The sequence below is a fragment of the Onychostruthus taczanowskii genome, unplaced genomic scaffold (assembly GCF_017590055.1).
Source record: "Onychostruthus taczanowskii isolate IOZ18803 unplaced genomic scaffold, ASM1759005v1 scaffold20, whole genome shotgun sequence".
NCBI lineage: Eukaryota > Metazoa > Chordata > Aves > Passeriformes > Passeridae > Onychostruthus > Onychostruthus taczanowskii.
Genome location: NW_024499240.1, coordinates 2936435 through 3186732, shown reverse-complemented (window position 1 = coordinate 3186732; position 250298 = coordinate 2936435). Strand labels below are relative to the sequence as shown.

Genomic DNA, 250298 nt, shown 5'->3' with positions numbered 1-250298 from the left:
GATTACTCCAAGATGACTGCAAAGATTAAAAAAATAAAATTGAAATAAAGATGTATTGCACAAACTGATTTGTGTTTTGAGTTTCCATGCTCTGAGTGGATTACAGAGTTATTACAAAAGGCTGCTGCCCTTACTTAGTTTGGGAGAGGCAGCGGAGGAGGTGGAGGAGAGGGTTGCTTTGGCTCCTTGCTCTCCAAGGCTTTGCCGAAGCCATTTTTAAGGCTCCCAAGGGGTTACTTCAAGAAATCAATGTTTTTCCTGGGGCAGGCCCTGCGCTGCTGGTTCGTGTGGGCGGAGAGCGGGAGGGCCCGGGCTGGGCTCGGCGGCCCAGCTGAGGCGCCTTGGGGCCGGCCAGCCGAGTGAGTGAGCCTTTCTCCGGGCCCCGTGCTAGCCGTGGCCGGCGGTGCCGGGCAGGGCTGGCCCGGCTGTGAGGGCTCAGGGCGCCGCTCGTCCGGCGGCGGGGCAGGCTGCGGTTCGCAGCTGGCTGTTCACCTTTGTGCCCGAGTGTAACAAAAGGTACCTGAAACGTGCACATTCCAGCGACCCAGGTGATAACTTGCAGCGCTGCCATGGGGAGGAGCTAAATTCTGAACGTCGCTATGGGATTATTTTTATGTATTTTAATGTACGTTTCTCTAAGCATTGCACTGTTATTGACTAATCCACCTGCACCACTGCTACAGTACTTTCTCAGATGAAGTGAACATTCAGGGAAGCTTCTTGTTTTCACTGTTCTGGCAAAAGAAGTGGAGTATATATAGAATTTATAGCTGGATGAAAATCATGTTCCACTCGCTATATACCTCCCCAGAAGGTGGGAAAAAGTGTTGGGATATGAGTAGCAACTGTCAGAAGTGCTCATCTGCTGTGCTGGTTGGGGCTGCAGGAGGTATCTAAATAAGGAATCTAACGCTTTAATTGAGGCAGTCAGCAGTATTGTACCGAGATAAAGTCGTAACAGTTGTTGCTCGCTTGTGGTCTGATGCAGAAACATGGTGATGCTTCTGTGGTTCAGTGAGGCAGCAAATTCATGTTGCACTGTTGTCACGGCTGTGTTGGGTTTTAAAACTTTTTTATTGTTTTTACTGCTAAGATATTGTGTATAAACACAATGTGAGCAAAATGCATTTCTGAAAAGGTAGAAAGAAAGGGTAATTAAAGCTTTAGTGTGTTAAAATGACATTTGTAAGTAGTTTATACTTCTAGTATATACAGAAGGTAAAAAGAAGGTGAAAATATATGGTGCATTGCAGTAGAAAGCAGTGAGCAAGCTATGATGAGTAGAAGTAAATGGCAAACATCATAGCAATTTGCCCTTTTATTATTATATACACATCCTCTGTTGAATAATAAGGGAGAAAACTGGCAGCTATTTATTTGTTCACGTTTACATAAAAAGCGTTAGGAAGCTGGGTGAAGTTCTTATATATGTGACATTACTTGCCCCAGAATAGTTGTGGCGCTGGCTACAGCACCTGTCTTGTTTGAAAGAAAAGGTCTCTAATTAATGAGGTGAAGCTGGAACAGGGGAGATGCCATGTAGCTGTCTCTAAGGCCAGGAAAATAGGGCTTAATTAGATGGTGCTAAAAATATAATCATCTGTATGGTGATTATATGCCAGTGCCTGCAGCTGGGCACTTGCAGGCTCTGTGGGCTGATTAATGTCAGTGTCCGTGGAGCCAGCCATGCCAGTGTGCTGTGCTTTAGCTTGCTGAAAGTAGCTCTGTGGACTGAGATGAAAGTCAGTCAAAATACAGTTCTGCATCTATTAGTTTCAAAGTGTTAGGATGAATATAAACATAGAATTTAGCTTAGTACAAAACCAGATCTGGAGACTGGTTTTGCATGTGTAAAGGAGTGGGAGAGAAGGGACATTTCCAGCCTTTTATCTTGTGGGACTCCAGCGTGGGCTTTAGGCCAGGAAAGCTGTTTCCCATGCTGGCAACATATGCTTTTTGTGCCAAGAGAACAGGAGCACAGCATCTCTTCCTTCTGACAAGCGCTGACCTCAAATCTTCCCACCAACATGTACAGAGTTGTGCATTCAAACTGCAATTCAGCTAGCTCATTTGATAAGTACTCTTGTTTTCTAAAATATTACCTTATTTACTATCACAATTTTCTCTCTTGCCCTAGAACACCCTTTGTGAGTGGGAGTGGAAGGAGGAGTAGGGAAGTAAGTCAGGAAATATAACTGAATTTTCTTTCTCCCATGTTGTCTCCTGAGATAAAGATGTCTGCCTTTTTACAAAGCTTGGTCCATTGTCACTTCTCCGATTCTGGGGCTTCCAGATCAATCCTATGAAATTTGATTGTGAAGCATCTCTCTTCAGAATGTTTTTAAACACTGTTATTTCTCTGGGAGGGAATGCTGTGTGCAGCTTGTAAATGGTGTGCCTCCCCCTCATGCTTTTCTTTAATCAGAGATCTGTTTTCCTTTTCACCACCTACCTCTGCATAATGATGTTGAATGGTGAGATTTGCCTGTGCCTGAAATCAATTAGCTCTGATGAAGACTCTGACACAGACCTAAAACATTGTTAATTGAGTGCATTGAAAATGCTGATTTCTGTTTAGCAGGGAGCAGAGGATGTTGCCACCCGTTCCCACCTTACCCTCCCACATTTTACCAAAGCAGCAAAGAAAAGATAAAAAAAAAAGCCAAAAGAGAAACCTTGTTGATAACAAATAGCAGTTAGTCTATTTTTTCTCTGAATTAATTGTGATAGAACTTTATTCAGTCACTTGCTGTGGGTTTCTCTGCTGCATCAAGTGGGCAGCCTTTCCACTCCCTTGCAGTGTACTCATGCATGTGCCTGTGCAAAGAATGCTAATTATTTTAAAATGAGAAGTTGGAAAAGGATCAGGAACCTACATCTGTGAGTTCCCTGTGCATGAGCTCTGCTAATGAACAGCCAGGTTTACTCAAACCACAAAAACTCCAGCAGAGCCTGGTTTCCTTGCATTTTATTGCACAGTGGCCCAGCTGATGAAATAATCCAGGCATATTAGTTGAGCATTGTGACATTTTAGTTATTCATTTTCCCTCAATGACTAAGAGTAACATTGCAATGCACATAAAAATGTGGTTTTATATCTGCTTTATGATTGTTAGATTGATGCTCATCAAGCTGCTTTCACAGTTGTGTTCATCTGAGATGTTGAATCAAACTCAGTAGTTGTGAAGTTGTCTGCTGCTAATAACATTGAGAATATGGGCAATGGTGGCTCAGTGAGCAATTACAGAGACATGGAAGAGTATGTGGTAAGAAGGAGAAATATAATGTTCTCTGCATAAATCAATAAGGAGGCAATCTTGTCCTTTTTGGGATATGCATAATTTTCAAGCATGAATTTGAAAGGCTGTGCTTATTTATTGTCTCAGTAGGGTGTAGAAAATCACTTATGCAAGTGGCTGTGTTTTTGTAAAGGAAAAACAACAAATAGAATTGGAGTAGATGGAAAATACATGCCTTTACTCAATTTTTCCCCATAGGTACACTTCTAAAAATTAATAAAAAACCAGCAATGTTTCAAATAGGGATATTTATTTATTTATTTATTTATGCTTGTGGAAAGAGACCAAATTGTTACTTGGTTCTTTTTCATCTATGTAATCATTCAGACTCATTAAGGAAAGATGCTGCTCATGAGTAGGAGTGCTGGGGTTCTCTAGATTTACTTTGAGTAAAAAGGCTTTTTGAGTTGTGTCATGTTTACTCTGTAGACCCCATCAATCTAGCTTTCTTTCCTTTGAGGAAAATTGTGTTACGATATCTCAAAATGTATAGGAATGTATGGTTATTTGGTAATACAATTGTCTTTTCACATAAAAAGCAGTGTGCGTAGCTGTCATTAACTGGCAATTATAAATAATGAAGCAGAAGAACCAGAGAGTGTCTAGAGGTTTGAGTAGATGGGCTTTGTGCTAGTCTTGTCCTATAAAAATAAATCAGTAGGCAAAAAGATTTAACCTCACAGGCAGTAAAACCGCTGTGTTCTGGAAGACAGGCTGTGTAGCATTAAATTGCTGCTTTAAGGGAGAAGTCTGCATTTCTACCTGGATCTCTGTTTTTCAAAGCATGGAATTGGTTTTACAAAGCATTCTGGTATTGGGAGGGGGGAAAACCTACCAAACTGCTTCCCCCCTCCCCCCCAAACCACACCTGTACTCTGCCTGTGGTGGTTTATAATGTAGAGGGCAAGGAAAGCTTTTGATGACTGTTAATACCTTAACCTCTGGTATTTGTATTAGGGTTGCTGAAAGTGCTGAGTATCTTTTGCCAGGGCTCTGCATTGTGCTACTCTGTTATTGACCAAGAAAGAACAAAGTATAAAATCAAATAGACGGCAAACACAAGTGTTTCGGAGGAAGGGAGGCGTGGGTGTCGGTGCTTCCTCTTCTGCCAGGCCTCCCCGGGGTCAGTCCGCCGCTGCCCGCTGCTCCCCGCGGCGCTGGCTGAGCGAGGCGGCTCCGAGCCGCGGGGCCACTGCTCCCCAGCGAGAGCTGAGCTGGGGCTTTGCCTCTGAGCCGCCTGAGCAAGAAGTTAGCAGTGCTCCATTCGGATGTAAAAAGCACCTTCCTAGAGGTAAATTTACTATGCCTTTTTGCAGGACTTTGTACTTAGGCAAAGAAATTGATTTTACAGTTTTCCAGGTTGCTTCTGTTGGAGAGATCTTATCACATATGCTGAAAGCTGCAGCTTTCTGATGGTGCAAGATGGGTAATTTGTGAAATTAAATAAAATTCCTAACCCCTTTTTCGAGCTCTGTGGAAAGTTTTTGTGAAGTGTTTACAGTGAGGAAAAGTGCAATAGTTGTCTGGTTGAGGTTGTTAAACCTGAACCTATTCCCATCATCTCATAGGATCAGCTAGGAATCCTGTTGTATTCAGGATCTCTTTCTCTCTATCTTTCTTCTCTCTCCTTGTTGGATCACCTCTGATTAAAACAAAGCACTGGAGCATTTACTCTATATTAGGAGAAGTAGGAAGAAGGTGGAGAAATCTGCCTTGAATTACAACAGAGGATCCAGAGGGAAGAACCATTATTGAAATCTCTGCCCCATGAATTACTAATACTTCACAACAGCTTCAGTGGGACTAAAATTTCACTCCCAATCTGTGTCGATTATGAGCTCCTCAGTTTACTCCTGGGGCTATAAAATGGAAAAGGATCCAATCCTGATTAAAGAGTAGGTGTGATTTGAATGGGAGGTGATTACTAAAATCTCTCTGAAGTCTTCTACCCTCCTTGTGCTGCAAGCTTTTCTTATTTATAATAGCATAGCAGAGCTATCCAAGCAGAAAATTACACCAGAGAGAAAGAATTTTGTGATTATCTCTGATTAGGTTCAGTGCTAACCTTGTAAATTTGCCTGTCAGGTGGGGCACTGCCAAATCACCCATAAACCTGATGTTCTACAAAAGATGGAAAGGTGAGGAAACTCCTGCACTTCTGTATTCCTCGATACTTTTTTGTTTTCAATCCAAAAGGATGAATCTAGACTCTTGGATAAGAGCTACTGAGCTACAATTTAGTTATGTTAATTACTTATTAATTACTTATTTAGAAGTGCTTTGTGTTCATGCAGTTCTGTGTATTTATGTGTATGGATTTATATTTGTTATATCAAACATGTAATTTTGGCCTAAATGCCAAATAAGATCATTATCTGAGTTTATTGGAATAGATGTTAGGGTTGTGGGAAGAAGACAGAATGTGTACTACTCCTCTTGAAAATGCTGCTTTTCATCATGGTGTGGTCCTGATATGAATAAAACTGCAGTTTTGCAAATATGTACTTTCAGAACTGTTCAGATAAATCTGTTGCCAATTGTCTGATGTATTCCAGGCATCTGAAAATCCCATAGATTATGATGTCTCACCCATTGTGAATTATTGCTTAAAGCAAATACACATCCTGGCATTACAGCAAACTGAGAATAAACATGCAAATTAGAATCAGTGGTGTACATGAAATTTCAGAACATGTTTATTTTTCTAGAGCTTTGTTATCTGATATAGGATTTTTGGCATCTGCAGTGTGTTGCTTCCATCAAAATTTCTGCAGTTCCTAAGTTTTTTGTCTAGTCCTTGTACATAAGGCTCCTTTGCTCCTCCTTCTGTCCAGGGTGTCTTCACCTCTGGGTGGTGATGATGTGATGTTCTCTTGGCTTCCTGTCATGGAATGGTTTGGGTTGCAAGGGACCTTTAAAGGGTCATCTGCTCCAACCCCCTGCAAGGAGCAGTAACACACAATCATAGACTAATCTGGGTTGGAAGGGGCCTTTAAAGGTCTTCTAGTCCAACACTCAGTCTTTGATTAGGTCAGGTTTTCTTGCTCTCCAGCAATAGCACAACTAGTAAAAGTAATACCTGGGAAAGGGCAGTGCTGTTTGCTCAAATGTCTCCTTATGAGCTCTCACCCATCCTCATGGTACGTGCTGAGGAAAAAGTGAATTTTTCTCATTTTATTTCTGTATTTCATGTCCATGTTGCCAGCCAGCCATATGCATATAAGTACAATTTTGCAGATAGATTTTTTTTTTCTGGTTTTTATTTTAAAAGTTTGCATTACATTAAACATTTTTTTCCATTTAAACAAAATGCAGCTTTACAGAAATTGTGATGTATTAAAAAATAGCAAATTGTTAGGTGCTATTGAAATGAAAGGCATAGAAAAGAAAATAGCGCAGCAATTTCAAAACCATGAAAAAAATTCAAAAGCATTTAATTTTAAATGGTCACGAAATATGCGATTTGTCACAAATTAGGTAACTTTTTCTGCTAAAGGTTCACTCTCCTTACCCTCCTTAGTTCATAGAAATCTTAAAATGTAATATTTTGGGCCACCATGATCTTTTCTCCACATTAAAATGTGCTCTTCCCCAGTGTAAAATTTGTGCCAAAGTGTAACCAAAGATCCTGCAAGGTTTTTGGCCTGCTTATGCTGGAAAGCTTTCCTAATATTGCTACTACAGAGTTTGATAACCATTACTGCCCCACAGATTTTGTTTGCCTGTCTGATACAGGTGTAGTTTGCTATGGTACTTTATAGGCTAGACATTTTTCTACTTGTTGACTTTTAGGGGATTTTGGGTATTCCTGGAGTTCAAGACAAGAAGCAACATCTGGAGCTTAAACCTTAAATTGCCTGGAGTAGAGGCCTAGATATTTCAAAATCTGTTACATGTGCTTGTGGACCTTCTTCCCTCTGTCTCATGTTTCAGTAAATGGCTTTGTCCTGAAGAAGGACAGCCGTAATCATCGCACACTAGATAAACTGCACACAACCACTGGGGCGTTTTTTGGGAAAGTAAGGGTCACCTATTTACATTTACTTAGTCTGATCATTCTTCTGGGCATATGGCTGGGTATATTGTCTTCACCTGTCTCTAAGATACAATTATACATCAATATCTATCATGTTAGGCACGTTGTCTTGTGTGAATGGTGGGCTTTTTTGGTCTTGTTTATGAATTGATAAAACAAACAGCCAGTAACTGTTGTGTCAAATACTGACTTGCAAGGCACAGTTTATTTTCCTATAGATATTACTTGTTCTAAGTCCCTTTTAATGGAATCTGTGAACCATTGTGCAATTTATTGCGCCAATTAACACAAGCCAATACCTTTGCAAGTAATTAAATCAGTTTAAAATTGTTGCATAACTCACCCATCTGTTTGAAGTGACAGCTAAATTGCAGTATAATACAATTTTAAAAGTATACTTCCATAACCTCTACTTCTGTGACAGCACCTGCACTGTGTGCATGTATATTCCCCTATTAAAAAATGTAATTTTAATTACATGCTGTATATATTCTTTATTCTAGCCCATTACTTTTATCCCCATGTGTAGAAATGCTGAATCCAAGAAACAAGGCAGTAAATAATACTGCCTTTTAATGAGCAATTAAAGCAGCCTATCATCAACCTTGGCATCAGCTGTGTTACTAATTCAAAGTACAGCTATGCTTGGAATAAAGCGGTGCTGGGGAAGCACAGGCAGGCTCGTCCTTGCAGGTTCCCCTCTCTGGGGCAGCAGTTCTTCATCGCATAACCCATCCTGCCAAAGTGACGGCAAACGTCATACGGGGCTGGGTGCACAGTTTGTCCTTGTGAAAAACGCCAAGCACTTGTTTGTAAGATTTTAAAAGTTTAATAGTTATAAAATGATTATAAAAGTAGTAATATAACTGGAGTAATACAAATTTGGACAATTTGGATTAGGACAATATGAGACAATAAAAAACAAAGAGTTACGGATGTCTGGGTACCTTTTTCTGGGCAAAATAAGCCCAAAAAAGGACACACGTTAACAGAGGATTAACCCTTAAAAACAACAGCCTATTGCATATTCTTACATCTCATACATGACGCATAAGTTCCATTCAAACAAAGGATTCTGCCTCATCATCATCAACTTCTTCCTCTTAATCCTAACGGCGCCTTCATGGCTGAGCAAGGTGGGAAGAAGTTTGTTTCTCCTGATAAAAGAGTAATAAATTCTCTTTCTCTGAAAGATTTAGGTGTCCTGTGGCTATCTAGTGCGAGTACCTCATTCCTTTCTTTAAAAAATATCTTACGTAGCATAATTTCTATTTTAGCATTATGTTATAACCTAAAACTATATTTAACACACTACTTAAGAAAATTAATAAAGCATAACTTTCTAACATAACACATACAATATTCATTTTAATGGTTGCGAAAAGCTAATAATAAAATATGCATTTTTCACAGTCCTGAATGATCTGAGCCTTTTTGTGGCCTTTGTGAGGGGAATTGGTGTTCTGTATAAAACTGATTAACCGCAGACTGTAAAGAGTACGGGTATGCAGGCAGCTGTGGGGAATTCCCGGCGCGGCCCGCTGGGTTGAGGCTGCAGATACAGCTCGGCGGACACCAGAGGCCGTGAGCCGCCAGCTCCGTGTGCCAAAGGGCGCCGGTGCCGCGGGGATGGGCACAGGGACACGGCAGGAGCCGGGCACCCCGCGCTGGGGCTGGGCGGGGATCAGAGCCCGGGGCTCCTTTGCTGGGAGCGCTCCGCGGAGGCTGTTCCTGTGTCAGCCAGCGGGCAGCCGCGGCCTCGGCAGCGCCTGCCGGACAATGCCCCGGGAATGGGCACGCTGGGGACATCCCTGTCCCACACCTGCCGTGTCCCTAGCTGCTGCAGCCTTGCAGGCTTGGCGTCTGTTCCAGAGGCTAGCGGAAGTTCGTTTTCTGCTGCAAATGTGACATTAGTAAAATAAGCTGTCCTGTCTGGTGAAACGAATCCGATAGTGCCGTTTTTGATAGCTCAAAGACGGCGACAGAGAGAAGTACTGCTGTGCTCAGCCTTCATGCAAATACGCTGGTAGCAGATTCAATGCCAGATGTCTGACTGTTAGCGAGATACGAGGGCAGCGGAGGTAACACAGAGAGCAGAAGCAGATAAAAAGGTTAAAACATTGAAACTGTGGAATAAAGTATACTTGATTAAGCGGGAGTTAACGTGAAACATGAAAAAATGCTGTTTTGAGTTCTGATGAACTATTCAAGGTTGTGAGGAAATGTAAAAGGAATACGGAAAAAAAGCCAAAGAGCCTTAGACTTGTGATAGTGATCTTAGCAGGCAGAGGCAAGATGAAAGATAATAGATCTTTTTTTTTTTCCCATATACCTGAACTAAGCAATATCAAAGAAAAGATTTTTGAAGGAAAAACTTCAAGTGCTACTTGTCCCTTGCAACCTGCTGAAATCAGTTTGCCAGGCATTAGTGTAGGACTGTAAACCCGTCAGGCAAGGGCCCTGCTTTCAGGGAAACACTGTGTTCTTACCTTTGTGGCTGGTTTGAATGGATACTTTTAGATGGGAGAATGCTGAGCTGTGCAAAAGCACATAAAGAAAATGGAAAGAGTTTTGGAAATAACAGGGAAATGTACCAGATTGAATCAGATTAAAAGTACAGAAGGACAGAGCAAGGCCAAGTGACTTTTGTAAATCAAGGGAAAAGCTTGATTTACAAAAAAGTGTTCTCTGCTTCCCCCTTGCTTTTACTGTTGTTCTGAGATACCTATAGGTCCCATTTCTTTTTGGAGAAAGATGTCATGTTAGAAAATAGGCCAGAGAAAGGAGCTCTTAAAGAGAAAAGAGATGCTTGATAGATGCAGATATGGTAGGTATTAGCCAGCACACCTCAAGTTTGGGGTATTTGCTTCACCCTAATAAAAGTTGTCCGCATTACAAAACCACCGACTAATTCTGTCCAGCTTGATTTGTAATGCTGCCTTTGCAGAACAAGTGCTCAAGGATAAATCTTCCATGACTAATAAACGCCTCTTGCTCTTGGCTCTTTCAGGTGAGGCAGAGATATAATGCAGATTCAGCTAATATGCAGACCTAGCAGAAAAATGGATTTTTTCCCTGTGTTAGGCAAGTCATCAGAGGAGATACTTGACACAACTTAATTGTAGGTGTGGTTGAATACATAAGGTAAATTCTTTCTTTTTTTTCCCTCCCCAGATGACTCCTCTTCTTCCATTTCATAAATTCATATATTTTAATGAGAAAAGGCAGCAGATGCTATTCAGTACATTGTTCCTTGTCATATAGATCTGCCTTTTTTGGTGCATTGCTGCTGTAATAGGCCAGTGTCAGCACTTTTAAGAAGGTTTTCTGCATACTATTTTCACTCAGGGCACTGTAAATTTCTCTGGAAAATCTATGAGAATCAATTAAGTAAATGGGAAAATAGAATGCTTGTAATTAAGATAATCAAGCTACATAAAATCTACCCTACTAGTGCTAATATCTGTATATCTCCAAGCTGTCTATTAATTAAACGCCATGTAAGTGTTGCAATTAGACTCAGGCTGCTTTGGTGGAAACAAGAGAGATGAAAACGATTGGAGGGGTTTTGCTGTATGTGAAACTCTTGGTTGCTTTAAAGCATCTCAGTGTGATTTTTAATGTTGCTGCATTGCTGCAGACATTCCTGGGATGCCCGAGGACTCTATGGAGGCTTCAACTGCTTCTGGTGACCACTTTGGTTTGCAAAAGCTACCTTTCTTCTCTGGGGTGGGGTTATTTTCCCCTCCATTTCATTAATGACTTTGAGTTTTGGGTATTGAGCTCCAAAGCCAGTGGAAAAGAGGTTAGATACTTTGTTCTATGGAGGAAACTGCAAAGGGGAGAATGGGGAGAGATTAATTTTTCTGACATTCTTACAAGAAAAGGGACTTCTTCCTACTTTTGTGTTATTTTGGTTTTTTGCTTTTATTTTCATATGAGGACCCTAAAGTTTCCCAGACCTCCCTGAGAGACAGAACAGTTTCTTAAGATATGTGTGCTGGGAGACAAAGGCTACATGAGACTTACTGGGTAATCTGAGTGTACTCAGACTGTGATTCTTCATTTATTTTGTGGTGCTTTGTGGGGTGTGGGGGAAGCAAAAGGCTCTGTCGTGGTCACTATGTCTGTGAGAGACCCAGGAGGACCCCTTCCCTCTGTGTGGGTGACCCAGCTGGTGACAGAGCAACTTCCAACAGCTTCATTGTGGTGTAATGAGAAGTGGGGTTTGGGACATTTCTCCTTTTCTCCTGTGTGCAGCTTTTGATGGCTGCAAGCCCACATGTTAAGACACCACGCAAGTAGCAGAAGAGCCCTGCTGAGGGTGTCAGAAAGCTCTGCCACCTCAAACTGGCCAAACCTGGGTCTCATTGCCTGGGGATGCCAAAGCAGCTAAACAGGGGAGAGCAGGGGATGAACCCCTGGGCTGCTTTGCCAGATATTGCCATGGCTGCATCGATATTACTGCTTTGAAGCTCAGAAGCTTCAGATGAAGTAGTACACCTGATCCGTGTGGACATCATCCTGATGAAGTTGTTGCACAAATAATGAATAAAAGTAGTATTTTGTTTTGTCGGGGTTTTTTTTCCCAATTTTTTTTTTTAAATCTGCTTTTACAGCACAATATTCTTCCTCATGACAAATGAGCCAATTCAGTGACACTTGTTTTCAGGTAATACAATTTACTTTTCTAGAAAGAGGTGAAGAAGAAAACTTATAGGCAGGACACCTTCCGTTTTTCACTTGATTTTTTTTTTTTATTATTATTTGACATTGATACAAAAAAATAGTATCTTGATTAGCAGCTTTGCTGGCAATCCCACAAAACTGTAAATAATACATTAATCTAAAAGAATGTACTCCTACAGACACTACAGATAAAACAATATATACAATTTAGACAAATAAATACATAAGTACAGCCAGTCATATATAATGATACACCTAAATTTCGGTTACTGTTGACAAGCTTTTCTAGTTAATTACACTCTTCATTTACAAATTGCCATTGCCATCTACATTATAAAGACAAAAAACCCTCAAAGAATCAAAATTGATAGTTAACATTATTATTAGGAAATGTGGAAAATGAACCTTGAGGCTTCTGTTTAAATACTCTCACAGTTTTAGCAAAATAAAAAAAGGAAAAATGCTTTTGTGAAAAAATTCCTCCTAAAGAGAGGCACTTCCCCCCCAACTGCTTCACTCAATGTGCTTTTTTCATATGCATTTTGGAATCAAAATGTGATTACAGTCAAACTTTTGAAGTGACTAGAAGCCAGCATGTTTAACCAAGTTGTCATTTGTCCCATGCCCAATGAAACAAAATGACCTTTAAGTAATGTAAATATTTCTTTGATTAAAGGAAGTCTATTGAAAACATTTGTTTCTTAACAGTATCCCACATGGCACAAATACTACTGAGTGGAAGGGAAAACTGTCCCTAAAAGTAGATGTATTGCTACCTTTCCATATCTAGGTTCCAATAGTGAAATTTCTGAGCAAAGTGAAAACAATAAATCTAAGTGTAACGAGCTAATGAAATCTAATACCAGAAAATTAATAGAAGTAGAAAATTAGGATTTTGTTGTGTTGTTTTAAATTCACTTGACAGCAAAAGAAAAAGTATCTTGTACATTCAAAAGTTAGGGCACACATGCTTAAGGCTCTTGAAACACTGGACAAATATAATGCCTCACTCAGCTCCATGCATAACAGAATCCTACATAGCAAGCAGACTGACACATATATACAGCTGTATACAGAAGAAAATGCCTTAGAAATATGTACATCAGTTTCAAGATGAACATTTACATTTCTGTTGAAGGTCTGTCTATTTATAAATGGCAGGAAATACACTTTTTCAGATACTATTTTCAAGGTGTACCTTGCAATTATTAATGCAATCTACTTGTATTAGGAGAAATTCAAGGCTACCATGCTGCTTGAGCCCTGAGGTATCTGGATTGGGAGCCCTGCTGTCCTCCTGGTTACTGAGCAAAGGCCACAGAAGCATCAGCAGAAATAAGGCAACCAAATCCATTTGTTTGTGATTCAGAACCCCCAAATTGCTGCACAGTGCAGAGGGATAGCAGAAGTGATTGCAGCCTGCGGGTTCAAATTATTACAAAATATGTTCTGGGCAGGATGGCATCTGTGCTATCTGATTTACCCAGGGGCTGGGGATGAATTCCTCCCGCATTTCCATTAATAAACAAGAATATTATGGGACTTGTGTAAGGAAATCTGAACTTCACCCAATCAGCGTGTTATATAGTCACTTATGCAATTAGTTGCACCTTGGAAGTTCTGGATTTAATAGGGCATAGCAGCTTTAATAAGGACTAGATCAACCAGGGAAGGATAACTCTTTAATTATGCTGCAAGAGATTTAGTGTTCTTATAAAAATTACTGGGGTTTTCATTTGGATTCTTTTTATTTATGAAGGGTACACAAGCTCCTGTTGACAGTAACTCCTAGGCTGCCTGTTGTGTAGCTTCATCTTCAGGTAGATTTGCTCGAGATGGCTCCTGCTAGTGCCTTAAAAGCCAGGTACACTTTACCTTATTTACAAGTCATTTCTTTTGAAACGCTAGTGCTGCATCTGTGAACAAGACTAAAAATTTGCCATGAAACTGCAAAACTTTTAGGATAGCATCTTCATTCCTCTGTTGCTGTTGTAAAGTGCTGTGTACGTCTATGGCAAAATCAGGTCAAAGTTTCCCTTTAAATTCTTCTTCAGTTAATTTCTGACAACTTTATAGACATTCTGAATAACATACAGACTTAATAGTTTTGCATATGTTACACATAATGCCAGCTGCAATGAATGAGACTTTGTGTGTTCTGAGCATGGTGTGAGTAGTCTTCAGCTGATAATATATGTGGCGAGTTTTGTTGTTTTTTGTAACTTGTGTGTGAGTTCTTCATTCCAAGTTATTTGCTGAGCAATATCATATTTCACCTCCTTGTTGTAAGGAGGTACTGAATAGAGATGGCCTGAATTTTTCAAAGAGTTGTCATGACATTTCATAAACATTCATATTCAAAATACATATAAGCATGTTATGAAACTTGAATAAATCTTGTGTACTTGAACTCCTGAGTGGGACCTCAGTGAGTATTGACTGTGATGAGTAAACTGAGAACTTTGAAAGGTTTTTAAAAAGGATAGAGTTTGCGTAGTTTTAATAGTTTTTTCCTTAAAAACCCTCTATGTTGCTGTGAAATTTGTAGATACATGTTATGTATTCTGTTGTATGTCCAGTCAACAGAAAATTGATTGCATTCTTTTATTGGACTAAATTCCTCTTTTCTACACCATTAAAAATCTGTTAGAATCTTGTTTCTATATGTACTGCAGCCAAAAGTAAAGCTTCCCCTTAAAAAGCTGCTTTTCTGTTACTTGTTTTCAGGTAAATAGTGCACTGACTGATGTTGAAATATGCTGCTTGTTGACACTTTTAGCATTCAGTATAATTATATATTGCTATTCAAGGTGTTTAATGGAGAATCCATTAATACTAATGAGAGCATTGCTTTGCTTTGAAATTAAAAGTTAAGATATTCATGCTTTTCTCATATATTTTAAAGACATTTTTTCATATGTCTCCCCTGTCTTATTTCACCTACAGATTTACTTAATTTTTAAATTGTGTTACATATTTTATGGGCTATTTTAAGAAGTGTAAAGAAATGGGTTATTCTGAAATAATTTAAATAAATGCCATTTGGTGGATGAAAATATATTTCAGTGTGTGGGTTTTTTTCTAAGGCCAATGAAACTTTGATGTTCTTACCTGTCTAAATTCTGCTATTACACCATTAGTAAGCTATTTGGGAATTGCACACATACTATAAAATACACATGTCAAAGTAGGTATACAAGTTCAGTGCAAATGTTTGCTGCTTAATTTATTAACAAGGCTCTAAATAGAGATGGTTTTAGGGTGTCAAAAGAAGAATAAAAATATGTTTGTAATTCTTCATTTCTTAGAGCCTGAGTCTTATCTCAGAGTCTGGGGTGTGAATTGTTAAGCAGCTCATATTAGTTTATTACTGTCCTTTTACACACAGATGCAAGAACGGATATGTGCAATAGATGATAATATACAAAATCTGAGATTTGACTCCAGATTCTTTCAGTTGGCATAATGTCCTTATGAAAAAGAGCCTGAAGTTTGTAAACCAGTAGTCAAAGTGAGAATGAAAAATCAGTCATTAAAAATCCTCTCACAGTTAATATCCCACAGTTTAACCTGTAAATCAGCAGATCACTTTGTCAAAAAATAACCAAACTCAACCAAAACTTTAAAAAAGGTATTTACATCTGTAAAAATCTTAACATCTAAGGTGTTTCTTGCTGGACATGTCATTCCAAATTCTGTGCATTTCTTCCGGTGTTATCTGGTGCACTGTGATCACCCTGCGGTACCTGCACAAGCTGTAGGCCATTTTCCAGTGATTGAAGCCACTGTTTTGGAAGGGGTGAATGCCCAGCTTCCGAAGGCAGAGTCCAACGTACACATCTTCAAGGTGTAGAAGTCTGGTATGAAGGGAGGTTTTGTAAATCAGTTCTGCTACATCAGCTGAAAAAATGTAGCCGGTGCCTGAACAGAAGGGTGGGTAATTGCTGTCGGGGTACAAATCTCTGGGCATGTACCACTTACTGCGAACATCTCTTATTGGTCCTCCATTTATAACATAACCTGTGAAGTACCTTCTCCTTGGCTTGGTGTTAGGTTTGAGCAGCTTATAAATAAGATTGTCCATATTTACAAAAATATCACTGTCTGTCTTCATAACATACTTCGCTTTTGAACAAAATGTTGCTACCCACCTCATCCCCATCAATGTTTTCAGAGTGAGGTTATGGTAAGAGTCGATAAAATCTTCCACAATAATGTCATGAAAAATTTGGCTTTCTTGCTCTACCATTTGATTTAACACAGGATCTGCATTTTTTCCAAGAAGAAACAGTGTGGAGATTTTAATTCCTTTGAAGTTGTTTTCATCGCCCCAGGTTTCTCGAATGGCTTGCCTTGCATCAAACTCTTTGTGAGTCGTACTGATAAGAATGACCAAGAACGGGGCGCTCTTCTCACATTTGTTGGGTTCATTGATAAGGAAGTCAAAGGAATGTGGATTTATAGGTCGAGTTCTTATGTTTCCAAAGGAAACATTTTTTCTGGCTATGGATATGCTGCTGACCTGTCTGTGGCCCGTGTAGGAAGAAGTAGGACGAGTTATACTTAAGTACCAAAGAGCACTTGCCCAACAAACTACTGTCAAAATGTATAAACATGAGACCTTTGAAGCCATTGTTCCTCTAGCTCTTCTATTCCATGTGACGAACCGATAGCCTTTGTGTCGTGAGTGCACCTGCGTCCTGGAGAGGCAGCATGGTATTAATGAAGCTTGAAAGTTCGATATAGAAAAGTAACTCTGTAATCATTCATGGATCTCAAATAGGAGCTATTAACCCTGATGATACTCAGCTTTTCTTCTTTTACAAGCAGCGGCTTCCATTTCTTGGAATTTTCTGTTATTTCTGAAAAATATGAAGAAAAATTTTCCATTGCAAGACCATAAAAGCCTAGGGCACAAAAAATGAGCTTATATATGGTTGGCCATTAATAAGATAAGTGTCTTAATGCATTTCTCAGATATTCCTTTTTTTTCTTATGAGGTACCAAAATGCAATGTAGTGTACTGGAATAGAGCAGTGTAACTGAAGTAATGCCTTTATGACTGGTAATTTCTCACAGATAGTTTTATATAAAAGAAGATAAGCATGCATAGCATGTTGACCATTTAGATAATTTTAAAGGTGCATGAAAATAATTTAATGGTTTCTAGCATTTTCTTGCTTCTCAGCATTTCTTCTGGCCAATCTTTCAAAATGTACTGTGGAACATTTTAAAACTATTTAAAGAAGGAAAAATAGTGTACTTTGTTCTAGGACTGGCAGCATCTGTGGCAGCTATGCACACAAATACTTACAAATCTAATTTGGTCTAAATGTTAATATGTGTCCTGCTAACAAGAACACACTTTGGTGGAAATCAGACAGAATGGAACTGACTGGGAAAGGTACAGAAGAGAGAGAGATATATATATGTATGCTGTCTTACCCATTCAAAGATCAGCGCTTGAGTAGACACCATAAAAGTCTAAAAATAAATTAACACAGTTCAGTTATTCCTATTGGTTTCCTTCTCCTCTCCCCCCAAAGCAGTCTTTCTATGAGCAAACAATTTGTGGACCACGTAAGATGAACCATGATGGCAGCCTAGTAATGGTGGTACTTCACTGGCTGCTGTGCAGAGAGTTGCCTGCCTGGACAGGGTTCTGGCACTGGCAGCCCTGTCTTGCCTCCAGCATCAGGTATCTTGAGACTTTCCTGGATGGAAGGAATGTGTCAGCTCTGAACCTTCCATTGCTCTTGGCAATTTTGCTGGGAACCAGTTCAGTTTATCATTTTGTGGAAATGAGACAAGCTGCCTCAAGCCTGCCAGCTCAGTGCTGACTCCTCCAAGGCACATCAGTAGCTGGAGAGTACCTGTAGGCTTCACATTCCTGAGTTTTACTGTTGCATTACTTCAGAGCTAAAGGATAGTAGAAGCATGCAACAGAGGCGCTTTTTGCAAGTCTCAGAAATATTTAACATTTACTTTGGATAGAACAAAATATGTATTCAGATAAAAAGATAGAAGCCTTGTCTTAGAAACATCCTCTCTGATTTCACACCATGCACACATTGCAGTCAGACCCTTGGCAGGCCATCGGAATGAAAGGACTGTTAGGTACCCTGTGCATTATTTCACACTGAAGTTTAAGAAAAACAGAGAAACAACCTGAACATTTGCTAAATCTATACAGACTATATTCTCCTTATAAATTCTTATAGCTAGTACTGTCCTGCTAGTCTTCATTACATGCACTTTTAATTATTTAATGACCAGAACTCACATGCTGCTCTTCCCTTTCACAAACTAAGGTAATGTGAATTTTTTGCCTGTTTCAGAGCTTCATCACTTTCAATTAGTTTTGCCCCATAACTGGGGCAATTTAATTAGCTAGAGGTGGGTTGTGATCTCCTTCATTGCTTGTCACAGGACTAAGGGTTTGCAATCTTTTCCCACCAAGCAGTACCAGGAAATGTTTGGGAGTAGTGCATTTAAGTGAGACCTTTAATTGCTCCACAGGACTGCAGAACACAACAATCTTGGCAGGGCAGATATATGTGCATCCTAAATAAATATGGTTGTGATAAATTTATACACAGATGCTACTGTAATGTCCAGAGAGGGGATGTATCCTGCCTTAAGAATGTGCTGTGATACATTTCTAAGAAAAGCAAAACCCATCCCTGGTCCGCTAGGTTGGTTGTGTTTCCTGCTTCACTGTGAAGCTCTGCTAATGCTCCCACTGGGAATGCCAGTGAGGAAAACCACCACGTGCAAAAAGCCATAATGTAATGAAGGCACAAGAGTGTAAAGTCTAGAAAACTGCGTTAATAAAGAAAGAAATACAGCAATCGTGAGGTGGAGCTGTAGAGCGAGAGATACATTAAGTCAGAGTGTTTAATGGACTCCAGCATTAAGGTTTCACAAGTAGGTGTAATATTCTGCTTATGATGTATTATTTTAGGAAACTACATATTGCATTATCTAAAAGTGTATGATATTCTGCATACACATACATATCCTTTTCTTTCAAAAGGATAGGTGCATTAGCTACCATGAACACTGTGCAGATATCTGAGGGAAAGGAAAATTGTAACCAATACCTCTTAGAAACTGCAAAATTACATAAAATTGCTTTTCACTCCAGCAATGTCACGGCTGTGATATCCAATCTTGTGTGCTCTGAAAGGATTAGAAGCAACAAAAGCCTTACTCCATTTTGAAAAAAGATTCTGAGCAGTTGTAGGGAATTTTTTTCTCAGTTGTGAAATTTATAGGTAGCTGTGTGGGATGAATGCTTCTTATATTGGCCCTTGGATTGCTGGGTCTTGAAACAAATTTATCTTTTTCTGTTGTGTATTTGGGTTTTTTTTATTTTTTGTTTGTTTGTTTTTTGTTTACTTTGCTGTTTAAAAGAACACTAAAAGTTGAGATGGTTTGGTTTGGTTTGGAGTGTTCTACACCATCCCTACAGAATTTTTGACCAAAGTGCAGGTGAAATGGTTGAGTGCACAGGCTGTAGTTTTCCTGATGAATGAAATTTTTCATTTACTTATTTTTTTAGGAAGATTGAGGGGAAAACGAAAATGAGAGCTCCCTTTTACTTCAGCTCTTGTTAGGAAAAGATGTAAAAATTAAAGTTTACTTCAGCTTTGTGCTATACATGGGGAAGAGATTTGAAAGAAAAGAGAATAATACAATACCTGTATAAATAGCTAAGGCAATTTGCTGAGAAGTCTTGGTCGGTCTGTAATTTAGGTGGGATTATTTTTGCCTCCAGGACTGATCTCACTTCCTCTTTGTAGGATCACAAAGGGGTTGAATAAGTAGCTCTGTTGTGTATTTTTTTGGTCACAGGGCAAATGCTCCTACAGGTTATTTCTGGTAACATTGGTTCTGCCCAGTAATTTCAATAATGTGTATTTTGTATTTGTATAAGAAAATACCTAGCTTGATTAGGCTGGGAAATATGAACTAAGCAGTGAAATATTTACTTTGTGATGATTTAGCAGTCATGAATTTCAGAGGTTGCCAAATTCTGTTATTAAAGATGATGCTAATTAATCAAGATACTAAACAAGCAACTAACTCAGGCTTAGCTGCAACAGAGGAATAATTCTAGGAATTTTGCAAAATTATTCACAGTATCAAAGTCTGTGACAGCAGACCATTTTGTTGTCATATGTTGTGACCTGTAATAAATTTACAGCCTTGTGGGACTTGTATATCAAGGATATGAATTACATGGAGTGAAATCAGAGTGTAAAATTAATGTACTCAAGTTATAGTGAATTAAAAATTTTGTGTTAATTACTCATTTGGAAAAGAGGAGTAAAGTGTGTGAACTCAGATCACTACGATCAGACTAATGACTGAAAGCACTTCAATGCCCAAGTTACTGTACTTCCTTTAGCAGTTTGCCCAAAAGTTATTCAGAATATTTTTAACCTAATCAATCATATCAAAAGTTGCCTTCAGTATTTAAGTGTGCAGCAAATTCATTTATATATTGTATTCTAACCAGGAGGATATGGGATGTCACAGGGAGAGTGGAAAGCTTTTATCAGCTTTGGATTTTGTCATTTGGAATAGACTATATCACATTTGGGGATAATTACACAGGCAAAGGAAGGTGTCATGTCCTTTCCTTTCTTATTTCGAGTGAAAGAAAGCTTTCTAGCAGGACAGTAGCAAGGTTTAAGCTCTTGGATCCTTGTTTTTAAAATTGTTTTAATTCAGTCTGTCTCTTTTTATAACCTGGTAGTCATAGTATAAGTAATAAAAGACTCAAGCATTGAGGATAGACAATGGCAAAAAGCAAATGTTTAGCATTGTGTTTCCATACTGTGACACAAAGCTGTGCATTTAAGTACACTATTTACAGCTCGTGCTGTGCAAGCCAGAGAGGCCAGCCAGTCGGAGCACAGAAAGCTGGACTGTGTAACTTCTGTAAGTAATTGTCTTGATGAGGACTGTATTTGCAGCAAACCTCTTATGAGCTGACTGCACATCAAGAGTAATCCTGCAGATAATGAGCACATTTGAGAATCTTGTTAAACTGTTCATAGGCAATTTTCAGGCAGACGCCAGATGAGCTCAGCTAATGTCACTCATCCAGGGCAATATTTTGCCAATATTTTGGAATGCTGCTGTCTCTGTGAGAGGCTGTTGATCCTTCTTTCAAGAAAGCCTGTCCTAAGTGCAGTTGCATTAATGTGTCTAGATCACAGTGGAAGCGGGTGATAGAAGCCACAGCTCTTGAAGCCTGGCTGGTTGCCATAGCTGTAATCCATGTGTGGCACTGCTGCTGAGGGAGGTGCTGAGTGCAGGCAGGCAGGATGCTGACTGAGTCCTGGGGATGACCCTGGATGAGAAGTCAAGGGAGATCACAGCTGTTCATCCGACACCCAGGAGTCTGTTAGGCAGAGCACAACTGAGTCAAATTAACACTGAGCATCTCTGCTAAAATGTACCTTTTCCTTTCCCTGGAAAAAAAAGGGACTGCAGCTGCTAAATTATTTAGTAAATGTAGCAAACTCTTCTAATTTTCCCTGAAGAGACATTTTTGTAAGTTTTCTATGATGAAGGCTTTCATCTGCATATAGACCAAGATGCTGAAATGTCTTCACTGTTTATGAAATCCTTAAATTACCTAAGGAAAAGTCTGTGATTATTACTAAATCTTGTTGAGAAGATAATTATACTGAACATTAAGAACACATCTACATGGAAATCTGGGGATCTGTTATGTTCTAGGCTGTATGTTTTCATAGTGATTTCTTGGGGAAATTTTGGACAGATGGCACAGGTGATTTAGCAGAAGATTGCAACCTCCTTTCTGGGAACTTCATTTAAAGTTTCTTATATATTCTAAATGCTTATTCTGCCTGGGTGTAATGGTTCTGAAACGAAATCAGTGCTGCAAAGAAAGACTTTCTTCTCTATAACATTGTGGAAAGGGGCTGTGACAGATGCAGAAGCCACAGTCTTGGGCTGAAGGGAGGAAAGTACAAGCATTCATTCAGGTCCATGTTTTTTAGAAAAATAAATTCTTCTATTTAGAAGGTCCATAGCTGTCATATGTTAAAAGAAGCTGGCTTCCCTTCTCTTCCTCAAAGACAATGAGGACGAATATTTTCTGGACCATTCTGAATTCACAAATATATTGATGATAGGCTTTACCCTAGGCAGCACCTGAATGTGAAAGCAAGTATTTGCACAAGTGCATATTTCATAATAACAGTTCTCTTTTAATGAATGGTTTTTATTGTAGTTCATCATTAAATTGAAGAATTGATATCTGGAAATAAATGTAGTATTTACAAATTATTTTTCAATATTTACTACCTCCTAATGTGAACAAAAAGGAAAAATGTACTGTCCCTTGGGGAATCTTACCAAAAGCTTCTATAGGGAAAATGCAAGTTATTTTCAGCAAATGTGCCTGTCCTACTGAAACTTCCCTAATCTTTAAAGAGCTACTGTAGTCTTTTAAGAGTTAAACATTGTCTACATGAAAGTAAATCTGCCTGAGTGACTTTTCTGTATTTTCCACTTTAGAGTTTTTCAATGAATCTATTTTTATAAAACCAGGATTTTCTCTTTGTTTTGAAGAAGTGCTGAAACAGCCCACATAGAACAACTAAATGGCAATTTAATTGCTTTCTTTCTCATGTTTAAGAACAAATCATGCAACTATTTTTTCTTAGCAAAATAATTTGCAAGTTAAAAAGTAAACAGTGTCCACCATGACTAAGCTGTGAAGTAAAATTTTCAATTGCAGGAAATGAAACTGTTGAGAGAAATATTTAGGAATATTTTGATTAACAAAACCACCAGATTTACCATGACTGAGGGGAATGGAATACATTTCTTTTTAGGAAATACGAGCTTGGCATGAAGGACCATTCCTTGGCTGACATTGTATAGAGGTGGGACCTCAGTGTTGGTTTGAGCAGCTTTTCTCACTGGCTTGGTTTGTGCAGCAGGACCATTATAGCTATAACTTCCCCTTCACGTTTTGCAGCTCAGGAAGTATTTTCTATGCTGAAATCTTTTCCCTGCTTTCTCTAAGCTAACCAGGGGAAAAAAAAAAAAAAAAAAGTATGATTCTGTAAAGTCTCATATTCACTTGACATTGAAATAGGGTTTTATCCCATTTGGCACATCTCAACATTCCATTTTCAGTAGCCCTCTTGCTGTTTTGGCCATAGTTTAAAACCAGCTTTCTCTGTCACAAACATAGGATGACTGTGACCATTTAGTCACTGGTGGTATCACACAGCTGATTCCATGTGGAGGAAGGTGAAAAGACAGACCAGACAGACCAGGAATGCATGCACAGGGGATTTCTGAAGCTTAGCAAATCAGCTGTGCTTGGTCAGATACTAATCTAGAATGGTTATAAGCTAGATTTTACTCAACTCAAAATAATACTGGAACTTGAGACATGCCAGTCAGGTGTTCTGTTCTGCTGTAATGCTGATTGTTAGTGATTTACCTGCAGCCAGTTCATGGGAGTTTTGCTGCTGTCTTTAGTAGAAAGCGTTTCAAGCATTTATTGTTTACACTAAATAAAAGGGAGAGAAAAGAAATTAGAAACAGAAAATGAAAGAGTAGAATATTTTAAAGCAGAAATCTTATTATTTTCTTTATCTTTTCTTTTAAATCACCCATGAGATGTCAAGGACCAAATCTGTGCATTTTCCCCCATGAATGCTTTTCAGAAACAAATTTAAAAAACACTGTGGCTTCGTGTTGTGATAGGTGATTTGTGATTACATCAATTATGTCCTGTTACATCAGGAATGTGTAAATTGCATCTCAATATGGTTATAAACTGATGCAAATAACACATTTCACTTTGGGTTACCATAGCCACAACTGTTATTTTTTTAAAGCTATTGTGCTGTGTTCTAGTGTGAAATCTCACAGCAAGGTTCCTTAGCTCATGTCACCACCAAATTGTTTACATTTAGTGACAGTTTAGGACAAGAAAAAAGGAAAAAAAGCTTTCAGTTTATTGAAAAAAAATCAATGGGGAAAACCTCTAGAACTGCTTTAATATAGAATTTTTATTACTCATGAAACAATTGTACATAATTTAACAGAGTCCACATCTTAAGTTACCTTTAAGTAATAGCGGTTGAAATCAAGTGTACTGTTGTTTTCATCTTAACCTTCTTAAATGTCACTATTATGTTTCCTTTGCACTCACAGTGATGCCTGTGAAACTATGGTCTGAGTTATGACACCAAGAATAGATGACAGTGGCCTTGATTATATAAATGCCTACCCTAGTGGCACTGCTTTTCCCAATTAATCTTTGTCAAAAAGGAGGAGTAACAATTACAAGAAGACCAAAACACCTGAAATCACAGTATCTATGGTGATAAGTGATCCAACTGGATAATGAATCTGCTTGCCATAATTCACATGCTCTTGGGGGCATCAAAAGAAAAATACAAACAATTAAAGCTTTTGGATTTACTGGGAAAAGTCCTAAATAGTTTTGAGCCTTCCCATTAAGGTATCGTCATGATGCCTGAGGAACTTGGCTTTTAACTTAGTCAAAACTGGGGATGCTTCAGGCTGAAAACAGCTATATATAAATATATTCTTATAAACTCATATTGATGGTCAATAACTGGAAGGATTCCACAATATCACAGGCATATCTGTACAATACCTATATTTATTGTTATTGTTATGTATCTTTACATGTGATTGTTGGAAATATTTTTTTTAAGGCTGAAAAGTAGCTAGAATTCATGTTATTCTCCCATTTCTTCCACAGCAGTGTGGCTACAAAATTTTGTAATTAGTGATTTTAGCCGATCATATTAATAGCATAGATTCAACTTTTCTGTTTAAGGGTAAGTTTAGGTATTATCAGATGTCCAAGGAAATTGTTGGGTACTGTGACAATGTGTCTGTATGGGCTTTTCTTTTCTTTTCTTTTCCCTGCAAATATTCTTTATGTTGAGGAGGTCCCAGAGCCTTGACCTGTCCATGCACGAACAGATTGCAGTACAGTTTTTTTCATGTTTACATTACAGTAATTAATGTGAAGCTGTGTTGTGAAGCATTTGTCTCCACGAGCTGTTCATAAGTCAAGCTTCAGGTTTCTAATTCCCATTGCAAAGTTGTGATAAATTTAACAGAAGCTGTTGCTTTTAAAATTGCACGTGTCTCACAGAACAGTAACTAAAAAAACCCCGCAACAAAACAAATTACTTTTATCTTCAACAAACAAATTACTTATTATCAGATACGTGAAAAACATTTCCTAGACATACACTTTTTTGTTTTTTCCTCTTTTTGGTAGCTGATTAGTCATGATTGAGATCCCCCAGTTTATTGGGGCTCTCCCGGTCAGGGCTTTCTGAAAGCATTGCCTTCAGCCTGGCAGCTGGAGCAGTTTGGGCTGTACCAGGCGGGCAGGGCTGGCTGTGTCCCCTCCTGTGCCCCCTGCCCTCTGCTGCTCCGCGTGCCGTCGCTCTGTCCCACACTGCTCCAGCTGCCACACCCAGCACCTGCAGCTCTGGGCTCCCCAAGAGAGTTACCTTGCAGAGAAGGGACAGGCCTGTTGGGAAAGTGGGACTTGCTTGTTCTTTGACTGAAAAGTGGCATTATTGCCTTGGATGTTTACCTTAAATACCTGGAGTGGCGCTTTTCTGCAGAAGTGTTGGTGTGGCCACCAGCCAGTGTAGGTGCTCAGAGGCCCACAGACCTCAGCACAGCTCAGGGCCAGCACCTCTGGCTCTGGCTGTACATAATTGCCTTAAAACAAAGAATCCGGTTTCTTTTCACTTTGTCATAACTAAATGATAGATGAGGTTTTTCTCAAACCTAAATCAAAACCTACTTTTATTGGGGATTGAACAAGAAAAAAATCTGCTGCAGAAGAGAGGGCATTGTTTTTGCAAAGCTGTTAACATTTAAGAGCAAGCTAGCATCAGACTCTTTCAGCTAGCACATATGAAGCATTTCACAGGACCCCAGACTATTTGTCAGCATTTAGTTTTCTGAAGCTTGCAGCTGAATAGATGGCTGGGCAATGTTACACTTAAACATTCACTCAACACAAGAGGCCATATCTCTTGTGGCATGATTTTGAAATGGTCTCATAATAACTGGAGTTTCTTGGATGAATCAAGTAATGCAGTGCATGCTGTAGTTATTTGGCAATATATATCCTGGTGAATCCATGGGAGTAAAACTGTCCTCGTTCTTCCATCATATTTCAAAAGTACAGCAACTTGTGTCTTCAGCTGAGGACGTTTGAAAAATACTGTTTGGGATCATAAATGGGTGGCTGCCTTCTTAGCTGAAGTGAAAACCCATTCTGGGTTACCAGCTATGCCTACCTAGTCCACCCTCTTGCTTGAAAAACTGTTTCTTTATTTTTCCACTGTATCTCCTTTACGAAAATTGTGAAAACTGTGTATTAATACAGTGAAAGAAACTTGGGCATCTCTGTAGAAGGCAACCAGTGAACAGCTTGTCTGTTTGTGCTCAGATCAGAATTTAACCTGACTACTATAAGAATTATTAAAAGCCAAAATTGAGGAAGTTTTCTTGCAAAGTGTTATTGATATTTTGTAAGAATTTCTTTGTTAATAACTCTCATCTCCCCACTGGGCAGAATATGGCCGATAATCTTAGATATCTGATAAAGCAGCAGGAAGAAATGCATTTTCGTAAAGAGTAAATTTGAATTCCTGTTTAACTTTTATCACTTATGTCCTTAGAGATGTCCTCCATGTGTACTTTAAAAACTTTCACTAGGGAACATAAATTAAAAATCCCAGATATCTCTGTGTGCACTCAGGAATACTAACTGATCTCATACATTTTTTGTCTGTGGGCATTGTTAATTAGGGGTATTCACAGTGACTGGTAACTAGGAAAATAGCTAAACAAACTTCTTCCTAATGTTTGTCCATATGTGTTTGTCTGTCTGTCACTAAATGTAATGGACCATTTCTGTGGGCTCATTATGCTGATAGCACATTTTGCTCTCTCTTTATCCTACTGTGATTAAGGAAGTGTAACCAGAACTGCCCAGAATAATTGGAAACTCTTCAGCTGGCTTCTCCACCTGTAATTGCATGGTCTGTAGTGGGCTGATGTAGGTATAAATGTAGACTCATTTGTCCATTACTGAAAGATTTCTCAAAACAAAGGCAAAGAACTATTATATAAAAGATGACCTCAAGTATATTCAGAGCTGAAAAGCAGGGAAAACAGTCTAGCTTCTCTGTACTGACTCTAACTGAAACTCTGCTGTGGCACAGGTAAAGTGTGTGATTACAGGACTGCTCCAGAGAGGATTATGCAGCAACTTGTGCACAGTGTTGCTCAGTGTTTTCTGTTCCCACTCCTGGCCCTGCACAGCACACCCCAAGAGTCCCACCATGTGCCTGACAGCATTGTCCAAATGTTTCTTCAACTCTGTCAGGTGTGGTGCTGTGAACACTTCCCTGGGGAGTCTGTTCCAGTGCTCAACCACCCTCTGGGTAAAAACCCTTTTCTTGATATCTAAACCTCCCCTGGCTCAGCTTCATGCCGTTCCCTTGGGTCCTGTCACTGGTCCCAAGAGTGAGGAGACTGATGTTTGACCCTCCAGTTCCCCTTGTGAGGGTGTTGGAGACAACAGTGAGGTTTCTCTGCTTTGGTGTCTTGTGCCTTGATTCTGCCTTGATTCTGATGCAGCTCAACAGACAAAATTCTCATTTTATCACCCACTTTTCTTTGGAATGTGTTGGTTCCTCCTAGGATAGGAATGTAGTGCACTACTGATAGAAATCAACTTTGTGAAGCAATAAACAGAAAATATGTTCTGTCACGATGCCCAAGGGGATCATATCAAACCTTAGTTATCCATGTGTTCGAGGCCAAGCCTTAAGGAAAAAGAGGGTACATGAATATACAGTGTAAAAATATAGATTGCTTCTCTTCGCTCTCCATCTGTGGACCTTCAAAAGCTCTATAAACACAAGCTCACTGAGCAGCTGTATACCCCAAGGAGGCAGATAACACAGTAATAAAATATGCCAAGCAATTTAAGGGTCCAAATCTTGATAGATACCACAGGGTTGTAAGAATTAAATAGAGTAGTTTTAACAGAGACACATTCTTCTGGGAGACTTTTTCTTATAGAAGCAGCATAAGATCAAACACCCCTTTTGATAATTTTCCAGACTTCAGAGGTGCTTAGACTTTGAGCAGAATCAGAAGAGATTGCTATATAAATAATGTGAACCAAGACCTCTGGAGGAAGGTGTTTGGCTCATAAGGTGGCTGGAAACAAAGGGATTCTCCTGAGCTTGTTTTAACTGTTGTGTAGGGTTCCTTCAGAATCCTAAAACCTTTTCTCACTTTTAGCAGTCTCCTTTCAGCATTATTTTAATCTGAAAAATCTCTTGAACAAAAGCTATTTTAAAGCAGTCTGCAATCTTTGGTTCCTTTTATTTCCTGGCTACTCTGATATCAAAGGCAGCATAAAGCAAGAGTGAAAAGAAATGCAGTAAAGCAGCTGTAGGACCAACTATTGTGGGATCACAGAGGAACCTGCTTTGCTGTGTGACCAAGTGCTCAGTGTGGGACTCCATTCCGTGACACAGCCAGGGTCTGTCTCCACTGGCACTGTCTGTCCATCAAGGAAGAAGGTGTGTTCAGATTCATCCTCCTCATGTGGAAGAAGGGTAGGGAACATGAAAATTGACAGACAGTCAATTCATCAGACTGTCACAGATTCATCCTCCTCATGTGGAAGAAGGGTAGGGAACATGAAAATGGATGCAGACATCAGTATTACTTTGTCCTGCTGCTTGGGAGAAAAGGAATGACTTCCTGACACTCTCAGGAAAGTGGGGCAAGAGCTGCTGGAGAAGCAGGTGGTGTCTGGCTAAACCCTCTGGGGTACGCAGAGGAAGACAGGCAATCCTGCCTGGATTGCAGAGTGAAGCCTCCCCATAGGGAATGGTTCAAGGTGAGAGAAGACAAATGATCTAAGTGCGCAAAATTTCAATTTATTCTTTAAAAACCTTTCTTGCTAGAGGTAACGAAGAGAAATGCCACAAAACAAAGGGATGTAAATAATTTCTTGTTTGTCTCTTGTGTATGTGGTAACAATGTAACCAAAAGCTACCCCTGTACTTTTAATGAGAACTTCACTGCTTTGTTATTCTTTCTCACTATTCTTTTACGTTTTTAGTTTTTTCTTTGAAAAAAACCAATTTCCTTGTCTGTATAGCTCAGAGTGTGTGCAAAGATGCTGCCATCTGCCATTTACTTTGCTTTCTGAATGTGATCTTAGACATATATTTCAGGGAAAAGGAAGTCAAGTGGCTGAGTTTATTTTCCTTTTGTGTGAACAACAATGCAAATAATTCTAGAGCCAGGCAGTAAGGCTGACTGAAATGCCAACTGCAAATCTCCTTTTCAGCAAGGCATTAATTCATTCTGTGAAAAATATGCTGGTTAAGAAACTCCATTTCAATTCTTCCTCCTGTGCACTAGCTGGATCAACTAGACTCCATATAGCTAATTTTTGAGACAAAGTGAAATAATTTTGTACGTTTTCTAATCCTTATTCCAGATAATTTTCCTTTCAGCCTCTTGCTACCTGTGCCTCTTGCAGCAGACAGGGGAGCAGTGGTGGATGCTGCTGGATAAGTGGCAGGGCCAAGGCTGCCTGTCCTTGGGTCACCCAGGGCTGCACGAGGCAGTCTCTCACTTCCAGCCAGGACATGGCCCTCTCAGAACCCAGGAACTCCTCAGTGGGTGAGGGGGATTAATGGCTCCCTCCTTAATAGGGAAAGGGAGAGCATGAGAAAGGGGCTCATCTTGCTCCTCCTCAACTGCTTGTGCTTTGTCTTTGGAGGTGAGTTCTTCAGGAGCGGAAAAGAAAAACTACATGAGATCAAGATGGAAAACATTTCTTTGCATCTGGGAAACTAGAGCCAGCGTGTCTGTAAGCTGGTACTGCCACAAAAATGTCCATGTGTTCATTAATGCTGCATGCTGATTTTTAGTCTGATCAGTTCCCTGGTCAGATGTGCCTCATGGTCACACAAAGGCCTGGATCAGCACAGCCGAGGGCATCGTCACTTTGAAACGAGAGGACGAGGCAATATGGGGCAGACTTGTTGTCATGACCACACGCCTGACTTAAATGAGTATTAGAGAGCTGAGGGCTCCCCTTATTCCCTTGGGAACTGTAGCAATAGCCCCAAGATTTCCTTACACAAGAGTAAGACCAAGCACTCAGCTATTTCCTCCTCTTGCATCAATTGCAAATAAGTAAAAAACCAAAAAGCTTTTGCCCGCCTATCAAATATTTATGTTTAAATTTCAATCATTACTGGAAAGTTCTGGAAAACAATTCAAGGACTTGTTGAGAATTAAGAAAAATACTCTCCCGTTAAATTTTTTTTTTTGTTTTCACAATACCAAATAAACCATTGGATCCTTTAACTCTCCTAAGATCATTCTGAAGTTAAACTGGAAACCTGATTGGATTTTAACAGGAAATCTGATCGTGCATCTAGCAGCTTTAAGTGGCATGAATAGAATAGCATTTGAGAATGTGCTGCTATTTTGAAGATGGATGTGATTTTCTGATTTTGACAGAAAATGAAAACATAGTGAGAGGCTGTCACACGCCTCTGAATCAGCCAGATTCTTCTTAGAAGCCAAAGACAGCTTGGCTGAGGTAGGCTGTTCTCCCACACGTGTCTTTGCCAAAACAGAGTGTGTGCCGAGGTTTTTTGCTGTTGTTTTTTTCCTCCAGATGGTGTAATGAGGGATAGACTCCTGGTTGCTTGCCAAGGGTTGTACAATATTGTGGCAAAATGCAATCCCAAGCTGCAGTTTTGAAGGTAGCATATCAATCACTTACTCATCAGGTTCCTATAGTTCTTGCATGTGGGGTCAAACCTTTGTCATTGGGCCAAGGCTATTAACAAGTTTAGTCCAAATGTTTTGAGAGTGACAAAATTTGGTATGTTTTTTCTCTCCAAATGTTGATTAAAGTGTCCACTGCTAGGAAGGTAAGAGCCAATATGCAGCTAATCCTGAAAAATCTCTATCTGAAACATAAATTGCTCAATCTCTCAGGTCAGCTAAAAATAATAATGCTTTGGTTTTGCCTGTGAATTTTCTCTATATACATCTAAAGTAAAAGTAAGAAGTTACTTGGTGTCACAAATTATTTACCATTATGGTTTGAAACAGATTGAGTTTTTGAAGTTTTAAAAAATTTCATGCACTTAAATGGAGTTATAATAATAAATAGAGCTAAAGATGAGAATTTTTTACTGAAAGGTGTGCAGTTTTTCACCAGATTGATAAGTACGTCTTCCTCCTGTCAACATGCATTTTCAAAATAAACCTGATATTAATTGAGCCTTCACTGGGTAACACAGTGGCAGAATGATCCACCTTCTGGCTGTCAGGGCTTTGAGTGGGATTAAACACTTCTAGGAGCAAAGTTACCCCCTAGAGTAGCACATAGGCACTATTTAATCACTGTACTTGAGAAAACTTCCAGTCTAGATAGGGTTAGTGAGAAAAACAGTTGAGGAAGTGAACCCGCCTCATCATCTTTCAGGTGTAACTTTATGTTATGTAAACCATTCTTATTCTAGGTGTTCACTTGACCTTGCAGCAATCCAAGATGTCCAAAGTAATGGTGACTTAAAATAAGTGCACTGGCATTTATGATCATAAAAGCAATTTTAATATGGCAATATGCTGCCATTTTAATAAACTACTGTAAGTAGTCTCTTCCTTATAGCAGGAGATAGCAGGGTTGGTGTTGGATAACATTTTTTTTAAAGACTTCAGAATGACAACGTGTATGAAAAACACATGTAAGAAGATTGCCTTGCTATGAGTTATAAAACATAGGGAAAAGCTCTCCAAAAACCAAGATCAGTTTTTAAAAGTGACTTGGCAAGCTAAGTACGAGTAAGCTTGCTCTCTAATTCAGGCTGTTTGGAAGAAGCATGGATGAGATTTTTAGTGTCTTAGTGATATGACAACAGACAAAAATCTACAATCAATCTTTAGGTGCTGCCCAGTACACTATTTGGACCCCAAAAGTATTTTCTTCCTCAAGCAATAACAGATTATCATCCTGGCTGGCAGGAAATAACCTGTAAATTATATCTGCATCTAGCACATGTGGAAGAAAAGCCATCAGATAGTATCATACATGAAAAATTGGTTGCCTTGCTCTAGTAACTAAAAGTTTAGGCATAACATCTTTTAATTTGAGAAATGATGAAACCAGCAGCAACAAGTATAACATTGCTCGTTTCCAAAAGTAGATATATTAGATTGAGAGGCAGGTCATTTGTCAGCCACCCCTGTAGATAAAAATGGAATGGAAGACAAAAACATTTGCTCAATATCACAAAGCCAGAGACTGCAGCACAGTGTTCCATGTCAGTATATAAGACTACATAGTCTACGGCATCTACTTCTTTTTCTGTATACCTCTAGAGTCACTGAAGAAAGTCTCAAATTTCAGCATGTTCCAGCATCTCAACTTGTGGAGAGAGAGAGAGATTGCAGGGAGTTGTCTTTATACAGCTGGCATTTGTATCCTTGAATGCTATTCATAAATTAGACTCCTACTGAATAACAGTGTCCCATGGCACCTGCTGCTTAAAAACTGCCCTTCAGAGGGACTGAGCAATCTTCTGCAGCACGGATTAAGCATTTTACAGTGCTCATAAGAAACCAATCTGAAAAACAGGTACCAAACCAATTAAATAACCTCTGTTGGTGGATCTCTAAGTTTTTAAAAACCTGCTGTGTGAAGTTCCTTTTGCAGTATGTTTTAGAAATTAGTTTAGCTATAACTTTAAGTGATAGATGCAGAAAAGAAATTTAGTGGGCCATTTCAATTCTGCCTTTCTTTGTTTGGCAGTTGATCTTGAGTGCCCACAGAACCCTTTAATCTCATTTTGCTACAGCTTTACTGTTTACATTTGAGATTAAATGCCACAGTATGAAGGAAATTTTTTTTAAGGACTATCATTTCTTGTTTCAATATAGCATTCTTAGGACCACAGGACTGTAACCGCCTGCTGTGGTGAGTTATTTCAATCATTTCTTCTTGCCTAGGGAAAATATTTCTGATTAGTGTAGTTACTGTCCCTTTGTTATAAGGTTTATAGAAAATTCAGCAGTGCAACTGAACTTAATAGGAGTTGTGAATGCTTGGCCCTGTTTTTTATCTCTTGCCAGAGCTAGTTTATATCCTCTTGTCTGATAAGCTACAAACCAGGATAACTCCTTTCCCAGAGCAGTTGTGAATCTTGATGCTATAATGCTACAGTAAAAGATTTTTCAGTCCCAAACCAATGGTATTCTCATGCACCCAGTTTTCCTTCAGTCTGAGGAAAGGAGGGTGGAATCCTGGGTGCAGGGGGATAGCATGTAAGAGAACAGAGATACTGCAGAAGGCAATCTCACCCCTGAGGAGTTGCAGCTGTACTAATTACCAAAGATTAGGAATAGGCCTGCCCTTAATAGGCCACAGCTGTGTCCAATAAGGATGAGTGCTGTAAAAGAGTGGGTGAGCTGGTTGAGGAGACAGCTGGAGTTTGCTGGCTGTACTGTGAAGGTGGTGTCAGTGCTGTGAGGAGCTACCCATGAGACCTCATTGAGATGGTATGGAACTTTTGCAATATGATGACAACACTGGGGTAATTTGGAGGCTGGTCCAAGAATGCCCTCCCCACAGCTAGCAATGGCAGTGGGTTCAAAAGGAGCCAGAGCCAATGCCTTGTGGTTTTACCTCTCCTGTTGGTTCTGGGGCAGCCTCCCAGTACATCTGTATTAAGGCCTAGGAGTTTAGTTCTGCATCTTTCTACAGAATACCCAGGAGAGTCCATGGAAATTGACTTCTGCAAGTGTAGGACACCCATGTGTAAGTTAAACATATTTTCAGTGTTTTTTCATGCTCTGAAGTGATCTGAAACTTTCAAGGTCAATATGTGGTAGAAGAGGTCTCATAAGGTGTTTGTGTAATTGTGATAGTATGCAGCCTAATCACACACTTTCTGCTCTCCTGCTTGATGGAAGCTTTTCTTTGATGTCCAATGGATATGAAGTAATTTAATGACTTGATGAGTAAGAACAAGGTGATTGCAGAAGTGGTCTCAGCTAGCTAAAAGTGAGCATGCGTCTCTTGCTGCTCTGCTTTCTGTTTAAGTGGTGCATTTAATCACAGGCATCACATTTGGGAAGAGATACTTGGTTTGCAGCACACACCTGACAATGTCACCTGCAGTCTTCTGTTACAGCAGGGACTTTGCTTGAGGGTTTGCCTGAACAGTGTTATATTTTGTATCCCACCCAGTGCATAAGAAAAGGCCTTCAGGGAGCAAACCAGCCCAGTTCAGCATCTATTGCTGAAATCACCTAAGACTAACAGCTTGCATGCAGCTTGGAGTGCAGTGCTTTCTGGTGGCTTAGCAGCAGGGGTTTGGCCAAGTGCGATTGTTTTTCCTCTTACTTTTGTGAGGTTATTGCAGTCTGTGTGGGCCTCTCACTGTTACTAGCACTTACACAAACCCTGTTGTCAGCTGTTGCTTGAGGAGAGATTCCTCCTTTTTGCTGCTCATTTATTTTCCCTACTCCAAGATTATGTGCACATACAGATACAGCTTCAGTTACAGTTTTGACTTCTAAATTTACAAATGAGTATCAAGCTTCTTGTGCTGTTGCTGTTATCTTTCGTCTCTAGTGGGCTGGGTCTTGTGACATTTGTAAGCTTTTTGTTGCTTAGTCTCCTTGAAGGACACCCAAGATAGTAACAAATACTTCTGAAATGGCTCCACAATGTGTTTCTAGTATGTGATGAGGCCTCTGGTTCGGCTGTGGCACTTTTTTTTTTGTTTTTCCTAAAGTATTTTGAACAGAGCCTAGATTTGTTTGATAGATACAGTGGGAAGAAATAGTTGTTTACTGTGAAGCCTGTCTTGCCCCATGGCAGCCTGGTTCACTACAGATCAGCAGCTACAGCTGTAGACTCCAAACATGAGAAATCCAGAATTTGTTCTGAGGAAAGGCTAATTTACCAGGGATCATTTCCTTGTCCTGCTGATGCCTGGTTTTCTGTCTCTGGTGTCTGTAATTGGCCTGGGCAATGCATGGCTGTTTGTGTCTTACACCATGCACTGCTTTATTTCTCTGGTAAAGGTTAACTGTTTAACTGATTAATTATCCAAACAGACTAGATTTAGCAGTGGCAGCCCTTGGATTTTGAGAAGATGCAGCACATTGACTTTATAAATGTAGCATCTGGCTTTTCCTATTTTAGCATGTGATAACATTTAAAGAGCTGGTCAGGCTTCTGGAATTTTAAATACCAGATGGGAATTTTATATTCCCTCTTTACTTTATTATGTCTAGTAAATATTGAAAGGAGTGGTGGCTGCCTCAAAAAGAGGACCTGTGCTTTTCAACTCCCAAATGACTGGGCATTTTTTTCTGTTGCTACTTTTAGAATTCTCATTATCACCTCTGTCCTTTCACCACTCAAAGCCTTGTCTATGTCCAGCATGTCTACTTATTGCTTCTAACACCTTTTTTTAGGGGCAGGATGCTGCCTTATTTTGTTGTCACAGGAGCTCAACTTAAGAGAAAATGGCAGATAGGAACTGGGCTGTGCCCAGATCAAGTTTCTAATGCTCTCAAGAATTTTAATATAAACACAATTATTTTCAAATTAAATAAAGCTTTTAGAGTCTTTACTCTGCATTAGAAAAACAAGATAAAAACCAAGCAGACTGCAGAACAAAAAGAAATCCTTAAATGCCAGTGGACTTCTGATGTTCTCACATACAAGTCAACTGATTTGTGTTCTTTGTTATGCTTTACAAGCAGCAGAGAAATAAACTTTATGTAGGCAGAATAAAGTGAGTCTCAGATTCTCCTGAGAGAATCTAAGCTGCAGCAGGCACTCCATGTGCAGCTTCTGTGTGTGAACTGCTGGAACTAGTCCACAGTGGAAAGAAAAATAATTGGTTTCTGTCATAAAGAAATGGCTCTTTATGATGGGTGGTGTCAGTAGTGGAGAAGCTGAGACGTTTGTAAAAAGAAATGTGTACAGTCCAATATAAGAGCTTATTAGGTAGTTGCAATAGTTGTTGATCAGTGCAACTGTAATATTTTCTTTAATTTTCTAGCTAAAGATCTACATCTTCCTTAATGAAGGTATTGCTTAGAGAGAAAATAAATTATCAGAATTTTGATATAAATTGATTCCTCAACATTAATTTAGATTTGAATGTGTAGATGTAGAAACTTTTGGTTTAATTTTTAAATATGGTAATTTTAAAGGCTTTGAAATAAATATATTTTTTTTCCTTATTGTAATTAGAAATGTAAGCACTATATAACTGGAGAAAGAGTGCCTGTTGACTTAAGATTTACAGCTCACTATTGCATGTTCAGAAATGAGACCCTCATCTGACCTTCAAACTTTTAAATATTTGGTTTTGTCTTCTGATGTGCAGGAATTCCCTCAAAAAGATGAGATCATGAGAAGTGCATAATTAATGCTTAATTCCCTGTATAAAAACAGTAATCTTGAATTGTCAGACTATAATGCCTGTTCATGATGAATCTGCTGCATAGCCATTAAGTTATTATAGCGTTATACAGTTAAGCAATTAAAATAAAAATTAAACTTATGTTATCCAAGATTTTTAATTTGTGGTTTTGATGAGCAACATGAAAACAGGAAAAGTGAAAGTAAAGTTTTCTATTCCTTACATTTTGCTGACCCCCATCTTTACTTTTAGCTCTTCTGCTAAATACCAGAAGATCTGGCATAATAGAGAATGACAGGAAGCACCATCTGACAAAACTCTCTTAAGTCTTGTTGAATAAAACATTTGGTAGAAATGGTTTTTTGGCACCATCATGTTAGCATTAGAAGTGTAATGCCTTTAAAGGAAGCCTAAACACCCCTTGACAAATCACAGTTCCAAATTTTAACATTAAGATTACAGATGCTGCTGAAGATATCAAAAGAAATGTGCCCAGCAGTTGCCTAGTGCACTTGCTCGTGGCAATACTGTTTGTCTGTCAGAAAATCAACCACGTTGGTGATCTAACACTGATGATGCTGCCAATTTGTCCATTATGAAAAGTAAAATCCTTGATCATTTTGTCAGTCACACAGCCAAGGTTCTTGCCTTTCTCTTCTATCCCAAAAGTTCCCCTTTCAGATTTCTCTAGTGCAGTTGGAGGGACCAGTTTGAGTTCTGAATTAACAAATCATTTCCATTTACTTGGGAAGTAAATTTAAAAAACCCCAGCCTCTAAAAGCTATTTTATTTTGCTTGCCTATTTTCAATAATAACCATGCTAAATACTATATAGATTGTGAAAGATATAATCCTGGACAGAATTCACACTATGCTAGGTTGGATCTAGATGATCTTTAGGGTGTTTTCTAACCCAAAAAACTCTATGTTTCTATGTTGAAGACTAATATAAGAATAATTTCCAGGCAGCTATTTGGACTTAGCTGCAGGTGTTTCCCACAGAGGAGTTTAGCATATGCTTTGAAAAACCATAGACATGGTATGTGCTGAAGGTGACTGCTGCTATGAGCTAGTCATTGTGTTTGCATGAGTTTTCTAGCCTTCTCCAGCTCCCCCAAAGCCACACCACCAGGAAACATAGTGTCCTTCAACCTCTGATCCTAGCAGGAGTGCCTGTTCATTATGGGCAATTATGAATGCAGAATTCTTTTTTATTGCTATATCTAGGCTCTTAAAATGAAAGACTCCTAATATGGTCTCCTTGATACTGGTAAGGTCAGGAAGCATTCCAGGAGGATCAGAGTCACTGGAATAAAAATGAAGGTCTTGTAATCACTTGTTTTACATTTCTCTTGGAAAAGCTATCTTTCTGGGAATTATTTTACCTCCACTTTTCAAAAAGGAATATCAGTAAAACTTGGATATTTGAATGTAGATCTCAAAGATTTATATTTAAAAATGTAAAATCAAGTTAGTTGGGTGATCTTGACCAAAATTGTCCTTTGTTTTCTTGATAACAGAACACTGCTTAAGTGGATAGATACAGATTTAGATTTAGAATTCTTTTGAAACATCAAAAGAAAATACCTCACTTTGCTCTTAAATGCTCTAAGTACCTGATATCAGATACTCCTACTTTTAAATAAGTATTTCTTATTCAGAGACAGTTATGGTTTCATCCTTATTAGACACAACTCTCATTGGAGTCACCCTGAACTTTGCTTCTGTGACTGGTACGTGTTCAAATGAGACACTGACGTTTTCAGGAGGCTCACTGTTACACCACTTCTGCTTTGCTGTATCTTTCCTTCCGCTCCTTTATTGTGGCAGACCTGTTGTCCAGTTTACTTTTGTTCCAAAAAACTATTGAGTTTTTATTAAGAAAAAAAAAAGGGGGGGGGGGCGGGGCGGAAATCTCTGTATCACAGGAAATGAATGTTTGTGTTAGGGAATACTTCATTTTGAAAGTTCCTTGAAAAACTTCAATAATATAAAACCTGAGATGTAGTTTTGGTGGACTATGGTGTATAAATATCTGTATTTTGGCCCAATCTCTTTCAAGTGAGTCCATTAGCAAGGACATCATGTGTTTGATTTTTACATTGGTATAAAACAGCAATCAAATTACCTAGGTGCTTAGTGTATTTAAACTGCAATTTCTCCTCCCAGTAGGTCATATGGTGAAATAATTTTTCCAGAGATCCCTCTCCCTGCCTTCTAACTGTTACAATTAGAAAGTTCTTACAGAAGAGAATGTGAGAATACAGCTTCATCAAACATCATTACATGTAAGAAGAGTTTGGAAAAGAAATTCTTTGGTACTCTTGGATATGAATAATGTAATCAATAGATACTTTTTTCATTATACATTGCAGTTTTCTGTGTAGGACACACTCAATGTTTCAAGGATAATAATCAATTAGTTATCTGTCAAGCTTACCCCACAGGACCTAATCATCTCCATTTTTGCTGTTACTACTTTCTTCTCCAAAGGTGCTTTTTCTTTCAAATTTAATAAATGATTACCTTAATTAATTTAAACATGGAGATTTTTTTGCAAGCTCCCCTTAGGCTGAAGTCTGTGGCTTCTTTTTCAGGCCTCGCTGGCGTTGTGTACCTAAAATCACATCTGTTCTTTTGTCTGCTATATAAGATCATCTCACAAACAGCGCTACCTCTCTCTGCAAGCTCAGGCGTACTTAGAAAATACACTAATTAGTTTCCATTATCATTCTACTTTGCATATTTTGCCCTCTACTTATAGTTTTATGTGATTTGCTTTGCTGGGCTTTGGTTTTTTTCATTACACTGTGAGCTTTTAAGTTTGGGGGTATAACTTAATAGGATCTGATTTAATAAGATGCTGGCAGGCAGTACAGGATATAAATAGTTGAAATAATTGTTCATAAATGCTTTTAATGCAAATATATCTCCAGTACTTCCTGTAAAACATTTTATTTCACATTTTCTTTTTTGATCTAAAAGTTCCCTTTGTATTAAACTCTTGCTCATCCAGCCCTGTGAAGTTAAGCACTGAAAGTTCTGCTGCCAGGGGGTCAAGGGGAGATGTCACCAGCTGAAAATCAGAGTGGTTTTAATTGCTGTGTGCTACTAATTTGGTGACCTGCCACGTAGGACAAGTGTAATAGGATGTTTATTCAATGTTCTCTAGCTTTCAGGTAATCTTGTAATGTCTAAACAGCACTGAAATTTTTGTCATCAAGTTTTGGGTTAGAATCTCAAACTTAGGCTAGTTTGAAGCAAACAATTTTGTGAAGTTTATGATGATGATTAAAGAGAAAAGAAGTTCCATCCTCTCCAGAACATTAATGACAGACCAGATAATGTCTTCCATCCTAGAAATGAGGTTAAGCACTTTGAAAGCCAAGGGATATCAACAGAAGTGAAATTAAGGTTTTCAGAGCAGGCTATCCAATCATCTCACATTGCAAGTGAATCACTCTGTGCAGTGATTTCTATAATGTGGAATGTTTTTAGAGCGCTACTGCAAACTTCATATCATCCTGAAGCATAAGCTACCATAGGCCTGCTACAGAAATGACCCTATTAGGGACAGCTGAACAAGTGACAAATCTGCACACAGATTGCCAAATGAAGTAGTACAAATTCTGTGAGGAGCTGTGCTATTTAAACCTTTCTGTTTTGTGAAATACACTTCTCTGATGATGCTCATGTTATTCCAATCATAGACTACATCCAATCACTTTAGGATTTTAAAGCTAGTCTAGGGAAACATCAGAAAATGTAATTTATCATGCATTTGCAGTCAGCTGTAGTGACTGACTTGACACACATCTCCTTCTACGATTTTTTTGTATCACTTTTGAAATTTGGTCATGAATTTGGGAAGAGCAATGCCAAGCCATTCTACACTCTTCCCACAATTGTGTTGGTGATACTTGCTGTCTTTATCAAAGTGGGATAGAATAATATTTATCTTTCCAAAATTGGAGACCCACTTAAACAAATTACAACCAATTTTTGCACCTCAAATCAATCAGATGCTGTAGCAAAATTCAGTGAGCAGTCCTCACTAAATATGCCAGGCCACTAAGCCACTGGGTACTTGGCTTTTTAAAACCTTCTGATAAAGAAATAATGACATTTTAGCATACAACATTATTTGAATCCAGGCTTGAGATCTAACTTCTCATCTTTTTAAAGTTTTCATATTTTAAAAATCTTTATCTTCCTGTTCATGGCCAGGTAATTTTGCAGAATGGAGTGAAAGGAGGATATGGGTAACTTGCCAGTGGAAAAATGTCATTGCTTTTCAGAATGTAAAACTGTGCTGCAAAATTGGAGACTTGTGGAAGCTGTGGCATCTGTTTAGTGTTACTCAGACAGATCTGGTCTTGTATTTCTACTTTGTGGCCAGCCACAACCATGTGGCTCCAGCACAGATGATGGACATGGAAAGCTTATTTGCTTTAGCCAGTTGAGGTTGTGCCTGCAAGCTCACTTGTCCTTACTGTGACCTGCTTTATTCTCAATTCTGTCTAGGGAAAATGGGTCTAAATTCTGCATGTATTTTCTAAAGCACTTTGAATGTTTGTTTCACATTATCATTGGAGCCTTACTGGAGCCGTTTTTAATCCTTTGCGAACATGGTTTAATAGAAAGCATAGAGAAGGGAATAAAGTAATCCAATCTCCATGAGGATTTGCATCAATGATGTAGGATAGGCAAAGGACACATCCCCCAAAGCTGTAGATCCCCAGTCATGGGACTTGCCTTGTGCATGCTGGAGCAGCAGGAGCTGTGAAGTCTGCAGCTGGCTGAGAGAGCAGAAGTTGTTTGCTTTGAGCCTCTCCTAAAGTTTGATTCCCAAAGGGATCTTCACCCTGCAGTGTCTGAGAGATGTGGTGGGTGGAGCAGCTACTTCCTTGCTTCTCCTCACTGTCAGGCTGTGCCCATGTTGGAAAGCACCAGTAAATGGATGTGTGTGTGGGGAAGGCAGAGGGATGTTCTCTTTAAGTGTCTTTCAGTTTTCCCATAACTGAAGCCTGACAGAGACTTCATTATTTATAATGACTGTAATTTGCTGTTGCTGAAATACAATGCAAAATGCCTGTGTGGATATTTTTATGCATTTACACAATTGTCTGGCAGTTGGGGACTTTTTAAAGTTGGGGATGCAACTTGTGAATTCTGGGTGATTTTATGAAGCCACTGTATCATGACTGCTTTGATATGCATGTGACCTGTGATAAGCTGTTGAGACAGAACAGGACTGAAGGCTGGGTGAGGGGAGGTGAAGTGGCTGCGGAGCACGTTCTTCAGGACAAGGGTATGGGGAGGTGAAAATTCAACCTCTAAAGGTTGTCTGAAGAGACTGGAGCAGTTATATCTGGTCACTGGAGTTGCAACAAGCCTAAATTGTACTCATTATTTAGTATGCTAACATTTGCCTTAACACTGTTTTATTGGTTAATTTCATAGTATGCCTTTGTGTTCTCTCTATATAGAAAATATTTCCGAGAAAAGTCCTAAGATTTCCTTTTCCATTCCCTGATTTAAATTAAACAGGAGAACCTTAATGTGCTGTAGCCATCCTTTTACCTTGCAGCACAGCACTATGGTAGTGTTAATATTTTTTGTGAACTTGTTAGTTTTGTTCAGTATAAAAGTAAAATGCTAAAAACACTAAAGCAGAACTCAGTAACGCATGATATGTTACTGCTGCTCCTTTGATGAAATTATCTTGTTGTTCTAATGTAGCAGGATCAGCTTTACCTTTCACTCCAAAATGTGATCACGTTGTAAATAGCACATACAGCGTTCTGTGTACATGCTGTAATTGCACTTAGGCTTGACTCGTTCTCGTGCTCCTTGTTTCACTGAAGTCAATGAGGTTATGTGGTTCAATGAAAGCAAAATGTAATCCTTTCATTTAGACTAAAATGGCAAATTACAGCTGTGAGTGCTTCTGGGAACATAGTGAAAGTCACAATAAAATTTAAATATAATTTATGCATTGATCTGAAATAGGAAACTTTGAGTGCTCAGGAATGTTACAGAAAATTGGAGTGACAAGTGTTGAATTTTGGTCCTGTTTCTTCATTGCATTTTCACCACCTCTGTACAGCTCACTGCAGAAATTGAGACCTGGTATTGCTTCTTACAAAAGAAAGCAGTTTTTGTCTAGTGACAAAAAAAGTGTTGGAGTCACTCTTTACCAGAACTGACTTCTAAAAAAAATAATTGAAGGGAATAAAATTATTTTTGTAAGATTTTTTCTTATTGAATACAGATATGGACTGAAATTAACAACATTTCATAATAAAACACCAGAACAGTGACTTACTTTCTCTTAATTATTTTAAATCTGAATGAAGAGGGGCTGTGATTTGCACAAGTCAATACATGCTCATCTGCATCAGATGTGCAAACAAGACTTGGCTTTTTCTGATCTCAACTTTTTCTGTTCATACTATGGTATTTTCTGCTGTGACACATTGAATATAATGGAAGATTAAATCCTCAAATTCTAACACCCAATCTAAGTGTGAAAAATCACCTACATGTAAGTTTTAAAGAACAGATCGTAGGATATCTACTAGCTTTTTTTATCTAGAAGTACAAATCACTACCAGCATCTGTGATTTATCAGGCACTGCAAAGAAGCAGCTGGTTTCTTAAACACACTACAGCACTTGTCTGTCCCCGGCCAGAGCTGCTTCTTGGTCCACTGCTGATTTTCCAGTTAGTGGGACAGATGCTGCATCCTCTTTGGGGACAGTAAAGTCAGTGTCCTGATGATGAAGTGAGGAAGTCTTAGACAGCCTCTGAAAAGCAGTGCTTGGTAATGCTCTGGGGCAAAAAAAGGAAGTCTTAGACAGCCTCTGAAAAGCAGTGCTTGGTAATGCTCTGGGGCAATTGTGAGGGATAGCAAGTAAGGGATGGTGCAGCAAGGATTTTGTGTAGCTCTCAGATATCTGGGGAGTTTGGTTTGAAGTATAACTCATGATAAATGGAACTGAGATATGAATTGGTGGTGTCAAAAGTCACAGGGATTAATGTTGATTCTCAATAGAAAGCCATTATCTCCTTTTATTTTTGTGTTTAGCTTTATGTAGAAAAAAATCTAGTTCTCAATATCAGTGTAATATTTTTGCAGTAGTGAATATTGCACATAGAAAAAAACTGGACAGATAAACTGCACTGACTCACCTCTGCATAAGTAACTACTATTGATACCACAGTGCAGGACATCACAGTCAGTAGTGGATGGGTGTATAGCATTGACCTGGTTCTGCATGTGCAAAAGTGGAATACAGCATCCTTTGGGTCCAGTTGCTTTCTCCTGCACTCTCAGAAGCTGTGTGGAGCTTTCTGGATGTATGCTAGGGAACTATAGTTTTATATGGGCAATTTAGTTCCTTTTGAAAAGTCATACAGCAAATAAATGTCCCAAGCTATGGCTCTACTTTTCACCTCATAGAGGCTGTATGTAGACTGGTTGCATGGATGAAAGGAAAATGTACCTTTTTGTTGTAGCTTGGCCACAAGAAAAGTTCTCTAATTGATTGGGTCAAGAGAACCTCAGGGAGCCCTGCTTGAATGAAAATGGAATGTCATTTACAGCAGAGACAGGAAATCTGATCTAACACAGCTTAAAACAAATCAGGAGCCTCAGAGATTCAAGTTAAAACTGAAGTTAGAGGTAAATGTGAATAGCTTAAGCTGTGGAGGGCCAAACTTTGTATGCTCTGAGATCATATTCATTCCCAAGCTGATAGATAGGCCAAACCACTATAGTTAACTTTCCATGAAGAGCAGCTTTCTTAGGAAACTGCCCAGTAACACCAGAATCTCTCACTGGCTATTTTAGCTGACCCCTCCACCTAGATGCCAAATCTGGCAGGCACATAGCTAAAGTCAGGGTCCTGAACTGATTTGTTGGCAGTTTTAAGTTGAAATGAATATGAATTGGTGAGGACAGGTGAAGTAACAACAATAAAACCAGCCACATCTTCCTATGCAATGGAATTGGAGTAAATCGTAGTTTAAAGTTTTCAGAGAATGCTCTTGCATTCTTTCAGCTGCGTTTTTCAGATGAAACTGAACAATATATTCTTTATGCACTAAGAGCAACCTGGAGTACTGTTGATAATATAAGCAAAAATCTAAAATCAGTTACTATGCCCATAGTACCAAGTATTCAAGGCTTTTATGTCTCTCCTTCCCATACTAATGTTTATATCTTTTTCCACAAGTGTTCAGGCTCAAGCCCCCAGTAGGACTCTCCTGGCAGGCAGGAATTGATGCAGCTGCCTCCTGCAGATGCTCATAAACACCTTGTATTGGTCGTGGGGCTGTGGCAGGTGAACAGGGTGGTTATGTGTGAGGAGTTAGAGTCTCCACTGATGACCTTGTGGGAGGAGCAGAGCCAGCTGGAACAAATGAGTGCAAACATTCTTCATGTGTTCGGGAGGTGGGGCAGGGGAGCCGGGCCCAGCCAGGGGTGGTGTGGCTGCAGGGGAGCCTGGGCAGCCTCGGTGCTGTCTGAGAGGTGAGGGCTGGGCACAGCAGTGAGCAGGGTGCAAGGCAGGGAAGAACCAGCTGCACAACTACAGAAGAGCAAAGGATTAGCTCATTCCTATAAATTATCCACACATGTTTATATGGCACAATAGAAGTCACTAAACCTATGGGTAATTACCCATACAACATACTTGTATGTCTATGTACCTGTAGAGAGAGCTCTCTGGAAGTATGTAAATACTGATGGTTTGCTATGGCTGAATGATGTGACCCTCTATTTTGAACTTCGAAATGGAATTTTTTTCCCATAACTAGAATATTAATGAGCCCACAGGAAATGCTTGCTTTTCAGAAAGTCTGTGATTTTTTACAACAGTTTTCTCTGAACTAATTGGCAGAAACTGGTCTTGACCTCATTTTCTAGACCTTGGAAAAAATGAATCTAAAGCAGTTGACAGCTACATAAAAATGACAGCTTTGCACAATAATTTATTAATTTATTTTCCTACTTGGAGATGACTGTCCTTGTACACGAGGGTTATTAGTATTTTTCTGTTATCTTCATTTTCCATTTAGCCATTATAAAAATGTTCTATGCACTGCTTTAGTCACATGAAACTTACTTTGTTTTTGTGAAGCTGTTAATTATTTTTTCTACACAAGTTTTTAGTGGGCCTGCAGGAAAGAATGGTTCTGGTTTTGATTTATTTTGAAGTAAGATTCCTGAGGGCTGGATTCAATAATACAATCAATTTGTCTTAAGCACTGCAAAGGCTCATGGCAAAGCTCTAAAAATCAATTTTTTGGGAGACAGAGAAAATGTATAGCTGTACAGTGCTTTTAGCAGTCCAGAAATGTGAGGGGTTTTCTTTTTTTAACCAGTCTTTAAATGCTTATAGATTTGTTTTAATAGGATTATAATAAAATATTTAAGTCTCAGAATATAGACCCTGTAGGCAGAAAAAAGTGGATGTCGTTTATAAAAGCAAATAAGATCTATTAACAAATTCAAAATAAAATCCCACTAAAGCCCATTGGAGTGTAAGATCTCTCCTACCGAACTGAACATAAAACCAGAACTAGAATGTGGTGTTAGTTAGAAATAATTTAATGCTGTAGTTGCATTCTGACTAAATACAAAATATGAGTGGCCTGCCTGTCAAAAAGTGACCTTGGAAGCAAATTCTGGGATAGTGTGAAAGGCTGGTGGCCCAGCACACATGCAGAGGTGGTGGGAAGGGGAAGGAGATATTTTAGTTTGATGGTGTTGCCTTGAGTTCAGGTGTCCCCTGTGCGGAGCTGCTGGCAGTGGGAGCTCAGCCGATGGCTGGGACAGAGCAACCTCTGCATCCTCCCCAGGTGTCTGACAGGTGAGGCCCTGCCTGCCCCTCTCCTGGGAGCTCTGCCCGTGCCTGTCACCCCTCCGCAGCTCTGCCAGCCTCCTGCAGGCAGGAGGAAGCACAGTGTGAGCCCCACCTCACAGACTTAAATCAAATGATAGAGGTTTATAAAGTAAGTCACTTGGTGAAATGGTTTCCAAATTTGTGATGCAAGTGTGGGAATGCAGATAAGGTTCAGGGTCCTTTGAGTTATTCAGCCCTTTCTGTAGGGAGAGAAGCTGTGGTGTGAGACAGATTGATTGATTGTGGATTTGACTAAGGCCTGACTGTAGTACTTCTGGAAAAAAAAAAAAAAATCAAAGTTTTATGGATAATGTTATGCAAAACAGAATGAAGGAACTGAAGTATGATTCTGACTCCAGTACATGAGGGGATTCAAAAGATTCTGTTTCACTTTGCTTGTGTGGGACAAATACTGGATGTGCAAGATGTGTATTGGTAATATTTTACATAAGTGCTTAAAATGTTAATATTGGAGTGCATTTGTTTGAGCAGAATAGAGACATGTTCAGTTCATTGAAAGACTTCACAATATTCATTTATAACAAAGCTGAAAAATAATTTAAGTAGACTTTTTATTAAGCATGAGAGACCTAATTCATGTTTCAAAAATGTATTTGCATGGTTTGTGGGAACTTCTGGGACTGAAAGATGGTGAAAAAGAGGCTTAAAAGTAAAGAATTATACAGTAGTGAGACTTTAAATAGACACCAAATTTAATCCTATAAATCCTGTAGAAGTTACAAGACCGGACTTCAGTTGATAAAGTTTTTGTTGCCCCAATAAAGTAATTCTTATGTGTTTATGGCAGTGATCTGAAGGTTTGTTTTCAAATTGTATTCCTATATAAAAAAAATAATCCCTGGATGGAAGTCTGTGATCAGGGATTTTTCTAAATACAGGTTATCTGGTGCTGCTGTCTTCCCCTTCTTGCAGAGCTGCCCAGTGCTGAGGACAGGGGCTGGTCAGAGCCAGTGCTGAAGAGCAGGTGAGGAGATAGACATCAGCGCTCTTTTAGGGCAGGGAAAAGTCAGATTAATCTGAAGTCATGATGCACCATCCTCAGCTCAGGAATTTCCTGCAGGAAAGCATCCTTCCCTTTTCCCCCCCCACCTTGTCAGCCCTGGCACAGGGAGTCTGTGGCTGGACACGGGGGATGGAGCGAGAGCCATGGGCTGTGCCCCCTGCCAGGGGGTTCTGCTTGGCAGGGTGTGCCCCCTGTGAAACAAGCAGTCCCACCTTGGGCTTGGGCTGGGGGGTGTGTGGTGGGCACTTCCTGATGCCTTAAGAGCCTGCCACCACTGGCAGCTGGTTGGAAGGGCAGTATTGCTGTGGTCAGCTTTTGGAAATGGAGCTCTGTGGCTTTTTGTTTGTTTTGTGAACCTCAGGACTGGTAGAGATGACGCAACTCAATGAATGAGATGAAGCTGGAACTTGCAAGATCAAAAATAAGCTGGTTCGGTACTGATTTGCTGCAGGGACTTGATAACTAAGGATAGGCGCTTTTGCTTCCATGTCACTTTTTTAGAAGAGAGGTGGATGCCAAGTAAAAGTTGATATTTAGTAGTATATTGTTTGCTAAACTATTAATGGATTTGCTCCCATGATCTTGTTAATTTTGAGGTGCTAACTGCTAGCAAATTCTTCCTTTTCAGTAGTGGTGACTACTTTTAAAGTTATAAAGACTTGTGGGTCATAGCAATACGTGGAATTATATATAAATTCTAAAAACTGGCATTTTAGTTTACCTAAAAATTATTTAAGTGAAATTCTTGGATATGTATCATCCTAGTTCCTGTAACTTGTGGAATGAATAATTTATCTGATTAATGTAGTCTTTTTTCTGTTTGTGCAATATCAATATTTAGGTCATGATTTCTTAAGTGTTCATGCTTATTTGCCAAAAAATCTTTTTGAGTTTACCTGAAAGAACTGCAATTAAAAAAAAAAAATTGTGCACTGCTACTTAATTGTGCCTGTTTGGATAAGCAAAAGAGCAGTGCTTTATTTTAATCACTGGATAAATTTGTGTTGTTTGTGTGTCTGAATTTACCATTTTATTTCTATGTGTTCTTATACATTAACTTTTGAAATTTTTCTTCTGTTTGTGCCAACAAGTACCTGAATATTCTAACAAGAAAATGCTAAGTAGATTGGAGAAAATTGGTGATTTAGACTCTGAAATAAAGAACTTTTTTTTTTGGAAATTATAGGGAAAAAGTGTGGCAATAAACAGAATATTGGAGGCTAAATGTTTACTTATCTCCTAATTAGTATTAAAAGTGAAGAAATTTTGAAAATAATTCAGGAAATGTGAATTGACAAAATAATCAATTACTGTAACCCTTAGAAACTGAACAGAGTATTGAATGCCGTTTTTGTATTGATTATAGATCTTCTGTTGAGTACAGAGGTGATTTTACTGCTCTTAGTCCTTTGAGTGTTGATTTTTCTTCTTTTTGTTGTAGGATTTTCATATATTCTTTTCTCGTTATCTAATTTATCAGTTAGGTCTCTGAAAGATCCCTTATAAACTGGAATAACTTTACAATATGATACCAATAACTTAGCAGTTGCTGAAGTAAAATGAGATTGGGTTTTTTTTGGTCTTTATTTGGAAATCTTCAACTAAATTAAAGATGAAAGTAATAATAAAAAGACTATTATAACCTATGCTATAGAAATATCTGTTATTGCATATGTATGTTATTTCAAATATATATATATATAGGAATATCTTATTTCAGATAAAAAGGTAGGGCTTTTTGCAGAGGACCATGGACCATCATATAAGTGGATCTTGCATTGATGCTTGACAACAGCTTGAAATGGGTTTGGGTTTGCTGGGACAGCTTGGAGCTGTGCTGGCTTTGGTGGGTGCATCTATAGGTGTCTCTGCCTGTGGGATTCTACCCTGTGGTTTTTAAACTAATCAATTTTAGAAATTTCTGATTCTTGCATAAATATTTAATTAAATATTTATTCACTATGCACAAATTCAGGGAAGTAAATTTTTTTTTATTATCCACTCATGTAGATTTGCTTACCTGTCTCACTTGCAGCCACGGGACAAAATGATCACTGATGTCCTACTTTTTCTGTGAACATCATCTAAAGGACATGGCAAGGAGGCAAAACACCTTTCATGTCCTCAGGCCTCACTTCAAATGGGAGAATCTGAAGCATCAGGTGAGTCTGAATGAATGACTGTTTACTATCAGATATATCTATCACAATTAGGAAGCCAGGAACAAATGCAACTGTTTCCTGGGCAATGAGGCATGAGATTAAAGGCTGATGTCCAAATGTAAGAATCCAATTAGCAAGTGACTTATGTCTGTGGTACAAAATCAGAATGCTCCTATTTCAGTTACATACTCCATCACTGTGTGAGTTCCTCTCCTTATAAATACTCATTTTTTATGAGTAGTTAAATGTGTATCTGGAACAATAATATGTGGTGTTATAAAGGAATGGCATGTGAGAAATAGTGTAGAAGTGGTGCTTTCTCCGACTTCATGTTTTCCACAAAAAAGTAGCATACTGAACACTGTACACCAGGGCCTTCAGTGGTGCAAGTTATTATGGGTACTGACTGCAGTTTCATAGCTTCTGGTAAGTTTGGGGATAAGCCAAATCAGTAGTTACACATTGGGTAGGAGAAGCATGTTCTTGAGAGGATGCTTGCAGTATCAAACTGCTGCATTTTGCAATGGTAACCAGTTCTCCACAGTCGAATGGTGCTTTGGATGTTCCTGTCATGTTTTTCATAAACCTAAAGTAAATAGAGGGGAAATTGTGTTGTGCCTTTGTGATATGTTCCTTGAGGAGTGAACCTATGAAACTTAGAGATTGCTTTATGAGGGGAATGTAGTCATGCTAAAGACTTGCGAGATTTTGGTGGGGGAAAGACTTGGAGGTTATAGAGTAATTTAGATAGAGGCTTATTTTACAGATCATTTATTTGGATGATTGGGATTTTACAAAAGGAGTCTGGGGAAATACATTAATTTCTTTGAAGTGATTAAAGTGTATGGTTTTATGATCTGACTGTATTGGGTAATGCACCTTTCTGATTTCCTTTTAACAGCTCCCCAGAATGTATTTACAACTTAAGGGATCATTCTTAAGCTCAATACCTAAACATGCCTATTCATTGCCTGCATGTAATAATAAATGGTAATGGAAGAAGAATATGGAGCTGTTAGTTGTAGGGATTAGAAAATTCTTCTTTGATGACCAAGAATAAGTACAACTGATGGAAGATAAACAGATGTGTGAATTTGGTTATCCTCACAGAAACACTGGGCATAGATTATGCGACAAATATACATGTAGAGAGGAGAACATTGAGGGCATATGCTGGCCCTTCAAGCAATGTACAGTATGTGCATTTAAATATACTTACATGTAGGTCTGTAAAGTTGACCTAAACACCAAATAAAAAAAAGTCAAGCAGATGTGACCCTGTATGCCTCGTAAACCCTTCAGAATAACTGCTTTTATTGCTTTGCACACAGTGCCTTGCTAAATATGATGATGGAGATCTTAAATCCACATTGGTTTAGGGTAATGCAAAAAGAGCTCTGTTTAAAATCAGCAAGTAAATACATCCCATGTTAACAGAACCTACATCATCTAAGCATGGCCTTGTGATTTTTATCATGGTTGTCTTTATCCTAAATTGTATAATTAAAACATTCCTAATTACTAGCCTATTAGAAGGGTTCTGAATGAAGCAGTTGAGAAATTTGTATGAGAAAATAGAACAATTTCATTCTTTCATTGTTCGTTATTCTTAGTGATGCTTGGTTCATCATCCTCACAAGCTATCACTGTTTGTGGTCACTTTGCTTTGCTCTGTTCTCATCTTGTCATGACATCTGCTCACAGTCTGTGTTATGGCTTTCACACCAGTCTCATGTTTGCTGAGGCTGTCAAAGTCTCTTTTGTTAAAAAATACAATTCAGAAGGTAACAAATGGGAGAGTTAGTGATCATAGTCTTTTATGTGAGTTTTGCTTTGCTAGATTTTCTGGTTTTATACTATGAAACAAAACTTCATTAGAGAGCATGTAGTTACTGTGACCTCTCCTGACACTTTGCTGTTTTACAGTATTGCTGCAAAAATTTGCAGTGAATGAGAACCTCCTGAAAGTGTTCAGTGTCAGTATGAGTCACTGCTGTACCATTGGCTCTATAATGCTGCCAGAGACCATGCTTCATTTTTCTTTTCTGATACTTTTCTGCTGCAGTTGCATTTTCTGAAATTAAGACCACTGAACTTTCTAGGGAAAATGTAAGATTTCATGCTAAATTGTACCTTTTTACTTACCTTTTATTTTCCTGTTATAATTTAGGCATATATACTCAAGAGATTGAGAAGGTGATTCAGGTAACATGTCAGAAATGAAAACCAAAAATTTTGGCTCTGAACTTATGGATGTGGTTGTTGAACCTCATAGATAGACCCTGTTTTATTGGTGGTACTTCTTGTACTGCTCACTATGGCTTATGAAAAACCATAACACAGAGAATGACCTGATTGGTTTTTTAACTCTTTCCTTCTTTATACCTGGTACTTCATTCTTTCTAACCCCTTCTGCTTAAACTTCAGTTTTTAAAATTCACAGTAGATAATTTTTTTCTGCTAATTAATGTATCAAAAATAGATTGGGTTTATCTTTGGATATAAACTGCATGAATCCTTGTCTACACAGAACAATTCATCAACTTCTCTGTAAAAGAAAGACGGATAAAAATGAAATATGGGGGAAGGAGCAAAAAGTTACAGGGAAGAGAGGCCAGACTTTCTTGATTTAACCATCCAAAGTATGGAATATTTGCAATATTCTTTGTTCAAGAGATTCAGTTCATTGTTCAAGAATGCATGGTATTTTAATATCTATGGTGGAGTTAATTTTCTTAATTTCCTAAGATTTCTGCTGTTTCTTGAGATGAAGGGAAAAAAAAAATCAATGCATTTTAAGATTCATATTTTCTCCATTTATTGAATAAATCATCCTGACAGGAGAAGAAATAGCTATCTCCCTGCTGTGGATATAAAGGATACAATCATCTTTCTGCTGAACCTCTAGATCTCATGCATGTTATTATAATAGACTTTGTTACTGCTGAGACATGAAATAAAGCCTTCACCAAAAGTTTATTTTAAAGGTGCTGGTTTTTGAAGCCTAAAGTAAGTGTTAAAGTAATGAAATGTTTCATATTCTGCTTTAACACTGGACAGTCATGACAAAAAGGAAATATTGCTGCATTCAGCCAGGTGCTTTGTAATTCATATTACTTATGCTAGTCAGGGAGAATAAGAGATGCAGAGATAGCATAGAGAGGTCTATGATTTTCCTAGAATTTTGTTTCTTGATTGTGTTTGTAAAAACTAATGTGATTTTAACATACTTTATTATTATTATTTCAAACTTTATTATGAATATTGCAAGTTGTCATTGTTCTGTTAAATGTGAATTGTGAAGCTCTGATTCATTTCAGCTTTGTTGTAACTTGGGGCCAGATTCCTCTCTGCAGAAAGTGAACATCCTTCTGCTAAATCTGATATCAGCCTTTAGTCCTTAATGTCAAGGTAGCTTCTATAAATAGCAACAGTAGTAGTTTGAACAGATGGGAAATGTCTGCTATTCCCTGGAAGTTCACAGTAATTTCTTCCATTTATTGAGATGTTTTACCACTTCTTTAGAGAGATGTGCCTCTATGCAGTCTGCTTGGTATCTAAAGGGTGTGATACTGGACAGTGGTAAATGAACCTTTGCTTTAAGGAGAGACATTAGGCAGACTGAGAAGTCACCCTTGTTGGACCATCTGCTACATAAAAACAGAGCTGAATTAATGCAGACTTGAGTAGCTGAACTGGTGAAAGCATAACTTATGAAAAATAAAATATAAGCATTTCATTTTATGGGACTCTTACAACTGGAAGTGCAGAGAATACTGGGAAATGACAGTGCCTGAAGGGGCTGGTACCTCATAAGGGTTGGAGATTCAGTGCAGCCATCATTTGTACAACTTAGATTTTATTAAAATCAGCAGGCATTTTACCACTCATATTCACTACACTATCCCCTGTGGTATAAAAGCTCTCAGAAAAGTGCAGAGCATTTGTCAAATCTCACCATAAATTGTACATTTCTGTGATCTTGTTGCACAAGTTTCTTTAGAATTTCAGTCATCCATAGCAAACCAAAGCATGTTATCAAACTTTTGGTCAAATGAGTATGCAGTGATGCACAAAGCATGTATTTTAGGTTCCGGATTGTCAGGAGATTATGTAGGCTTACATGGACTAATATGAAAGTAAGCTCTTTCACATCTGTCCAGAAACTAATGTTATTTTTAAGTAACACTTCAGTATTCCTGCATGTTTTTTTACTGGCAATGCCTTTCCTGCTGTTGCAGGTATTTACAATGCAGTCTTTAGATGACTGCAGCCACTGACTAACTAGAAAGTGTGAAAAGAGATGTGTAAATTGGGTCTAGTGGGAAAAACACAGGTTACAGTACCAGAAGTATTATGTTAAAGGAAGTAGAAGTTTAAAATTTGACATGCCATTGTTCCTGGAAATGTTTGTTATGTATTAAAAATTTAAAAAAAAAAAGTTCATGAAAAAAGCCAAGGAAAACAAGGAAGAAGAGAGGCCTAAATGCTTAAGTCCTGTGAGAGGCAAGCTGACTTCTGTTACACAATACATCAAAATAAATTTTAAAGTGTCTTGATAAATTATCTTTTTCCAAGGAACTTTGAGGATTCTCAGCTTTAATTGCAGTCCTGGCTTCACAAGTTCGGTAAAGGGGTGTAGTCAGCTACCAAAAGAGAGAAGCTCAGTCTATTGCTGGGCAGTGTGGCATCCCCGATTGCCATCCCCAGGCTCATGCACTGAATTCAGCGCTTCACAGTGGTGGTCCGTGGTCTGTCCCAGACTGGTAACATGGGAGACACTGCACCTGAGGAAAGCTGCAGGTCTCATATTTGTCCTGTGTTTGAGGCCTTACAATTAAGATATTCATCTGGTACTTTCTATTCTAAATGTAAAAAAAAATAAATAGTCCTGAAAGTGAAAATTAGAGCTCCGTGTTGTTAGATGACAGAGTCCATGGGCTACAAAACTCCTCCTCACTTGGTTTCATACTCATAAATCTTTTTGCAGAGTGCAAGAGTTTTAACTGGCCAGATGGGCACTGGGATATCATGAGATGTTGGAGACAGGCATGGATTTAGGGTGTCTGTAATGCATTTCACTTTGGAAAAGCAAAAGTAGTAGGCTTCTGGACCAAACTGAATTCCCAGGCGGATGTGCTGGACGAGGCAGCACATGAGGGCAGAGCAGTGGTGGGGCAGGGCAGGCTGGGCTGTGAGCGTGGCCAAGCCCTGGCCTGCAAAAGCCCTTGGGAGCCCCTTCCTCACTTCCCTGCTTCAGGGCAGAAGCAGTAAGGCTGCAGCTCATGGTGTGAGGAGCAACAAAGGTGCCAAATAGGAACAGAAGAGATCAGCTTGTGAGAGCCATTAAAGTGGAGTTGTCTGCCAGCCCCATGCTGGGTTTCCAGGCTCTGGGCTGAGCATCTGAAGTAGTGTCATGGCCTCTGGTTGTTAGGTATTGAAGATTTTCTCTTAGTGGCTGAACCAAAACCCTGCTCATTAGCACAACCCAGACCGGGCTTTCTTGGGGCACACAGCTTTATTTAAAAAGAATCCACATAGGTGCTGCTCAAGCTGGTCTCACGAGAGGTCTTTATTAAACAGTGAACTGAACCCTTGGTAACCAGTGTCTGTCAGAAGTAATAATCTGAAAAAGGGAGATAGCTGCTGCTTTAATAAATATTATCTTCCAGTGAAGCCTTTCCTAGAAGCTAAAACAAGAATATATTTTAGGAGATATTAATTATGCTGTAAGGTTTCCTGCTGATTTGGTTTATGGCCTCTGTTCCTTTCTAGCTACAAAATGTAGGTGGTCTTACATCATTCAGTAGTTCAATGATGCTCATGTCATTAATAATTCTCAGTTGCTTCTTGGGAAAGTTGCACAGTACGATAAATCTTATGTGTGTTGCTGTGCTGTTTGTCAATAGGGAACGCCAGGCTTTTAAAAAAAAAGTATTTCTCTATTAAAATGAAGATGGGTCAGGAGCACTGATTTTATGATGTATGCTGGATGAAAAGGTTTAGAATAGCTAGAAATGTACGTAAGTTATGTCCTGTTACCAAGTTTCTCTTGATTTTTTTTCCCCCTCATAATTTCTGGATGGATGTCTTTCTTTGGCAGGCTCCCAGAACAGCAAGTAACTAGGCTGTTGGACATATGCTGTTAAAACTGATTGTCCATGGCGGTGTTCAGACAATTTATATATTCCCTAAAACTGATTTTAAAAGGTCCTTTTGTTTACTCTCTATCTTAAAAGCCAGTTTCAACAAGCATTACTGAGATTTTGATTTACTGTTATGAGTGATGTTTTAAACTTGCTGGTACTTTCACAGCAAGATGAAAAATACATGCTTGTGTTTTTTTCTAACCCTGCCCACGATTTCTGGTGCAAAAGGCAGATTGTGCTTTTGGTCTACAAAGGCCTCTCTGAGATTCTCAATGACATTTAGGTATGGATAAATATTTTGTTCATTATTTTTAGGCTAAGCATTACTAAATACCAAGTCTGAATGCATTGCAAATCTTACTCAGAGTATTCATTCTTATCTGTAAAAGTATCTGTCACTTCATAACTTCATTACAGTAAAATAATCAGCAGTTATATACCTGAATGGGATTATAAAATACTAACAATCTGTGAATGCTTACAGCTTTGTTAGTAATAGGATTACTGAAATTCTGAGGATTCTGTCCATCAATTGTTCTATAGAAAATATCAGAGGTGATAAATTTGGGGAATGCTGAATCAGTGCTGAAATATTGCACTAGGAAAATGGCAAACTAAGTTTAAAAATATTTTGTATTCATTAAGAATGAAGGTATGTGGGTATATATTCAGATTGGATATATAGAAAGATAACACTATAAACCAGTCACCAGACAATAGTGCCTCTTCCATCCTTTTTTCCAGACCTTTGAATTATGGTCCATCCTGTAATATGGAGTTAGACACTCTTGATCAGGTACCCTGTGACTTTACCATGCCTTTGTCATGTTTGCTAAATCAGCTAATAGTCTTTTTCAAATACCTTCTGCTTTCTTTGACAGAGAAGCAAATGTCTTTTTGATTCAGTGGTGCAGGTTTTTGAATAGTGGAATTTCTAATCTGTGTGCATTTAGACAAACTGGATGACTGATAAAAGTATGAAATAGACAAAAATTACAGCCCACTGAGAAGCCTAAACATCCAGTCACTTGTATTGGTGCCTTTTGCTTAATTGTTTAATTCTTCTAAATGCTATGTTGCTCCTGGAATACACACGGAAAGTGAAGGTCTCTGTGGTTTATGTTTTTGTAGAATAGATGTATGATGGCTGATTCTTAGCGCCTCGATTGATGTAATTCTCTCATGCAGTGGGCAGAGTTTGATCCTTGGAACCACTGATTTGCATGACCTACTAATGCACTAACATGTAGCTAGAGGTATAATAGATGTGCTATGGAATGACATTATAATGACAATATAAGACTCCAGGCACCCTCTTCAGACAAACAGAACTTTCAATTTAATACCTTGGTACTACATATGGAATGAAAAGAGACCTTTTCTCTGATAATGTGTACAAAACCTGATATTTTTAACTGTTTGCATGTGCAGTAAAATGAAACCTAATGTTGACTTAGCTCTGAAGTAAAAGAAAAGATGGTCATATCATGGCAAGTATTGACTTGTGTGCATTTAAATGACTTGCAGATTACATTCCTCTGAATGTATTCTGTGGTATTCACATATGGTTTGAACAGAGAGAGACATTATTCTCTCTCCCAGGATTTTTCCTGGGGAAGGCAGTAAGAAAGCTCAGAGAAAGAAGAGAAAACAATTCTTATCTCTATTGGCTGCTCCTGTTTAGCACATGTGGAATACGTTATGGAGATGGTTTACCAAAAGGGATTTGTTAATTGGTCTCTGCTGATGGTTGTTTGGATTGATTGATCAGTTAGGTCAAAGCTGTGTCGTGACTGACTGAAAGGGTCATGGGTTTAGTGTTACTTTAGTATAGTTTTAGTATAGAGTCTAGTATAGTATGTAGTGCTATATAGTATAGCTTAATAAAGCAATTGTTTAGCCTTCTGAAATCTGGGAGTCAAAGCTTATTACTTCCCGCATGTCTAGTATAGTATGTAGTGCTATATAGTATAGCTTAATAAAGAAATTGTTTAGCCTTCTGAAATCTGTGAGTCAAAGCTTATTACTTCCCGCGACAAGGGTGCCTTGCATCGATGTATTCTACAACAATTCTAGTTGGTGTATGTTCCTTTAGATTTAAAAAGAAATTCACTTAATCTCTTTTCCTAGTCTGTTTGCAAAAATAGAAGTATACCTAAATGTGCAAAATTAAGTCTTTCCAGTAAACATGACCACACAACTCCCAGAAGCTACCCTGAGGTAGGACATATATATATTATAGTTAACCACAATGTTATCAAGTGTTCCTAATCAATACTTTTGTTCTGAGTCACTGTTCCATTAGTGACTTGTGTGACATTACTCAACTTTTTGGGTCAAGGAGCCTGTGCAGACCTTAAAGTTTCAACACCTTTCTGAATAATTAATACTCTTATTTATGCAAGCCAGGAATTTTGGCTCTATGGAGATATGAAGTAGCATTGCAAGTTTGGAATTAAAAAATGGCAAATCAGAATTTTTATATCCAGGTGATCAGGCAAGTCAAGGCAGATGAGAGATGTTAAATGCTCCCCATTCCTAATCTCACTGTTCACAAAAGTGTCTCAGCACTACCTTCAGTATGCTCAGTCACCGTAATGGGAAATGTTTTCCTTCATTGCCTGTCATGTCCTGATGCAATTTTAATTCTATAGTTGTAGTCAGTCCCTTTAAAACTAATGTGTCAGATTCTGTTTTCTTCTTCAGAAATACTAGACTTGGAATATGTGCTTAAGCCATTTCCATATAATGGCAAGCAGGGCTCATGGGGTCTGCAGTACTTGGTAGCTTCAGTGCTTCAAATAGTCATTGAAACAACAAAATTCTCACAGCAAACTGGGAATAAGCAATGTTTGTGCATGGCGTATTGCTTAATTATTAAAGAGAGCTTGAAACTGAGGGTATTATTGGTGGATGGTAATACCCATCCTTGGCTACTGTACAGTGCTGTCTAGGTGGGAGTTTGAAAGCAGGGTTCTGCATGGGCAGTTCTGTGAGGTTGTCATTGTTCTGCTCTTTGGTTGTTTCATCCAGAGATGCTGTGGATATGCTGTGCATTCAGAATGACACCAGATGCACCAAGATGTAAAATGGAATTGTCAAACTTTTTTTTTTCAATAGACACTTTTCAATTTCCTGGAACATTTGTTGATACTCTAGGGGAGGATATATCTTCTGATGGTATTTCATCAAGATTGTTCTGTAAGTGGGTAGGCATTAATCTAAACGTAATTTATTCTTGTGTTTCAGGATCATTGTCTTGCATTGTCCAAAATACTTAGGCTTTAGGCTTCATCTTTGAGCTTACATAGTAGGAGACATTAAGAGCATTGATTAAGGTTTGTTTCATACCTGTCATGACTATTCATAAGTTATGGTCTTGTGCCTTTGCAATGCACAGGAAGTTATGGGATGAACTGAAGATCCAAGTTCTGTTAGACCATTTTTGTGCTAGCTTTACCAGAAAAAAAATAACCATCTGCATACAATTTAAAACATTTAGTTGCACTTTTATCCATAAAACTGAAAAGGTTGAAGGATGTACAGTTATTACTACATCTAAAATGTGTCTTTGACTGTCAGTGTTGAATTGCTTCACATTCTCTTTTGTTTTTTTCTGGAATTTTTATTTAAATAGGATTCCTGTTATGTGTGTAAGGAAACATTTGATTTTCCTCGTGTTTGGATTTTGAAATATTTACTGGTGGTGGTTAAAATGCTCATTATTTGCTGAAAATTAACAGCAGCTGTAGTCCCGTGCAATTAATTTCACCATGGTATTTGCTTCACGATGAAGTAAAAAGTGAATTAGTCATGTGTCCAATTTTTGCTTCCATTACTTTTCTTCAAATGCTTTATCATATATTGCCAATGCATATTCTCCTAAGTGAAAACAGTTAGTAATTCAACATATCTTAGCCTGAGGATATAGAGCTGGGCATGATGGGTATGCAATGCACCTGGAAGGAATGTCAGCTATTTTATATCTCAGCTGATACATAGTTGACTTCTTTTCAACATAATCTTTCTTTAATGTCACTTTACTTGGGCCAAAATCAATTTTGTAGGGAAGATGTTTTACAGCTTCTGCGGAATGAACTTTTGCTTTTGATTTCTTTCCTAATAAGATGGAAAGTAACTGGCTTAGTAACTGTGAAAGCTGCCTTTACCTGGCACATTTTATGGTCCTTTTGTCAAGATTAAAGAGATAAGAAAGGCAAATCCTCATGGAACTAATAAACATGCAGAGTTTTTTTGATTACTGGTGAGAGATGAAGTGGGGAAGTTTGATCCTCATGATGTAGTGTCTGTTCTATAAACTAAGAAAATCTCTCATTCACAATGTTTGTTTGGACATTTTCCCCAAAATGAAATCCCAGAAATTTAAATGTATTTTGTACCTTGGCAACCAGATGATGTGTAGGCACTATCAGAGAAATGCTTATCCTACATTTTACTATCCTGTCTTTAAAGCAGAGGACACAGTTATGCTGTGGTGCATCTTTTATATCAGATATCAGGGCGCTTTTTACAACATGGGAAGAAGAAATAAAAGATTCAGCAGGACAGGAACTTTGTTAGTAGGAAAAACAATAAATCTGCCCTAGAATTGCCAGTTTTGAGCAGCAGTAATTCTAACAAAGACCTAAAAGTACTGTTGATCAGTTTATGTATGAATAGATAGGGATATAGAATAGTTCTTTTTAGGGTGGAGGGTGGAGGAAAGGGGTAATGCTTAATGACTACTACCGACTGGCAAAATGCTGTATGTAAATGAATAGAAAGGTGTCATCATTGGTTAATGTCTTGCTAGGGTTGTTTTTTTAATTTTAATTTTTTTAAGTTTAATCTCATGTGTTTGCTGAATTTATTCTAAATGTGGAACCTTTTGAAATCCACTTGTAAATGATGTATATACTTATCCTATTATTCATTAAAAGGATTGAGTGTACCTCTTGCTTTAAGCTTTGAAAATGTACCCTCTAGATCCTAAGCCTTTTTTTTTTTTTATTGCAAATTGATTGTCAAAGTCATCCACATATGTGCAATGAAATTGTAATATATGAACAGAGATGGCCTTGTGGCTAGAGCAGTGTTGACAGCATAAGTTTAAAACACAGACTGCTGTGAAGAAAACTGGCTGTGTCTCAGCCAAAACCCGAACAGTGTCTGAAAGGAAGGGACAAAGCCAACAGACAAAGAACTAATCCAAAAAAGGTTGCAGCACTAGCCTGACCAGAAGAGATCAAAAGTTACTAAGCAGACGTACGTTACCTATAAGTGCTTTGGCACAACAAGGAAAGGAGCAGACTGGCCATTAGCATGGTGTATTTTAGTGTACCACTAGCAGTTATCATGGATGAATATACAGCCTTGACTTTACTGAGAACTGAGCCTAGCTATGGTTCTGTCTTGGACATTGCTGCAGTTCTCCTTACTATATAAGAGCATTCAGTGCTTGTTTTGCATGTATGGATATTTGCATGTATTTGAATCCTCTGAACTTGTATAAATAAACCAAGGTAATAGTTTCTTTGTAGGAGCTCTGACACTTGAGTGAAGTGAAATGTCACCTCTTTGCTCTGCAGTGGAGGTATCACCATTACATTGAGCTGAAAATCAGTGCATGTTGTTTGCCTAACAAGCTGAAGAAAAATTTCATGCCGGACCTGTGGCTCTCTGCAGAGGGCAGACCCCCCCATATACATACGTAATTGCAATTTTAGTATATCTCCTCAAGTTGCCATCATGAAATCTGTAATGGGCTTATTCTTTGACACCTTGATTACAATAGATTATTCAGTAGCAGAGAGACCAGGCACAGCTGAGCTTGCCATCTCTTTTGCTGTGTTTGTGGCATCTGGACTGCTGTTTATAACTTTGAGAATGTAGAGAATGTCCTGCTGATAATGTTGAACTTGATGGTGCAGAAGTTGGAAAGGGAGAAAAAGACATCCCTCTGATGACTGATAAATTCTATTTAATCCTTCCAGTTTATTTTCCCATCTTTCAAAAGGTTGTGTAAACACATTGTCAACATTTCCCATTTTTTCTTTGAATCAATGCAAGTAGCTGGTTTATTGCATCTCCTGCCTTGAGGATTCTCCTCTTTTTCTTCATCAGGTTCTCCCAAGTCATTATTCACACAACTTTCTTGATGTGATTACTGTTCTGCTCTCACCTCCAAGATACCATTTAGTTTGAACTTGAATAGGGAATTTTCCTCTTGGTAATGTAAGCTAAGGTTATTTCAGTTTGTTTCCTTCTTGCCACTCCCCCCTCCCTCCAAGGTTTGTATGTTTTTGAAATCAGCCTTCTGGAAGACCATGAAACACCACAGACAGCCACTGTGTAATGAAGTTATTTGTCAGTGAACTATAATTCTGAAGTGAAGGTTTTAGTTAATTAAATACTAGAAAAATACCAAAAACTGCAACAAGGCCTGCTATTTTGAGATAAAGTTCCATCTCTTTCAGTCTCAATTTTGGTATTATGCAGATTTTCTGCATTAACAATAAAGTTTAAAACCAAGAATGAATGAAAAGCACATTCTGATCAGTTAACCAAGGAAAGCTGAAATCTGGTAGTTTAGCTGTCTACAAATCAAAAGTCATAGAATAAATTTTCAGGTTGTGGTCTTATAGTGTTGAGTAGGTCAAAATTAAATAATTGCTGCTGTAACTATTTAAATGCCTTTTCTGTGATCTAATTTTAAAGCTTTAGCTTTAAATGATCATCTGCCTTCCTCCTTTACCATGCCCAGTGCATCCACTTAGTCTTAGTTACATAATTATTTTGCCCTTGCTTTAAGGTAGACTGATGTGGTAGTGCTGTTGCACAGAATCAGGAAGTTAGGACTAAGAATGAGTGATTTATTTGAAACTCAGGTAAATGAGTTAACCTGATGCTATTTAGGTTAAAGTCCAGCTGGTGTGAAATCAGTCTCTGGAGGCACACACTAGGACTGATCTAGGCTGCAAGTGCCTCTTGCTGCCATTCAGGGTTCCCTATATTTGTGCAAATATTCTGCACTTCAAGGTAGCAGTATATGGCAAACAGAAATGTGCACTGGGTTGTGTATTCCACCCTAGGCTCTGCTTTTTTTGCACATTGTTACATATTCAGTTGCTTTGGTTTATTTTTGTTGCAGGAAATGTATATGCCAAAACTGAAGTGGTTTAGAATAGTCCATTTTAAGGTGAAGGATAGGGGAAAGGGATAATGCTTACTGCTGCTACTGGCTGGCAAAATGTTGTATGTAAATTAATGTGTTTTGCCTTTTTCTGTGGACAGATGGTATTTTAGGGCAATCCTGAAGGTCTTTCTTCCCATTATGATTTTTGTAAAGCAGCACAGCAAATTGTCACTTTGTACACTGTTCTAATGGGACACAGTTTTTGGCTGCTGGGTTGCTGTGCAGCACTAAAAGTGTGAATTATAGCTCAGTGCTGTATCCTGGTGAATCACTGTTTACCAGTGTCTGCAGTCATACAGATCAGATTTCTGAGTGACCCTGCCTGTGAAGAATAAGCATTTGAGGCATCTTAATCTCCCTTCCTTTAGCACAGGAAAATACAGGCCTAAAAATCAAGGCCGTGGTTGTGCTTAATTTTGTGAAGTCCAGCATGCATCTTTTTACTTGGCTGACTTCCTTGGATCCATCCAACCACCTTTTCCTCCCAGGTTGCAAAGAAAATATTTTTCCTGACTCAGGTTAGTTGCAGGCCTTCTAAGGGCTCTTTCCAGCTTTGAGTGGCTGAAGAGTCTTCAATTGTGTCCTTTGCTGGCCTTTTTTTTCTTATATATAGAGTTGCTATTTGCTCTGACAAACAGCTTGACATGCACTTCTGCAGTGACTCTGGGGAACATTACTGTCCAAGTACAGCAGCTGAGGTATGCTTTGAAACTGAGGAGCCTTAACACCCACCTTGGCAGGATTGATTCAGCATATTTGAAATTTTAACCTCACTGCTGACTCCTATATTGTGTCAGTCTTGGGCTTTGAAATTTAGCCTTGGATCAAACTTGTTTCTGAAATTATAGCAGGAGAAAAAAATTATATTAAAGGCAAACTTATATAAAATTCCTGGGAAGGAATGGATTAGGTTGCCAAGTACTCCCAAGCCTCTGGTTTTTCAATTATGAATAAGAAAGCAATATGAGCAGCAGCTGACTTGCTCTCTGTCTTCACTTAAAAGTCAGAGCTCAGGCATTAATTTAGAGGGCTGAATGCTTTTTTTCATTAGAGCCTTTACAGTTCCACCATTCACAGTTAATATTGATACTCTGCAGGGCAGGTAATTTTACTGGAGAAAGAATGCATAAAGGCTCATTCTGCTTTTAATGGATTTAGTAGAAGTTTAACCATTGCTTGTAAAAGGAGGAAGGTTAGACCAGAAAAGATCTGTGTGTTAAATATGAATCTGTATGATACAGATTTACTCACAGCATTTTGAGTATATTTAAAAAAGGTTGCCTCTTTCTAGGGCATTGTCTTGGTTTCAGTCTCTCCATAATTAGTTTCTATTTATGGAAGAAATCGAGATAAGTAGCATGTAGATGTCTAAAAGATAAATGTTTTTGCATGTGTTTTCTTGCTTTATCTTTATGCAAATGATTTATTAATGCTTTTTAAAGACCACAGGAGGTATACAGATTTTATTTTTTTTTCTGTATGGTTAATAACAGCAGTTTAGTTCTTTGCTTTCATTTGTAATTACTTCAAACTCTGCCATAGAAAGGAAGAATTGACTTTTATATATTTAAATACACATAAAGATTAAAAGAATTGCAATCCTAATTTTGCTGTCACCTACATAATTATAATGGATCTGTCATATGAAAGTTCTATTTTACAAAGTGCTATTACCATGACTTGTTTCTATTTTTCATCTTGGAAAAACATTTTAGTTCCAACTGAAATTCTTACCACATATTTTCAAGTTTCCTTATATTATAAACACTTCTGTATCTCAAGAAGTTATGTTTAGTTTATTGGTTTTGACTCAAAAAAGTTCTTTCAGGTAGTTGTGCTACTGATTTTTTAGTAAAATAATGTATGGAATTAAAAAAAAAATTGGAAATGGAGTTACTATCACCCAGATGACAAAGTTGTGTTTAAATGTGTCTGCCTGTGCACTGTATTCTGTATGCTAGTATTGAATATTCTATTATATATAAATTCAGTATCAGTTAAAAGACTTTTGTAGTGCAAATAAAATGTAAATATTCCCTTTTAATGTGATGCCAATAATGAAGTAGTAAACGCATAAACCAAGGTATTTAAGGCATGTAGGCATTCAAGGTACCACGTTAGTGTAGACATGAAGGACACTGTGAACACTGAGATACTCTATAAAAGGGCTCACATTTTAAATATAAGTAACAGCAACCTCCCTTCTCGACCTTCGATTGACCTTGTGTACCACACTGCCTTAAAGATGGTGTAATAATGGAAATAGCCTTTGCTTATAGTTTCCTGTAGAACAAATGGGTTTTAGTGGTAGCTTTTGTATTTGTGCTATGCAAAATTTCCAGTAAATTCATTTCAGCCTTTATATTTTATGTTCCATTTTAGATTGTAAGGAGGGATTGCTTTCTTAGGTTTTCTTTTCCTGTTAAACATGTACATTTAGTGTAAAGAGTAAAATCCAAATCTTTAATCATTAACAGGCTAAAGAACTGTTGAAGAATAAAAAAGTTAGTCAACAGTTTAATAAAAGCTGTATAATCAAATGACATTATATATTAGAGTGCATTTTTACTGTTGTATTGTCTATAAAATCAAAGCAGTCTATAAATCATAGAATTATGTAGTTACTTACCATTTTAAAAGCAGTATCAAGTGGAATTGGTGAAAATCCCCAGGGTGTAATCAATAGTTGCTTAAAATAAGAAGCCTTTATGGTATTATTTCCAAGTGTACCATCTGAAATCAGAGGCAATTTACTGACAGTTGTATATTTTGTTGAAAAAAACATTCAGACGTGTATTAATGACAAAATCCATGTCTGTTGCCTTTTACAGAGTGCAAGGAGAGTGATTTATTTTGAAAATGTCTTTTAGCTGGGTAACTAGGTAACTTACACTGTGCTACATGAAAGAGTTTGGACTGCATTTTGTGAAGCTGAATTCCAGCGCAATGAGTGAAGGAAACAGATGGAGTAAGAGGAGGACAGATGGGTATCAAAAAAACTACAGCTGCTGTTTTCAGTACCTGTGCATTTACTGCCATAAATCAATTTATTTTCATTTACTGAAACGGGAAAATCATAAATTATTAAGCCAAAGCACTACAGGTCCCAGAATCATTGTATGTTGAAAGCATCTATTTGTAGTAGTTAATTCGGGTCCTAAGTGAGCTACATCTGAGAATAAGTTTCTGTGGGTAAGAATGTCACCACCAGTCCAGTCATTTTGTTCTGCCAGGGAGATTTAAACATCTCTCATCCCATGGGGGGAAGTTTAATTAGTTATTAGTTACTATATTGGACAGCTTTAATGTTTTCCTTGTGGACAAGAGGTAGGCTACTGAAGTGCTGCAGTGAGTGCTAATGGACTGCTCTGCCACAAGGCTTCAGCAACCTGTGAGGCAGCTGAACCTACAGAGCCCAGAAGAAGGGCTGAGTGCAGGAGGCCACTTTCTTTCTGCTGCAGCAGCTTTGAATTGCAAGACATGAAATGGTGGTTGAGAAAACCAAAGCACTATTACTGTATATACCGATACACCAGCAGCCCTTATTTGCTGCGTGGCACAGCTTCTCTGTCACATACTTGACCTTGACCTAATTTGATTATCCCTGTGGTTAAACAGGAAGTTCAGCTGAAAGTCAAGTCATTCCTCTCTACCGTCACCCTGCTGGTTACTGCTGGCTTGTCGCTGATCCTGTTGAATTTTTGTATGAGCACCTGTCCATTAGAAATTGGATGGTGGCTGTCCAGACAATTTACATTTATTTTAGAATACCTTGCAATTAGCGGAGTTGTAAAATTGTAAAATGCAAATAGAAATCACCCTTGTATTAGAAATACGTGAGAAATGAGAAATTCAGGTCAGAATGCGTACTTGCTCTTTCTTGTTGAATTTATATCAGGGAGTTTTATGCCTAGGGGCACTGCATGAAGTTGCCACTCTATTTTGGTGCAACAGAGGCAGAAGTATGAAAATGTCTGTAATTTGAGTATCTTGGCATTGGTTTTCTGTGACATTTTATCACAGTTCCTTTTAAATGTTCCTGTGAGTAGTTTGAATTAAAAAATCACATTTGAAAAAAAATTTACTGCTTCATTTTCTAATCGAAATATGGTAATTTCTGATAATAGGTAGGAAGATTGGTTAGGCTCTGGCTCTCAATCTGTTTAATGCAATTTAGAGCCTAATGTGGCAAACTCTGAAGTTTTTACCTTTGTTAACTGTCTGTGTATTACCTTCCCAATATTATCTCATTGAAGGTGAGCATTGTAGTGCCAGCAGTTACCCATGCTGAGGCTGGACTACAGTCTTCAGCCATCAAGAACCCTGTTTGAAATGCATCATCGTCTCACACTGTTAAGCAAATTTCTGTTCAATTGGGATGTAAGCCTACAAATTGGGCAAATAGTTCAGAAGGGGTGTGATAGGATGAAAAGGATGCAAGATGATTTGCCTTAATTTCATAACTGAAGTGGAAGAGAAATCAGTGGTTGGTTTCCTTCAATTAAGAAATATTAGCAATTTCCATCAATTTTCAGAATAGCTCTATTTATGCAGATTCAAATATACTAGATTTTATTGGGGTTTTTTTTTAGTTTGAGAATCATAAACACAGTTGTCATTATTTTTTTTCCGTGAGGCTTCTTACAAAATTCTGCCTCTCCATAGTAATGAAGCTGCTTCTGCTTCCCCACCAATCACTCACTTTGCAGTCTGAATTTCAAATAAGTATGAAATATTTCCTTTAAGCAGGTAGGAGATAAACTGTAAACTACAGAGCATTTTTAAGCTATGCATCCAAAAGAGACAGTTTAAAATCTTAACCAGGGTCAAAAGGGTGAGAAAGTATTTGTGATTTTTGTAGTTTAAAGATGGAAATGAAATATAACTTATTCATTCTAAAAGCATAGAATTGCTTTATAAATTAAACTCAGACTTGTATTTACAATTTACTGCTGTACTTATTTTGAAAACAAGCATCCTCACAACATACAAAGTAGTGACTGTTAATTTCCTGTTAAACATAATGGCCACTAATGAGTCTGCCCTAACAGATAACCCTTCAGCCCATTGAAATCTGGCAGTGTGTAGTGTCAGGAGCATCTTGATACCAGTAGGGAAGAGCAGTGTAATTATTTTGGTGTATAAAATTAGACTCAAAGAATCCTGGGAAAGGGAAAAGGCCATGCTGCTGTCAATACTTCTCATCAGTAAGTGTAAGTGATGTGCAATTTCATTTATGTATTTGATTTGTATTCAGCCCGGGCTGAGATTGCTGTCTTTTCTAAAAGCATTCCCTCCAGGAATTCAAAATGATCAGGCAGTTTCAGAAACAGCAATCTTGCACAGTGCCCTTGCTGATGGCAAAATCTGGGGCTTCTTGCCCTGACATATAGACTGTAAGAATGTGTATGTACTGCAGAGAAGAGGGCTCTTTCAAAGACCTCCTGGCAGACATCAGCTATTATGTGCTGAAGACTGTTACCCAAGGACTCAGACTAATCTAAGTTGCAGCAGAGGAAAGCTCTTTTAAGTGGTCAAAACTCAAGTGCTTGGTCTTGTTAGAATTTTACCCACTGTGAAAGATGGAGTGCTGGTTTAAATGTTTCTTGGAGCTCCCATCCCTGTGGGTTTGGTTGCACTGATCTTCTCAGGGAGGGTCCATGTGCTTTAACTTAAGGTACTACAAAGTGGCTGTGAAACAGCTGTGGGGCATACACGGCAAAAGAAAGGTTACAGTCTTCTTACAAGTACAAATGGGAATAAATATCCAGTATTCACTGGTTTTGGAGCATCTGTCATGAGTTCAGTGTCCAGCACAATTCCCATATAGGGAATTACTCTTCCCAAAGAGTTTTCTTCTTGTATTTTGTCAGGCATTCGCTTGTAGTTAAGTTGAGCTTCATCAGGTGATCCAACAGTTGAAAAAAATGTATTCTCAACATTAAGTGTACACAATATGTGTGAGTTAGTCTAAGGGACTAGTTAGTAAGTTAACCAAACAACGGATTCAATTCTGTATATGAAATTGGAATTTTATATTTAAGCTGTAGGTATCACTTTGAGATAATGGAAAAACCTTGGAATAAAATACTCTAGTCTGGTTCTGCTTTGTTAAGTAAAAATGAAACTTAGAGTTCAATGTATTTATTGGTGTTAATACCATTTATGTTTGGGATTCTCACTTACTATTCTTAGTTACTTATTCTAAAATATTTGAAAAAAAAAAAAAAAGCCCCAGGCAAGCACTTTTTCTCCTGACACTGATTGTTCATGTTGAGGTTATTGAGATTCCGACTTCTTTATGAGGGGAAAGATGTAGGTTTAAAGGCTTGAGGCAAGTTTTAAAAATTTAAGCCATGGCTGAAGCGAGTTTAGATCACTTGGTGTGAATGTAGGGACAAGCTGAGAGGAGGTGGTTAGGTCCATACAATAGAAGATAAACTTAGACAAGCAGGAATATGATAAGGAAAAGTGTAAATAAAGGTATAAAGTAACTTATACTGAAGACAGATCAGAGGTTTTTATATATAGCATAGCAAAATACCAAAGGAACACATAGGAAAGAAAATTCAAGTTGAAAAGGGTTGAAAGGTTTTCTGAAGGTAACACAGGGCTTCTTTTGTTCCTAACTCTGATTCCATGATTCTTCACTTTTTAAAAAAAGTTCTCACTAAATAGTTACATGAAAAAATTGCAGCAACTAATCAGAAAATGTGGAAAATCAAGCTTTTTGTGTGAAGAGAGGGAATGTAGGGGCAGTATCCAGAAAGATTTCCAGACCATTGAAGAAGAAATAGGATGGAGAGTCTCAAGATATTTTTTTCTAATATTTAGCTCTGATAGTCAAGTGTTAATAATTTAGAATGATAGAAACAGAAATTAAAGCACCTTGTTGTTTGTATATGATTAGTAAAGGACCACCTGTGAATGAGAGAATTTTTTAATGATCCAGTTATGAATATCTGACAATACTTTTTTTCTGCCTTAGCTATATTATTTCAGAGTAATAACTCATGTTGTCTTTCCTTGGATGCTTAAAAATATTATAGATATAAAATTTCCTAAAAATAGAAAATACTGGCTACAGACACAAATAAGAAAGTGTCAAGAAAAAAGCTTTGTAAGGAACCTAATTTTCTGATGATGAATGTTCTGCAGAATAGCTATCATGATGTGTCCTCCTGCTTAGCAATAGGAGAGGGATATATACCTAAATATCAGAATGATCATGTTTAATGCGCATTTTTTTTCCCCAGCCCTTTTTTCCTTTTCCTGCAAACATTCAGCTTGCTAAAGAATTTATCACTGCAAAGGATGATGCCTAGTGTATGACTTATTTTGTGCTAGTTACCTTTCACTGAAACTAGTGTGACCTTATTCCCTTGCCTCCATCCAAAAGCAAAAGTGGGAGATCTTAGGCCATTGTATGCCCTTGCATGGGAAAGTTGGTGTTCAGTGCTTGGTTTTTGCCATGCATTTACTCAAGCCAGAGTAGGTCAGTAAACTTCAGGAGTAATCTTTTTAAGGGAGCATAAACCAGTTATGACCACTATCATAGTTGCTATTCTTAAAGCTAAGGACTGATGAACTGTTGATGAAGAGCTAAAAACCAGTGGCTGAAGCTTTTAGAATGAGATGTTTTCTTGGTTCAACTTTCTGTAGCTGTTTCTGTAAACCCAGAAATTAATCTCAACTGTTGGTTTGTTCTGATGGTATTTCCATTTGGCAATGTCAAGTATTTCAGGAGAAATTTTATTCCTAGAAGATCTTGAATTGCAGCCTTTTTAAGCAATTTTTTTTTTTGCAAAGCTGAATGGAATTCTAAATATATCCCATTCTAAGGTTTAAACTTTTTTTTTTAAAGCTTCTATTAAAATATGCTCAGAGTTAGGAAAAAACCCCAACATCTTAATTTAAACTAATCTAATAGAGAATATTGTGTGCGTGTCTGTCTTTACATGACAATGTAAGCCTAATAAATACAACTATAAATATCCATTTCTTTTGTGATGACTCTTACATGTTGTAAGTAGGGCATCTCTATGCTGCCCGAGATGAAGTGGTTACTTCTTCACCGAGTAGCAGCAGCAAAATTTGACTTAGTTTTAAATAGGTGTTCATTGCAGAATTCATGCCATCCTCATTAAACTGAAGCTCCTCTGTGTTTAGATGAAATAATGACCAAAGTCTAGTCCTGCAATTATTCGAGTTATTTTTGTTTTGTGCTGAAGTCAGCAAAAATTTGTCACAGGTCAGGGACTTGTAACTGGTTCTTTGTGTTTGTTGAGCACTGTAATTCCATGCCAGCTTGACTTACAGTTATGTTTCTGACATTTTGCTAATGTTTTTATATCTGTTTATCTATCTGTTTTATATGCACTGACAAAGGCTGAGTATATTTTAAACAGAGTCTTATCGTAATATTTTACAGTGTTGTTAAGGCTTTTGGACAGTCCTGCCTGCATTGTCATCTTTTCTTAATGCATTTCCATTTTCCCTATATTGCCTTCACATACTGAATTTAGAGGAGACTACTTCATGAAGTGTCTGCTTTTGTTGCAGTCATTTTATAGTTCTTTCATCATTATTGCATGAGATTTGTATTGAGTATATGATTTAGCTTGCTTCTTGCTCTGTGTTCAATCAAAACATGAATCTTCTGCCATAACACTTTCATAAAAAGAAAAAAAAGATAGCACTTTAACAGGACAAGAGTGTTTCAGCGCGGTGTGCTAATGTGAAACATCATACTTGTGTATGCAGGTTTGAATCCCCTGGAGCTTGGCAGAGTCTTAAATTTCTTACATGGCTGATGAGTGTTTGGTTGTTTATATGAAGGGTTTCAGGGCTTCTGCCTGCAGTTCATAATGCAAAAGCTTCTGGCACTGTTAAGACCCTTTTTGTGCTGGTTGGAAGTCCCAAGGCAGAACAGGCAGGGAGTCAAAATTGCTGCAACAGACGTGAAATCCTGGCTCTGCTGACTTCAGTGGGAGTTGTGCCGTAGCTGACAGTGGCCCAAAGCTTTAATCCAGAAGTAGTCCTCCCTTGTTGATAATCCTGGTGTATGCCCTAGGGGAAGCTTTTGCTTTGTTGCTGCCACCCAGACTGTGTGTGTTTGTGCAGAGAAGATCTAAGTCTCTTATGGTGTCACACTGTGCCTTTCACAATCACAGCACTTCTGGAATGAAATTGGGACAGAGGAAAAAGAACCTGAACTGTGGACACATGCTGTCTTATTGCTTGTGTCCTGAGTGATTCCCAGTAACAAGCACCCTGACCTGAGCAAGATTAGCTTCTTGAGACTGCAGAGGAGGGAGTCATCAATGACTGCAACCAGTGCATCTCCCAGTCCCTGCTTCTGCATTTGCAGGTTATCCCTTTAGCCACGCTTTTTGGTACGTGAAGCAACAGTACATTCATTAATTCAGTCCTACTTAGCCCATGAAGACTGAGTTATCCATGTAAATGTGATCTAGTGAGCTATTCTCAGAGATGCTTCATAAATTTTTATGCTAAATGACAGCGGCAAATGGGAAACGTTTGACACTTTTTTAGTTATGAGGAAGGTGTGCAATGCAGAACATCAGAATTTGCGTTTAATTGGTGCTGATTAAAAGAGGAAATGATCTCAAGTTGTGCCGTGGAAGGTTTAGATTGGATATGAAGCAAAAATTATTCACCTAAAGGGTTATCAGGCAGTGGAACAGACTGTCCACTTAAGTGACTGGGTCACCATCCACGGACATATGGAAAATATGTAGATGTGGCACTTAAGGATGAGGTTTAGTGGTGGACTTGGCAGTGACAGGTTGATGGTTAGACTTGATGATCTTAAAGGTTTGGGGGTTTTTTGTGGTTCTATAAGAAGAAAACTAGCTAAAAAGTAAATCCTTGTCCTTTGGGAAAATACATTTTATTATTTCTGTCAGGTGAAAGTGTTCCCATTATAAGTATTCTCAAGTTGTCTGTTTTCTTAAAGTATTTATTCTCTTATTCATCCGGTCTAAAACATCATTTTGCTGCTTTGTGCAATACAGTCAGAGACTTTCAAAATTCAGGATTGTTTAGAGTTGTAAATAATGCTCATCCTATCAAGTGCAAAATAATAAACCATTCTGCTTCAGAGTGCTGGAAGTAAAAATAATCTTCGCTAGGTGTTACTGTCTTAAGTCTACATTTAAAAAAATTTAGAAAAGTAATTAAAAACATTTTGGGGAGTTTTTGAAGAGTTGATGTTTGCTGTCTGTCTTTATATATCTCAAATGTATGAAAAGACATTGCTGTTGCTGCTTCTGTGGTACCAGAAATTAAATTCAAAGCCTGTTTACACTGCTAACAGTTATTAATTTCATGCTGAAGGTGGAACTCGGCATTTTTATCTGTAATGAACTGGGAAGCCTCGTTAACTTCAAAGCATTGCTACACTGGTTTATCTCCTATGAATGAGAATTTATAGGCACAATATGTGTATCCATTATGCTTATACAAGCCTTGTGATAATTTTACAAAAAAACAAAATAAACAAGTACTTTTGCTATAACTGACTTCACAGAAAATGACCGTATTCCTTCTCTTCCTTCAGTCTTCACAGAACTTCCTTTCTACAAAGATCATAGGTGGTGACAACCCAAAGAGCACTTTGGGTAATCATAATTTTGGGGTCTGAATGTGAGACACTATGCTAGCTGAGCATTATTCTAGATTTGGATCTCAATCAGTCCCTTCAACTGCTCTTGAATTTTGAATCCTTACAAAATTCCATTCCTTGGTAAAATTAAAGTATTAATGAAGTAAACAAAACATTTTTGCATCATACAGAACAATTAAGTGTGTACAAACATGAAAGATGTATTCTGAGATAATGTTTCTGGATTCTGCTATCTGGAGCAGAAATTAACTGGTGTTTCTTCATAAGAAATTCTCTTTGAGTTTTCTCTTTTCTGTAGTTTATACAAAAGGCTGGTCTTTGAGATGACATCATTCCAGGAAATAATTTTTGCATAGGTTATAAGACCTCTTTCTCAGATGTGTTCATTTGTGGATTTTACGCTTATGTATTTTCTAGTCTGACACCTTTTTTTTCCCCAAGACTTATCTGCTTATCACCAATTCCTGTCTGAACACTTTACATTGTATAATGACACTTTAAGTCTCATTAGCAAGACACTGGATATTTCTTCAGAATATTTAATTGCATTTTTTATTGTGATGACCAGAGGATAAAGCAGTTCCTATTCCACAATATTTTAACTCATTCCACTTCTCTTTGCATGTCAATTGTGATTTCACATGCCTACTCCTTGAGCTATATGCATCAATTTAATTTTTGTATGGCAAAGCACTGTTTCTATGCAGGTCTATAAATAAAAAGCAATAAGCTGACATATTTCACCTGTATCAAATGTATTTAATTTTTTTTTTTCTGGTATACTTGCTATCTGTCTCCTTATATGTATTGCCTGTCTGCATTTCCCATGTCACTCTGCCTCTTTTCTGTCAATTGACAGAATTTTCAGCTGGAGATGAAGTGTAATACCACTTCTACCTCTGTGCTGATGGGTTCACACACATCACAACACATGTTGCAGACCATTTCTCTGCTATGGTATATAAAATAAACAGCCACGTATTTGCTTACACATACACGCAGTACTGCTTCTTTCAAGCAATATGTCTATATACAGGGAGAAAGATTCTGGATCTGCCTAAAATCTGTCTCTGAAATGAAGACAAGACTAAAAACCCAGAAAACAATGGTGGGCAGAGATCACTGTAAACTCAAAGCTCTCAATAACCTAATCAGGGCTCTTACTACACAGCAGTATCTAAGATATTATAAGTGTTCATGTTATACTTGTACATAGGACAATGGAAGTTGTCCTATGTTTATAAAATTCAAATGGAGATGCATGTATTCTTTTTTAAATACTAAACTACAGAGGTGACCTGCATGGAACTGGTCTCCCAGGATTGAAGACTGGTGTCAGACTGACTGACAGCTACCCTACCCATCAGAGCAAATTGCACTCATTGCTCTGGGACACTCAGCAGATTGCTTTTGTTTTACTCCCATTGCATGTTACTGTACCTTGTCTTGTGCCTTGGATATCATCCCTGATCTTTACCTCCTGATTCCTGCTCTTACTCGTGAGCTCCCATTTGCAGTGCAGTCTTGCTCTGGGTTTTGCTTGCTTAGCTCCCTTGCTGGCAATGCTCCTATTTCTCTTATCATTCCATGACTTGTCCAATTCTTGACTTAAGATCATCTTAACTAGATCTCTCATCTATTAAACAAAACAGGAAGTTGAGCAGAGACTTTGATGAAATCTCTGTATGAGTAATTTAACACTTTCTTCAGGTTGTTGTTGTAAACTGTTCTGTCAATCCCTGTTAATGGTGCTTAATCATTCAGGTCTTTTATAACTTTAGGTATTTTGGCCTTAAAGTAATCTGTAAGCCCTGTAACACCTTAAAGTGCTCTTTTAATTTGCAACCAAAAGAGACTGACTTGCTTGTAAACATTTGATTGAAGTATCTGTAAACCTAAGACAAATACCTTGTAAGTCGTGTGAGATTTTTAAGAATAAAAAGTTATGACAATAATCAAGTTACACCAAAAAGAAAAAAAAAAGACAGGATTTATAAATCCACGAGTTATATAGAAATAAGGAAAGGAGTTCATACTTTAAGTGTCAGCAGAAATAGCTGGTGCATTTAAGTTTGACTTTTAGTCTCATGTAGCAGTATGTGTAAGCAAAGGTATGTCTGTGGCTGGTTTTAAAATGTAAATGTGTCAATATTCAAAACAGTTTATATCATAGGAGAGGATATAGAAAAAGACAATGAACAAATTCTCAGCGGTGAGGTAAGTCAACATGGCCTCAAGTGGTGACAATCAGATATTTAGGGGTACCTAGATCACTTGTGTATTTGTCCTTATTTCCTTTTATCACATGTTAGGCAAAATCCTGTCAGGTTGGAGGCAAGAATAGCTCAACTGCAGAATCACTTTCTAATTGCAAACATCACTGTGGCTGCTTTTGTTATCAGTTGAATTCATGGCATTCTTCAATGTTACCAGTGGGGGCAATAACAGAGTATTGTGAAGGCTGCCAGAGTACAGAATATTGTATAGCATTGGTATGAATGCAGTGCTGGGGTTTACCCTCAGAAACATTGATCTGAGGGTTCTGATTATTCAGATTTATCTGTGATATTAGGGTCTCATGGGCGCAACCACACAAACCTCTGATCTGCAGAACTGAAATGTGAGACCGTAATCTAAACAAAGAGGAAACACAAAACCGAACTCAGTTTAGGGCCTGCTTGTGCTTCAATACTTTCAGTACTTTGATGACTAAGTTTTTGTGTGTGTGTGTCTTTATGAGATCTAGCACTTACTGTAGCCTTGTTTTGTGTAACAGAGTGCTGTGTCAACTAATTGTTATTCTCAGTGGGTTTTTCACTTCCTATTTTTTGGAAGCTGTTTGAATGCCAAATGGTAGCAGTCATCTGTCAGATAATAGATAGGAATCTGGGATTGGAACTAAATCTAGTTATAGTACATGCACTTAAATATTAATTAAACCACACTGACTCTGAGGTCATAATCTGGGTGATTATATTAGACTCAAATCATGAACAGATCTTGTCAATATAAATTTTTTTTCATTCTTAATTTTTGTCTTGCATAGAAAATAACTAAGTAGCTCTTATTCAAAAGAGAATTTCTGTTTCAAAATGGTTAAAACATAAAGCCTTTTGAAATATTTGATCTTCCACCATTGGAATGGTATTTTAAATTATTCTTGTGTTAGTTTGCAAAGTGTTTCATTAGTTTTATGGGGATTTTTGTAATAAATATATATTAGACTGAAGGCAGGGAACAAGGCTATATTTACACTTCCCAGAACTTCTCATTGTAACAGTTTTCATTCAGTTGCTAGGAGCTTAGCCAAACTTTTAAAGTATTTGGGCTGAAATGTGTTGCATTATGATACAGACTTTAATTATGTGAGAGCACACTATTCTTCTCCAACTCTTTCCCTGCCTGCCTCATTCAGGTCTCAAGATAGACAGTACTGATTTAACAGATATTTTGCAAATATGTCATTTAAAGATGAGCTTCATTTGGTTTGTGGCAGTCTGACTCATTGCAGCATTCAGATCTTTCTCTGAATATGACACTGTTGATTTTCTCAGAAGACTGATGGGCTCCATGAAAACTACAAATATTAGTGTTTGCATTTTATAGTATTCTTGTGAAATGAGTGCTCACTGTTATTTCTGTTTTACAGCGTGGTACTATGACACAATAATATATCCTCAAAGTACAGACCAGTTTGAGTGACTAATGTGAAATACTTAGCTAATTTCTCCAAGAACAGTTTTTAATATTCGTCCACAACTGCGGTTTTTTAATATGAGCAAATCAATTCACTTAACTTGTACCTATGAATTGTTAAAACTTCAGCAAACCTAAGCCTTTGTGTGCCAGACTGTGTGCCCAGAATACACAGCAGTTTTGACTGCAGTGGCAGGAACAGTGGCAAAACTTAAAGAAATTCTGGTCTCTGCTCTACTTTCTTTAGTGTAAGACCTAGACCTTCTTTCATTTCTGTAGCAAAGGAAAGTGGGATTACAAATGCCAAGGTCATTCTCTACACAGCTGGCTTTCATCCTCTGAATCTTATCTTTTCCATGCACTGCAGTGACAAGATATTTTTTTTAAAGTGCTGACTCCATATTTCACAGATGAGTAGGAGTCAGCAAGACATGTTTAATTTTCAATCTTATACCCATGAAGAAGCCATTTTATTAAGGTAATATGGAAATCTTTCTCATAATCTTTGTTCTAGAGTTTAGCTTAAAGCCCCCTCTGGCATTTTTACTCCATATGACATACTCAGTCACTTGCAAAATACACATGCTTGGGATCTTCATGAAGAGCAGCCCATGCCATTTTTGTTTTAACGTTATATCAGTATTCCAGGTCCACATTGAGATACACTGGACTGACCTAATGACACATTCCAGAATTCTTATCTGGTGATATCTTCAACACATCTTTACTAAAAAAGTGATTTGATGTCGGAAGGTGGAAATTTCTGAATAAATTGGCTTTTTTTTTTTTTTCCCTTGTTCTCATGTAAGCAGCCAACTTCAGAAAATATTGAAATACAGAGCCAAGAGCTGCTTTTACAAGTTGGAAAAATGGACAAGCCCATGCTCTGGGGCTAAAAGTCTGGATATGGAGGGCTCTGCTGCTGAGAGACTGACCCATGACCATGTGGTTCTGCCCTAATGTGGCAAAGGACAGCTCTCCCGACTGGTTTGTCGAAATGTATACTATACTGGTATAAGCATACTAACTTGGGAAAACAGTTTTTTCTGGAGAGTTGCTCTTAACCTGGATCAGTTCATGACATAGTTTATAGCAGAATTTCACAAGCATTTACAGTGCTTCAAAGGAAAGGCAGGAGCCAGCTTTTCTCAGAAGTCCATTGAATGTGGAATTACAAGTTAAGCATTGCAGTATGGCACCCAATTAACATCGTAAATCCTGTCTATTTGTGTGGTTAGTTACAAATACTGTCAGTTCAGGTCAGGATTAACATTTAGTCTTCTCCAAACCCACTCAGATGGAATCTGTCTTTATGGCAGCAAAACTGAGTCATCTTGCTCAGTTTTTATCTATAAAATAGAAAAGTATGGAGATCAGACATTGGATAAATCCACAGGCAGAATGCTGCTGCTGTTGCTTGGTTTGTTTTTCTGAACAGAACAGTACATTAAGGGACAAAAAACCAGTTACACGAGATAGTATAGTAACCTAAATTAAGCTTCCAGGAAATAAGTATCAAGAACAAGAATTTTTGTCCTGTCATTGGGAGAACATGAATATGTGGTCAGCTGTGATCCAACTGAAAAGCAATCTGGTCCTTGAGATAAAAATGAGAAAATCAGTTTTGCATGTGTTTTGGTATTTGGAAATCTTCATAATATACATCTAATTAATCTTTTAAGTTGTCCCACAAGACTTGGGAGTAAAGCTTGGGATGCTTGCAATGCAGGGAGGCATGACCATGATGATGAACAGAATATTTGGTGCTGTGTGAGTAAACTGAGCCCTCTGGCCTCAGAACCTGGCATTTTGATATTAATAGGTGGGCACAATGGATGGGTGAGAAGACTTCAAAATTACCTTTTTTTAGGAAGTAACCAATATCTCATATGGGTTTTGCCATCTTCTATGCCTGATTAATGTATCTCTAGGTCACCATGGAAAAGGACTACAGTAAATATGTACAAAAGTTGTTCTAAACATTAATTATCAGTAGGAAGCAAAGATTGGAGAACCTACATGTGTTAGGCAGAATGAAGAGTTTCCTTTTATTCTTTAAGTGGCAGTGTGGAAAGATGGCTGTTGTAAAATTACAGGAAACAGAAAAGTTATATTTGCATCATAACAGAAGTTTTAATAGTACAGAAGTTACAGGGTGAAATACAGTTGTTGCTCCCTGAATGCAGTGTGGTTGGCGTGCTCAAGACCTATTGCACGATGATTCCCCACACCCCCAGTGTGCAACCACAGCATCTGCTAAAGGGGATGAAATGGAGTGTGGAGGAGAGTAAGGGCACCGTGATCAGGTTCTGTTGAAGTCCTTGCAGAGAGGGGAACTCGATGGTGCTTTGCAGCTGAGAAGCCACACAGCAGCTGTCAGCCAGGGAGAGGGGGGAGGATGTCCTGCTGCTGAACCAACAGCTGTGGTGAAATCCCTCTCTTTAGATGAACTTTGTTCATTACAGCCTAATTGTAATATCAACACACCACCTCCATTCCAAAGTAAAACCACCCCTCTCTGGCAATATGTTCTATATTTTTTTGACTGTGACTTTTAAAGCGAAGTGAGAGAACTTTACATCAATCAGTAAAAAAAGGTATGTATGGCTAAAGTCATTCAAGCACCCTAAACACCAAGAAATTGTATCAAAGTAAGGCAAAAATGGGGGATAAGTTAGGGAAGACTGCATCATAACTCTTGGGATCGTTCAACAGGCTGAATGTGTTTTCTTACCAATAGGAATGCCTGTTGGGTAAGAACCATGCTCTGTATGTGCTAAATACTTTTATTGGGGATTAGAGCTTGTCTGTATATTTCTTTGAATATGTTTTTTGTGGTCAGATATTATCACTGAGAATCCTGGAACCTTAATCCATCACAATTTTTATTAATAAAGAGTGTTATTCTGTCAACTGCTGGTGTGAGTCCTGCACAGGCACTGGCAGTGGTTGGCAGGGGGTAACGTACTCAAATAAAGAGGAGCACTCACTCAGGGGTCATAAAGTGGAAAGACCTGCTGAAGGGTTTCCCTTATGGTGTAGGTGTGTCCCTGAATAAGTCAATTGAGCCCCCCTCCAATCCAGCAGGACAGCTCAGTGAAGGGCCTCCCTAATGGGATACTGGCAGACTGGCTGGGCACAAGGATCTCAGCTTCCCTGGGTGCAGACAGACAAATATGAAGAGTGGAGTAAAGGAGAGGGTAAAGGAAATCTCCCCTTCTCATGTGAGATGGTGCTATAATCTGAAGTTTATTACAGCTAAATGGAGATGGTGGTACCAAAAAATAAGTCAGCAAATCATACTGAACTGCTCCCTGAAGCAACTGTTTTACTAGCAGTCTTTTAACTATCATTCAGAATTTCTGCTATTTTTCAATTTTATGCAACAACTTCACGGTTTTGTTTTGTATTTGTCCATTTTCAGGATTTTTACGCTTCATAAATCATAGAATAGTTTGGGTTAAAAAGGACCTCTAGTTTTAACCCCTCTCTATATATGTAGATTAAAAACATTAAAAGTTAAGTCTCCTTGCACATTTAGATAAACCCATTACTGAAAGTGAGAGAGGGAGAACCCTAATTTCTCTTTCTCAGTAACAGCTTTCATGAGACTGCCTGAAGACTGTGATCAAACAAAGAGATTTTATCCTGCTGAGCAGCTGTGAGTAAGAAGGTTCTAAACTAATATGAAATGTCTTCAGCAAAATACTGTCTACATGTGAATAAGAATTTTAATTTTATGTGCAATATTATAATAAGTATTTCTCTAGAAGTAATCTTTCAGCAGTGTTTGGAATTGCCGAAAGGAACAAGAAATAATTTAGACAATATAGAGTTGCAAGGTAATACACAATTATAAACCTGCAGCATTGTCAGCCAGTTAGATATTATTAATTTTTGTTAACTTCATGGAGCTTGCTTTAATGCTCAGGAAAGAAGACTGCAAAATTGAAAACCTATAACTGGTTGCAAAACAGTCTCTATAACCCGTGGAAAAATAACTCTGTCATGGAAGATTAAAGTCCCAAATGTCTCAGATTCATAATAAATAAAATATAACTCTTTTTTTCCAGTGAAGCATGCACATTAATCCTATGTGTATTCTTCACCAGCAATTGGAAATAAGCTTGGTAGAATTTTCTTTCTGTAATCAGTGTCACTTATCTACATCTCTATGGCAGTACTATTGCAGGCTTGCTAAAAGGTTTTTGAAGAACTGCTGACAGATACAGATTGTCCTGATGAACCTCTCCTGGCAACACAGAGAAAAACACACCTCAAGAAGGTTTAATTCACTGGACCATTAGAATTTATTTTAGAAGTAGCAGTTTTCCCTGTTAACTCCTATATTTCCAAAGGGAACTGTAAGTAGGAACAAAGGGAAAAATTCCAGGATGTGTATTTTGTTTTAAGTACTTTATATCCACTGCCTGATGACCAAAAGTGGTCAGCAAACGCACCTGAAGAAGTCTAAGCTAATAGACCATCAGGTACCCATAGTGTATAAAGTATTTGGAAAGAAGATATAAGGTCTGACATCTTGTCAACAAATAACTGTATTTGTACTAGAAATCATTGTGGTTATTTTTCTTTTAAAGAACAACCATATTAATGTACTTTGAACATTTTTCTTGATCTTACACAGGCACTCACTAAAGCTTTTCTTTTGGCTTATATAGTGAAAGTGATGTGTCTCCTCATAGCATCTCTGACATTCATTGCAAGATTCACTGGCATTCAGTGTCTTAAAAATGTGGAATGCGCATTAAATCCCATGACAGCACAATCTAAAGTGAAGTTGCTGTGGTGGTACCTGGCTATTGCTCAGGAGCTGACATCAAAATTGAGTTAAAGATACCTATGTTAGACAAGAAGCTTCCTTAATGAGGCTGTAAAAGTTTTGAATTTTCAGAAATTGCAGCGAAGTGCATGGAATAGTTTATAACATAGCTTTCACTAACAGCATGCAGTTCTTAACTGTGGCTAGCTCCATGACGTGAAATGTATTACAGCTCCCTGTGGGATGCTGTGTGTGCTATTGTCTGTGGCTTCATCCACACCAAGATAACACATAAGAAAGGAAAAAAATCTCAGCTCCTAACCTGGAAGGAAAAAGATCCAAAAATTGTCTATATGCAGTGTACCTCTGAAGTGATAATAAACAATGTAACCAGTGCATAAATTTCCAGCTGGAAAAAAGCCTTAACTGTTATAAGATGTGAGGAGTGATGATACTATATTAATTATTCATATTATTGGGGGAGAGATAATGGCTACAGAATATGTAAAATGTGCAAAATTAATACAAAAGTATCTCAAAATATTTTTGACAAAAAAACCCACAAGTTTTCTCTCCTGGTTTGATTTTTTTCTCATTAAGTGTATTCTAATGATGGTATTTTTCCACTGTTCTGAATCAGTACTGTGCTTCAAATGCTTTTTCATTCTAAATCATTTTTCCCACTGCACCATTTCCATTTTGTAAATAAAGCTGGTGCTAACACAAAGAATAAAGCACACTGGTAAGAGAATGTAGCTAGCAATTCCATGAGAAACTGTGAGATCTTTCCTGGAAAGGAAGATAGGGCTAAGTCGTCTTCCACTAGTGGAAATGGAGCAAAATTTATAAATATTATTTTTCCTTTGTACATTTAAAAAAGGTGTTTCCCAAAGAGACAAATTGTGAATGGTTTCTTTAAAATTAGGTGGAACTAATAATCATTGAATTTTGAATCAGATCATTGCTAATTAATAGTATTAATGCCTTTGAGTTGAGATTAAATTAACCATCAAGGGGTGAATTGGTGTAAAATTCATCCTCCTGCAGAAAAATTTGTGTGAGTTTGTGTGTTGCTATGATATTATTTCAGTTCTAATTCTTAGTGCTGCAGTTCTGAGCAGTAATTTGATGTGTGTTGTTGGGTGACTGTGCAGCTGGGCAAATATTTAATCTCTCAAATTTGTAAAGGAGCTCTGGAAAACTGCTGCTTTTCAGCAATGGCAGGTCTCTTGTATTCATTGCATATCTCTCAATACCTGGTGTTCACCTTAAAGTCCCAGCTGCTAAATGAGGATTTCAAAAAATTGTTGGGTCCTTCAGACTGCAAGAAGTCTGAAGACATGAGCAAATGTATGCCAGGTCTCAAAATGTAATAAATGCAGAAAAATCAAGTGAAAAGGGATGTGATGAGAATCTCTACAAATACTTGGAGGTTGGTTATGTGAAAATTCTGGGGCTCTGGAAGAGGTGTGTGATATATAAACTATACACTTTCCTTTTGTGTATTTCCTTTTTCCGCTTCTCCTTCCCACTAAAACCCTAGCAGTTTTAGAGTCACCCTGTAATGATGTAACAATTAAATAAGTGATTGCTATATTGCTTCAAGCAGTTCTTGGAATACTTGGCAAAACTTGGTACAAGAGATGCGCAAAAAAAAAAAAGGCATCTACTTCTGCTACTGTGGTGCTCCTTATTTTGACTAGGAGGAGATGAATAGGACCTGCTTGTTGGGTCATTATAGCAGGTCACTAATTAAGATTGTTCTGTCTTTTATTGGTAGGCTTAGTTGGTCCTGGAGACAAAATAACCTGCATTATTTATACAGATTTTAAAATTCAGTTGTTTCATGCTGTTTGCTTGTGATGAATGTTTTAGCAAAGGAACTTTACAGGAGTGTTCATGGAAGAATACAATATAAGTCCATACTTGAGAGGAGGGTATTTTGAGAACTCATACTGGTTATAAAAATAATGTTCAGGCAAACACTGAACAAAGTCTAATACATGGCTAAATTAGTTTCACAGACTAAATTTTGAATAATAAACATTCACAATGGGATTGAGCTACAAAAGAGGAACTGTTTGCAGAAATTATTCAGCAAACAGTTGTAATGAATAATAAATAGGAGAAAATTGTGATCCACTCATAGACATTTAATTAGTAAGTAAAAAAGGCAAAAAAATCTGAAGTAAATTATGAATGGCAAGTAAATTATTAATAATTTCCACAAAATTACTGTTGAGATGATATGCTGACTTTGAATCAGTGTAGGTATGTGATTTTTTTCTCACCGGTTTTGTGTTATTTTAACATGACAGGTTCTGAGTTCAAAATGCAGATACTGTTCACAAGAGTAACGAACTCTAGTAAATCTTAAATACAAGAGTAACAAACTCTAGTAAATCTTAAATCCTAAGCACCATGTTGTTCTAAAGGCCTTTATCTAAAATACAAGGGATTTATCTAAAATAAATTGAAGGGTGTATTTGCCTTCAAGTATACAAAAGTACTGGTTGACTGCGTTGGGCTGTTTATGTGCCTGAAGATAAGCACATCCCCAGGTGTGTGCTGGGTCCTGGGCTGGATTGCACACACAGGTAGCTGGGGCAGACTGGGTGGTCACAGCTAATGAGTGAGAGGGGCATGGCACAAGTTCTCGTCTTTGAAGTACCACATAAAGTGAGGTACCAATTTCTGGTAGTAACAGTGCATTTTTCACTGTACTTTAAAAAGAGGGGTTTACAGCTCCCATTTTCACAGAAGCTCAAAATAGGTGAAGTTGAAAGGGACCTTTGAAGTCAACTGGTCCAACCTCAGGACCACCTGGAGCTGTTTGCCCTGACCATATCTGGCCTGGTTTTGGCTATTTCCAAGGGTGAAAGGTCTGCTTTTAGTGCAGTGGGGCTTTCATGCCAAAGGAGAGAATTCTGCTGCTGGATTACCATCCTTGGTGGATCCCTAATCATCACAAGTGGTTATATCCTACTTACATGCTACAGGGTGAATGTGGAGATATTTATTGCTTGAAGATCATTCAAGGGACAATGGAACTTCAGTATTAAAGGAAGTTTCCTTAGGGTTTCTTGACTTTTAATTAGTTACCTGTAAGTGCAATGAGTACACACCTGTGGTGCAGTGATTTCTCTCTATTTATAAAGTTTTTTTGAGAAATTATTCTGAAAATCAGGAGTGTATATATATATATAAATATCTGTTACACTAAAACACTTTTGAGCAGACAGTAGAAGAATTCCATTACTTGAGTCACACGCTGCACATAAATAAATAAAAAGGATGTTTTTTTCCCCATGGAAACATTTATCAGTAAAAATTATTTCTATAATGTCTTACTGGAATAAACTATTCAGGAATCGGAGCTCTACAAAAATGAATAAATAGTAAAATAACATTCCTTGGGAAATTCACAGGATTTATAGTTTTTGAATCCATGACTTCATCTGTGATTATCAATAGGTGGTAGATTTTTGTGCTTTTCTCACATTCTTATATGCAATAAAACCAAAATGCAGTTTTCTTCCCACATGGTACAAGGAGATACGCACGTTTTATAACTGACTGTATTACTTTCAGATCCCAGTTTGTGTACCATTGAGAGTAAAATGTGTTATTAACCATACATCTATATCACACATTTAGAGAGCATGATAAATGATGGTTTACCACATGTCCTTGAGAACTACTTTTTTCTCAACTTCCAGAAGCATTTATTGCATTCCAGTTCATGAAAAGTTTCTTTGAAAGGTTTACTTTCTTATGCTTTTTTATATCTTCCTATGTTTAAGATAGTTTAGATTTCTAGATTAATGTGTTCCATGTCTAAGCTTTGGCTTTCATGTCTCTACGGTGTTTAAGAAGGAAATAGTGGTATTAGCTGAGATCTTACTGTGCATTCTTACTGCTTTTATGCCTGTGAATGTAATGCTAGGGCTAGATGAATTTGGTATTCAATAGGAAGGATACATGCTGGTATTAGTGAACTAGAATTCTATCCCTGAAAAAACTGTTCCATTATTTTTCATCTCTCACAATGGACTGTGATCAAAATTCTGTTCTTCTAGTGGAAAATCTTGTGCATGAAAACGTAGTACATGTAATGTTCATTACAAGACCAGGTTCTGAAATACACTTAGAATGCACAAACAGGCAACTCTAAACTCTGCTTTTAAACATGTACGACAAAAAAACCAAGAAGACTTCAATTGAATATATTCCTGGACCCACTCCACTGCTCAAAGCATGAGAAGCAGGTCATCTCTTTTGACTGCAACAAAGAATGAGATAAAAGCTTTTCAATTCTGAGTAACAGAAACTGATGTCTAGAGTGCCTGGCAAATTTTCTCTTCTTATCTGCTAATTCCCAAATGCTGATCTTTTCACTGTTGAACTGTAACATTCTTACACAGAACAGAAAGAAGGTGGATGAACTTAACACTATTTTTGCCTCAATCCCGAACTACATCTGTTGGTGTTTTTGCAGAAAATCTTAAGATAACATCTTAAATTTACACCACTGATCTTTGGCAGTTAGGGAGCTGTTTCCATTTATGCTTTGAGACAGCCATCCTTGCTTCTGAATAAATGGAACAGTTTACCCACCTTTTCAGGTAATATTAAGCATTACACAAGGCCAGGATTAACACAGTTTCCTGTACAGAAGATGAAAAATGCCAAGTTAAATTGAATTGTAAAGATATAGAAAAACTGTACTGTCTCTTAATTTTAGATATTGATAATTGCCTTTGCTTCTGTTACTGTATCTCTGTACGTAAGACCCTAATAGCAGTTATTTGGCAGGTGAAATGGTGATGCTGTTCCTGATGTCTTTTAGCCATTTTAGTCAATGAAACTGTAATGATGTATGATGATTTTAAGTTTGGAAAAGGTTTCCAGTGGCCTAATTCAACTTAAGTATAGCTTAATGGATAATGTCGAAGTCAGTGAAGAACTTGTTTCATTTTGGAAATATTATACATTGGGCATTTTTAATTTCAGTGTTGTGACATTTAAGTTATTCAGTCTTATTCTTGGTACACTGTGTGAAGAGATGATAAATGAAACACTGGCATGTTTCAGACTGGGCTGATTTCTGTTTTAGCCTTCAGCAAGTTGCTGGCTAAGTGGGTAAATGTGCTGACAGAAAACCAGGGAAACTTCCTTGTGAGAATCTGGTTCTCTTAGCTTCCTCTGTTTGAATTCTGCTGTAATTTTATTGAAATCATTCAGTCGTCTAGATAATGGTTTAATTTTGGCAAATTCTCATTAAAAACCTCCAATTTCTGGTGCACTTTCTCTTTTCTAACTTTGATACACTTGTAAGGGACAGCATGGTCTCGAGGTAGCACTGCTTTCAACTACCTCTGCTGTCAGCAGAAGTAAATATTTAGGTGATAGTTGTTTTCATCAGCGCACACCTGACAAGACTACTTCTTTTTAAACAATTGTCAGAAATACATATTCTGTATATATACTGAAAAGTAAAAAATTGCCAGCCAAAAAGGTGTCAGTTTGATGAATAATATCTGGGATATATTTGACATGTTTTCAAGGTTCCATTAAGAGGAAAAATGCTGGACTTCATAGCATATTATGTTTCATGTTATGGCTATGTCCTTATATATTTGATCTGATAATTTAATAACATACCTAATGGAAGTTCTTTGGAACATTTTTCATCCTAACATAATCAATTTTCATTCTAGCTCTTCATGTTCATGTATGACTGCCTTGGATTCCTGCTATTCAGATTATGAGAACAGCCAGAGAAGGAATTGTCTTGATACTAGCCTTTAATTCTGAACCGTGTCACACAGGATGGAGGTTTAGTTATCTTTTGCAAATAGTTTTGTAATGCAAACCTGATCTCAAAAGGTTACTGTTAGAAGTTTCTCACTCTTGCATATCTCTGCTTTAATTTAAGGCATTTCCATTGGGATGCAGCAGTCAGCTTTTCTCATTTGATATTTACTTTATTTCCACTGTGATTTAAACCTGTCTACATGTCAATTTTCTTACTGCTTTAGAAAATTCAGTGATTGCTTTTTCCCTTCCACTAAAATGTCTTGTTTCTAGGATTTTTTCCCCTCTTGTATAAATTGGCATGTTCCTATTGAACTTCTTGGAAGTTTCATCGCTTCTTCAGTCCTTGAAAATCTCTTCAAAGTTTGAACGTAGGACTAACTTGTTACAATTCCATTGTGTGCTGAGAGATTAATGCTGAAGTGATATTCACTATAAACTCTCAGATTTCTTTTAATGTATATCTGGAGAATTTTAAATAAAGGAGAGACATTAGAGTTGCAGTAAATAATATGGTAGCAGCCAAATAAATTAAAATTAAGTATAGACTGCCTTTCTGTAGGAAGGTTGAGCTACAGTATTATCCGTTCAGCTTGCTGTAAGAGAATGAGCTATTGTAAGATTCTTATGAAACAATTGAAATAATAATGTTAATCAAAAGGTGTCTCAATGCTTTCTTTAACATAGCTACATATACTGGTAGTGTTTTAAAATGGATTTTGTTGTTACTACCTCCACAATTTGTGCATTGCAGTTGCTGAGAGTTACTCAAGATCTAGCAGTTGGCTCATGATACATTTTTTTAGCCTTACTTTGCTTAAGTTGTTTAATTTTCATTCTTTTTAAATTGACATGTTTCTCTTTTACAGTTTCAAAAATTCCAGGTGATAAGGAAGGGCTGACAGAAGCTGCTGAATTATGGATGCTTTTGCTTTTTGGCCTTTGTATTTATCAGTGCACGAGTGACTTTTAAGACCTAATGTTGATTACTCGCAGGTTCTTACTGAGAAGTAGGTTTGAAGGTACTGCCATAGCCAGTGGAACTTAGTGATAAATACTAGTTTTGTTTTGGTGCTGGTGTTGTGCTCTTCTATTGGCTCAATGTGATAATATCATATCCGATTTACAGATTTCGTTTTGGCATCACAGTCTGTTTCCTCTCCCATTTTATATGAATTTGTTTCAACATGGGATTTGGGCAGATGTGTATTCTGACTTTGTAACCCCCTGCGCTGGGTGTTGTCGTTCTGAAATGGCCCTGCAAACTCAGATTCTCTGCATTTAAGAGAGGAGGCCATGTAGCAACGGTATCCTGGAGATGCACAAGTGCCCAGGAGGTCACTTGGGCTGAGAAGTCACATTGCTGAGCAAAACGTGTTGTCACCAGTGGTTCAAGCAGTAGGCTGCTGATAAAGATCTACAGAATTGTCAGTGGAGGAGACAGCTTACTGGTAATCTTTATCAATCTCCAAATCTTCCAAACTTGGAAGGAGTGGGGCATGAACTATTGTTGCACAACTGTTGCTATCATTTTAGTGCTAGTCAGTGCAAGTTCCATTTCATTATGAACAGAATCAAGGTAAGAATTCCTGTTCTATCTTAGCTGTACAGGATTTAGTGGAATCCTGACCATTTCTCTATTCTTACAGCTGATGTGAAGTCTCCAAGTCTGTGCAGATGAGTCTTCATTTTTTACTTGCTGAAGGATGAGCCATAATCATGTCAGGTTTTTGGGGGGGAGGCTGGAAGTGTTTAGTTTTTTACTTTTTTTTTTTTAAATCTCAGCACCTATCTATCGATCAAAGCAGCTTTAAGCATTAAAATGGTTGTAAAAACATTTCACAGCAATTCTCTGTGGGCGACCACCCCTCTTATAGTTTTTGCCTCCCCTGCATATAGGTCCTTGCCTTATTTATTATTGGTCAAATAATTAAAACTGCCTGTGCCAAAATACTTCCTTGTTGCAAACTGCTGCATGTCATAGTGATGGATTGCCAAAAAAGTGTTTTCAATCGTGTAGTAATAATTTTAAAAATTACAAATGGGCATTAAATGAATAGCTAGGAAAGTTAAAAGATTGTACAGTCAAAGGTCAGAATAATTGTGGTGCTGTGAGTACTTTTCAAAAGGTTAACTCATCCATTTTAACTTCAGTGGCATTTTGGTGGCCTTTTAGAGAAGCAAGCAGGTCTGTACTACTGCAAGATTAAAATACGCTTGACTTGGATTTTAGAATACTTTGGAAGAAGATCATGAAGGAATTTTTATATTCAGATTTCCATGTAATTTAACAGCCACGTCCCTACATATTTCTGAAATTAATTTAACTTTCTTGGCAAGCTTTTCCTGGAAAAGGGAGAAAGTATAATTTTCATGATTGCAACTTGAGATTTATTTTCCACTCAAGGTCAGGCCTTCTGTTCTTTAGGAAACAGGTTTTGATCTGGCAGATGCTAAATCTTGTAATTATGATAAAAATCATTAACTGATTGCTCAACCAGTGCCCCGATCCTTAAGAAGGCTATTGAGGTACATTTAAAAAATAAAGCAACATGAATAGGTAATCTCAAGCTGGCTCATTAAAAATCTTCATAGGTGCTTCTGTTTTGGCATCAATTAAATTATAGGCAAACTATCATATTAAACAACATATGCATTGTAAGAGATCTTATAAGTGTGCATATGTATCTGTTCATAAAGAACATGTGAAGCAACAGCACCAAGAAAAGTAAGCCCATTAAAATATCTATGTTCTCCTTTCCAGCAGAACAAATGAAATAGGCTTCTACAGACACACAAGTCCTGGTCTGGACTGTAGGCAGGCAGGAAGAATCTTTATTGTTAAGATAGAAATAATTATAGCAGTTGTGTTGACACTTTTCCTTATCAGGGATATCTTGTTAAAAGGAACAAGTACAGCCCCCATCTGCAGATTTCAATTAGGCCTGAAGGAGAACTAGACAGTTTTCTGAGGTCACAGAATTTCTTGCCATCTTGCTATTGTTTTGGATGATATTTAAGGACCTTTCTAAATTGTCTTTCTGAGATGTCCTCATTATTTGTGTAATTCTGCTTGTGGTCTGCATTGATGTTGCTGATATTGCAAGCATTGGAACAGATTAGCACTGATTACACATTGAATTCAGTATGCATGTCACAATAGCAGTGGCAAATAAATTTCAATGCTTGCTGAGACATTTTAATTAGAATTTTGTGTATCATTAAGAACATCTTTGCTTTTGCTTCTATTTCTCCTAGCTGATATTATCTCTGCCTCATGTGTCGCTAGAGACCCAAAACTGGAATAGCTTTGCCTGGAAAAAACTTACACTTGCATATGCTTAAGGCACTGGTTGAAAGATGGTTCTTATTCCTTGGATGACTGCTTTATCTACACTGCATGGCAGCAAAAAGCAGTGAGTGCAGCCTGTATAAATCTGCTATTGGACACTCTCTGATCTTATTTGGACCCCTTCCTGGCCTGACAATGGATGAAATTTCAGACCATTGGGAAACAGAATGATATGAGCTGCTGATGACTTCCCTCCATATCTAGCTAGGATTTCAGGGACTTGGATTTGCCTAGGATGTAAGCCTGAGTGCAGCATATAGAGGCATAGACACCTCAGCAAACTGAAAAACTATTTGCTTTGCTTTGCTTCAACCAATGAATAAGTGAAAACCCTGCATAAGAACCATGGAACATGAAATGTGTGGGGAGCCTCTTGACTCAGGACATGTTGGTCTTCCAACAGATGGGTGAGGTCTCTTTTATCTAAGTAGCTGAAGCTTACCAAGTTCATCCACCTGAGATGGTGCTGGTGGTGTCCAATCAGCAAACAGGGAGTCAGGCCTGTTTCTCCTGGACAGGAGCAAAGTGTAAAGTAGATACATGTTTCTTGAATTTCATACGCTTGCAGTGTTAGCAAGCAAACTCTCATTTGAATGTGGTCTTTTCTGTGTTGTGCTTCACATTGAGTTAATGTGTCCCTGAATTTAACCTGGTGTTATATCCAGACTATCCATTAAAATGCATGCCCAAATAGACATGGGTAACTATAGCATAATCCAGTGTTCTGTGATTTGCAGTCACGGCAGCATAACAAGAGAAGACTTATTGCAGGACACCAATTGAGTGAGAAATGAGAATTGAGAGGGCTTGCTATTAAAGGTGACCCAGATTAAAAGAAGACCTGCTTCTATAAATGCAACACCCTGATTGCACAGGTTGCAGGAGGTTCTATCTAGGGTGTGCAGTATGAAGCATGCACACAACCCTGGCAGGGTATCATGCTCAACTCATGACTATACCTCGCATCAGATGGGCCTAAGCAGGAAGGAGAAAAAGGAAAAAGAAGTTTGTTCAACACTGTTTTGAAAGCATGGCCACACTGATATGCCTGCAACACTTCTGTTCTGCCAGGCAGCTACAATTGCTTTGCATCTTTCTGCTGCAGTGCAGCTTTACAAACACGCCTGCATTCACACATCGCTTGGTACACTATGTATCTTCTGGCTTCAGGTAGTAACCAGCTGTGACACATCTGTCTAATCCTTGTTGGGGTCATAGGTTATCACACTGGAACATAATTTCATGTCATGGTGCAGATTAGTCTGTGATAGAATAATCAGTGTCATTGCCCTTCCTCAAATGCCAGTTGTGAACATTTTCTATGTCATTGTAGCACAAGTCAATTTTTACATTAGCAATCTCAGCTACCTCACAGAAGCATTCTTCTATCTCATAGTTTTTCAATTTTTTCCAGGATATTTTCTGTGACAATGCCATTCTTGACACCCTTTGAAGGGAGGAATGGAAATGCTAATGTGTACTGTAGGTGGAAAAGTGTCTAAATCTCAGTCTCTTGGTGCAAGACTAAGTCTCTTGTGTTTGTCGTAGAATACTTGGATATAGCTTGCTCTGGCAATTGCTTAATTGAAAAATCAGCTCTTAAGAAATTATATAAACCATAGATTTGGTCAGTTTTTTTTATCTAATACACTTCTGCAGTATATTTGCAATGTAGATGACAAATTAATACACCTTTTTTTTTTTTTTTTTTTTTGCTGTGAGCTGAAAGCAGTGAAATAGCTGAAAATGAAAGCCATATGAAAAAATATTTTTTTCACAGCTGTAAGTAGACATCTGAAGAACAGAACGTGTTTAGATTAAATGCTTTTATTCCCAGCAAAATAGAAAGTTTTAACTTTTGATATAGGACTGGTATTTGTTAGAGAAGGCATGTAGGCATGACACACTGGGTTTTAAAAATACTTGCATGCCTCTTTTAGCATTTTACTTTTAAATAATTGCACAGTCACAGAGGGCAGAAGGTGGATGATGACTCAGATCTAGGAACTGGAATATGGAATGGTCATGAAGTTACTCCTTCCAAGTGAAATGATTATTAACAGGCAAAGGGAGAGACAGTGCTTTAAAATAGTCATTACCATGGTGGCTAAGGTGGTGTCTGGAAGGGAAGGAAGTGAGAGCAAATAAAGGTAGTGGAGAGAAGTGAAAATTTTGTTCCGGCAGTTTGTCTGACATCCAGCTAGTGTGTTGCCCTATTCAATGGTATATAGATGTTTGTTTTGGGGGAGCTTTGGGTGAGGAGATTGACACTCATGGAGCTGACATATCAATAGTTCTGATTTACATGCAACAACAATTAGATGATTTTTATCTTACAATCCAGGTGTGGACACAGAATGAGATTCTTAATTTGTCTGAAACTTGTTCCTCAGCTTTACTGAGGATCACTGAGCAACACATCAGTGTTTTTTGTAGTTTGTTGGTGTAGATCCTTCCACCTTTCCTCTTCACCTTGATGTGATTTTTTTAAACATTTTTAATCAAATAATCAGATATATGCCGTGTTTTTCTTTCTGAATGTAAAACTCTTTATCCATGTTAATAATGTATTTTAGCCTTGACTCCCTAGATAAATCTGTTTCTTGAAAGACTACTAGCATTAAATCTTATTAGAGCTTATTGTAAAAATAGAGATTAGTGAAATTAGATGGTGTTTTGAATCTGGTACATTTTTTCAGAAATTGTAGGTGGCCTAACATCATATGTTCTGCCTCTGATTAATTATAGTCATGGACCTACAGCTATCATGGAGACAGTATTTAGTGTTGCAGAATCATCAGCTTTCAGGCACTTAAAATCTTCCTCTCTGTAAATATTACTCCAAAATTTTTAATTTTCCACCTTTCACCTCAAAAGCAAGGTTCTTTATGGTTTTAGGGCCCTTGAAGTTGTCTTTACTATATCTGTTTCCTTCAATATAGAAATAGCCAAAATTCACTTCTCCTCATTCTGTTCCATACATATGCTTCCCGATATTTTATTTAATTCTCAGATGAAAGGAAACAGATTTTACAGAAGCACAAGGGGTTCTTTTATGCATCTGAAGCAATGTACTTTAGTATAAAAGTTGGAAAATTCAGCATAGCACTGCAGAGATTCAGGTTAGGCCAATTATTCAATGGATAGACAGTCTAAGTGACAGAATGGGTTTTCTGTGCCCATGTGGTTCTGTTAAATTGAATGTTTGGAATATAGCTTCAAATAACTGTGTACCTGCTGCAGGCTGATTTAAAATGACATAAAAATTTGTACATCTTAATGCAGAATTGCAGGCAATGGGTGCATGGAGGTGATCTGTAGAGACAAATGATTTCTTTAGCTCTCAAGTCCTAAGTGTCCAGTTAGAAAAGCCAAGATAGCACTACAGTTTCATCACAGAAGAGATTCCTTAATGAGATATTCTGCAGGGCTATCATGTTGAATCTTTTCTCTGGAGGACCCTGAATGCAAAGGAATTCTAAAATAGCTACTTTCCTTTAGTACAAGGTCTGTCTTACACTGTTGGAGCTTGTAAAGAGGCCAAGATGTCATTAATTACTGACTTATTTATGATCTACAAGTAGCTTTTATACATTAATTGCTACATTTATGTAAATTCTTGTTTAGTTCTCAGCAAATTCTATCAGGATCCTCCAGCTGACTGTGCTGTTGGATTTTTAGGAGTTGGATTTGTTAATTCTGGCTTTGTAGAGACAAAAATTAATGCTATTTGAAGGTACAGAACTACTCTATGATCACCATTTCATATTGAAGTAGTTAGTTGGCATCTCTTGCCTCCTTCTCAGAGTTAATCAGTCCCATACGAGCTAAAGTTTGCTGGTCCTTCAGTTCCTCTGCCCATTTAAGCACAAGAAAGTCTTACAAAAATGAATACTTGTGCTGCGTTTGCACAGATTACGTGCAGCCACACTAACTGGACAATGTCAGCATTTAGGAGCTCAGCAGAGTTGGTCCCTCTGGCTGAAGGATGTTTGTGGCTGGTGAGAGACTTTGGAGAGACTCTCCCATTGCAGGAAGGTTCAGCTGCTGGCAGGGATATGATTCACCCTCAGACGTGGTGGCAGTTTTTGAAGTTAATTGTGTTTAATTGGATCTGACTCTGCATTTTCAGATAAACCAAATAATATGTTCATTTGAATTTGCTATCAAACTTCTAATTCTTGGTTTAAAAAGCCAAAGAAATTGCATGAGACAAAGTCCTGCATTGTAATTACTGCTGGCATTTAAGTAGAGTAAGGAAATTCAATTCCTGTTTCACAGAAAAGTTTTGTTGATTTTTTTAACAGAAACTTGGCCATAATGTATATATAAATTTAACTCACAGCAGAAATAGAAGAGCTTGAAGACATAAAAGAAAGCTTAAGGGAAACATGAAGATATGATATTAAAATATATCAGAAGACGATAAGAACAAGAAATTGGACACAGGGCAAAATTGTTGCCTTTTTTTCAGATGTATTGAGCTATAATATCTGTGTGTATAAGAATTCGTGCAGTCATACATATGAATTACTTTTGCCTTCCCCGGTAAATACATTTTTATGATCTGCTGCCATGGAAGTTAGAGGTAAAACCCTCATCAGCTTTAATGGCAGTGAATCAGACCTTAATTGTACTTCATCATAAATATTTTCCAACTTCCTGCATTAGGATCAGGGATGTATGTTTATAGTGAATTATTTCTGTATCATCATAGCCTCAGAATGCAGTTCAGCAATATTTTGAAGCATTTGCTATTTATTATTACTATTTCCTCATTTGAAGCTTTAAAAAACATTTTTTTCAAAGGAAAAAGTCAGTGGGACTTCCAACACTTGTAGCTGCCTGCCAGTTCCACACAAGCAGGCCCTCCTGCATGTGCTAAATAATTGTTTTGCACAGCTGAAGGCTGTTGGAAGGGAGCCCATTGCACCTTCCTCTGTAGGTGAAAAAACACTGATCAATGTTTATGGAAAAAGTAAGCCCATGGCAAGTCCTGCTCCTGTAGGAAGGGAAACAGTAAACCTATGAGACAGGACTATAGAAACATGCACTGCAATATTTTTGAGAGTCTGTTTGACTATCTAGTTATTCAAGCAAAATATCAATTTAAGTCTTGAAATGTGTACCCTTGCTGTATACAAGTCTGGCCTTTTCCAGTCTGTTTCCTTGTATTGTTCATGCCACCTTCACACAGGGAAATCTCTCTCACATTATGTTCATCATCTAGAACCAGAATAGTTGAATGGGGTAAAGTGAGATTGTTTTCTGCAAGCACTCAACACTTAGTGTACCTTATGTCCAGTTTTTCTTTAGGGTGTATGGTGGTAGAAAATTGTAAAATTTTGCAGGGGGACTAGTATTTGGCAAAAATGCCTTTCTTGCACAGTATTCTGAGTTCTCTCAGGAAAAAATGAAAATGGTAGTCTTATCTACACCTGACGTAATATACTTGTTATTTTAGAGGCAGAAGGTAATTGAATTGGTTTCAGCATTGTTTTACACCACCATGCCCTGGAACTTGCTGCAAAAATCCTCAAGACAATTCTCAAGTCAGCTGATGCATTAGTATATTTTTGCTTGGTCTTGCACGGAGAATCTAGTCCAAACCCTGAAGCCAGTTGCTCTTCAACAAGGCTAATTATTTCAGACCAAGCTGCGCATCTTTGACTTTTGGAGCCAGATGAGCAGCTGGCTGAGATTTCTTTGCCTGTAGTCTGTGATAAGGAGTGTGAATGCTTGTCCTGGACAGCGTCTTCAGCTGTCCTGCATCTTGTCAAGCAGTTCTCCTTGAGGAAGACAAGACTAGGTTTACTTCAGAGGCTTATTTATTAGTGCCACTAAATTTTTGTTTAATAGCAGGTTTTTGAAAACAAGTTGAAGATTTTTAAACCTGTAAATTCATATTAAAAAATGTGAAAGACTATAATGAAATAGGACATATATGTGCAAATACTTTGTTTTGTAGCCTGGTTCTTTCTTATTTTGGTCCATTAACACTACTGCACTTTCAAAAAAAAATTATGCCAGCTCTTTAACCCCTCTTTCTGTAGTCAAAACCATCAGGTAAGTGTAAGATGACCAATTTTACCTACTTTGCTACATCTTATTTAATTTACATGGGCAGTTAGACATATCAGCATGTGAGAAGGCCACCTTTGAGAACAGTTCTTTAGGAGGGGATGCTGTTTCCATAAATTGTATGCAGTTGAGGCAGCCATGGGTGAAATGGTCTTTGTTATTAAATGTCACAAGATTTAATGTCACAGTGTAATTGGAATGGAGGGATAACTGAGCAAGGCTCAACCTGTCTTTTTCTGCTAACACATTATTAATCTACAGGAGTGTTAAAATATGTCTTACAAAGGACCTATTCTATTGAAAATTTTTGGCTCATAGGAAAAAAACCCTCATCTGTTTTATTGTAGAGCTCATGAACAACAATTATAAACTTCTTTCACAGAGAATTCAATTTGCAAGTCAAGTATACAGCAGAATGAGGCACAATAAAAGAGTTTATGAAACACATAGTCTTAAATATGTTTTTAAAGAAGAAAAAATCTACACATATGGCGCCTAAACACCATAAAACAGGTAATAACTAAAAACTGATTTCCTTTGGAAGTCTCAGCCTTTAACCCTCATTTGAGAATTTTCTTTCAGTTATTTGACTTGATTTAATTTAACAAACAGTTTATTAGTATAATGAATTCCTGGAGAGTTATTAGAGTTATTACTAACCAATTTGCTGATTAAGACTTTTCTGTCTGAATAAAAAAGCAATGTAGAACATTAAAGACACTGTTGTGTCTTGAAATTTTAGATTTTTCCATTGCTTTTCAAGTAAAATACCAATAGAGAAGCCATTTGCAGACATAATTTATTTCTGATTGGTACTTTTTGAAATACAGAATTTCTTTATGGCAAGAGCTATGTCTTAGAATCCTGGATTTGGGTTGGAAAAGAGCTCTAAGTACATCAAGTCCAGCCATTAACCCAGCACTGCCAAGTCCACCAATAAACTTTGTCCCAAAGAGCACCTACACGTCTTTTCAATACCTTGACATCTTCTGGGGAAGCACTGTCTTACATCATACAGCTTTTGCCACTAAGAATCATTTTGAAAGAAAGTTGAAAAAAACCCCAAGATTCCCATATGCCTTTCTTACTGTTTCTCATTTGAAACAAATACTGCAAGCAGTTAAATTACATTTATTTTATTTTCTCATTAAACTTTCTTACCAAAGAACAACTTTGCAACACAGATGCTACATTTCTACACTAAAAGTCAGAAATGTTTCTAACCTGAAATATTTTGTGATGAAATTGTACTCTGTAAACAAAATGAAACAACTACTTTTACTGAAAATTTGAGTGCCACTTTGCTGTAATTCAGAGGGATGCAAAGTCTGCATGTGTTGTGATTCTCTTTCTTGGTGGGAATATATGAAGTTTTTTATAGCCAATAACTTCAAGTACTTAGGAAGCTAAATCTTTATAAATGTACTAGAAAAGCAAGTCCTACAATTTAAGAGTAGAGACTCTAATTTTAAATGAAAAATAAAAGAAGGTTAACCAAGCAATATATTCTGTCTTCTTCCCTTCAGATAAATAAAAGAAACAAAGGGTGCCTATACTGATTAATAAAAATGATAATAGACAGTAAAAACGTTTAGAATTTGATGCAAATTCACTCAATTTCCAGTTCGTTTTGCCCATTTAGCCATATCCTCATTAATTATGTTGTGTATAATTTATCACATTATCTTAATATATATTCACACTCTGAGTTTACAAAATGTCTTAGTCATGCAGAATGGCTGAAATAAATTGCAGAGAATGTCAGAATACTGCCTTTTCTAAAATAGCTGCAGTAGAAAAATATGAAAAAGTAGTTGCATCTGATAGTATTTACAGGAGAGGTTTATCACAACGAGATCCTTCTTAAAGTAAATGTTTTTATTAAAGGACTTTCCTAAATCTTGCTTCCAAGAGGAAATAATCAGAGACCACCAGCCAATTTGATGGAACATAATGCAATGCTTTTTAATATGGTAAAAATCAAATGTATTCAGGCCTCCAAGGAAATGGGAGGCCAGGCAGAGCATGTAGGTAGAAGAATTCTAGAAGCTAATGTGTTATTCTGTTGAACTGTAGTGCAGCTTCCCCATCTGTCAGGTTTTTATAGGCTGAAAAAACTGAACACTGAGCACAGCCAACCTTAAACGACTAATTTCAAAGTGGTGAATCTGAGTAATGCACATTTAACAGGTATTCTGTCTTTCTTGTTGAACTGCCAGACAGTAGCCCAAAGTTTACACATAGTTTGCCTAGGATGCCTATTTCTTCAAGAAGTAGCTGAGGGGAGATCTCCTCTGTAAAACCTCCTCAGTGATGTAGTTCACTCTAAAATATTGTGTAGTTGAAACTCAGAAGTTTAACTCCCTACAGAAGAACCATACAGCAAACTCATTGTTTCCAGGTACTCATACATTACTGTGTAGTTCTCCTCCTGGTATTTGCAGCTTAGCATTAGAGAATATGAGTAACTTTACTTCAAGAAAAAGGAAAAATATTAAAAATGACCTGTTTTATTCCAGCTGGCTAAAAATTCCTTAAAAATTTTGGGCCACCTTATGAATTCAACTGGAAGAACTCTCATCAAAGTCCAATCCCAATGAATTATAGACAAGGTTCTAGTGGCTTTGGTTGTTTGCTTTTGTGGTGTTTTGTTTGTGTTTTTGGTTGTTTTTTTTGTTGTTTTTTTTTTGTTTGTTTGTTTGTTTTTGGTTTTTTTGGGTTTTTTTGTTGTTGTTGTTTTCTTTGGGCTTTTTAATTTTTGTTTGTTTATTTTGTTTTAATCTTGGAACAATGTAAATACTTAATACAAATTTTTTGTTAAAAAAGAGGAGGAAGAGCTCAAGGTGCATTCCTTCCTATTGGAAGGAAAAATATGGCGAAGTATCTCAGCAGTAGTATCTCTTCTGTGAAATAAGGGAAACAGTGAGAGTTGTTGTCAGAATTAAATTACTGCTAATTAAGCTCCCTATCTAGCATGAGAAAAAAAAGCCTTTTATCCTTTTATTCCCCTGGGTTCTTATCTCTACTGATAGTCATACAAATCATAAGATAAAATCTGCTCTTGTAGAAACTATTTGTAACTGACATAGGCATATCAGGTAAACTTAATAAAGCTGACAGAAAAATTCAGGCAAAAATTATTTCTTGAAAGTTGCACTAGTTCTGTATCTGAAAAAGCATCTATAACTTCTTTTGTTTGGGATGGGTTTTTTTTCTTTTGTTTGTATGATGACATAGCTGCAGTTGCCTGCAGAATTATAAAGGCTTTAAGTGGCCATTACTAGATTCCAAAATTTGAAGTACCTTTTAGAAGTCATTCTCAATAGTACTTTGGGAACCAGATATGAAAAGTGGGAATAATAGATGTTAAAAAGCTTAATAAAAGATTTCCATTTTGCGTTAATTAATCCCAGTTTTTCTCAAAGCATCTTATTTGCTCAGAACTAAAAAAATCTGAAACCTTTTTGTATTTTCTGGGGCAACCTGTCAGGAGTTTATACAGTGATCCTATCAATGTGACTTGCATTCAGTAAAAATTCATAAAATCCAAAACACTTCAGGAAAATACTTCTGGTTTATGGAAACAGATCTTGAAAAAAATCTGTTCACTGGAGTGTTTCCAAGCAGTTCTGTTTATTGTGGTTTTCAAGATATCTGGGCATAATTTGCTTAATGCACATAGGAGTCAGCAATATTTCTAGTAAAAATGGTGATCCACAATTGTTCTCTTCAGTGTATGCATGTAAATAGGAGCTATTGAATCAAGTCTGGGGAATGATGGCAATGTAGTCTTCAGGTTTCCAGGATGAATGAATTCAAGTGGTACATTCCTAGCACTGACAGTGTTCCAAGACTGGTTAGTTGTCTCCCACCAAGACTGTCAGTTTCAGGCAAATGTAAGCAGAACTCAGATGAGTGATTGATTATTGACTCAGTTATAGTCATAGGTACAGCCCCTTGGAGGAGTGGATAAATAGTTTTTCCATGAGAGGAGAAGGCATTCTTGCCAGTGTTTGATGCAATTGTTCTGGTCATTGGTACAATCAGTGAACATCAAGTCAAGTGCCACCTGCAATAAAAGTCAAGTCTACAACTCCCTCTCCCATGTGCCAAGGAAGTAATTTGACCTGTTTAAATATGTGTGTTTTTTCACTTCAAGTTCTTCTAGGTTAAGGCCACAAAATTTAATTTCATTCTTTAAGAGACTGAAATGCAAATGCACTAATTAATTAACTTTTAGCAACTGATGTATGTTATAGTGGAGAGGAAACTGCAGAGAGTATAGAACAATTACCTCCTGCTCAGATAGCTCAGAGAAGCTTTTGTCTGGTTATTGAACATAAGTTATAGAAAGTAAGAAGGACGAATCAGAGAAAGGCATATGTGTGAAACCCGTGCACCTGATAAGCATAGCAATGATTGATGTTAATACAGCAGCTGTGATACAGACATCTGTTGAAAACTTAGTATAATTGTGTGGTCTTTCCTGCTGTGAAATTATAGTAAATACTGATGAGCCTTCTACTGAAAATTGTAGCCAAACTATTTTTGAAGTTTTCGGGGTTTTTTTCATTTTTAAGGCAGAAGTAGGGGAGAGAGAATTTTTAAACTGACCGTGTAGGCTAAAAGAATCTTGCTTCTTCTGAAGTACAGGAATGAAGCTACAAACTGTAAGCATAAACACAGCAGCAGTAAATTGTTAAGTTTTTAATTTCTTCTATTAGATCAAATTCTCCAGTGCTACATTCATTGCAATACTTACAATTAGTAAAAAAAGCAAGAACCCTACAAATTCTAAAAAATGCATAGGTTTTAGAGTAAGGGTTAAAGATAATCTTTATCTCTGACATCATAGTCTTCCAGAGCACAGTATATGTGGGGGAATTAATTCCCTTTTCACTTGATAGTAATATAATTAGTTTTCTGGACAAAGCCACTAGAATTTACAACATCCTCTGAAAAGATGGAGCAGCTAATGTTTTAGTGAGAGCTTTTCTAGCAGATGTTTTGTCCTAGTTTATAAAACATACTCAGCCTCCATTTCAGTTGAACAATGGAGTATTTGTGTGGCCTATTCCTCTTTCCTGCTTCCAGCTTATGTTCTTGCTTGACTTTGCTGTGCTCAGTACTTACAGGTACTATTCATAGGGAAGAAAACCCCAAAAACAAAACAACAAACAATTCTTCAAAGCAGAAAATGCACATTTCAGCTTCTAAATTTTTGCATACATGTTCTGATGAGTTTTATGCTATTGAATATGTGCATATTTGAATTATCTTATGGCCCAAGGCATACTAAAACTGTTGGGTACTTGAGAAGAAACAAGGCACACAGAAGCTGAAATCTACACCCTGGAGTTTACTTTAAGGAAATATCTAGTTCCCTGATATGTTAATAAAAAACTATATTTTGGAAATAGTAATTGAATTACCAATATGCATTATATGATGTTACCAGAAGTTCTTACGTCTTAATAAGGAAGTCTTAAGTCTTAATAAGGAAGGCCCACCTGATAAATTCAGTGTTGGATATGGGACACATTTTATAGGACTCTTTTTGTTGATGTTATCAAACTGAGAGTTACTGACCAGTGGAAACTGTTTGTCTGAATACGAATTAGAATTGTATCTACAGGCATTGCAATGCCTGAATTTGAGTTTTACAATAGAAAGATTAAAGTTTCATTAAATTGGATCAAAGAATAGAACTGAATTGCTTTTTTGAACTTCCTTGTCCTTTTCCATCAGGTTACTGATATATGTGCCATGTACTTTGTTCTTCTTAGTCATGATGCTTTACGTCATAATTGAATTTAATGGTGGTTTGTTTTTTTTTTTTTTTTTAATTTCATTTTCCACCTAGCATTGGGAATTGGAAAGAAATTATAAGAAAAACAACTGTTCTAAAAAGCCACCTAATCTACACTTAGTCAAAATTTACTTTGGGAATTGCAAAGCAGGTTAGTTTTTAGTTTTTTATTTTAGTCCCAACTTATTCTCCACTTGATTTCACCTGATCTATACAGTCTCTGCCAAAGTAGAACAAATGCTAATTGAAGCTGTGAAGTGCTAATATACGACAAATAACTAATAGTAGTATCATGAAAACATAAGAAAAAATATTTCTGAACAGATGGCCCAAACGCCACAAGAAAAGTAAGTCAGAGAGGTTTTACATATATCTCTATAATCAACCAAACTTTCATATTTTGATTTTTCCAGTGAAACAAACAAGTACATATTTGGAGGTTCCCCTATGACCAACAGTAATTTTCTGCTTTTGCAAACCTGCACAAACTAATCAAATAGTAATAAGAAAGGTCTTGATCCTGTTCTCATTGACTTCATTCTGAGTTTAGCAGTGACTTGGAGATGTTCACTGCTGGATGGAGAATTATTACATAAAATAGAATGTGTAATGGGTGGAAGTTTTGACTTGGAATTTTGCTAGAATTATCATAACTCATTTTTACTGTTGACTTTTTCCTTAATTTAGTTTGCTAAAATAATTCAGTTTTTGTGAGAAAAGTTCTCATCTTACCTTGTATTACACTAGGATAACTTCCTTGTTTGGAAGAAAATTGCAAGACTGAATTAGTAGGATATTCTTTATTTGGGAGGTTTGTTTGATAATTTGTCTAAGAGTAAAGTAGAAGAGTAAAGTTACCAGTAGATTTTAAGAGCATGTTGAAATAAGAGACAAAGCAGAAGAAAGATTTATTTACAGTATTCTCATACAATTGGTATTCTCTGCATCAGCAAATTGGAGTCAAGGAGAGTCCTAGGCAAAAGCATTTATTCAAGTGAAATCAGTAGGTGCCTTAACTTTATAAAGCTCTTTCTCTGCTTTGTTCCTTTTCCCGCTTTCTTACACTTTATTGAATGATCTGTGACTTAGCTCCTGACAATACAGATGTTCTGTGTTAAAAATGCACTGGCTTGCTGAGTGGCAGAATTTTTATTAGTCTACTTACATTTTCAAGATTTATCTTATAAGCATGTTAAACTTCAGAGCCTGCTGCTTTCTCAGTTAAGAAACTTGAAAAATTGTTCTATTAAGTTTTATGTTGTCATAAACATAATGTCTTAAAAAAAGAAAAAAAATACCCTTTCCAGTCTCTCACATTAAACTATGCACCATTTTGTCCTGATGCAAACAACATTTTCAGTCAACTTTATTTTACTTAGCTCTTTTTCTGTCATGGGCTTCTCTCTGCCGGTCATGATTCCTTCCCCCTTCCTGTTGTGGTGTTTTGTGGTTGTTTTTTTGGTTTTTCCCTCTTCAGACTTCAGGAAAGTAGGAAGTTTTGGGGTTTTTTTTACTGGAGAAGAGGCCAAAGGGAGGATACTTCTCAAGTTTGGAGGTGATTCTCCAAAAACCTGTATCTTTCCCTTTACTGCAGATTTCCCCTCCTCTCTTCCTACCGTTCTGGGGAATGGTCAGATGAGACAATTGTTGCCTGCTATGTAGAGCCCAGCCAGCTGTAGCAGGACACTTCCAGCTGGGTGGGCATCCCAGGTGTCATTCCAGCTGGTGCTTGAGCACCAAGGAGCATGAGCTGCTTTTGCATCCCTTAAACATTGCATCTTGCCCATCAAATACTGGGACAAAACCAGTGTAACTGTCATTAAAAACTACTACTACTAAAGACCAAAGCACTGTGTAATTTTAAAGAAATGTTAACATGTAACTGAGTAATTTTAATGAGTGTAGAAATTGTAACTCTCCAGATATGCATACATGTAATGAGAGCAATTACCATGCAACAATAAACCATCACTGCTATTATAAGATCATAAACTGTTATTCAATATACTATAAAATTCAAAATCTAATTGAATGTGCTAGTTTAGCATAATTCCCACAAGTCATCATTCTTTAATATTGTGAAATGAATGGGGGGTTTCTGGAGCTATTAATTGTCACTGACAAGCAATAACCACTCAAATGAAACTCCAATTATCAGCAACCATTAATCACATTTACTGTCATTTGCAATGTCAAAAAAAAATACTAAACAGCTAAAAGGAATTTATATATCTTATGTTTTAACTCACTTTTTAGAAATCAGATGGTCTTTTGCTGGGATAAGCAGGGAATTACAAAAGGGTATTTTCAGTCCTGCTCAGTTTTGTATTTTCTTGTTTAAAAAAAACCTCCCACTTTATTGCATTTTGATGGAGGCTTAGGTGCTGTGCAGGTTTATTTCTCTACAGTTATGTACGATTTATACTGTAATTGCTGCTAGCATGATTTTATTGCACTCCCTGGCTTTAAAAATAAGAAATTCTAGAGATCATCTGAGCATGCAGTTCAATAGTCTGTTCCAGGAAAGCAATTAATGTTGCTTTTAGGATGCAGCTTGATCAGGTATAGTGTTCTTGGAGATGAGGGTGTGAAGAAGGGTGGCAGAGTCTGTTTTATGCTTTTCAACTTTTTAAAACACTGTTTTATGCTTTTCGTCTTGTTCATTTTTTAGATTCCGTTGTATACTTCGAATAATTGTTTTCCTTTGAACCTACCCAGTATATCCAAACCACAGAGGTGCATCTCTGGGAAAAAGAGCATAGGAAGCTGTTCAGTTCTCAAGAGTAGATTGGCCATTTGTGCAGTGTAGACATACATGGCAGTTAAAAGGCCTCGCTTGCAAATTGGGATCTGCTTACTGAAAATTTCCCCCGAAAATAACAAATAACATTGCTGGACTGTTAGGGGCATATTGTGGCCCTTACTCTCAAATGGTATTGAGTTTTCTTCTGAACTACAGAAAATCACTCTGAGTGATAAGGATTTCAGTCTTTGCCAGTTGTTTACCTTGAGAGTCTGTCAGCTTTTGCTGCCATAAAAAGACTTAGATTTAGAATGAGGAAGCATTTTGGAAGCAGAATAAGGAAGCAGAATAAGGAAGAGGACTAAGGAAGAATTTGCAAGCACCAGCTGTGAATAACTTCATTTAGAAAAAGCACTGGAATCCTAAATATTTTCTTTACTATACTATTGTTCACTTACGGTTTCAACACTTAATAATCCATGGAAGAGACAAGAACTCTAACACAAATCAGCAGAGTGGGTATAACATCTGTTCATAATGTACTGCAAATATCCAGCAAAGTATCTTTTTAGAAGAAACATGTGAGAGTTGACAACTGAACTATGTATCAAAAGAAGGCAGGCCTAAAATATACACAAATTGTGTTTAGCTAGGTCTGAGGCACCTCTAAGGCGCAGAGCAGTTGCTTATTTTTCGAGTTTTTGAGTAGAGGTGTATTTATAAAATCAGATTTGGTAGTGCCTCCGGAAGTGAAAGTCAGATTGACCATACTAGCAATTTTATTATTCCAGTTATTATTTATATAACCAGTTTATTATTTACATAACCATTTTTCCAAATTTTCAAGTAGTGCATTTTCACTAAAACCGTGTGTGTAATTGACAGGATGGCTTTATAGTGGTCAGTGTACTCTTGAATAGGTTACATCTTTAAGATTCTCTCATCTCTGAAATCCTCTTACATACTGCCACTCGTCAACCTTGCTTACCTAAAAACTGTGTTTGGATAAAAATACCTTATTTCTGATCTCCTTGCTGAATGTAGTTGAATGTTCTTCCTCTGAAACACAGCAAATTCTTGGCCTACCAGCATTTCCTTAAACTAACTGAACACGTTGAAAGTGAAAACATATAAGGTAATCAATATTATACTATAGTACTGTCATGATCAATTAATCAAAAAAATTAAGTGCCTAAATGAATTGAACTAGCAGAAAAAACTTCATCATGAGGAAGCTTTGGAACATGATTCTTTCATTGACTTCAACTCCCAAACTCTATAATTTATCATTTTCTTGATGTTTTTCTGAGTTTTACATGTGAAACTTGAATAGTTTGTAGATTTTATAAAAAACAGTAGTAGAAATAATAACATGCTATGATAAGATTTTAGTCTGAAGAATTCTTACTGAAATTCTATTTTCCACATTTAATTAAACGTTTCTATCTTTTCAGAAGAAATTGCTAAGTATTTTAAAACGTTATTTTCCATTCCCAGTTTAGAACTGCTGCACTGAAAATGTATCATAACTAACACATTCATTTATGGTTATTGTCAAGGTGACAGTTTATCAGAATAGCAGAAATCAAAGCATTTAAAATAATTTAGTTTTGAACTCCCAGTGTAGGAGGGTAAGGTAAGCACTACTTCTGTCAAACACTAGTTATCTTTCATTAGTATGGAACTGAATTTATTCTTAGAAGAAAAAAATATACAAATATTGCTCTGTCATCTACTAATAAACAGATTTCCTTCAAAGAAGAGAACAGCAGACAAATGTTTAGTAATTTAGCAAGTCTATTTACAACACTCTGTCTTTAAACTTGAGCTGTCTGTTAACTCATATTCAAGATTCCTGCTCCCTTGAAAAGGAAGAACACCCTTGAGTATAGTAGTGAGAACTGGCTTTTTCCCTCCCTTTCTTTCTTTATCTCTCACTGAATAATAACCTTCACTTAGTGACATCCGTCATTCCTGCCATCAGCCTTTTTTATGGCTGGAACAGAAGCATGAATGGCACACACACTGAGATGTGTGAAAACTTCATGGATTTTGATAAGATGCTGGAGAATGTGTCATGAGTTGGTGTTACCATTACCTGAGAAATGAAAACCGGTGCAGTAATTTGCACAGCAATTATAGCTTGGCCCCTCCTACCATTACTGGGCAGCAAGTATTTACAGATGTTAACCAGTGCAGTGGCAAACCCTGAGACTGGTAAACTGCACCCAGTGGGTTTTGGTGGTGAGTAAAATCTAGCAAGGGCTCTACAGCCATTTACTTACCTGTGAGCTTCTGTTTTCTTCAAATGACATTGAGACACTTAAATGACTTATAAAAAAAATCTTCCTAAAAGCTGGTAAAAACTAATGGGAAAGCACACTACATAACCCATAGTAGGAAATATTTGGAATTAATAGAATTTATCTGATTTAATCCTGCTAGAGGTCTGGCTAAATGGAGCAATCTGCTTTTTGGCTGCTCAAATAGGACACTTGAATAGATGACAGATTTGAAGATGTCATCTGAAATACTGCACAATTATCATGAATAATTTGAAAATATTCTGTTGTTTTAACAGATCTTAAAATGTCTTATTCAATAGACTATGGCATTGAGAGCCAAATTACTCCTAAAACCAGCAGGCCTGTATGTTTCTGGTATTGGTATCACAATATTTCTCATTTAAAATTTTCAGTGGTGACTGAATAATACCTCCCAAAGAATGATCTAGCCTTGGCTGGGTTTTGTTTCAATCAGAAAATTCTGCTTGTAAATTCTAATATATTGTAAAGAGAAAGCCTTTTTAAATTTGGAGTTGTTTGTTTTGAAATTTCTTAGGTCCTAGGGACAGCTCACTTACCTGATATTAAATGGACACAATTAATTACTGTTTTACTTTAGCTGTTTTCAGCAAATGCCCTCCCATTTTGTTTTAATAATTCATGTGTTGGTTTTATTATAGGTGTGCCTGTGGAATCTCATTTAGAAATTACTGATTAAATGTTTTCTCCAGCCTACCTCATGTAAAATTATCTTTGATGTAAACCATATTTTGGGAATATGTGTAGCATTGCACATAGCATTTGCTGACTTTTATGTCAAATCCACTTTAATGTTTTCTGTAGGTCTTTACATATCGTGGCTGGCAATTTCTTCCTGTTAAAATATTCCTGATAGAGTTTATTGCTTTTCAGTAGCTGGAAAGTAGTGTACTTTCAACTCAATAATGAGTTGCATTTCCGTTTCAATTACAGACCTTATTGATATAATTAAGAACTATGCAATTTGCCCTCCTTTTTCTATATGCCTTGAGTGTGTTCTGTTCATTCCCTTTTGGTGCCCTCCCCAAGGTAATGCAAAGTAATAACATACCATATGGCAAATGGAATCAGCTGTAACACCATGCAGTGCCTTTTATCTTGTAGCTTTTACAGTGTGACATTCCCAAGTTTGTAACTCATGAAAATTGCACGTCTTAGAGAAACTCCAGCTGTATGATGCTGCTTCTCCAATTGGAGACCTCCTTGCTGATACTCTGCAAGTGTGCAGCAGCCATCAATCAACAACAACCAGGAACTGACAAAATGTCTCAACATGTGGCAGTCCTACCAAACTGCACAAAGTTGTCATCAGCAGAGTATTGTGTTATCATGAATTGTGCAACGTAATTGGTATGTTAACAGTAATAATTAGTTTTGTATATATAAATATTAGTTTGTGAGGCTTGGCTAAGGATTTTTATATGTTCTAATGTCTTTAGATCTCTTGGGCAATTAACAGAACGTGTTTTTTCAGTTGTGAATTTCCATAGGTTTGGAGTCAGTCTTCTGAAAACATGCTGTCTGGAAACATTAGATGCTGTTCTATGAAAACTGAATGTTAGCATAAATAAAGATTTTGTAGATGAGTTAAAGTACTTCTACAGGGCCAAACTCTAAAGGAATTTCTTCTTTGTGGATATACTGAATGGGTGTGATAAGCTGATGGTGTTACTTAGGAATGCAAAAACCTGTAAGTAACCATTTCTTAATACTTGATGTGTGTTGCTCTACCAGCATCTTAGGTTAGCTTTAGTTTTGTGAGTGGAAGGGAGAGGTATTGATTAAATAGATAGATTTGTAATGTTTAGTTGTGGTTTTCTTTTCATCTTCTGTTTGTAGCAAAAATATAATTTCAGACTATTCTGAAAGTAAGTGTCACTAAAAATTTTATGGGATGTTTCTGTCATGAACAGTTCCATCAGGTAACGTGCAGTTAGCCTAGTGTCCAGTTTATTTTAGAGAGCAGAGATTATACAGTCTCCACCACGTTTGTGCTCCCACTGTGATGCTACAAGTGGTGCAGCAGCTTTCCTCCAAAGCAGGAGAGCAGATGAGGAAAGGATGAATTGTTCTTCCCTGTTTGTCCAGATTTGGTCTTTGGTAAATATATTTCTACTCCTCTCTGGTCATGCTTAGGAAATGCAAGTGTGCCCAAGCTCTAAACAAACTTTCCACCTGTCACCTAGGAAGGGAGGGGTGGGTGATAAGAGATGGTGCTTTTCTGCAGTGTGCTTGTAATGTCCCAAGGGTTTGAGGACAGGACATTGTAAGGTTTGACAACTTGGGGCTGTGGAGAGGGAACAGAAGCACACACAGCACAACTCACTTTTACTCCTCTGTCAAGCCACTACTCAGTCGGCTTCCTGTAGCAACTAGTACAATGGTTTATTTAAAGGAAATAAAATGAAATACAGGAAATTGATTTTATGAAAAGAACTGTAGGATACCAGTATAATAAATATTTGCACTGAGAGTAACAGCAATTTTGCTCAAAAAGTAAATTCATTGTGTAAGTGGGGGTTTGTAGGGTATATGTATTGTGTGTGTACATATGTCCTAGACACATATAGAAGGAATTCTCAGAAATACCAGAAAGGGCAGGATAAACTACTTGGCACAATTCTTTGTACATTTTACACTTTATCAAGAATCATCTGAATTCCTTACCTGATTTCTTAGAAACAGCTCCATCTTTTCATCCTTAATTTTTCTTTCTCGCTTATCTGCATTGTATCTACTGCTGTTCTCCACTGTTTGCTTGTCTCCTCATCACATATGAAACCAGTGTGAACTCCGTATTGAAAAACCTGCATCAACAAAAATGCGTGAGTTACGTATGTGTAAATGACAGACTTATTGTTTCATTACATTTCCTTCTGTCTTCCATGAAAACAGAGATGGAACAATTAGATACTTGAGGTCAAGTACTGAAGTAATAAATTTGCAGGTATGAATACTGACATAATTTTATACTGCTAACCAGTTAAATCCATGCACAAACCCTATTTATATACATTTTTTTTCTCAAAATGTGTCAACACAACCATGTAGAAATAATGTGTGTCCTAGAAAATGCATGCTATGAGAAACAGAGAATACAAGTGTTTGTCAAGGTGTCCTCTGGAAGCCCAAACAACACCTTTAGAGTGACCACTCATGCGTAGAGGTGTCACAGACTAGTTTACTTGCAGCACTGACCTGATTTGTTTTAGGCCTGGTCTTGAAGTTTATCAGGTGCCTGCCTGAGACCCCTCTGCAAAGTTCAGTGATTTTCACAGAATTCTGATCAGGCTTGGAAGAATTATCCTTAAATTGCGAATGGCAATTCTGTAAACTGTGGTTTTAAGGTTTGTCTGTTCAGTTTTCTGGTTTATCACTCTGATGTTTTTTGGTGGTGTGTTTTGATTTGTTTTGTTTTTTTGGTGCGATTTGGGGTGTGGCTTGTTTGGTTGCTGGGGTTTTTTTTGTTTCTTTTTGTTGTGGTTGTTTTCTTCTCCCAGAACTTATATATTGGCTTATTCCAGTTCCAAGCAATCCCTCCTCCACCTTTGCTTTGAATAATCATGCCTTTAGGTGAGAATTTGTAAATGAAAATTATACTGTCCTTTGTTATGACCTTAAGTATTACCAACATTCTTATATCTAAGCCTCTGACTTCCTTAAGTCCAAGATAAACAACTCTTTGTGGAGTCTGATGAAGATGATTTGAAACAACACATTTTCGTCACACAACCAGATATGAAAAATAATTAAAATTGGGAATGTACAGTAATGCCAAGGAATTTCAATTGTATTAAGCTGTTGACTATTGGGATACTATTTCTAGAATTAGAAAACCCATTTTGAAATAATTTTTGTGTTCATGGGGAATTTATTTGCTTGAGAAGGACAGCAGCTATATTTTTGACTGCTTTTCAGTAGGATTTGTGTCAGAATGAAGACAAAAAGCATAGAAGTACTTAAAATGGCTTTCTTTAAATGCAAGGAGTCCTTGAGTGTCCAGGCTCAAGGACTGCACAAACCTCTGCACAAGTGTGCTTGACAGCTGAGCCTGGACTGGCTGTCCACCCAAATATTGTACAGTGGACAGAACAGAAGTTGTAATTTGCTTAAAAAGAGTAGAATTAGGATTTGTGTTTTGCTTTGTCTAATTGCCAAAAAGCTTTACATATAATAAACACAGGCATCAAAACTCACTTATGACAAGTAGAAGTTGCCCTGTGCATCATTTATCAGGGAGTTCTGCCACTGGGTTCATCCTCATACACTTTGACATGTCAAGATGTGTTGCCTTAGAGCATGCCACATTTTATTAAGTATCCAGCTTTTCACAGGGATGATATTAAATGAAAAACATTCTTATTTGCCTGGAAATTTATGCCATACACCAAATACCATTTTATCTGTGATATGTTAGCAGGAACCATCTGTCAAGTCCCCACCCCCTCAGTGCTGAGAAAGGCAGAGACTGAAGGTGAGAAGTATATTTACTTCTGACAACAAGAGCAGCTGCTGCTGTTACTTTTAGCTGTAAGGCAAACCTACTGGAAAAGGTGACTGTCTGTTGTGGTTCTAGTGTGCTGGGACCAAACATGTCTGTTGATGACAGCAAACCTCCTAAAACTCGGAAGAAAATTGTTTTATAGATTGTGTCAGAAGGGCATGTGCAAACACAGCTCAGCTGGGAGGTAGAACCAAGAAGAAACTTTGGGCTAGAAAAGTATCAGGACAAAATCAAGAATTCCTTTTTTTCTCATCCAGGAGAAAATCTCCCCCTTTTCCTTCCTTTTGGTAGAATATTATATTGCAAAAGACATTATTTTTCTCTAATGGTAACATAAGGTTCTGAAATTAAGCACAGCAGGTAGAAACACCCAGCACAGAATTACAAAAAAAATAAAAGAAAAAAAACTTGCATATTCACATGCTGAAATCTTTTCCAGTGCTGCCAGCTAACTATTCCAAGTGGAAAAGGTACAAGCTCTGCTGTTCATTCTGCCAGTTTCCTTTCTTAAAACTCTGATGCTGTGTTTTGAGGGCTGGGTCTCTAATCTCTGTTATTCTTGCCATCATCCATCAGGTTAAGAAAGATATTTACAGAGACATAATTTTTTAAAATGGAATTACAGAAATAGGTATACTTGTAAACTTATGGGAAAGGGACAAGAGGTATTTCTTCGGTAAAATCACTTACTTCCTGTTACTTTCCTTCACAGTGTAAAAGGAGAGCACTGTGCTAGGATGTAAACGTACCTAGAGTGTATTTCAAGACCAAAATATAAACATTGGTGGGAAAGGGCACTTTATGCAAATGTGTTTCCTGAGAGATGGCTCTCCCCCCTGATGGTTCTAGCAAGACAGAATAATTTGGGAAAATAAGTGGTGTGCCCTGCCCTTTAGCTCTTTTCTCTTTTTTTGTATATCTCCTTGCAAATATGATTATGACAAAATAAAAGGTTCATTTAGATGGGATCTGCTTCTAAAATATTTTCGATATATCACCATGGAAAACGTAGAGATAAAGCAGAGCTATAAATGACAGCACTTCTAGGAAGGGGAAACAGGTCAAGGTGCCTTACTCTGTATTGCACTCGTTTTCCTTTTACAGCCCACCTGTCAGTCCTGTTATCATTGTCTAGAAAAGAATTTACAGTAAGTCTTTGCTTCAATCAGTTTCCATGGTAACTTGGTTCTGTTTTAAAACCTTTACATAAAGATGGCTTGGTTAAAATGAAAATGAGCTGCCGTGCTCATCCATACCTGAACTACCTTTCCCATTGCTCAGAAATAATCAGCTAGGGGTGTCACTCCATCTGCTCTAGTTCCTTTGGTATCTACAGCACTGTTTCAGTAACCAAGTCAGATCAGCTTGCCATCTGGAAATCTCAGTTTTCAGAGATGTAGGGGACTCAGGCTACTGGCTAGTGTTTGTACATGACATGCTGTGAAGCAGAGGAAATCATGTTGGGGTCTGGAGTCTTGAGTTCACTGGGGAAGGATCCCTGTGCATGTACAGAACCTGCAGCAGGGCTGAAAGCTTCAAGAACCATGGTGTCTTTTAACCTATGAACCAGAAAAAGCAGACTGTCTCCCTTGCAGAAAACACTTATCTCAAAGGTATGACCAATAAAATCCCTTCAGACCAGATCAAGGGAAGGAAAAGTTCAGGGCAAAAAACCAAACGAAAGTTTAATTGATTCTAAGAGTATTGTGATAATACCCTGTTGTTATGGTTATGTATGTTTTATCTAGCCTTTAGTTATCCCTTATCCTAGTTTCAAGCTTATGTCTTGCACTTAAGTTTCTGATTCTTTGGCCCAGTTGGACTTTGACAGTCTTGGTTTTATTTTAATTACTTTATACCGATTCTCATCTAAGAGAAAAATCAGCATTTTTAAAATGTAACTTAATAACACAAGTTTCAATTAGAGGAAATGAACTTTTAATGTGTATCTGATAGAGTTCTTCAGCAATTACTCTGAAAACTCGCTGCATTTCATAGAAGATGACACCTTCCATGTGCTATCAGAAATTCTCAAGATTCTGTACTAGATTTGCTCTTGTTGTATTGGGTAGATTAATATTTATATAAGAAGTTTTTTGTTCCAGTAGAGGGACTGATAGAATTTATTAAAGAAGTTTTACACATCTGTATCTTCCAGGCCAGCATTTTAAAAGCTGCTGAATGTAGGCACAAAATCTGCTGAATGTTGGTATACACCAGTTAATTTATGTTTGAGTTTTTCCAAAGACACAGTAAAGATCTTTTGTTTCACCATGGGACAAGTCATTTTTTCCCCATGGTAAGTGGTTGTCCAGCTGGTCCATATTATGCATCTTAAATAACAGAGTCAACTTGGTCATCAACTGATTCTTTTGGGTAATGTAATCTCCTTGTAATTTAGTTGCCCTTTAAAAGGAGTCAGCATCCTTGTTCCTAACCAAATAATATGGGTGTACCAGAAGTTTGATTTAGACCTACATAATTCCCCCTGAAAACATAAAAAAAAAAAAAAAGCTTTCAAGTGTATTTTTCTGGCTCTTATTTTTAACTAACAGTTTCATTTACTCCTGATGTCCTAGCACTGTCCTGTAGTCATTAATTTCGGAGGGAAGGGCATTGTCAAATCAGGCTATCATAAATCTACTGAATTCCTTTCATCAGTCATGGCAGTAACGTCTTCACAGTACTCCCGTGTCAGTAAAGCACGACCTTCTCTGACTGATCTGTGCAGACTATGCTTAATTCAACTGTGCTTTTCCAGTGAGCATTTTAACTTTCACACAATGATTTTGTCAACAGCTGACATCGAAACAACTGGTTTCTGTTTGCTGGGTGAAAGAACAAATAACATCTGATGCTTTGTCAGTTGAAAAAAAAGTAGTTGCTATTTTTAGTACTTTTAATATCTTTTATCTCAGCTGAACAATTAAATCTGCTTAAAGTGTCCATGTTTTTTAATTCCTTTTTTAATCCTTTGTATAGAAGAAGAGGGCTGATTCTGTGCCTCTTCACTTTTGTAGCATTATGGATTCCATCCTGATGAAAAATCAGTGCTCCAGAAATACTGCACTTTGATATGAAAACTGAGCAAACCAGCTGGCTGCCTGAGATGGGGCATTCCTTGTTATACACGGGCTTTAATACACTTACTTCATTTAATTAATCTGCTCATTACAGTGTTATGCAAAAGGCTATACTTCCTTTTGCCCTGGAAATATTTCAAATATACAGCAGGTCAATTGCTTACTGCAGAACCATCTCAGTTATATTATTAGGTGTTTCAGCCTCTGATTAAAAATTACTGTTAAATTTAGAGGGTCTTATTCCTTAATTTTTAGCTCATTATGCTGACTTACTTTTTTTGAAAATGCTTTTCTTTATTCATGTTTGTTTTGCAATTTATTTTATTATCTTAATTATTACCAAGTATTTGAGACTACCATTATCTATTACTAATTTGTCTGCTGGTAGGATTCTAGATAGTTGATCTCTGTGCTTTAAATATTTGTATGATTTTCCCCCTTTTTACCCTACCTTCATGTGCTGCTCTGTACAGCTGGGTTTTTTTATTGTGTATACAATTAATATGATTTTGATACCTATTTTCCCCCTCAGTGCTTTCTAAAGGCACATATTTTGAAATCTAGTTATACTGTGATTAAAGTAGAACAAACCTGTTTGGATAAAATAATTACAGCTCAAATATTCATGCATCCATGAAAACATCACATTACAAATCTCAGACAGCTCTACTGCTGAAGGCTGAGGGGGCTGTATATAAACAAGTATGTAAAATGAGGATTAGTAGGGTAAGAAGTTAAATGTATCTGCAGTTGCTGCTGGGATATGCTTTTGAGCTGGATGAACTTTGCAATGGCAAGATGAGCCTGTCTCTCTCTTTCCTGGTTCCATTTGTCCTCTTATGTCCTACGTGATGCGGCGTCCAAACTTCCACATTATGTCCTAAACTTACTTTCAAGATACATCTCTCTCTGATTTCATTCTTCTTATGCAAAGTATCTCCTCTCCCTGGTTAGATGTGAGAAAGCATGTTTTGGAGTGTGTTACACAGGAAGGGATGAGTAGAGGAGTGCCATCGTGAGTGTTACCGGAGAGGAACTGGAGAGAGTTTGGAGAGTGTGAAGACAGGAAAAGCAGTGCTTTGTTTCTCCTCTCTGCTTGCTCCTTCTGTGAGCAGCACAGCCAAGGTAGGAGTTTGAAGGCAAGTTTGTGAGGATCACAAAGTTGTTTGCTGACAAATTATCAAAGAGGAAGGGCCCATAGAACTGAAACAGACACTTTCCTTTTGGCATGTGTGATTTGTTTGAGTCAGAACTGCAGCACATGAATAATCTCACACTTTTTCGTTTCGCTCTTCTCTTGCCTCCTCCTGACAGAGGCACTGGCCTCAATGCTACTGATCTTTATTGTTGTGAGTAGTAAACTATAGTTATTTTATAATGGTGCAGGACAGAGCAAATAGTTGCAATGGACAGAAGAGTTAAAAGCTCAGACCAAACCTTCAGGAACAGTTTAGAGACCACCAAACCCTCTTCTGTGGTCTTTGGAAGACCAAAAAAATATGGTCAAGAAGTTTAATGTAATTTAACTTAATTAAGAGAATCTTGTCTCTAGAAGATCTTCATGATGACTATTGACACATGGAACTATCTGATCAATTATTTGTCTTTTAACAGAACTGTTTTAAAAACACACCCCTTCAGGTCACACTAGAATTTTAAAAGTTCCACCTTATTTGGAAGGTAACAGGTAATCATAAACATAATGATTTCATGTCCACTAACAGCACTGAAAAAGTAGATATGTATGGTTTCAAACTGAGTTTCCTGTCTCAAGGTGACAAAGACATGGTTAAACATTATGTCTGGAATATAACAGAGTTAGCCTGGTGAGCAGGACTCAGGGAAATTCAAATTCATTTCATGGCTTCTAGGCTTTTCTCCCTCTTCTATAAAATGGAGACCATGAGTTCCAAAATTTGTGCAATGATACGAAATACATTCTAGACTCTGTGATTCCCAGGTCTTATGAGGAAGAATGGGAGTGCTGCAGTGTATATAAGTACCTAAACAGTCAAAAGAAGATTAATTATACCTAGTTTCTGGTCATAGTTTTGTCTTAATTTACTTCATGATTGGAATTTCCAACATGAAGATTTTCAATGACACTTCATAAATAAATCTTGTGTAATGTATCATTCTTCCAAAATTTATATCAGGTCCCAGATGATTCCATTTCTAGAAAGAAATGCATGCTTCTCATATTACTTTTAGAAGTATTGTATAAGCAATTAATTTTCATCTGTGTACTGAGAATCTGGGGTTTGTGGGTTTATTTATAAAACCCAAATTAGCTTGTTTGATTTTCCTCTTCCTTTCCTTCTTTAAAGAAGTGTAATTTGAAGGAAGCACAAAATCAGATTGAAGAAGTAATTTTGGGCTCTTGAGATTATATGGCAATTATATTTCCTCTTACAAAGGGAAAATAATTAATCTTTTTTAAATTACAGATGTGAAATGAGTCAACTATGAAGGTATATGGCTTAAGCTACAATAAAGGAGCAGGGTCAATCAACACTGTCTGTCTAGGTCTGGCATTGTTCTAGAAAATGGGGCAAATATCTGATATACAGAATATTATGAATTCCAAGGTTACACATGCCATGGCTATGTGTCTGATTCACCATCTTTGAAGTCCAAAGTGCCTTTTAGATTACTGAGCTTTTAAACTGAAGTGAAGCTCAAAGGGAAATGGGTTTGATAATTTTTGCTAAAATGTCAGTTTAGTCAGAGAATAGCCTAGAAAAATAGGATTAGGATGAAACAAAGATTTTTGCAAATCTGTCGATGTGTAAATGTGCAAGCTTCCCTAGTAACCTGTGTTTCTCCCCATCATCTCCAAAATCACAAGTATAAAATCAAGTCTTATTTAAGATAGTGTAGCCTGTAACATTTAAAGAAGTTCAGCTTTAAAAGGAAGAAAAAAAAAATCAAATAATTTCCTGTGAAAAAATTAGGATAAGACTCTCCAGAAAGACAGAATTCAAAACATGTGCTGAGGAGCTGAATGCTGATCTGAGTCAAGTAAAAACATTAAAAGAAAAAAAAAAAATCTATACAGCAAGTAACTGTCATTTGTATCAGTGATATTCTAATCTTCGTGCTGTTCAGAAGTTTTCCTGTCAGGATTGTTTTATGTTACTTTTCCTCTATCCTTTTAAAAGGACTATAAATCACTAACACTGCCTTTAATACATACAAAATTACCTATCTAGCATATTTTTTATACTGTTAAAATGCCCAGTCATTTATGGTTCATATTCAGAACTTTCAATTGCTAAGTCAATTGTTTATGCATGACATGCATTAGGAAGACAGTGTAGTTAGTGCCTAGTAGATCAAAAGCCCTCTGAATCCCTACTCAAACCTAATTGTTTTGATGGAGGAACTTAATGGGCAAGCTTTATTTTTCTAGCAATTTTCTTTCAATAGTAGTATAATAGTGGGACTTACTGAATTGTTATTAGGGTAGGGGTTTTTTGTCATTTGTTGTTTGATTTTGAGAAACAGAAGTTATGAGGCAATTTTTTTGACTCAAGAAGCTTAGTCACTCATAAGAATTTGTTACCTTTGCTACTATAAAAATTTACAAACCCAGTCATTATTGAAGCCATGAAAATTAAGTAAAATCAACCATGCTAGACTTAAAAATATATGAAATATTTTTTAATACACTGGCTCTTTTTGATTTCTAAAGGATGGCTGTAATGTTCTCAACAATGCAAAATTTAGATTTTTAAATTTGGGGAGTGGAAGTTGAGAGAGAACAGTAATGCATCCTACAAATGCAATGCAAGAGCTCAGTATTTTTAAGCTCACTTCTCCTTGTTATGAATATCTCTGATGGCTGCCTAAAATCAATTAGGTTTAATATATTCTCACTAAATTTCTGCTCCTCAGTACTACAGTAACACATTTTATTAATGAAAGGCAGTTTTGGATATTCTGCAGTCTACAATTGAAAAGAAAGATAATGCAAACAAATGCTGCTTTTCTACACATACAGTCATGGTTTGAGTTATGGGGTTTTTCCTCTTATGTTTGCTTTTCATTTCTACAAATATTACACTGGGAAATAATCTTTTAGCTATTTTTTCTGTGTGTGCATCAGATGCCCAGGTGGTATAAGTTAGCTACATTAACTTCACTGATGGAATACAGATTTGTATCACCATGGAATGGAGAGCATAGACCTGTAACACAGCATGGCATAAAACCTTTCTCATCTAGCAGAGATTATCTAGCTTCATGAGAATTTCCAAGTACTTATTATCTTGGACTAAGGACTAAAAAACTTGGTGGGAGCTTTGCTACTCTCTTCTCTGGAGTTAATGGAGAAAATTCTCAGAACTCAGTTTTAAGCTACTAGCTCAGATGAGATGATTACACAGAAATTTAGCAAAGGTAAAGTTGATTTTATATGGTCCAAATCCCTATTTAACAAAAAAAGAAAGGACTATATTCAGTTAAGCTCTTTTTTGAAATTCAAATTATGTTGATACCTTAGGGGAATGTCTGACTAGAGGCTAACAGGGTTTGCATGAGCTCTAGATGATTAACCTACTTTATATTGCTCTCACCACCCTGCAGTGGTTAATCACTATCTTCAGCAGTGTCTTCAACAATTAGATAAAACATCATTTATTTCTTTTCTATATTTAGAAAACCTTAAAATAATCTTATTTTTCCTTTATTTTCCATCATGCTTGGCATATGATGGAATATGTATAGGAGAATTAATGTAAGACAAAACCCCCAGTCTCTATCCTTGACTAGATTCAAATGAGTTAATTCTTTACTGTCCCTCCAGGCCCAGTATCCATTACTGTTGAATCAGATACTATGAGTTTGTAACTGGCAGTGAACAAATTTTAAAAACCAGTCAGGCATTTTCTCACTCAGAATCTGGTTTATCAGCTGTTTTGTTTTTCCTGAAGCAAGACAACTGATTGGGAAGTCTGGTAAAAAGAAGCCAGTCTGTTGTTATGGTAGTTTTGTGATACAGCTCTGAGTATGTGTGATGATTAGATAGTGTGTTTCCACTCAGAAAACAATTACACTGTGTAGGAGGACTACTGGGCTGCCAGTTATTATAAATGGGCTTTCTAGTGGTGACTATGACATGGAGGTTAAAAAGAGTTTTTCAGGTTCTTTTCCAGGCCTACCATGTGTAACCCCGCAGCCACAACACAATGAGAAATATGTAATCTGTCTACTCTTCCATTCCTCTGTTCAGGGATACAAATTTTGGTCTTCAGGTTTTCAAGATGGTGTTTCAGAATGTTGTCAGTTATTGGTGTTACAGTGACTTTTTCAAATTACATGAGATTTTGCAATGGCCAGTTCTGCTCTGAATTTGCAATTCACAGAGAATCTGACAAAGGGACTTTTATTGGATCCGTAGAAAATTCTATTTCTGTATCCTCACATTCTCCTAAGAATTTTCTAGTGTTTTTGTAAAGAAAATATACTAGCTGGTTCTTCCAGCACTCTCCATGCTTGAACCATAATGTCACATCACATGCGATATTTTTAAGATGCTAAATTAATGAGAATTCGGAAATATATTCTTTAATTCTTTACAGAATTAAATATTACAGAATATACAGAAGTATATTCTTTTATTCTTCACATTTGCAAAAAGGCCATATGTAAGAAAGGAACATACAGCTGTGCTTATCAGTGTGCCTCATCATGCTTTTTTTTTTTCTGGTAGGAAACTATGTCAGCTTATTATTAAGTAGAAATACATTTAGACATTGCTGAGGAAATCTTTTGGGGGAAAATAAATATATATATATATTATATTTTTTTTATATTATTAAGTAGAAATACATTTAGACATTGCTGAGGAAATCTTTTGGGGGAAAATAAATATATATATAATATATATTTTATATATATATAATATATATATATAAATATATAAAATATATATTTTATATACATTATTATATATATAAACCAGACATTTGCAAAGATATTTTATCTTTTCCCACAAGGAATGCCATCATAATACCAGAACCATGTAATTTCTTTTGAGAGAAGGTACTTATCTATGCCCAGTATCGGGTCAGAGTCAACCTTTGTGGCCTCAAATTAAGGAACCAATTATGATGAAGAAAATGGAATAGCTAGGAAAAAAACTAGGTTTCAACATATGTACATTTCTAGATTGGATAGTGGATCTGATTTTTATTAAACTGTGTGCTGAATTCCACAAGAATACCTAATTTTTGTAATTTGTGGGACTATCAGAAAATAATTTTCTCTGGACTTCAGAAAATTACCTAATGGCATTGTCAAAAATAATCCCCAGGAAAAGTCAATCTTTTTCTTTTTCTTTTTCCTGTGCACCATCAAACAGAAATATGTCTCACTAAAGATAGTTATTAACAAACTTTTATACTTATTGAAAACACACAAATCCTTGAAAACTTTTACGTGGCATTGGAAAAGTGCACAAGACATCATGTGACATCAGCATGTCCTACAGAAAAGTAGAATGAGTGCTAGCTGGTAAAAGTGCTCCAGTGGCTGAGAAAGAGACTCGTAAGACATGTTGCAGAAGGATGCTACTGAAAATCCAGAGTCTGTCTGATTCCCTGTTAACAACTTCTTCACCTAACTCTGAAGAACCCTGAGCATGTACCCGTGCTGCTCTCGTTGCAGAGCTCAGGTGCTCCTTAGCCCCTCCGAGCATCACTGCCCTGGGCTCAGCTGCCCTTCCCCTGCAGCACTGTGTGACTCTGAGCCATGCTCAGGGGCCTGGCAGACCTACCTGTGCCTGGATATCTGCTTTATTTACATTTACACTGCCTCTAGATGGCCACTGCGACAAGTACAAATGTCACCTGAGGGACTAGGACATCTTTGTGATCGTAAAGACAGGCTGATTTTGGAGACCTTTTATTTATGAGAATCCCACCATGGTTAAGAAAAGAACTACATATTGTGAGCATTTATTAAAAAGAAATCTAACATGCAAAATTGATGCACAATATTGTTTTAAAATACAGCTTCTTCAAGGAATTCTGTGCCACATTTTTAACATTTCCCCTGCCCATATGTTTCAGAAGCTAGGTGTTTAAATATCTCTTTCCCAGAACAGTAATAATAATGGATTTCATTAACAACATTTAGGAGTTTAAATTATTGCCACAGAAATGGATATATCATAGTGCACAAAGAAAAAGAGAGAATAGTTCCCCCATATCATATTCTCAGTGTATGTTATATGATTTATGGGGAGAAAAATCACATAAATAAACTGTTTTGCTGTTTCAGAAGATACAAAGCTAGATTTATATCCAAATTAAGAAAGTGTTACCAAAATAAAAGAAACTTTTCACCAGCAGAAGTCCTACATGAATACTAAGCACATACTGTATATTCTGTGTGCAAGGAATTTGTATTTGAAAAGGTTCAAAGCTACGGGGTTTTAGAAAGAAACTGTGAGGAGCTGCTGTAAATTCTTGAACATAAAAGGTTTTCTAATGTGCCATAATAAATACCTTATGATCCTATGATTTTTTTTAGTATTTCTACACAGACTATGTACTGAGATAAATTTCCTCATCCATCCATCCATCCATCCATCCATCCATCCATCCATCCATCCATCCATCCATCCATCCATCTTCATTTTTCTTTGATTAGAAATGCAAATGCTAGGTCTCATCCACTTAGTACAGACTCAAGTCTTCTGCTTCCCACCCAGTTCCATGTTCATTAGTGATAGTGTGTTGTGTACTTGCTGGCCAGATCCTCTCCTGATCCTGGACCTCGCATGCTGGAGGTAGTGGATCTACATGGGACAAGTAGTTTTGCCTGCAGTTTATTGTCCTAGAACAGAACAGAGGCACCAGCATTGCATTTAATGGATTTTTTTTGCTGGCTGTTGTTTGTGCCACCAGCCTTTCAACCGTGCATTCTCTCCATGCAGAGAGATATTATTTCCCATGTGTTACTAACTCCTCTGGTCAGATTTGCAAAACAAAGGAGATCACTGTGCTGGATTTGAGTATAGCCTTTTAAGCCATGCCAATATTGTTTTTAAATAACATGCTTACTATCTAAACAATTAAGATAATGTGAGGCTATCTACGTACGAGCTATTTGATTTCATCCTGCTCATGACCTCTCACGTCCATCTGTGTACTTTGAATTGCAGCTAAAGTAACTTCATTTTTGACAACTCGAACACTGATGGTGCATCTGCTGCAGAAATGAACTTTATGTGGGATAAGTGTGGGAGCCCATAATGCAGGTGGTCAGCTCACACTGAACTTGCCTGAAACACTGCCTTTCCCTTGGTGAATTGATGCAAGCTGCAGCCTACTTTTAACTAGTAAACCTTTCACAACAAAATTCAAAATTTGAAAATCTACATGGTCATATTTCTTTTTTGTTTCAGATGCTACCATTACACAGGCATGGAAAGTACCTTCACCAGTAGTTTTCACCTTTAAAATGCTGTAGTAATTCCTGTTGGAAGAATCCACATAATCCTGTGTATTTTTTTGTGTTTACAGTATGTGATGTAGCTCTCTCAATAGTTTTGATACGTTTATCAAAGGTGATTAAATACTATAAAAATATTCCAGCTCAATTCTCAGGTGGAAGAGACAATCCACAGAGGCATACTCCAAAACTGGAAGTGGCCTCAATACAAGCCCATATTGGCAAAATGAGGTACTTTTAGCTAGGTAAGACGATGTACCACAGTAGCAGCTATGTTTATTTTAGTCATCCTTGTTGAGGAGCAGTCAGAAATTCTCCCTTCTGTTGATCAGAATTTAGTTTGTGTATCCCACTGCCAAAGTCTATTGATCAGATCCAGGGGAAAGTACATGTTGACTTTTTTGGCATTTTGTTCCTTTCTATGAAATGAAGTTTCAATCACAACTGTAAGAAACTGAAACTTGAGCAGTGAATCCAGAGTATGTTTTAGGGCTTCTGTAGGTATGAAATGTTGAAAAACAAAGGTTAGTAAATGCTAGTTGTAGTTCAGCAGTCGGTGGTGTGTCTGACCCAATGCTCTAGGTATGCTCTGTTAAGGCGAAGTTGTCCTTCAAGCCAAAGAAATAAAAAAAAAAAATTTAATAGGACATTTTGGATAGCTCTGAAAACCTAACTATTGGCTTGGCCATGCCCTCATCCTCTAATCATAAAGTATTTTTTCCACTGTTTCAAGCCAAAATTCAAGTTTTATAGAGTATTTTCAATATCTTAGTATTTTTCTTTTGAGTTTTATGACAATATAATATCAACATGGTGAAACTGAACTATAGCATTTCCTGGAATGCTCTGACTGTATTAAACCTTGTCCTCTCTGAACTTGTGTCTGTTTTGAGAATAAGGCACAAGGTATTTATTGTCAGAATCTGAGAACTGCATATCCTCTACCCAATGCCATTTAATCTCTTGCAAGTATTTGAATATCATCATGTTACAGCAGAGAATTTAAGCTTACATGATCAAGGAAAGATGCTGTGTACTCTTTTGCCATAAGTTCCCTTGCACAGATCTCAGCTGATGCATATCTTTATATTCTCCCAAGTACAGTTTTATCGGTGAACTTTAAGATTTCCTATTCTGTCCATAAAATTATTGCAGCAGCAAAGTAACAAGAGTGTATACAGATTATTGATTTTTTATTACTACAAATGTTTAATTGGCTTGACATAAAAAGATTTATAGACAGCTAGAAAAAGCAAAACAAGAATTTAATACATAACTCAAATGAACTTGCTATTGGACTGTTTCTGACACAGGTTTGAACTGAGAAAGAAATTTAAGCATACCTATTTGCTATGTAGTACTAAATATTAAAACAGAGACCATGCTATAGTATCATTCTTAATGTACTGCTTAATGAGTGGAAGGGGTAATTGGCACTTGCTGTGACTTCAGATCATTGCTAGCCACAGCCATTACTGTCCAAAGTTGCATTTTAGGCTGAATGCTGACTATTCTGTCTGTGGAGAAACTTTCTGTTCCCTCTAATTAAACTGGATAATGCAATTCATGAACTGTTTCTGGATCAGTGCTCTCCTTACTTTAATGGAAATCAATGAAAAATAAGTAGGCTTCCGCAAGAGGAAATAAAAGTACAAATTCAATCTCAGAAAAACAGCCTATGATTTGTCAAAAGTAAAGCACACTGGTGACCTACAGCCTTTTCTGGGCTTAATGCACTGTGCTTGCCTTGGAAATGCTAAGGGCCAGATGGAATTATTCCATGCTACTTCGAAAGGAGTTATCAAGTCCTGCTGCTAGTATGTAGCCAAATAAGCCAGCGCTTTGAAATAAGTTATCAAATTTTGGCACCAATGCACCACCAACCAGTGGATTTGCAATAGGCTGCTGTGGAATGACCAAAACAAATCTCAGTAAAACGGAAGCCAGAACACTTCTGTGACTGCAATTACAATAACAAATGCTGCAGCTTGCCCAGTGCAGCAAATCCACCACCTCTAGAAACCTCTTCTTCAGCAGGTTTTGCTTCTTCAACTTCTCTTGAAAACTAGAAGATATAACAGTCCCTACCAAGAACAGAAATACATCACCAAATTAGATTTTCTTAGCCCTTTTCCAGTTTCTTTCCCTTTGCTTGTGCAGAGGGAGCTTTAAATGATTTGCGTTTCTTCAGTGGCCTAAAGCATTCTTCCTTTAACAGAGAGAATAGCTCCCTGTACCAATCTGGAGGGACATCACTTGGGTAATAGTGCATGATGTGTTGCTCCTAGAGGAAACCAAATGGAATTTTGGGCAGTAAAGCAGAAATTGGGCTGCTTTTCTAGTTTTAATAATGTACCTGTTCAGATATAAGTCTCTTTCTTGTTTGTTGGTAGAGGGTGTGTAAGTATTTTTAAAATATTGTCAGATGATGCAGTAAAGGTGGTTTCCAATTTCTAACATGTGATGTAATTTGGAGAAAAATATTAACAGGTTTTGGTATGAACCAACATTTTCTTAACCCTGTAGTTGCTATGAGAAGACAACTTTGTTGTCTGGAAAGCTAGAAAAGCCCAACTTTGTGATAGTGTCACAAATTTGTACTGAAAAAAAATCTGTCAAAATTCTAGTTTTAAAATTATCCAAGAATCTTTCATATGAAAATTATCTCACAAATCTGAGTATTTATATTTCATTTAGTGCATGTACTTTGTAACTGTCTAGGATGTTTAATGATGATACTTAAGTTTCTACGGAGAGTTAAGCATTATTATATAGTCCAGCAGCAAAAGCCCTGCATTCCTGCAGGGCCAGCAAGGTGGATGACAACAGTCAGGTGTCAACTGCATGGGAATGATGCCCATCATGTAAGGGGTAGCCAGGGAAGATGACCAGGCCTCTATCTTTAGCTACAAAGCACAAGCAGAGGGCATCTTTAAAAAGCTGTGTATCATCATGTCTCAGATTCTCAATTTCATCTCACTATCCACTGCTGGTTTTATCAGTTCTAACTGTTTTCCCCAAACTATTTCTCCTCTGTGTAATTTTTCTTGCCTCCCAAGCCTCAATGGAATTAAAATTTTTAAAACCATTAATTGTGAAGGCATAATTTGTTTTTCATGTTGTGAAATAAATTCTTCCAAACATGACTGTCTAGATGGAAAAAAAGTCAAAATTATCTGTTAAAATGTTAAAACAGTAAGTCAGCCTTAATACTATACATGATAACACATTCTTTCTCAGTACTTTTGAAGTTTGCATTTCTTAATAACTATTTCATCCACTTGAGTTCGCTCCTATGTCTTCTGTGTAGCAGTGGTATTTGTTGCCTCCTTAAAAGAGGAAGGAATTACTGTTTAGTGTTGAATTGTAGAGAATGAAGGAATTCCCATGAAAACCTTTTTTAAATTATTATGACAGGATGCAGGTGAAATAATGACAAAAGGATTTCTTTCATGAGACTAAGACTTGCCTTGCATAAAGAACTGCACCAGAGTACTCCTAAAATGGATGTCGATGGCTCTGTATCTGCCAAAGGTGCCTGGTAAGAGAAGCAGGAGGCTTCCTGGTGTTTCTCTTAGCATGGATTTGACAGTTTAGTCAGAGTCTAGGCTCAACAGTAATTATCTACCTTAGCTGTCACCTTCAAATGATCCTTTAAATATTTATACATAAAACATTTAAATGTGACAAATGCAAGCAAAATCCTATGAAATAAAAAAATTAAAAAGGCATTAGGGCTAGACTGTAGTTTCCTTAACAGTAACTGATTTTCCTAAGTGAGAGATTACTTAATATCAGACTCAAGATAGTTTCCTGAACTAACTTGCTTTTGAGTGAATAAAACCTCAAAAACCCAAACTGAAAACCATACAAAATATAGATCTCTGAACCCTTACTTGTCTCTGCCCCTCTATTTGTCATCCTCCTACCAGAAATAATTAGAGCCATCTCAAATTCTGCCTCTTAATCTGACTAAATAATTTCCATGTAGATTTCCCTTCCAGGGGTCTGTTTATGATCTTCAAAGCTATTTCATCTTAAGAAACCCTGTATCTTTGATCATTTGTTTCAAAGTGTATCTTATCATTCCAGTAAAAGGAAATTATCATTTAGGGGACACCTTCAGGTAATTCAGAATCCTAAAACAATATAATCATAATTACTTGGAGAAATACAAATACTTGGAGATAAAAACAAGGATCTAGTCCTCTTCTTTCTTATTAAGGGATGATTTTACAAAGAGAAGAGCCCTTTCTGATCTTTCACATGTATCAATAAACTATGTGGTGACATCTTTCTCTGCCAGCACTCAGAGATTGTGAATTTTGGAGAATCAGGAAAAAGACAAGGATATTTGCAGATAATCTTAGCTATGTCTTTTGTCCTGCATAATTGCACTTCTCTTTTTCCTCTACCTGTAAGTCTGAACAAGACTTCTAAAGCTCAGGAAAACCCCAGTAGGAGCAAGGGGAACGTGCTGTGTGTCATCCCCATTGTGTCCCCTGCCTCTGCCTTTGCTCCCTGAATCCAGTGTTGTGACCTACAAGGAAATTTCCTTCTATGACAGTGCTTTTATGCCAAGAAGGTCACAGTGAATAGTTGTGGTGGCAGCTTGCTTTACTCCAACAGCCAGGTATTTCCTTCTTTTACAAAGCACAAATCTGCTGTGTCTATTTGGGAAGAGAGAGTGAAGCACTAAATTGTTGGATTCAGCGTGGCCATATCAGTGCAGTCTGCAGTAATAAGGTAACCAAAACATGGATGCCTCCTTTGCAGCTAATAAAATCTGACTACTACTTCAAAATCCAGGTGCAAACAGAATCAGAGTATATGCCAAGTTGCTGCTTTGCCCCTTTTTTTATATTGTCCTGCCCACTGAAACTCATTAAGGAACAAATTGCAAGTTGTGAAGGAAAGTCATCCTTCATTGACCATTCATGCTGTGTTGTTGAAAGTAGTTTTATTTATGTGGTTCCCTGCTTTTTCAATCTATCATACATCAGACAATTTATCAGAAAGTTGTAATGAACTTATGATTTGATGCCATTAACAGCTGCAGAAACAACACAAGCTGTAGATCTTCAGTTTTGAAAATTCAATTTTATGTTCAAGCCACAGATTATCTGGAGTTGAGACTTTAATTCATCCTGCCAAAGGCTATTTCTTTGTCTAATATCTCTCACTGATTCCTAGGGTACTTTGTAAAATTAAAAATACGAGACCTCTGAAATATTTTCAAACTTGATGCCTCAGCAATTTATACAATTATTTTGATTTAAGGAAGTACTAAAAAAAAAGCTTTGGTTGATTCTTGGGGACACTACAAAGTTCCAGCTCTCTCTAAACTCAGTTAACCAAAATTGTACTGTCTTTATACACATCCAGATAGGAATGGGAGGAATACCTGTTCTGTTCTCTCCTTTACTGCTGGATAGTACTAAAAGTTATTCTATATTCATACTAGCAAAAGCAAAGAGACTTGAAGTACTCTTTTGTAAATCAAATTTATTTCTCCCTACCTTAACATTTGAAACAGTATATTTTTATCAAAACCACTTGTTTTGTTTCTATGATACACTCTAAACAAATGCTCAATTTTAACCAGAAATGAAGTTTTTGTGTGAACTAAAAGCAAATGCTAAAACTATTTTGAAAAATTCAAAGGATTGGAAATGTTGTCACTTCAAAATGTAGAAAGTAGTAGTGGAAAGTATTTGAGATAACGTTGTAAATCGAAATGACCCCAATACAATTACTACTCATAGATAAATAATGACTATCCCCATAGTGCTTTATAGAATTTTAAAAATAGCTTATGCCTTCCAATGAGTAAACAATAATTCTGTGAAAACAATGTGATGGTATTACTTTTTGTTCTGAACAGTCAGCCTTTTTTATGCATTCTTTTGAATAAGGAGTTGTAAGGATAATACTTTTTGCAATACTGTATGTATGTGCCAAAGAATCCGTTTGAAAGCACTCTCTTTGTGATTTTACACTGCCAGTAAGACACAGCACTTTAAACTCACTCTGTCAAATACACCATTTGTCTCAGAGATTACACAGCACAACCTTTCTTTTTAAGCTTGTTAGTACTAAGTATCCTTCAACAACCTGGGGATGGTATTTAACACTTTGCCTTTTACCCTGAAACCACTCTCTGAAAAGGGAATTGCTTTGTCACAGGTAATTCATAACAGATCCACATAGTTAATTTTAAAATACGGTAATTTGTGGCATAGAATTACCAGGACCATCAAATATTTCCCATAAGGATAACTATGATGTTTGAATTAACATTACATATTTGCTAAAAACTCAAAAAAACTTATATTTGGAAGTAAAGATTAATTATAAGATGCTATCCCCGTATCGTGGTTCAACAAGAGGAATAAGAAATTTCCTTTAATGCAAAGGAAAGCAAATGTGCAACTGTGAAGGGTTATAATATTTGCTGTCCCTAAGGACAGAAGGGTGAACTGAGTTTCTACTGAGAGGTTGTCATGAGACTGGGCGCAGATTTGAGTGCATGGTAGTCTTTGCAGGTACCTCACTGTGGCTTTCTTCCTTTCTGTGGTAGCATAGCTTAAGATGTTTGCAAAGCCTTACTTCACTTCTCTCTTGAGAGTCCTCAGTTCAGTATGCAGTTAATCTGATAAGGGTGCTGCTACAGGAGTCTGCAAAGCCACAAAACTAATAAGCAATATAGCAAGGAAGAGAATTAACTTCTTTCCCCCAACACATTTAGTAGCCTAAATTCCACAGAAGACTCATACACATAGACAATATTTTTATTCCCCATCTCATGTTGGTAAATGCAGGAAAAAATTAGGAGCTTGATCCAGTATCAGATGAAATTCAGGTTGTCCTTTGCAGTCTTCCTTTTTCTTTTGTTCTCTGTTCTCAAATAGACAAAATGCTGGCAACTAGAAATCAAATTTGAACTCAGAACTGTAATTTTATACTGAATTATATTAAAAATGTGAAGGTTATAAGCAGGTCATTGTAATTTTGTTATCCAGGTACTTAATTCCTTACTCTTCAGTCCAATGTTTTTGTGTAGCTCTCTTGCCTGCTTTTTTTCACACAGCTTTCCCTTTTGTCTCTTTGACTGCAATAGTGAGAGAATAACCATTGTATTTTGTTCAGAATGTATTTTTGGTCACGTAATTCTGTTTTCCAAGATTTCTTGCATCTCAGTTGGGAAAGAACCCATTGCTAGAGCAACTGGATTTAAAATAAAAACATTTTAGCTAAGTGGCCTTTTATTATTCTGAGTTCCAACTGTGTAGTGTTCTATTTTTCTTGGACAGCAAGAATAACTAGTTGTTAATTGTATCCTTTTCTTTTGACTCATAAAAACTATTGTTTTTGAAAATTTTGGGCAAGTTAAATAGCAGACAAGAGGAGAAATACTACAGGAAAACAACATAAAAGGTTGTAGGGCAAAAAAGAAACAAAAAACACCAGAAAATGAGAGAAAGAAGAAAAGTTACAGGAAAATAGAGATTACTGCTCTTGAGACTTTTATATGGAATCTGATAGACTGAGCATGACCCTCTCCCCTTTCACTCCCATATCACACCTTCTGCAGAAGAGGTACCAAGACCATATAATTGTAGCAAAGCTCCAGTCCTGCACCAGGATCCCACATGCCTGAGTCTGCAGTTTTCTTTGTGATCTGTCAACCAGACAATCTTTCAGCTTCCAGGCTGAAAAGAGGCCAGTGCAACTTTGCAGCCACAGGTGCTCCTCCAAACTCCTCCTGCTTAGAAGTGCCTTGCTAAGAAGCACAATCCTAATGATGTCAGCCCTTCTTTGTCGCATGGCAAGGCAGTCGCAGCACTTCTGATTCATAGGGTTGAATGCCTGCATCCAGCAGGGGGTGAAAGGTAACAGATACCCAATTCTGTTGTGAGAGCCAGTGCTAGAGTTCAGTGCATGGAAGGAAGTTGAGCATTCAAACCTCCTGTAAGGTCACAAAATTCCCAAATAGGGATTATGCCTCACTGACCATTTGGGACAGGAGTTGCACGTGCATTGTTGGCTTATGCCACTTCCATATGGGATCAGAGTCTTACTGCCTTCATTTGCAGCAGCTGTTATCTGATATTGAATGTTTTGGGAAGCTCACCTGAAAAAAAATTCTTCATGCTCATTCTGATATCTGAGGTGAAATGCAGGCAGCCTTGGCATACTTCTAAAGACGACTGTGCTGGCTGAACTGCAGAGCATTTCACATCCTGGTCATTAGACTCCAAATGCATGGAGAAGAACACTAGGCAGCTAACAGGTTTGGGGTTTTTTGAATCTCGCCAGATTCCTAGCTGGACATATGGCAACCAGGTTGTCAATCTAGGCAAATTCAACAAGGACTTCTTTTGCAGGGAAACCCTTCCCTCATTTGCATTAGAATTAATTCCACCAGCTCCAGATTTTCAGCATGCTGGTAGAGTGTGCTGGGTCCTTCAGTTTATAAACAGCACACTGCTCTCAGATTAGTGCCTTCTGAAGAACACAAAATTCACTAGGGAGAAAAAGAAAACTTGGATGTGTTTGGGTTTTCACAGACACACGTTTGATAATTCGCATAGATTTGGGGGATTTTTAAAATACAAAATACAGTAATTTCAATGTTCTGCAAATGGCTGAGGGAGACATATTACAGAGTGCTGGAAACTTTATGCAGTATGAGCAAAGGCTGAGGTTTTTCTTCCATAGTGAAGTCAAAGCTGTTGGTATATTTTGAATTGTTCTACAGATTCTATGCAAAATTTGTCTTCTGCCATTACACCAGTGTGATACTTGGCTCTCTGTTTCCTTTATTTCTTTAGTTGTACATGTAGCACTCAGTAATATTGCCTCTCTTTTCTTTTGTCTTTCTTATTTATTTTCTCTCATGTGATTCATGTTGCACAGTATTCTGGTAGAGATAGGAATTTTCTTTTCTTCTGTCATGTGAAGCCTGACTGTACGATATTTCTTTGTTCAGTCCTCCTACTGATTCATTCCCAAATTGCAGAAACAGTGGGTTTCACATGTATTCAGCTATCTTCTTGTCTAAAGTATCTATACAAATGCATTGTATTTAGTTGTTAAAGCCAGTAATTAATTCTAGTTTAAACTGCAACTTAACACATTTAACACTAAGTTAAATTTTAAATGAAGAGTTTTTGAGATCCAATATAGAAAATAAAGTGTTCTGAAATTTGTCATGGAATGAATCCCTACCCCTTCCAAAATCAGTTTGGTTTAATCAAAGCATTTTCTATCATTAAATCCAAAAGGATTTTGACCCTTTAAATGACATCTTTTATTTACAAATTTCTTTCCAAAAAAGCTGTTTCAAAACAAAGAATGCACAGCATTTTTTGGCTTTTTAAAAAATGCCAAATTAGGGCATATTTCTAGTTCAAGTAGTTAAATCATAAACTCTAATTTCAAGAGGCATCACTTTGTTCTTATAAACCAGATTTTGCAAGTATTTGTTGTTTTACAGATTATGATGAACATGTACTTTCTGAAAAAACATACAGACTTTTTGACTGAATGCTTTAATCAGCTCTGTGGAGAACCCAAATGATTAAGATGTTGCTTAACACACCCCTAAGCTGGACCAGCACTCACAGGCTCATTGTCCATATCAAGAGGACAGAAAACAGCCTCACTGAGACAAGGACAATTTCTCTAGCATTCATTTCTATATTCCTCTAGCATTCAGGCTCTGCAAAGTAACTGTGCCAAAAAGCAACATCAGAAGTATTTTTTGAGTTACGCTGTCAAAGAGATGACAGGCTGTGTCCCAACCTTCTAACCAGGTCATCTTTATGGCTGCTCACACCAGGCTGCCTGCTGCTAGAAGCTGTTTTTCTTATGTTGCCTTCAGGAAACAAAAAGCCAGAACAAGATTTTTTTTTTTCCTAATTAATGTTTGGATATATATATATATAAGATTTATATATATATATAAGATTTATAATCTATATAATATTTTAGTATATAATATATATTCATGTTATGTTTTTTAGTTTTATACTGTAAATAACAAGAATTTATAATAATTTAATAAATTAAGGTTTTGGGGTACTTTTGGAACAAGTTATAAATCCTGTAAGGGTTGTGTATACTTTTGATGCTTATTTCAAGTAAGTTGAGTTGGCAGAGGGGTTGTGTTTCACCACTGGGCTTGCACTTTCTAGGAAACTTTTCCATATCAAGAAACCTCACCGTATTCCTGATGTTCTGCTGTTCTTATTTACTGAGCAGTATTGTGAACTGTAAGAGTTGAGCATGTGTGTCTTTACAAGGCTGTGTCATGGCTTCACCAAGGCAATGGAGAATTGAACTGTATTCTCAGCTACCTCTTCAAAATGTGACATTTCCTTCAACACAGCTTAGTTTGGCTAAGGAGGAAACCAACTCATCCACAGTATATCAGGAAGCCTCTGTACAACTGTAATGATGCCAGCAGTGAGATACTTGCATCTGCCTAGACATTTTCTGTCTCTATAGTGATAGTTTAAATGTAGTTTGAATCAAATAATTACAGCACACTGCTGTGATTAGTGCCTTGAAACTGTTGTGATATGGAGACAGAATAGGCCACCTATTAGAATTTACTCTTCCCTTAAAAAATGTGAAGTATTTTCATGTTGGACTAATTGGCAAGTAAGGACTCATGTTTCCATGAACGGCTGCACCCTCTACAGCCTCCCCTCACAGAATCATAAAAAAATGATAATAATTGCGTTCCAAGTATGAGCTCATGGTATTTTAAACACTGCACAGCATGTTTTCAAGTTTTCCCTTTCATCCAGTCCTCCACATTTTGATACATTATTTATTGAGAAAATTCTTATTTCAGTAATGTTGGAATTCAGAGCATATTTTCTACCCTGTTCTTGCTGCTGCAGCATCATAATAAAAGACAGACTGAAGTTTTTATGGGAGTTAACTGAAACAGTGGTGTTCTAAGACATAAGCTCTGCATAAGGAGCAAACAGTCTCCTGTAAACATTAGGATTCTGCTACTGCTTCAGATTATGTCTCTCATCTGTGAGTGTTCAGGCTATGGGAAAACTGGAAGTTTGTGTCTCAGGCAAGATTTGCAAGTTTTCTAAATACTAATAGCATTACACTCATTTTTTTTTCTTCTGGTGTTAAGCCATTCTTCATTTGTTGAGGAGTTAATAAACATCATCCTAGTACTTATCTGTCACATGGGGAAGGGACAGCAGAGGAACTCTGGAGAGACACATTGGAGCACAGTTTGAACAAGAGCACCAAATCCAGGTTAGGAACTGGCTAAGAAAGGAACAAACCCTAGAGACTTATTCATGTCTCACTTTTGGTTATCTTCACTGGAGTACTCCATGAAGTTACATAGGCTGTGCTCACAAGGGCCTGTACCTTACAAAAGAGAAATATTACCAACAGAATGACAAATGCTCAGTGCTTCTACAAATTGTGTTGAATATATGCTGTAGATATGAAATCAATATTAATTACATTAAAATACATGTATTACAAAACAGTAATTTATTTAATTTATTGAATCATACAATAAGATGAGTTGGAAGGGACCCATCAGGATGGTCAAAGTCCAGCTCCTGGCCCTGCACAGGACCAGACCCAAGTGTCACACCATGTGCCTGAGAGCATTGTCCAAATGCTTCTTGTACTCTGTCAAGCTTGGTGCTGTGACCACTTCCGCGGGAAGCCTGACCACTGTTAGGTGAAAGAGCTTTTCCTGATGTCCAACCTAAACCTCTCCTGACACAACTTCAGGCCATTCCCTCAGGTCCTGTCCCTGGTCACCAAGAGAAGAGATCAGTGCTGCCCCTCCTGTTCCCCTCACAAGGGAGTTGTAGGCCTGTGATGAGGTCTCCCCTGTTCTCCAGGCTGAGCAGCCCAAGTGACCTCAGCTTCTCCTCACACAGCTCCCCTTCAAGGCCTTCTCCATCTTTGTTGCCTTCCTTTGGCCGTTCTCCAATAGCTTAATGCCTTTTTTTATTGTGGTGCCTAAAACTGTATGTAATATTCAAGATGAGGCTACATCAGTGCAGAGCAGGAAAATCACCTCCTTTGGCTGGCTGGTGATATATTTATTAAAAAATAAAAACAATTTTTTACTTTGAAAAGAAAAATAAAAAATATTGCTGACTTAAAAAAATGTAATTTAGCATTTTTTAAAAGTTCTGAATATTTATAAGGCCTTTTGCATCATTACTAGGTAACAGAAATAGATGAAGCCATCCTCTTGTGGATTTAAAATATAGATACTCGCAGAATGTAATAAATAATTAGTTTTTTTAAAAAAATTGTTGACAAACATTAATATCTGTGTTTCAATGGCTGCAAAAGTATTTTTAATGTGCTGTATTTTTTCTTTATATTTTAGTATTGGCATTATACTCTATAACCCACATTAATAATTCACTATAGAGATTATCCTACAACATGCATACTATGGAATTACTTTGGGACTGTTCCCCTTACAATTCCCTTAATGTTTTTCTCTCCGTGCCTGATTGTATTTTTTTTCTCAGTTTGTTGTTCTTTTTAACCATCTCTTCAGATTTCTGTATTCGTTTTTGATGCTTTTTAAATTTAAATAGTTTATAGAGGTGCAGATTATAAGAACTCCATCACGTGCAGTTTACTAGAAACCCTGGCCTGAAATATTGAGTATCTGTTAGCTGAGTGCTTGTTCTGCCTAGAGGATATGTTAGGAGCTCTGCATGAGTAAAGATGTTTTCGTATGATCTGTATACTGCATACTCATTTGGAAGTTATTTATAGATGTGCTGTGCTGTTTCCATTTTCTATCCCTTTATCTCTCTCTCAAGATTACTGTTGCTTTCTGCCTCCCTCTCAATGTGAGCATTTCTGTCATTGTAATTCTGCTACTCTTATCCATTATTGTTCTACCTCATTTATTTAATACAAGTCATTAATTGAACTTCATATATTTGGGCAAAAGGAAGAAACATGATACAAATGGATTCAGTTTGAAAATTTGAATTCACTGTGCACTGCCAAGTGTTTGGGGAATACATGAGATTAACTTTGTGTTGAGTTAACCTCATCTCATTCTCCCTTCTTCCTTTTCTCCATCAAGGCTTGATGCAGTACTTCAGCTGTAGCTGAACAGTCACTGTGACCTGTTTGGAGTGTGATTCACTGAAGGTGTGATTCCCATTGCTCCCTTTATTCATGGCCAACCTCACTATCTTTTGTATAGCCAGTGATAAACTGGATCATGGAGTAATCTGGCTTAAAAAACCCAAACTATCAAAAATAATAACAAAAAAAAAAAAAAAAAAAAAAAAAAAAAAAAAAAAAAAAAAAAAAAAAAAATCAGTTGGCTCAGTCAGATGTACTGCACTGCCACACAAATCTGGGGAAAAAAGTGCAATCACACTTACCAGCAGCTGCCCAAATATCTTGCAGTAAAGCAGCCATGGAATTGTGTCAATCAGACAGTAGTTCTGGGGGATGGGAGGGAAAAATCCTATTGATGTTTGAGCTAGAGATGAGGGCTCCCCTTTTCACAAGTTTAGGGTGTCTCAAAGTTAAATCAGGAAGGTGTCAAGAAACACTGGACTTGCATGAAAAAGGTTTTTGCATTATGGTAGTCAAAAATCTTTTTCAATACAATACTGTGAAGATCCCATTTTATTTTTTTCACTTAAAGTATTCAGCAGCCCTTACTAAGGTGAACAGAGAACTAATAGAAAACAAAATCTGTCTCACAAGATTTAATATGTGGGAGAAGGGGAAGTGACATAGTACTGAGTTCATCTTAGCTTACAGTAACAAATTGTTTCAGCAAAACTACGTGAAGGAAGGAATTTGGCTGAGTCCTTGAAACAGTGGGAGGGGAAATGGAGCTGCTGGAGGTTGAAACAAATTGGTTTCTGGGGCTCTTGGGGTGTCATGCCAGCCCTGTGAGCAGTACACTGTGCATTGCTTTTGACATTAGTCTGTTTGTAAAGAGAATAAAATACCCAATGACTTTATCTACTAATTTTTTTTTTCCAAACAGGAAATAATCCTTGCTAGAGCCCAAATTATCCATAGGACTCGAAAGTGATAACAATATTGAGTATGTTAGTATAATCACAAATAAAGCATTTTATGATTTTCAGCTGAATGCTTTCAGAAAAGCTGGACACAACTTTTTCAACACTCTTCTTTCAGAAATAAAAAGAAACCCATTTGAACTTGGCCAGTTCAAAATGTACTCTTGGCAATGGAAACTTTGAAAGATGCAGTATAATTGGCATCATTTGTATCTGTTGGCTTATATTACTTCTAATATAAGCATTTCAAACAAAGATAGGATGTTTTCTCAGCTCTCTTGGAATGTTGACATTAAATCATTCCTAAGACTAATTCTGTTTTTTGGAACAAAAAAGCAATCAGTAGTCAGAAAAAAAAAAAAGATTAATATCTAGATAAGTAGAAGGGTAAAAGGACCATGAAAAATGAAGAATATTAAGGAGTGCAATGTTATTTTGGGGGAAAGAATCTCAGAATGGGATCCTGTGCAATATTTCTGGGTATCAATCTTAGCTTTGTAAAATATTTGAGCATTTTAGTTAATTAGTTACATTTTATAGTATTAGTTTCTAGTTACATATATAAGTCAAGCTTATATAATTAATCTTAATAGCATTAAATCTTCTATTAATATTTTTAATTCTTGTGTGCATTGAAATACTTCATTACATTAATATTAACAGAAGCACAGGTGCCAGATTCTGCTCCCAGTCATGAGGGAATCATGTAGTTCACTGGATGGAGATACCCCAGTTACAATAGGAACACTGAAACTAAGACTGCATCATGCTTTTTCGCCATAGTCAGTTATAAATTAACTCAAATATGATATAGGCAGTATGGATCCTTCTCCACCATAACAAAGATTAAGGTTCCATACAAGTGCTCAGGTTCCAGGGGAGAAAAAACATTCAAAATTGTGTAAATTTTTTGTTGAGGACAAAATTAAAGAAGCATTCCCTACTATAAATAGGGAGGGATTTTTTTCTCCCACTGTTGATACATTATTCATCAATAACATTGTGTAAATTTTTTGTTGAGGACAAAATTAAAGAAGCATTCCCTACTATAAATAAGGAGGGATTTTTTTTCTCCCACTGTTGCTACATTATTCATCAATAATTTATCCTTGCTAGAACTTCTGCAGTTACGGAAACGTCAGGATTTGCTCATACATCTTTTGAATATAATATTGTATTACAAAAATGTAATAGTAAATGACACAATATTAAAAATGAAATATAATAAAATATATATCATAAAAATATGATATATATAATAAATATAATAAACCACATGAAAATAGTAACCCTCCCCCCTTTCCCCTGCTATTACAGAATGTGGTATCATTTAAAACTACTGAGGCATTTGTGTGCAATAGAGACATTTGAGAGAAAGTCACACCTTTGTTCTTGGTGTTACTTACTTAGATTGAAATGTCAGGTTAAAATTTCACAAAAGAGAAGAAGCCCAGCTGCTCTCAAAGCAGGAAGAGGCAGGGCCTGCTTCACACCTCGACCTGGCAGCCTCCTTCTTAAGATAAATGGGGGAAAAGCAACTGAAAGCCAGCACTTCCATAGAGCATTTTACAGTTTTTGCTCTGTGGTTTTTGCTCAGAAATGCAGAAATGCAAATTTATCTTCAGAATATGTTTTCAAGCACCTTTAAACATGTTGGTAGTTTGATGCACATACAGTTTCCATTATTGAAACAATTTCATATTACTTGGTTTTCAGATTTCTAGCAGGTAGCATTTTGTTTTCATGCAGTCAGATTAGAAAAATAGGGAAATGTAGAGAGCTCTTCTCAGTGACAGAAAAGGGATACAATTCTTCAGTTAATTTACAAGAGTCCCCTTTTTTTGCCTATATATTTGTATTTTTAAAATTAATACTGTATTTAGTTTTGACATAATAAATGCTCTTTTCTTTAAATATATTGCTTAGGATAAAACAGTGCATTCAAATAATATTTGCACTTTGTCCTTTTACAGTGTTTTGTTAACATGTCTAGAATTGTTCTCACTGTTTTCCTAGAAGTATTGCATTCTAATAACTTTTAATATTATTAAATATTAGTCATTTTAAGTCATTTTAATAAGTACTTAGGAGGAGCTTTCAACGAACACCTTCAAGTAAGAATGTTTTGAGAGTAGGATATATTATTGCTATCTTTGTGAAGAGCTTTGGGACTCCTTGTCTTGTCATTCATATTCCAAACCAAACACACTACTTTTCATAGGCTAAGACTTCTGGTTTCCCCAGCTTTGTTAGTAATATCTTGTGGAAAAAAAAACCCCTGATTTTAGCTCTGTTCCATTCATCACAAAAAAAAAAAAAACAAACCAAACTTCCCTGCCTTTATACAATGGCAGAATGATTACAGCCATTTCCAGCAGCTTACATCGTAACAAGATTATCTATATATGGCACAAACCCACATTTCTGTAATAACTGGAAAAATGGAGGAGGGTAGAATTCATGCCTAAGTTTATTTCCTCCAGTATTTCTGTGTGTGCTCTGTAAAGCTGATTTACTGATCTGTTTTCTGCTGCTGATGTTAGCATTTTGAGGTGTCTACCAAAAGGAGAAAAAAGAGCAAAGAAAAATTTGAAAGACAGAGAATCTAGAACCAAAACTCAATAAATCCATTACCTAGCCATAAATATAAGGGGCTTACACATCCAGCCTATCCTACCTAGAAAAGCTAAATTGTGTTACAGTACTTTGATTTGTTCTTGCAAGCCCTCCTGTGTTCTGTCTGTGCACTTGCATTTAAATTCAAGAACCTTTGCATAATGTGCTGCAATAATTTGCCGCCTATTAAAAAGAAGTTCTATCTAGAAATGTTTTCCAAGTAATATTATCCTACCCAGCTGTAAAAAAAAATCTTGTGTAAGCTTCTTTAGAAAGAGATCAGTCATAAACTGAAAAATTAACAATTGTCTTTAAAAATCATATTGGAGTGTCTGTTCACTTCAGACGTGACCCTGTGAGTTCATCATCTTCCTTTTCCTCTTCCTTCTTTCATTTTAAATCTCTTTATTGCAATTGGAAGCAGTGCATTGATCATCTTGTAAGATCAGAGACAGTAATGAGTATTCAAAAATATATTTTTTCATATACCTCATACCCATAAGCTTTCTTTTGAACAGACAGATATAATCTGGGTTTACTGTTGTGCACAATACATCCTTGTGGGTTTTCATTTTAGGTCTGCAAGGAGTGCCCTTGGTCACAGAGCTGATCAGACTTAACATACATTTTGCTCCACAGTAACGCTGCCTTTTACAGTCACAAATACTGTAACTTTAGTTTTAGTCTCCTTTCACTTGAACTTAATTCTAAAAAAGAAAATACAAACAATGAAATGTGTAACTGAGCTAGTGGTTTCCATAAGAAAACTTAATACTGTCAATGTTTTCCAAAAGTTGTACCTTAATTACTCATAGAGATCTAGAAGAAAACAAATGTTTTAGCAATTAACATGGTCTTAGATATACCTGGCATGGTAAATTCTTTTTTTTTTTCAAAGCGGGGCTATTACTATTCTTATTTTACTATCAAGCTTTTGCAAACATCATTGCATCACCCTTCAGAGGTTATTTTCTGTGACAGGCCTTTGCTATTCAAAATTACTCTGGCAAGGCAACTAAAATCTGAAACCCATCCACTGTTTTTCTCTGTACTTGGTTCCCTCAGCAATAACAGATCAAACACAAAATGAAGTTTGTAGGTGCATTTCTTTTGCCTTCTCCTAATGGTAAATGGATAGATTATGTGTTTGCCTTGGCTACTGCAGATGATGTTTAGTAGCCTGTTTCCTTCTTGAAAATATGTTGCCTCATGCTCCATATTTTTTATCAACATTTACATTCTAAGAGTTACAGTGGTTGAAGGTCTTGCTGTCAATGTGATTTCCACTATACAGGACCTCTGTCCCTCAACTGAGCAAGTTTGGAGATCCCAGAGCAGCAGCTTAGGCACACAAAAGTACCTTATGCCAGTGTCTGCTTCTATGAAAAGATAAAAGTATGGAAAGCAAAAACCTTCAGGTTTCCTTGACAATCTATATCCTAGTGAATTGGGGAACAGGTTCTGGCATCCATTCTAAATGTAACAACTCAAAGAACAAGTACTGTTGGTGTAAGTATCTTTATTTCCTCTTTTCTCATGTGCGTTTGAATGCTCTTGTAAGTAACTGATTAGCTGATGAGAGCTGATGTTCCCTTCAGAGAGTGTGTATCCATCAAACTGTGATGCTAGGAGTTCTCTCCAAAATGGACTTCAGAGCCCAAAGCACCTTTGAATACAAAAATTATTCTCCTTCTGGATTTCTCACGTATTCTGATCGAAGCTGCTGCTTTTACTGGGTCTTGCAGTGACATGAAGTACAAAAAGAGTACACAAAGTCACCCCAAAGCTTATGATGCCTCTGTGACAGCACATACTCTGGCTGTCACATCTGCTAGAGAACAGGTATTTAAATGACTGCAGTGTTACTGCAGAGTCCTAGGGCAGTAATGTCTTCTTTAAGTTGCTAATAGTTTAATATTCATGATATTTTTTGCTTCTTTTGTACTGTCTGGTGCTTGACACACATAACAAACCTCCAGTGCTAATATAAGTTACCACACTGCTCCTTGCTTTAGAGGTTCTATTGCAAGGCAGGACCCAGATGTTTTTCTCTGGAGACTTACTGTTAGGTCCTTATTTGGAATAATGTTTGAGAAGTGTCTATATTATTTGAAGCTCTTTTTCTTAATTTTGATCTTCCGGATTGAATTTTTCAGTGTTAGGGTTGGTGTGATGCTGCTGCTGCATTTTCTGTCATCTTCTCACTCTTGGGTCCTGGCTGTGTATGTTTGTCTGAGAAAACTGTTCAAATGTCACCACATTGAGCCATGGCACAGTACTACTTGAGACAACTATTCCTGCACATTGGATTGTGAAAAGAAAATTGAGCGTATATATTAAATAAGGCTGTTCTCCAATCTGAATAAATAAAAAAACCCTATTTTGATATGTTGGATCACATCTAAACTGTCCAGCATTATTGCAGCAGTCAGAGCAAGCCAACTGCTTTATCGTATTTCACTTCTTTTAGTGTAGGTCATTTTATAAATAGCATTATTGGTCAAGTTGTCAGCAAGATTAGACAAGCATTCCATGGAGTTGTGGGTTACATATTACTGGGTTTAGGCAAACTGTGTTTGGTACTACTGTGAGTTTGTATTCATGAAAGCCACTAACATCTTCATCTCCAGACTCATGCATGACCTTGGAACTAATTTCATTTGCTGTTAGATATGCCCTGACTGTCCCAAAAATGTGTATGTACAAATATCTCAGCTGTTGTATTTCCAGCATTTGCAATTGCTACATTCTGTTCCGAACCTAGTCAATCGACAAGGCTAATCTCTGGTTTTGCTCTCAACTAGCACCTCAGATAAAACAGCATATAAGAAAAATATGCTTCTGGAGATCAGGCACCCTTGGCATATTATATGACTAGTTTATTTCTCCATCCTAGAAATGATACCTTCACCCTGACAACCCAAAAAAGAATGTATGTCCCTATGTCTATCATACTTGATTCTCAATTTTGAGCTGCAATGATCTGATAAATTATTTTTGTCCAACTGATGTTCTTATATTTTTTACTGGCATGCTTCAAGTATACACTTTGAATCTTATATACATCAGCTGTAAACCTTTTCATTTTTTATTTTGTTGTTTTAGCATTCTCGTAATTTTAAGATTTTGGAATAATCTCTGCCAAAGTTATGCCATATTTGGGACAGCTCAAAACTGCAGTTTATGTAAGTTCTTCTTCTGCCAGGTGTACAGAACATGCTCCTTCATGTTCATGATGGACACTGACAGGCACAGAACCCCCCTGCTTTAGGACTCATTCCCACAATAAAATTAGTTCATAGTAAAGCTGAGTGCAAATGTATGGCACAATCTCTACATCCCAGTGTAGATATTTGCAGTGCACAGTATGCATTCAGTAGATTCCTCCACTTTAGCTATAGGGATATTCCCAGTAAACATCATTATACTGCAAAGGAGAAGTGAGTCCCATGTGCTGTTATTTCTTTCTCAACAGTAGTGCTTCCTTGTACACTTTGCCCCATTTACCCTGAGTCCTGTTTGTTTTGTATCCGAAAGCTTAGCTTGGTTGCTTCTTAGCAGAATTTGCAGGCCAAGCTAGAGAAAGGGTTACATACCTGACATAACACTCCACGTCTCCTTATGTGCAGGGTGAATGTTCAATAAAGCAACAAAATGTACCAAAAAGCCTCCACCAAAGACATTGTCCAACCCTTATAACCTGTTCTGCCAAAACACCTCTGTAATTGAAAAACTAAGGAGAAGTAAAGCAGAGTAAATTCTAGGAAAAAAACCTGCCAAAAAGTGTTCAAAAGCACACCCCATATGGTAGCACTGAGAAGAATAAGCTGTACTTACAATACAATGCAGAAACAGACGATGAAATAATTCCATCTATGTGGTATACAAGTGCTAAATAAGCCTCTACCTTCTTTAAGTTCATCACCTTCCAGTGTTCTGTTCTTTGAAGCCCCTGCCAGTATTTGCAGTCTTAGTTCCTGTCTATATTTAAGAACCTTCATAGAAATGAAGTATTGGCAGCTCTTAGGAAATTTCTAACACTTGTGTATTTTAGTTGATGTGCTACAGCTTCACTTGCTTGTGATGGCAAGGCCACACACCAAGGCTGAATTCTTGGACTCAGGGGTCCTCTGATATTCAGTACTGTATCCAGCTGCCTTTATTGCCCATCAGTCTTCCCAGGAAGAGCAGATGCTGTTGCTCATTTTCTCTCATGTTGTCCTAGGCTTAGGCAAAAAGGGGGTCCTTGGGCTTTCAGAAGAGAATCATTAGTGAGTAACTCTTCATTTTGGTTCTTAGAAAAGGACTTAAAACCGTGAGCCCATTGGGTATGTGCTACCTGTAGAAACTGTCCACCCACATTGATAGAATAATTTCACCTCAAAAAGTGGCTTATCCAGTGTTGGTAGCAACTCTTACAGTTCATTTCCCTGTGAGAGAAAAAAAAAATCTCTATAGCTGGTACTTCTTTCGGTACCAGATACACTCAAAAGTAAGCTTTCCTATTGTACCAGCTATACTCAAAAGTAAGCTTTGTGAGTATTGGATGAGACAAGAGCTGCAGTATACAAAGATTGTACTACAGTGTTTTAAGCTTCTTTCTATTTTTGCTTACTGGCAAAAAGCATCCCTGAAATAATAGAATTCCCACCAATGTCCTGTTTCAGACCTTGTTACAAGGAAAAGGCACCCAGCCAAACTGAGATGGCTTAAAAATACATCACTGCCATCTCAGTAAATACCTAGATGCATATTTTTTAGGCAAAGACAAATACACAAGTCAAGGGGAACACAGAACTGCCAAAACATGGCGCCCTCCACACCTTTCTAGTTGGTACCAGCCTCACCCTCATGTCACTTTTATTCCCTCACCTAGGGAGAGAGTTTTGCCTGGGGTTAGGGTTCTGAAAACCACAAAGCCCCGAGCTCTAGGCACACTGCAGCTGCAAAAAGACATGCCAAGAGGAACACAGGACTGCCAGAACATGGCTACCTTTACACCTTTCTGGTTGGCACCACCCTCAACCCCATCTGTCTTGTACTCCCTTACCTTGGGATAGCTGATGCCCAACTTGCTTGTCTTCTAAGCCAATCTTGCCCAGTCCAGCATTTGATAAGGAATAGACTGTGTAGGAGCATGTAAGCCTAAATAAATACTATTATTCTTGATTGGCAGGATCTTTTTTTTTGACAGCTTTCTTCATCAAGTGCCAGGAATTTTGAAGAAGACTAGGCTGCATTATATTACTGTGCTAATGTATTTAAATTTTCATTAATAATCTGAAGCTAATGGTATGCTGGGCAAGCAACTTAAGTTTAGAAGATAAAGACTTTACTATTCCAAAACACTGGAGTTATTCACTGGATACAGAACTAATCTAATTCTCTTAGATCAGAATTTACATGATATTAAATATATTCTGACAGCACAGTGATAAGAGTTGAAGAAAATTGTGTGCAGAGCTGTACTGTGTACATTCATCTTCATATTACTTTGGGGAAGATTTTTTTCCCACTTAGAGTTTGAAGAACCTCTCACAAAGTGCAAATAAAAGGAGGGGGGTTCAAATCTAATCTATCATGTTTGTTACTATTAACTATTTTTTTTTTTGTTACTATTAACTCTGATGTCATCAAAATCACAACAAGTAGTTTGGATATATTGTGAATCATCAGATAAGAATTCAGGCATATTATATTAAAAAAACAAAACAGACATTCAACTAGTAGCTGGAATAATGTCAATTAATAGACATGAATCAAAATTTTTTTTGGTAAAGAACTCCACACAGCATAATACTGACTTATTACTATGAATAAAATACCATGCTATGATCCCCAAAATGTACAGCAAGTTTAGCCAAGTTTACATCTTTACATCTTACAAACAGCAAAGATGTCAGACACCAGTGTGAAATAGCATTGCCGAATTCCTGGGTATCTTCTGTCTTTGGCTGGTTTTTGACCATGGGCTATTATTCCACAGACCAAGGACAGATAGTTGTGATTTGTGTTTCTTCACAGCTACTCACAGCTTTCTGAACTGGAAAATCGCTGACTGGACAGCAGCCAGAAACCGCCCAGGGCTGTGCTGGAATGGCCAGAAACTTGGGAAGGTAATCATTAATCTGTGCCCGTGCCGCTTGGGCAGATACCAGGCTCGCTCACGACCTGCCTGGGGCACTGAGGAATTAGGATTTCTGACAGAGGCTCGGTGTTGCTCCCTCACTGATCTGAATGCACTGGCAGGGCTGATGCCAAGCACTCAGCCATCAGTAAAGGACACAGTAAAGGCAGTGAATATATGAACAGAAAAGAGTTGGCAGAAGTAATTGTGTAGTTTTCTTTCTTTGCCCAAGATTCCTACAGACAATATTTTTTAACCCTTATTATGCTTTTGAATGCTTTTCCTGTGCATGTTGTCAGTGTTATAAAGATTTCTTTTATGTATTGCAGTCCCTTTTGTTCATGTTCCAGCCTACCATAGGGAACACCAAGTTTTCTTCCTAGTCTTTGGGCTAGAGAAACCTGCAGATGCCTCAAATGCAGTGTCTTCAGCCCTCCTACTAAGTACTTACACTGTTGTGCTTCTCTGCAACATCCCAGCACTTCAAGGGATTTAGGCCAAGTGAAAATACACAGAAAGCTGAAACTCAATTTATTTTGAGGCTGGACCACTGTCACCTCGTGAACTTGTCCTAAAGCTTATATTATATCATTAAACATGTACGAGCTTGCAATAGTCTGTTGTATCTGAGCAATTGATTAAATGGATTCCACAGAGAAAATCTGGAGATTCAGGCACTTTGGACTTGAAGCAATTGCATGTGTACAGCAGGAGTTGTAATTCCTTCTCTTAGGCATAAGATTTGAAAATAACTTTTCACAAAATGAAGCTCACAAAGGGGAACACAGGATTTATTTCTTCTTGCATGTATTAAATTTCATTTTTTAAGCAGTTGTATTAATAAAGGATCACTGGAGACATTCACTGTCTCCAAGTGTCTAGTTTTAGGAAGCTGTTAATTTGATTTTAGAAAATGTTAAGCATTACTTGTGATCTTTGATCACTATATTTTAATAAAACAGCTCAACCCATTCTTCTATGCTCTGCTTCCCTGCTCCTGGAGTTGTTTTTCTAGTTCACCTTTTGTTCTAGTATAAATAATTTCCATTATCCAGATTTGTGGAGCTTTTCTTCCAGTTTGACTTCCCAGGAAATTACATTCATTATTAAATAAGGACTAAATTCAGTTCATTCAACAATCTCCACAAGGCAGAATATGTAACAGTGCTGCCAAGCCATGAAGTCTCCTGATCTTCTCTCTCCAGGTTGCCTTGTACCTTACAACCTAGTTGTGGTGTTGGGGTCTCTGCACATGTTGTTGCTTGCACACAGACTAAGCTCTCCCTGGAAAACCTGGGCTGATGTAAAAACTGTAGGTGTTTGCTCATGAAATAAATGTGAGATCAAACTCAAGGAATGTTTGTACACAATCCTCTAGCAAATCTGGGTAATTTAAATCAAATTTTATTAGATTAATTTTGAACTGTAATTTCTGATTCCTGTTCCTGACTTGTGAAAAGATATATATGAACAAATCTGTCAGATTTTTTTCTGTTCTGTCCATTCAGAGATTAGGTTTTGCTTTCATAATTTTTTACATTGAGCATTACTGACAATAGTACTAAGAGTACATTACCGACATTTCCTTATTATACTTTAAAATCTCTCCTTACAGCACAAAATTTGCTTTTAAAAATGTTATTTTAGTTTTCCTAGTGTATGTTTAAAATATCATTTGAGCTGATACTATTATAGCCATACATTGTAAAAGTAGTATTTAGAAAGTTATATGACATAAACCCAGTATAATATAAATAACCCTGTAGGGTAGATTATTTTGTTGAAAGTACTCAGAAACCTGAGTTCAACATGCATGAAAAGATTAACACTTCTATTTTTAAAAATTGTCTTTCTGTTTCAGAACAAATACCATATTACATCACAGTTAAGACTTTCTGAGGTAAAATCCATGAAAAATAATCTGCTTAAAATCAAACACAGTCCAAAACCTACCAGCATCAGTAACAAAATGTACTTAAACATAGTATTCTGACAATGGCATGGGGTATTTTCAGACTCCTTTAACACATGAAAACCAGTGATTACAAAATTTAATAACATAATTACATACATTTAATCACTTTATGTAGCAGAATGACAGAACTTCACCGAACTGTTCTTAGAGCTTTTAATTTTAAATTGCTTATTGAATGGACGGATTTTGACCTTTAGCCAAAGATAAAATTAACCATAAAAGCAAAAGAATAAGATCTTCAGGTACTGCAATTTGTGATAGCTACTACAAGGTCAGCAGAGCTTTCAAAGTTTATCACTCTTGTCTACTCAATTAATTCAAGACATCTGTTTGGATTCTAGATGTGCCAAGGGACCTAGTGTAAATGAAGTAATATCTTTACAGAGATAATAGTTTTTATTATTTTTCTAAGCACTGGAGTTACGCCTGAGTTTTGTATTAAAAACACATTATCTGTTGTTAAATTCTGTCTATAACCAATTCTAAGCTAGATTATTAATGTATTATATTTTGCATATCTAACTTCACTAAAAAGAGCATCCAGAAAACTGCAAATAATTTTAACTTTATCATTTTAAAGCATCCTACTGAAATGGCCAGTGAACAATTTTTTTTTTCTTGTAATTTTCTGTTTGTTACAGAAAAGCTCTCGGGACTTGCTTTTGTGAGGGTTCAATATCATTCAGTAAATGCAGTTAGTAAAGGTAACAGTGCTATGGAACCACAGATACTATTAGCCATAGGAAGTCATCATGTTGGTGATCCAGTCTGTTCAACATGCACATGAACCCTTTGGGATTTACAGCTCAGTACAGAAGACCAGTCCCACACTGATCAGCAAATTCAAGAGCAAGTAACACACAAACATGAGAACGTGCTCTGTGCCTTCTCAGTGGAGGTGCATCCAATTTGATTTAGTCCTGCTGCCCAGAGAATGACTTACCACAACATGTTCTCATTGTGTATCATTTTGTGGTGATTGTCAGTCTTTGTGATGATACAGGTCCCTTTAAAGACTATTTTTCTTCATTTATTCACACTGTAGGCATCAAATAGCCACAGCATGATTTTCACGAAAACATGATCTAAAATCCATGCCTAATTTATAGTATTAAAACCTGTTTCATTCCCTGTAATTTCCAGCCTCTGTAGTTTAGACTGTAACTCCCAATGATGACCCCAGTTTTTGCAAACCCAGACGTTTCTCCCTTTCAAAGTTTATGAGAAACAATTTATTAGAGAAAACCATATGTGCCATTTTGTTTATAAGTTTTCATAAACTGAGGATGTCTCCATATTCCATTTGTCCATTTTTCTTCAGGATTATAGTTCTTTAATCATATCTGTGTTTCTAACGAGGAATGTTTCATTAAAAAGACTAAAAACCATGTTCAATCTATGCAATTAGAGAGTTAATTTCATTTTTGTTTTCTACTTGATTGATATTTTATGTATGGAAAATTTGACAAAATGGCTACCTGTAAGTGCTTAGTTAGGGAGACTATACCTGCTTATACAGTGCTCTTGCCCATGGTATCTCTATATTTAGTCCTATGAAGTCTTTAGTCAATACTAACCAAAATTAATCACTTTAAAAATGAATAGCTATGTCATACTGGAGACCATAATGAATTTCACAGCTAAGCACCATTTCTGTATTTCAAAGAAAGGTCAAAACTACATATTGTATTCTCAACTACACTGCAATCTCATTTATATATAACAAGTTTCAAAAGGTTATGACTTTACATTCATTATGCTGTCATTACAATATGTATATGCTTTCTCTAGGTCCCAAGACCTATACATTCTCCTAATGGAGTCACTATACATTTATTAGTTAGAAAATAATTTCAATTCCTATTGCATTTGACAAGTAGTATAAGCTGTAGGTGTTAACAACACCCTGTATTTTCCCTCTTGGTTCCATTTGTCTGTAGTGTACCAGCAGTATGCACAGGCCTGCTGTTCACATTAGAGGAAAGCATTCCCAGACCCAGAAACCATCAACAGGAAATTCTGAGATGAGGGTGTACCGTCGTGCTGCTATTCATTCATCTCCTTTGTCACCTAGATAATATTCAGAAGCAAATCCAGATATATTTATAGTTCTAAACAGAACTTCTGTCATAGTTGAGACACAAGCTGCACTTGTAGTGTCTTTACCTTTCAAATTTCCTGCTCATGGAGAATTTACACCTTGTGATCTAGCTGAAATTCATAATGTGTGAGGCACCCTATCCTCACTGCAGTGTTGTGCCATCAGAGATTTCTTGTTGCAGCCTTGAGTGCCAAGTGAGGCTGTACTGTCCAGATACGGACCTCAGCTACATCTTCCACCACACCTGCCTCTCACAAGAGACAGACCTTGCAGCTGCTCCACGATGTCTCTCCTGTGTCTGAGCGAATCCTGCATTACCACACTCTGTACAATTAGGATGGCTCTTTTCACCATGGTACCAAAATGTACCATTTTTCACCCTGAAAATTCAAATACCTGCATGCTGGCCAGTCAGGCATTAAGTAGATACTCGCTAAAATAAATATTAGTTTCCAATTCTTGGTATTTTCTGCCCTGTTAATATCATAAAGTCACAGAACACTTTCCTACCTTGAACCACTGAGTAGTTTTCAGATTATTTTTCCTAAACCTTTTTTTTTTTTACTTTAGCTCTTCTTCATCATCATCAAACAGGGTAATATAAAACAGATAAATCAACGTCTATATACTTTAGTTGCATGTAATACTGGATGGTATAGCTGTATCTTAGTAGAAAAAAGGAGTAAAAGCTATATTTTGAGGACATTACTATATTCACAGACTATTGTCTATTAAATTTCTACAAGAAACATTTCTTGTTTTGTGTTCAACAATTTCACGTAGTGGATATTAGAGTTGATGGACAGACAAGAAGAAAATCTGGCAAGCAAAATATCTTTTGAAAAATACAGGGAAATGAAATGTAGTCTTGCTTTGGTATTACAAAAACACAGACTAAGTTTCAGGGAACATATATTTATTTTTTCCCCTTATCTCTAGTGGAAATCACAGTCCTGAAATAGGTACAAAATTTTTTCTGTGGTATTCACAGGGATTGTAAGATGCTTAAAAATGACTGCTACGGTAACTATTCTGCAGGTTGGATGTGGTAGCCTCCTGCATTTCCAGGAGGGAAATGGAGACCTAAATCCATCCTGTCCTAGGCACATTGATACTTAATTCTAGGCTGAGGAAAAGTGCCTATTTCCACTGAGGATTAAGACAGCTGAGTATTCACCCCTGAGCTGGGTCTAATACAGATATTATACCCTGTCAAAAAACAGCTGAGAAGCTTCCTATCAATTAATCCAATGATCACACCACTCCTTTTCTAAGGAGTTAGAAAAAATAGGTCCAAATTTGGGATTTAGCTCCCTGCCTCATATCAGATTCTTACCAGGGCATGATAGTGTCAGTACTCTGAAACAGACCTCTGGAAGCTGGTGGACTTGGCATTAACAACAAAATAGCAGCTGAAGCCAGAAGTAGAGATTGGTTGAATCCCCCAAGCTTTAGGATATTTAGTATTCACAGCTTCCTTCTGCAAAATACTCAAGCATTAAGGAATTTATTAGTGGACAGTAGGGCAGAGAAACATTTTAGATGTCAGCCTGGCAGGGACACAGGTGAATCCAGCCCCTCTCTAATGCTGGGGCAGTGATGTGTGCACTTCAGTGCCATCCGGAGCGCCTGCCTGCTCTCACCTGCTCTCCAGCAGCCTCCTCTGGCATCAAAAAGCCACTCTGTATCAAACTGCCTTGGTGCTGCATATTCAAGCAATGCATAACTGAGGATTACTCTGGTACTTGATTAATCCTGACATGCAGTTTACATGCACTGACCCTGACAGGAAATTGCAGCCTGATTTGGTACCTAGCATTTTTGGTGTCTCCTGTGAAGCATCTCTAAACATGAAAATCCACCCAACTTTGATATTTTAAAGGAACATAAACATCTGGCTTTGGAATTAAGACTGGGCCAATGATTAAATCAAGACTCAGGATGTAAAAATAAAGACTTTGAATAATTTCTCTTGAGAGGTAAAAGTACAGTAATTGCTAGTAAAAAGAAGCAGAGGAAGGCATGTAGTTATAAAGACAGTTTAACAGGTAAATGTTTGCAGACTTGGTCTTGTTTTACTGCCAGCACCATGGAATTTTTCCAAATGGAAAATACATTGCAGTCTATTTTTTGGATAAAAGATGTGGAAAGTAGATTGGTAGTAAAGCTGCCAGTATTATTTCTGCCAGGTGAATCTTGGGACTGCAGGCTTTCTACAATGATGTTTGTTTGTCAGTTCACAGGCAAAGAAGACTGTGCTAAATAAAATAAGGTATAATTACCTGGAAAATTAAGATGTATCAGGACACTCTGAAATACAGATACTATAAAATGTAGATATTACCAGAAAATTACCACCTCACTAAAAAAAACCTCTATGAATTCTGAGCACGAGTTCTTATTTTACTGGCAAAGATTTTTTTTTAGCATTCTCACTACATTTAAATATTATGTTTATTGCAAAACATGTAGCCACTGGGTTAATATAAAAGATTACAGTAATCAGTTATATTTAAATGGCATGTTAGTTTCCTAAGCAGCAGTTAATCATGAACAACTTCTAGAAAATATGACCTAGATGAACATGGACAGATAAGAATGGAATGATAACCTATACAGTTAGTATCCCCATTTCATTGAGAACTGGGAGTGTCATCATTACCAGCTTGCTATATCCCCATTTTTTTCTTGACTCTTCTTATTTGCAATGCTTTATTTGAGAATTGTCTGCTGCATCCCCTCATTTTCCTTCACACTTCCCCCCCCCCTTTGTGGAACTTGAATCAATACCTTCTCTTGTTACTAATTCTTTAGTATTTTTGTTGCTTACTGTGAGATACAGGAGTAGTATGAAAATGAAATCTTGCTTATAATGGAGTGCTATTTGATGATAAATGCTGTCATAGTGTTGCAGGATCACTCATAGTAATATTTTAATATGTGATTAACTCAACTAGGTAAATGAGGAATGTAATTAAAATGCTGTTCTTAACATGTAAAATAATTTAAGAGAATAGTTGAGTGATGGATCAGTTCACATACTTCACAGAAAACATGAGCACAACCAGCATTATTGTCTCCCACTTGAACAGTAAGTCAGCTGATTTCAACATGAAACCCATCAGAATTCTTTGAAGTACAATACTGCTTTCTTCTGGGGGCACCGTAGGTTAATAGCATACTTAAACCAAGATAAAATAAGACAATGTTTCAATCAATTCAAATGACATAGAGCTGAAATTCTCAACTTAGTGTCTACTGAGACCTCCTTTTTCAGCTTGAGAGTTCTTATCTCTCCAGTCAAGCAAAGAAATCCACTTTCCTTGGAAACATGGCAAGTCTGTAATCACCATAATGTTCTGACATTTGCTTGCCACTCCATTGAGCATTACGACTCTTTGGACTCGTATCCTTTGAGACGTGATGGGAGTTTCTTTTTATTTTTCCCAGTTAGCCAATTAGATTCTAGTGTAGATTAAAACAGTTGAGTGCACATCCAAAAAAAGAGTGAGATCAGTTCTTTGGAAGAACCTGTCCTCTCCTTTCAGCCTGACTTACAGATGTTCAAGAACTCACTTTTCCTGATCATTAGGCAGAGCCATAAAATCCATGGTAAACAGAATTGTTCCACTTACTGCCAAACAAGGATATAGAGTGTAAGAGGTTTTCCCAATTGCCTGTCAGTTTACCTGAAGAAAGAATTCTGATGACCAGGAACTGGCTTACCCACAGTAGCCACTCTCAGAGACACATACTGTCTTGGAAATGCATGTCGCAAAGTGATTTGTCCACCACAGGGGTCCACTTTTTTTGTAAAATAACATGTAATAGCCTAATTCTTTTGAATTTATGTTATTTCTTGGTTTGCAGAAATCATGGCCTCTTCCAAGCTTGTAAAAAGCCCTAAAGCTGCCAGCATGCATACACAGAAGTTGCTACCTCTGATTTGTTGCCTAGACATTGTTTTAAAACACAGGCCCTGAAATGGGCAGTAGTCTCAGGCAACAGTTCAGCATTAAAAAAAGGCACAAGTTAATAAAATGTTCTTTAAATGTATTTGTACATATAAAAATTATACTTATATATATATGCAAAAATTATACTTTACATATATATGCAAGTCTTACAAGAAGTGGCTGAGGGAGCTGAGGCTGTTTAGCCTGGAGGAGAGGAGGCTCAGGAGAGACCTTACTGCTCTCTATAGCTGTATGAGAGGATGTTGTAGCCAGGTGAGGGTCAGGCTCTTCTCCCAAGCAGCAAGCTTGGACAAGAGGAAATGGCTTAATGTTGCACCAGGGGAGGTTCAGGTTGGATATTGGGATAAATTTCACAAGAAAGATTGAAATTAAAAATGGAAAGATTGAAAATTGAAATTAAATTGAAAGATTGATTATCAAGCAGTGAAACAGGCCTCCCAGGAAAGGGGGTTGAGTCACCATCCTTGGAGATTTTTAAAGGACATGTAGATGTGGCACCTGGGGATGACATGGTTTGTGGTAACATTGACAGTGTTAGGCTGGAGTCTATGACATTAAACATCTTTTCCAACCTACATGTTTCTGTGCTTCTATATACTTACACAGATATCTGTATCTATACATACATTTATATAATATATTTTTACAAAATACACTATTTAAACGTCTTTAATAGAAAACTTTGCTACTTCCCCAGGAGGCAAACATTTCTCAATCCTACTGAGTACAGGAAAGGTAGACCAGCACAGGAGGTGACCTAGATGAACAGATAGGAATGGAATGATAACCTACACAGCCAGTATCCCCATTTCATTGAGAACTGGGAGTGTCATCATTACCAGCTTGTTACATCCCCATTTTTTTTCTTGACTCTTCCTATTTTCAATGCTTTATTTGAGAATTGTCTGTTGCATCCCCTCATTTTCCTTCACACTTCCCCCCCACTTTGAACTTTTTTGTCTGCCTTCTCTTTGACTTCAGTTTACCTTAAAGGATTCAAAACCGTAGCAGTGAACTTTCAACCACTGTCATTCAAATAGGATCAAAATGATGTCAGAGCAGCTCACACCTCCCTACCAGTGTGTGTTTATAGACAGTGACTTGAATTCTGGCTTCTCAAAATGTAAACGCTCATTATAAAGGGAGAAATGTGGTCACAAAAATGAGATACTAAAGAAAGCATTCTTTACTTACTTCTCATGCAGTTCACAAAAAGTGCTACATTTGATTTCACTCTAAACCTGCTTAGGCTTTGGTCTGAAAAGATCTGGAATATTAAATTTTTGTCCTTTGGGTCATCCACAAGTGATCTGGGATTTTCACACATGTTATCTGTGAAATAACTAAGGAATACAGAATACTGTATTTATACAGAATATTAAGTCAATATTAGTGTCAAAATAAGAAACTAAACAAAAGAAAAAAGGATCTTGAGAAACAAACCATGAAAACTGTGTACCTACATAATCTTTCTATGCATTCATATCTTGTGTTAAGGGATGTATGAAAAAAAATCATATTTTTCTCTTCAAAATGATGATGAAGTTGTCCATGTAACGAGGTTTCTAAAGAGTCAAAGGATCTACATTATGTTGCTTCTTTCTGACTTTAGTAATCAAATAATTCCAAGGCACCTGAGCTCCTAATTTACTACTCTAAACTGTTGGTGTGTTGATTTAGATAGCATTATTGTCTCCATCATATTTTGAATTCATTAACAACCTCATTTTCAGGCAACTGTGAAATTTTTAAAGAGATGCCAACAAAAATATGAAAATCTTTCCTTCTTATCAGGATGTGAGGATGTGCACTTGTTCTCTCAGGGTTTTTATTTCATTTTCCACAGCTTGACATCATATTGCTCTTTTCCTTGCAAATTCATCTTCTCACAAAGAAACTAGAAAACAGAGCCATATTGGTAACATTACCTCAAGGATTAATTTATATTTACTTAATTTACATGTAACAGAATATCTATGAATATTCAGTCACATCAATTATTATTTTTTAGTTCTTAAAAATATCCTAATTTTTGGTGGGGCTTGGGGGGTGTGTTGGCTGTTAAAGTTGGAAGGGACCTCTGAAGGTCATCTAGTCCAACCTGCCTGCTCAAGCAGGGTGCCCCAGAGCACACTACTAGGATTGTGTCCAGACAGCTTTTGGATATCTCCAGAGAAGGAGATTCCATGATCTCTCTGGGCATCCTGTTCCAGGGCACAGTCACCCTCACAGTGAAGTTCTTCCTTGTGTTCAGGTGGAATTTCTTGTGCATCAGGTTTGCCCACTGCCTCTTGTCTTAGTGATGGGAAGTGCCAGACAGGGCTTGGATCCATCCTCCTGCCAGACTCCCTTCAGACACTTACCAACAGTGCTGAGGCTCCCCTCAGCCTTGCTCAGGCTGAACAGGCCTAGCTCCCCCAGCCTTTCCTTGAGTGAGGTGCCCCAGACCCCTTCTCACCTTTGCTGGACCTGCTCCAGGACCTCCATGTCTCTCTGGTACTGAGGAGCCCGGAACAGGACACAGCACTTCAGATGTGCTCACCAGGGCAGAGAAGGGGGCAGGGTCAGCTCTCATGAACTGCTGGCAATGCTCTTCCTAACACACCCCGGGACACCACTGACCTCTGGGCCACAAGGGCCCTGCTGCTCATGGACAGCTGGTTGTCCTTCTCCTCAGAGCTGCTTTCCATCAGGTCAGCCCCCAGCCTGGTGCATGGTGTTATTTCTGTCCAGTGCAGGACCCTGTTACAGCTTATAAACACAGAACTTCAGCTCTGCTTTAGCAATTATAGAATAGCACGTAGAACGCTTCTGATCTTTTTGTTGTGTAAGTATCACTTACCCATCTCTCAGCAAAAACTATTCAAATAAGGAATATTATTTTTCTGTTGTTGACCTGAAAAGCTCTAAAGCATTTTCTGGTAAGATATTGAAGGATGAAAACAAAGAAAAATAAGACTGAAAAAAAATGAAAGGGCCAAAATAGGAAATATTCTTGCCTACTGATACGAAGCCTACACTTCTACTGGACCCTTAGGAGATGATAACTAGTAAAGAAGAATATAGAACTATAGAATACTAGAACTATAGAAGAATACTAGAACTATAATGAATAACTAACACAGATGACTGAGGAACAAAGATATAAAGAACTTCCCAACAAAGCACTCTAGGTAGCTTTCTTGTAAATCACATTTTCAGAGCTCCAAATACTTGCCAGCACTTTCTGCCTTTGTCTATGTATGAGACACTTGTGGAAATAACACTGTTTAATTCAGCACAGAAAAAGCCATCAATTTGTTCAGTGGATGTCCCTGACAAAAGACTGTTAACTGATTACATATGCCATCTTGCCTCAAGTCTCCTAGCAGGAAACTACAAGAGAAGTCATAATCTCTGTCATACACAGTTTTTTGTGTGTATGAATCATAGCACAAATCTGAATAATACCACCAGCTGGTGCAAACGTATGGACAATGGCAGGGAGCACTACATTGTTCAGGTTTAGGATTTAGAAGAAAGATTGGTGCTCCTTTCATTTTCTCTTTGTCCCCGTTTTTCAGATATTTCACAGAACTGTGTTCATACTTCTACAAAACTGATTCCAGGATGTTAAGGAACTCCATTAATGATTTATTTTAGCATCTTAAAAGGAGCACAAATGTTAGCAATACATTGAATATTAAAATTCCTCAAGCATTTCCTTATTTATATGATTTAAATATTTTACAAGTTCTGGATTGTATTCTGATCCCCCGATCTCTTGAGAGCATATTTACCTAAATAAGTTTATTCAGCTTGCCAGCTATTTTAAAATTGACTAATTTCATCAATTCTTCATTAATCCGTATAACAGTCTTCTCCTTGTATTTCTATCTCCCCTGCAATCCATTTATAACAGCTTTTATCCCTATACTGCCAACTGGGAAAACTGTTAATGAGATGAAAGCTGTAGTAAGAGATTTCCTGGTTTGTATCAATGCCTGCTGGAATATTCTGTGTTTGATGAGTACAAGGACGCACCTAGAGAACAGCAACCTGAATATGCAGCACTAAACTTTCAGGGTTTGCAATTGAATTTTACAAAATCCAGTACCACTTATTAGGCTTGAATGATGCTGCAGCCTTCGCTCTGAGAAATTTGGAGTTGATACAGAGGATTTTAACCATTAAAGATTGGACATGTATTCTCCAAATATTCCTAGGAGGACACTGTAACTCAGTGATCTTCAAGAGTTACTACTGGGTTTCCTGGTGGTCTGTAGTCTTGTCTAGCCCAGTACTGCAGCACCACAAAATCAAGTTGAAGAGAGTTTATTTGAGAGGAGTTACCTGCATAAGGGAATTCAGCATTTTTTCTTAGTAAGTCTAGTGATTTGTTCTGCACTCCCTTTCCCTTTTGTTACTTATTTTCTTTCATATGGCTTTCTCCATCACTCAGCTTTCTGCATCCTGAAATAACAAACAGTCTAAATGAATCGTAGAGTTAAAAAATTACATGAAAAACAACTACCTAAGGAGGGCATTTCACTTTGCTTTTTAAATTATAGGAAATAACTTTTTTTTTGCAGCAGAATAATCTTGATTTTCTAGTAGTGTCTACCTCTCCATGGAGGAATTTGATAACTCAAACTCCAGCAAAGCCAAAACCATCTCTGCTCTGATGGCACCAGTTTTACATCTGAGTTCTTATCAGTCATCCTAAAAGCTATCCTGCAATTATCTTATAGAGAACAAACTATTAATACTAATGAAATACTAATTAAAATCACACTTTTTTACACTTGAAGACAGAGGAAACACCCCTGTGGATGCCAAAGAAAATGCCAGCGACTCAATGAAATTTTGTAATCCCTATTTTAAATATAATCTTACCAGAGAAAAATCAGTCTAACACCAGTTACATATTACAAATGAGGGTTGGGGGGTTTTTAGGCATAATTTTTTTCTTTAATATGAAAAGTTATTATGGTAACAAACCTGCTATATACAGCTCATTTGCACTGAAATCTTCATAGCAGACTGGACAAATAACAATGAACTTCTGTTATTTCTTTTATGAAAAAATACCTTTATTGAACAATTTTTGCAAGGTATGTGCAATAGTAAAAACTTATGACTAGATACACCATATAAATTTCTCAGGACTCTAAAGGAAAATTAAAACAGTGATAGGAAAATAACATTTTGAAAAACTATCTTTTCCCCTCTTTTTTTGGAGCATTGACTATTCAAAAGCAGAAAAAGGCTATTTTCAGTAATTAAACTAGAAGATATATTGTGTCTAGTACATCCTACTCTATACACTAAAAAAAAAAAAATCAATAATATTAAGAAGCACCATAAATCTCATTATTGATTATTTTATATTTCTTTAATATCTCTATAAAATGCACAGTGAAATTTTTTCTTTAAATCACATTTAGCATACTTTGGTCATAGGATTCCCTCTTCATTTTATCTGAGACATATGGTCAGTATTTCACCTACACTTTAGTAGTTATAAATAGAGGCAAACAGGGGTGCCTGGAGATTTAACCTCAATGCTATTAGAATACATTCTTATTAGTGAATGGTAGCAGTTATGTTCCTTCTAGAGGTATGAGCCTGCACGTTTTATGCCTGACCTAATTTAGTAGCATTCCATGAAATTAATCTTAAAAAGAAGAAACTATTTTTTGTAAATTTGCTGCTCATGTTAGAAATCTCAAGAGTTCTCATTAACAGAAAACTACATTCATGTGATCAAGGAAGCTTTTGTCATCCTGCAGATGAAATAAGCCTGTGTGGAGTCATGAACTAAATTGAAACAATTTGAAAAAGCAGCTAAAACAAAAGGAGGCTTTCTTCTGATGATCTTACTAAAAGGAAAAAGAAATATCACTATGAAAACCAATTATTCATGTGAATGGATAGTTTCCATGAACAAAAAGCAGCTAACAAGGAAGTCCAGACCTGGCATTGAATATGCCCATAGTGCCTGAAGCAGAATTTGTCCCCTTGCTGCATGGTTTTTGTTTGACACACAGGCAAACAGCTCTTACAGCAGTCACTTGAACACTCCCAGATGCAACTAAGTCCTGTTAATTTGTAAACAAATGGAAATCTACATGTTTTTCTACTATTAAAAGCAGGTTGGCATATCATGAGGTGTTGTAGAGTCCAGTTGGCTTCCTGAAATGCTTAGAAATTAACTATTAGTAATATATAATATACAAATGTATATAATTGTGTATATTTATGTATATATCTTTGAAAATATGTGATTTTTAATGTATACACATTGTTTATCTGTAAAAAAGGGATGAGACAGACTTCTGCACAAGGATAGCTCATTCTCCATATTTATGGTTGGCATAAAAAGCTGTAACTGTGTCTCCTTGATCAAGGCCATTGAGAAAAGTCATTAAGGCTGTTAACTGCTGGTGAGGTCTGCTAGTTGCACATTTCAAGTCAAAATAAGGGCAGGGAGAGGAGAAGGTTTTGTGTCTTGTTGATTTTAATTTTGTGTAATTTCAAGCAAGGAAACCCTTCCAACTATATCACAAGCTATCCTTGACAGCAAAAAGTAGATTTAAATTGTACATCAAACCTCAAACTGCTATCTTCTCAAAAAAGTCATGATTTTATATAATGAAGAAAAAGCAATCAATTCACTTCCAATCACCCTATTTGCACAAGGAATATATTAGTTTTTGTCTCCCTTATGGGCACGTGGTGGAAAATATATCCAGTACATTCTGAGTCAGTGGTAGAACCGCTACCTTCCCAGCAGGCTTTGCATCAATTTATTCTCCCACAAGTTAAGCATTCCTACAGTATGTGTATTTTACTATTATGTTAAACCTGTGCTTTTCCCAGAAAGCTGCATAGTGGCATCAGCCATTTAATTCTTTTATTTTTCCAGATAATTCCATGCATTTACTCTTGTATGAGACTCACGACAAATCCTTTGGTAACTTTTAAGGAAAAACATCTGTAGTCTGCATTCAATAAAGACTGCAGAATCAAACGTCATATTTGATTCCTCTTAGTACTTCCAAAACTGGAAGCACTCTGGCATGCCTGTTGTGTTTAACATCCCTGTTTAAATTATGAATTTGTAAATATTTCATTATTGCTTATGATTACTTCTAATAACAAAAAGCACCCCAGGGCTGCAGGGAGCACTAGCGATGGTCCAGGAGTAGGGGCTCCTCCCTGGCTCCAAGTTCACCTAAGGTCCTTGCTCAGCCAGGACATGAAATTCTCACCTCTGCTTGCTCCTAAACACAAAAAAAAACCAATGGCCTGTCTACTTCACACAAAATATGCAGCTGCTCTAACAGATGGTCACCTATTTAAAGTATAAAGGTTAGAAGAAAACATCCAACATAATGAAATAATGATGTTGGTTGCAAAAGATACTATTTGCATCAGGAGAACTGGAACTGCTTTGTAAAGGCAGTCTGAGTTTCTGACTGATAATCAGAAATAGCAGAAATCAAGGCACATGGCTACGTAATGTTAAGTACAGCAAAATTAGAATCTGTGTATTTAAGAAATTTATTCTTAGGTGACAACAATGCTAGTCTAGCCTCTAGACAGTGATGTAGCCAATTTACATTCATCTAACAAGGATGTCACTAAGTACAAGTTTTTATCCCTGAAGACAGGGAATAGTATCTGTGTGTGCCTTGTGATGCCGGAAAATACCAATAATAGAATTAAGTTGACTTAATGAATTTTTAGTGCTATCTATATGTTTACTTTTTGTAAGGTCTTCTATTTCACATTCAGCGTGTCACCTAAGACTAACAGGTTGCACAAAGGAGTTAAACATTTTTGAGACAAGATTCCAGCTATTCAGATTTGCAACAGTTTCCCAGTGGTTATTCTCAGGTGTTGCTTCCTGGCATAATTCCACTTTCTGTTTATGTAGAGCAGGACTTTTTTCTTTTTTGCAGAATGGAGCTTTTTCCTTTTAGCACGTTCTGAAGCTTATTTCAATGATGAGTGAGTAAACTCCTCCTTTCAGAGGAACTGAAGACTTGCTTTAGACAATACCCCTGAAGTCACTTGCTGAACATCTCTGTAAATAAGAATTGTCCATGCATTGTGTGAGTCTCATTTGTTATGGATACCAAGAGCAGAGGAAAAAAAAATTATACAGATCAGGCCAGCTCAGGTCTAACAAGGTGATAGCAGCTTTGGAGTCCTCCAGAACGTGGCTTCTGCACAAGCCAAACAAGACAAAACTTAGGTGGTAGTGAGCTGAACTGAAACCAGTTTTGGCTTGCCTGCCACGCCCTGCTGCCACATTTGTGGTTCCAAAGTGTCTCTCTGGGTCAGGCAGACCCAGCTGCAGCTCCTGAACTGGCTGCACATGTTTGCAGTGTCCACGTTGAGCACTCCTGGGAGACACATATTGGTGGCACACCAAGCTTCAGCAGTGGAGCTAAATTCTTCCTCAGTCTGGGAAAGAGAGCTTCTTCCAGTCTGGTTTTGTTACAGATAATGGAGTCTTGACTTGATTTTAATGCTTCAGAAATTTTTATTTAGCCTTACTGGAAACCCTATAAATATTATTCTATTTACAATATTGAGCAAACTTGAATGTGCAAACCCTGCCAGTTCCAAAATGAGATCATTAGTGCACAATAAACATCAAGAACTTTTCCCAAAAAGTTTCCATAAAAGTAAATTTAATAATACAGACATTCATGACTTTCTTTGAAAAACAGATTTATCTTTGAAAATGATGCTGTACTACTTACTGGCTCTGTGCTACTGAGAAGCACTTTAGACAAATGTTCTCTACTATTCTTCTTTCTTTAGATTGACATGGGCTTTTCAGAAGCATTTATTTTATCAGACTGATATGAAACTCTGAAATGCTCTGTGATTTCCTTATAGAGCATTTAAGTTCCTAGTGAATGCTTACGTTTGAAAATTTTATTTTTTTCTTTGTCTGCATTAGAAAGATTTGATATTTGGTTTATGTATGAAAAACACTTGGCTACATCACCTTCACACCTGTGTTTCTTAAAGATAGACTTGCAGTCCCTATGTTTTGGTTTGTTTATTTTGAGAGACAAGATGTTTGATCTTTAAATGGGGGTTGACTGCAGGTTACTGAAAGCTCTGTATGGGCACTATGGAAAAAATATGTCCCACATGCTTTTAAAAAATTATCACATTCCATATGCCTAGTTTAGATTCATATTCAATTCTTCATCTTTTCACTTCTCCATTCTTCCTGTGTTAAAGATCTGATGGCTTCATTCCAACTTGTTTTTTAAAATAACCTGATAATTTTAGCATCAATTGCAAACATGTATTTCTTGTCTTGTGCACTAATTTGAATTCACCTTTTAATCTCTTTATTCATGCTTTCCTCTTCAGAAAATACCATCAAGTATAAAAAAAATTAAAGTTTATATCATTTACACATATTCAATTTTTATAAATGTGTATGCATTAATTAATAGTAGTAATTAACAGGTAGCTATTCTAGCCTGGAAAATTTGTTCATACTATTAATTGTCCAGGTGCTACAGAAATCAGCGTGAAAACTCACATAAATGAACTAGGATTTCACTGTTAACTTGTTCTAAAAGGAAAATACCAGGTTCCTATACAGTGCAGTGTCCAAAGATCAATATGCCAAGCCTCTGGAAAAAAAAAACTCATTGCCAGTTTATATAGAGCAAGATTGAGACAATGGGTTTCATAGACCAAACCAGATTTTGCACACTTTCCCTCAAAAGTGAGCTCAGTGTTTATGTAGACTGAATTTTACTGGTTCCAAATGCCTGCAGGCTGTCCTGACGAGCCTTGTCAAGTCCAGACTTACAGGTTTCATTGGTCTCCTTAGGTCAGAGACATTATGTAAAGCTGAGAAGGAAATGAAAGTAGACAGGAACCCTCTTACAAATTACCTTGGAACATCTGCAGAAATTGCTGACAGGCTACTGAGCCCTTGTCTCAGCACAGATGCTTTGCCTTCTTCCTCAGCCATGGCACCCCACCTAGATCTTCACTGAACCACCATAATAAATGTCCTGGGCACCACCTGCTTGAAATGTGATTGGACAGAATTAGCATGGAATTAAGAAAAATAAATCTAGTTCTTATAAGTTCCTTCAAAATACTTTCTCCCACAAGGATCAGTACTGTGTAGCCGAGTAGAATATCTCAATAAATTGTGAGAGCTAATTTATAGCTTTAAAATATAAAAATATGCTTTTGTATTATTCTGATTTTACATAATTGAGCACAGCCTGTTCTGGCAGAAAAGAACAGCTGTCTGAAGTAACTTCTTGTTACATCTCCAATGGCACATATTTTTCTATCTAGTTACAGATAATTATATGCAATTACAACATTTTAGTAATCTTTGTGAAACAGCTAATTTAGTTGTCTCTTTTTTTTGTCTTTTAATTCTCTCCCTTCATATTCTGAAGAGTAATATGAAATGCAGAATGGATTGGAGAAGGATTTCACAACAATTTCCAATAATCTTAAATATGGACCATCTAAAAATCCCATCTTTACTGCTACAAATTTTGTCCAGGCATTAGAACACTGTATTGAGTACAGCTCTCCTGTACCTTGTAAAGAATTTCCAAACTTTTCTGTTAGAAGAAATCCAACCAAATGGAGTCGATGCATGGTTCAGCTAAATTGACTGTTCATTTAAAACTCCAAAGAGCCAAAGGTCTCCTGTAACTCTTCTCAGGACTTTCCCTTCTGAACTGCCAGTGGAGCAAGTCCTTGCCCCTGAGTTGCTGCATGTGCTGTGCTGCACCAAAAAGAGGCCAGTGCCAAAACTGCAAGGTGACTGCAGATTTTCTGCCTGTCATGCACTTCAGTCTGTGCACAGGTACTAAAATCCTTCTACACTGTAAGTGTGTGTGGTCTTTTAACAAGTAGGCACAACAGAATATAAAAAATTTGCTTCATACAAAAAAAGAGAGTAATTTATTTGTATATTTTTTATAATACCTTAATTAGACTAGTTAATTAATACTTCTTGAGCACGTGAATTCTGCCTTTCTCAAGCAGGGGAAATTAGAGAACTGTAGATCTCTTTGAAAATCTTGGCCATTACTCAAATTACTTTAATTCCTATGAGATTTCTTCTTGAAACACAGACTTTCTCCCTCACAAAAACCTGCAGTGAGTCCCATAAGGTAGGTACACAGAATCATACAGAAATGAACTAGCTTTGATTTTTCAGTTCCCAGGAACCAGAAAGAGAATCAAGGTTAAATGGAGATGCAAATATTGTATAGTTCTTATTATCAGGGTATTTCACTAAAGCCAGACAGTTTTGTAATATTATGTAACATTCTTGCACTTCCAAATAATGGGACGTGCATCATCTTTGAGTACTAATTTTGGTAAAGGTTTGCTAATCTATGGACAAACACGTGCAGGTTAGTTTTCACTAGAGCTGGTAAAACAAAACTTCTGGGCACAGGCTGTGGAACAGACAAAAAGACAGTTTTGGGATTTCTGCAATTGTGTGTTTATATAGTGTGTGAGGAAGGAAGTAGTAAATAAGGAAGCTTGTTTCAACTAGGGGCTGTATGAACAATTTTGTACATTTCCAGCATTTTAAAGGCAACTGCAATATGGAGAAAAGAATAAATGTAGGGCTGTAGAAGGACATTACCTGTTTCATCTACTGACTGACATTTGAAAAATGCAGATTTCTACTGTTCTTTCAGTACCTGGGAGAGTCTTTTCTTGCTAACAGTAGACTTTTAAGTTTCAGTGCCAAAAAACTTCAGTAGATTATCAGCCTTTGCTACAAACATCACTCAAGCAAACCAACTTCCCATTTGCAGTTTAAATTATCCAGCAAACACAATGGAAAATTAAAACAACATAGCCTTATAACAAACCCAAAAGGCTTCTTAGGTAGACTTCATACACCTTTTAAAGGCATGACAAATTAATGATCCTATCCTTGTATAATGAAGCATTTATAAGAAAAATTTCTGAAAGAAATCGTTTAGTAAAAAATAAAAATATTGTACAAGTCAGCTGTGAAGAATTCAAAAGGGTCTCTGTGTATGCAAACACAATGCCTTATTTTTCATACTGTCATATGCCATAAATTTAAGTGCTCAATATTGGACCAGCCAGGTGTCAAAAATGAGTAGTGAACCTGCTAGAAGAGATGTTTTCCATTTCTTAAGCATCATCCTGGGTGACAGAACTGTTTGGCTTTTTCACATATAGTGATACTGCTAGCAGAGATAAAATACTATCTCTCTTTAAATAACTATCTTTAGACCAAATCCATTCACTTCAAGTGAGTTCAGTATGATAAACACTCTGATTTCTAAAATGATAAATGGCAAAATTTCTAAAATGATAAAAATAATCTAAACAGTACTATTATTAGTAGTATTATATATTAGTATTATTAGTACATCTAAACACTTAGTACTATTAAGTTATTTTTTGAGAGTAAACTTCTGACAAAGGGTTTGCTTTATGATTTAAGCCTAATGTAAGCACAGTGTGCAGTAGGTTTTTCTCTTTTCTCAGTGGTACTTGACCTTTACTTCACTGAATGGGTACCTTAATCTATTAGGCACTGTATGCTGTTTCCTGTGGGAATTTGAGTTCTCAGTCAAGACTTGATTGCTTTCCATTATGGTTTAAGGTGTTAGGAGACTCAACAAGATTGTTGCACTGTCAGAACACTGATCTAAAAAGAGCTCATGAGTGACTGGTCACTCTTTAGCAGTCTGCTCTATGATGTAGCTTCTCCTATGATCTGTGGATTATGTGATCAATTTGCACCACAAATTTGAATCACATTCCAGTTGTTTCTTCTGTTGATTTCTCCCTGCTGGCCAGCCTGTCCTGATGCCAGCATGAGACTCTCATAAAAAGGTCAGCATTGCTAGGTGAGTCATCTGCCGTTTCACAGAGAAAAATTTAATTGATCAATCATCCAGGTCAAATGCTTTTCATGATTTTAATAGACCTCAATAAGGTTGGTGATTGAGAATAGGTTGCCTCAGGATTGTTGTCGAGAGTGAACTTGTTAAAATATTTACAGGAAAAACTTCTCAAATCTCCTTTGACATGTATCCAGTTTTTTAATTAATTCATTTAGAATGTGCCTGCATAATTTGGTCATATTTGGCACTGAGTCGTTGTGATTTCCCTCCTCCTCTGCTTTACCACTAAAATAATGACATAAAAAAACTGTATCACTGATCCAAAGTCATCCATCTCTCTGTCTTTTGTAGCCTTGCAGTGAGTAGGCAATTTTGCTGCTTTCATTGCAAAAAGCCACATTGTGATCAGGAAGCCTTTGGAAATTCTTCTGAACTCCAAGTTCAGAAAATGTGTTCTAAACCCTGCATGTTGCATTTGAACCAAAGATAAATCAGTGAGTAATAGAGAAAAACACTACTACTAGGATACTCAGCTTTGCCATGGTTGTGGTCCCTTCTTTCATGACCTCAGTGTTCACTTAAGGTACCAGTTGTATTTTAATATGAAAGAAGCATTATACTGACTGCAACAAAATTAAAATTACAAGAGCATTTTTCTATACATCTTGACAGATATTTTAAAACACTAGCAGAGGTCTACCACTGATTTGTCTGAATAAAAAGATTGCCATCACCCTTACAACGTTTTCTCATCTTCCATTATGATGCTTTCCACAGTGAGCTGGCAAGATAAAGGTATAATTATGCAAACATGAGTAACTCTGCAGTTCTCTTTAAACAGTAAGTTATCTTCATAACAAAAAGGATTCAAAATCTGTTTCCAAAAGCATATCACTCCTGGGGAAGGTTATATTTCCCTAATTACTCTCAACAGCTCCATCTCAGGATTCTCAGCACATAAAATAGTTTTTATTTGGAGAATACCTATGAAAAGCCAGCTGCAGCTCTACAAATGCTGCATATTGTCAGATTATATAAATTTAGCTCCTAAAGTCCTGATGCCTAGAGAAATAAATGGGTTCTATGTCTTCAAAATCTCAGACAAGGGTTTAGTGATAGTCATTTGTTTTAATACACTGTTGTGAGGTCTTTATGTTCTGTACACTTCAGTGATTTCTTACGAGTTTCATACAGCACTGATGCAAATGGTCCAGCCTTGGGATGGGAAGGAAAAGGCACAAATGCAGCAGCACAGAGCCTGCTCATGTCTGGCAGTAACAGAGCAGTGACAGCATGAGGCAGACAGTGCTGGTGGTGACTCAGAGGCCCATGGTGCACGCAGGGGCTGCTTTGGGGCCCCACTGCTCTCTCCAGCAGCGCACAAGTACAATGTCCTACCTCAGCCTGAGCTCAGCTTCTGATTTATTGAATTGTAGTTATTTATTCTGCCCAACAAAATAATAAATTGTGTTTTTATGTTGTGCTGCAAATGAAGCCACTGAAAGAGCTGAGTAGCCATTTCAAATTATTCCTCTGAAAAATGTGCTACAGGCTCCATCCTTAGCAGATATTACTATATTCTTGCTAAAGAAAGAAAACATAAAAAGGACAGAATACTGTGTTAATGTTTGCATCTGTTCTAGCTAACAAAGCTACTATCCAGAAGCCAGTACATCTACCATGAATAGTGTTAGGATCATATACAGTGATTAGTAAGAATATGCAAGTACAAAACATTTGTATTGTGGAAGTCAGCCATATTGCTTACATGCCTGCAGGGATCACTTTGGTTCAGTTGAAATGCTGATCGTAAAATAGACAATTAAAAAGTTCAAGTTATTGATTTTATTGATACAACAGAAAAGTTAGAAGCATAATGTCACATTTCTGGGATCTTCTGGAGTGTATATTTGAGTAAGTGACAATGCTTACTCAGCTTGCAAATCTTGACTTCTGTCCTTTTCAAAAGTAACCTGCTCTTTCAGGCTACCTGCCCACTTCTAGGTGTCCTCCTTGGTCTCACTCCCATCTTCTCATCACAGTTGTGCAGCTCTTTCCTGCAAAGTGTGAGCAGTCTGCTTAGGAAACGCACCCCAACACCTCCAAGATTCATTCTTAACCTCCTTGCTGAGTTATTAATTCTATTCTCTAGGCACTTGTTTTTCCTCAGTCTTTTAATGATCTCTTGCCACCCTCTCCTGTTCCTATCCTTCCTTCAGAGTACATGTGTGTACTCTGTGTGTGTACAACACACACACACACACACACACACACACACACACACACAAATATTAAATATTTCCTGGAGCTGTCACTCTCCTGGGCACTCCCACCCTCCATCCCTCTGGTGTCAGGTTTATGTACCAGGATCCTCATTGAATCTTCATTGCTTTCTGTTTCTACTTAAGAAGGAAAGATGTTCTGCTTCTCTACTATGAATTAAACACTTATTAAAGATAAATTCAAAACAGTTTCTTTTTTTACTTTTATTTCCATGTGTTTTGATTTGCGTTGTGCAGAATTCAGCTGATAATAGGACATAACTCAGACTGAATGAATTTCCAGCGATGTCAATTTATATTTGATAATTTTCCCATTCTTTCCAGTAATCTATTCCCTATTTCAAAACATGAGAAGGCTGAATACACATTGGCTTTTTTACCAAAACTCATGAGAGGCTCACAAAAGCCAGTAACAATAAACAAGTAGAAGGAGAGAGAGCACAGCAAACAATGAAAACTGAAAATGAATTTATTTGAATTCACTATTACAGGAAGTGACACAGATGAGGATCCCACAGATGAGGGTTGAGTGCTAAGTGAGTGCACTGGAAAATCACTGAGCTTTCTTTTTGTTTCATGGTGGAAAAGGTTATATACTTGTTACAGTATGATGTGCAATTTTTTTGTTTTGTATGGCTAGATTTCTTCCTTAGTGCGTTGTACTTTCTACTCAGGTATTCTATTCAAATTCTGCTTGACAAAGGCACAACAGGGATGCCTTGACAAAATCCTAGATTAGTGCAAAAACTGAATATGTACTAAAAATACGTGGTTAGAGTAGTGCCCATAAAATGAATGGATATAAAGTTATTTTTAAAGTACATATTAAATACATTCTCCTATTTCTAAACCCCTTGCTTTCATTGTTACCATTTGAGATACACAGTTAGAGCACCTGGAACCAATCAGTCCATTGAAGCTCATTCTGTCACATGTATTATTAATAAGAAAAGGATTCTTACAGTAGATTAAAGGTACAGTAAGAACTTTCACTATCTCCCTGCATTCTCTGGATGCTCATTGATGCTTTCAGGAAGAAAAAAAGGTAGACTGAATTAAAATATGACATGTTTCACTCTTCGGATTATAACTGGAATTAAAAGGTATAGAAATGTTTCCTTTACATGAATCAGGTGATAGGTTTGGAAGAGTAGAGTAAAAAGAGTGCCATTTTTATGTAATTAATACAGAGAGTTGGGTTGTTACATACCCAAAGAGGATATGCATTTTACTGCAGATCTGGAGTGGTACTGAAGAGTTTTGAATAGCACCATACTGCTTTAGCCAGACAATTCAAAGCTGAAAAGGAGCATCAAAACTTCATTTCTTTTTTTAGAAATTAATGCCAAGAAATCCATGAGCTTCTTCCATGCTTCCTCTGAGAGGAATATCCTTGGGGTGTGCATAACACAAGTAGTTGTCTTCCCTACTCATTGTAACACAGCCTGACTTACACCTGGAACCAGTGACCTGTAGTAAATTCGTGATGGATGGGATCATTCTGGAAGAGCATTAAAGTAAACCAAGAATAAGCTCTAGAGAATGATATATTTATATAAGTCTTCTAGATTTTAATGTAGAACTTTCCTTGGCAAAATGTCTGTGAATACAGTCAAGAAAAAGATATTGAATTACCAGAATACCTTATGAGCAAACTAAGGATCTGGCTGCTTTATTTAGGTATTTAAATGTTGGTGTAGATAATGGAAGCCTCTATTTCCCCCCCTTTACCTTCTTTGCCTGGGATATATAGGTGCATAGCTAGCATACAGGCTTCAAGAATAAAAAAGTCAGGTTTGTATCAGGAAAAAATGGTAAAGACAGGTGTGAATGACAAGACCAATTGCCCAGGGAGAAAGCAGTAACTTTTTTTGTAGCTGATGATGACTTGGATACGAAACATCCTCTGTCTGACCTTATCTGCTAACTGCAAGTCATTCCCACTGCAAACAAGCATTTGCCCTGTCAGATTGTCAATACCATCTATCTCATTTTATTACAAATTACCCCTTTTTTCACTGTGCTGGCTTTGCTTGGGACTGTCTCACCTCAGTGTAAGAATGCAGCTGAATGCTGTCTTCCATGGCTCTGACACTACACCTCAGCACGCCTGGGGTGGGGGCTGATGAAGAAAACAACATAATAGATGTTGACTGTCTCCCTTCCCTACATAAATAATGTCAGGAAAGTTGTTGTGGCAGTGCTTTTGGCATCAGATTATCTAATGGTAGAAGGGCCCTGGTTTTTCTTCTTGTTGTTAACATGCAAGTAATTCCTTTTACATGGAAATTAGAATAAAGCAAATGCAGTATCAGGAGAGAGCATGTGCAATATAGCTTTCCTTATTTCTGTGCACCAGTATTACCATTTGGGGAAGAATAAAGTGTGATTATTTTTCTTAAAGGCATTACATGATTTTTTCTTCATCCAGATAACAAGGCAAACAAAACTAGTTTCACTTTTCTCATAGGCTTTCAAACCAGAAAACTGTGTGTCTTCCTGGTAGATTTTCCATTTTCTAATGTAGGCAAGTAATTTTGTAGAAAGCTAGAGAATGAAGAAATCCTTATTCTCAGAAGCTACCTAGAACCAGTCACAGCTTCAGCTTGGTGTCCTGAATTTACCCAAATGACCAACAGCATTACATGATGATGTTTCCAGAGGTGCTGGAACATCATTTGTTCCCAACAGTGAGTTAATTTGTCCCAACAACAGCTGCCACAACTAAAATTCAAAGACTTTCAGTGCCAAACATGGCTTTGAAATGGGAGTGCATTTGCTGATGCATTTAGCAGACAGGCAGAGGACAGAAACCTCTGCTGCTCTGCAGGGCAGGGCTGGTCACTCAGCCAAAGCTGCAGGAGTCCTGCTGTGTCCTGGGAGCAAGGCACAGCTCCACAGCTCCTGCCTGGCTGGAAAAAGGGCCACCGCTGGATTATCTCAGCCACTAAAGATGGCTTCCTGAGAGGGACCACAAAAACTGCTGTACTTTATTCCCAGTGACTGTAAAAACCTCACCCAGGAGAGAAAAATAACTCCTACTGCCAGACAAGCAAAAACAGCTGGGAAAATGGTTGTCTTGATTTTCAGCTCTTTCTGATATTTCTGTATTTTCCCTTACTGAAAAATCCCAAATAGCCTTTTCCACACACTGGGCAGAATTTTTAGCAGTTTTTGTCTTGTAAATGATTCTTAGAAATGTAAGCTTCAATATATTTCTAGTTATTGAATAAGATGCTACAAAATTTATCAGCACATAATGTCCTTCTTGATGTTCTGGTGTATACCAGGAAAATGTAACTGTCAGAAATAATATGAATATAATTCCAATCCTTTTAATTTAGTGAATTGGCTCAAATTTGATACATAGATCTGAGATTACTTGTGGGTCTTATTTGATGATGGTTTCTTTGCATTTCATCTTCTCTTGGAGATATTTTATTTCTCATTTTTGCTGAAGTACATTTGTCCATATGACTTATCTTCAAGATAGGGAGATGGTAATTCTTTCCCACTGTAAATATGCCCCATAACTTTTTTAAGTTGTAGGACTACTAGTATTGTTCCCATCTAGAAATGTATGAGCATGCAAGCAGCACAGTTTAAAACAAACCACACAAATTCAAGCATGTTTGTAATTAGCATAATCATGAACAGAATACAATTTTTCTTTCCTATATTACGTACTTTTTTTTTGAGCTAAAACATGTATTAGTGAACATGAGTTGTCTAACAAGTCAATTTGTTAGAATTCCATATGGATATTTTTCTATTTTTGTAAGACTGATTACATTCCATTCAGATTAATCTTAAAAATGTGGTGGTTGATTACAGAGGTGGGTTGAACCAACAGGGTCTGAATAGGTATTTCCTCAGAGATCTGCACAGGCTTCTCTGAAGAGGAGCATGGGATTAGGAGGTAACACAATTCCCTGTACACTTAATTCAGAGCAAATGGACAACTGACCATGTTGTGTCAATCAATGAACATCCCAAAATCTTTTTACGGATATTTATATGATAAAGTTGTTAGACTCCATTGATTCCATGAAGGGCTGAACACTTCAATTTGCACCAAGAGCAAGCTGTAGGAATCTCTTTGGGGTAAGGAGCTCTAGAGGCCACTGAAAAAGATCAGAAAGAAGGGGAATGCATCGAATGGTTAATATCCTAAAAGTTAACAGCAGCCTATTTTGAGGCCAAAACCGCAACACACTAGACTACAGATGTCACTGGCAGCAACAGAAGGTGACAGAGAGAATTCCAGGAGGTTTAATTTGATACAACTACAACACTAGGAAAGTTTCAATACAGCTTTGATACACAAGGGAAGGTGGAAAACGCATTTGTACAATCTGGCAGCTTATGCAGACTTCAGATGCAAAGCACACAGGCCGCTGTGCCTCCATGACTGGACTGGTCATACTTCTCTGCCACCTCCTGAATGAGAGTGCATCAAAATATTTGAAGGGACATATGTAAAAACTAATGAAGATTGAGTTAGATTTTATTAGTACATTATAGTTTGAAATTGCAAACTGAACCCCAGCTGGGTACTGACTGACAAAAACAACATTATTTAGGTGCATTATGATATACCTTCATGCAATAAAATCTTATTCAACAGAGTAGCCGTCTTGTGATATTTAACTCGGGAACAGGAACGTCAGAGAGTGAGAGTAAAGTTACAGTAGAAGTATCCAAAATTCCAAACATGATTTTAGTTTTTAAGGACTGATATAACAAATCTTTTCATCCTTAATAATTTTAGATAACTTTATGTGTTAACCCTAATTAAAAAAAGTTTAATGCTTACAAAAATTAAAAAGAGATTTGTTTCTAGTACCACAGCTTTCATTGCTTTTAATATTAATTTGGTTTTAGTTTTTACCTTTATTTTTAAGAAAGGTGACCAAAATTTCTGTGTTTAAAAAATGAATGCTCATAAGAAATGCTTTAGCTGGAGGAAAAGCTTTATTGATTTTTAGGGGTGGGATTTGGGAATTGAATTTTTCTGGAGCATAACATTTTATTTACTTGTGGTTGATAAACTGCAGTGTCACCTGCCAGCTGGCTTGAGTTAAAGAAAGCTGACTGATAGCCCAGGACATACATCTGAAAAACAAAATTATAAAAGTGGTAGAAACTTCTTTTCCCCCACTACAATTAGTCAGGCTAAGTATTCCTTTGCCTTGAACAGGATCATTCTTATTATTTATTGCCTGCATTATTCTAGCTCTTACAGGTACCAATTGCCATTAAAGTTTCTGTCTACTAGGCTCTTAACATTCTGTGCGAAAAATTGGTTTGGACACACTATACATTGCCTGAATGCATATTATCATACAATGAGGTTTAGACATTTATCCAGGTGTCACTGCTATTCCTTACCTTTGTATGAAGATGCCTGTGTTAGAAAAAGTACTCCAGTGTTCAAGAGTAAATTAAAAAAACTGACATTAAAATAATTTCATAGTAAGTGCAGAGGTAGAAAGCAATAGCTTTTCCCCAGTGGGGTTTTGGTTTGGTTGGGGTTTTTTTAGTTTCTTTTGGTTTGGTTTTGCTTGTTGTTGTTTTGTTTGTGGGTTTGTGGGTTTTTTGAGGTTTCCAAAATAACTAATTCCTTCTGTTTTCTATACACTACAACTAACAGAGTAACAGGCACATAACCCCATGGCTGTTTCTTCATTGCTCTGCCTTACTGTTTGTCTGGACCTTGAATCTTGCCTTAACTTTTTTCATGCTTGCTGTGGTCTGCACACAACTGCTTTTCACACCTATTAATCCTGTCCTTGACTTGTGGTTTGAAACAGGTCCTTCTGTCAAAGGAGGATGCCCTTGTCAAAGAATCAGAAACCCAACTGCACCTGCCAAGTTTTTTACTTGAGTTAATAACAAAGAATTGGCAGCAAGGCCAAGGAGGCCTGTACTGTCATACCAGTATTCCATACCCATCTTTTCTGTCATCAGATGTCTAACAAAGAATGCAAGTGGCAGACAGTAATCTTAATTTTAATTAGTATTAACAGTGATTTATAATTTCAATTATATGTAATTTTCTGGACCACCAATTTTGGTGAAAAACAATGCTTAATTAAACTGCTGTTATCAGAAGTGTTATCTTCATCAGATACACTTTTTTTTTTTATAATTTCAGGGGGCTGTGAATCCAAACAAATTCATGAAGACTACAAAATATATATGTAGTACAATTGCTCTGTTTTGTTTTGAACATCTAGAATATATCAGATTAGACCACAGAAAATCCTTGTAATGTTTGGGGAAAATGAGCCAGACATATGGGCACAAATCATACATTACTGACAAATGCTTATGAGAAATTTGTGACTTCAGAGGCCTCTCATTTGAATACAAGCTCTCATTATTCCATGCCAACTTTCTGTCCTAGGAAAGGGAAACAACGTTCCGTTATTTCCCTTTAGGATTTTCTAATGCAGGTATAGAAGAGATCCCCTATACAGCACTAGTGAAAGATCCTTGTACAGCCTCACATTCTATTGGTGAACAAAATTCCTTTTCCTATTCATGGAAGTCTCCTTCATCAGAGAATGAATAATGGTGGCCTACCATCCTGACCCCATATCTTATGGTACCAAACACAGCAGCTGGAGAGTGGGAAAGTGCAAATGAGTCTGCTGTTTTGTGGATGCTATCAATCTGAGTGGTGCCACACTTCAGAAAAGCAGACAAGGAGCTCTTAGTTGTTTACTTCCTTCATTTATCATCAAGGAAATGCTGATCTCAAGTTTCCTCAAGATTAGCTGGCAGTTAAAAAAGCCCCAATAACAAACAGCAGAACCAAGTCTGCACTACAGAAGCATAATGCACATGGAGCCTCGGAGGCCTGTTCAGCATCTCCAGAATCTGCAAGAGTAACCAACGATGTAGCTCCTGAGTGGGTCTTCTTACTTGCCTTTTAAACGTAACTGCTAAGTTAAGACAGTGTTACTGATTTAGGTGCCTTAATCAGTTTAAAAAAAAGCCAAAAACAATCAGAGTTCTCAGTTTCATTCCCAGAGGAATGCAGAATCACAGAATCATTGAGGTTGGAAGGTCCATCTAGTCAAAGCCCCCTTCCAAAGCAGGATCACTCAGAGCAGGTTACACAGGATCACATCCACGGAGCTTCTGAGTATCTCCAGAGAAGGAAACACCTACCAAAGGACACAATCATAACAAAGCTCACTTGCAGTGCAACTCCTGCAACTTTATTTACATTTAAAAGTTGCATTAAGGAGATCTTGGCAACATAACTTAATTCATGCCCAACTCACAGTCCTTAGAGCTGGAAACGGGTCAACCAAGGTTTAAAACTTGATTCCACAATGCAGCCAGATAAAGAAAATTGCATCTTGGTCAGTTTCTGTCAAGTATAATAGTCATTGAAAGACTTCTCTACGTAGGACTGTGGCTTTCTTACACAGAAAGAGTAGCTGGTCTGTGGATAGGGAGGAACAGGTAGGAACTGCTTGGACAGACTGACACTAGTCACACTTAACACAATTCAACTCAAATTATTCTTCATTGACTGAAATGCAGCTACCTGCTTTTTCCAACCTCACTTCCATCTTCAGGCAGCTGGAGACAACCTGGTCTCTCTTGCACAATCCAAACATTTGCTAGGATTATCTAATTTATATGAACTATACTGTAGAAGCATCTTTTCTTCAGAAAAAGGGGGGTGGGTCTAAGGCAATTTAATGAGTCAAAGCTATTGTTTGACATCTAGTATTTGCTATGCTTGCTGAGCAGCAGTAGTGGAGTCTTTATTAAGAGGAACAGGATTGTTAGACCTTGGCTGTGATTCACTGTACATTCTATTTTGTCTTGCTGCTCTAGGTTATTTTCTTTTTCTTACAACTTGAATAACCAATTTAGAGCCATCCCAGAGCTGGGTGGAAACGCTGGGATAAACACTGTAGTGAAAATTAAGGGTGTAATGGCAGAATCAGATGATTCACTACTGTTCAGAATCTCTGGATCACTTCCACACAGCAAAGCCAAAATTTTAATGTTCGTGTAAGCACATATAGTACCAAAATTAAAATGTAAAGGTTTACTGCAGTAGGCTACATCCTTGAGTAGCTACAGTGCTGTCACCTTGAAACAGCTTCCAGCCCTGGCTTGTGATTCCAACATAAAACAGCAGGGAAGGATCGTCCCTCCCACAGTCGCTGTCTGCAAGCAGGCCAAAGTTATTCACCCTTTTGAAAATATTCAGGTGCTATCTAGGTAAGATGCTCATCAGGAACAATGGAATATTAAGACTACAGAACATATGGCACTAAAGAGGTCATGATTTCACCTTGAAATTACGGCTTTGAATTCCTCCACTGATCACACACTTGCTATCTCTGGACATTTAAGAATTGTATGTATGTGATGTAAACCAGCCAAACTAACTGAATGGACACAGCAGTTCAGCCAGCTCAGACACACTATCTATAGATATTTATTAAAGGAGCAGAAGCAGTATTCCAGTGTTTTCCTATGCCATACCCCAAATTCCTGAAAATTTTCCTCAGAGGACTCTGGATTTGCATATAAGTGCCTACACTTTTTGGGTGAGTGCTCCTCTAAAAACAGAGAGTTCACAGATGTTCATTTTGCCTCCTGTAAATATCTGAGCTTTAACAGCTCAGTGCCAAAGCCCACTTAATTTTTTTTTCCAACACAATCAACAAGAAGTATCATGACTGATAAAGTTAGAGCCCACTAATATTACCATATTGTTTTCCCCGTAGTAGTATTTAAAAATGAAAAAGTACAGGAAGTGCAAAGACCTTTGTTGACAGTAGCAAAACATCATAAATCATGGTGACTTTACAATATCAAAAATCTGCAAAAGCAGATTATGAAAGGGTTTTTTTTTTTAATCTTTGGCTAATGTAGCTAATGTACATAACTTCAGTAATTTCAGCTGCATTTTGATAGTATCTGTTCACAAAGTTTTGTGAAGGCCAAGCCCAATGGGTTTCAAGTTGTTGTTAGGAAGAGCATCATATTTTCAGACAGCTTACTGTGAGATTGCTTATTGAAAGCATATTTCAAGGTGAGCCAGCTGAGCCTGGAAGGATAAAATTACTTGAAAACTATAAATATTTGCCATTGAGGATTTCAAGAAACAGCAGACCCTTTCGTGGCACAGTACAACTCATGTCCTGTCTGAATTCTACCATAAATAAATACAAAAATACCCTACAGAATACCTTTTGTTTTTATCTGAACATCACACTACTTGCTGGGTTCTTTAATCACCTAATTAAAGAGTATTCCTAACATTTTTTATTTTCTAATTCACTTTGAACAAATGCAGTAATTGCTGAGGAAAACACACTCAATCTCTGTGTACAGTATGTGAGACAAACTTGCACCAGTGCTTAAATGAGTGAAGCAATTAACTTAAAGACAATATCACTGTATTGATGCAGTAAGGAAAAAATATTGGTGAGATTTTAACTATTATATTACAATGGAAATCTATAGCAATATTTTCATAATTTTTGGAAATGCTTAATGCTATAAAAACAAGTAACCAGTGTTTATAGCTGTATAATTTATGCATTACATTTACAGTTTTAATGATATTGAAATGTTAAAACTGTGTTTTCAATCAAAATAATTCGAATTTGACAGATTCTGAAATAAAATTACAAAGTCCTATAACCAAGTAATTATAGAGGTGTATATTACAGATGTTGACATTTCATAGCTAAGCAGCTTTGTTTCCAAATGCAGTGGAGCATTTTCACTTTGGAGCAGGGTTACTCAGATCCCCCTCCCAATTTACCCATCCTCATTTTGTTAAACAACCTACTAGTGGTAGCACACACTTCCAGTCAAGTGAGCTGGCCTTAAAAAAAGACTACACTATTCAGGATTCTCAAGACTTAGTTCATTCCAGAGATCTGTCAAATGCACAAAAACACAGATTTTACTTCTCCTCTGCTGTGTTCTTTCCTCCCATCTCACCAATGTATTATTTTTTTGCTCACCTAATCATAGCCCCACCTAAGGATCGTGTAGCACTGACATGCTCCTGTCAGCTGACTGACATGTGTACTGTGCCTTGTATACCACCGTGGCTCTGTCACCTAACATTACTTAGAACATCCATCTCATCTTCATTTTTTGTACAATGAGATGTGCTCTGTGAATGTAATATTCAGCTCTAACCACTCCGAGGTAAATTATCAGCATAGTGCATTTTACATGACTCACATTATATCCCACAGATACAGTGTAAGCTGCTCCCTAGCAACTGCAGCAAAAATATACCCCTTTAGGCATTTTTTTTCCAGCTAAAGAAACCAACTTTCTGTTTGATGAACTTCATATATAAAACAATCTTGGCTACCATCAACTCAAATTGTTCTGACTAATGGTCCTTAAGATGCGTTTTTAGCCCTTTGCCTCGTTTGGGTTCTGATGCTGAAGTTTCTTTTGCAAACCTTCCACCTCAATGATTTTAGCACCAAGGGAAAAAAAGTACTTTTCCAAACCAATAAATATCTTCTCAATAAAAATGATCCATTTATACAAGAATTATAATCATGAGCTAGAAATCCATTTTAGGTGGAAAACGTAACTCCCAGCATGCTGGCAAGAGTGAAGACCCTGGATTTATTTTGTGGAACGCTGAAGTCTTTTGGTTGGACTTCATTCACATACTGAATGGAATTGCAAGTATTTTCAAAGTACTATAAGCTTTTAACTAAACTATTGCTTGTTGTGTCATCCAAAATCTATTTAAGCGAACTTAGGGAGATATATCTGGGGAGACAGAAATTAGTTCTTGTTTAAAAGCAACTAGCCTCATGCTTATGTATCACACCTCATGAACAAGATGTGGCTGTTGTGACATTGTTATTGATTTTAACACACCATAAAATATTTTAAAGCTAATACCAGAATAATAAGAGCTCATTAATACTTCACAAATGAACAGAACCCTCCACCAATATTTAGGAATTTCCTCGCCTCTGCCAGAGAAAGGGTGTTACAGCAGACATTTAACTTCCACAATGGAAGCCAAGCCTTCAAGTCTAAGGCTGCTCAGGTTAGCACATTCAGGCAGAGGCTGGTTTGCTATTTTTGTACTGATCTACATCAGCCTCCACTGGCATGCAGCCCTGTGCACAGTCAAAAAGACAGCAGTTGTAGGATAGAAGAGCAAACAGCACCTGTTAGCTGGCCACAGAAAATAGCAAAAGCAGAACAGCATTGTCCTTTCCCTTCTGTCTTGGGAACTGTTAGAGACCTCTGAAGGGAATGAAATCTGTCCTTTCAGTTGAACAGGACAACAACCACCCCCACTCTGTTGATGGATACCCCTGATAAAAAGCAAAGCCTGTGTTGTGTGGCTACCCTTCTTCCTTGGTACCCTTTAGTGAAACTGACCCTGCTAAAGTGTAAATGAAATTCACATACAAGTTTATGCCAATTTTTTACACGGCCCTAGAACAGGGCCCCGGACAGCATCTCACATGGTGAAGCAGAAATGCTTTTTCTAAGAAGTCCTGTGTCACCACCACCTGAAGTCAAATATTATACATAAACTGGCATATTTAATAAAATGCCATTGCAATAAATCCTAGTTAGAAGAGTGCTAACTGACATGCCCAATTCCTTAACCAAAGTACTCCTCTTCAGTCATTGGGTAACTACCTGGCCCAAAAAATGGCATTTCTGTCAGAGCCATGTATTCATCACTTCCACACTGAGTAAACATTGGAGTTCAAACTGCATTTCCATCAATGCAGTGTAGCTGGTAGTGTGTTATGAATCAACCTTGCAAAGTTTTATTAGTAGTAGTACATAGTCTTTCGTTCAGTGAGATTCTCATTTCATGAACAAACATCCTATTGACTTTTCTGTGACGTTTATGTAATTTAGGTCTGCCAAGTCAGGTCTTCTGTATATGTCTTAATGACCTAATTAAAAGAACTATTGTCATACCATTATATAATGTAGCAAGAAGAGGGGGCAGGCTGTTTCCCTTTTAATCTAACAGGCACAAAAATCTATAGGTAACAGCGTCTAGTTCAATTCTGAACTTACTCATAACAGGAAATTACTGGGTTATATGAACACCCCAAATGATGAAGGAGTTACATATTTTAAAGCTAAAAGGACCTATGGATGTGGCATGCCTTCCTATGTATGAAAATCTAGCTGGATCAGAAGAGAAAAAATACCAGTTTTGCAAACTTTACACTCAGAGAAAACAAAAAATACTATACAGGCTTTCTAGCAATGCTTATAAAACAGAATATACCATTTTATATCAAATCTCCTTTAGAACCTTAAAATGAATGTCAACTTATAATATTACTTGTATTGCCAACTTAAATTTCTCACCCAAACTCACACAGTTTTCACTTTTTTATCTCTCTCATTATTTCCAGAACAAATATAGAGCAAAACTTGAGCAAGGTGCTCCTGGCAGTAAGTAAACAAATTCAGATACTATCCAGATACTATCCTGATGAAGCCCCAGGCTACAGTTTTTGCCGAAAAGGAAAGTATAAATCTTTGCAACACTGTGTCCTAAAGAAAGCTGTTAAATACACTGTAGCTACCTAAATCCTGAAAACTACATTCACCGAAATTCACCAAAGTCCCAGCTTTTAATTCTTAGGGAAGAGAGGAAGGAACTTAAGACTGACTGAATTGAACTGAGGTGCTGGAGATCACTTTTATTTAGTCCAGCAGGCTTTGAATTAATGTGAAACACACTTGGCAATCAACTACTTTCACTTTTGAAAAAAATATTTTATTTCTATCTGCATGCTTATATATCAGCCCACCTTTTATGCATCTGTTAGCATTTAATATGGTCCTTTCATTCCTATGGTTTTATTTTAACTGTTCTTTGCATAAAAATTATTTAAGCAGAATAATTATATTGTTTGAAGAATAACTCCAGAGAGCTATAGTTGATGTTCTTCTCTAAAGGTGTGCAAGGTTATTACAATATTTCATTAGCACAAAACAATACATCTTCAGATAGAGGCAGCATTGGCTTGTAATGTTTTGTGTTACTATGCTACAAACTTTTGCTTGTAAAGCAATTTAATCACTTCCATATTGGTTATACATGAAACATTAGTGCTGTGCTTCACAGGGAACACCTCCTGCATTTTCATTACAATATAACTGTATTACTTAGTCAGAAAATCTATTTGTCTTTAAGCATGTCATTGCATCTCATTGAAAAATTTCTAGCCTAAGTTTTACTGGTTAAAGAAAGAAACAGTATTCCAGTTTTAAGTCCTCAATTCAACCAATATGGGTTTCATTATTTTCTAAACTCCACATGTCATCTCCATGACTCTTTTAGTTATCTTTCATATTGCCACCTATTAGAACTGCTAACTATATGTCTTTGTCTTCTGAAACAGAAAACAACTCAAAAACTTTAATATCCCAGGAGATAACCTGGTACTTATACATCTAACATTAACATTGTTATTTAGCTACTGTATAGCGAAAGAAACTAAGATTACAACAATCTTTATGGTTTTACATATGAAAGATGTGGCCATCATCTTCAAAAGATCAACATTTTATTTTTCAACAATGAAAATATATGAAAGTCAAACAAATTGCTTTATTTTCCTCCATTAAAATAGTCTATTAGATAACAAAGAAGAGGTACTGTTATTCGTATCATGCCCTTCTTGACAAATCAGGCAAAAACATCATCCAGTGATGAAGTCCTGGTGTGCAAGAACAACACATACAAAATGGAAGCAATTACAGAATTCTGAGGTAGTACACAAGACAACATAAGAGATCAACAATGTAGACATGTATAAATACATGCGTATTTAGATTATGTTTGAACTGAGAAGTGTTGAAACTAAACTTCTGACCAGCATTTTTACCATCCCTTTGGAACTGCTAGGCCACGCTCTTGAGTGTGTGAGATTCTGCAAGAGGAGTAGGCTGCCACAATACCAGTGAACAGCCACTTGAGTCTGTAGTGTCCTCACACAACTGTGGTGCCACTGGCAAAGGCTCAGCCAGGGGACCAAGCTGTAGTGTCCTTGAACTTCACCCACCCAGGCAAGCACAAGTGCCACCAGGTAGCCGTGTATGTCCCTGCACCTGAAAATACTTCCCAACCCAGCACGTCTCCTCCCGCTCTCCCAGTTGCTCTCTAGGGGCTGGGACCAACTAGTTCTGGCCATGCCATGTGCATAATGTGACTGAAACAGATCCACCACAAACAGCCAGCACTGCTCCTTTCATTATCTCTGCCTGAGCAAACCTGCTCTGGTGTGCACAGCAGCAGGAATCCAGGAGCCAAACCTGACACCATGTGTGTGCTGCACTGTGTGCAATCTTCTCAACATGCCCTACAGATACTTCAGTCTCAAAGACTGTTTTTTTACTGAAAGCATTGGTACTATAACTGATACCAAAACTGATTTCTGGTATTAATCATCATACTTTTTATTCAGAGGATGTTTCAACATACAAGATAGTAATTGCTTTGTTCTACCTGACACACATGCTTTGTCTATAAGGACTTACAAAACACTATCTAAAATGTAAAATCAGGTAGTATTTTTAATACAGTTGCTTGAAATCACATTGTTAAAGCCAGGACTAAAAATTACTTTCAAAGAACTGCATGTTGTGTAAGTGGAACCTTGGCCCAGTAACATAAAAACTGATAGTTTGAAAGATGAGAAAACCCCTTAATTTTAAAAAGTTTGGGTAGATCTATCAAAGTTGGAAAAAACTCACAGAACCTTAACTGGTATCTTGATAGAAAGAACTCCATTAACAGTAATTCTAAATAGTTCCAGAATATTAGGTCACATGCAGTCAAAACCACCAGAGCCCGAAAGACCTTACACAAAAATTGCAACAGGTCTGAGTCTTTATGTCACTGACAACTGTACAAAGTGCATAGGAATTGCTCAGATGTAACTGACTTGTTTGCTCATGCCAGAAGTCTCTTTAGAGAGCAATCACCTCAAACTCATCTCTAGCAGTAAAAGGAAAGCATGCAGTCACTTGGCTGAGTGACTGCTCAGAAAACAGGGACATAGTTTACAAAAGATAAGATAAAGCACTTGCAGGCTGCTTACTTTTATGGGTTATAAAGAAATTTTCCTTTCTTACCGTTTTCAAATTATGAAGCAGATGATTTCCAGGTGACCTCAGCTGGGATACATTACCTGATATATGACTTCCCCAGACTTTGGGGTTAATATCGTAATATATAATTTTAAATGATTTAAATCTGCCCAAGGCTCAAATACGTGCCTCTGAGTGGACCTGTGATCCTAGACAGCCAGCCAGAGGGATCTGCAATAACCCAGCCAGCCACAGCCAGAGGCTCAGTCAAAAGCCACTGATGAAATGCAACAGCAGGCACAGGCTCAGGGAAGTTTCCATCTTCAGGTGGGCTTTGTTCTGATAAGTCCTTGCAGGGCAAACAAAACCTAGCAGAAGCCTACTGTGACAGATGGGTTGTTGTATGATGCACCACTTCGGCTGCATCATGCACATTCCTTTACAGGTTTTACTGTGACTTGATGCATAGCCTGATACCCAGTACAAGTGTAACTCCTTCAGAGGAAAGCCTAACAAAGATTTAATTTATTTAATTTCCCTATTACAAATGAATAAACAGTACAGAACTTCCACAAATTAGTTCTTAGTTTAATGCCTCTATGTTCATGCACGCATGAGCAAAAAAAAAAAAGAACTTTTATTTTCTCCTGAGAAATATTCAGAATAACATACCCATAAAATGGTATTCAGTATCTCCTCCTCACTTGTAATTAGGACATAATATGTTGAATTCTGCTCCCATTGGCTTCTAATTTCTAGATAGAATACATGGATAAAAGAACTTTTTCCCAGTAGCAGTATATCTTCCATGTGAAATGTTTAATATGATCCAACTTACAGAATCAGTAGCAGACTGGATGCTCAAATTCTATTCCAGACTTTTCTGGCCCAATTCATTGATTAATCAATGGGAATGTTTGACTTGGTAGAATAATCTGAAATCTGCACATGAAAATCACCAGCAAGGAGGCCAGTCTCTTCAGAGTTTACAAAACATTTTTTCACCTTAGCTGCAACACAGCAAAATATTTGTGTAAAAGTATTTCAGAGCAGAAGTAATGTGCTCTTTAACAAACTGACTGGGTAGAGGTGAATCCCAAACAAGTAAACTAGAGACATCAGACTCAACATGACCTAGTTGCCACTAACTTGGTGAGAAACTTTCATTTGAATTTTAATTCTTGTGATGAAAACCTCATATATTTCAATCTTTTAGCCAACTTTTAGCAGTGCTTTGTTACTGCCTATCTCATTTTAAGCAAATACTGTATAAACTAATACAACAGAATTTGGTTTATGATTGTATTTGCATTAAGGTGCATTTTCTGTGGCTTTTAACAAAAATCTAGCATACTCAAAAGCTTGGCAAAAAGGAAAACCAGTGGCTTTACTACAGAGTCTGAAATCCAAGTTAAATGTATTATTTTTGTACATGGAAAAATCTTGCAAATGCTGAAAGCTTTAGGTATACATTAATATAATAGATTTTTGTAGTACAATGCTATCATTGTACTAATACCACTCTTACCAGCTGCCTGACAGACCTTATGAAAAATTATACATATGAAAGAAATTAACTTGTTAGTATTTTTGGATGCCCACAATGGTGTGGCTTCATTTACATGTACCATTGTACCTACATCTGAGTATTTTTCCTAGGGAAGACTGTGGTAAAATTTGGCTGATGATTCCGAAGTATCTTATAAAAATGTTAGATGAATGCACCCATCTTAACACAAGAAGATATTGTCACAACTGAACAATGGAATACAAGTTCCACTTTTTACAATGATAGTCTGTTTAAGGCAGATAAGCAGCACATTTGGCACTGCTCTATCACTGCTGCCAAATGTATTCAGCACAGATTCAGCAATTATCACCACTGTGGCCTGTAAGTACTGGGGAAAAACACTGTGCAGGCTGACGGTGTTCATGTCCATCCATGACATCCTGCAGGTTACCATGAGCTCACTAAATTAATTTTGAGCTGCATCAGCCAACAGAAAGCTGGTTTGACTTTGCATCTACTTATACACATGGACATGCTTGCCATGAAGTAGCACTGGGTGGGTTTCAAGCACACCATGCAAATGGAATACACCAAAACCTTTTTCTTTGGCAAACTGCCTTGTTTTGGTTGCTACAGATTCCAACAAACAGCATCCATTTAATAGACCAGGAATATAACTTTAAAACACTCATGACAAAAATCAAGTAGTAGAAATATATTTGTTATGTACTTGATTACTTGCTAATTTGAAAAAGCTGTTCTGATGAACTGTATTACAGAGCAAAATGAAATGAAAGAAGAATCCTATTGGTGCAGTCAACTACAGTTGGTAACAGTCCTTTAGACAACCAGATTTACACAGCATATGACCTCATAAATTAGTAGTAAAGCAGCTGGGGCCTTTCCTCAAAGAAAGTAAAATGTAATTCTTTAAGCTAAATATTTAAATTAACAAAGCAATAGGCTGCCTACTAAAATAGTCCTGTTCTTCTGCCAAGTACTTGAACAACAATAAATCAAGAAACAGAACAGCACTTCAGACTGGGGTTTGACAAGCACATATTATTAACTGCTGCTGTTCAACCACCTTGCTCTCCTCTTGCCTTTACCTTCACAGTTCTATGTCCTCCCTTGCACAGCCTTCATAAGGTCCTCTGTGAAGCAGATTCAAGCTGGCAGAAAGTGGGTTTCTGTTTTGTTTTGGCTTTTTAAGTCAGTGGCCAGGGTGGAGGAGTGATCTTCTGCCAGACTTATGTACTGAAGTAGTTCTGCAAAGGTTAGGAAGGATGGTTACTGTGACTGGGAGAAGGGAGACAGCATCATCACACACAGGCTGCTGGAGTTACTTGCCCTGCTGTGAAACCACATTTATTACTACGTAGCACTAAGTAGTAACACAGCACACTAATAATACAATTCTGATGTTTCTTTAAACCTCACTCTCGGTGCTGTTGGCAATGCAGCAGCTTTTCCAAGTAACATGCTTCGAGTATCGAATGACTAGCCTGGCTTTGAACAAGGAACATGAAGAAATGCTTTCTATGTGGCGGACTTCCAGCCTAACCCCTAATACAACTGGGAGGGAGGAGAAGAAAAGCTTTAGTTATTATTTTCATCTTACTATGAAATGTAGTTCACAAATGAAAGGTGATTAATTAGATAGCATTGGAGTTAAGGCTGTTGTGTATTGAATCCGTAGAGAGGCTAGGAAAGCATTAAAGGTATTTGAGTAAATATCACTTTGCACTCCAATATTTTTAAAAGCTTCTTTGGTTTCAATTAAAAATAATTTTAACAGCAATCAACATGGATCAAATACCATATACCACCATTCTCACCTCCTCTTTCATTGCAGTTGGAATAAGTGCTAGGAATGGCATTTTTTAGAGTTTTCTTTCTGTTTTTTGTGGTGTGGATTTCTGGACACTTCATTAACCTGTCTGAGTTTACTGAAGTTTTCTTTCTGTTTTTTGTGGTGTGGATTTCTGGACACTTCATTAACCTGAGTTTACTGAGGTACCAAAAAAAAAAAAAAAAAAAAAAAACCCCAAAAAACAACAACAAAAAAAACCAAAACCAAAGCCTGTGTTACATTCAAATGAGTTTAAAATCTATGAACACTCTTGTCTGATATGCCATGGCACTTTTATTCCTTACAGACACACATGCAAAAAGACTCACAAGGTATGATACTGTTGGCAAAATGGAGACAAACACAAGAAATTGTCTTTGAGCACAGAACTAATGCCACCATGGTGGCTCCAGAAGCACTCAGAGTGGACAAAAAGATGACAAATGAGCTTCAGTATAGATATATGTAGGCTAATACATCTCATGAAAAATAATCTCAGTCACATATACACCATGCTGACAAATGACTGGAGAAAAAAAATCCAGCAGCCACTATTGACAGATCCTTATGTACAACAGCAAGAAAAACCCTAGCAAGATATTGGGTATCATGAGGAAAGGCATTGAGAAGAAGACAGTGCACATTTATACAACCTTGGTCCATCCATGTCTCAAGTACTTCTGGTCTCTGCATCTCAAGAACAGACTCTAGTCAGAGAACAAAATACCACAAGGATGGAGTGCCTGCCTTAGAAAAAGAGACTTCAGGGGCTTTTTAGTTAGAAAAGAAGACGGAAGCAAGATATGATCAATCAAATCATGAACATGGTAAATAAACTAACGTAAAGCTGCTTGCTAAATCCTTTAGTAATAGAACTAAGGGACCTTTTACAAAGCCAGCACAACATCAGTTAATAAAGAATTAAGTGCTTCTTTACAAAGGTGGTAGTAAGCTTCTGGAACATGCTGCCACATGAGGTTGTGAAGATAGTAAAGCATCAGCAAGTTTGAAAAAGACAGGTTCTTGGTCTACAGGTCCACAAATGGGCTCTAAAACCACTGAGCAGATATATACCCAACATCTGTAATATGACAAACAAGTATGCAGGAAGAGTACAAGAGAACAGGTTCATAAAACAGCTAGGTTTGTGTCTAGTCCCTAACAGCATCCCTTAATGTCACTGTCAGAGACTGAACCCTGAGTATGAAGCGCCACTGGTCTGACCCAGCAGAGCTTTCCTGATGTTCTGCACTTCAGTTGCCTTTAGTATCTTCTATGGAGCTCTGAAAAATCCACAAAAATTACACCCCTGCTTCTTAGCAGCTGTGAAAGATGGAGGTCAGATCTGAATAACAGCACTCCTTCAGTACAAATTCCAACACAACAGCCTATCCTAAGCAATAAATTAGAACTGTATCTTTAAACAAAAATAAGGGTCAGACCCAGGAGGATATATTTGCATTACTCCAAGCAGTGTGACCCCAGAAAGCCACAGATGTTGTTCCACAGCAAGATCAGCTATTTCAGTGAAACTGTAGCCACCTGCTGAGGGACAAAAGAAACAAACATCAGCCCCTCAAAGAGCTGAGGTGCAGAACTACTCAAAGGGAAGCAAGGTTAGCCATGTAAGTCATTCACTTTTTTACTAAAGTAAGTCTCAAAAGACAGTAATAGTTAAAGCCTGCTGGTACTCAGAGGGCAGTCTTAAAAAATTGAGTGTAAAAGCCAGTGTTTATCAGGTGTTTCCTGCCTTCCTCTACAGAAACTGTTTATACATTAAATAGGTATATTATGATTACAATATTTTGAGACTACTGCAAACGGAAAAGGTATACTGGCAACACTCCACAGAAATGAATAAATGTAGCTCAACAGTATTCTCACAAGATTTCAGTTATGTAGCATTTTCTTTGTTCACTGCACTCTTCACCATTAGCTCCCTCACCAGCATTTGGTAACTTTTCTAGTGCAAAAAAATGCGTACTTATGTACTTCATAAATATTTGTAGTGATACATTAAATGATACACTTCTATATGCATTAAATTACGCATTTTAACCCTTAAGGGAATAATAGAGTTTTGATGAGTAACTATTGCAGATATCTAGATTATTCCCACTAGTTTGGGAGTTTGAATTGAGAGCTACAAAAATCAGAGTGCAAGAGGGTTAAAAAGTCCACTCCCCACTACACACGCAATACCTGGCAATTTTATGTTTTAGGTAGTGATACAAGAAGACGGGTGTTTTGTAATTGAGATCTGTAATTCATTCATTATCACACTTTGGCTCATCTCTGCATTAAAAATAGGCACAAACAGGCCCAAGACTCTTGTACATCCTTTTTTTCTCCTGGTCGTGCTGGGGAAAGCTGATCTCTTCCACCAACATAGCTGCAGTCTGTCAGTCAAACAAGGACCTGGCCATCTTTGCCTCTCTCCCTCTGTTGAAGAGCTGTGTTCCCAGCACTGGGAGCTGAATTCCTGTTTAAGAGTATCTTTCCTAAGTTCCTTGAAAGGCATTCTCAGGAGACAGAGGTGCTGAAGCAGAGCACTCTTGGTCACTGTGCCCATGGCACTGCTAGGCAGCAGCAGACACGGTCACTGTTTGGAAACATCTGAGGCTGGTGGGTAAGCAACAAAGGGAACACTTGAATGCTGAGGCATTTTATACTTCTGTGTGCCTGGAGTTCTGCAGAGCTGCCGTACATCACCATTTAGAGTTGCTGTGTTTGATGAGACAGATCTAACAGCTATGAGTCCATATTTTAACTGCAGTTCAAAAAGAGCATTAGCTTTTCCAAACAGATCAGTGTACCATTTGTATAATCTAATACAACTACGAGATACATCATTCATTCACCTTTTCCCTGAGCTTCTGCATCTCTTCATTGGTTCAACTGAATGTACACATGTACTTATTTCTAAAATACACTCAGTTCTAAAAAGCATACTACTTGTTTTCCCTAGCTGTATCAAAAGAAATAATTTTCCTACTAGTCAGGGCAAATTACATCAATAATGTTTTATTATCCATCTTTATCTGTTTAACTAAATAAGCAACAGGGTGGAGAACATAACAGAACTGACTGCTTCAGTTCCAGATTTCTTATTATGTGACATACAGTGAAACTACCCTGTAAAATTACTACTACAAAAGCAGCTTAGGAAAATTCAGGATATCTCTGAGTGTTACGAGGCATACAGATGGACTAATTTTCTTTTGTAGAGAAGAAAACCATGAAAAGCAAAGTAAAAATTTCTGAAACTTCTGCATTCTCCTCTTTTAACTAGGTATGATCATTATAACTATAATACTTATTAATATTCATAAGTCTACAGCTGATTAATATTTTTTAACAAGTAAGTACTTAATATACTTATATTGACTTCAGCGGTGGAATGACTGTTGCTCCAAAAAGTTTCATTATTTACTAACATACAAAGAAGATGAATAAACACTGAATTGAGCACCCTTCTGGAATTACGGCATTGAAATATTTTGATGTTTTACAAAAGATTTCTTCAGGATCGTGCATGGAATAAAGGTATTTAAGACATAGATGTAGAAAATACACTTGCATACATTCTCCTGCATGCATGTTCTCTTGGGAACAGCCCCACTGAAATGACTGTCACAAACACAGTCTGCTCATGTGCTGAAGGTTCTGCCATTCACAAACTAAATTTTTTAATGTGTTTATCCATTCACATAGTAAATTTTTAGATTAAGTTTTGGTGTCATTCACAAGGCAGGGTGGGGGGAAAGCTTAGTGTTTTCAGCCTGTTATCTATAAAGATTTCACTGCTCTCTTCCACAAAAACAACCACAAAAATTTGGGATTTTCTTTCCTAAAAAAGCACATAAGGAAAAAATGGGTGATGTTATAAGGCAGATGAGCAAAACTGAGTACATCTCAGAGATTGCATCGGGCTATGTGTGACATAGGTGGATGAGGATTGTTCTCTACTGTAATGCGAAATACTGTGACGACACTGAATCAGGTTAACAAATAAGGTTTCTGAAAAACTGGTTTGACAATATGACATTTGCTGAACCTGTACAGATCTATCCAGAATTAGAATTGTATGAGAACTGAAATTTCAGTAGCAATTTATATTCTGCCAAAAATGTTATTTAGTGGGTAAGTATGCAGGGAGGGAACAATATTTAACCTGTGTCAGCTTTAAATTCCACACCTCAAATCTTTTACACTTACTTGTGCCTTCCCCACAGCTGTAAAAATGGGCTTCAGCTCCCCAAAGCAGAGCATGTGTGTGCTACAATGGTGTTTGCACTGGTTATTCACCCTTGCATCTATCATGATTTAAAACGTTTCTGAAAACACGTTATGCATCACGTGATTGAACACATCCTTATAACTAACTAATCAGAACACTCTACCAAGAAAGAGTGAACAAGATCAATACAATCCTATAAAGTAGAAAAGGAAACTTAAAGGTACAGAGGAACAAAAAAAACCCCGAAACAAACTAAATGCTCTTTACATTTTCTGCAGACAGTGTTCAAATGTTTAAAATAACCAAACCCAAGAGATGCAAAATAACCAACAGATAACAAGAACTAATTTCACTTGGTCTGTTAGTTGTGGATGCTATCCTGTTTCCTACCAAATCACAATGTCAAAACTCCTCTTTATTTCCATGACTGGAAGATCAGGTTCTTCATCACAAAGCCTGGCAACATCCTGGCAGATTCCTTGAAATGTTATATAATCAAGATACTTAATGTTTACAACGACATCTCTAAAGAACATCTAGAGGCTGTTTTTTTGTCTAAATTAACAAGATTTGACAACACTTCAAAGCTTAGCAATATTGCCTTTATCACTAAAAGTACCGTAGGTTGAAGAACAATGGAAAGGAGTGCATAGGGATAAACGGGATTTCCTCTTTCCAATTCCTCTGTCTCAATAGCCAGTGGTCATGTATCCACCGTCACTGATACGCTTACTTTACAATAACTTTTCTTTGAGCTAACTGTGTTAACAACTTTAAGATCCAGTCTGCGGCCACACCGCCCGCTGCCGCCTTCGCTTGTGTGACTGTCCCCGCCGGGCGTCCGGGACCGCCTTCGAGTAAAATCCTCCCCCGAAGGGAAGTTCAACCCGCCGCCCCAAGAGCGGCGCGGCCGCGCTGAGCGCGGCCCAGCGCCGCCGGCCGCCCCCGGCATCCCGGCATCCCGCCCGCTCGCCGCTCCGCCCGTGCCGGCACCGCTGCCCGGCGCTGCCAGCCATCCCTTCAGCACCGTACGCAAGGGATGCGCACGACGACGGGCATCCCCCGCCGGACCTTACCGGTCGCGCTCGCCGCCCTCGGCCACCCGGGCTGCCGCCGCTCCGCGCCGCGCTCCCGCAGCCGGGGCGCATCCCTGCTCCGCCCGCAGCCGCACCAGCCGGCAGAGCACGCGCCGCGCGGGAGCGCAGCGCGGGCACCGGCGGAGCTCGCCCTCGTCGACTGGCACCGCCGGCAGCCAATGGCAGCCCGCGCCGCGCCGAGAGGGCGGGACGGTGTGACGAGAACGGACCAATGGGAGTCGCTCCGCGCGGCAGCGCCGCTTCCGGGCAGCGGGAGCCGCTCCGGGGCCGTGCCGGCCGTGTGCCCGCGGCCGCTGTCCCCGCCGGGCGCTGTGCTCGGTGTCCCCGCGGGACAGCGCCGCGGGCTCTCCGGGACGCGCTCCAGCCCCGGCAGAGGGTGCCGGTGTTGGTAACGCGCGCGGCTGGGCCAGCCTTGCCCATCCCCAGCCGCTCTGGATAACGGGAGCGGGCTGAGGGCCGGCCGTGCAGGTGGGGTGCGTGTGCCTGCCCGCGTGCACGGGAGCATGGAGCTTCATACCAGGGCGCTTTGTTTAAAATAAGAAAAATTTAGTGGAAGAAGCTGTCATTTTTGCAAGGAAATCCCGCTGAGCTGAAAGCGTGTCCGCAGGCAGCATCCCCGCAGCTGCCGCCGACCTTGGCGCGGGCGCAGGAGCGCGTCCTCGGCGGCTGCCGCTCTGCTGTGCGGTGCGGTGCGGGACCCTCCATCGCCACGGCTGCCACTGCGCTGCGGGGTTGGCACCGAGTTGGCAAGGCCTCGGAACTTGTGCCACTGGCAGTGCCCCACCTGCCCGCGCCTGTGTTTAAATTGGTTCCGCTGTAGCAGCGGGTTTTGCCAGTGGACCAGGTGCCTGCTTCTAACTTGTGTTTGTGTGGCGCATCCATAGGTGTGCATTGTTGTTACTCTGTGTAGACGAGGTGTTCTGTGCGCTAACTACAGTGGTGTACTGTAGAGTGTACGGGTCTGCTAGGGTACCACAGGCCCTGGAGGAGTGAGGATCGAGGATGGACCGTAGGGGATTACTGGTGTAAGGCACTAAGGAAAAGGACATGGGCTTGGTACTGGAGGCCCGTGGTGATAAACGGCTCAGCTGCCGTCACTTAAAGAAATGCAAGTCTGAACCTGGATGAAAGTGCGTTTGGAGGTTGCAAAGAAACACTACCTGACATATCTAAAAGGTAAAACATTAAATTCACGTGCAGAATTAGAGCTGCAAACCAATGGAGAAATAAAAAGGTAGAAAAGTGTGCTTGCAAAGATAAAAATGATCTTAAGGGGAACTAGAGGAGGGGGAGGAAATCAAAAACCTGAATATCGGACTTCTCCTGGCCAAGGACTCCAAATGCTCACAGAGTCACTGTTATCACCCCTTCACATTAGGGTGGAATGAAACTGATCAAGAGATCCAGGGGAGCAGGGGAAGGGGAAATGCAACAGCAAGAGAGGAGTACAACATCTTCAACTGCATTATTACTACTCTTCTTCTAGAAATAATAATTATTAGACTCTTAAGATTTCAGTTATGCTAAGAATAAATGTCTCTTCTCTCTTTTCCAGTCTGTCTAAAACGCAAGATGGAATGCTTGTAAATGTTGCAGAAATGTGTTTTATTGCTGGGTTCCTTTCAGTGTTGATGGTCTTTACCCACTGTTTTGGAATTTGTTTGTCAAGTAGAACCTCTTGCCTAGTTCTGTGCTTTCTTTGCTGATTCAAAAGGGTGTGGAAATTTATTGATTCCTAGTGGCTTGCCATTGTATTTCATGCCTAATAAGAAAGGTTTCTAAAATCAAATAATCTGGTTATAAGCAAATGTTTGTTAATTTCTTAATGGAATATAGCTAATGCCAATATTAGATCCAATTTATAGACAGAATTCCTTGTTTAGTTGTACCAGATGCAGGTACCCTCATCTGTGCTGAGTTCAGAACTGCTAGTACTTTTAAACAATGTGAAAGTCATGCCCTTTACCTCACACTCTTCAAGAGTTTACTTTTTTTTTTTTTTCTTTTGGTGGTAGTTGAGTTTGCTGTGTCCAGTGTGAAGACTCAATGCACCTGCTTTTGTCTGGAAAGAAATAAAGAGAAATGTTTTAAATGCTCATGTGCTTAGACACTGTGCACCAGCTCAGTCAGAGATGTTTTCTTCTAGCAAATGGGTTTTTTTTTACTTCAGGAACTGATTCCAACCTTGAGAAAGTACATTTTTAATAGTAGCATTATATACTTAAGAAAAGGTATCAGATTTTTTACTCTTTGTTAAAGCAAGAGTTTTTAAAACTTTTTATATCAGCTGTATTGTTACCTTGAAAGAAACCCAAACCCCAATACACTTTATTTACTGTGGACAGTTTTACAAATATCACAGAACTGACTAGAGCATTGCATAGTTATAGCTTCATAACTCCTGCAGAGAAGGAAGAAATATTAAAAATAGTCCTTGTAAAGGAATCTCTTCCTAGTAAGCAGAACATACATGTGATTAGTTTTAATATTTTAAACTTATCCAAAATATAAACAGAAATTCAGATAATCATGTCTGAATTTTATGTTCATGTTAGAGAGTGGACTTCAAGGTTCTACTGCAGCTTTTTGCAATCATATGTATACCTCAGTGTGTATGTTATCTAAATCCTTAAAAAGACAATACACTACATTTCCACTAAATATCCTGTTTATGAGATGAAACAACTCAGAGGAAGATGTTATTATAGGTGTAGAAGCACCAAATAATTAAAAGCAGAAAAGACATGAGAAAATAAAAAGCAGCACGCCTGAAATATGGGTCTCTTCATTAAAGTGCTTTACAGTACACATAATACATTCTAAAGTTCAGCAGTCCCCCTGATAAATGAGGGTTTGTTTTTTTTTTTTTAAATCTCAGCCCACAAAACTGTAATTTAGCATTCAGTCCCATAAGACAGCAGTTCTTCCTGAAAAAACAATATTGTACTACTGGAAAGCACTAAAGTACATACATGAGCTGAGCTGCTCTTATTAATAGATGAAACAGTATAAAAAATGTAATTTCTGTACAGCTCTGTGAGCAGGAGTTCTTTCTGTCCTGGATCAACAGGCATGATAGAAGTAAAGAGTCACACCTACTAAATCGTTGTTTTAGCTGGTAAGACAGCCAACAAGATGTGAACTTTGGGCTAAGTGCTGGTGTTGGGGATTCTGGCGATGCTGGGAACTATCCTGAAATTCCTTTATGAAGAAAAGAAACATAGTTGCTGTATATCCTTTCGACTTTAACTTCAGGTTTTAGGAGAACAGTATTGTAGTACTGAAGTGTACTGTACTTGGCAGATCTTTTACATTAAACTGTAAAATTACCTCTTAGAGATAAATATTATTTCACTCCTCCCTTCTGATAGGGTTTGAATACTTAACTGATGCATGGATGCAGCACTGCTTTTGTAGATCCGGGGGAGGAATATTTGATTATTTATTTTTTACTGTGTTACAATTTGCTAGCGTTATTCAGCCTCATTTGGTAACCCCTTTGTTAATATCATGTAGATGTATGCCGTGAGATGCAAATCACAGTCATGTGCTTGGTGCTGTACAGACAAGTAAGGAGACAAAGGGTTCTTGCCCCCACAAACTTGCCCCCCATGCACTCTCCTGAAGGTACCTTGGGATCTGATTTCACACTGCGTGGCAAAGTGTTTCCTTTTGTTATTTTATCTCCCATGTATTATGTCAGCTGCAGGGAGCTAATCTCCCCGTAAACAAAGCAAGGCAACTTCCTTTGTGTGCAGAGTCCTTCAAGATACTTGTTTATCTGCGGTGATCGCTTGTAAGCACAGCTTCCATTTATATAGTGTCCTTCAGAGCAATGTCGCTGTGAACGTAATGAATATACTTAAAAGTATTTTAAGATTCTATAAATATAAATTTAATTGCAACTGCCTTGAACAGTGATGTAAGATAGGCCTTTTGTGTAGAGGAATGGATGGTGGTGAACCATTTTTCAGATCCAAGTAATTCTGCTTTGCATGAGTGACCAGTTCATATAAAGAACATTTTCTTCCCCCTCCATTGATCCAGACAGTTTGAGTATTTTTATCTTTGTTTTAAATATATTAAGAGTTTTTATTGTTCCCCACCCCATATTTAATTTTGTGGTGGATCAACTGTTTTGACAAATATTTGCACTATTACCTAAGAAATTAATTATAAAGAATTAATCCAGCTCTCAGCAGGGCTAACCAAGAGAGAAGAGCCTTCCTATCACAGTCAGTGCCTGAATCCAGCTGGCAAAAATCAATGTGGTTCCATTTAATTATGATTAATGTTTTCACTTATTTTATAATTTTGCATGCAATTTTCTTTTTTTTTCAATTTTTCATCCTCTTGGAGGATGATTTGGCAATTGCTACTCATAAACCAGAGAGCTTGGTTCTGTGTCATTATCAGCAAGAGGATGCAACCAGTAGTGGAATGTGACTGGTCCTTAATTTCCATTTTCCTGAGGTACACAGCTATCAGAATACAGGAGTCATGTTCCCTGGTACTAACACTGCAAAACTTGGAATTGTCATCACTGGGACTATTTTATGATTGACACACAGAAAAGTTTCTGTTACCCTTATTTTCGTTGAAGAGCATTTTAAGAAAAATTATTCACATGTTTCTGTTGCTGGAGTGGCGTCATCATAGATAAAAGATGTCTGCCCACTAAGGGACTGAGGATATTGTACCAAAATTTATTCTGAGATAAAAGAACTACATCAGGAATATTTGGCTGTGTGCTTTTTCTTATCATCTGGAAGAAAAAAGTTGTCTGAAGTTTCAGTCCTAAAGAGTTTATAACGATAGTAGAAGAGCAGCCAAAGGAAGCACAGAATATATGGTAGAAAAAGAGAGGGGGAAAGCAGTGAAGCCACCACATTATGAAGCCACCACAGTAAGTTTAGTGGCTCTGAGCTTCCTAGTTCTATATATACACAGCTGGTGTTACAGTAATTTGCTGATTGCTTTTGCTTCTACTTATGTATACATGAGTATCTATATATTTATATGCTTACAGACACGATACTCATGTATTACATTAAAGGATCATTAAGTTTGAAAATGAGAATGCCTGAACTCAAAAGCTGTCTTTATAGTCTTTAATTTTGTGATTGCACAGTGTTTTTCTTGGGACTCTGACCTTGTTCACAGCATAAAAGGGATGAATCCTGCTACTTGCACAATTATTTAATATTTTGATTTATTGAATTATTAAAAATATTACCTCAGGCTTTATTGATTACAGTCTCCAATTTATCTTCTAGCTGCTGCACCAATTCAGAAAGAAGTCCTAACAAAAATATTCTCCTGGCTGTATATCAAGAGGACATGATTTGTACCATAAAAAAATAATGTGACATGATGAAATGGAAAGCTGTATTGCAAATATGATCAGAATAGAACCAGATCAAAGTTGAGGCAATATATTGATTTAAATTTTTTCAGTCGAAAGATATTTTTTTAGAATGGGAAAAAATCTATGGTCTTACCAGGTATTTTTCCTGGAAATGAAAAAAGGCTTTTGGTAAAGCTTTGAAAGTAAATCAGTCTGTCTGTCCTCTCCTATAAGCAGAAAGCTTTGCCCCAAATGGATAACATGAGACAAAATTATCAGCAATCAAATGTTGCATTTTTTAAATGGCAAGTATGCAAAACCATTACTAGACTGGCATTACATTTTCCCACAATTGAAATACATACCTGCCTGTGTAGGATAGAATAAAACATAACTTTAACATTACAGTTTAGCTTGAGTATGAGTGTGTAATTTACAGAAACTGCCCCAGACAGGTGTAGGTGGGGTTTTTTTTCTGCTCCACCAAAGCATTCAATGTGTGTTAAAGAAGAATTATTCTAGAAAGTTCTTGAAAATTCTATGATTTATTTTTTATCATTCAAAGACTTGAAAATGGAAAGGAATTACCCCTAATATTTTATAAGTCCAGAAATCCATAGAGCATGATACCTTGATGCTGGTTTTTAGCAGTTTTCATAACTTTTAAGTTGATCCAGATTTTGAATTTCCAGAACTCAATCACTTGAACTGTATGTGCCACATATGTAAGTATGTCTTCAGCAAATATATTAAAGGAACATTAAAGTTTCAAATTCAAGCACTCATATGTTGGGCAATGGTAAAATTAAAGTTGTCTGTTTGACTTTATTTCCTGACCCTGTGAATTATGATTAATTTTTAGAAATTAAGGTCAGTAATGAATGAATCAGTAATATAGTGGATATTAGTAAATATAGTACATTTGAACAAACTCAGTAAAGGTACAGGAGGTGCAGAATTTCATTTGTTAACCATCTTCTCTCTATAGCCAGGTCTTCATGTCAAAAAAAGCAATGATATGTCACTTCTGTCTCTTGTAGGTGATGGTGAAATTTCTAACTGGTTAAAGAAAATGGTTTGTTTTCTGGAGTGCTGCAGTAGTCTTGAAATGTCGTCACAGAGCATAAATGTCTGGACACTTAATCCAAACCCCTCCTAATTGGTTGGAAGCTATTTGGAAGAAGTTTATAAAGCTGCATTTTTAGAGGTACTTAAAAATAAAGTAAATTAGCCCTATTTTTTTCCCTCATTTTCTTCTCCTTCCTCTAGTGCACATATGCTTTCCCTAAAAGTAAAAAAATTAAGATAATGGTGCACTCTGCAGTATGTCAGTTTATAACATTAGTATTTTCAGATATAATTTGTCATACATTATTAGCCAAATATTTATATCATGATGCCTTCAGAAACGTAGAAAGGTATTATTGGTTGTTGCCTTAATGTTTTATTTTGAAAAACAGAAAAGGTTTAGGCTTCCTATTCTGTCCCAAGAAGCTGTGTCCATGCTGTTGCTGTTTTGTGGCATGCTGTTGGCATGGATAGCTGCCAGTGCCTGGTAATGCAACTTTTCCTTACCTTCTCTCTGGGTACAGAAGAACCACTGCTGGCAAAGTGGTTTTCTCAGTCAAGGCCACCCAGACCCAATCTGTCTAGCAGTACTGTCCTACCAAAGCAGAAAAACAGTTTGTAGGAGATAACAAAGAGATTCTAAACACTGTTTAGAACAGTATATGGCACTGTTTATGTGCTATTTCCACTCCAATATTGTTTTATGAAAAGCTCTACAAAAGCTCTTGAGATTGGAACTGCAGAATTTTTTTCTGTGTCCATCTGCACAAGCTGACTTTATAGCTATCTATTTCTTCCTTTTTATCTAATGTCTTGTAGAGGTCTTAACTGTGATTACAGAGAGAAACTGGAAGCATATTATAAGTGGTAAGAGGATATTTCATATAGATTGTTTTTTATTTTTACTATGATATGTGCACCAGTATTACAATTAGGGTGACAATCTAATTTACCAAGCAGTATATTGAAGTACTTTGTTCAGAGTTCCATCCCATCATGGTACAGCTGCACATTCATTCCCCCTTATTTTAACTATTTCAGCTCGTTTACTGAAAATTCATCTGTATTTTTGCTGATAGATGACTTCTTGATCAAGAAATTTTGTGTTTGTTAAATTTTTTTCTCTAGTAAGGTTTCATGGAAAACCAGCCTGCTTTTCTATTTGGAATATACAGTGTCTGCGGGGAAGGAATTGCTCCTTCATAGGTATTTGTTGTGATAGGACATTATTCCTTGTCAGCTTCTGTTACAGGTATCATTTCATCAGTCTAAGAGTAATTTTATATGGCTACTGATAGTGTTGGCTAGAGTGTCAAGAGCCAAAAGGTAAAATGGGTTGAAACTCTGAGGTTTTCCTAGGCTTTTTTTATTTAAACAGATTATGTGATTTTGCAAATCACCTGCTGAAATGTGTAGTAAATTTTTCATGTATCTTTTTAGTAAAATTACAATGTACTTAGTTAATGACAGATTAAAAATAAATTTTATTTTTAATAGACCTTATTCTTTTTAAGAATTTAAGAAAACCTTATTCTTTCTCTCTCATACCCTACCTTAGGAGAAAGGAGGTGAGTGAGCAGTGGGAAACAGCAATTTTTTTCCTCTTTCCCCAAATTAGTACGTTACAGGGCTGCCTTATGTTTTTGTTTAAGGACTGTACTGAAAAATTCAGATCTTTCATGGCTGAATTGTAATTTACTGTTTTAGAAAGCCCAAAAGTAAGGTCAGTCTAATTATGTTTCTAAGCCAAATTTAATGCAGATCCTCTCATTAAAACATTTAAAAACACTTTTCATGTCAAAATCATCAAATGTAACCCACATACAAGGTGGAATGTTTGTGAAAGGCAATAAAATTTACCCAAAGGATTTAACTTACGTTCCTCTTAATGGAAGAAAGCATGCAAAGAACCAAAGGCTTTAATCTATGCTTTTGTCTTCATGTTTTCCTGTTTTTGTGAGTGTGCCCAGGGTAGTTAATGTTTTTGCAATTATACCTACCAGTTGGAGGTGTACTTGACTGAAACAACCCAAATCTTTTATAAGTAATTCTGATAATTATCCCGCACTTTGAAAATAAGGCCTGAGCTATAATTATTTATGGGAGGGATATTTCAAGACATATTGTGTTAGAACGAGGCAGATCCATAGCATGGATTAGTTGTCTACCCTGAGCACTGTGTCATTTAAGATAACTAGCATAGGTCTGCCTGTTGATATGTATGAAGGAGATAAGTGCTTAACAGAAGATAGACAAGGTGTTTGCACTTTTCCAAGTAATCCAGCCTTTGAGTTCGGCAAGTCCCTCACTTAGGAGGAGTCCACTTCAACTGGACACCCAAAGCATTGCTTAGGTCTCTTTGAGGATGCCCGACTCTACAAAGGCTTCAAAAGAATTAGTTGATATGCCGCACCTATAGAAACAATTTAAGTAAATCTAAGTAAGTTTTTGTGCCAATTATGTTAATGAAGTTGCAAATGGACTGCAAATTTAGAAGCCCTCTAAAATTCAGCGCTGGCCCTGCCATTAAATCAGGCTCTTTAATCTCTCTAATTGGTGCTTTTCAGTATTGAAGAATACATGAACCCTGCTGTGTTCTAAAAGCAGTAGAACTTCTTCACTAGCCAATAATAGCCAGTGGAAATATACTTTTCAGACTGCAAGTCTTCTGTGCTAATAATGATGTGGGAAAGTTTCATTTTACTGCTACTTGTCAGTGCAGCTTTGCTGTTGAACAGTGCTTGAGCTGTTGGATCAGCTCTGCCCTCCATCTCTGTAAGGTCCCTTTCTTAGTTAGGGTGCCCTGTCCATGGGATGAAACTTAGGAGTAGCCACAGGAAGCTATCCTGCTGAGAGAATAGGAGGTTCAGAACCAGAGTTCTTCCCAGGAGCCATCAAGCTTCTCCTCACAGAAAGAGACTTTTACAGGCTGATGGCTGGTTATTTAAACTCAGGTAGCAAAAAAAAAAAAAGCCTAGAGGATAACTTGAACATACTTAGAATAGCAACTTCCCCTCACAGAAATACAACTCTAATGGGTGCTAGTTCTTCTTAAACCAATGTAGACCAGCTCCTTGGCTGCAGTAAATCGGGTTCACTAAAATGCATGAGGTTTTTTAGCAGCTAAGGAGTTACTATTCGCTTAGTATTTCATTTACAGAAAACCTATAAGGTCGCTACTTTCTACACACTTTATCTCAAGCGCACTTTCAGCTGCTGTATGCATTCTCTCCACGGTCTGACTTCTGCAGTGGCAATGTGTGTAATGTGTGTATACATCAGCGTGACATCTCCCATCCTTTTGCCTTGGAAGGAAAAGAGTTTAAGACTCAGTGAGTTCAAGCCTTTTCTCATCTCTGACTATTTCTACACTAAGCTTTTGGCTGAAGTTCTGAAAAGCTCTTCTACTTAATTTTTTTCCAGGTTATTTACTTTTTTCTACAATATTTTATTACTCATGGCTGTTAGTTTTCTAGAACAAGTTTAGAGTGTGTCATCATTATGATTTGTATAAGAATCCCAAAACAATATAATAGGGCTTCAAATAAATAATTCTGCAGTAAACATTCATCCTCACTAGTGGCAGAAGTAAAAAAGCCACTCAGTAAGAGAAGAGAAGAGAATGCAAAGCTGGTGAGTCCACTAGAGGAAGGCTCTGCACTTCTGTGTCTGTCCCATACCAAACAGCATCTCAGTCATGGAATATCCAAAGAGATTTGCTCCATATGGTATGTCATTTATGTAAGTTTACTTTATACAATATTCTCTCTGGGAGTAAAAATTTCTGTGTCTTGCTGTTTAAAAATATTTCAACAAAGCCTTTGTTTTAGTCATATCTAGCTGGCCATAAGGAACACACTTTTTCTGAGACTCATTTTTTATTTTTGGGGGGGAAGCTAAAAGGTCTATAGTTTCCAAGGATAGTTTCAGAGGAACTGATTTCTTGGTGTGAATTTTTATTATCATAGTTGACATCTGTCACTTTTCTAGATTGTAGTGTATACAAGGTTAAATTCATCAGAATATGCAGGAGGATGACAAATGGCACAGGACTGTACTTCAGGTACAAATATTGCAGCGCTGTTAGCTTTTTCCTGAATTAACATGCATATGATCACACCTACACATGTGCGCATAAACACCACCATTTCACCTTCAAGATAATTCCTCTTTCCTAACTAATACAGCTGAAGCCAGTCTTCTATCTAATAAGAAATTTTGAGAAATGGGGGAGATTTAACAATTTAATTCATGTAGAAGTCTAAATCTGCCAGTCAAATTCTCTTTATTTTCTTCAGGCATGCATTTTCTGAAGTTTTTTGTTGTTGTTGTTGTCTTAGCAGGAATTTTGTTGATGTTATTTTTAGTTGTGTTATCTATTCATGAAAGAGAGCAAAGTCATTTAGTGCTATGTAGTAATCTCTTGGCTTTTTAAAAACAGATTATGATAGTTACACCCAAATGGGAGCAGCAATAACAGAGAGAGAGAAATCTTGCTGAAATGATTCTAAGGTGTTCAAAAGCAGCTGTAGGCTAATGCTTTTTAATAAAGTTCTCAAATGCAGTGGTATTGGAGTGTGCAAAAGGCTGTTCTTCTGGTAACATTAATTTAAAGAGATCTTCCTATATTTCTGCATTTACTGAGAATACTTTGCAGCAATATACTATTGACGTATGCTTTTGGAAAAAATGCTATTCATGGTTTTCTACTGTGTGTATATAGTTTATGGTTGTTTCTGTGTAGATAGAGTCACGTGTGGATTTCCCACTTACCCACAACCCTGTAGCTTTGAGCAATGATTTGTAGTGTAGGTAGTGTTTTGTTCTAGAAGTCTGAGACACACTTTCTTAAATGTTTTAACATCAGCTTGTCTTTCCTGTAAATTATTTCAAATGCCTGTCTCTGTTGGATCCTTCAGGAATTATTTTGAAAAATGTATTTTGATTATGATTCCTTTTCTCTCTGACACTTTGGTTTAAACTAGTCATTGCATGAAGAATTTCACAAACTATTTAAGGAAAATAGTATGTATAAATTAATCTTTAAAAAATCACAAAATATTTTTGTAAAGTGCTTTTTTATTATGCATTGTCAACAGTTAAATGATATGTTACTGTTACATACAGGATGGAATATTGTTAAGTGAGAAAATGTTAGTCCATAAGCATAGGTTTAAGGAAAAAAGTGCCAGATCTGCTTAAGTTTGTTCAGGTTTAAGTATGACACTGGAGAGCTGCTTCAGCTAAACTGACTTTGAACTAATCACTGAAACAACCACTAGTCTTCATTGCCCAGTGTCCCCAAACCCTGTTTCAGTTCTGTTTAGGGTATTTGGTTGTATCCAGTGTTAAAATTTATACAAATTTTTCTCTCCTGTTATTCAATATAACTTAGTAGCAGCTCTAGGAATATAACAAAACCATGCTATTCACCAACCAGCTGTGGTTACTATTCAATAATGATCCATTTCAACTAAGTATTACATAATACTGCAAAAACAGAAACAAAAAATATTAACTTCCCAAAATCTCAACCAAACCCCAGATTTTCTAGCATGAGCTAACACAACCAGTGTACATAATATGTCATGGAGCAACACCTCAGTTAGAGTACTAATATATTAGAAAAAGCAATAAAAGTATTTTTCTTCCTTTGTGCACACTGGGTGCTTCACATCTGAAGTTGTTACAAATAATAAATATTGAAATGGATTATATTTCTCCAGGAGTAAAATATTTCTTGCAATGTTCAGAAACATAGAAAAACAAGGGGTGTTTTATAATTACAGATGGAAAAAAAAATTACATCTTCATTGTCTTAAATACAAACTAACTGAATAAAGTCTGGGTATTATCCCTGGATATTAAATTCTTCATGAAAGACAAAAATAAGTAGACTGAAGAAATACCTATTTATGACATACTTTGTACTGAGTGACAGACATAGCTGACCACTTGGATGTTTTATTAATTTTTATAATAAAATCTATTTTTTAAAATTTTGTTCATTTGTAGTGAGCCATTTGAACTTGACTTTCTTGCCTTGGAATGATGAAACTGCTGTATGTCTTGAGCTGAGTAAATCTAAGCTTGTATTTATGTCAGTCTTTGCCAATTGGATTATTTCACTTTCTTGACAAGCGTTAATATAATTCAGTTCTGTATCATAATTTCCATGTGCTTTTGAATATGAACTGTGGGATTTTTTACTTGCATCTGCAGAGTTTATTACACCACAGTTTTAAACCAGGTTGTCTCTTTTAAGAAAAGATGTCTTCAGAGTGTCAGATAAAATAGTATTTAGCTTTTTGTCCTTTTTGTCATATTCTGATTCTTCTCCAGTGCATGACAACTCAGTATCAACAATGTTGTGTTAGGTGCCTTCTTCAAACTGAACATGCTGCTAGTACGAGACTTCTGACACGTGGCAACGTTTTTAAATTCAACAAGACTCTTAGAAGTAACAGTATCTTCATCTTTTGAGTTCTGTTCACCCTGTGCAAGCACAGCATCACTAGAATAGCTCTCATGAGGTTCATACATCTCATCTATTTCTTCATTTCCAGACTGACTGTCCAGTTTTGCAAAGGCATGCTGTGATTCAGTGCAAATAGGATGGCTTAATGCTGTCTTTGGGGTAGACACAGCTGAGAGAGTTGTTTTCTGTGTACAAATAATTTGATATGAAAAAGTGGCATAATTATTATTGTTGTTGTTATTCAAGCTGCATTCTTTGTGATTCTTTTGTACTGTAACATCATCAATGTTAGTAACCTGTATAACTTCTGAATTATCAGTTTCATTAATTTGTTTCTCTTGCTTCTTCCCAGTACTATCCACAGTTACATTATCACCCTCATTAATATCCTTTCCCCTTTGCTCCCTATTCTCTGATGCTTCCAGTTTATTCACCTTATCTTGCACATTCCCAGATTCCTCATCCTTTCCATTATTGCCTGCTTTACAGGTATTTGTGCATTCTTTTTTAGACAGAGTGGATGAGTGTTGATTTTGTTGTGAATTGGTGGCGTTTTTCTTATTTTGTTCCATCACAGTGGGATTTTTCTGAGATTCCTTATTGTTGGCCAGAGGTTTATTTGTATTTAAACTAGGATCTTCTTGAGCAAAACCTTCTGGGGGCCACTTTGACTTATTTACTTTAGCTGATTCTTCAATAGAGAATGTTTTCTTAGGTGTTGCATCATCTGTTGAAGGAGGCCATGTCATTTTTAATTTACCTCTTTCTGTGGTTTTCAAATTGTTGTCCAAAATACCAGGATGAACACCTTCAGTACCTGAGTGCAAGCCTTTATCAACTTCTGTAATTGGTTTAGGATCAACAGGTATGCTATTAATGGGATTTGTTTCTTCAGCTTGAGTTTTGTTAATTGAACTAAGTTGGTCTTTAGAATTCCATAATTCCTTATGCTGCTTGTGTCCAAAACCTTCATCATAATTTCCTTTTGATTTGAAAAGTTGCTTAAAATGGGGTTTACAATATATTTTTCCATGGAGAGATGCATAATTTCCCAAGCTGCCGAATAGAAGAAAATTTGTTTTATGCTTTTACATATCATAAATTACCATACACCTCCCCCTTTCTCCCCCCTCATCCCCCCCCCCCCAAAAAAAAAGAAGTATCTAAAATATTTACTTGTGAATTCCCATACTATTTCAAACTAAAAATGAAGAAGAATCATTCTTGGTGATTTAAGAAAGAACATAAACTCATTTGGTTGTTGCACAGAATAAACTTCAAATAGAAATGTTCCACAGCACTTCTGGGCTTTTTGGACCATTTTTCTTCATCTTGTTAAAGTCCAAATCCTCAGTTTTTCTACAAAGTAGCAGCAGAATTTAGTATTTGTGCAAAATATAGAAATTTGAGTTTGATTTATATTTGGATTCTCCTCCCAAATGAACTAAAGGAAATGTAACTACCCAGTGTCTTAATATCAAAATTGTTGGTCTTTGCAGTCAGATAGGGCAATAAATTCTACATTTTACATGGAGGCTACAGAGTGATTTGCTAATGCAGAGAACCATCATAATTCATTTTATGAATGAGGAAAATTAAAGAGAAAATTTGGTGTTTTTTAGATATGTTAAATTCCACCTGAATTCCTGTGTCTACTGCCTCTGTTTCATGCTGTCCTGAAGGTCTGCAACAGTCTGTAGGAAGCAATATGGGGAAGAATTTGGAAGGTACTGGGACGAAACAGTTCTATAAGAAATTTAAAGGACTCTTTGCATGTCACAGTGCAGATGTTAGGAGCAGAGAAAAAAGGAGAACTCAGGATACCACCCTGTCAACCCAGCATCCTACAGCCTGAATAATCCTACAGTTGAAAATAATTTTGCCATCTGTATTTATATTCCAAAGCAGGCTTGTGTGGGTGATGCAGTTACTTCTCACCTTAATTGACTGCCACAGTGGTGACATCGGAAGCAGGATTTGTGAAAATTCTGCTTATCGGCAACGAGACATTCCATGGGGTAAACTCTCTGTTGACAGAGTTTGCATGTTTCATTTTCCTGAATCTGCAGTTTCTACAACCACATATTAAAAGGTTACAAATTAGTCTAAGCCATGTTATGAATTGATTTGAGCAGTATCAGTACATATATTGTGTTAGAACATTTCCATTTTCTGCTAACTGGTATCTCAGTTGTTTATTGTAGGGCTTCCTTTTTGTTCAACTAACAGCAATACTTGGAAATTTAAAAACTACTTACCTTTCCCTTTGCAGGAATCCATGCAGTTGAAAGGACTTCACCAGGTACAATATCTTCCATTTATTTGTAATAATTAATTATTGTGTGAAACGTGGAAGAATAATAGAAGGTTTTCTAGTGTAAGTGGAATTGACTATAATGTATGTATAATCTTTGAATGTACAGTGTGATTTAAAGATCAATAAGTAGGGATGGATGTTTGAAATTCTGATGAGGATTTTTTGCTTAGCCATGCCAAATGCACAATAGGGGTTACTCCTTTTGTGGTAATCTCCAGACTGTGCACTCACATGGTCCAGATATGCTATGGGCATAATTATTTGTGATTTTTACAATTGTAGTTGTCAGACCTGATACTTTTTTCAGTTGAATTTTAATACTGAGGTAGCTACATTTATATTAACAGCTTTATAAAGTCTTCCGTGAAGCATATTTAATTATAAAAAAAATTATTTCTCTATAAAGTACAAAACATTAATAGAAAGTTTCATACCAGTAAAGGGCACGCATACCAGAAAGGAGCAGTCCATAGGCACGGACTGCTTGTGAGTCAAGCACCAGGACTCAGCTGAATATTCTTAGGTACACAAGTATTCTGAATGTAGAGAGGGAGGAGAGGAAGGAGATAAGGTAATTAGGAGGGAAAAAAGTGGTGACATGTATCCTGGAAAACGGTCTCAGTGAATGGTTACTTCACTTAGTTGTATAGTTGATAGTTATATTTGCATCATAGAATATATGTGAAAAGAAATGTTGAATTCATGCAAAATGATGATTGAGCAGTCTTGGAAACTTTGCTGCAACAAATGCAGACTTTGCACTATAAGCATAACAAACTTCATCTGTAGCTTGTGTTCATTTGACTTTCTTTTGCAAGTGGTATTTTCCAGGTTTCTGAGAGTCTGTGGTGACAAATAATACATATTTACAGATCCAAAACAAGGAAAGAGGAGACTATTTGTTAGAGGAAGAGAAAATGCAGAAGTTTTTACCTTGAATTTTTTTTGTCACATACTGTAAGTACTTATGGAGCTTTCTAATGTGTTTCATATTATACTATGTGCACTTAATTCCTGAAGTCCATATATTCCCACCACTTCCATAGGGTACATTTTTAATTATAATTATTCAAAACAGAAAAACATATAGCATTACAGACCAGTGTCTTAACTTCTAATTTGCATTAGGAAATATTGCTCTTGTTAGAAATACAGACCTTTACTTCTTTAGCAGATGTTGTGATCTCTCTGTCAGAGTGAACAGCCTTTTCCTGAGCTGCCTTCTCAATCTGCTGTTTTAAAATTTGTGTTACAGTCTTTGGGAGCTCTTCATTCTGAGCTGAATTGATTACTGCAATGGGAAGAAGAATAAAAAGGATTGTTTTTTCTCTAACCTGCATTTTATGAAATTGACTTTATCAGTGAATTATAAAACATTAATATCTTGGAAAAATTGTATTTAGCCTTGTAGAAGTCTAGAGAGTCACTTGATCAGGACAGAAAATGTCAGAATGGAAAATGTCAGAATTATTGTTAAGAGACATGATATAAACTACTGTTTTGCTGTACCTGAGTGTTGTGGCAGGGCCAAAGGGTGACTGAGGTCTGTGGGAGAATGTCATGCATGAATTCTTGTTCAAGGGCTAAACTGCAGCAGCAGCAGTGTCTTAACACTGTGATCTTCACTGTGATATTCTGCAGGGTTATTCAGGTCAGCTACAAACTGAGCCTTGCCCATCCACAGCTTTGTATGTACATGGGCTGGTGTTTGCTTGTATTTTCAGACAAGTTGACAAGTCCTCCCTTCTTTCAGCAACTAGACCATACTTAAAACCACATCCTTAAGCAAACATAATCTCTTCATACTGAATTCTAACTCATTTCTGAAGTCCCATTGAAGTTAAGGAATGAGCTTTGCTCAGAATTTGGAGCAGTGTGTGTTTTCATGTTTGTTTGCTAAGAACAGTACATTTGTGGGAGTAAAGACATTTGCCATTGCCCATTTGTGAGTGTTTATTCTCATGCCACTCCTTACCTGTGTCATGCTGAGTGAATGTAGAAGCCATTTTCATTTCATTAATAACTTGCTCATGAGGAGAAACCTGTGCAAAAAACCTTCACTTTACTCATGATTTAGTGTAATGAATAAGAATTTTACATACTTCTGAAACCACGTTTAAAATATTGCATAGATGAAAAATATGAATGTAAATATAAAAATTATCGTGATAAACCAATAATGCATTAAAAACATATAGTGAAACACCTTTAAAAATTATTATGCACTGAGTAATGAGAGAAGTTCTCAGCAGAAAATCCAGATCTTGCTGTACCAAGAGGTAAAGGAGGAAGAAGCAAAGCAGGTATGTATCAGTATCAGTGCAATTGTCCAATGAGATTATTATTATATGACATAGTTACCTCTTGTGTTTGAGAGGCTTCTGTTTGACTTTCTTTGGAGGTCATTTCATTGCACTCAGCTTCCCTGGTGCTACTTGATACTGTGTGGTGCCTGCTACTTGGTGTTTCCTCAAAAAAAAAAAAAACAAACCACATTAACAGGTAATAGTAAATCAGATTTTTTTTTTTTTGTCTGAAGGGCTGTCAGAAATTAATTCTAATGTAAATGGTGTAACTAGAGCAGCCATTTTACAGCAGAGTGCCATTGTTATTACCTTTGATATTTATTGCTGTCAGCATTGGAACTGGCTTTTTTTATAACACAGAAGATGTCAAGTCTTTGTTACTGCAGCAAGATGCGGGCCAGCAGATATGGCAAGGTGCATGAATAGATAAAATGCATAATTGGACTGGGAGGGGGCAGAGGTGACAAGGAGGACTTGTTCTGGCTTTATGTACTGTGCCTCCAACTTGTTGCCTGGCAGTGGACATAATGCTAATGCAACTTTTTTAAACGAAGTGTAATATGTCTGTATGAGGTGATGACTCCCTGCATATGCTTTAGAAAGTTCTTCCAATGCAAAAATCATGTTGAATTGCAATTGTGAAAAATACCGGTTACCACAGAGTAACCAAAAGATCCTGTAATATATACAGGGTAGCACTGTAACTACAAGCCTGACAACTGCAGTGTAATAAACAGAGTGTATCTTCAGGGGTTTAAAGCACTGTCCAAGATGTCTGTGTAAACTGATTTCTGAGTCAGTGTTTGGTTTGGCTTCAGATTCTGACATTGATTTATTTTCTTATTTGAAGCCTGCCATAGAACCTGTGTTACATCATTACCAGTGTCTATGGGGTACTTTGAAACTTAGTGATTAGAAGAAATAAATCTGAAAGATTGATATTATTAAGCAGTTCTGGGCATCCTCTCCCATGCACACAGAGCCATCTAACAAATAATTCCACTCATGTCAAATTATATTTTCTTCTTCATTTGTTAGAAGGAAGCTTGTCTATTAGTTTCTACTGATAATAAGCTTTCAAATGAAGGGAGCTTCTGGTCCCTCCAGCAAGAGCTTCCCAAGTGTTCAGTGTAACTTGAACATGAATGGAGCAGTATTGTGTTTCTGAGATTGCTGTACATCTAGTGCAGCATAGAGATGTGAGCTTCCTGCATCTCAAGTCCTGATTACTACTTGAAATTCAGTTAATTGTGGGGCAAGAAATTACTTCTTTCTCTCATGCCACGAGAAAGCATATATTTATGGGATTTAGTCCACCTTCAAACTAAGGAATGCTTTACACAGCTTGCATCTCCATTAATACTTCTGCTGAATCAATACAGGGGTCATCTAGTTCCTGACCTGTAATTTCTGTCATGCAGTAGGCAGAAGGGTTCTTAGATTTGTGGCAGAGAAACAATGAGCATTCCCGCCATGGGCTTTAGGAATTCTTTTCCACTTCCGTGCTGCCAAATCCTGTTTCAGCTATAAGATGAATTAAAATTGTACAGACAAAGGGTAGAATAAATTTCCTTATTGCTGGCCAGTAAATGATGTAGTGCATTACCAGTATCAAAAGCAATCCTGCCTGAACTGTCGGAGTGCATCGAGGCTTGAGGAGAGCAGGTCACAGCATGTCCTGCTTTTACAGGATGTCCTGTTGTACAGGACGTCCTGTAAAAACCTGTTATGTACAGCTTCTGTGTACGTAACAGCTGTGAGGGAGCTGTACAACATATGAGGAGATGTAGAGCTAACCACCTACCAGGTTGAAAAGAGGCAGTTCAGAAAGAAGGAAGTGCAAATTTTTCCATCTATTCTGTGTTTAATGACTGTGTAGGTGTATGTCTAATATGCCTTTTCATTCTATATGGATATGCTTTTTAATATATTTATGCATATATATGCTTTTTCATTTAAGATATGCTTTTCTGCTCTAATGTGCATGTTTTAGATGTGTAATTCAAGCTCTCATTACTGGAAAAGCTCATTCATGAGACATGAAATATGTTCAGAGTAGTCATTATGTGTCCTTTGAATGGTGTGGGGCATTAAAAAGAAATATAATTAGACTTAATGTAGTCAGGAAGCAAATCTAATCTGAATGTCACTAGTGCTTTATTGCTGTAACTTTGGTACTGCTTATGAAGTAGTTGCCATATTGCAAAAGACCATAATAATTTAATGCTGTAGCAATGGCCGTCAAAAATGCAGCCCAAACATTATGAGCCAGATTTTGATGATATAATTACACAGCCTTGCTCTGGGCATGCCGGGAGGTAGAGGGACATGGAGGATTTCTTATTTTGTGTGTCAGTCAAAATGGGTAATTGAAATTCCAGTAACAGGGTGTTAAATGCTACTTGTTTATTACTCTGAACAAGTGGAGAGTTAGACCACCTGTGGTTTCATCCCTCCTCTATAACTGCCAACTGTTGGATATAGCATTACTGTAGGTAGGATTAATTTAGTCTACCCCCATTATGGTTTGTGGCATGTTTTGTAGATCCCATGGACTTTGTAGTATATTCTGTAAAATTGGTCAATTACATTTTGTTTATGACATATCATGAGTGAGCTTCAGAAAACCCTGTCAGCTGGATGATTGTTGGCATGCTGCTTGCTCAAGGACCGTTTCTTAGAAGTTTTAAATTTTCTTTCAGACTTCTTTTTCCTCCAGACTCGCACATTTGTTTCCCTTCACCCTTTGTGTGGGCTGCTGCCCTTCCCATACATATCTGTATGGTGCTTAACACAGAGCACTGTAGTGTACTGTTATGTCCCTGGGCAATAAGTCACTCTAACCTAAAACAATACTATTTAAAAATAAACCTGTAAGTCCAAGAATAAGTCTGTATAAGTTTTGTTAGAGGAGTGTTTTTTTGATGTAGGCAATCAGATTCTGTTACTGAAGAGAGCTGTAATTGCTACATACATTTTTTGTTAGTGGCCCATACAACAGCTTTAGTGCTTCTGTACTGCAATAATTTAGATAGAATTCTTATTGAAAAATGTGCTAAGATTTGAATTATCAGTAATTGTTCTGTGTAATTTAGAACAAGGTTTGCTTTTTTGTGTGTTGATATTTTTAGTTTCCTTCTGTTCTAATAACAATTAAAACATACTTTTTCTTTCAAAAATAGAATTGTTTTTCAGCTCAGAATATGTACACTACATTATATGTAAATATGCATAAAACACATACACAGTCCTCTATCTATGTCAGTATGTATTTCAAGGGGATCAAATGGCTCAGAGGTTCATCCAAGCACAAGACTTTTACTATCTCACAATTGATACATAATGTGTTCAGTTGAACTGTACATTATGGTACAACATATAATTATACCAACATATAATCTCTCAGAAGTTGGCTAATGTAATATTGTTTATGTATTTGCAAATATAGAACTTTCTGTTCTAAATGAACAGTATGTACAAACTTGTAAGCAGCAGTGGAAATAAATTGTGAGCCTGAATCTTCAGTTACAATGTTAGTGACAATGAAGTGACTATTTGGCATGGATCTTCATTTCTTCCTCAAAGCACTGGTTTTTTTATCTATTTATGTTCTTTAGCACAGTCTCACTGCATATCAGCTCTGTGAGTCTTGCAGAAATTTCATATAAGAACTTCACTTATCTGGACTTCATCCTTATGATTTGTCAGCCTTGCCTATTTGTATGTATATATAAACATATATACTTAGGGTGTCTTGAGCACTATATGAGAGATTTTCATAAAAATGTGAGGTTTTCACCATTCACGGCCATTGTCCCATTATTCAGTCTTACTCTCTGCAATTGCTAGAAAATTGGCAATTGCTACAGTAGCCATCTTAGAAAACTCCTCCGGAATGACTCTGAGTGAAGGAGGGGTAGCTGTGCCTGCGTCAGTTCTGACATTCTGCACTGTATGGGTGAGTGAATATCAGATGTTTCCTCTGTATTCCACTCCTTTGCTGTGTTGGAGGTTCAGCTTACTTGCCAGCAGTGGCTCGTTTCTGACACCAGGCACTGGGGCTGTGCCTGAGCCATCAGGTAGCTGAGCACTCACTCCAGACAGGCACCTGCCCAGGTGTGACACCAAAGCTCGTGGCCTCTTCTCATCTTGCTGGTTGAGCTAGAAGGTGCCAGCAGTCAGAACATAGACCAGGTCTCTAATCAGACTCTGGTTGAGTCTATGAGCACAGGGCAAGTCTGTGGTCAGTTTTCATTGCTGCTCACCATTTTGGACACGAGTGTATTGAGCTCTACTGTTATTATGGCACCTATTGCAAGGAACTTCTTTCCAGTACATTGTAGAGAGCTAAGAGTCATGGCTGCTGCCTGAGAAAAACAGGAAGATGAATAGTTATTGTCTGCCTATTTGATGACAATATTTTGAATGAAAAGTCATGAACTCTTTATACAATAATTGAATAAGTAGTAGAACGTTCAGCTATATAGATTTCTGTTTAAAAATTTAATCGTGTCCTTATTTTATCTTGGATTAATAGTTTGAATGTATCCAGTGTGGATGGATGGAAGGTAGGAGAATAGAGATAGTGATGAAGGTAATCTGACCCCTAAGGAGTTACAGCTGAATTAGGAACAGGCCTGCCCTTAATAGGCCACAGCTAGAACCAATTAGGATGGGTATTGTAAAATAGTAGGTTGGCTGGTTGAGAAGTTAGAGTATATTGGCTGTGCTGTGAGGAAGAAGGAGTCAGTACTGCGAGGAGCTCCCTGTAAGGAATCACAGAGAAGGTACGGAACTTTTGAGATAAGGTAACAATAATCCAGTATCTGGCTATCTGTCTTCAAACTATGTGTTTTCCCTGTTTTGCCCCAAGATGGATTCATTGACCTTGACTATACATAAGTGTATAATCCCATTTTCCATGAAAGTGCAGTTATGTTACATAGAAATAGGATTTTATGGTCTTGCAGTAAGTTATTTAACCTAAATTTAAAGATGGTTTTCTATGGTCTGAGTGGTTTCATTTTTCAGTGGATGTGGCTGTTTCTGCTGATGATTTGAGAGAGCCTTCTTAACTAACCACAGAGGAAAAATAGGTGTAAAAGTATGCTTTGAGGTCACATCTTGACTGTAGAAATTAAACCATTCTAGTGGCTTTGTGGAGAGATAGATGTCCTGGGAAAATGCACATCACAGAAATGAAATTGTTGGGGTCTGCGTAAGAGAAAAGTCACATAATTTCTGTACAGGGTTCTGTGTTCCTTCACCCATAAAACTGGCAGGTAAAGTGGGCCACATCATCTGAAAAGTATGTACATAACTCTTCCACTACCACAGATTATGCACCATTGTAAGTATGTCCCACTATAGCATTTTTCTGCTTCCTTAAAGATGCATTAATACCCCTGCAGCAAACTGTGTCTTCTTCCCTACAAACTGGAGTTTTGCTTGTTGTCTGTGCAAATTGTTGATATAGGTATTAATGATTAATAAATGAGAGATGAGTGGTAGATATGATGATACTTAACATTAAAAGAAGCCTATGGCAAAATGTTAATGAGTCTTTTTCTACAAAGCTGGGAGAACAATATTGCTTTAAAATCTCTCCAAGAAGTGCAGGATGGTAAAGAAATTTACTGTTTTTCAGAGTGCACAAGATGGATCATACAGCATTTTCAGGGGATTTCACATAGTCCAAAATTATCTCCTACCAACAATTTTTCATGGTATAGCCTAATGAAGCCATGAAATGTAAAGGTCTTTTATCTGAAGTAACACTTAGCTACTGCTTTGTTCTACTTTCACTGTCTGTGTTCTTCTGTGCAATTTTTGATCTGTTTAGGGGAAATTTATTGCACTCAATTCAGTGGAAGCAGGAAACTCCTTTGGAAAGAGAATGACAACATCAAGTGCAATAAATGCAAAATATCACCATGACACATGATAATGTATAAATCACAGTCTTATAGACAGGTTTCATTATAAGATACTGCTATAGTAATAATCTGCTTTACTCAATCTAAGTCTAGTTGAGTCTAATCTATAGTGAGTGTTCATCAGCATAAAAAATATATGAATCCTGTGGTACATCTGAAATATAAAATTCTATGAGTATGAATTCTATGAGAAATGTTGTCTTAGTCATACTGAAAACCCATCAGTAAAGCAAGAGATCTTTTTCCCCCCTCAGTTATCTAGCAGGGCAGACGTAATTTGTTAGTATTAAAATGCTCGTGTTACCTGTGGAGGTCTGTGCTGGTACTGAACAAAAGTCTTTTTTGGAGACATCCGTTGTACTTTCTCAAATTGTTTTCTCACTGCTGCCAGGCCACCAGGCACAGTACAGAACTTGGTCTTCTGTGAACTCTAGAGTGATAAAATAAGACCACTTGTTTTCTATTTGCACATAAAGCATACTTCTATGACCCAATTTTATTTTTTTTAACTAGTTAACAGCAGTATGCAGGAATGACTCAGAGAATCATAAATACTCTTTTTGGGAAATTCATAGACCACTGCACAAGAGGTATACTTGATGATTTAGACAACTTGAAGGTGTTCTTGGCCTGAATCTTGAGCACCAAAAGAAGTAAGTCCCATCTGCTTGATTGCGAGTAACAACCACTTTCCAGAACAATCTCTTCTGCTTGTATCTTCTGAATTCCATGGCATTCAGAGTTGCCACCTGGTCCTCTCTGTGTTTCCAGTGGGTATCACTGAAAAACATGCAGAGAGCCTCAAGCAGGCCTTTGTGAGCTGACCTGTCTTCCCCAATAACAGCAGTGAAGGTCACAAGAGGGCACTTACCCTCAGGCTTCCTGCTCTAGTTCTGTTCCTTGTGTTGTACTTTTTAGATGGTATTGGATGAAGCTTTCAGCATTTTATATTAATAATCTCTATGCAAAAAAAGAAGCCCACCCAAAAATTAGGAATACATTTGAAATGAAGCTACTAAGTAAAGTTAGATTTACTGCTAATATATGAGTAAGCAGGTAATAAAAAACCAGGGTGTTTTTTTTTTCCCTGTGATGAAGGCTGCATGATTATATACGTACATGGATATGTAAGTGTGGAAAGTAATTGTTTTAATGAATTAACATTTCAGGCCCACCTTAACAGCCATTTGGAGATATTTTGAATAGTTATGGGTCCTCTAATGAAATGTATTCATTCCCTTTAATGAAACCAAATATCAAGTTCCTTTTTTCAGGCAACCATCCATTTCAGCAAGAAATCGCAAGACGTTTCTGAGAATAAATGAAATAGTTCCTATGTGCTCAACACAGTTAGGTTGGGTCAGTCTTCATGCAGTTCTTTTCATTGTGAGATACACAGTACTAACTTCAGTAAAGTTTCTAATTGTTGGACTAGGGAATCGGTACCTTCTCAGACAGGTGAAATGCAGGAATCTGCTCCAAATACACACCAACCATTTGGGAAATAAGTCAACAGGCAGGAGTTTGGTGGCTGGAAAACACCTGGACTCTGGTGGCTGTTTTCACTATGTGGTTTCTGGATTATCCAGGCACCCAGAAGGTCCCTTCAGGCAATGCCAACCCCTTTTTTCAAGACTAAAGTGCAGGTAAGACTGGAAATCCTCTACAACTGTACTTGCGTATGGATGAAGATGATGTCTGCTGAGAGCTGAATTGTAGTCCTTCTTTTGCCAGGTATGGTCTCTGATTTACAGAAGTTACTCTGGCCTAGTTTACAGTGAGAAGATGTCCTTGCCACGTGCTGGAAGTTTAGTATAAACAAAGACATTTGTCATTCTCACATCAGAGCAAGCCCTCATAATGCCTTCCTTTCCTTGTACAAGGGATCTGAGCTGCAACTTCTAGCTGGGATTTTAGGATATGGTAAAACCACACTCTTTAACCCTTAGTGTTTCTGCAGAAATGAGGAAGATTTTCATGGCTGAAATCTGAAGACACACTTTTTAGATATTCTTGACTGATAATTCAATGTGTAGTGAGGAGTTCTATTTTACTAGTTTACAAATTCTTTAACCAAATACAATATGTGCTACTTGGTATCAATATTTTAAAATTTGCAGTAAAATACTTAATCCTATTGTTAGACATTTAGAGAGTGATGTAAAACAAAATTAAGTATTTTTTGTAACTATTCTTTTATGTAATGCTGATTTTAAATAATTTTATTACAAAACAATACTTATTCGTACACAGTGTCTCATAGAGCTACTATTTTAAAATGCAGCAATTTCAGATTCTTTAGTTGAACAGCAAGAGGTCTAAACTTACTTTGCTTTTGAATATGATTTTATTATCTAGTAATAGTTTTAATAATGCAGAAGCTGCTGGCTCTCACAAGCCTATAGCCCTAATAAATGCAGCTCATGCAACAGTGAAAGAAAAGCCCAGTCCTTCTGAGTTAAAGGGAATTGTCCAGATGACCAAAGCTCTATAGCATGAAAAATCTCTCTCAGCAGAGATAGACTGATGCATCAATAAGTTTGCTGAGTAGGTTTGTTAATTTAGCTGTCAAATTTTGGTCCCCATAATGACCCATCAGTCAGCTTGGGTAAATAAAGAATGCAGGATATGTCACTGTGCAAAGCAAATGGAGAGGTAGGAAGGTGAGAAACCATTGATATCTTACATGGGCAAAGGACACAGCAGCCTTGTACATAGCCATTCTTTCTTTAAAGGAGACAGTCTCCTGGAAATCCAGCAGTGTGTTGTCAGCCCTGGGAGTGCTCTCTTTAGACAGTCCTCTTACAAGTTTGCGAGACTCCACTGTAAGTGCAAACAGATATGGTATTTTCTAAGAGGAAAATAGATACATTTTTCTAAACCTTGAAATAATAGCAGTAGCAGAAAGAAGTGTCATCAATTTTTTAACAAGTTTATCTTATTTTCAATTTAGAGCTTAGAGAGTACAGAAAAACTTAAGTTAATGAAGCTTTTCAGAGTTAGGGGAAACTCTTGGGTAAAAGCAATAAGCATTTTTAATAAAATTTAAACAACAAGCATAGTATTTTTCTGATACTGTTATATTTGCATTATTTTATACTGTAAAAAGTAATTTTAAGTACTACAAGTAGTCTATTATAATTAGGTATATTATGTTCTAATTAGCCTTAGACTTTATAGAATTAATTTGCTTACCAGAGTCTGAGTCTATTGCAGATTTCAGTTGTTTACTCATCTTACATTAGGGTATGTTGTAGTTGGTTTAGTATTACTAAAACCTTGTAGAACATTATCTCCATTGCTAATTACATTTTAAACTTGTTTCAAGGTTATAGACTTCTCTAGAAGTATTTGCAATTCAGCTTGAGTGCATGTGGAGACAACAGCTCAGAGGATGCTTGAAAAAGCAGCTCTGAGTGAGTAGCACTGGGGGGTTCTTCTGCTGCTTTCTGCAGTCATTTGACTGTGTCAAAAGAATTCCATATACTCCAAAATGTGCCCTAAATTTCGTGCAAAGATATTTTTCCTTCTTTTAGACAAAGGGAAAAAGTATGTTGTGATCATGTCTCCTGTCTGTGATAGGAGAAATACAACAAAAGAAAGTGACTTTTGAACAACTGTCTGTTCATCTGGCACAGAACATAGTGCCAGGGAAGGGATAGCCCACCAAACATAAGGTTTCCAAGGTACACCTGGCCTTGCTGCCTGATCCCTCTAAAGCTGCCATAAGTATTCAAGGTTCAGATATTGCAAGCAAAAATCACAAGTAATTCTAACCTTCAATAGAAATCAGATGCAGACATGCATAGAAGTATGATCTCAGTGTAAATATACTCAGTTTCGTAATATTTTTACCTGACCCTACTCATAACTTACATAAGGAAAATTTTCTATTATGCTTATCCCATGCAGTGATTTTGTGTATTTCATGTTATCACAGTAGACAAAAGAATTGTACAGTTCAAGAAATAATAACAGCAGCAGTGAAAGAGTCAGTGAAAGTCAGCTGAAAGTAAAAGAAAGATTTTCAGGGAAAATAGAAGAGAGAAAACTGTTGTTTTTCAAATAAGAAGTCTGTACAAATTAACCAAAACCATGGAAAAATTGAAAGTACTCTTTGGCAACACAGAGGGGTAGTCCACCACAGCCAAAAAGTGTCAGCTTATTTTTAAAGGCAGATTGAATTATGTAACACACCAGAATGAAATTTATAAGCCATTGCTTTAATTATTGAGAATGTTAATGAGTTAAAAATCTTTCTTGGTATTTTGGTTAAAGAAAGGATTTTTGGATTGTACATAGTTATAAGCCTGTGAATGGTTTCATTAAGTGCAACGGGAATACTCATGTGCATGAAGTTACATGTGGTTTAATTCCTTGCTGATATGGGGCCAATGAATTTAATGGACTGTTTTAAAAAAAACATTTTAATAGATACATATTATTAACCACCTGGGGAGTGAAGGTAATAGAAACTATTCTCTTGTTAGCTTTAAAAGTTTTAAACAGAAAATTTTTCTCTTAAGAAGCTAGTTAGTTTATAAAATAATGTGAAACTCTTTGTAGTGGTATGAGAGATTAAATGATCTAAACCTTTGCTCATTCATTTTGCTCTAAGCTCTACTCATTCAAGTGAACTTGAAGGTGTAATATATTCAGATTCTTTCAGAGATAAATGTATGTTTTAAAATGAACTAGTGGGTAAAAGAGTCTTATCAAGTTGAGCTACGCCAAGAAAATCTGTTTGCCTTTGTCATATGGGGCTTGTACGATAGTATCTATTTCAGAGAATTTAATTATTTTAGTAGTTGTGAGTTACATTAACTCTATAAAGTAAATGAAGCTTGACAAATCATTTGTGTGTAAGAGAGCTTGAGAATTCTAGCTTTTTTTGCCAATTTTTTCCCAACCATATGCCTGCACAGCTATGCAGTATGGGCTTCTCCAGGTTTTCGTGGCAGGTTGAACAGCAACATGAGCATTGTCTTCATTGTTTTTCCACTGAGACAACAGAAGTTGTTGGTACTTAGTCACAGAGCTTGCAGTAAATTGTGCTCAATACCTCTTCTAGGAAAATAAGATTTTGGTCCAACAGGAACATTTAGGAAAATCTTCCATAGCACTTTAGTCATTTGAGGGTATTGTTCTTGCTGAAAAATTGAAGCAAGTTGGCATATATCGTTATTATTTATAAAAAACTCAAATCTCATGGTGATGGAACAAATAATCTATGGATCAGCATTATCTTATTTTTTTCAGGACCCAAATACTTGTTCAAGTGCAGACTTTCAGATCTCAGTGCCTGACTTCAGCTATTAGAAGTTTAAGAGTTTTCACAGTGGTTTCAAACTGAAATGAGTCTATGGGGAATTTACTTCTCATAAGACTGTCTGAATGCAAAACGGGATATTATGGCTCTCACAGGAACATAGAAAAAACATTATCCCCTGTGGGGCTGTCACATTTTTGGAAAAAGCTTAATGTATAAGAAGTATGAATTGTTGACTGTGCATTTTTTCATAAATCATATTCTTTGTTATTCCTGGTGGATCAAAAAATGCTTCTGAAACATGCTGTGCCATATTTAGACTCAAAGGCAAAGTGGATGTGGAATGGTGGATACTGTTTTCTTGTCAGAGAGGAAAAAAAGGGCTTTGTGCTAGAAATCTCTAAAAGGAGAAGGGCAGAACACCCAAAATAGTCCTTAAATCCAAAGCTACCTGAAAAACTTGGGAAGATGCAGAGAAGTGGCACAAAAATACTACCACAGAGAGAACTGTAGCTCTGTCTAGTTAATGTTAGATAGTTGTGGAGTGGTATGGTCATAATATATAATTATCCTTCCAAGAAGAAATGAGCAGGTATTAAAAGTCTCTTTAGTTTGGTGGGGAAAGAAAGAAAAACAGATAGCCAATGGCTGAAGGTTAAACTTGATAAAAGAGCAGGTCTCTAGTTTGAACAATGGGCTTAATAAACTTAGCAGCATTAACTGGGAAAGGTCCTATAAATTCAAATTTCTCTTGTCCTTTAAAATTCTAGAGTCTGACATAAATAAATATGTGGTTTAAACATTTTCTGATTTAAGAAAAGAGTGGAATCAATAATTGTTTGATATGATGTAGAAAAATTATTAATTTTATTGGGAGACTGGACAAGTCTTTTAATGCTTTTTATTTGGGTAATCTGTTATTTTATATAAGGTCAAGTCCTAGATGCTCAGAAGTCAATAAGTAGTTTTTAATCAGAAAATTTGATGGTGCATATTCTTTCTCTGTTAAAGCAAACCAAAGCACAGATATAGGCACTTTCTGATATGCTCAAGCATTGGTCTCCAAAGTGGAATATGTGCACCCCAGGGGCTGTGCAACACGCTTCTTTGGGGTGCAGGAGTCTCATATTTTTTTGTGAATAAACACTTTTTAAACATTTCTGTTTTCATATGTCCTACTTTTATTTTGGTGTATGTTGCCTGAGGTTGTGCTAGTAGAGTAGTACACATATATGATTTGTAAATAAATATACAAACATTGGGAGGGCAGACTCATAAATATTTGAATGGTAGAGGTGACCATCAAAAAGGTTTGGAGACCACTGCCTTAAAGCAAGGTATCAGGTCAATGTGGTAATGCTGACCTTCAGAGCTGTTGCTGTGGCCATTTTCTGATGACATCTTTTCAAATATTGCTCTCCCTCTTTTCACACTAGACTCCTCCTGAGAAGTGACAGAATGGTTCCCAGGCTGGCTCTTCAATGGTGATGAAAGTGAATTTCTCTCACTTTCTGTTTCCTGTTAGAAGACATCAAGAGCAGAATAAGTGTTACAAGTTGTTAATAGGAAAGAAATGTGGCTTTTGGGGCAAATGGAGTGTAGAGAGAGCCAATGCATTAAACACCAGTTGCTCTTTTAAACACTTCTTTTGAATAAAAAAAGGTGACAGGGGGAATTTTATTAACTTCATTTATCATTATGTAAGAATATGTAAAAACAGCAAATGATGTCCTGGAAATCAGATGTAGATGAGCATTTATACTTCAGAAATTTGATTTTCAATTCTGCTATGACTTGTCAACTGAATTTAGGTTATCACAGTAGTGGGCCAATGTTGCATACAGACGGTTTACACAATATCATTAGCATCTCATAATCATTCTGTGACCACATCCCTTCGAGGCAAAATGGGTAAATTATTGCTAACTAAGGCTTTAATGTGTTGCAGTTTGTGTTTTGGGGTTCTTCTGTTTCCTTCCATGCAATGTGCTGCTCAGTATGTAGTTGAACACAATGGCTGTAAAACCTCATCTACAGCTCTTATGTTAAGTAAATAACTGAAACTGCTGCAGTAGCAAAAATAGAAGAATAGCTTTTTTTTTTTTTTTTTTTTTTTCCTCCCTCTAGGAAGTAACTTGAAAGGTTCACTGCGTGTCCATTTCTGTCATCCTGAAAAAGAAGTACGGTATCAAAATAAAGTGATTAGGTGGTTGGTCTGGTGACAGCATGAATCTCTCCAGAATGATTTTGCAGCACTTATCTGCTAGAGCCCTTAATTACTTAAATGGTATAGGTTTTCAAAATGTACAGGCTTCTGTACTACTTCATTTCTATTTGCAGGCTGCTTGATTATTGTATACAGATTTCATGTATTCTTGTATGTGATCTCACTGAAGTAACTTCTAACTGCTTTTAGACTTAGATATTATGCATGATTTGTGTAAGAAGCAGAATAATTTTACCCCTGAGTTGATTATCCTTTGTTGGAGAGTATTTTCCCATAACTATTTTAAAAAGAGAAAAAAAAATAATGCATTAAAATTAGTGAATTCTCAAATAGAAAACTTACAAAGGAAATAATGAAAAATAAATTGTAAAAGCCATTTTTTGGAGTAAAATGTAAGCAATTTATAGGTGTTCACCTTGGATTTTGTGAAACTAAAAGTGAACAAGCATTGGAAATGTACTTTAAAAATGAGTGCATCACTGGCAATCAAGGACAATTGTGCTTCACCCATCTTTAATAAATTTATGCTGTTCTCAGACCTGCTGCTAGTTTTTATCTTAAATATGGGTTGTATTTCACATCCTGACCAGTAGCCATTCATTGCAAGAGTGTTCCTTCCAGCACATGTAGAGTAGGTTATGTCTTGTGGAAATCCAGCATTTTTTAACAGTCTGTCTACTTCTGTGACTTACAGACTTGACAGCAACAGGAAGTCTTTGCATGATGTGTCAACATTGAAAAAAATTATTAGACCATAGAGGCTGAAGGTGTTTTATTACCAGGAGTATTGTAAAGCCCACTTTTTTTTGGAAAAAATACCTAAGGTACCACAAATCATCCATTATCTTGTTGCATCAGTCTGTCCCCTCTTCCCCCTCTGTTCCTCCCAACAACCACAGCTGCTCCTGAGTGGAACTTGAAAAGTGCTCTTGGATATGGGGGTAGTTTTAGCAGACAGACCAGGAGGTACAAACAATACACTGGGGAACCCAAACTAATTTACCTAAACATGGCCCAGGGGATCTTAGCCAGTACTGTAGGATTTGTTGCATTTTATTTATCAGTTTTACAGATTTAATAATATAAACAAAATATAATTGGTTTAAAACTAATTCTAGTTATTCTCTTATTGCTTTTACAGTTACAAGTATATTTCCCTTGACTGTTGTGGAAAGTATTTTTGGAAGCTAATAGCAAGATAAAGATCTCTGGAGTGAAGGAAGTAGCTGTTGTTCTGCTCCATGACACTTCCATGCTCTTTCCTCATTAGTCTGTCGATATTCTCCGGCTGTACACCCAGTCAGCAGTGACACAGTGGCACCAGCTCTGTGACCAGGCTGGGTTACAGCACACAGCAGTAGGGGTGGCAGCTGCAGCACAGGTAGGAGAGAGAGCTTGGCCACAATGAGGGTGTGCTGAGAGGAGTGACATGCTGGTGTGCCTGGGGTAGCAGGAGACAGCATGTGGATGAAAGGAATAGGGTATTTTGTGTGGGAATGCTATTCATTTTGTACCCTTTTTCAGAGTTGGTGATATGTTCCAGTTACAGCCTAGCATTAATTACCGTATTTTGCTTTAAAACCACTCAAGAGCTGACCATTATTGTCTTATGGACAATCCATGATGCAGAAATGGCTCAGCAGAGGAGAAATAAAGGATGGGGAGGGAGAGAAGAAATTAAAAGAAAATGCAGCTGTGCATGTTGTTAGATCACATTTGGCTCCTCCAGGTGCTGAGGTAAATGCGAACAGCCTCAGGATGATCTTGCCCCAGCACTGTGTTTGCTTTCCCAAGTGAACACCAGAGAATCACTTTAATGATGTTCTAGCTTCTACAGTATTAGAACACTATAGAAAACTCAAAATATACTGTGTTTTCAATTACCATTGGCATCACTGAGAACAAACTCATCTAGGATGGGATTTTTTGTGTTTTGTTTTTGTTTGTTTTGTAATTTCTATTCCTTTTTTTCCTGTAGATACCAGTAATAGCTAAAAACTTCAGAATTTACTGTCTCTTACTATTATTCTTGCAAACCAAGGGCCGAAAGAAATTTGGTTTAAATTTCTCTTAACTCTGAATTCTATTAACTTGTAGCATGTGTCTGTGATGTCTTTTCAAATTCACATCTCTGTGGTAGCAATTCCATTATCTATAAAATTTAAATAACTTAGTATTTTACACATGAATTTTAATAGGAATTTAGAAAAAAAAGCATTTTTGGACCATTTTTAATATGAATTACAGGAATATTTGCCCTACTGAAGAGGTTTTCATGTAAATTCTTTTATGGAGACACTTCTAAGATGTGGGCTGCTATGACAGAAGGTACTTTCAGTCTCAAGCTGCTCTAACCCCATTTTGCAAAGAGCATCCCTGTCTTAGTGGGAGCTTTGGGGCGATGATTTTCTTGCATGATGGCTCCAGCTGCACTGCTACAGCTCAGATTTGTTTTCAAAATTTCACAGTATTTCCTACTGTGAAAAAGTTATTGAAGAGACTTATGATTACCATAAACTCAATTTAATCAGGATAAATTTAATTTACATTCTTTTCTATTGGGGTATCTATACAGATAACCTAATGACAGTGGATGTCAAAGACATCTTCTTAATAAGGCTAGAATTAACATTTGAAAAGGCACTGAGGTAGTGCCAAGAGGTACTTAATTAGAGGCTAATACATGCAACTCTTGCAAAACTTGCCAAATGAAAAGTAAAAGATTTTTTTTTTTCTTTCTGATCAATGCAGCATACAGTTTATATCAAGCTTTTGTAACTACATGTGTGGTATTGGTGGGATCAGGTATTTAACTGGGATATAAGCTGTTCTCTTGAGCAGCCTGTTAAAAGCATTATACAATTTCATTTTTGTTGGATATAATTCGTTGAAGTCTGTCCCTACTCAAGTAACTTCCTGTCATGTAATTACTTCAGTTTTATGTACTGCCTCTGGTATTATATTCTATTTTTGCATGTACTTCTCAGAAAAAGGTGACACAAGAAGCTATTTTTATGTTCTGATCTCATACTCTAGACATGATAAAAAGAATAAAGCACTGGAGTTCCAAATTTCAAGGAATATGCAATCATTACAGTTAGAAATGCCAACAGTAAAGATTCCAGTTTCACTGGCCTACTGAGTGGCTATGCTTCATTTAGATAGTGAATTTTCCACTTGCTAATCTAAAAGTCAGTAAACCAGAACACATGAAGTTTTAAATAGAGGAAAACTATTTACCAAATTACTACTACCTTTTCTGCATACATAGAACTACCTTGGATTGCAAGAATAATTTGCATTCAGAATATAAAGTAGATTTTCAGATCTACTGTTAATGTTCAAAGTATTGAATATTTTTAAAGGACATCCTTAAATGTATTCAAAATATGCACTCTTCCTCCTCCTGTGTGTGTTAACTTTATTCATTACATTTGCTACCTAAAGGAAAGCTGACTACCACCTAACTTTCTTCTTTTATATGCTGTCTACTAAAAGGATGCATGTGTAAGAATGGACAAAGAGGGGTAGAAGGAATAGGCCCAAAGAGAAAAGATAAAAGTGTAAGTTGAAAGGAAAATAATAAATCTGTAATTGTATGAGAAGGTAGGAAATTAGTGCAGCAGTAAGATAAGTGTTTACAAATCATATCTGTTGCTTTAAAGTTACATAAAGTCTTGACCTGTTAATGCATTTTACTAGGGTTTTAATTTTAAGGTAGGATTCTATTCAAATAATTGTTTTAATGGCAATTCAGGTTGCACTTTGCGGAACTGACTCCTAACATTTACTAACATTTACATGGCCTACAAAAAGTTGGCATCTCAAATTCTAATTCAAAACAAGAGACTGCTTTACTGGAGAGTACACAGAAATTATTTGAGGCTAATTCTTGTGCTGAGCAAGTTGATAATATCTGTAAGTCCTTCAATGATAGTGAAATTTAAAAAAAAAAAAAAAGGCAACAAGAAAACTAAGACAAAACAGTACAGTCTTGTCCTGTCTGGAAAAAAACCTTTGGAAATGCCAGCATGAGAAAAGCCTCTTTCTGATACATTTCTCATCTGTAATTAAAATTGTGGTAAGAATCCATTCTGGTGCAATGGGAGTGCATGGAATCATGTTTGCCATCTGCTGGAATGCTGATGGCATTATTAAGATTGATGACAGACTCCCTCAAGTGACTATTAGAGGGGAGTGCTGATAACACCTGCTACATAAACTCTCTGAAGCCAGTAAGGGAACTGTTGAGACAAAGCCATGGTTCTTGGTTGATGCTCTGCGTGCTCCATTTCCCTGAGACAGAATTTCTCTGGAGGCTTTGAAAAGAATCCCTGTAGCTGCCTGGAACCTGCTCATTCATCTTATCTCCAGACCAGATCCAGAGATGCGTAACCTTTTCAGCTGGAGACAGTTTTAAAATAAGACTATTTTCATTTGGAGCAAGGTTATAAAATAGCTGTTCTGTGTACATGAAAGAGGCCCAAAAAAGAGCTTGTGTCAACCTGAGGAAACAGATCTATTTGCAAAATTGCCATCTGTGCGGGTTTTGGCTAGAATGTAGTCAATTTTTTTTCACAATAGCTGGTGTGTTTAGAATTTTTACTGTAAATGGTGTTGGGTAATGTGATGTTTCAGGTTTTGCTGGGGTCACACGCAGTTATATGCAGCCAATTGTATTATATTGATTTGACATGTTACAGCATTTCTCACAGCATGATAATGAAGATTGGTGCTAAATCAGCAGCTAGACAATGGATTAAATAGACAACTGGAGGACATACAGGAGGTACAGAAACTTTCCTGCCTAAACCAATCCTGTGCGGTGGTCCATATCTACTGGTATTTTTGGCAGTCAAAATGACTGTGTGTTTTATAAGCACATAAAGAAACTGAGGTCCCAGTCAAGTAATTTGACAATAGTCAAACACATTTGAATGAGCCCTTTTTAAGTATTATGATACTATAGTGATTGAGTAACATTTTTTTTTAAAGCAGGGTAGGCAAAATATCATTAAAAAACTAAATCAAGATAAAATTTATGAAGACTAAAATCTAAAAAAACCACCAACTCGGTAGAAGTAAAACTTACTGCAGCATTTGAAAGCAAATTTAAACAAAATCACGTAAAAATCAAAGCAAACTTAAACTATGTGTGTACAAGAAGTCTATATAACTAACTAGCAGTACCTTACCAGAAAAAGATGCAGAATACAAAGTCTGGATCTGAGACCACTGTGTTTAATATGAAATATATTAGAAAGAACAGCAGCAAAAGACTATAAAGAGTACAGACAGCATAGCTTTCTGACCAGCATTAACAGACTAGAATTTCCAGGCTTGGTTCAAATAATGGGAACTGTTTACTAAACCAGTGTGATTAGAAACCAAGAATAAGATGAGGGTTTTTCCAAAATCCTGACCTGAGGCAGCATAAGAGGCTCTCCACATAGGAGGCACAAGCTGAGGTTTGAAATGCAGCAGAAATTAAACATAGTCGTTTTCTTTCTCTATCTCCTCCTGCCTTTCTAAATGTACAGATACATACCAAACATTTCAATCAAATATTATAACTGGCCCATTCTGTTCATGTAATTCCAAAGTAATTGGAAAAACATCAACCACAATATTAAATAAAATCCACACCACCACTTTTTTATAGAATTCTGGTCTTTTTTAGTGCAACAATGTTTTATTTTAAGTGTCCACAATAAACTTACTATTTTCTTTGCATTGCAGTTGTAAAAGAAACACTGCTGTATACTAAATTCATGTGTCAACTTGGTCTTTTTTTGTTGTATTTCTCTTAAAGAGCATATTTAGGGATGTAATTTCTTATCTCTGTGTTTTCACTTGTGCAGTGGAAATTTAGCAATCTTTATTTTATCAGTGCTACTGTTTGAATGTATGCAAGTAGAAACAAATATTATTTTTTGGGAGTTTCATGAGAGCATGTGGGGGTTCCAGCTTTTTGTTTGTTTCTTATAAATTCAGACAATATTTGCTTTTCTTTGCACATTCTTGCTGAAATTTACTTAGATACAGAGGCCTGCCAGTTTAGACCTCTCAACATTCTTAAAACGTGTTGGTGTGTGTCTCTGCCTTCCAGCAAAACAAAACAATGATTGTGAAAGTGGTGTTTTCTAACATAATCGTTTTGTGTCTAGTACTGCTGCAGACACATTCTTTCTGTTGTCATTTTCCAGTCATTTGCTAGTACATGATTTTTCTAATTATTTCAAATAGCTGCAAATTATTAGAAGTATGTTGTGGTGTGAAACACAAACTAAAAATACAAAGCAGAAACAAAAGCAGAGTGGGGAGGCAAATGGCTTACAAAATGGCCAGTACTTCTAGTTCTTGGTAGGCACTCTGTTTTAGCTGCACATACTCTCTTTCCTCAACCCTCCCCTTTGCTTCCTTCCAAAATGTTGCCTGGGTGCAAAGATTTGGCAATTTCCCCTAAAGCTGGTTCCCAGATTGCACCGATACCACTTTTTGAAGTGGACAGAAGTGTTTTCCTTTAGTTGTTCAAGCAACTGAGGCAGATCTCTGTTGTAGTCAAGAGCCAAAAGTGAAATGCACAGGCTTAAGTCTAGCTGCAGTCTTTCCCATAGTACGCGGTCCAAGAAGTTGACACATTATCAAGGCTGAAATATATTTATTTCCATTAAACATATGATAATTTAAAAAAAAAAAAAAAAGCAAAAACAAAGTGGTGCATTCTCTGATGTTCCTTCCAAAATTACAGTAAGTAATATATGTTCCAGTGCCCAGCATTTGTCATTCATTCAGGAATTATACCGGGCACCTTCAACATAATTTGCTGAGTATGTCACCAGAGAATTGCATGCTGGGAATTTTGGTGGTCCAAGCACTCATGAACTTAAAATTCCTTGTAAACTTTTTCTCAGTGTGCTAAATTAAGTTTTAACCCACGCCTTTTTAAATTACTATTTTTAATAGAATAGTTGTATAGGCTTTAGATAGCAACTATCTTTAGCAAAGGCTTTCTTTTGTCTAATATTCATTGCATGTTTTAAAATTAGTTTTTTCCCCCACAATATTACTATCTATAAAGGATAGTAAAATTATGGGTTATCAGAATTCACTTTTTTAGGAAATAGCATTTTATTTGGTCAGATAGTGGACTGATGTTTGAAAATGAGCAATAAGGAAAAATGAAACATACTCAACAATGGGTGATTAACAATAAGCATATAAAGAGGTTATTATGTAAGAGATGTAGCTGCAGGGGATTCAAAATGAGCTATAAATGATGGAGTTTCTAAGGCAATGGGTATAATTAGGGAGAGTCTCAAATTTAGTATCACTCTGGACCATTTTCACATCTACAGTCCAGCAGTGATATTTAATATCTGTGAAAGAATTTAATATAAACAGCTTTAAAGAAATACAGTGCATGGTTTGCATACCCCTGGGTATACAGTGTTCACAGGCTGCCTAATCTGCAGTAACATCTATTATGCCAGACTTGTTAATCAGGTGTTACAATTGAAACAAACATGCCATCAAATCATGACAGGAAAAAGAAACAGTGTTCAAGTATGGCAGTGGTATTTTCTTTTAAATTTTCATTTCCCATTTGCTAAATGCCTCATATGCTAAGCTCCAGGATAACATGCCATGTTACTTTAAATCTAGGCATTGAACATCTGGGAAGCATCTTCCCAGCATGCTTTTGAAAGAGACAACAGAGAAAGCAGAATTGCTGCCAACAGGGAAAAGACAGAGCTAAAGGAGCAGAAACAGAAGCACACAGGTGAGATCGTTATAGTGAAAAGGATTCCTGAAGGATCTCTTCTGTTAAGGTAGCTGATGTAGTAAAATGTATTTAGGAGGTAATTTGTACCTTCTACCCTATAATGGCCAACATTGATATCTACCCATAAACTGGTACTACCCATGCCTTGGACATGTAAAGATGGGAAGTCCTCTATGCTGTCCTTTGAAAATACAGAAATTATTCTGCTTTCATGAAGATTCACAGCAGTAACATGCAGCTCCTCACTTTGGTTTGTTTGGACCCATTCACTTCAACCTCACAACTTAAGAAACATGGTGAGTCCATTTCTCTTTGTACTAGATACTGTCAGAGAATAACAGAATTGTTAAGAGTTTCTTCTCACAAATGCTGTTTAGGGTGGAAGAAAGATAACACAATAGACATATTGGAGATTTTATTTTACATGTGTAATATCCTCTTGAAATATTAATTATGAGTATGGCGCAGATGCTTATTTGATTAACTTGATCATGTTCATTTGACACATTACATGTTGTACTCTGCAAGCTGTTGTACTTGTTCACTCTTGTTTAATTTATGGATATGCTCTCTCCTGCATGCCAGCAGCTGTATGCCTGATTTCTCAGGCTTTAGGTCACAAGCTTATTTCCTTCCTAATCAACTCAGTGTTATATTTTCCTACAAGTGCTGTTTCCAAAGGCATGCTAGTAATGACATATTTACTTCTCATCTTTCCACATCACTTTCATGCTTCAAGAATTGATTGAGCTACCACAGGCTGGTAAAATGTTCCAAATAGAGAAGACAGAATGAGAGTGAAAATATTTTGAGATTTGTTTTGACATGCAGAATAAATACTCAAGAAGTTATTTAGGATAAGAAGTATTGTCTGTAAAATATTATAAACTAAATTTAAGCTAAAGATGGAGATGAAGTGAAGGAACATGTTATAAACAGAACATACCTTTCCAAACATCATTTTCTGGCCACTGACTGTGGGAAGGAGCTGTGCCTTTCCGAATGCTCTGTGGTCAGTTTCTCACAGAGGTTATCAAGCTCTGATGCTGCTGACTAATAGGTGGGAAACGGTACAACAAAAATAGACTTGGCTAAAGCAAGGTATTTACTGACTTTTGTGTCAGAAAGGGAAGAAATAATTTCTTTTGATGACCTAGAAAACTCAGTCCTTCACCCTCAAGATCAAACTGTAGAAAACACAATGCACATGATAATTTGTTTCGAAGTTAAAAGGTGCTAGCTTTACTGATCCCTGAAGATTAAAAAATGTTAATGATTATTTCTACAACACCCAGTTTTTGGATAATTTATAAGTGATTATATCTTTAAAGAATGCATTCATGACTATATGTGTATGGGCATTTCTTAAGAAATCCCAAGTGCCGTATTCCTCAGTTCCCCATCCTCTTGGTGTGCTTATTTAATAACACACAGTTACATAAGAGATAGCATCTGCACATGAAGGCAGAGCTTCTTTGCTTTTCTCTGGCTTCTGGAGACTTGAGCCAAAGAATAGTTCAGTCTGCTGAACTTAGCAGAAGGTAATTCCTAAAGAAATATGAAAAATATCAAATCTCCTCTCTGTTTGGAATGAAATTACCATTTTTTGAAAATGCAGTTAGCTAGTTGCAAAATCTGGTTTCTTCTTGCAACCACCACAGCTTACAGTGCACTGAAAAATTTTAAAAACAAATTAAAATTACACATCTCTAAATCCTTCTAAAAAACAGGGAGGGGAGAGCAAAAGGAAACATGGTTATATTTATTTCCATACTTCTTGTTCTTTCATATGCTTCATGTAGAAAAGAAACATAGATACTACTATTCTGCAAATAGATTTATATTACAGTTTTAGCATATGGAAAGAAAAACCCAACCTGATGCTTTTCTTTTTAGTATATTGTTACTTCCCAAGAAACATTATTTTCTATAGAGAAGGGGAAAGTACTTTTCATTTTAACAGAATGGAATTATTTAACAGTTTATGTCTAAATAATGAAAAGATATGGGCAGGCCTGATACAATAGACCTAAATTAAAAGGTTCCAAAACTAGACTTGATTATTAACTTATTAATACTCCTAAGAAAGAAATACATCCAAGTTCCACTGGAATAACCTCAGGTGAATTCAGAGTAATTTGAATTCACAAAGTGATTTAGCTTCAAAGTTACTGAACTTGGTATTTACTATTTTCTCATTTTGTGTTATTTATTGCAATGTGAAGTATTAACTTCATCCAGATAAGTAGGATTGGGCAAAGTCTTAATACATTTGCAGCTGTCTAGAATGATGTCTTTCACTTCTGAAGCAGCAAAGTATTCTTTATATGACTGATCTAGTTCTTTAAAAGTGGCTTTATGGTTTAGCGTGATTTAATTGACCCGATTTTTTTCTATTTATTTTTTACGTATACAAATAATAGCACTGCAGCAAAAATGCAACCTGAGATATTTTAGAATATTTAATCACAGTATTTTGCCTCAGAATAAAATCTGTTTTTCCTATGGAATAATGTAATAAAATGGGCCCAGTGTTGAAAGTCTGGTTAGTTAAGAGATAGTCCAAGAGAGTTTCAACATTTGGCAGTCTTTTCCTGTGTATAAAGTTACTAAAGATATTCATTTATGCATAAGGTAACTGATGTAGTTCACTGGCATTTTGTTTAGACATTTTGTCTAAATTTTTCAGATTTCACTGTGGTTTCTATGGCTTTGACTTAGTTTGCATACTGCTGTTTCTAATTTTGTTCTAACCTTCTTTATGGCTTCTGGGTGAAACCACTACAAAAATCCATCCAAAGAAAATGCATCATCCCCTCCTTCATTCTTCCCTCCTCCTGCCCATGGAAATGTACTATTGCTGAAAGAGATGGAATCTTAAGCAGTCAGAGCGCTGAAACCTTTCCATGGCCTTTTATTATATTGTGGTATCAGTATCTTCTTGTGTCCGTCACTACTTGATGACAGAAGTATAGTCAAGATGGGCCTTCTGAAGGCATCCTAATACAAATTCTGTTGTTTTTCATGGGGAATTTTTTATCTGGTGGTATAATATTTAACTACTAAAATACTCAGCAATCATTAATATTAATAAACACTACTGTTAACTCTAACCTTAAATCTTCAGCATTAGTTTGATACACATCAAATACTTAACAGGTACCTTTAAATATCTTCAATATTATTTAAAGAAAAGTCTTCAATTCTGTCAAGAGAACAATGCTGTTTAGTTCCAAAATATTATTCTTTCTCACTCAATAAGGAACTCTTTGTTCTAATAAGACTAATAATAGAACCAATTTGCTCCTACAAGATTGATCATGTTTGCAATACCGAATGATTTGCCGCATAGAAAGAAAAGGATTTTTTGCTACCTTAAAAAAATTTCTAAGATCAACCAAAAAGGTCTCCACCTTAAAAGCATTTGAACATGCCACTTAGAAGCAGTCTGTGGCTATTTTATATGGTCTTTAAAGTGCTCAGTAACCCCATAAAGTTTTAACCTTTATTTTATTAGTTCCTGTTACTTTGTGTATTATATGTTTAAAGCCAATGAAAAGATTTTTTTTTCATGAATCACATTAATTTTTATTTTACTGTTCATATAAAAAAGCTTTATAATACCTTTTAGTACCTCAATTTTGTGTATGAATTATATAATTCTTAGCAGGTATTATTCTGAACTGCAGTTTTTTGACCAGAAAGCCATGTTTAAATCACCCTGGGCATTAAAATGAAATGGGTAAATTACTTGACTGCATGGACTGGCAGGGTCATCCTGCAGCAGAACACATTATGAAATCAAGTATTTAATTGTCTTTAATTGTGAGGCGGGACATATAAGTTATTAAAAGGGGATTTTTTATTTAATTTTTGTTTTTAACTGATAAGTGAACAAAAAGAGAGGAATTAAGATGTGGAAGCTATAAAATACTGTATCAGCAACCAAACCTTGCAAGGCATTTCAGGTTTCATGCAGAAGAGGTAAAATTTGGTGAAAGCCTGTCTAGCTACAATAATGAATGAAGTCACTCTGTCTTAAATAAGATTACTAACCTTTTCAGTATCCTTTACTTCTGTGAAGCATTTTTTAAGCTCCAAAAAAAGTCTAGCTTCTCCACAGACAGTTTAAAGAAATCAGAGACATTTCAGGCAAAAATCTGATGCCAAATACAAGTTGCAGTTTGGCCAGGCCTGTCATGTTAATGCCAATTAAGCCAATGTGTAAAATGACAGCAAGTTTCTCATTGAAAGGGAATCAGTACTGCTCTACAAATAAGAAGCAAATGCTTCAGAAAGTTTTGGAGTGTTTGTAAATAGTTCCATTTGGCAATTCTTCTCTCAGCATTAATATGAGACCCTGAGATTCCCTCAGTTAGTCAGAGTGTGGTGCTGATAATGCCAAGGTTGTATTGGCTGATCCCTGCCCAGGCCATTAATTTAAGAGTTGATGATCCATGTGGGTCCCTTCCAACTCAGATTATTCTGTGAAATATCTTGTTTATTTCCTCTTCTAAAAAGTACAAGCCAAACACAACGGCGCACTAATTTACCTGATAGCTTGGCAATTAGCACCAGTCAGAAACCATTAAAATGAAACAGACCAATAAAGTTACGCAGTAAGGAAAGCTATAGATAGTAATAGATAACGACAGCCACTATTTACAAACCGATGAACAGTTCACAGGGCATCTATGGGAGCTATGGCCAGTGCTTCCCATTCCCAGCAGGGCACAGCACAGGGGTGGTGTGAGGCTGGGGATGCCACTCTGGGCCCCTCTCCATCCCTTCCCTCAAGGTGCCACCCCATCCAGGCACTCACCTTCCTGCCACCCAGCGCCTCGAAGTGGCTCCTCAGCTCCTCCACAGTGACAGGGACGTGCTCCAGTTGAGATCCACCTGGAGTCTCCTCCTTGAGCACATCTGCCCTCCTGCTGTCTGATGGCATCTTCTCCAGGGCCATCCTGTCTGGCATCAGGGATGGTGGCAGCGGCGAGTGCTGGAACATCAGGCCTGGTCTTGTAGCATGGGCAGACTCCCATCTCTGCTTGAGGAGCTCCACGGAGCCCTTCTGCAGGGGCAAGTCTGGCAGCTCCAGCGTGCCCTGCCAATGCAACGTGCACCTGGGGTCAGAGGCCAGTGCATGGTGCCAGCAGAGGCCACCACAGACTGGTTCAGGAGCCTCTGTGGGTCGCAAGACAGGTTGGGACACAGGCTGGTGGCTGGGACAGAAGCCACTTCCCAATGGAAGATGAGATCCAGTAAGGTCAGATCCAGTAAGAGTCAGTGAAGGGTTCAGTGTGTTCATGCAAGAGGAATATGTGAATTATAGAGTGAATTAAAGGTTCTGTTCAGACATTTTATTCTTAAGCTTGACAGCAGAATTGCTGTCTATCATGAATGGAAAAGGAGCAAGCGTGCAATTAGTGAGAATTCCAAACAAAGTGGGGTTAATGAATGAGTGCCTGGTAATCAGTGTGTGCTGCATGAAAGCTGTTGTGACAGGTGACTGCTGATTTCTTTAAGACCTGATACAGCTGTCTGTGTTGTGGGTTGAGTCATAGCATTTTAAATCAGCTGGGAGAGAAGGGCTACTGCATTAGCTGAGAGATTGCTTGGGTAACCTGGAAACACAACCCAGGGTAGTTCTCCTAATTGCACTGTAACTCTTGTCAGGTAAATTGCTAAGTGTTGATATCCAGCCTTTCTGATCAGTTGACTGTGCTCACAAAGACTTATTCTGTCTTTCTTACAGTACACTTGGGAAGGAAAATTGCCATTCTGTTATTTTGCACCAGTTGATGAATTCTGCTCCCCTTTTCCTGAAATCAGCTCCCAACAGGTTTGATTTTGTTTTCTGCCCTGTAGCAAATACTAAAATGTAAGTTTTCATGTCTCATTGTAAAGGAGATCTAAGTAAAAAGAATGTGAATTTAAAATAATAATGAGAAAGAAATGCTAGCAAGAACTGCATCCCAACTAGTAACTAAAATCTCAATTCATGAGACCCTTTCTTTTGGAACAGAGTTCTTGTGTGTGTGCAGCTGTCCTTTAATATGCTTATGTTTGGTAGAGTTTAATTTAATCTGCATTGTTGGGAGCAGGACTTTGGGGGTTTTAAGTAATTTTTTAACCAGAATTAATGTGATCTGTAATATTTCACCTAGGAGTTAAAAATACATGAGGAGTGCTGGTTATTTGATGTATTCCAAGAATAATTTTAAAAGGAGATTTCAAGGTCCAGCTTTGTTGAACAATATGGAAAGTAGGTTCTTCACTCACAGTTTTCATCTTCTGTATAACGAGAAGTTGACCCAAGACTTGTTTCTCCTTTAGTTTTTTGTCAGAACTACATTGTGATTATGGTTAACATCCTGCTAGGTTTGTTTGCCTGATACCAGCTGTCTCCCAAACCCTTCCTGCAAACAAGAGAGTGATCCTTCCTTCCTCTCCCATGTGCACTTTTTCCATCGAAGATCCTAAGTGGGTCTGGCTTCTGGCTCAAAATGAAGAAGAGCTGTTAAAGTCCCCAGTTGCAGGAATGTTCATCCTAACTCCCAGCTGTAGGTTAGAAATACTCCTGATTTATGCTGCATCTAAGGATTCATTTTAGGCTATGGAGAAGCGTATTCCTAATTTGTTTGAGAGTGCTTATGCAATACCCACATTCTCCTATATTTTGCTTCATTGCTGGTGGGTCCTTTTGTGGGTTTCAGTAATTTTCAGGGTATGTGTTATGCCATTTTTCAAATATAGTCTGGAGTGCATCTGCTTCTCCCTCACAGCTCTCAAATACTGTTAACAATTGTGGTAGCTTCTTTTGCTCTTGTCTAGTGTGGTACCCATGCCTGATAGACAGTGGATAAAGTGAGTATCTGCCTAGTTCGTGTGCAAGCATTGGATGAAGGGAAATCGTGTGGAAATTCAGTAATTTATAAAATTGGATTCCTACCCCAAAAGAGATTTCATTGTAATATCTGCGTTTGCGTCTGGAATAAATTTGAATGTAGGCCCAAATTTGACTTTCACCCACTTTCTAAAAATGGATTTTGATGAAAGTGTACCTCTGAAACTTGGGGAAGGAAGGGAAAACCAAAACAAAAAAACCCAAACCAGGTTTGGGTGTGTTCTAGAGGTCATTTGAGGTTTTCACAATTTTTATTACTGGTGTGTCTGATCTTCTTCTTTCTTTCCCTACTTGTTCATAGTAGTTTCACTGTAGAATACTAACAGTAATTTATGTCAAGTAAAATACTTGAGGAATATTTGATATCAAGGACTGTAATTTGCTTCCATTGTTACCTGAGATTTTTAGTGTCTTTGTGAAATGTAGTGTCTTTCTGAAAATGTAGGAAGAAAATACAGGAAATAAGAAAAGCACAGATTTTGACTTTAAGTCATTATTATAATTTCATGCTGGTTCTGCTGGTTGTAGTTTTTAACTTTTACTGTCCATCTGTAAAATTCTGTTATTTAAGTGACAGGGAGAGCAGATACTGCTGCTTTTATCAAGTATCAGAGCTTTTTTCTTTTGTGTCTGCTATTTTTGGCTCTCAGCTGTCTATATTTGTCCTCTGGCCTATTTATTTCTCCCCCAAACATATCTTGAGTTACTATCTCATAGTGACAATAGACTTACTACATTATCTAATTAGCTGAAAAGAAGGCAAATGTGGATCTGTGGGTCTGTGTCTTTGCTCTTCCCAGGAGGTGCATAACAGGAGCCCACCCGTGAATGGGACTGGTGGCAAGGCAGAACTTAGTTTGTTACAGTCTTGTTTTCAGTCCTATCACACCTGCTCACAACAGGTAAGTAACAGCCCGTAAAATGAGCAACATATTTATTGTTCATGTGATAGGATAAAGGTTTCAGTAGGATTAAAACTTTGCAGGGAGCATTGTCCTCTCACTTTCTTTGGTTTGGAGACTCAAGTGTGCTTCTGTGGCAGAAAGTGGAAAAGTGAAGATGACAGTGTGAAAAAATTAGTTAGTTAGCAGTCATTCTGGCAAAAATGGATGATGGAATTTTTGTGAAGAAAGTACCTAAAAGTTGTATAACTTTCACAAGTAGGTCTTTGTGGATGCTATCTATAAACTCCTTGTATTTGTTTTATGAGGCCAGTGATGGTATAGCATTCAAACACTGCAGTCCAATTGTAGATTTTCTTTTTTTGTGTTTCTTCTCTGGGGTCTTTTATATCTCTCTCCTATTAATTTAATCAGAGGCCTACAGAAATTCTTAATTTCATTTTATAATTCTGATAAGTTGAACAAACAGCAATGGGGAAGGATTTTGTGGACTCATGAATTGCACTGGTCTGGTAAATGTCAGGATTTTTTTTAAATCAAAAGTTGATAAATCTGTGTTCACAGTAGGATATTGAAATGGTATTGTTTTTCTTACACTGTCAATGGGACATGCCCTCCTCTACTGTTCACAGACTGTGTACTCCATTAGTAGATGAACATATGCATTCAAGGAAAGCTATTGAGGAAAATTATATAAGTTCTGTTCTGCATTCCTTTGGCAAAATGGCTACCTGCATTTTCATCATATTCTTGCTGTCTTAAATGTTTCTTACATGTCAACTCTTTCATTTGTTCACTAGTGAAGGAGAAACTGATACAGTTTACTTGTAGAACTGTTTGTGAATAATATTGCTTGTATCCCCATGGGCTGATACCATTGTGCATTTTGTACTGGTAAGTCCTCTACTAACTTGAGAAAACAGTCTGTTGTCAAATAACTGGCAATTGCCACTGCATATTGAGCTAGATTTCCTTCTCAATTGCAAAAAAACCCCAAAGCAACAAAAAACGCTAACAAAACAAACCACAACACAAAAAACACATTCACACCAAAAACCCCAAAAATCTTTAGAGGACAGGATGTGACAAATCCTTTTCATGATCTGCCATACTACTTCATCTATCTCTTACATCTGAGACCTCCCTTTTGGTTTCACCCTGATTCCAATTAATCTGCACTCTCAGGAATCCCTGGCATGAGGCTCCATAGGACATCTTGGGATAAATTATGAAAAAACAGCACATTGCAAATGAGGGCTATATAGCATTCAACCCAAAGTTTTTCCAAAACCACTGAAGAACAAGCCCCAGGATCCAGAGGAAGCTAAGAACAACAAGCAGCTGACCCCTTACTTGTGGCAATTCTGGGAAGGTGTGCAGAGGGGTGAAAGAGGAGGGGATCCGTATCTGCCCACTAAATCTAGTCAGGATTAGAATAAAATTATTCAGTCAGAAGAGATTAATAGCAGTCCTGTATTCCAACTGCAATATTCACTGACCACATTACTAAATAATCTATCTTCTGCTTAGGACTCTTTAGCTGGGCACATTTCTGATGCTGCTGCTTGAAAAGCTTGCAGTTTCTTCTGTAGGTAAGCAGAGCCTCCAGTATCTGTAACATTTCTTCATTTACATTTCAGACACTTCTTAACAAAAGCAACTCAGACAAGTTTATGAAGAACTAAAACAGTTCTTCACTATGAAGTGTAAAGCACTTCCAAATTCCTAGTCATATTTTGAGAAAATACATTATTTGGGGCTATCATTTAACAAGTCAACCTTTATCTGATACAAATATGCATAGGTAAATAATAAAACTTTAAATGTTGTTTCAACTTTCAATTATGACAGACATTGTTCTCGTTAGTGTAACACTGTTCCAGTATTTTAAGGCAAATCATGCTGAAACAATTTCTCATACCTTACCAGCAAAATCAACATCAACATTTTATCATCTAATAAGAGAGGACTGGAAAGTGCATAATTCATATTCATGGGATTGAGGAAAGACATGCTTATTATTGTTCCTTTTATCCCATCATTCTCATCTATTACATGAGCAGTATCAGGCCCCCCACTAGACAACCTATTTACAAAAACAAACCAAAAAAAAAACCAAAACCACCAAACAAAAAAAGCACAAATTGCATATTTGCAGTGAGGTTCTTACCACTGTGTTCTTTTCAGCCAAGTTTTCCAGTTGGGGCTGTGCTGCACTCATTTTGAGCATATTTAAAGAAAGGCAATTTTGAACATTCTTTAATTCACTGGTCTCATTTGACTAATGAACATGAGGCTTGATGGGCACACGTCTGATAGTAGTTACGAGACACCAAATCTCTTGCGTGCTTGCGTTGCCAATGTATTATTTAGTGAGGCATGGAGGTAGGGTATGCTTTCTGCCGTACCTCTGGCTGTGCTGTGTGTGCTCACCTTACACTGCTTAGCACTGGCAAAGGCTGCAGGCACCAGCTTTTGTTTCAGTGCTCTTTGGCAGGAGACAAAGCACCTTCCAGTAAAAAATTGTTGGTTCTTTAGTACCTAGGAAGGACTTGGAGAAAAAGTACAATTGGGAAGTTGTAAGTCAAATGGATAATAAAGTTCTAGGTCAATCTGTATAATTCAGACCATCTAAAGATACCACGTTCCAATGCAGCTGGCTTTCTTAATAACAAACAGAACTGCTTTTAAACAGTTTCACTGTGGACCAAAAGTACAGAGCGTAAGTCATACCGGAAAAACATTAGAAGGATTTTTCTAAGATCTTCCACTCTCTTTTGCTCTGTTTTCATTCACTATGCTCTGGGACTGTTATTTCTCCCCCTCTTCCCCCAGTCCACATCTATCACAATTGTGCATTAGCAGGCGAAGACTGTGGGCAACAGATGCTGCCTTCTGGCATTTACCCACCTCAGCACTGTGGAAAAACACAGCTGAATTCTGGGTTTTCTGGGCTGCTGACCCTCAGCACAGCCTAGCCTTCAGAATTACTTTTCCAAGGACTGCAGCAAGGAGGGCACACGCAGGGACAGAACATGTTCTGCAGCCTCTCCCCAGATAACTTGGTGTCATTAGGGACATATTTTTGCGCGGACTATGCTGTAGATAATAAAAATACCCACACAGGCAGCACCTGTTTTTCATTGTTTCTCTCAGTACTTGGCTGACTTGAAGTTTTCTTGCATAGCTAGCTGGGCAGGAATAACATATGGAGGCTATGTGTTCGGTCAGCTCTGGTGTGCCATGCTTGGTTGTCTTTGATTTACAGTAGTTTTTCTTTCTTTAGTGTAGTTGAAACTTTTTTGACTTTCAGGCCAAAGCTCCTTGTCCAACAGAAGTTTAAAGGACTCTTCAGCGAAGTAAAGGGTACACTAAGGTACCCTCTTGTTCCACATTTTTTGTTATTCATAAAAATTATAAGAAATCTTACTTTAAAAACAGAAGACCATAGAATGTACAAAATAACAAATTTATTTAAAATATTTAAAAACTCTTTCAGTTTTCCCCCATACCTTTGAAATAGTGATAAAACTTCCTGTGCTACAAGTTGAATATATGTGACTCATGCTTCAGTCTAGTGTTTAATGAGAGTGTGCACACAGATTTTTACACACATCTCCTCTATCCTGCCCTTGCCAGTTATATTTACTTCTTTGTAGTTAGTACACAGAATTGCCAAATCACTGCAGGTTTTTTTCCTCTCTGAAGTTTAATCATGGCAAAATGACTACAAGGCAATAGGGAATTGTTGTTTCATGGTATATTTTAAACTGAATGTTCAGAAAGCTCAGGGCAAATATTGCTGAGCATGAAATCCCTGCTCTGAGGATCATCCATTTCGTTGCTACACCTCCATAGTTTGTACACACTCCCCCAGGTCTGTCCTTGTGAACTGGTAGAATGCTCCTGTGTACTCTTAAGGTTCTTGTAACTGAGCAGCCCAACTGGAGCTACAGAAGAAATTAACCAATTTATTGCATTTAGTTTTTGCTTAAGAAAATCTATTTAATCTCTCACATTTTTTAACAATAGGATTATGTTTTCAAGTTAGAATTTTCTTGATTGCTATCAGCTTTCTGTAATTCCTGATAAATTTTCAAGCACAGGAAGAGAGAAGGAGCTCTGTGAGCTCTTAAAGAAAAGCCTTCTTAGAAGAGAAAAGAGCAGTGCTAACTGGAGATGGTAGTCCTTGGGCATTACATGTGTTTAGGGCCTGCCACAGAAGACATGAAAGTGCTCTCTGGTCTCTGCTTACACAGAATGAATATTTCTTTGAGAACTGGAGCCTAACCTTTTAGCAGCATTTAGTTATACTCTTTTAAGCAAGTCATTAAATAATATCCACAGTCTCATTAATTTTCTGTAAAGACCTCCCACCTCACAGACTCAGTGTGGTGACTGTATAGGCTTGAGTTAAAATTGATTGGATGAGTGAACTCATTTTTAAGGCCTCACAATCTCCTCTTTGTCTATTTTACTGCCAGTCCATGGTGTTTTTGCTTTCAACTCCCCTTCTGTATTGGAGGAAAAGGATTCTTAAAAGAATGTGGTGAGTTTTCTGTAGTGTTTTAATAACCCCACTGGCCCTACTGGGATTCAGAATTCTTTTAAAATGTGAGGGCTGTTATTTAGAGTGCATGGGGACATAATTTCAGACATTAGCATTACTTTTGGTATTAAAAGGAAACCTTAAAAATAATCCAAGAAAAGTTTGATATCAGGATTGGCATTTTTAGCACACATCAAGGCTTCACTTCTTGCTCCTCCTTGCCTTCTCAAACCAGGCAGATCGGCTGCAATGCTGTTCTGAGGCAGCTGTGCTTTGAGTGTGCCTCCTAATCCTTGTCAGCCGTGGCAGGCAGTCTCCACCACAGTGCATATTTTATTTATTTATTGCTGCACTCCCTCTTTCTTTAATTAGAAAAACAAAAATGTTTGGATTCACACAAACCTATTACAGATTTCCTTGTTTTCTCTAATAAGGTTTAACTTCAGAGTGGTTTTTCAACAAGGAGACTAAGAGGGAGAATACTAAATAAGGAAAAAGTAATAATTCTGTCAGTATGGCTTTCTGTTCAGCTCAAGTTTTCACAGGCTGGGGTGAGCAGCTACCTGGGCATTGTGGCAGAGAGGATACATCAGAGCATTCATCTTAAGAATTTAAAAATAATAGTCTGCCTTGCATAATACAATAAAGCTTTTAAAAGTGAAAGAGACCTAAGGCATTAATATTTAATATTTTCAGGTGAATTTGGTAATTTTTCTCATGCATTTCTAGTCCTGTATTTATGTGACAACCATTTGTCCCATTAGGGGCTGTTGTGCTTTAACCCCAGCCAGCAGCCAAGCCCCAGACAGTCACTTGCTCACTGCCACACCAGCAGGATCAGGGAGAGAACTGAAGGGTAAAAGATACAGAGCTCAGAGGCTGAGCTACAGACAGTTTAATGTGTAGCAGAAAAGCTGTGCACTCAAACAAAGCCAAACAAGGCATCCATCCATCCAGCAGTTCCCGTGGGCAGGCTGGTGTTCAGCAATCCACAGGACAGCCAGGGCTGCACACACGTAATGGTGACTTGGGAAGACAAACACTGTCACTCCAAACATCTCCCCTTCTCCCCCCAGGTTTGCATGCTGAGCATGGCACCATATGGGGTGGGATATCCCTGTGGTCAGCTGGGGACAGCTGTCTTGGCTGTGTCCCCTCCCAACCTCCCATGAACCCTCAACTTGTCCAGCACGGCGGTATGAAAAGCAGAGAAGGCCTTGTCTCTGTGTAAGCCCTGCTCAGCAATAACAAACATCTCTGTATTATCAACCCTGTGTTCAGTGCAAACCCAAATACAGCTCCATACCAGCCACTGTGATGAAAATTAACTCTACCCCATATGAAACCAGCACAAGGACATAGTCTCTACCAGCAATCAAGGATGTGCAGCTTTTTCAAGTGAAAAAACCCCTACCAGCATGCCCAGAGGTTTTTAGATGTGAAAGGCCCTTCCTCTACTCACATATGAGGCTTTGTGTGGCAGTGCTGCTGTTTTGTGCAGATTACAGCCTGCATCTGTCCTGGTGACGAGGGGCACGACTGGCCACCCCCACCCACAAAGGCAGCAGCACATCTGGAGGGGAACCCCATGGCAGCAAACAGAGGCTGACACTTCTGACTACGTCATTCCCCACGTGCATACCTTTTTCTGAAAGGATTGTTTGTTTTTAGTGTACATTATCCAGCCAGACTGGGATGGAGACTGATCTGGTATTTGGCTAAGGGCTTTGATATAATTGACAAATCCTGCATTGTAGGAAAGCCCCTTATCCCTCCCATCTCTGCAGGTCCCAGCACCTCATGCTAAAGCCATTCTGTCACCAGTGACTCCCAAAATAACCACATTTGCAGAGCTATTGGGAAGTTGGGACTGTTGTCAGCCCAGAAGTTCTGTGCTTTTAAATGCAGAGTGTTTAAGTGGTTTAAAATTAGTTCAGTAGAACTGTAATCAGAAGCATTTATATCTATGTGAATAAGTACTTTGCAAGGCTTGACAGCAGCCGGGCCACTCAGAGTGTGTGTGCCCAGATCCTCTAGGAGCAAAGTGTTCTTTTGTAAGCTCCCTGCCCTGGAGACTGCATCTCTAATGTTTGTAAAGAGCCTGGTGTAAAACTGCTGTGAGCCTCCTTGGAGTTTCTCTGATTTGCTGTTGCTTTTGTAAAAAAAATGAAGCCATAAAATGAGACCAATAGCGTGTAACCTGGGGACCAGTCTTTTACAGGCATTGTGATTTAACTTAGTATTCATAAAGTAAACATGTCATTAGCATGTGATTGCTAAAAAATTCTGGTTGGCTTCAAATGAGAGAGATGCACAAACAGAAATAAAACCTGCCTAGGATGTCTGTTTTCCATTTTATCAATGGATATGTAATGTTTTTCTTCCTTTTTGCTGCATTAGGAAATTCCTATGTAAGAAAAAACTGAAAGCTGGTTATGTGTGCAGTCTTTTTGAAAAAAAAAAAAATCTCAATTTAAACTCCTGTATTTAGATAATTTAGAGGGAGAGAGAGACAGTATTGCATAAATTCAAAATTTGACTTTAATATGCCTAAAGGGAAAATACACTGATGAAGAGTGGAGCTTTTAGTCAAGAAGTAGATGTCAAAGGATTCAGTGTGCCAAAGCAACACTTTTCAATAATGCTGCTGTTACTGAAATTAGTAACTGCTGTGCAGTGATAGAAATACTGTGGTATGGTCTGTAGAGTTTTGCAGGTCAGGTAGCATTCTCTGTGCATACACCCCACCACTGATGTGTTATTTTGCTGGACTTGTTGATGTTCCTAGCTGCAGGTTTATGTTAAACGTGTGAGCTGTAATGGGTGCTTTTAAAAGTAAGACTTTATAAAATTGTTTTTTCTAAATCAGACAAATTCTCTGATACAGCTTCTGGAGTTGTTGAAAGTGAGAGACGCCCTTCAGGCAACAATACTGTAGTACAGATTTCTGAGTGTCTTTGAGCTGTACCATGAGCAAATTGCTTGCAATGTCAGCAATATGTTTGAATTCTGTGGGAGACTCCAGAATGTCAGGACTTTGAGGCTTCCTGAATGCTTGAATTTAACTCCATTAGTAAAATGTTGATCCAGTTATGTGTGCAATAAAAGTGTTGCTGGAATCTACTTAGCTGCAACTCTGTGCTGCTTTCCTCTGGCTAAACCTTCAGTGATGAGGTGCAGCCTTCTTGCTAGAGAACATTTATGTTTTAGCCTGATTAACATTTTTAAAATATTCATGAAAGAGACCCAGAAATTTTGCTGACACTGTTTTTAGAAGAACTAAATGCTCTGGAGCACATATTGAATTGTATGTGGCTGCTGTAGTAGAAAAAAATATACCCTGGAGATGTCTTTTTTCTGGGCTCCATGACAAATTTTACATCCATCTGCACTTTAGTTTCACAAGAACATAAATATCAAACTATTTTAACTTGCACCCAGCTGGAAAGTATATACTTTATGAGAGGAATGACATTTTTTAACAATACTGTATTCATAGGTTATGGATCTCGTGTGGATAATAAACCTGAACCCTACACCATATCTAGTATTACATTATGAAAAAATAGTCTTTCAGGAAAGTTTTTAGATTGTGTCCTTACTTTACGAAGAACTCAAAAAAAGGACAAAGTTCACCTTGTATATGCTTGTAGGAAATACTTAAAAAAGCCATCTGAATTTTAGAAATTATGTTGGTGTTTTCCTATGGAAATATGAATTATCTATTTATATACATGGACCTGATTGCATCTTCAGATGGGAGAGAAGAACACATTCTCTGTGCAGGTAGAATTAATTCTCCCCACTTCACCAATAGAGTAATTAGCTCTGGGGTTGCCAAAAAATACAACAAATTATTTTGTGTTCCAAAATAATACAAGGTAAAAAGTATAATATGAATGTAAAGTATTGCAAAGTAACTTGGGGATTACAGATTTGGACTTGATGATCTTAGTATTGACCTGGTGCTAGAAGCACCAAGGTTGTGGATTTAATCCCTGTATGGGCCATTCACTTAAAGGTTGGACTTGATGATCCTTGTGAATCCCTTCCAGCTCAGACTAGTCTTTGGTTCTGTAACCTTGAGGGTCTTTTCCAACCTTAATGATTCTATGATTCTATCAGAAAATGATGCCAAATTATCTTGTCTGGCAAAATGAAATATCAGTAATTTAGGAAAATACACTTTAACAAGGAGAACAAAAAAAAACCAAAACAACAAGTGCAAAGGACAAGAGGAACTTTAATTATGGAGAATAGGAAAGTTAATTAATGAGTTGAGAGACAGGCAGCTGTCATTGCTCTGAAATTCCATGATTTCTCTTATACACTAGCTTTCTTGTGAACAGAAAAGAATGGTATAGTGTATTCCTGTTTAGGAAATTGAATATATTTTCAGTACAGTGATAAAATATCCGTTTGTTGTTTTGTCTCCCTCCAAGGCAAAACAAACAATAAATTACAGAAATGCCTCTAGCAGAATTTTCCTGTCAGCCATTCTAGGAGTCATGCCTTCTGCAGACAGGTTGTGCTCCTCTTGCAATTCAGACTTTTACCTATGATATTCATTGCCTAGGGTAAATACTGTGTGTCAGTCGATTTGGTTTTTGAGTAGTTTTTGCACCTTTCAGATGTTCCTGTCTACCTCCATGCTCAGTTAAATTCCTCCTCTCCAGCTCTAGTTGCATTTTACTTTTGCTGAAGAGCTGAGTAGTTCTTCTCCAGCCTCTGCTTCTATAGGAAAGACTATCCTGAGTTTTCCCTGAGTGTATTTTAACTGTCTTTTAAAAACAGAAAACATGTATTTTGTCTCTTCAAATGTAGTTGACAATATTTCCTTCATTCTGGTCTAAAGAAGATAAAAATTAATGGAGTCCGAAGTCTCTATCAATGCACTGGTAAGGACTCAGCTTTCCTCTGAAAGCCAGAAAGTTCAAAGTGTATGATTCTTAGTAATGTTATTACATATGTAAAGGTAGAATTGAT

At 37.3% G+C, this 250298-nt stretch overlaps 1 protein-coding gene across 2 annotated transcripts; it reads right to left on the bottom strand.

Moving 5' to 3' along the window:
- Window positions 1–12094: 12094 nt before the first annotated feature.
- B3GALT1 (beta-1,3-galactosyltransferase 1) lies at window positions 12095–194246 on the bottom strand. Of its 2 annotated transcripts, none has more exons than XM_041403681.1 (6): window positions 194200–194246; window positions 110961–111100; window positions 65673–65776; window positions 23525–23593; window positions 17470–17508; window positions 12095–16886 (listed from the first exon to the last, which is right to left on the bottom strand). In XM_041403681.1, the coding sequence occupies exon 6, from the start codon at window positions 16655–16657 to the stop codon at window positions 15677–15679; it is 981 nt and encodes a 326-aa protein (XP_041259615.1). In that variant the 5' UTR covers window positions 16658–16886; window positions 17470–17508; window positions 23525–23593; window positions 65673–65776; window positions 110961–111100; window positions 194200–194246; the 3' UTR covers window positions 12095–15676. The 2 variants fall into 2 exon arrangements, with proteins under 2 accessions (XP_041259615.1, XP_041259614.1); XM_041403680.1 differs by lacking the exon at window positions 194200–194246 and adding an exon at window positions 165141–165261.
- Window positions 194247–250298: the final 56052 nt, after the last annotated feature.

Coding starts and splice junctions, on each gene's coding strand:
- B3GALT1 (XM_041403681.1), bottom strand. CDS start 16,657: ATGGCTTCAAAGGTCTCATGTTTATACATTTTGACAGTAGTTTGTTGG.